Here is a 288,358-nt window from a genome sequence, read left to right on the forward strand (position 1 = left end):
TCCCTTCTCCTTATTGAATTAAATCCCATCAACTAAAAACCTTGAAATTGTGTCATATTTTTGGTTTTGCTTGGTCTCTCTGAGTCAAGTTTCTACCCCTTCCATCTTGCCCTCCATAACTGCTAAAGTGATGGTCATAAAGTGCATGTCTGAACATGTCATCCCCTGGTAGATCATAAGGTAGCACCATAGTGCCCAGAGCAATGGGCCAGGAATCAGGAAGACTGGAGTTCAAATGTGACCTTAAATACTTAACTTAATAGATAACTTAAATACTTAACTTAATAGATAACCCCAACCTTTCTGCTTCAATTTCCCGAATTGCAAAATGAGGATAATAATAGCACCTGACTTCTGGAATTGTTGTTAGGATCAAATAAGATATTTATAAAGTTAATCATAATTACATGTAGTAGGTGCTTAATAAATACTTGTTCCTTTCCCCCTTTTTTACATATGATTTATGTACAACAATTCAATTAACTTATGTATTCTTATGTATGACAATTCAATTAACTTCCTCTTTGGCCTCAGCTTTCTTATCTGTAAAATAAAGAACTGATAACTCAGGTTACTTCTAACTCTAAAATTTGATGATTTATAAAGATTACTTTTTTAAAAAATGGAACAGCAAAGAGCTGTTTTTGAGAAAATGTTTTCATTTATGTTTCCTATTAGTTTTATTTTGTCTCTACTTTTTGCAATAATTCTGAGGGCTACAGGTCTGAGTCTGGCTCTGAGGATGGGGATAAGATAGAAAAGTAAACATCAAGCATGAAGCATGAACAACTAATCTTGTTGCCATGGCTATGAGTAACCAATGGGATGCTACTGCTTCCCATTTGTGCTGTTAGTGAAAGTCCTTCCCTTATGTACTGGTTGAAAATGGTGCTTAAGAGTACCCCCATCCTCATGGTGACCCAGACTTACAACCTAGGTGTCATTCTCTACTCCTCACTGTCTTGTGCCACTCCCTATCACATACAATCTGTTGCCAAGGCCTGTCAGTTCTACATTTATTTATAACATCTCTCACATATCCACCCTTCTGTCCTCTGATATCACTCTGGTGCAGGCAATTATCACCTCGCACCTGAACTATTGCTGTCACTTGCTAGTTAGTCTCAAATCTCCTACTCCAGTCTATCCTTCCTGAAGTACAGGTCTGGCCATGCCACTCCTCCTCCCCCATTCATTAAATTCCAGGGGCTCCCAATCACCTCCAGGATCAAATCTAAAATCTACTGTTTGACTTTTAAAGTCCTTCACAACCTGCCCCACTCCTATGATTAAAGTCTTCTGACATGTTACTTCCCCAGCCTCTCTTCTCTTAGTGACACTGGCTGCCTTGCTGTTTCTTACACAGGACACTCTATCTCCAGACTCTGGACTTTTCCATTCTTCTCCTCTTCATGTCTGCCTCCTGGCTTCCCTGATTTCCTTCAAGGCCCAACTCAAACCATACCTGTTACCTCTAACGTATCCTGTATATGTCTTGTTTATGAATGCATAGTTGTTTTTATGTTGTCTCTCCCATTGAAGTATGAGCTCCTGGTGAGCAGGGGCTGTCTTTTATCTTTCTTTGTATTCTAAGCACTTAGTAAAGTGCTGAGCCCAAAGTAGACACTTGATAAATACTTACTGCCTGACATTGAATTTTTTTCTAGAAGATTAACCACATTTTGAGAAGCCCCTATATTATATGACATCTCTCTTTTTTTTTTTTGTGGAGCAATGGGGGTTAAGTGACTTGCCCAGGGTCACACAGCTAGTAAGTGTCAAGTGTCTGAGGCCAGATTTGAGCTCAGATATCTCCTGACTCCAGAGCCAGTGCCACCATCTATCCACTGTGCCACCTAGATGGCCCAGTCTTATCTGTTCTTGAGGAGTTCAGCTTACCGGGCTAAGACCAACTCCATTATATTCAGTCAACCAACAAACATCTATTAACTTTTTACTATGTTTCCAACATCTTTTCATTCAGCTTTATCCTTCTTTCTTTTGGTTGTGTTTCTAGCCAAGAATGTCAAGATTACTATGATGTGTAACTGGAGTTCATTAGTCATCGTACAAAGATGTCACATTTTGCAGATTGTCTAAAAATTAATTCTTAGCCCTTTATGCTACCTTTCCCACCATTTTGCCATTGCCATAACAGAACTGAAGGACATTTAAAAATGTTTTGTTTTATGTATGTTATAGAAAAAAAATCACCAAGTAGTCAGTCTACTGGTGATGATCTCTCTACACTTTGTTGGGCTGGTTCTCAGACAGCAGACTCAATCTGTTGGTTGGGCCATACTTGAAACTTTTCTATCTTGGGCTTACAGTGCACAGGTATAGCCTATGAGAACACAGGGCCAACCCCCTACCATGATGAGTAGCACTATTGTTGTATGTCAGTTAGATATGGAAAACAGCTCCATAGAATTAAAAAATAATACCACTGAGTGCTACAGAGAAATGGGTAGTAGGCAAGAATAGACAGCAACATTTAACCAATGAGAAACTTTACAGAAGAAAAAGAAAAGAAGAAAGCAGGATGGGAAATCCTCCAACATATTGAGTAAATCCCTTGTGGCAAACTTATGGGAGCATATGGACATGAGGCACACAGGATGGGGTGCATGGATTGATTAAAAACTGCATCAGTGGAGAGAACTCCAAAATTTATGAGATTCACAGGCCAATCTGGGCATTTTAGTATATGTCAGGCACTACAGTAGGTGCTGGAAATTTTTAAAAAATGAAACAGGAACTTATATTCTGTATAAATCTGAGGAGAGTGGAGGCGGCTATCATAGAAACAGAGAAGTTTAGAAGAAGGGTAGATTTTTGGGAAAAAGATGAGTCCATTTTGGACATGTTGACTTTGATACATTTGAGGGACATTTAGTTTGAAATGTCCAACAATAAGACGATGATGAGATTGGAGCTCAGGACAGATTAGGGTTGGATACATAAATCTAAGAGTTACCTACACAGACATGATTAATTAAACACATGGGAACTGATGAGGAGGTCACCAAGTGAGAGTAGAGAGAGAAAAGAAGAGAGCCTTGGGAGACAAGGACAGTTAGGGGGCATGATATAGGTGGTAAACCAGCAGAGGAGTCTGAGTAGAAGTGAGACAAGTGGGAAGAGAACCAAAAGAAAGCAGTGTCACAAAAATCCAGAGAGAAAAGAATATTTTTAAGTACATGGCTGGTAGTATCAAATGTAGAGAAGTCAAGAGGATGAAGACGGAGGGGGAAAAAAGACAATCAGATTTGGCAGCTGTCATTCTTGACTTTGGAGAGGAATCTAGAGGACCAAAATTACACCACTAGATGGGGGTCAAAGGACAGTGTGTCTGACTGTGGGTGATCAGACCAACACGAGCTTGGAAGGCTCTACCACAGGTCAGGCACAAATAGTGAATACAGGCATTTGGAGTGGAGATGTCTAAATTTGAGATCCCCAAACCTGTAGCAGTAAGCAGGCCAGAGTTAGATTTGGTAAAGCAGACAATTTTTAGGGCACCTTTTCTAGCCCCTTCCTTACACCAGGAGGTGAGCAGTGTGGTCTGTAATGAAAAAAGACAGGAGGCTGCCGAATACCATTGCTTCTTCAGTCCAGTAAGAAGACGACCCTATGGCCTGAGCTTCTTGTAAGCAGGGTTGTGACTACTGCTCCCAGTGCATCTGCACCTGCTGCTTCATCACTTGCCTGTTGCCACAGGACTTTGAGGTGGGTAAAAAAGAAAAAAAGTTAAAATGGTAGAGGCGATGTCTTTTGACTCACATATAAATTGTATTTCAGTGAGGCAGAGTTTCACAGTCAGCCTCATTTACTCTTCCAGAATTATTAAAGTCCAATGGTAAGACAAAAAGTCAAGATGACTGGTGATGGCTCAGGATGCAATGAATGACCATGGCATCTTGGATGTCTAACCAAGCTCTAAAGGTTCCATAGCACCTTTTTCAGCTGCTGGAACAAATTGTTCTCATCCTTCCATTCCACCAGGGGAAGTCTTTAAATTCTTGGGGGTAGACACCACCCTAGCTCACTAACGAGTGGTTTAGCCCACCAGCCAAAATGGTTTACCAGGGTGTGGCCACTGTGCATGCTACAGTTTCTTGGAGTCTTAGGTGAGAGTTGGGTGACACCAAAGGTGGAAAGCAGTCCTGAAAAGGGATTAGCAGCCCTCAGACCAGAGGGACTAACTAGTCTTCCCTTTCACCCTGTGGGGAACAGCAGAGGCTCAGGTGTATAATGCCCTAGTACGAAGATGAAAACTCAATCCTGAAGAAAGCCATTGGCAGCTCCAAGGTGAGAGATATAATTTATTTAAAGGGGATTTACTTATGGGAGTGGGGGTGGGGGGGTGTCAGTGTGTCCACTGCGGCAGGTGGATGTTGTGAATGTCTTTGAATTCCCGGTAATTCCCTCCTGTTCCCCTCTGATATTTATACATGTAGGTAACATAGGGCAAGGAGCTTTCTTTGTTCTAACTAGCATTATTCATTGGTTGTAGTGCTCGTGAAGAAAATACTGATTTAAATGCTGTATGAACTCCTAGTGCATGGTTTGCTCATATTATATGCACTTTAAGTGCAGCACATATGGCTCTTTCTTATATGGATAGTCCATACTGTGTGTCTTGGATTCCACATTCCATCCCTTACAGGGGTATTGTGTGCTTTGTCTCAGATCCCACAAACCCATGCACCCCTTTTGAGGCATAGTTGATATTAAATAACACATTTGTAGCAGGTAGCTTGGTTGTGATTTTCTCCAAGTTCATTCAGCTGAGTAGGAACACATGAGGTGGATGGTTCAAGTCATACAGGGATGGTGTTTGGCAATATGTGTGCATCAATAGAACAATGGGAAAAAAAATTAAGAGCAGAGGATAGTTCAATGGATTAACTATTGGGTCAAAGTTGAGGTGAAAAGAAAGTGAAGTGAAAAGAGGGTGTTGGCCTGGGAAAGTCTGAAAAGACAGAGGCATTGGAGAAAACAGTGAAGATGAGGAATAGGTTTAGTATGAGTAAGGCAAAGAGAGAGATGGAATGACAGCATTATGTTTGGTTAAATGTATTTTGAAGTTTTTGATCATGGAAACAGAACCCTCGAGGATGATGGGAAGTTCAAAAATGTGACTATCCCTGTGTGTAGCTGAAATTTAAAAGTTTAATAGGGGGCAGTTAGGTGGCACAGTGGATAAAGCACCGGCCCTGGATTCAGAAGGACCTGAGTTCAGATCTGGCCTCAGACACTTAATTACTAGCTGTGTGACCCTGGGCAAGTCACTTAACCCCAATTGCCTCGACCAACAAAAAAAAAAAGTTTAATAGGGAGGTTAGGGAGATATATTAATGTCCCCCATTGTAAGGGTAGAAGTTGGTTGTAGAGAAATACTGTGAGCCAGATACTAAACTAGGAAAGGAGAATGAAGGACAGGACTGGGACGGGCAGGACTGAGATGGATGATGACAACTCAGATGGTATGAGTCAACTGGCCACAGTGAATCATAGTTTTGGAGCTAGAAGGAACCTCTGAGGTTAAGGCTAGCTCTCTCGTTTTACAGATGAGAAAACTGAGGCCCAGGGAGATACAGTAACGTTGATGACTGAAGGTGAAGGGGAATAGGAGTGTTCTGCTTCTCAACTCTCTGCTTCTCAGTACCTTTAGACAGGTACTGAGAGAACTGGTTGACCTGATTACTGGTGAAAGGGAGAGAATGACAAATGTCTCAGTTAAAAAAAGTGAACCTCAAGAGTGCTTACTGAGTAATGGTGGCAAAGGGAGAGTGTAGTTGTGAGAAATATGGGACAAAGAGCATTTCGATTCCATCTCCAGGACTAGTGTGACAGGGCACATAAGAGAAAACATGGTTAGCAATGGGAAAAGATGGCTTTCCACCTTAACAGAATGGAGACTGAAAACTAAAGGCTAGTGAGCTTGAAAGATTTCCAGTAAAATTCTAGAGCATATTATTAAGAAAAGGAAGACATTTTCATAAAGCTACTATTATTTCTTTACTAATAGGTAATGCTGGGCTAACCTCATTTTTTTTTTGGGGGGGGGGACAGGCCAACTTAACCAGAAGTCTAGTCTAGACTAGGAAATCAGTCCTCTATTAAATTTATTATTAAATTTAAATCAGTTATCTATTAAATTTGTTCCAAACACTGTGCTAAGCACTGGGGATTAAAAAGTGTAAAAAGTCAATGCCCATAAGGGGCTTACATATCAATAGATATGAAATAGAGATATAGAGTAGGTACCAGGTATCTTTATAGAAGGTGGCACTTCAGTGTAATATCAAAGGAAACTGAGGATTCTAAAAAGAGAGGAAGAAATGGATTATTCCTACCATGGGGGAAAACTAGTGCAAAGGCTTAGAGATAGGAGATAAAGCATCCCATAAGCAGCAAGTAGGATTGTAAAGTTTGTGAAATGGGAAAATGTGAAAAACTGGAAAGATAAGGAGAGATAAGATTGTGGAGGGTATTTAATGGTAGGGGGGCTTAAATCTGATCTTAATCATTGGAGTTACTGGAATCTTTTGAGTAGGACTAGGAGTGAGGTCAGACTTGCACAATAGGAAAATCACTAGCAATGGGATGGACAATGGATTGGGGAGGGGAGAGACTTGAGTAAGGCAGATTAATTAATTAATGCAGGCTGTTGAGACTTGGTTATTTTAAGCAATGCAATGATCCAAGACAACTCAGAAGGTTTTATGAAAAATGCAGTCCATCTACAGAGAGAGAATTGATGGTGTCTGAATAAAGATTGAAGCATAATTTTTCTTTTAGTTCCTTTATCTGAAGTTTGGTTTTTTTCTGTTTTCTTTAACAACCTGGCTAATGTGAAAATGTTTTGCATGACTGCTCATGTATAGCTTATATTGAATTGCTTGAGGTTTTTGGGGGGGGGGAGGAAGAGAATTTGGAACACAAAGTCTTAAAAAAAATTGTTGTCAAAATTTGTATTTTCATGTAATTTGGGAAAATGAAATTCTAAAATAGAAAAAAAAAAAAGAGGCTATTGAAATAGTCCAGGGAGGGAGATGAGGGTCTGGATTACAGGGGTGGTTTTATGAGTGGAGAGGAGACAAGTGAGATGTGGAACTAGAAACAAGATGGAAGGCTAGTGGTGATGGTTGACAGTAACAGAAAAATTAGGAATAGGGGTGAACTTTGGGGGAAAGATATTCTAGATGTATTGTTTGAGATGCTTACAGGACATCCAGTTTGAAACGTTCAATAAGCAGTTGGTAATGAGAGACTGAAGCTCAAGAGACCCCTAGGTATCATCTGTAGACATGGTAATTGCCCTAGGAAATGATCACTTCACTGAATAAGAGTTTAGAGAGAAAAGAGAAGAGAATCTAGGATGGAGCCTTGAGGGAAACTCATAGTTAGTGTGACAGGGATGTGATTAAGCAAATGTAACTGAGTAGGAGTCAGGAGAACCCAGAGAGCAGTCATTAAAACCTTGAAGGGAGAGAATGCCCAGGAAGAGGTGGCTAACAGAGTCAAAATGTTAAGAGGACAAAAAACATGAGGATTGAGCAAAGGCCCTTAGACCTGGCAATTATGAGATCACTGTTATTGTTGGAAAGCAATTTCATTAGAATGATGAGGTCAGACGGCAGGGAGATGAGAGGGAGGGGCAGTACAAGCAACCAATGCAGAGAGCTTTTTCAGGGAGTTTAGCTGAAGAGCACAGATATAAAGGGTGATAGTGGGGATGGCAGGATCTAGTAGCGATGATTTCTAAAGGTAAAGGAAACTTGAACATGTGTGAAGGCAGCAGGGAAGGAATTAGTGGATAGGGAAAAGTAGATTAGAAAGAGCTAACAGAGAAGGCAATCTGCTGGAGAAGATGGGGATGGAATTAAGGCAGGGAGAAGAGTCAACTCTCAATCAGAGGGACGTTAATATGGGGAGAAGAGTGAGCTTTCATTGAATGGCCTCTATTTTTTTTTTTTAAGTGAAGCATCAGATGAGATTCTCAGGTGAAAATTTGGAGGAAAGGCAGGTATTGGGTGTTTGAGGAGAAAGAGGTTGGGAACAGGCACTATGTTGAGGAGGTTGGAGAATTGAATAAGGAGGAGGATTGTTCTGCTGTAGTTAAGTACTGCTGAAATTAGAAAACAATTTGAAATAGACCCAATCTGCAGTTTTAGAGCTCTGTTCTTCCAGCTTTCTTTAGCAGCACAAGTAGGGCTGTGGAAACGCTATAGATGTAGCTTACCTAGATTTCAGCTAAGCTTCTGGAAACATTATGCTAAATCAGGACTGCCAGCACTAGATAGTGATCAAACTCCAACATTATTTTACTACCTATGGTACACATGCCTGGAATACACTTCCTTCTCTTTTCTAAAAAAGCCTCATCTTCCTTCAAACCTCCTACTACCATAACCTTTCTTGGTGATCTTAATTGGTGGTACCCTCCCCTTCCTCAAATTATCATGTGCTTCCTATGTGTATTATATCTCTTCTAGTAGAAGATCCTTAAAAAAAACCAAACACCCCCCCCCCAAATCTCTTGATCCCACAATCTATTTCTTTCTGTTTATTCTTGGCTAAACACCTTGACAGAGTCATCTAACATCCTGTCTCCACTTCTCATTCTAAACCCTCTGCCATTTGGCTTCTGACCTCATCATTCAACTGAAAGTGCTCCCTTCAGTCACTATGCTCTTCAGCTCTAATGGCCTTTTCAAGTATAATTCTTTACCTTAGCCATTGACACTGTTCATCACCCTCTTTTCCTGGATTCCCTCTCTTCTCTCTAGTTTTTCGTGACTGCTGGTTCTACTATCTGTGTGATTACTCCTCATTCTCCTTTGCTGGGTCTTCATCAAGGTCACATACACTAATTGTGGATATCCCTTAAGTCTCTATCCTAAGTCCTTTCCTCTTCTCCTTCCAAGCTGCCATGTAGATCTCAACAACACCCATGGGTTCAATTAACATCTCTATGCAGGTGATTCTCAGATCTGTTTGTCTCTTAGACATCTCAAAGTCAACATATCAAAAAACATCACAATGATTTTACCCCCAAACCCTCACCTCTTCCAAACTTCCTTATTACTATTAAAGACACCTTCTCACTCAACCAGGTTCCCAAGCTCACTGTTGTCCTCAGCCTCTCTCTTGCACTTCCCCCACTTCCTCATATAATTTACCTTCTCTCAACTCACACAACCGCATATGTAGTGCAATGCAGGATCTTATGACCCTATGCCTGGACTTTGTGCAATGGTCTTCTACTTGTTCCCTTGCTTCAAAGTCTCTCCTCATCACCCATCATCCACTCAGTTGCCAAGTGTCACACCCTACCGCTTCCACTTAATAAACTCCAGTGGTTCCTGCAAAATCAAATATAAAATCCTCTTGAATTTAAAGCCTTTCACAACCTTGAACCTATCTTTCTATTTTTCTCATCTTGTACTACCCTCCATGTACTCTATGATTCAGTAACACTAGATTGCTTGGTGTTCCTAAAACTCAACAATGCATTTCCTGATTGTGTCTTTTCAGTGGCTGCCCCACAAACTCAAAAATGTTCTCTGCCCTCATCTCAACTACTGGCTTTAATAATAAGCTCAAATTCCACCTTCTACACGAGGACTTTCTGGTCCCACCTTCCCCAATCCCTATCTTCTGCCCTGCCAATGTCTTCCATGTGAGATAACCTCCCAGTGCTTAGCACAGAGCCCCTCTCATAGTTGGCATTTAATAAATGCTTGTTGACTGACTTATGGATAATTACTTCCCTCTGTCCTCAGTACTTTAACTCTCCTCCCCGGACCCTTCCTTACTCCACAACACAACACATATACACACATCTGGGTGTTAACTTTCTGTGAAGATTGAAAACTTACTAGGCAGATTTCAATTCTAAGTTTGAATAGAAACACTAAGCTGAGCAATATACCAATTGATGGGTGTAGAGCAAAAAACAGCTTTTACCTAGTAGAGAAGTAGAGAGCAAATAGAAAAAAAGCAACTGAAAATCAGGCCAAAGAATCCCAGGGTTCTATCCTAATGAGCCTGCAGAGGACCTAGAGCTAATTTTCAAGGTAGAAACTAATTAATATTTACATTCAAATTTCATCTAAAGAAATCAAGAGAGTCCATTTTGGAAAACATTTTCATATTTCTTAGTTCACTAGAGTAAAGAATTAGACTGGAGAACATGAAACACCATAAGATTATTTTTATTAGAGACTTTATATTTCCCCCAAAAGATATGAAGTCTTCCTAGAGAAAATATCAAAACCTGTTGAATTCAATCTCTTTTAAGGACAGTATGGGCAAGATAAAAGCAAACTAACACTCTCAACTCACTTTCTCTCTCCACACCCACCCACTCACACACACAGAGGAATGTAAAAACATTTCAGTATACATACAGCATTGATGTGGAAAGTAATTACAATGTTTTACCATATTTCTCTACAGAATTTTATTTTTATCAGTACTTGTAGAATACAAGGATCCTAGGTTCTCAATCATCTCTGTAGCTCTCAAAAATAAGACAGGGAAAATTAAAGCAATGGAAAACATGGATCTTGAACATTTGCAATAAATGCATGAACAACCAAATATGTAACCAAAGAGTTTCAAATATCTAGGTAATTTGACCACAACTTAAGAAAGATCATTCTTCTTAATTTCCCTGATGTTTTACTTTAGAACTCAAAAAAGGATAAGAAAAGAAACTTGCTGGTTAAAGAATATATTTGCATTATGTTTGAATGGCTGGTAGTAATCAAAAGTAAAGCTGATACAAGATACTGATGATACATGGAACATATCCACCCAAAATAACTCTAGCAGGCAAATATACTTTTTATTGCATCAAAATGTTTGCTTTATAGCTGATCAGAATTTAGGGAAAGATTATGAATATCCAGTTTACCACAGAATACAGTGATCTCCCATAGGAAGGTTTTTCAGTAAGATTCAATTAAAATACTGGATCTTTTTTATTGGAACTTTCCACCGGCAATCCAAAATCTGTAGATTTCAACAAACAGGAAGTTTTCAATCACTGCACCAAGGAAACTTACAGTACATATTTATTGCATGAAGTTATCCACTTGTGATGTTTTATCTGTAAAGGCATTGCTTGTTTATTAAAGGTGAATGGAATTGTGAATAAACTTAACTTTAATAATATCCTTAGCAAATGAATCTTAAGTGAAATTCAGAACTAGAACAACACAGAAACCACAACAGGAAAGAGAAATTAGTTTTCATACTATTTATAACAATGTATGAATGACAAGAAGTAAAATATTATGCAAATTTAAAATAAGCAAATAAATTCATTTTAATTAATGGGAATTTATAGAAATTCCACATAGTCTGAAGAACCTACTTAATGACCACTATTAAAACATTTTTTAAAGGATCCATGGATCCTTTAAATGATGGCATACGAAACAACAAACATACTGTGGCACATGGACATGAGACTAATTCATGTTGAGCTTAGTAACAACAACAACAACAATAATAATAATTAAAAAGATTCAAACTGGGTGAGCCAAATGCTCATAATTCCTATTATGACAGCTATGAAGAATCTACACATATTATCATCAGACTTTGGACAGTGACATTTAAAAATCATATAAATGTTTCCAATATGGTTAAGAATCTATGAAATGTATAGTGATGCCTAGATTTTGCATTTTTACAAAATCTTTACATCAATTTGCAGTTTCCTTGGCAGCAGTATATTTTGATTAACAGTGTGTGTCTTCCTGGTGTTTCTTTCTTTCATCTTAGTACATTCAAAAAGTCTAAATGTTTAAAATAACATCAGCACAAAGTTAGTGAGACAACACAGATCAGAGTGTGGCCAGCATTGTCAAGCAAAAATTACACAATTTAAGTATCATATAAACTAACCATCCCCCTTAACCCTCCCCTCCCCCAGAACAGTAATATGGACACCAAAAGATTTAATGAGACATATAAAAAAATAAGGCACATTTATATCTTGATATGGTAATCTTGATATAGAAAAACCCATCTCAGAACATTAATGTTCCAATGGGCTATCTAAAAAGATACCTTATGGTACCCCAAACGGTTTATGGTACCCAAGAAATTACTTCTTGCTTTTTTTTTAAGTGACAATGGAATAAATTGCACCTATCCCACTTTGTCAAGTAATGAAAATGTCCTTTTTTTTCCTTTTCTTTTTTTTTTTTTTTTAAAAACTACATACTGGCAGCCTGGGGTGATGGTAAGGAATGGATGGATAAGGGAGGATGCAAAACAAGAAGTAAATTAGAGGAAGGTATGAAAGTTAATCATTCATATCACAAAGGCTCCTGGATTGCACTTCACCACAGAATTCACCTCTCCACAGTACAAAATAAGATAAAAAAATTTGTAACCTGTATGCATTATTGCAACTATTTGGCCATTAGCTATTACCCAACAGCTTTTTATCTCATTTCACTTAAATACTGAAATGAGATATTAACCATTGCAATTTTCATATAAATTGATCAAGGATCAGCAAATACTTTAATAACCATCTCACAACCCCAACAAAGACATAATTAGCATTTAACCTGAGACTAAATCTGTTGTTGATAGGTTAACGTCCTTAGATATTTCTTCTTTTGTTGCATTTATACTGACAGTGGTGTTTTCATGACAAAGAACTTAAAAATTGTTAAAAACATGGCTTTTGTGGAAAAAAACTTGGTTAAAAGAAAATCACAGAATTCATGTTCTCACAGTATCCAGAAGCTGGAATAACAATGTGCTTCTTTATTGCACGTCAAATCAAGAAGATACAAAAGCTATTTCTTCACAATCCAAAACTGAAAGCCAGGTTCATCTCAAATGGATTCGGAATGTACTGATTTCCATGGGACTCATGTTGATATCACTTATATTTCTGGTATCCGGAGGTGAATGCATCAAAGTTAATGATGATGGTGTAAGACTTTGAACAGTAAATTCATTAAACAGCTTGTGTACAGAAATCTAAAAAAAAAAAATGATAAATTTAGATCAAATTTAAAGAGAATAAAAAAATCTACAAAGCTACAAAATTTCTCACCATCCTTGCCTAACTTCTTAGACATTTCTTTGCTTTCTAGTAATTTACAATTCTATCATTAAATTTAGTCAGCTTTTCAAAAAAACAAATTCCATTGATATATTAATCAAGATATTTATTAAGTAATTACCATGGAGAAGATCCTATGGCATGTATTTAGAACAGAGAGGCTTAACTTAAATATAGTTTGTTCCCAACAACATTTTTTATAACTTTTTTTTGGGGGGGGGGGCAAGCTATGAGGGTTAAGTGACTTGCCCAGGGTCATACAGCTAGTAAGTGTCAAGTGTCAAGTGTCTGGGGCAGGATTTGAACCCAGGTCCTCCTGAACCCAGAGCCAGAGCTTTATCCAGTGTGCCACCTAGCTGCCCCAACTTACTATTATTTCTAGTCATTTCTATATATGCCTATTGTCTTCCTGGCCATCTCCCTCCTTCTTTTCCTCCTGCTCCTCTTTCCAAAAGAATCTGGATTATGCCTGTGGGACACTGAACTTTCTGTCTTATCTTGACTGTTTGGGCACTGACAAACAATCTTGCTATGAGTGTACACTGATTCCCTGTTCTCCTGAATGCTTTATGTATTCTCCTCCATTAGAATGTAAGATTTTTGAGGGCAGGGACTGTCTAGTTTGTTTACATTGGTATCCTGAGTGCTTAGCATTGTTTAAGTAAGCATGTGATAAATTTTTTTTTATTTCATTTAGAAATAGGGGAGCTTGGATTAGGAATGGGTGGGTGGGGGGAATTCTGTTTTAGGCATGTTGAGTTTGAGATGTCAAATATGGAGGGTCTGAAGTATCCAACAGGCAGTAGGTGATGTGGAAGTGGAACCTGGAAGAATTTGGGGCTAGATATACAGGTCTGGGGTTCATCTACATGGAGAAAAACACTATAAATTCACTATGGCTGACAAATAAATAGTAACCTAAATGTTGCTATTATTTTCAAATCATTACAGTACATTTCACATAATTATCTGTGCCAGAAGGGAGAATTTCAAAGACTTTATTAGTTCAGGAAAAACACTTTTAAACATACCTTTCCCTGAGTAAGTGAGCAAAGTAGTCCACTTCTATTAGAGAATCTACAATCAAATCCCTTTCTATGAAGTATTAAGGCGGCCTCATCTGATGGTCCACTGTCTTCCTGGAAATAAAGAATGTACCAAATTAATTCAGTACAGACATAAAATAATTTTTAAAAATAAATCATGCCATACCAATTAGCTCAGATCTCAAAACTCCTATTATGAATATTACATTTAATTTAGAAGTGATGGTTTTGTCTGCAGCTTTTTTCTCTTTCTCTCGAATTACCTCCTGCAAACCCATCACTTCAAAGGTGAATTGGCTGCAGAGATAGATTACAATCCTGGCTGATTTAACCTCCCTCTGCCTCAGTTTTCTCACAATATCTAAAGCTCTTAAATTCCTTCTAAAAGCACTTCACCATTTTTTCAAATAAAGCATTTCAATGGAGTATATTTGATATGTATATTAGTTGGATAAAGAGAAAAAAAGTTAGTTGTGATCTGGTTGTTGAATAGTTTACCCTCTATTCTTAATTTAAAATATACCACATTACTTATCAAATATCTATTTACATCAATTATATTAATATTTTCTCTAAAAAGTCTGTTCATTTTCATACCAGTGATATTTAAATGCAATTTAACTTACTACATGCTAATAAGCAAACAATTTTTTTTTGGCGTAACATAAAATACATAAGTGGAGGGTGAGTCTGGAACACCTGGATATGAATCCTGACTCAGAAACATAATAGTTGTGTGACCCTGGTCACTTCTCTCATCCAGTTTTCTCATTTAAAAAACAGAGTGAATAGAAACACCTACAATGCAGAAATTAAATGAGTATATAGATTAATTATTAAGCAAACCTTAAAACTCTATATAAATGGTACGTAAAACTATATAAATGTTAGCTATAATTATCATTACTTGAAAAATAGGTGAGTAATATAAAATATTTTAACTTTTAAAGCATTTATGACCCATCTCCCAATATAACAAATGACATTTATTTAAAGACATCTATTATTAACATACCTTTGACTGTATTGTCCTTAGATTAACTAAGTGCATGTCACAAGGCATGGATGATACAAGTGGAGAAAATCCATTCAGGAGGTGAGGAATAGTTATGTCTGGATTTATAGTCATTACAATGACTGGGTGATTTAAGAAAGAAGATGTTATGTGGCTAAGAAGCGAGGGATAACTGACTGGTTTCTTTTCTTCTTTCTATCAGAAAAATAAATGAAAAAATTAAATTACTTGGTAATTTAATATATTTGCATTTCTATACATATTAGATAACATGGCACACACATATCTTAAAATTGTATTTTCATTTTTATATTTATAACCTTTTACAAAAAACAGCATTCCAACATTTCAAAAGTAACCAGATCATAGACCTAGAATTGGAAGGGACCAAATAGGCCATTTAGTTCAATCTCTTCCAGTTTACAGATGAGGAAACTGGGGCTCAGGGAGGATATAAGACTACCCCAAGATCACATATTTAGTAAATGGCAAAGCTGAAGTTGGAACTTAGGTCTCATAATTCAAAGTTCAGTGAAAATGTTAGGTGCTTTTTCTACTGAAACAGGGTTAAGTCATTAAATCAACTTACAGTCAATATAATAAAATAAAATCAGCTGAGTTTTAATCAACATGTTGAAAAGAGTACTTCAAAGTCCTTAAAAATGATTTTAGAAATAGAAACACTAGCATATCCTACAACGCATTCATTCATCAAACATTTATTAAATGCTAACTATGTACTGGCCAACTGTGCTAGACATGGGGAACAAAACCAAAAGCAAACAGTTTCTGTCCTCAAGAAGCTTTATTCAACTAGGGATAGGGAAAGAACATGAACAATTAAATAAATACAAAGGAATTTGAAGAGGGAGGAAAAGTAGCAACTGGGGGTGGGGGGGATCAATAGGCCTGATATTGGAGGAGAGGTGGTTACACTGGTTTTTGAAGAGAATTAGGGATGCTAAAAGGCAGAAGTGACAGGGGTAGCCTGCACAAAGTCAGAGAGAGAGAAATTAAATATCATGTATTTAATTAATTAATTAATTAATTAAATTAATTAAACAACTGTAGGTAAGCAAGTTTGGCTGGAACACTGTGCATATGAAGGAGACTGATGTGGAATAAGCCTGGAAAAGTACTAGAGCCAGATTGTGATAGGCTTTATAAATGTCAAACAGAGAAGACTGTATTTTGTCTTCCTTAATTTTTTTTTTTCAATCAGCAAAAATTTGCCTTCTCTCCCTTCTACCTCAACTACTCCCTCTTCCCAATTGAGACTAAAGAAAAACAAAAATACTACTACAAACATATATAGTTAAACAAATTTTTGTATTGGTCCTTCCCCAAAGTATACTGATAGATAAAATTACATTTAAATATCTATATCCTTCGTTCTACATCTATCTATATATATATAAACATATATGTAAATTATATTAAGTATCTAGAGTGTAGAACAAGATATCTAACATAATTATATTTAACTATATATGCCTCATTCTGCACTCTAGATATTTAATTATATAATATATACATATAAACATATATAATTACAAAATTATAAAACACATAAATTATGTACACAATAAAATTTTATATACATACACATAAAACATATACATATAATTCTGAACTCTTTTATTTCCCTATTCTCTGAATAATAATAATAGTAGTAATAAAAATAACTAACATTTATATAGCACCTACAAGTCAGATATTGTGCTAAGTGCTTAACATTATCTCATTTGATCCTAAAAGCAAAACAAAACAAAACCTGAGAAATAGATTCCATAATTATTCTCATTTTAGAAATTAGGAAACTGGGGCAGAAAGAGGTCAAATGACTTGTCCAAGGTCAAAAAGCTAGTACTGGATCTGAACTCAGATCTTTCTGACTCCTGGTCCAAAGCTCTATGCACTGTGCCACCTAACTACCTCAAAAACAAAACAAAACACTCATAGTTGTCTGTCTTTAAAATATTGTCCTGGCATAAATTGTGTCATTGGTTCTGTTCACTTTACTTCAATTCATAAAAATCTTCCCAGGTTTTTCTTGAAACCATGCCCTTCACCATTTCTTATAGAATAACAATCATATTCCATTATATTTTTATACTATATCTTGTTCAGCTGTTAGACAAATGATAGGGACCACACTCAGATTCCCATTCTTTGTTACCTCAAAAAGAGCTATAAATACTTTCCTACATGTTTAGAGTTTGTTTGCTAAGCCTTCTCTTAATCTACATTCCCTTTAATTCCCTGTTCTCTCTTCTCCTTATTCCTGTTGAATGAAATTTATTTCTGGACCCTTTTGTGCGTGTGTGTGTGTGTATATTCTTCCCTCCTTTGATCAAGTCAATAAGAATAAGGCTCAAGTATCAGCTGATCTCTGCCCGGCCTTGTTTGCACAGACTCCAGCACCATGATTATTTAATTAGTAATTTTTCTTAGCATTCCTTTCCTTCCCTATCCCCACCCTCTAGCATATTCTCCCTTCCCTCTCTTTCCATTCATTTTTTAAGATGATCAAGACATAACAGAACTAATCCCAGATGTAATTAGGGGTCTATGAACCCTAACAATAATATGGTTTCAAGGGGGACACATTCATGAATGTAAGCAGTTTATCCTAGCTCAATTCATTATGATGGTTCCTGCACTGGTTACACCTCTGAAGGCTTCAGATTGGGTTAGAAGCTGGAAGTGAGACCCTGTTGTATACCTGGGGATCTAAGTCACATTTCTGCTACTTACTTTTGAGCTTGTTCCTCTCTTTTAACATTCTGTTCTTCTCTTTGCCTAGGGTCTGCAATCACTACCTTTGAATCACAGCCTTGTTGGCCCAGGATCTATGACCTGAAACTGGGTAGTGGGTGACAAAGTTTTCAGTTGGCACCTATTCCTGCACTCTATACATGGTGCCCTGTCTCGCTATTCTGACCTTGGCTGGGAAAAATGACTCGAGAGTTTTTCTTTGGAGTTCTCCGTCAATATTCGGTCTGGTGTATTTTCTGAATCTACCTGGAGAGGTTTTGGAGGGGAGCTAACTTCAAACTATCAGTATGATAGGGGTGTGAAGGATGTCTTAGAGAGGGTTTTATTACTTCAAAGGACATTTTAATCTATATTACAATTGATTTTTTTGGTCTTACATAAGTAGGGTTATAACCTCATGTATACCCACCCATAACTATGTCTGCACAACAGATACCATACTTTAGGGACTCTATACACTGACAAAACAGACCATCTATGCATTTGCAAAGGAAAAAAAACTTTTTAAATAAAACTAAATATATTTAAAACATCTAATTTTTCAAGTTGTCAAAATACTGCTCTATATGCTTTGTTCTCATTTTATTGTCAGAAGAGAAAAATGGATTTCACATATATACATATTTAGGCAGTATTGCTCTTATTAAGTACTGTCATTATTTCTATACTATAACATAAATGTATACATATATGCATACTTAAATATACAAATATTAAATGGCATCATTTCCTACCAGGTTTGAGAATACATACTACATAATTGACAAATGTTAAGTTAGAATAAATATAGAAGATCTTCCATCAACTGAATGAAGAAGACTATGCTATCAGAAAGTAACATATCCTAAGGCTGATGATCAACTATAGTCATGTCAACAAAATTATAGAGCAAAAATACAAACTTGAAAAAACCCACAAAATTGCCTTGAAATCCTACACATTTTAAGTTGCTTGCAATATTTTCTTTCCTTTTATACTGTCTTTTAAGAAGGTAGATTTGTGACTAAAAAAATTAGTATTCTCAAACACATATTTTCAAAAGATCTGTTCATTTCATCGTTATAATAACAACGGCAAAGTAAACTTTAATATCTTTTCTACTGATAAAATATTTTCTGATACTGAACCCTTTGACAGTGCCAAGGATCTTGATAAGAACTTTCTTTTTCTGGATGTTTTACTAGTTCAGCTAGGCTGGCTTGCCTAAGCAAGCAGTTGGCTGGCAGTTGGGATCACTAAACCCTTCTTGACAAGAACTGTTTTCCCATGTGATGGCTATGAAGCCTGGGCTTGGAAGCAGGACTGGTGGTCTGGGGAGCATTACCACTCCCAGGGCTTTTCTCCTTACAACTTTTGACGGTAGAATCAATAGGATTTGACAACAGATTTTTTTTTTAAGGGGGCAGGAGTGAAAGAATGACAAGTTAAAGATAATACATAGATTGTAAGCCTGAGTAACTGGGAGGATAGTAGTGCCCTCAACAATAATAGGGAAATTTAGAAGAGGGCATGATTTCACTGGAAATATAGTGAATTCAGTTTTGGACATGTTGAGTTTAGGAAGTCTATGGGATATTGAGCTCAACATATCCAATAGAAAGTGGGAGATACTGACTGGCAGTCATGTGAGAGGTTAGAACTGGGGAAATGGATAGGATAATCATCTGCATAGAGAGCAATACATCAAGCAAAACAATGTAAAGGGAGAAGAGAAGAGAGCCCAGGAGAGATCCTTAGGGGATACAAAGAGTTAGTAGTGTAACCTAGATGAAGGTCCAGCAAAACAGTCTGAGGAGAGGCCAGATAGGTCAAAGAATCAAGAGAGAGCAGGGTTAGAAAAAACAGAGAAGAGAGAATCAAGGTGAACAGTGACCAACAGCATCAAAGCTTGCAGAGAGCTCAAGAAAGATCAGGACTGAGAAAAGAACCTTATTTGGTATTTAAGACATTGGTAACTTTAGAGAGAGCCATTTCAACATAATTATGAAGTTAGAAGCTAGATTGTAGAAAGTTTAGAAGAGAGTGAAGAGAAAAGAAAATGGAGGCACCGATTGTAAGTGGTATTCTCAAGGAGTTTAGCCCCAGAAAGAAGGAAAGATACAGGGGGAGAAGTAGATCATGAGAATTTGTAAAAGATTTTTTCAAGTTGGATTGCGCTTGATATTTGCCTTTTGAAGTCTTATTTATTTCACAGGGGGACAATGTTACTACCTCAAATTAGAAAGTAATCTAAAAGATATGAAGTGACTTTCCCCAAGGTCATAAAGCAGAAGTATCTCTAAACAATGGTTCTTTTAATACATCAGCAATAACTGTTATAACTTAGCTTAATGCAGATTAAAAATAGAGAATCAAAGGGACAAGCTGCTGGAGGAAGTGGGAGGGGGTGTTATCATGGATATGGTGTAGAGGGGTTAGCTTTTGAGAGAACAAAAAAGGTCAACTCTTAAATCAGAAAGCCAGAGGAGGAGAGAAGAAGATGTCAAGGTTTTGAGTTGGAGAAAATGTAACTAAGGGAAATAAGTTCTATTTTCTCAGTAACTTGTGAGGCAAGTAGAAAAAATTTTGAACAATTACTGTGGGATGTTCCTTAGGGTAATTAAATAAGACTAAAATTATTTCATTGTGACAATGAGAGCCCAAATGAGAATGAATATTGAAAATTTGTAGTGAACACAACCATGAGACATGTTTAAGAAGAGAAATGATAGAGGTAACAATACCAGTTGGGATTTGGTAAATTGTGATCAGCAACAGGACAAGGGACTAGAGATTAAAAAACAGCATATAGTTGGACTGGTTAACTTACAGGATTATCATGATTGGGAAGGGAAGAAAGGGTTAAGAAGGAAAAAGGAAAGGACAGGAGCCTGTGGTCAGTAATTTCAGAGTCCTTGGATCGTGACATGGGATGTTGGTGAGATCAAGGTTAGTACCATATGAGTTTGTGAAGACAGGTGCTTCCACTTTTTCTCTTCATTCTTATTAACCTTTTAAAATCTAGCTTCTGACCTCATCTTTATATTAAAACTTTACATCTCTTATTTGCAAAACTAAATAGCCTTTTCTTTAGCTTCATTCTCCTTGACCTCTCTGTAGCCACTGACACTGTTTGATCACCCCCCCAATGTCGTTATTTCTCCTGAGATTTTTGGCACATTGCTCCTTCCTGGTTCTTCTTCCACCTATCTGACTGCTCCTTTTCTTTTTTTGGCTATATCTTCATCCAGGTCATGCCATTTAACAGTAAGTGTCCTGAAGGGTTCTGTCATAGGCCCTCTTCTCTTTTCCTTCTATACTACTTCACTTGGTAATCTTATCAGTTCCCATGGATTCAATCATCATCTCTGTGATGATGATTTTCAGATCTATCTATCTTGCTCTAACTTCTCTACTGATCTCCAATCTCTTTCCATGTTTACCTTTCGAACATTCAACCTGGATCTCTAGTAGATATCTTTAACTCACCAGATCTAAAACTGAATTCTCATTACCTTTTGCCCTAGATTAGATCCTCTCTACCTTCTTTCTTCCCTATTATTATTAAGAGCAATACCACCACGGGGCAGCTAGGTGGCACAGTGGATAAAGCACGAGATCTGGATTCAGGAAGACCTGAGTTCAAATTCAACCTCAGACACTTGACACTTACTAGCTGTGTGACCCTAGGCAAGTCACTTAACTCTCACTGGCCCACCAAAAAAAAAAAAAAAAAAAACCTCAAAATTTCTATAAATCAGGGACAATGACAAATTATGTCAAATGTCTAAAGTATTCATTTATAAAGCAGATCTTATTTTTATTCAAGGCAACTAGGTAGCACAGCAGATAGAGTTCTGGGCCTGGAGCCAATCTGGCCTCAGACTCTTAAAGGCTGTATGACTTTGGGGTAATCATTTAACCTTGGCCTCAGTTTCCTCATTTATAAAATAGGGATAATAATAGCAACTAGTTCAAAGGGTTGTTATAATGGGATTTCTCTATTATTCCTTCCTAGGTTTTACTATTACTATATAGACATGTTATTTATTTTTGAGGATTTATTTGTAGCCTGAAACTTTGCTGAAATTATTGTCGAAATTAGTGTCTCTGTTGATTTCCTAGGCTTATCAAAGTCTACCAACATATAATCAGTAAACACGGATATATCTCCTCTTTACCTATCTTTACATATTTAATGTCTTTATCTTGTCTTAGTGCTGTTGCAAAAATTCCCAGAAGTATTTCAAACAATAGGAGGGAGAGAGGAATCCTTGTTTCACTCATATTTACTAGAAAATGTTTTAGTGTAGTCTCATTACATACAAATTTTGCTTTTGGATAGATGCTTTTTGTGATATTAAAAATGGTCCCTCTGTGCCTATACTTTGTAGAATTTTTAGCACAAAAAAGTGTTGTACTTTGTTAAAGGTTTTTTCTGCCTCTATTGAGATGATCATGTGGTGGTAGTACTAGACTTTTATATGAGTACAATCTACTAATTTTTTTTTTTGGGGGGGGGGGAGGCAATTGGGGTTAAGCGACTTGCCCAAGGTCACACAGCTAGTAAGTGTCAAGTGTCTGAAGCCAGATTTGAACTCAGGTTCTCCTGACTCCAGGGCCGGTGCTCTATTCACTGCACCACCTAGCTGCCCCAATCTACTAATTTTTTAAAGAACATCTTGGTAGCTCAAACACCAGAAAATCTCAAAACTTAAAATTCTCAAAATTTTCATTAAAGAAATCTAACTATTACTTGACTGAAGAGGAAAAGCAAATAAAAACGTGACAAACAATTCTTCCTACCATGTTAATTCCATTTCTTTTTTCTAACAGAATTCGAAATAAATTAGCTGTAATCTTGTTATCTTGTACACCTTGTCCAAGGCCACGATAGTCATCTTGCATGAGTCGACGATCCATGATAACTTCAATCTGTCCTGAAAAAGAAACAATGTTGATTTTGATGATAACATTTTATACTGGTTGCAATGATGGATTAATCTGTATTTGTGCTTACTTCTATCACTAATGTCCAGATCAAGAATTAACCTGAACCTAGTGGCAACTCAGGCTATAGAGTGGAGAGAGGATTCATGTTGGAGTAAAGAAGACCTGAGCTTAAATCCTATTTCAGATACTTAACTATGTGACCCTAGACAAGTCACTTAACATATTTATCTTGGTTTTCTTATATTTAAAATGGGAATGATATATCATCTCTACCAAGGGTTGTTATGAGGGTTAGATGAAATAATATGTGTAAAGCACACTGTAAATATAAAGCTCTATATAAATTTTTGGTATTATTTTATCATTTTCATGTTGAATAGTTATGAGGTAGTTTGTCATAATGGATAGAGAACTGGTTTTGCAATGAGGAAGTCCTGCCTCTGAGATATATTGACTTGTGTGACCTTGGAAGAGGCAATCAACTTTTTAGTGATCTGAGCAACTGACTAGTAAAGATTTTAAGTCTGGTGAGAAGGTGTTGATCTGCACCAGAAGACATTACTCCCCAGGAGTTTCTTATACCAATGAAATCACATTTGGTCAAATAAATTACATTTTATCTGAAGAACAGCTAAAAGTGATTTAAAAGATAGGTCGAAAACTTAAGTATGCCAAACATCAAATGTTCAAAAAAGTTATCAACTAGTAGCATCTAAAAAGAAAAATCTTTACAGTTTATAGCAGAAAATCCAGCCTATAATATATAATAGACATATTATATACACACATATACTATTCTATGATTCTATGCTATATGATAAATAATAAAAAACCTATGGATATGTTAAATATTTGGGTTAAGTTCTAAGCGGCACCAAAAAAAAAAAAAAGGAGTATTTTATGTTGCTTCAGTCTTGAAGTTAGAAAGACATGGCAGTCAAGTACCACCTCTGTTACACCCTGACTATATGACTCTGGGAAAAAAAAAAGCAATTAACTTCTCAGTATTCTAGGAAACTAAGACAATAAGATGTGATGCAGATAAAGTGTTAACCTCCTTTGATAGATTTTTGTCGTTTGTTCTTCATTCTCAAAGAGAACCAATATCAGAAGGGTGATGTCTTGACTTGCAAGTGAACTGGATTTAAGCAAGCTAGGGCTGTACAAGTCATTAGCCTCACTCTCTCCTCCAGAGTCAGCTGAGTCCAATGGCCAGACACAGCCCAGAATGATGAGAGATGGCCCGGGATGCAGAGGAAGATCTTGTCCTTTTTAAACTAAGATCTTTCCTAGGTTTCAGTTGGTCTGACGCAACACCCATTCAGCAATTTTGACTAAGTAAGAATTTAGGCAAAAGATGGCTTAGTTTGCCTACTCAAAAGAATCAATCTTGAAGGGAAGAACCTCAGGGTTTTTGGCCAAAATGGAAACAACTGCTATTTACAACTCACTCTGAGACACCAAGACCGAAACAATGAGCAAGTGAGGCTTGGGCTGGGACCTGATTAAGGGATGGGGAGAGGACTTAGTGAACATGGTTCTGAATTCTCAGTAGTTTCTTGGCCTTATTCTCTGCATCTATAAAATAAAGGGGTTAGACTTGATGATTTTCAACTACTTTCTTTTTTTTCTTCTCACATTTACTCTATCTTTTTTTTCTCTTTTTCCTTTTCCATTCTATCATTCTTCCATCCCACTCTTCCCTCCTCCCCAGCGTTCCATTGCTGAATACTTAGAAATATTTTTTTTAAAAGGCATTTAAATAAAATTTGATGTTTCCTAATCTTAAGAGTCCCCCTCCTCCCTCCCTCTCTCAAAAACTAAATTAAAGAACTTGCTTTTTACCTCTATGTGGCTCTCTATAGAAGAAAGATACCTGATGCTATAATATAGAGCACTTTTATCAAGGGTGAAATAGCATACTTGAATCTTTAGATAAGTTAAGAGAGGAAAAAGAGTACATACCATTTTTTAAACTTGCAACACCTAAAGACTGGGCAGAAAGAAGTGTCAAACGAAACCCATCATCTTGGATATAAGCCATTGTTGTCATTGGGTAGATATTTGCTTGAAGAGGTAATTTGTTCATTGTCAGTCTAGGCTGAATCTATGATATGAAAAGTTATCTTTAGCAAATTCAGTTAATATTCACATATGTATCTGATGGAAATCTGAATGTCCTTGTATTAACAGGGATGAAAAGTACATTACTATACCTATTGTACCTATTTAATTCTCTTATGATCATAATCAACATTTCTCTTTTATAGAAAAACAGCACAGCCTCATTTCTAGCTCAAAGAAGTATTTTTTAAAATCAAATACCCTTTGAAGGACTCTGAGGGAAAGAGACAGAGTAGATAGCATAAGATTTGTGAAAAAGTTGGATGAGTTATGAGTATCAAAATATTCCTAGTTTTTAAAAATAGTAAGGCTAAAAAGGAACAGGATTATTTAACAAAGTCTTAGAACCATAACATTTGCATAAAACAAATTATAATGGGATTAAGGTTTTTTTATGATCTAAGCCTGAAATATTATACTAATAATGAACACTAAACAGAATAGCTGTATATCCAAGTTTAAAAGCAAACATTATAATGCTTTTAAAAAACATCACTATTTACCTTGAGTTTGTTTCTTATAAATACATATCAATTGTGAGAGGCATGATAAAATGCTTACTATTTTTCTTAAGATTTTCTGATTAAAAAAAACAGATATTACATAATTACCAAACAACTACTATAGTGAATTAGAATCAAAAGAATATTTGTACCTAAGAAACTCTTCAATACTATTCTTTCTTATTTCAAGGCAAGATAGTTCAATAGGCTATTTTGCTTCTGGCTGGACAGTTTCTTGATATATTTAACATGGAGAAACTGAATCCATGACATTACTCCTAAAAGGTAAAATAGAAAACAACTCCAGCCTAAGCCTGAATAAATCCTTTGAGTCAGAAGATGTTAAAAATATAAGGGACTTTAGGGACCCTTCTATCCAAACTGTCATTGTACAGACAACGTTAAGGTCCAAAGCAGGGAAGTAATTCTCCTAAGGTCATAAAGTCAATGGTAGTTGGAGCCAGGACTGGAAAAACCAGGACAAATGATACCCGTGTCAGTGTCATTTTAACTACAGCCCACAATCTCCATCATAAAGTGAGAGAGTCTAGCTTTAAATAAGCTCTATTTCTAACTATTTAGCCTTGGAAGTCATTTAACTTTTCTGTGATTCAGTTTTCTTATCCATAACATGAAAGCATTGAATTAGGAGATGTCTAATAACCCTTCTAACTAAATTATAAATAAATTCTATGGTCAGAATATTGATCCTCTGAATACCAAGCTCAATTTACTTCCTTTGATACTTCCAATTAAATTCAACCAACATTTATCAAGCACCTAGTATATAAAGTCACTATGCTAGGTGCTAGGAATGCAAAGATAAAAACAAACCAAAATAGCACCTATTCTCTCCTAGGTTATGTTTTCCTGAGGAGACAGAAGAACACTCATTATAACGGATAACCCAAAGACACTAAGCTCCCTTTCATCCCTTATTCTGTTGTTGTTTTGCCTTTTATGAAGTTTGTATAACAAGAAAAGCTATTAATGTAATCATAATAGCGCAGGGCCCCATGTTGGGAAGAATTGTAAGACTGGGATGGAAGTTTAATGCTACTAATCTTAATTTAGTTTTGTATATGGCTTTGGAACTGTTATTCCCTGTCCTAAGCACAAACTAAATACACAATATAAGCCTTACTGATTGACCCTAAATTTCATTATATATTAAGCAATCATCTATTTCTTCCATCTCAACTGAAGCTGAGCTCTCTTTTCTCTCTCATTGCTCCTATGCCTCTGCTCCTCCCCAGCTATGTTTGTTAAGTCTCAGGTGGTAGTAAGAATGTTATCTCTCCTATTGCTACAGCTGTTCAGCTCATGTTCTCCTTCCTCTCAGTCTCTTACTCACAGAGTGAACCTTTTTCAAAACTTTCCAACATGACTCAAATCTGTTTTCTTTTTTTTGTTTTGTAGGGCAATGAGGGTTGAGTGACTTGCCCAGGGTCACACAGCTAGTAAGTGTCAAGTGTCTGAAGCCTGATTTAAACTCAGGTCCTCCTGAATCCAGGGCCAGTGCTTTATCCACTGCACCACTAGCTGCCCCTCAAATTTGTTTTCTAATTCAAAGAGTACAACAGTTCAAACTGCATAATAGGATGGAAAGAAACATTTGTCCCTCTAAATTAAAAGCACATTATACTCATCAGTTCTCATACCCTTTTTGGCTTAGATATTCCAAGGTCTGTTTTTGGTTTTCAGGATGTGATCAGTAGATTCTTTAATTTCTACTATCGTGAGGCAGTAAGGGATCTGGGTAGATTTTTTTTTAATGATTATAGCTTCTGGATTTTTAATCGGTCATGGTTTTCAGGAAGTTGGATGATACTTAAATTTTTTTCTCTAACCCATTTTCTAGGAAAGTTATGGCTTACATTTTCTTCTATTTTTTTCAATCATTTGAATGTTTTTTAATATTTTTTATCTCATCTAGTCACAGTCTGTTTTCCAGGGGGTCCAGTACTTATTTGAGAATTTCCAACTTCCGTTCTAAGTCATTTTATTCATTCATTTTTTTCCCTTTTCACTTCATTTTTCTCAACAATTTTTATAGTCGACTAGGTTTTTTCCTACAATATCCTGCTGACAGTTACAGTGGTGTTACACTTTTTTTTTTTAGTTTACATTTTAAAATTCTCTTACCCCATGATCATTGCTTGCTATCTATTTCCATTTATTCACATTTTCAGTCTCAGATTTTGTGTTCTGCTCAGTCCCCTCCAACACTCTTAAATGGGTTGGTTTTGGTCTTGTGGTCCCTTTTGTAGTCTGAATACAGCTACCAGTGCTAATCTTGGAAGGGGAGCTGATATTGGGTCCCAACCCTCTTCCTCAATCCCTGGATTGTTTAAGCTTCCTGTTGGTTCACTGGTCAGATTCATTCTCCTGGAAAAGCCCCAGTGGGATGTTGGATATTGTGCTGGTCTCAAGCATCCTGTGTAAACCCCACATCTAGCACTCAGGTACTAAGTTGACTCTATCTCCTGCTGTGTCTCCCCGTGTTATAGACTCCATAGCTGGGCTCTTCCTCTATGTTCAGTGATCTGTGAGGGTTGGTTCTAGGTCTGATTTTATTCTAATAGGTCAGGGCCAGGATCTGGTTTCAGGTTCCTGATTATTGGAAACAGTGCTGGTTTATGTCACTGTCAAGCTTCCAGTCTATTTGCAGGCATTCTCATTGATTCCTCTACTTTCTCTGATTGTACTGGCTTCTGGCAAGGTTACTGGAGTTTGTATTGTTTTTTTCCTACTATTATCCTTCTTCCCTACTTCTGCCCTTTCTGCTTATCTGCCCTGGTTCTAGCTTCCCTGAATTGCTCCCTCAACCCTCTTCTGACCATATTTTTTCTGCTGTTCCATACCAGATGGATAAGCTTACTTCTGAGTTTACTCAGATTTTTTATTAATTATTTTCCTAGTTACTTGTTGAATTTTCTATGGGAGAAATGAGCTTCTCTAGTACCCTTTTAAATGGAGGCCCAAATGCACTTTTAAAACAACCAACAGAGCAGGACCTTATGTTCTCCATCCTGTTAGTCAAGGTTTTAACTTGTTCTTTTTTGTTTTGTTTTGAGGGGTCTGGACCTGTGATTTCATTGTTGTGGGTAATTAATAGGATAGAGACTCTTTATGAACCAAACTGCCTCTAACAGTCTTAGAGGAATGCTGGTGCACTAAGAGGTAAGAAGACTTAAACATGACCAAGTAGCTATTGTGCGAGAGGGACAGGACTGACTTTGGCTATTTCTTACTACAAGTCACCTTGCTTCCCTCTAACTATTTTGCTCTGTTGCCTATCTGCAAGTCAGTTGGATAAGCATAAATATTTGGTATGTGACAGAAAATCATCTAAAAAATTCATATTCCTTCCTCATCTTTAAGTCAAGGATAGTTCTGTGAATATAACATTCTCAGATTAGAAAATAGAGATATGGGTAGATAATGAGAGGGTAGGAAGTTCTCAAACTTCCTAGCATGGGATAGAGAATAAATTTAGAGTGGTACAAGGACTGTTACATTGAATTAGGGCCTAATTGAGACTAAATAATATAAATTTGTAGTGGATCTAGTTAGCACAGCTGCACAACTTGCTGCAGATCCATTCACAACATGTGAGTAGGAGTGGGAAAAAAAGGCAGATGGTGCAAGTAATTTACAGCTGAGTTTTGGCAGGGCATAAGCAATGCAATAGAATAAAGGGCCAAGGAATGAGAGATTACACTGAATAGTCGAACTGGTTCACTAATGAGTTAAGATAAGTGAGGGAGGAAGGGGAGAAATCTGGGAGAGAGGAAAGAAGAAAGGAGGAAAGAGAGGAGGAAGGGAGGAAGAGAGGGAGTAGCCAGAGGAGAAAAGATGGTCTGGGAGGATACTGAGCCATGGAAGAATTAGAGTTCATGATAACAGCAAAGAATAAGTTTATAATAAGGAATATAAGGACTAGGATTAGATAAAATGATAAGTTTTGACAGGATAGAGAAATTACAGATTTCTTCATCATCGAATAGTTTGGGGTAATAGCGAAAGCAAAAGTTTGACCAGCCCTGTGTGAAGCTGAGTTAAAATGAAGAGCTTGAGGAACTAAGATGTATGGGTGTTTGCTATTTCCTTCTCCTTCTAGAGTTCTACGGGAAAAAGATAGTGGGTTTAGGGTCAGAGGGACCAGGCTCAAATTCAACTCTGCTACATATTGCCTTTGTGACTCTGGACAATCAATCAACAAGTAATTATAAAGTATTTACTATGTGTTAGGAACTAAGCTAAGTATAGGGGATACAAGTACAAAGAAATAATATCTACTCACAAGGAACTTGCATTCTAATGGGAGAGACAAGAAGTACATATAAAAATATATCTGACACAAATATGAAGTTAATAAGTACAAATATATGCAAACTAGTTAAAGTTTGGTCAGGGGACAAGGAAAAGCCATATGTTTAAGATAGTGGATGAGCTATGTCTTAAAAGAAGAAAGGGAGTCTAGAAAGAAGAATTAGGGAGGGAGAACATTCAAGACATAAGAGATAACCAGAACAAAAGCATGGAGGTCAAAGATGAAGTGTCAGGTAAAAGGTGAGTTGTGTCCAATAATTGACAGACAGACAGATAAATGAATGAATGAACGAACAAACAAATAAATAAATGAATAAAGAGAATGAAACCAGATTGCATAGGGTTTTAAAAGCTAAACACAATAATCTTAATAATCTTGTTCCTATTTCTTGCTCTATTTCTTGTCTCTATTTCTTGCTCTGGAATAGTAACCAAAACAATGATATTATTACTGGAAAGGGTATGATATCTACTGCCTTGTGTTTGTGACTGCTGTTCAACAGCACGTTCCATTTTTGTATGTATATGACATATTGTTTGGCACATAGCAGGTGTTTAACAAACGCATTCAAATCAATCAACTTTTATTCACTCTTGAAATATCAGGTAACCAAAGAATGTACAAAATGGTTGCAACTCAAAGAAAAATTGTAGTATAAATTAATACTATCCTTTCAATTATTTAATTTTGGGAATATCACATTGTGGCTTTCCTTTTTTATGTTAAAAACCTGTTTATTACAAATTCAGTTTACACCCATCAGATTGGCTATGATGACAGAAAAAGGAAAATGACAATGTTGGAGAGGGTGTGGGAAGATAGGTACATTAAATATACATTGTTGATATATAACCATTGTGGAAGGCAATGTGGAACTATACCCTCCAAATTCTAAAACTGTACATACCTTTTGACGAAGCAATACCAATACAAGGTCTACGCTTCAAAGAGAACAAAGAAAATGAAAAAGGACCTATATGTACAAAAATATTTATAGCACCTTTTTTTTGTGGTGGCCAAGAATTAGAAACTGAGGGAATGCCCATAAAATGGGGAATGGCTGACCAAGTTATGGTATATCAATGTGATAGAATACTACTATACTATAGGAAATTATAAAGGGGATTAGTTCAGAAAAACTTGAGAAGTATTATATAAACTAATGGAAAGTAAAATGAATAGAACCAGAGGAACAAATTACATAGTAATAGCAACATTTAAAGTTAATCAACTGTGAAAGACTTAGTAATTCTGATCAATACAAAGACCATCCACAATTCCAAAAGACTCATGATAAATATGCTACCCAATTTCAAATAGAGAATTGATGAGCTCTGAGTGCAGATTGAAGACTATTTCTTCCTCTCTCTCTCTTTTTTTAAGGAACATGGCTAAAGTGGAAACATATTGTACATGGCTTCTTTTGTGTGCTGAGTAGGCAGGGGGTGGAGGAAGGGAAAAAATTTGGAACTGAAAATAAAATAAAATTTTAAACAATTAAATTTTTAAAAATAATTTTCAAAAATCAGTTTAAAATAAAAGCTTACATTAAAACATTTCCTCAATTGATACCATAATAACAATTGAAACATTAAGTAAAAATTACTAGTTCATTTATGCCTTAAACTTCTATTTTAAAGAGAATAGTTACCTGATATCCATTTAGGTCAGTATAAAATCTTTTTTGACTGTTTAGGTCAGAAGAAATTCTCATTGCAATCTCACGGTTATATTCTCCTCTGATGTCCAAAATATTGGCAACTTCCACAGACTGACCTTCTATTCCTAAATTTGAAACAATATATTATAGCACATCAAAAAGTTTTGTATCATTTTTCTTTAAATAAAATACTGAATACCCTTCCAAATATTGATAACCATTTTAACCTCATGTTCTTCTTTAACCTGAAAATATTACTATATAATATAAAATCTCAATTATCAGAAAAAATTTTAATTCCATAGCACATGACTTAATAGAATACATGAATGAACTTCTTTCAAAGCATATACATATATGTGCATGTTTGTGCATATATGTGTGTAGAAATACACACATATGACTTGTAGTCTGGCCAAGAATCCACATCAATATAAATAAATTTACTGGTATAATAATGCTATCCTAAACTATAGCTATACAGTGTTTAAGTCATACAAAGGTATTCCTAATGAAATTGGTAATATGTTTTATTATATATTATCATTTTAAGGGGAATTTCATAATTTTCCCTTCTTAAATGCCAGGCCAGAAAAATGAGACAAGATTAGGAACAGATCAGTATCAAGAGTCCAGGAATCCTACATATTCCCCCTAGGGAGTAACAGTGTGAGCATAAAGTACAAAACAGTTCACATTATACAGAAGAAAGGGAGGGCTTCAGAAGCTGTAGATATACAGTCTTGACTCCACTAAGTTCAGCTATGGGTGGAATTAAAAAGGACCAAGCACACCTTCTGCACTCCTTCCCCATCCCCACCCCCAATATTAGGCATCATATTCCCAATATCCCAAAATCAGAGTCCTTGACTGTTTTCCTAAATTTTCTTCTTCATTTTCTTTGACCAGAAATCATGATTATAAGTAAGAAACAAAGCTAAAAGTGTTTGGGAAAGACAGCTTACACTAAATTTAAGTTCCAACTTTGTACCTTTGAAAAGAGGCAATAAGCATTTGGAAGATAAGTGTTATATATTTAAACTCAACTCATCCAATGCAGTTCACAAAGGACAATATTTTACAGTGTTTCTCAGGTGCCTAAGAGATGTTATTGTAGTGTGGATCATGGTCTCTCTTTCCAGTACATGACTGTATTATTTCAACCCTACAAATCCAGAATGTCAACAGGAAGCTAGGATTTCTAACTGTAAGCCACCAATATGCTGAAATTAAAATTCTTTTGCTTTGGAATATATTTTTTTTTCCGTACTAGTTCTTAGCATAGCACCTGGTGTTTAAAAAATGATTACTGAGTAAATGAGTCAGAAGGCTGAGAGCACAGCAAGGACTAAGGGATTTCAGAGAACTTTGCACAAAGGCCATCTTATTTTTTATTTTTTTTGGCAAGAATGTTTTATTGTTGGCACTTAAGTTTCAGGGTTGGGGCAAGCAAAAGCATCTTAATCATTTCAGGACTGGCTGGCTAGGCAATGCCATGTCTACTGACTAGGTACTTGCCCCATTCAGTCAGGAGCCCACTTGCAGGGTTACAAGTGTCATGAGGTTGCAAAGCCATATTTTTCTAAGATTAACTTTGCGGGGGCAGCTAGGTGGCTCAGTGGATAAAGCACTGGCCTTATATTCAAGAGGACCTGAGTTCAAATCTGGCCTCAGACATTTGGTACTAGCTGTGTAACCCTGGGCAAGTCACTTAACCCTCATTGCCACACCAAAAAAAAAAAAAAAAGATTAACTTTGTGATCTATCAATTGAGTTTCAACTTAGATACCAACATTTCCCCCCTTATTCCAGTAAAGCCCTGGTCTGTTTCTGGTTCTTGGAATCCTTACCTCTTTCAAGGTATAGCTCAAGCTCTACTTTCTCTATCAGGCCTTTCCAAATGCCCCCACATATTCCTGTTCTCCTTGTACTTTGTATTTTATTTGGACATTTTCAATATATATTTTGTATCTATCTGTGTATGTATTTGCCTTGAGTTGAATGTAAGCTCCTTAAGAGTAGGTAATATTTTATTTTTGTTGTCAGTGCCTAACATAGTGACTGGCAGAGAGCAGATAGTAAATAAATGCTTGATAAGTGAATTGAATTATAACAGGCTTCAGCTCTAATACCAGTCAGCTAACTCACAAATAAATTATCTTTCATTATAAGGTGTACAACTTAAAGATAGTAATTGGCTGAAAATATTTATTACCAATATCAGGGAAAAAATATTTACATCACATTTCTGATGTGCAAAAAGGTAACCAATGGAGTCAAAGTTGTGAAAAGGAAGGCCATCTATTTCTATTCCAAAGTAAAAAATACTTGCATTTCATTTTATTTTCATTTTCTAAAAGAAAGCTTTTTAAAGTGACAATGAAAATATGTCATCTTAAATAATTTCTGAAAATGAGTCAATTACATAAAAATGTTTAGTACAACATGATACTGTAGGGAAGTCATATTAAAAAACTAGCAATCAGACCCAATGGTCTAATGGATGCTTGGGCTTTTCATAATGCTGAGAAATTGAGAGGAAGCAGGTAGAGTGGAGAGAATGCTGAACTTAAAGTCACTGAAGACCTGGGTTAAAATTCCACACTCTTGGACTTTGTGACCTATATGATAAGTAAAGCTCATGTAAAGATCCCTGCAAACCCAGAAGAAACAATTACTACCCATTTGTTTTCGCTTTGGATTCTCTTAGTCAACAAAATTATCATTATGAAATATAATCGTAAGCATTAAAATAATTCTGATCCTCCTTTCTGGAATAAAACCCCAGAGGATGAAACTGAATGTTATTGGGCTTTCATCCAGCAGTGTGTTGCTTACTATAAAAAGGAGCATTGAAAGGACCTCACAATCTCTATGGGAATCCCCCTTCTCCTTTCATTCTGTGCTGGATCTCCTCTGTCTCAGTAGCAAAGACCTTTTGTGAGCATGTTCTCCCTAATTTATTCCTTCTCTTGATGTTTGTGATTTGGATATTGTTAAAACAGGTTTTTTATGTTACAGCTTTCAGAGAATAGTGAATGGCTTTCAGGAATGGTTAGGAGATACCTTGTTAAAAGGGAACTTTTTTTGGTATTATTATTATTATTATTATTGCTTTATTGTGTCAAATTCTACTACTACAGTGAACTCCTTGATGAAGAACATACTTTTACCAATGCAGGTCATAACAGCTTCTCTGAAAACTTAAAAGTCTTAGTTTTCTCAATAAATAATAAGAAAAGGACCTTGCATTCCCTACATCTCTCAGTCAATTGCTTGATGGTAAAGCCGTGGCCTGCTACAAAATGTCACTTTTACAAAGTGAGTATCTGTTGTTAACAATTATGCCATATGGCATATATGCATGAGAAAGGACCAACAAAAGAAAATTAAATGGCAAGCTGCATGAAAGAAGTTCATTTAAAAAAAATTAAATTATGAAGGAAAATGTGGCAGAGTTTTATTTTTGGAGATAATATAAAATTAACTTAAGTATTCCAATCTGTATCTAGTATTTTCCACTGTACCACATGAAACATATTTAGACCTACCTGTATTAACAAGTAAGGAAGGCCTTGATCACCTTGTTAAGATATTTGTGTGGGGCAGCCAGGTGGCGCAATGGATAGAGCACCGGCCCTGGAGTCAGGAGGACCTGAGTTCAAATGCGGCCTCAGACACTTAGCACTTACTAGCAGTGTGACCCTGGGCAAGTCACTTAACCCCAATTGCCTCACCAAAAAAAAAAAAAAAAAAGATATTTGTGTACTGGAGTTTTATTATTCTTTATAAAATCTGAGTTAGCATTCATATGGAAAATATCAAAGGAAAAAAGTTAAAGGCACCAAATATCAGAGGCTTTTGATTTTCACTTAAACCAATAATCCAGGCCAATTTCTAGGTACTGATTGATTCACATCAATATTAATATACTATCCTGCATATCTATGTAATTTTAAATTGATTCTTACTTTTTTTCATTTACACCTAAAAGCAGTTAAGGTCTCTCCATTTCTTTCTTTCTTTCTGTGCAGGGCAATGAGGGTTAAGTGACTTGCCCAGGGTTACACAGTTAGTAAGTGTTAAGTGGTTGAGGCTGGATTTGAACTCAGGTCCTCCTGAATCCAGGCCAGTATTTTATCCCCTGAGCCACCTAGCTGCCCTCCAATTATAACTTTCTAAATGAAAGGCAGCATAGTGTATAGAAGAGAATTAGTTTGGCTCTGTGACTGTGAGCAAGTCATTTAACCTTTTGGTGCCCCAGGAACTCAACAAAATTATAAAATGCAGAAAAATAAACTGCAATGGAAGAGGAAATTCCTTATGAGAAATTTCCTACAAAAGATATCCTGCCAAAGAAATGACAGGTCCAATAAAAACAAAACCAAAAAGCCCCAAAATTTCACAGGTAAGCCTAAAAGGCACATTAAGTCAGATTCTCCACATCCCCAGTTAGTCATCTTGAGTAGACTGGAAACATTCCAGCATCCCTCATGAGAGAAGTAGGATCTACTAATCTGGTGAAGCTCCAGAAGAGTAAGACTGGAAGTTTCCTGCCATATAGGCTAGTTTTTTGCTTTTTGGTTTTTTTCCCCCTTTTAATAAGCAAGGAAATTATCCCCCAAATTTATATAATCCAGCAACTCTTTTGCTACTTGTATTAGAAACATCTAGAGAGTTATGATGCTAAGTGTCTTGCTCAGTAACAGAACCAGTGAATGTCAGAAGGGAGAGTCAGATTTTCTCAAATGAAGCTGGCTCTCTTACTCCATTGATGCCTCTTTATTTCCTTACTATATGCTATCTCAAATTGTCATTTACATTTTGTAAACTCCTGGAGGAACCATTCTTTTTTTGTATTTACATTCTTAGAGTCTACTATAGCAGCTGACAAATAGTAGGCACTTAATGAATGCTTGATATTTTAAGCCTTTGAAAACAGACTATCATGTACCTTATTGCATTCCTACTTCTAAGTGTATCTATGTGTAGCCACCTCCCAGTGAAAAATGATGAAAATTCTTCATTATCTAATTAATAATGCAATAGTTCTGATCAGAAATGTTGAAGGTTTAAAGTAGGGCTGTGGCCTTGTGACAAGAGAAGGGTATGGATAGAAGAAATGTACATGTTTAACAGAAGAGAATCAGACACCAACTGGAAAAAAAGGAAGTGAGGGACAGCAAAGAATCAAGTTTAACTCTTAAGTTACAAACTGTGGCAACTGGAAGGATGGTATTACACTCAAAATAAAGAAATTTAGAGAAGATTTAGGGGGAAATGAGTTACGTTTTGAACATTTTCAGTTTGGGATGTAAGGTAAAAATGTTAATCAGGCAGTTGGCAATATAGGAACGGAGCTGAGGAAAGCAATTAGGGCTGGACATATAGATTTGGGAGTCGTTTCTGTAGCAATAATTGAAACCATAACATCTGATGAGATCACCAAAGTTTTCTTTGTACTGAGAGAAAAGGGTCTGGCATAGAGCTTTAATAGACACCCATAATTACAGGGCAAGAAATGGACAATGACCCAGCAAAGGAGCTGGAAAAGAACTGGGAATGGTACTAGGTGATAACAATTTTATAGGAAGCTCCCCCCACCCCCCAAAAAAAGAAAGACTTTCCAGGAGGAGAGGGGTGACTGTCAAAAACTGCAAACTGGGACAGCTAGGTAGTGCAGTGGATTCAGGAGGACCTGAGTTCAAATCCAGCCTCAGACACTTGACATTTACTAGCTGTGTGACCCTGGGCAAATCACTTAACCCTCACTGCCCTGAAAAATAAAATAGCTTAAAAAAGGGGAAAAAAACTGCAAACCTCAGACAGAACAGTTACAGTAGAAGGGTTGCACTGGAGCTAGACTTTAAAAAGAGTTATGCGTGGATGGTAAGGATGCAGAGGCAGTGAGAATAGATGTCTTTCTAGGAATATGCAGTGAAAGGGAAAACAGATAAAGTCGAATAAACTTGAGATAATGATAACATGCTATATAGACATCAGAAAGAGAAATAGAAAGATAGAAAGGAAGAGATTGAAAATGAAGGAAGCAAGAGAGAGGGAAGGATAAATAAAATGAGAGAGGGGAAAAAAAGAAATAGAATGTGAAGGGAAAAGATCAAGAGAGGAGAGAGAAGCAATGGCACAAGCAAATGATGGGCAGGAATAGAATCAAAACACAAAGAGTGGGAATAATCTTCAAAAAGCAAAGAACCCCTTCTTCCTCAAAGACTGCAACAAGACGTAAAAGAGTTTAGTGGTATGGAATAAAAAATATGAGGAAATTCATTCAATTTATCAAACATTTTTATTAAATGCCTACCATTTACTAGGGATAGAAAGATAAAAAGAAAACCATCTCTTTGCCCCTTAAGTGCTTACATATTACTGTAGGAATAACACATATACAGAAAAATAAATATAAAATAGTAACAGAAGAGAGAAAACGATTTGGTGGTGGGGTGGTGCTCTTGAAAAACCTCCTAAGATGGGGGTGGCAAATGAGCTAAACCTTGAAGGAGGTTAGAAATTGCAATTGTATAGACAAAAGGTGAAGAATGAGTGAATGGATTAAAAAAAAAGGATGGATGTGAAAGATGTTGTGGAAACAGAATCCATAAGATATGCCAAATGATTGGATATTGAGAGGAGAGGGAAGAGATAAAGAAAGGGAAGAATCTAGAATGAGTGATGCTATTAATCTAGTTGACCAAAAGAATGGTATTCAAAAGAATGATTGAAAAGAAATGATTCTAGGCATCTGGAGAAATGGGTTTCTGAAAAAATATGAGTTCTACTTTGAAAATACTTATAGTTTGAAATGCTAATGGGATGTCCAATGGGGAGTTGGCAAAGCAGGACTACAATTAAACCAGAAATAAAATGGTTAATTTTGATAACATGAAATTTAAAAGAGTTTGCATAAATAAAGCTAATGCTGCCAAAAAGAGAAGGTAAACAGGAAAATGAGGGAAAATATTTAAAGCAAGTTTCTGTGATAAAGGCCTCATTTTTCAGATACATAAGAGCTAAGCCAAATTTATAAAAATAAGAGTCATTCCCCAAATGATAAATGGTCAAAAGATACAAACAGGAAGTTTTCAGAAGAAATCAAAGCTATCAATAATCACTTGAAAACCTTCGCTAAATCACTACTGATTACAGAAATGCAAATTAAAACAATTCTGAGATACCAACTTACATCTATCAGATTGATTAACATGACAGGGAAAAAAAAAAGACAAATGCTGGAGGTGATGTGGATAAAATGAAATACTAATTCACTGTAATTATGAATTAGTCTAACTATTCTGGAGAACAATTTGGAAATATGCCCAAAGAGCTATAAAATTCTGTATACCCTTTGATCCAGCAATACCATTTACTAGGTCTGTATCTCCAAAGAGATAAAAGAAAGGGGAAAAGGACATAGAGGGGTGTGTGTGTGTGTGTGCGCATGCGCACACAAAAGTATACATAGCACCTTTTTTTTGTGGTGGTCAAGAATTAGAAATTAAGGGGATGCTCATCAACTGGAGAATGGTTGAACAAGTTGTGGCAATGATTGTGATGGAATACTATTGTGCTATAAAAATAACAAGCAGGATGCTTTCAGAAAAATGACAGAAGACTTATATGAACTAATAAAGTAAAGTGAAATAAGGAAGGCCAGAGGAACATTGTACACAGTAACAGCAATACTGAACAATGATCAACTGTGAATAACATTCTCAGCAATACAATGATGCAAAAAATTCTGAAGGGCATATGATGAAATATGCCATCCACCTCCAGAAAAAGAACTGATAGAATATGACTACAGAATGAAACATATTTTTAAAGTTTTTTTTTAAATTATGCTTGCATTTTTGGCCTTTGTTTTCTTCTGAAAGATGGCTAATATGGAAATGGCTTGTATGACTGCATGTATATAATCTACATCAAATCACTTGCCTGCTTGGAGAGGGGAAAGAAGAAGTGAGGGAGAGAATTTGGAACTCAAATTTTAAAAAAAGTAAATTTTTGAAATTGTTCACATGTAATTGAGAAAAAAGTAAATAAAAAGAAAAAATATTATAAGGACAATCAAGTATAATAGATTTAGCTATTCTGATCAAGACAATTCCATAGGACCCATGATGAAAAATGCTATCCACCTCCAGAGAGAAGTGATGATCTCTGAATGCAAGCTAAAACATACTTTACTACTTTTCTTTTTCTTGGGATTTGTTGTGCATGTTTTCCTTTGCAAAATGGATAATATGGAAATATGATTTGTATAACTTCATACGTACAATAGATATCATTGCTTGACTTCTCAATAGGTGGGGGAGGGCAGGAGGGGCGAAGAGAATGTGAACTCAAAATTTTAAAAAATGAATGTTACTGTTTAGAGACAATTGGGAAATATTTAATGAAATAAAAATATATCCAAAAAATAGTATAGATTATGACACTTTGATGTATTCTTATTCTTGCAATTTGTTCCTGTTGTTTTATAAATACTTCACAGGGGTTACACTCAAAAGTGCTGAGTTCTTTGCTTATTGAGGATACCAATGGAGTATCTGGATTATTGTGAAACTTATACGTGAGTTATCTCTTATTCACTAAATAAGTATTTGCAATTCAAAGCCTAATGTAATTCTTCTCTTTTATACTGAGATCAAGGATTCCCATAATGAATGTGCAGATTATTTTCAAAGATTTTCTAAAGAAGGAAAAGCAGGCCTGAGTAAACAGTTAATAATATTTTCTTAGTTACTTTTAAAATTATTTGGTATCAATTTTCCCTCAGATATCTCAAGTATCAATCCTGAAATGTCCTTAAAATGGTTATCTCTTTCAGCAAAGAACACCTTTGATTTTAGTTGGTCTAGTCCAGCTGTTCTTACTAGCTTTATTTTCTTTTGTGTCATTTCTACTTATGCAGCACAATGGGGACTGTACCGCTGAATTCTACATATTGAGGCTATCAAAGAATGTTAAGGGGTCCCTTGAACTTGTCTTTTTGAGTTGCCATATTTTCTAGAAACACTGGACGCAGAGGATGCAGCAGGCTCTGAATGTGTGAAGGACAAAGCTCCTCCTGAACTGACATAATATGTTGTTTGCATCCCAACCTGGACTCTCTGTGTGTCCTTGGTAGATGAGAAGGGTGCCAATAGGTTCTAACTAGGCTGAGAAATTGCTTGTGAAGCTGGGACCCTTGTAGATAAGCAGACCATCCTATCTTCATAGTCTAGGAGTTCCCAAAGGAAAAGAATGCAGCTTTTGCCATCACCTTGCTCCTCTCCTTCAGGAGAGATTGTGTCTTTTTCCTACCTTTCCTGCACCTTCCCCCTTGCCATGTCATGCCCCTTTAGGTGGAAATTTCTGGTAGCTCTTGCTCCTTTTGTCCTGCTGTTATAAAAATGAAAACTTCTGAATGGATTGTAAACTCTTTGGTTACACATGCATGTTCATTTCCCTTGTAATAAACCTAGTTTTCATGTTCCTTCATAAATTGTGACTATCTATTGACAAGGCCCTACTGTCACTGATGAAAAAAATTTATAAATAGCTATTAAAATCTTTTACATTTGTGTTTATTTGTTGTTCTTCGATTTAATCCTCATATGCTTTGGGGATAATCTGGTTTTACTGGATCTCTTGTCAAGCTTTCTATAAACTTACTTTTTTCTTTCTAGTATTCCTTACTGTATTATAAAGTGACATTGCTCAATATTCTAAACACCGATGCCTTTGACTACTATACATCTCTGTTTGAAAAGATCAAGTGTCTTTTGAATGTCGATTCTCATTTGGTCATGTTATAGTGATGTATTTATACTGGTTAAACTTTCAGAGGAAAAAAATAAGGACAATCTGTCTTAAGATGTGGTCTTTAATTCATTTCCTAAAGCATAAATTTCTCATCTTTCTTCTTTTTTCTAATTCTTTAATGATGTTGGCCTTTGATCAACAAGTTGATGGTCTGACTGTATACAGAAAGCATATTTGGAAATTATTTTTCACATTGATAACCAGTTGATTCTGTATGCTAAATAAATATATAATATGATTTTAAAGAAGGACCTTACTGAGAAATTGCTATTGTGTTCAAATTTCCAACATGTACTAATGTCAATGTTAACACATACTTAAATCAGTGAGACTTTAGGAATGTGTACAAGCAAAATGTGTTCAAGGTAGAAGGCTCAGTAACATAATTATCATCAGTAAAATGAAGTTGGACTTGATTTCTAAGATGTCCTAGAATAAACTCTATATAAGCTATTACACAGAATGAAATTAATAGTTTATAAAACCACTGGATTATAATATCTACATAGAAACTTTTTTTAACAGAAAATGAAACCTGAAAGGGACTTTTAATCTTATTTTGGGCCTTATTCCAATTTCTTCATTTTACATATAAGGAAATTGAGGTCCAGAAAGGTTAAAAGATTTGCCCAATGGGCAGCTAGGTGGCACAGTGGATAGAGCACTGGCCCTGGATTCAGGAGGACCTGAGTTCAAATCCAGCCTCAGACACTTAACACTAGCTGTGTGACCCTGGGCAAGTCACTTAACCGACTCACTTTAAAAAAAAAAAAGATTTGCCCAAGGTCACATAATTAAGTCAGTAGTAGAGCAAGGACTGCCAAATATCCTCATTTTCAACTTTTTTTGTAGAATTCTATTAGTGAAAATCATTTTAAGTCTATGATGTTTCCCCAAAGCCAAGGATCACAGATTAATTAATTTCAAAAATCACATTGAAATTGATATTGTAGAAAAATTTTGCATGTGCTCTTTCATTGCTAAATACTTCTATGTATTGGAATTACCCAATCATTTCAACCAAAAGTCACTGAAACAGTTCATTACATTTTGCCTTCAAGCTACTTGTTTTCTTTCAGGAAATTCATCACAAGTACTGTTTTTATAATATGTTAGTAAGAGATAAGGCAGAAATATTTAGAAATTTTCTCCTAAGGGTAGCAGTGGGATGATAACTACTACCATAATTTATACTCACAAAAAATATCTGGCTTGGAGAAAACTTGAAGACATACATCATAATAGATCTGAGGCTTGAACCCTTTTGTCAGCATTTGAAAATATACATAAAAGACTGGTAACCCATAGCAACCTAAAACTTCAAGGCAACTTGATGTCAGAAACTAGGGCACCCAGTGAAATAATTACAGCTCCAAAGAAAAATGAAAGCATAGCTAGCAAATGTCACTTACAAATCACAGTGTTGATGTAAATTAAGTGCTTCTCTAGGTAGGTACAATATCAATTCTAACAAAAAACGATACAGAGACTTTCTAAATGGATTAAGGACTATAATTCTAACTCTGAGGTTATAGAAAGGAAGTACAACATTTGTATGACATTGAGGATGTTAGAAGGAAAGTACAACATTTTTATAACATGTAAAGCTGCAATTTGGAGGAAAAGTTAATTTTTTACTTTTTTTTTTTCACCAGGAATTCATGGTGCCTACAAATTCAATAATTTAATAAATGCAAAACTGTTTTGGAAAAAAGAAGTTAAAAGCAGCTGGATGGTGTGATACACAGAATCTAGATTTAGGAAGAAGTAAGTGCAAGACCTGCCTCAGACACTAGTAGTGTGACCCCAGGTAAGCCACTTCATACTCCTTAGCATCTGCTTCCTTAACTATACAATGAAAATAATTATTACCAAATATTTCAGAGTTGCTGTGAGGATCAAATGAAATAACACATGTAAAGTCCTTTGCAAACCATAAAGCATCATATGTATGCATGTGTGTGTATATACACATACATACACACATATGTATATACTGCAAATATCTATATAAACTATTCAATCTAACAGAAGGAAAAGTACACTAAAGTCTCCCCAACAACGCTGCTCAGATATGACTTTAACTCTACTGTATATAAACCATCCTAGAAATCTAATAAAGGAGAGGATGAAGAACTTTCAGTGCCTTAAGTTTTAAGAGCTTTGAAATTATAATTATTAACTATACATATAACTTTACCTTTATGAAGCATAATCACATACATGCTGAACCAAGTAAGGTAAGATAATACTCTCAACCAAGCTGGGTAAGTAAAATTTCTCTTCTCAATTTTAAGAATAAGAATGATAGGGGCAGCTAGGTGGCACAGTGGATAGAGCACCAGCCCTGGATTCAGGAGGACCTGAGTTCAAATCCGGCCCCAGACACTTAACACTTACTAGCTGACGCTGGGCAAGTCTCTTAACCCCAATTGCCCTGCCAAAAAAAAAAAAAAAGATAGCTGACTTTTATTTGGTGATTTAAGGTCTCCAAAGCAGTCTATTATGCCATTTGGGGCAGCTAGATGGTGCAGTAGACACAGCAAGGTCCCTGAAGTTAGGAAGACCTGAGTTCAAATCACACTCCATATACTTACTGTGTGACCCTGGACAAGTTACTTATCCCCAATTCCCTTAAACATCTGGGATCATCTCCAGTTGTCCTGGAGATGTGTGTGTATGTATGTGTGTGTGTATCTTGCCACTGGACCCAGATGTCTCTGGAGGAGAGAATGAGGTTGGTAACTTTGCACAGCCCTCCCTTATTTAAATCCAATTCACCGTAAGTCATGACATCACCTCCCAATGTCATGGTCATCTTCAAGAAGGAAGGAATAACAACAACAACATCATTCCATTTTATCTGTTCACTTAACTTATGAAACTGATACTAAAATTAAACAAAGCCTCAGAAATAATTAAGAGTTAAGTAACCAGCCCAAGATTCAATTCAATTCAATCCAAACTTATGCTAATGACCTTCTATATTCAATGATCACATAGCAGCTGGGCTGGGAGCCCACATGTTTTTCAGAACATGAGGGAGGGAAAAGGGAAAATAAGAGGGTTTAAAAAAAAACTTTAAAAGGATTTTCAAAAGTATTTTTTATTTTGGGGTAAAAATATAGTATGGGAAATAAACTATATGAAATTTATTTAAAGAATATTTTATGTTTCAATGATTCTAATTCTATTAAAATGTTTTAAATTGAAATAGATTAGAAAGGCTTAGTTACTTATTAAAGATAAATTATTTATATTATGAACTTTTTCCATTTATTATTCTTTCTGCCAGGAAAGGTGATCCATCTATTGCCAACTTATTATTAACTGAATTAGGAACATAATAAAATTTTATTTCAGAATTTTAAAATGATAAACTATTTTTCCCTGGCTTAGAAAGTCAGTGTCAATAATAAAATGGCTCCACTTATTCAAAGAATTTCATTAGATCATAGATTTAGAGTTGGAAGAGACCTTAGAGATCTAGTTTCCATCTGATTTTTTTTTCCTCTCCATCTGATTTTATCAATGAGCAAACTGAGGCTCGGAAAGAAGTGACTTGGCGAAGGCCACACAGGGAATAAGTTGGCATTGCCTAGACATGAACCCACCTCTTCTAACTCCAAATCTATGCTTTTTCACCTTATCACCAAGCACAAAAATATTTGTTTCATAGCCCAAATATTTTGGGAAACAGCTTTAGTGTATTCTTACCCTGAACATTATAAAGTCGCACGTTGTGTTTCAAATTAGGAAAGAGACATGTAACTTCTGAATAAATCCTTCCATGTGTCACTCTGATAAAAGGTGGATCAGCAGAAATGTAGGGCTGAAGGAAGAAAATTAAATTTGTGAAAAATCTTTAACCTTTTGTAATTTTCCAAGAAAATTACAAAATATATTCTTATATTCTAAGAAAAATTCTTTCTTCTAAAGCCACAAACCACAGTTGCTTACCAAATTAGCGTGATTCTGTAAAGATGTATTGTTTCCTACCATTATAACAGGTGGCACATCAGGTTAACCATATAGATTGTTAAAGGCTTTTACCTCTGCCTCATTTGTCTTGAGGTGGGTAAGCTATATGACAGGGCATGTGCCTACCTTCCTGGGCCTCTACCACATACTTACAACTAAGGGTACCCAAACAGAGAGAATGGCCCTTAAAAATTTTTCATTTCTGCTTGTGAACCAGACTGGGAAAAAGTTAGATGAGAGCTGGTCTTAAAAGTCAGAAGCAGCAGGGAGAGCGCTTACACCAACTGTTAAGGATCACTTGAAAAAGCTATCTCATTGGTATGTAATATGAGTTTTTCCAAAGATGGAAAAGCTATTTCTCCTTGTCAGTTATTAATCATTAGGAGTCAGATGAAAGGTTAAGAACAGCTACTATGAGACTGCCAAGACACTGACATAGAAAGGGTAGGTTTAAATAATAGTATTTTATGAAAGTATGAAAAGAAGATGAGTTGGCTGACCATCTATGTACCAGAATTTTGGAGTTTACTTTAAAAGATGAGATAATACTAAGAAAGCATAGTATAGTAGGAAAAACAACAACAACAAAACACTGGTTTGGGAATCAGAGGATCAGAATTCAAGTACCACCTCTGGTGCTTAACTGTTGTGTGACCTGAGGGAAGTCACTTAATTTCTCTGGGCCTTAGTTTTCTTCATCTGCAAAATGATGGAGTTGAACTAGATGACCTCTAAGGTCCTTTCCAGCTCTGGATCTATGATCCGTTGAGGGGGAAATGTCAGGCTAAGTGTTAGGAAACTGTTGTCCCATTAGCCACGTGAGCCTTTGGCCATTCAACTTCCTTGACCCTCAGTCTCTCCATCTGAAAAATGGAGACAAAACCCACTCTACCCATATGCTGCTCTAAGGGTCCAGTGGAACAAGGTCTATGAAAGTGTATTATACTGAGCAGGGGAGTGAGTGAGCCTTACTCGCAGCAGAATTGGCTCAAAGAAGGAATAACATACACACACAATTGGGTATAATATATTTTGCTCTGAGGGAAAGTGGGAGGGGAAGGGGATAAGGGGGCAGTAAAAAGCAAAACACTTTTGAGGAGGGATAGGGTGAAAGAAGAAAAATAGAGTAAATATCAAGGGGAGGGAATAGGATGGAGGGTAATACAGTTAGCAATAGTAACTGTGAAACAAATGATGAGCAGGATGCTATCAGGACATATGAAAAATGCAAATCATCAACAGAGAAAGAACTGATGGTATCTGAATACAGATTGAAGTGTAATTTTATTTGTTAATTCCTCTTTCTAAAGTTATTTTGTCTGTTTTCTTTCACAACCTATTGTGAAGATGTTTTTCATGACTACATATGTATGACTTATATTGAATTGCTTGATTTCTTAGGGAGTGTTGAGGAGGGAGGGAAGAAGAAAATTTGGAATACATAGTTTTAAAAAATCAATGTGAAAAAAAAAAGTCCTATACTTCTATAGTGATACAGGTATTATTTACCTCAAAGACCATACCTAAGGAGAAATTTTCAAGAAGACTTGAAAAAATTAGAACCACTAATGACCTTTCTAAAATATGATGTCCCAAACTGAATAAAATATATTAGATGTTATTTGGCAATAGTCCAGCAGGACCATAACCTTTCTTAGTTTTGGACCCATAAATGGATGGAGTGAAAAAATTTTCCAGTCAAAGACAACTTAGAAGGTTAGCAGGAAAGGTCTGTTACACTTGGGTGTGAGTGGAACACAGTCCAGCCCAGGCTTCACCAGCACAGACCACACCCCATCAAACCAGAAGCAGGCCTTGGGGGTGACTGAATAAGCAGCTGCAGCTTCTAGAGCTCTTAGTCCACAGACAGTAAAGGGACTGAACAAATGATCAGAAGATCAAAGGAGCCTCATTACTGGCACTGCGGACAGTATTCTGTTTCTTTGCCCATACCCAGACGAGGTTGCAGTACTGGGTAGCAGTCCCAGGGCAAGGAGAAACACTAGCATATGAGAGCTTGCAGTTGCTATGGAGCAGAGACCTTGGTCAAAGTTTTGGGTCACTCACAGACCAGAGCACAGTCCAGGAGAGTAGCAAACACACCTCTCCTTAGGCCATACCATTTTGGAAGAACTGAAAGCTTCTAGGTCCCTGAAGTATCTCTAAAAAACAGCTGCACAAAACCACCTGAAGCTTGGGACAGTGCACCCTCCACTCTGGACGTAGAGCCCTACTTTAACAAAGAGTTTAAAAAGTCAACAAATAGGCTGGGAAAATGAGAAAATAAGAGAAAAAAATTCTGACCATAAAAAATGACTATGATGACAAGGAAGATCAAAACATGCATTCAGAAGAAGGTAACAAAGTCAAAGTTCTTACAATCCAAAGCCTCTAAGAAATTGATCTCAGGCCATGGAAGAACTCAAAAAGGATTCTGAAAATAAAGTTTGAGTTGGAGGAAAAACTGGGAAGAGAAATGAGAGTGATGCAAGAAAATCATGAAAAAAGTCAACAGTTTAGTAAAGGAGACACAAAAAAATGACTGAAGAAAATAACACCTTAAAAAACAGACTAGGCCAAATGGTAAAAGAGGTACAAAAAGCCAATGAGGAGAAAAATGCCTTGAAAAGCAGAGTCGGCCAAATGGAAAAAGAGGCACAAAAATTCACTGAAGGAAAACTGAGCGTATTCCTTCAGGAAGAAAAATGGATTTTCAATGAAATAGAAGACTTTCAAGCATTCTTGATGAAAAGAACAGAGCTGAAAGAAAATTTTACTTGCAAATTCAAGACTCAAGAGAAGCATCAAAAGATAAACAGAAAAGAGAAATCACAAGGGACTTAAGGTTAAACTGTTTACATCCCTACAAAGAAAGATAATACTTGTAAAAAAAAAAAAAGAAGGATAATACTTGTAACTCAAAAGAACTTTCTCATTATTAGGGCAGTTGGAAAGAGTATATATAGACAGAGGGACACAGGTGTCTTGAATATGATGGGACAATTATCTAAAAAATAAAATTGGTAAGAAAGAGGAATGGACTTGGAGAGGGGGAAAAAGAGAGGAGATAAGGGTGGGGAGGGGGCAGGTGTGTGTGACAGAAGGTAGGGCAGATTGGGTGAGGGGGTATTCAGAAACAAAACACTTTTGAGGGAGAGGATGAAAGGAAAGAGACTAGAATAAATGAGGAGGGCAAAACAGGATGGAGGGAAATACAGTTACCAATACTAAGTGTGAAAAAAAATTTTGAAGCAAGCTTCAATGATAAAGGTTTCATTTCTCAAACATAAAGAGAATTGATAATAATCAAAATTATAAAAATAAGAGCCATTCCCCAGTTAATAAATGATCAAAAGAAGTGAACAGTTTTCAGATGAAGTAATCAAAGCTATCTGTAGCCGTATGAAAAAAAAAATGCTCTTAGTATTGATTGGAGAGATGCAAATCAAAACAATTCTGGGGTATTATTCTAATATCTTTTAGACTGGTTAATAGAACAGAAGAGAAAAATGACAAATATTGCAGGGAAGCGAGGAAAATGAGACATTAATGTACTGTTGGTGGAGTTGTAAAAAGATTCAACCAATCTGTAGAGCAATTTGGCTATGCCCAAAGGATTATAAAACCATGCATACTCTTTGACCAAGCAATACCACTACTAGGTTTGCATCCAAAAAGAGATTAAAAAAAAAAACAAAAACAAAAAGGAAAAGGATGTAAGTATACAAAAATATTTGAGGGGATGCCTATCAATTGAGGAACTGCTTAATAAACTGTGGCGTGTGATCATGTCTGAATGCTACTGTTCTATAAGAAATGATGAACAGAATGCTCTCAGAAAAACCTGGAAGACAACAAGAGCTGATGCAAGTGAAATGTACTATGTACAAAGTAACAGCAATATTGCAAGATGATCAGCTGTGAATAACTTAGCTATTCTCAGTGATATAATGATCCAAGACAACTCCAAAGGACTTATGATGAAAAATTCTATCCATCCCCAGAGAAAGAACTGATGGTGTCTGAATATAGGTTGAAGTACACTTTTTTTTAACTTCATTTTTCTGGAGCTTTTTTTTTTGGTGGTGGGCAGTGGGCAGTTGGGGGGGTTAAGCGGTGGTGTCTGTTTTCTTTTACAACATGACTAATACGGAAATGTTTTGCAAGACTATACATGTATAACCCTTATCAAATTGCTTGACTTCTAAAGGAGGGGGGGAGAGATAGAATTTGGAACTCAAAGTCTTAAAAATGAAATTAAAAACTATTTTTACATGTAACAAGAGAAAATTTTCATAAACAAACATGTATATATGTATAAAAACCTTGGACAATATTGGCCCTTCTTTACCCTTGCAGGACCTCCATAATCTTTCAAAAATCACTGACAATATCTCACTTATGATAAAATGTTTCAATTCCTGTGGATGTAGTTCTACTTTGTGACTTAAATTAATCAAGAGCAGCTCAAGAGCAGCAAGGAGCAAGCTTCCTCTGTATTCATCAATAAATAGGTATTAAGTGCCTATTGTAGGCAGACACTGTGTTAAGCACTGAAAATAGAAAGACAAAAGTGAAATATTCCTTGACCTCAATTTGTTTACATTTTAATAGAAAAGAAAACATGTAAGTAAAAATGGAATATATATATATGCACACACACATTATTTATATATATATATATATATATATATGTATGTATGTATGTATATAATGAATACAAAGGCACCAACTTCCTATTAGTATTTTTGTCCTAATCTAAATATAACTTGTTTTTAACAGAAAATAAAAACAAAATGAGTCTGAATATTCCATTTCCCTACAATCAATTATCATTGTCCCAACCACCTAAAGTATCATTCCTGTATTTCCCCTTTTATTCTCTGTCCTTAAACTCCAAAACAGTTTTGACTTTTAATTGTGCAAGGGGGGGGGGGGGGCATGGCAGAGAAACAAGTAGAATTAAGTGAATTGCCCATGGTCACAGAACAAACGTCTGAAGTCAGATTTGAACATAGGTCATCCTGACTCCAGGACTGGTGCTCTATCCACTGTGCCAACTAGACGCCCTCAAAATAGCTTTTTAAAAATTTCTCTTTGCTATCTTTAGTTTTACTCAGTCTCAGTTCATTTTGAACTTTGGTAATCCTGACACTATTATTTTTTTAAATGAATGAATGAATGCTAGGTGGCATAATGGTTAGAATGCTGGACTTGGAATCAAGAAGAACTAAAGACCTGAGTTCAAATCCAGCCTCAGATAGTTGCTGGCAGGGTGGCCCTATGTGCTTCAGTTCTCTTATCTGTCAAATGTTGATAATAATGGTTGCTTTGAGGGTAAATGAGGTAATATTTACAAATATAAAAACTATTATTGTTGTTACTATTAACATTATTCTACTTTTGGATTCATCCTGTTAATCTGCTCTTGCTTCTATCTTCTGTAGACAGCTTTTTAAAAATCTAAACTGATGAGATCCCGAACCATTTACATTGGTTGCTAATGCTGCTCCCTTTTTCTCTTTTTCAAAATCAAGAGTTCCTTGTGCAACCCACATTGGTCTCCTTGCTATTTCTCCTTTTTCCTTTGAGTCTTCTAAATTTCATTCTTAGGGAATCTCACATCCTTCCTTGGCTGAATTCATTTGTAGAATTTTAGGTCACATTCTTTTTCTGAACCCTGAAATCTATTCTCCCGAAATCTAAGGTAAATGTAATTATGTCAGGCTTTTTTCACCTACTTTATCCCCAAATTTTCAAGTGGAATAGTTATTTATTTCCAAGATTCATAGGATTTTCACTAAAGCAACCAGTTCCTACTTGCTAGAAGGATCACGTGCAGAATAAAGTAGCCCTTGCTGGTTCCTCTACCTTTTTAAAGTATAAAATTATTATTTAGGCCATAAAGAAATAATTAGATGTTCTGTTCTGTTCTGGTAGAAAGCCAGCAGATGTCTGAATAATTTATAATCTCCATTACTAGTCCATTAGTCAGGCAACATCTTTTACTATGTGCCAATCACTGTGTTAAGGTGCTGGGGACATAAAGTAAACAAGCAAAAAAAAGTCCCTGCTGTCAAGGACTACTACAATTCCAGGCCTCTAGGCTATACATGGGGTCTGATTCCTGAAATTCCCATCTATGGCTTCTTTTTGTTTAGGTGGTTTGTAATATAATCCACTTCTAATTCTACCTCCACTGACCTTGACTTAGTTTATTTCCCTTGGTTACTTCTATACTTACACCATTCTCCTGTCTCCACTTTTTCCCCCATCTTGTTACTTATTAATAATACATACTTTTTCAGTGTCCTATCCCAGGCATGGATTGATTATATCCTATGCATTTTTTCAATATACTACTCTATTTCCTTAACATTAAAGAAGAAGATCGCTCTGGTAGTAGTATGAAGGATAAACTGTAGCATGAGAGATTATAGGCTGGAAGTGCATTGCATCAAAAAAACTGGAACTGGGGCAGCTAGGTGGCACAGTGGATAAAGCACCGGCCCTGGATTCAGAAGGACCTGAAATCAAATCAGGGCTTCAGACACTAGCAGTGTGACCCTAGGCAAGTCACTTAACCCTCATTGCCCTATTAAAAAAAACAAAAACAAAAACAAATTCTCTTTGGGGCAGCTAGGTGGCACAGTGGATAAAGCACCAGCTCTGGATTCAGGAGGACCTGAGTTCAAATCCGGCCTTAAACACTTAACACTTACTAGCTATGTGACTCTGGGCAAGTCACTTGACCCTCACTGCCCCACCAAAAACAAACAAATGAACAAAGGAAAAATTAAAAAAACAAAACAAAAACTGGAACTACAACAAACTAACCTATATGGCCAAGCTTTGTGTTCCTTTAAACAAAAGTTCTCTTTACTAATTTTTTTTCTGATCTTATATACCAAGTAGGAACATTTCCATACAAATAATAAACCATAATTCTCCATTTTGTGTTGCTTGTTTTAAAATATTCATATATAGAGATAGATTTAAAAATAATCACACAGAGAGACACAATAAATTCTATACAATTACTAGAGAGAAATTATCACTTCTCTTTCAAAGGGTAGGTAGGAAAATTCATCACAAGAGTTATGGAGACAGAGTTGGTGAGTGCTTTGATAAAAGGTATTTTTGGAATAATTTTATTTTACAATGTTGTAGCTTGTATAAACTATTCTATATTTGCTTTACTCTACATTAGTTCATACTGCCAAGGATTCTCTATTATTATCTCTTACATAATTTCATAAAGTTCAACAAAAGTACATTACAGGTGCAGCTAGGTGGTACAGTGGATAAGGCATCGGCCCTGGATTCAGGAGGACTTGAGTTCAAATCTGACCTCAGACACTTGACACTTACTAGCTGTGTGACCCTGGGCAAGTCACATAACCCTCACTGCCCCACAAAAAAGGGAAAAAAACAGTACATTACATTCATATACCACAATTTGTTCAGTCATTCCCCAACCAAGAGGCAATCTAAGGCTACCCTTTAGATTCTAGTCCTTTTTCTTCCCCTCTTCCTGCTCCTCTTTTTTAATACTCCTTTCAGGATCAAGAAGTTGGCTTTCCTTATAACTCTTCCCTCCCCAGCATTATCCTTCCTCTTAATCCCTCTCCCCTACTCCCATCTCCACTTATTTGGGAGGTCTAGATTTTGAGTGTGGCATTTCTGGGATTTTTTTATTTTGAGATTCCTTTTAGGAGGTAATCACAGGATGTTTCCTTTATTTACTTTGCTCTCTGGCTCTAATCAATCTGAATTTTAATTTATGATTTATTAAATTATCTCTCCATGATCTGTTTTCTATGTCATTAGAAAAATTATCAACTTACATTTCTTCTACTTTTTGTAATCTTTTGATTTTTATTCCCTTATACGTTTTGCTGTCTCAAAGAGTCACTGGGGTTTTTTTAGCTTGTTTTTTGGTTTCTTCTAGTTCTCAGGAAATCCGTTTTCTGGGTACATTCTACCGTTTTTTCTTTTAAGATACTTATTCTCCTTCATATTCTTTCCTCAGAAGCTTTGATTTCATTTCATAATCTCTCCATTTATTCTAGATATACATGTAGTCTTTATGGAAAATCCATTTTTTCCTTTGAATTTCTGCTTGCAGTTGTTAATAGGGTCCTTTTTATTATAATTCTTGATACTAGATGGTATTTTCCTTGATTTATTCAACTCTCTAGCTTTATTTTCTGGACTGAGACTTTGTGTCAGAGGCAGGCAATCCCTATTTTTCTTTTATGTGAGGTTCAGTGAGTAGCCACTCTCTGCCTGCTTTATTTAGCTTGTTGAGCTGACATAAGCATTGCCTAGACCTTGGGTTGGGATTCCTCTGGATCTTTGACATCCAGAGTGTGGAATATTTAGGGTCTTCTATGGTGTCTCAGGACAGAATAACAGGGACCTGGGCTGCCTAGGACTGAGCACTGTGGCTGATTGCCACTACACTGATCAGTATCTACTCTTGCTCCCTGGGGCAAAAGAAAAAAATATATATTCTTCTAATTATAAACCAACTAGAAAAAGTAACCATTAAGAAAATATTGAGGGGCAGCTAGGTGGCTCAGTGGATAAAGCACTGGCCTTATATTCAAGAGGACCTGAGTTCAAATCCAGCCTCAGACACTTGACACTAGCTGTGTGACCTTGGCCAAGTCACTTAACCCTCACTGACCCACAAAAATTAAAAATTTAAAAAAAAAAGAAAATATTGACACTACCACTTAAAATCTACTGCACAGTTTAGTAACTTTCACTAAGGTTTAGTCATTGTATTTCCCAGAGAATTTGGAGTGTTGCCCTTTTTTCTTATCCTTCATGCCCTTTCAAATTTTCAACATTACTTTTTACTATTCAAATCTATATTTTACTCTACTACATTATTTAGGAATTTTCCTCATTTATTCTTCAAGGAACATACTATGAATCAAAAAGAGACAAAATTACAGACTTAGTGAATAAATTACAGGATTTTCAAATTAAAACAAAATTTTCATTTTAAAGAAATAAGGTCTAAAAGATAAATACAAAAAAATTATAGGGGGCAGCTAGGTGGCACAGTGGGTAAAGCACCAGCCCTGGATTCAGGAGGACCCGAGTTCAAATCTGGTATCAGTCACTTGACACCTACTAGCTGTGTGACCTTACGCAAGTCACTTAACCCTCACTGTCCTACCAAAAAGAAAAGAAAAGAAAAAGAATTATAATGTGATTTTTTTTCTTTCACCATCCTTGCATTATATGGCATTGGTGTCAATGAAAAGACAAATTGCTAAGAGATAGGAAGTAGGAGGCTGAAAGAAGAAATGCATGGAGAATAGAAAGTCTACAAATGAGTCAACTAATAACCAAGCGTTTAGATCTGGGTCCCTACAACCCCAAATACATGAATATGTGCACACATAAACAGAAAATCACATGCCGAGAATTATATACTGTCAGTACCATTTCTATTTCAGAGGACAATGTGTTAACTAAAATTTGAACTAAATTTTATTCTAAAAAATTGGAGAAAAATTAGAAAATTGTGTCATTAACTCCGGCAATTTTCCAAATTTTATTAACTCTCTTTTCCATCCTAAATGATTAAGTAAACTGATATAATGTATGGTAAAAACTTAAGTCAATACATGGTAAAAAGCTTAATAAATGGGACTATCAGATCATATAATTAGCACTGGAAGGGACCTTGGAGGTGATTTAATCCAACCACTTTTTATACACAGATAAACTAGAGATTGTGACTCACCCAAGGTTACATAGCATGTAACATGTAGTAAACAATGCCATCAAGATTCAAACTCAAGATCTTAAGACTCTTAAGTTTAGGTCTCTACGATGAACCAAAAATCATTTCCTAAGTTAGAAGAATTTTCTTTCTCATTCTTTAACCTTCAAAAAGTATTTGAGTGCTTAAGTATTAAAAACCATACCTTGGGGGGAAAAGAAAAAGAAAGAAAGAAAAAAAGGGGGCTGCTAGGTGGAGCAGTGGATAAAGCACTGGCCCTGGATTCAGGAGGACTTGAATTCAAATCCTGCCTCAGACACTTGACACTTACTAGCTGTGTGACCCTGGGCAAGTCACTTAACCTCCCATATGCCCGCGGGGTGGGGAGGGGGGTTGGGGGGGAGAATGAAAGAAAGAAAACCATACCTTGGCTTCTCCATCAGGCAAGAAAAGATAAGCACCACTCTTGTCTCTACCATTTCTGGTTCCATACCATGCAAACTCCACTTTGACTTCATGGATTTTACCATCTTCTTTATTAGTCATTCTCTAAGGATAGAAAAGTCCCTATCTGTAAGTATTAAGAACCAAACAGTCACAAATTTGTACAAAGTACAAATAAATTCACTATCTTAAATCCCTATCAAAGGAAAATATAAAACCACAGGGAAGGAAACAAATTAGTAGTTGCAAACTTACAAGTCTCTTTTTGGATCTGTATAAAAGGATATTATTGGCCTTCAAAAGAACCAATGTCATTCCAGGGCATGGAAAAGATGCAAGGGTATGGGTTTAGTTTAGGAAATTTACACTATAAAAAGGGCTATTGTCCAGCTATAGCTCTCTACAAAATTTTTAATTCCCCCAATACATATAAATTTATTGGGATGGTGGTAGAGGGGTAGAATTCTGTATATTGTGATTTACTGTGATTTTTTTGCATATGATAAGTACTAATGATAACTGATATTTATTTCGACATACCTCCATTAATCCAGATCCACTGAAATCAAGTTTTATATATGAGTTTTCTACAGTTATGGCATTTGTATTGAATTTCATTTCTTTTATTGTGAAGATTGTTCCAGAACTTGCTTCCGTATTATAGACTGTATAAACAGCCATGTGTGACTCTGAGCTCTCTGATTCCAAAAGCTGGTATACTTTCATACTTAATGGCAGTAAATGGGCTACAAAGGAAATCTGTTGGACGTGGAGGGAAAAAACAGTTAGAGAATTCAACTAACTATTAAGTGTTATTAGTGACAAAAAAATCCTCACTATAACACAAAAAATTTCAACACTATATGGAACAAATCTATCCCTGGGGGAATCTGCCTAGAAATCCTAAGGTGAAATTCTAAATCCTAAGGAGACATATAAGATTTTAATAATAGATACTGGAGAGAGCACACTGAACTTGAAGTTAGAAAGATCTGTGTTCAAATTCTGCCTCAGACATTTACTAGCTATGTGACTTGGGTAAGATATATAATCTCTCCAGATTTCAACTTCTTCATCTGTAAAATGAGAAAGCTTGACCTAATGACCTCTCAGGGCCTTTCAAAAACTATGATGCTATGATCAAATATGCAAGTGTTATGTGTATATATATATATTGGCGTGGCAATGGGGGTTAAGTGACTTGCCCAGGGTCACACAGCTAGCAAGTGTCAAGTGTCTGAGGGCATATTTGAACTCAGGTCCTCCTGAATCCAGGACCAGTGCTCTGTCCACCATTCGATCCACCACACCACCTAGCTGCCCCTATATGGCTATTTCTAAATATTTTTCCAATGGCATTTTTCTAGCAGAGTACTGGTAAACGTTGGCATTGGGAAACAAAGATAATGTAGTCCTTTAAACACAGTAGATACTTAATAAATGTGCTGAATGTTAAATGAATCAAAGATAAAAATTCCTTTTTAAAAATAAAATATTGATTCCACAAGTTCATAACATGTTTTTGATTTGTAAAATGAAGGTAATACATTAATTATGTGAGCATGAAGTATACACTTTGGTGTGTTTCCTATATGTTTGTATCAGGCCCTTTAACCAATTCCCTTTCATATTAATGTAATTCCAACTAAGTAAACCTCAGACCAAAAATTCAACCTGCAGGGTTAAATTTGGAACACCATTTCATGCAGATTATTTAATAAAATTCTCAGAAATGTTTATGTTATGTGGATTATATCTTTCATGATTTTAGCAGTTTAAGAAGGCTTTTTTTTTCTAATTCATTAACCCTTAAAGTAAAAGCTGCATTAAAATTATCCAGAAATACTGAAAATAGACTACATGAATTATTAAGGACCCATAATACTAAGAACTGAAAATGCCTTCAACCCGTTTTTTGGAAACCAAGATAATAAAATCTGTCATTACAGATCACATGTGATGCAACAATAGTTTTAACTTTAACCATATCATACGTGGTAACAAAATTAATATATTATTTATACATAAAAACCAAATGTAGCCAATAGTACATAATATTACCTACATTTTGTTTAATTTAACAGAGTAAAATTAAATATTAATTAATCACCAATTCCTTAAGACAGTGCTTTCAGGCAATGAATCATACAAAGATTTAAAATTCCACAATTTTGGCCCTTAAGGAGTTTAAAGTCTAGTAGAAGAGATACAAGATACACGAAAGTAATAATAAAACAAAACAGAATATAGTGTATAAGAGAGGTATAAACAAGTAACATACCTGATATGCCTCATTTGAAATTGTATTGGGTCCCTCCCAAACAGCACTTATTTGGATTGAGACAGGTTTTCCTGAATCTGAGAGTACTTTAACTTTTGATGAACTTACATAGACTGAAACCACAGAGTGACGTTCTTGTTCAAAAGGATTATAGATCACAAGGTACCTGCAAAAATAGTTGCAATTATTTTTTTAAATATTCAAGCTTTTAAAAAATTATTTATGTGATTTTTGTTGTGGTAAGCAGAGCACTAATTAACAGATAAATAAGAAAATGTAAAATATTTAGCCAGAATTTCTGAAAAATTAAAAGTTAAATCTTTTTTGGATGATCTTCTTGCCATGCCTAGTTAAGCAGCTAGGTGCCATAGCGGATAGAGTACTAGACTTGGGAGTCCAAAAGATGTGAATTTGAATCCTGCCTCAGTCTCTTCCTAGCTGTGTGACTGGGCAAATCACAACTTCTTTCAGCTTCAATTTCCTCATCTGTAAAATGGGGACAATAACAGATCCTACTTCACAGGGCTGTTAAGAAGATAAAATCAAATGAGATAATGTATGTAGAACACTTTACACACCTTAAAGTGCTATATAAATGCTACTTATTCCTGTTATATTATCATTATACCATCTTGCTGGAACACCCTTTGAAACAAACTTTCAGAAACCTGGAAGAGTTAATGCCACTAACTTTGAAATTCACACCCTAGGACTATTATCCTCATTACTGAGAATCTACTATGTTTATCTAGCTCCAGACCTGCCAACCATACTCCTTCCATGCTTTGCTACTGATGAAAGTTCGAACCCAGAGCTTGAAAGAGACTATCAGCTGGGCCATTCCGCTTTGGAACTCCCCTCCTCAGGCTGTGCTGGCCCCAGGCCACCACTAGCCTTCTTCCAAACTGCATTTTTTTCTTCAAAGTTGTTTACATCATAAGCCACAGATATATTTATAAGTATATATAATTGCACCATGAAAATTACTATTCATTAAACTGATTTAGTTCTGGAGCAAACATACCTCAACAAATTATCTATTCATTTATCACCATGTTAAGTTGTTAAATTTGTCAAGAATTCACATTTTTAAGCACTGATTTCTCTGGATGGGAAGCATAATAATCTAATTTATCAGCATGTTATTACATTTTAAAATAATTTCATGCAAACTTATTAAACTTAACATAATTATGAAATAAAAGGGTTGTAAAGACAACATGAACTTAAAATAATTTGTTACAAGTTTCTTACCTAAATAACATATATAACTTTAAAATAAATGTTTTTTCTAGATGAAATCAACCACAGAATAAAAACAAAACAAAAAACCACCTTAAACTGTAAAAAGTTAATCAAAACAGTATTTTTGTTTGTTTGTTTTGAGGGCCAATGGGAGTTAAGTGACTTGCCCAGGGTCACACGGCTAGTAAGTGTCAAGTGTCTGAGGCCAAATTTGAACTCAGGTCCTCCTGAATCCTGGGCTGGTGCTATATCCACTGCGCCATCTAGCTGCCCCCCAAAACAGTATTTTAAAAGTGGTTATGAATGACTGGCTATACAGCTATACCCTTCAGTTATTTGATGCTAGAAGAAAAGAAGATAGTACAAAAACTAACTTTAAGAAGTTAACACCAGTGTTGAACATTGTGTTCATTATTAGTTTTGGAGGATTTTTGATGTTCTTGACAAAGCAATTGTCCTCAATGTATATTCTTTTGGTTTTGTTTTTTTCATTCTCCTTCACTTAGCAGTTTTCTGATACTTCACTGTATTCTTCAATATAACCATTCCTTACAACGTAATAATATTCCATTATATTTGAGTATAAAGTTTTAACTTCTAATCCATGATTTTCCCACTGCACTTTTTTAATATTATGGGTAGGCCTAAAAAATTTAGTGTGAGGGGGCAGCTAGGTGGTTCAGTGGATAAAGCACCGGCCCTGGATTCAGGTGGACCTGAGTTCAAATGCAGCCTCAGACACTTGACACTAGCTGTGTGACCCTGGGCAAGTCACTTAACCCTCACTGCCCTAAAAATACATAAATAAGTAACTAAGCAAGCAAGCAAGCAAATTAATTAATTGATCGATTGATTAACTAAAAATTTAGTAGGAATTTTTGGGGAGTTTTGTGGAAGCTGCAGATGACACAAGAAAGCCAGCAGATGACAGAAAAAGTTTAGAAACTCGGAAATGCATAAAATATATGTATAGTATTGTACAATATAGCCTATGACTAAATACTTAACCCAAAATTTACAATAAAGTACTATAAACACCCCATAAGAGGGGGGAAAAAAAAGATCACAGACTTCTCTAGTATGATGGGAGGGCGAAAAATTTTAGGCAGATTTTCCAAATCATGTGGGGGCCATGCACCTAATCCCCAAGATGTAGAAGGGATAACTGTATTTATTTAGCCTTTTCCAATCAATAATCACATAACTCGCTTCCAGCTTTTTGCTGTTACAAATAGCACTGCTATAAATGTTGCTGTGCAGATAGGTTCCTTACTCCTGATAGAAAGAACATGAAACCACTTGCTCTATCTATACTGTATAACTTCTCATAAATTTCTAAAAATAGTTGAATTCATTCTCAGTTGGAACAGTAATAAATTTATATAGTTTTCATGAGCACTGGATCATCTTAGACTACCTTTAATATTTGGATGGACTTAAGGTGATACCACAGAGCTCTTTTAATTTTATCTTCTCTAGCTGTCTTTCTTCTTTTGAAAACTTCCTAACTGTATCTTTGGTCAATTTATCTATTGGAGAATGACTCCTACTCTTATGACTTTGTCATTTTCTCATAGTATCTAGAGTTTTTATCAGAGATTCTTAACCAAAAACATTTTTACCCACTTCGTATCTTTTTGTTTTTGTTTTTCTGGACATGTTGCTTTTATTTGTGTATATATTGTATAAATCTTCACAAAACCATCTCTTTTATATCATGTCTTCCCTAGGTGGTTAAATAAGAGAATGGTTTCAAACTCTTTCCTTCTTCACAATGAAAGATAATGCTTTCTAGTTGTTTTTTATTTGTTTCTTTTGTTTTGTTTTGGTAGCATGACTTTTAGATTGCTCATCACCGTTTGCTACAAGACTGATCTATAACTTTTCCAGAAGATTGTTGAATACCCCACTAATCTGTGTTGGGCTTTACTGAACACATGAAGGTTCACAACCTTTTATTGTCTTACTTTCTCTGAACTAAAATATCAAATCAACTGTGAAATCTTGTTATTTTTACATTTCCACTTTCAATTCTCTTTCACTTCACTTCTCTTCTCCCTTAACACAAAATCAGCATCCTATCCTAGTTCAGGCTCTCATCACCTGAACTACTATAATAGTCTGCTAATTGGATTCCCAGTTACGGAGACTTCAAATTTCTCCTCCTTTCAATACATCTTCCACACAGCAGCCAAAGGGAGTGATTTTCCTAAAGTGTAAGTCTGTGCATGTCACTCTCCTGATCCTTTACTGAGACTCCCTATTGCCTTTAGGATCACATGTAATTAACTCTCTCCTCTCTAGTTTCTTAAAGTCCTTCAATCTTGCCCAAGTTAGCTTTTTCACCTTATTTATACATTGTTCTTGTAGGGGCTAAAATTCTAGCTATGATGTCTAAAATCTAATGAGTGGTCGCTTTAAATTAGAAAAAGTATAGCACCAATCTTTGGGCATTAAGTATTTGTTTATTTTTATTTTTTTGCAGGGCAATGGGGGTCAAGTGACTTGCCCAGGGTCACACAGCTAGTGTCAAGTGTGTCTGAGGCCAAATTTGAACTCAGGTACTCCTGAATCCAGGGCTGGTGCTTTATCCACTGAGCCACCTAGCTGCCCTGGGCATTAAGTATTTATTAAAGTATATTAGGGGTAAGTAAGAGAAACACGTGGATCAAGTATAAAATCTGCTTGCTCTCCTTATCTTGCCTGTCTCTTCCTCCCCTGCCGAAGTTTCTAACCTAAAGTCCGCTAGCTCCTCCACTCCTCCCAGGTCTCCTGAGAAATCAGAAACAGGGCCGTCCATACACACACACTGTTCCAAGCTAATTGGCTGGTAACTTTGATTGACAGGACCCATGAGCAAACATCACTTCTTGACACCAAACTGACCTTTGAACCCCCAGAAAAGGTCACTTCCAGATGCTAAAGTCACATGGTTTCTTTTCAGGACAGAGCTCACTATATCCCTCCCAGTAGGTGGTATCATTCCAATTCTCACACTCTCTTTTTCACACTTTCAAATCAAGTCAAACATGCCTTCTTTCTATTCCTCATCCATGAGGCTCTATCTTCTGTACTAGTATGCAGTATATATCTGGTTGTTATATAATCTTATATAATCCATTGATCTACAACAGATAATTGTGCTATTTACTACTTTATCATATGTCAAAGTTCAATTTGCCTTTATATCTTAAAAAAATTTTTTTCCTTGATTTTTTTGTTTTTCTTGACCTTTTGTTCCTTTTTTGTTTTAAAATTATTTTGTCTTGTTCTAGAAAGCATACATTAGTATTTTAAGTGGCATCACATTTAACCTGTAGATTAATTTTATAGTATTATCTATTCTATTATGCTTACCCCATTAAAACATAAAAGTCCTATACAACTTTTGGAAGGTTAATGCCAATATATTTAATTTTTAAAATTTGAAATAGCCCCTTTCTTTCTACTGTTTCTGGTTTTGGTTAGTCATATATAAAAACATCAAAGATGCCCATGAATATGTTTTCTATCCTGTTTCTCAGCTGAAGCAATTGTATTGATTAACTTTTTGTTTGCTCTTTCCAGAGTTACCAATGATCTCTTAATTTTCTAATTTGATGTGTTTTCTCAGTCCTCATCCTCCTCAGCCACTGCTGTACTTGACATTACTAATCTTCTAAATCCAGGGTACTCTCTTTGGATTTTCTTCTTTTCTTTTTTTTTGGTGGGGCAATGAGGGCTAAGTGACTTGCCCAGGGTCATACAGATAGTAAGTTCAAGTGTCTGAGGCCGGATTTGAACTCAGGTCCCCCTGAATCCAGGGCCGGTGCTTTAGCCACTGCGCCACCTAGCTGCCCCCTTATTTGTGTTTTTATGACTCTTTTGTTCTCTTCCATCTTGTGTGACTTATGTTTCAGTGTCCATGCGTAACTCATCTAGGTTAAGTCCTCTTAATTTGGGTGTTCCCAAGGTTCTGTATTAGGCCTTTTTCTATTCTCCCTCTACACACTTTCTCAGTAACCTCATTAGCTCTTAGAAGTTTAACTATCATCTCTATGCAGAGGACTCCTGGATTTATACACCTAGCCTCAATGTCTCCCTTCATCTTCAGTCCTAACATTAACCATTAGATATTTTAAACCAAAGCTTCTTAAACTGTGGAGTGTAATCCCATATGGGGTTGCGAAAAATTTCACAACAATAAAAGGTTATGTATACCTATTCTATATACCTCGGGCAAAAAGGGATTGTGAGTAGAAAAAGTTTAAGAAGTTCTATTTTAAAATGGCTATCAACAAAGCATTTCAAATTCAACATGCCCATAAATTGAATTCATTACCTTCCTCACCTCACCCCCTGCCTGCACCAAAAGTCCCCACCAATCAATTCCTCTTCCAAACTTCCCTATTCTGTCAAAGGCACCAGCACCAATCCAGTCATCCTGCTTCATAACCTCAACATTATCCTCAAGTACTCATTATCCCTTCACCCCATCTATCCATCAGTTGTCAGTTGTCTTGCTGTTTACAATTTTACAATATTTTTTGCACTGACCCTTTCTCTGCACTCATATACCAAGCATCTCAGTTAAAAAATTCATCCTATCCTAACTATATTACTGTAACAACCTAATTGTTCTCCTTGCCTCAAGTCTCTCTCTGGTGCAGAACTCAAAAATACATAAGAAAATTCAAGAGCAGAAAGCAAGAGACAAAATTGTGAAAGACATTAATTTTTTAACGTGCCAAAATTACTGACTTTGTAGAGACGCTGCACAGAGGTATTTAAGAGTCATAGGTCTCCCAGAAGAATATGACAAATTAAAAAATGTAAATATCAAGGTGAAGGAAAATATGAGGCCTTCAACTTTGAAGTATCTTCACTCAAATAATTCAGGATTACATTATGACTATAAGAAATTAGAAAAAGGAACACAAAGATATTCCAAAAAGACTAGGAGCTCTAAGAGAGTTGACTGGATTTCATTTTCTCCATGATGAAAAAAAATTACTATCTTGAAAAAAAATCAGTATTCTATATGTTCTTTAAATTGTCAATATCCATTCTAAAATCTGGGTCCTATAAGTTATCACAATATTCCAAAAAGTGTTCTGACCAGGGCACTGGTCACTAGTCTGATCACAGAAGAGTATAACTATTATCTTCTTAGTCATGGATAGTATACCCCCTCTTAATGCAATTTTTTGACGGGGGAGGAGACTGCCATTTCATACAACTTTGAGAAGATTTAAGAAGTCAAACTTGCTAAAATCCTTTAAAAAACAAATCTTAACAAATGCATACCAGAGATCAAAGGAGTTGGCATTCTATGTAGAGCAGAAGGTTCTTAACCATTTCTGTGTCACAGGACCCCTTGGGCAGAATGGTGAAGCCTACAAACTCCTTAGAAAAACTTTAATGCATAAAATAAAATATATAGGGAAAAAAACAATTGATTTGAAATACTTATCAAAATATTTTTGAAATGCAAATGTCAAGGCCCCAAGTTAAGAACTCTTGATTCGAGACTTAATTTTTTTCTAAAACTTAATAGCAGCAAAAATATATTAGTAAAACCATTTATTACAGAAAAGCAGTTGGCACAAGATGGGTTGGTTTTGAATTCTAATCAAGATCCAAAATAACTTCATTATAAAGAGTTTGTGTCTTTTAGATAATCCACAGTATGTGCATCTCAAGGTTATGCTAACAAATTTGGTGTATTTATTAAGAATTCTACAACTCTATATATTCTATTTTCAATAAATATACTAACACTTATAATTAATAATAAATACATCTTAATCCAATCTACTAAGCATGGCCACCATAAATACTGCACATTACAGTGCATGAGATAGAAATGTCTAATACAACTACAAGTACAGAAAAATTCTGTGTGTGTATGTATACACACACACACACACACACACACACACACACACAGTCACAGACCAACTACATAGGCAAGACTAAAAAAAGATGGGGAAATTTTATACAAAATTGCAAGACAACTTCCCAATAAATCTGTGATACATATAATCAACTATAAAGTAAAAAAGATCTAGGAAAAATAATTTGAAAATTATAAATAAGTAAGGATGAGGATATCTTTAAAACATCATCTGAAGATGCTATGCAATTGCAACACTGAAAAGATTTATTCAAATGTATCAATACTATTTTATATTTGCACTGAGATGGTAAAATTGCATAGTGGATAAAGTTAATTACCTACATGGCCAGGACTAAAACCTAAACACTTTTACTCCCTCTTATTCCAAATTAATCAATTGACAAGCTTTCAAAGACCGCATATATGCCTGACTCAATAAAAAGACAAAATAGACCTTGCCCTCAAAGAAGCTTACATTTTGATGGGCAGGTAATATGCAAATATGTATGTGTATATATGTGTGTGTCTATGTATATGTGTATTATATATGTACATAAATATGTTTAAAAAAAGATATGAAACAGATACAAAGTTGCCTTGTTAGGTAAAGTACTAGCCCAGGAAAGGCCTCATGTAGAAGGTGGCACTTGAAGTGAATCATGAAGAAAACCAGAGATTTTAAAGGCAAAGGCGAAGATTTACTGGCAAGGGGAGAGTCAAAGCAAAATTATGGAGACAGAGACAGAGATTTTGCCCATGTGTGAAAAATATCAAGAATGCCAGTCTGGCTGGACAAATACAGTGCAAAATGTAATTATGGAAAGAAAAAAAAATCAAGGTACCATTAGATTCAAAATACATTTAAATGACAGAGAAATCTATATTTGAGTTTAGAGGTGATAAGGAGCCACTCGAGTTTATTAAGGGAAATATGGACAGACTTCAACTTTAAGAAAATCATTTTGGTGGTTATTTGGAGGATGAACTGGAGTGGTCAAAGACTTGAGGCAGGAATAATAATTATTAGAAAGCCATTAGGGGCAGCTAGGTGGTGCAGTGGATAAAGCACCGGCCCTGGATTTGGGAGTACTTGACTTCAAATCCAGCCTCAGACACTTGACACTTACTAGCTGTGTGACCCTGGGCAAGTCACTTAACCCCCATGGCCCTGCAAAAAAAAAAAAAAAAAAGCCATTAAAGACCTGAGTCATATGAGACACATCTTGTGGCTCATGACCTCTCACATCTCTCCAACACAAAAATGACATGCCAAAGATAAAACTTCAGCACTATCCATGGTCTAGGACACCTAGAAGTCAAAAGATTGTTTAAAAACAAAAAACCATAAACACACACATTTACTGACCCTGAGCTCTCTCAGCACGCCTTGCTAACCTCTTAAGCTTCAGTAGCAAAGCTCTACTAACTGACCCAAACCTACCCTTAGATCCCAAGCATACCTCTTTCTTTCGAATACCATGAAGACCCTGGGCTCCAGGCTGTGGGAATATGGCCTGGCTGGGGTTCTATTGGTATGGGTATTTGCCCCATGGATACAGACTTAACCATTACACAACTCTGGAAGTAGTCGTTGAGAATAATTGTGGCTGAAAAGTTCTTCACCCCGACATCTACCTCATAAAGAAACTTTTCTAAACTCAGCTAGGCTGATCCTTAAGAAACATACACACATTGTAGAGCCAGGTTTGTTTTCAAAATCTTCAAAAACTTTGTAAGCTAACCTGTGGACATAGGTTTGGGGAAGTTAGGTCACTTTCAGTCATGATTAGAGATGAAAATGGCTCTAAAAACAAATTGTATTTAAAATGTTCCCAAATATACCTTTTTTTTCCTAGTTGATTTTATTATTGGAACCTTGTTGGTTGGTTGTTGTCCTTCATTCTTTTTTTTTTTTTTTTTTGCAGGGCAATTGGGGTTAGGTGGCTTGCCCAGGGTCACACAGCTAGTTAAGTGCCTGAGACTGGATTTGAACTCAGGTCCTCCTGAATCCAGGGCCGGTGCTCTAGCCACCTAGCTGGCCCATTGTCCTTCATTCTTGAAGAGGACCAAAATGACATCACCTTGTTAAAGTCAAATTATAGTGTATGCAAGTATGGCTGATCAGACTAGTATGAGTTCAGAATGCTCTACACCACAGGTCAGGCACAAATAATCCTTGAGAACATTTGGGTTGGATTCTCTAAATTTGCACATCTCATGTTTCTCTTGAGTTACTTCAATTCTACTTTGCTCATGGAGCATAGCACTTTCTCCTCCGATGAGAGCACACCATGCTGGGTAGTTCTGTGCCAGAGTTTCCCATGTCGTGCAATTGATTCCAAAGTACTTAACAGAGACCATGAGAGTGTCCTTATATCCCTTCTTCTGACCACCACATGAGTGCTTGTCTTCTGTGAGTTTTCCATAAAAGTCTTTTAGGCAAGCATACATTTGGCATTCGAACAATGTGGCCAACCCATTAAAGTTGCGCTCTCTACAGCAGAGTGTGAATGCTTGGCAGTTTAGCTCAAGAGAGGACCTCAGTGTCTGGTATCTCACAATGCCAGGTGATCTCCAGAGTCTTTCTAAGACAATTCAAACGGAAGTGATTCAGTTTCCTGGCATGGCAGTGGTAGACTGTCCAGGATTCACAGGCATATAACAATGAGGTCAGCACAATGGCTCTGTAGACCTTCAGTTTGGTAGTCAGTCTAATAACTCTTCTCTCCAACACTTTCCTTTAAGAGCCTCCCAAATGTTGAGCTATCTTTGGCAATGTGTGCATCAGCTTCATTTATCAATGTGTACATCCCTGTAAAGTATACTGCCAAGGCAAATGAACTTATCCACACTATTCAACACTCCTCCATTTGCTGTAACTGATGGCTCCATGTATGGATGGTGTGGTGCTAGCTAGTGGAGAACCTCTGCTTTCTTGGTATTGATTGTTAGGCCAAAATTATAACAAGCAGGAGAGAACTGGTCCATATCTTGTTGTATCTCAGCTTCAGAGGTTCCAGTGAGTGCACAATCATGTGCAAACAAAAAGTAATGCACAAATACTCCTGCCACTTTAGTCTCGGTTTATAGCCTCTTCAAGTTGAATAATTTACCATCAGTGCAGCAGCTAGCTGACCTTGATGCCATGTTCATCTTCATTGAAGGCATTTGACAACATGGCTGAAAACATCATGCTAAAAAGCATGGGAGCAAGCACACAGCCATGTTTCACTCCATAGGTGACTAGGAATGTGAGAGAGCATTGTCCATCATCCAGAACCCAGGTATGCACAGCATCAGGAAACTGACATACAATAATGATAAACTTTTCCAAATAAATAACAATTACATTATGCTCTAAAAGTGAAATACAGTATTCACGCACTTAAAATAGTATTTATGAACTAACTAAATGATCAAATTCAGAAAAGATAATATCTTACTTTGTCTTTGGATGATCTGCTACAAGTCCAAAGGTAGCCAGTATCTACAAAGCCTGTCTAAGATATTTAGCTCCCAAAATGACCAAATCATAATCTCTTGGAGATGAAAGTCTTAAGTCTCAAATTAATTCTACAAAAAAATAGATACATTAAGGAAACACCAGAAACTAATAAATTTAATCTAGCATGATTTGTTGCAAACTTTGTGTGGGGTGAATAATTGTGAACAATTCCTTCGTGGTGTAGAAATGGCCCTTGGACACCATTCCCTCTTTTAGAAATTCTAGGAAAGTATTTTAAAATTATATTAGTATGAAACTTTTGAACTAATTTGAAAACAGTAACTTGCTCCCCCCTCTTTCTGATTAGGCCTGGAAGGATTTTTCCCTAGAAATGATTAGGGGAGACTTGAGAAAAGACCAGTTAGAACACCATTTTAATAGTCTAGATGAGAGGTGAATTGGACTCGAACTGTGAGAGAAGAGGACCAATGAGAGATGTCGGATTCCTAAGATTTTGCCACTCATCCTGCCTTCTCATTCTCTAATATCCCTCTGCCATTCCAGCCCCCTTCTCCTTTTGGTGAATTCCTTCTGGGGGCCTCCATTTTGCAGACAGATCCAGATGAGTCGTATGTCATTCCCTTCCCAGATGTGAGGGAAGTCCGACTCTCTGGACTCTGCTGTCATAATCATAAGCAAGCACCTCCTCTCCTTCCTCCTTGCTCTCCACAACTCCTTTCAGCTCGAGTTTATGTTTTCATAAACTCCAGTGCTTACAGAGCACCTAGCACACAGGAAGTAATTCTAAGTAAGATTTGTTGTCTGCCTAGTAATCAGACAAAGGTCAGGGGTCTCTTTCCCCATGTTCTGAAGGAATTGGGATAACAATCCACCTAAATGAAGGAAGAAGTCTCTGATCACTTCAGTTAATGGAAAGTTGGTAGCATTGAGCATATGGAAAGGAAAATATTGAAAAGAATGGTCAAAGAGAGATTGGATAGTTTTAGGAAAATTATTCTTCAAGGGTGTACTGTAAAGTAAGCTGCTGCTATTTTCAGGAAGCAAACTGTTAAACTGAATTTTTACACTGGGCTTTATTATAATTACATTTTTATCATATTATGAAATTCTGCCTAGAGTCCAGGAATGGTATATCTATGAAATAGTTTGGGTTAGACAGATATTTTCAGTCATGGGTTGGCTCTATTCATCTTTTGTTTTCCTCATCTTTTCTTCAGCCCCCTACCCTTGCCATGCTCTTTCTCTTTTAGAAGAAATGCTTAGATTTAGAATTATCATAAGAACCTGAAAGAATTAATTTTGAAAAAATTGTTTCTTATAATTTTGTGCCTGTGACACATTTTAGGAAACCTAGGATGCCTTTCAGATAGAAACAGAAGGCAAAAGTATTTTACCCTAACAATTTTTTAAATGTCTTCTATTGAGTGTCATCATAAAAGATCTATTTCCATTCATCATTTGTGGAATGGAGAATTACATTGTTTTGGCATTATAACTTTGTAGCAATCATTTTGTCAGTAACAAGGATGTATAATAATCTGTGGCAAAAAGTACCCAAGTAATATATACCTTGAAACAATCTGAATATGAGTTACGCCGTCTAATAAGATTCATATGACATACAAAAACCAGCCAGAAAAATCACACTACAAAATCTTTACACAACTACAAATATCACATCCATAAAAATAAGCTAATTTTGATAATTTTTTTTTGCTTAATTTCAAAAAATAAAATAACACTAGTCTGTCAGTCACTAAGCATTTGTCAAGTGGCTACTATGCTAAGTGCTGTAGATACAAAGGTAAAAGATACTCCCTTGCTCTGAAGAGCTCATTCTAACGTGGGAGACAACAGGAAAACACCTATGTACCAACAAGAACTGTAATAAACTAGAGAAAATCAACAAAGGGAAGGTACTATGCATAAGGGGAATCTCTTCTTACAGGGTGGGACTTAAGCTGAGACTTGAAGGGAGGCCAGGGAGAGAGTTCCAGGCCCATACATGATAAAGTGTAAAGTTGGAAGATGGAGCATACCTAGTGCAAGGACAGCAAGATGGTCTGTGTTGCTGGATCACAGAGTATGCATGTTTATGTAAGAGGGAAGAGAATTGTGGGAGGGGAAGGGGGTTAAGAGGTAAAAGAAGACTGGAAAGGCTGGAAGAAGTCATGTTAGAGAAGGCTTTAAAAGGCAAACAGGGGGCAGCTAGGTGGTGCAGTGGATAGAGCACCAACCCTGGATTCAGGAGGACCTGAGTTCAAATCCGGCTTCAGACACTTAACACTTACTAGCTGTATGACTCTGGGCAAGTCACTTAATCCCAATTGCCTCACCAAAAAAAAAGAGAGGGAGAGGGAAAGGGAGAGGGAGAGAGGGAGAGAGAGGGAGAGAGAGGGAGAGAGGGAGAGAGGGGGAGAGGGGGAGAGACAGAGAGAGACAGAGACAGAGACAGAGACAGAGACAGAGACAGAGACAGAGACAGAGACAGAGAAAGAAGTCAAATAGGATTTTGTATTTGATCCTGAAAGCAAAGGGGTTAGTTGTTAGGGGGAAGTGGGGTGGGGTGGAAGGAAGGAAGGCAATGTGACATGATCAAATTTGCTCTTTAGGAAGATCAATTTGACAGCAAAGTGAAGAATGGACAGAAATGAGAAAGGACTTGAGGCAGGGAGACTGACTAGCAGGCTACTGCTGGTCTAGACATGACATAATGAAGGCCTAGAGTGGGAGCAATGTGAGAGGAGAGAAGGAAACATATACAGGAGATGTTGTAAAGGTATACATGGAGCTAAAAAGAGATAGTGTAAAAGTTTTGCTATTTGTAATAATGCAGAAATGGGGAGGGGAGTAAGAAAAAAAAAACCCTGCCTAATTCAGAGTAAATTCATATCACCCTATAAAATCCTTTCTTATAGAATGATTCCTAGTTCTCCAAGACCTATAAGAAATAAAAATCAAATTGCACTGGATTTTCTGCTCAAGTTCAAACTTAGCACATATACTGTGACCCCCTGCCCAACACCCATACATACACAAACACACGTACACATATACGTATCTTTGGAATAAGAATAGTATTTATCGAGCCATCTCTTTGGACTGGACATCATGATTATTATACCCACAGGAGAAGGAAATGACAGTTTAGCCAGTATTCTTTTTTAAGCCTTCTGAGGAAGAAATCTAACATTCTCTTTACAAACAGCAGGAACAAACCCACAGTTATCCTTTAGCAATTTTATTTTAACTTATTTTTGCTAAGGAATGCCAAGTTATGAAAATAAGCATTTGTATGAAAGAGAAATGCATATCTATAGATCTAGTCTTTCTCTTAAGCTCCAATTCCATAACACCAACTGCTTATTAGACATTTGATAACAGATGTCCCATAGCATTATAGACTCAAAGTGTTCAAAAAAGACCTCATTACCTTTTACCCAAAATGTCTTCTTAACTTCCCTAATTCCAACAAGGATACCACCTTCTAGTCACTCAGTTTCATTACCCTCTGACTTCCTTTACACCTTATTTTCTCTCATGCCACATATTCAATTAGCTGCCTTGTCTCATCAGTTCTACTCTATCTTATATTACATCTATCCCTTTCCCTCCACTTACATGGCACCAACCTATTTCAAGTTTTCATCACCTCTCACCTGGATAATTGTAATAGACTTCTAATTGGTCTTCCTGTCTTAAATCCTTTTTGATCCAGCCTTCACAAAGCTGCTAAAGTGATTTTCCTAAAGCATAGGTGCATATGATGCTGTGGTATTGTAAATTATAAACAAAAAATAAAGGATTTATTAAATACTGAAATCCCTTTGTGACTTTTCACCCACCCTGTAGTTAAACTGACCTTCCAGCTGCTGTTCATACAAAACATTCTATCTCTCCATGTCCTTGCACAGGGTGTCACCCATGCTTGGCATAGATTCCCTCCTCGTTTTTGCCTCTTAGACTCTTCAGAATCCTTCAAATCTCAGAACAAACACTTTCTCCTACCTGAGGCTTCTTATCTGATCACTCCCAGTGGCTATACGCATGCACCCTCATTCTCTTGTATTTACTTTGTACATATTCTGTATGTATTTTTATGTAAACATATTGCTTTCCCAAACAGCAGAACATGGGCTTCTTGAGGGCAGGAAATGGGTCATTTTTGTCACTATATCCTTGGTGTGTAGCCCCCAAAACTTTTGAGAGGTACTGGTTATAGTTCTAAATACATCAGCACTCTCTCAGACCAGCAGAAACAACAATGACCAATCAACCAATCAATAAATATAACTAAGCACCTACTATGTGCCAGACACAGTGGATTCCAAGATAATTTTCCTCAAATGAAGAAAAAACTTTAAGAGTAACTAGACTGTTTTGTTCTCTGTGATGCAATTCTTTTGCTTCCTAAAATTTTCTACAGATTAATCTTCCCTCCCTTCCAAATTAAAATGCTTTTAATACAAACTCATCCATTTTTTCTAGTAAATGTTTATATCATAAAAGTTTTGAATATGAAAATTATTAACATGCCTATTATCCTTTCTACTTTTGAAACCATTTTTAGTCATAGGAATAATTCTCCACCAGATTAATCAAATAAATCACCTGGATCAACCAATTAGAAGAATACTTCAGAGAAATAGCAATTTAAAAAAACACCACTACTTGCACTCAATGCTAGCACAACATCACAAGGGATAAATTCTAAAGACATACACACGGAGACAAACATCTCTCTCTAACACTTTTAGTTCATTTTATGTACCTACATGACTGTGAACTACAGGTAAAGGTTCCTAGTATCACAAATAGCATAACTTTCTTTCCTAAAACACAAAGCTACCCTCCATATAAGGCTGAAATAATTAAGTCCAAAAGCTCTATTTAAAATTTTTCTTTTACCACAAAGTTGTGAAGTGTTGTGAAGTCCAAGATGGGCTTGAAGCCCTCCCTGACTTTTTCAGGCTCAGGAAGTACCTTCACTAAAATCCTTTTCCTTGTTCGTCTTGTAGGGCACGCTTTATTAATCTGCATTTAGAAGGAAAAAAAATCTGGTTCAGAAGAATGGAAAACTGAATATGCCACATCACTTCAGTCTATGCTCTGAACTGTTTTGGATTACTTTTCTTTATTTGAAGCAACTTCAAAAGACAAGTCTGAATGGAGGTTAAAAAGAGGAAAGTGGAGTTAAATTGAAGAATAAATTCTCAAAGAACTAAAAAAGCTTTTTAAAAAAGGAACTGTATATATTCTCCAACATAGTCAACAATTTCAAATTTTTCTTCCTTTCATCCTTTGTTATTTTTCTTTTTTGAGACTGGGTGATGTTATCTCACCCAGGCTGGTAGGGTAATAATAGCCAATCATGGGCACTAATTTCACTACTGATAAAGGCATTTCTGGCCTGAGTTTATTTGCCCTTCCTTAGGCAGCCTAGTATCCAAGCCCCTGCCCCCAATCTGATTGCAGGCACTCATCATACTGGTATTGGACTTAGTGTGGACACCTAATTGACTTTAGCCCCACTGCCGTTCAGAACTCTTAATCTCAATTGATCTACCAACTTTAACTCAAGCCCTCCCCACCCCCCAACAGTAAGGATTGTGTAGCCATGAGCCATAAAGTATGGCAAACTGAAATTTCAAAACTTAAAAAAAAAGTGCATATTACAGAAGGTTTATTTTACTTTGACTCTTCCATATAATTTACAATGCTAATTAATGAGGCCCCCCCAGAATACTTAAGGGCTCCCTATATTACAGTTAACTTGTTTTTCTTCTAATTTTTACATTAATTTGTTTGTGTAAAAACTTTAAAAATTTTACATAATCAAAATTTTCCATTCTACATTGTGTGATCCATTAGACCCTAAGGACAGAGACTATTTCTGCCTTTCTTCGATTCCCAGGCCCAGCACTCTATTCACAGTGTCTCTCCAACACACTGGTTCCCCTGGCTAAAACAATAACAACACCATCACCAAAAAGACACCTCAGCATCAATATGCATAGTTTAGCTACTCATTCAGTCAGCATTTATTAAGAGCTTCCTGGATGATGAGCAGTGTGTTAAATGCCTGGGAATCAAAGAAAGGTAAAAACAAAATCACCCTCAAGATCCAATGGATCACACAAGACATTTTGATGTAGAATTTTTAAGCGTTTACACAAACAAATCTAATTTAAAAGTTAGAAGGAAAGCATGTTAACAGTCACAAAAAGCTCAATAAATGCAAGCTGGCTGAGCAAGCACCTCTGTAGCTCATTTGGTAGTGAAGTCTTTATCTATAAACAGATATGAAAGGTAATATCATTTTTGCTCTTATAATTTGGTTATATGCTCTTTTATATTTAGGTTATTTATCTACTTGGAGTTGATAGGTATTGGTCCATACCCAATTCCAGACAAACTACTACCCAGTTTTCCCAGAAGGTTTTGTCAAGATACAAAGTAATAATTGGGGATATTAAAGTACCCCCCAAAATAAGAAATATTACACATTCTTTACTTCCACTACTTTTCTCAAGTGAAAGAAATTAGCACCTTCAAAAATTATCAGAATTGTAAGCCACCCCAGAAGCCAAATAATTCAAAAACCTATCTCTTGCCCTCCAACTCTACTACAATCATTTATAATCTTTGCTAATTTATAGGGTAAAAGTTGAAACCCCAGGATCATTTTTGTTTTGCATTTCTCTTATTAGTGATTTGGAACACTAATTATTATGCTATTAATATTTTGTATTCTTTTGAGCATTGTTCATATAATATCTCTGGATTGTGTTCTGTATATAGGCACTGAAGGAATTGATTTTGCCTGAATGTGCATTTGTTTTTAAAGAATTTATTTTTCTTTTCTTTTCCAATAAAGTGTGAGAGAGTAGGAAGTAAAAAAATAGACTGATGATCATTTTTTTAAAAAGCAGTGAGTGGTTGTTAGAGATGTGGAACATTGCAAGCACTTTCAGATGAGGTAATTGAATTTAGTTTCATTTAAATGGTTTGTTCTATTATAAAAGACTTCACAGTATGGGGATGATTGGTAAATGTTTGTTTTTTAAAAAATCAATAAAATCTTTTAAGAACAAAGTTTGAGCACTAGAAATATTCTATTTCATCCCTTCCCTTTATATCCTAGATGTTTTGTTTCTGCAAATAAATTGTTATTTATGCAGGGTTGTTTTTGTTTTTTTTTTAAGTAAACCTTTCATTCGTTTGGTTCAATTGGTATAGCATCAAAACTGTAAATTAACTTTGGTAATATTTTCACTTTTGTTATATTGGTTTGGCCCAGCTATGAGCACAAATTATTTTTGAGCTATTTAGGTTGTTATTTATTTCTTTCAGGACCTCTTTGTGACTGAATCTATATCAAAATTATATGTTCCAGTAGATTGATCTGCAAGTATTGTATAATCGTTTTTAAAGAGTATTTATTATTAGTTTGCATTTGTGAATTTTGTAGCCTACAACTTTAGGAAAACTATTAATTTTCTCAATAAGTATTTTTTCACTAATTTCATAGGATTTTCCAAATAAAACATTATATCTTTAGGAAATAGGGATACTTTTCTTTCCTCTTTATATCTCTCTATACCGTTTTCTTTCTCAGGGCAGCAAGGAGGTACAGTGGATGGAGCACCAGGCTTAGATTCAAGAAAACCTGAGATCAAATATGACCTCAAACCAGCTGTGTGTTTTCTTGTTTTGTTTTGTTTGTTTGTGAGGCAGTTGGGGTTAAGTGACTTGCCCAGGGTCACACAGCTAGTAAATGTCAAGTGTCTGAGGCCGAATTTGAACTCAGGTCCTCCTGAATCCAGGGCTGGTACTCTATCCACTGTGCCACCTAGCTGCCCCAGCTGTGTGGTTTTTTATAGTTTTGTCATTAATATGATAAATCATGTTAATTGTATTTTGAATACTGGGCCATCCTTGTATCCCTGGTATAAACCCTATTTGGTCAAAATTAGTGATTTGTTGGATGACTGAGTGGTTTATAAGATATTCCGTTTAAAAAATTAATGACACTGGTCTACTGTAGTCTTTCTGTGCTTTATCCTTCCCTGGTTTAGGGATTAGAAATGTAGTTGATTCATAAAAGGAATCTAATAAAAATGTTGTGGTTTTTTTCTCAATTCTGTAGTACTGGCGCTAATTGTTTCTTTAAAAAATGGAAAGAATGCTTCTGTAAATCTACTGGGACCAGAAGTCTTTTAGTTTGGTGTGTATAATTCCTTTACATCTAGTTCAGTTTCTAATTCTACTTTTCTTTTCTAATAAGAGGTTATTTAGGATATTTATTTGGGCTTCTATTAGTGTATTTTACATTCTGGCGTCTATTCCTCTTTTTTTTTTCATTCTTAGTTTTCTTAGTTACATCTGTACACAGTATGTTCTGATAATTTAAAAAAAATTTTCTTTTGTGATTGTTTAACTTATTTTCTACCCTTCTCTTTTTGTTTTGTTTTTTTTTGTTTTTTGTTTTTTGTTTTTTTGGCAGGGCAATGGGGGTTAAGTGATTTGCCCAGGGTCACACAGCTAGTAAGTGTCAAGTGTCTGAGGCCGAATTTGAACTCAGGTACTCCTGAATCCAGGGCCAGTGCTTTATCCACTGCACCACCTAGCCGCCCCTACCCTTCTCTTTTTTAATTAGGTTAGGTATAGTTTATCAATTTTGCTAGTATTTTCAAAGAACTAGCTTTTAGTTTTATTTGTCATTTCTTAGTTTTCAGTTCATAAATTTCATCTCTAATTATATCTTATGTTCACGTTAGATATGTTTGTTGGCTTTTGAATTTTTAAAAATACACATTCAAAAAAGAGGACTTTCAGGTATTTGTGATGAAAAGACCTGAACTGAATAGAAAATTTGACTTTCAAATGCAAGACCCTAGAGAAGTATAAAAAGGTAAATAGGAAAAGGAAATCATGAGGGATGTTAAAAGGTTAAACTGTTTACAATCCTCCATGGGAAGATGATACATCTAACTCATAAGAGCTTCCTCAGAATTAGGGCAGATGATAGGAATAAATTTAGACAGAGGGCACAGATGGGAATTGATTATGAAGGGATGATACCTGTAAAGCATTTGCATTTATTTTTTTTGTTTTTGGTTTTTTTTTTTTTTTTTTAGTGAGGCAATTGGGGTTAAGTGACTTGCCCAGGGTCACACAGCTAGTAAGTGTTAAGTATCTGAGGCCAGATTTGAACTCAGGTCCTCCTGACTCCAGGGCCGGTGCTCTATCCACTACGCCATCTAGCTGCCCCCTGCATTTTTTTTTTTTTTTTTTTTTTTGAGCTTCAATATTTTAATCGTTTATCTCCCGGGAGCCAGGGCGCGCGCCGGAGGCAGCTCAGAACTGGATCACTTGCCCCTTCCTCTTCTTGTCTCCTCCCAGCTCGAAGTGCTTGCAGCGCTTGATGGCCAGCATCCTCTTGGACCTGCAGTTGGGCTCCACGCACTCGAGCCTCAGCACGATCTTCTTGGTGGTCTTGGCCTTCTTACGGAAGATGGGCTTGGTCTGGCCCCCGTAGCCGCTCTGCTTGCGGTCGTAGCGCCGCTTGCCCTGCGCGTACAGAGAGTCCTTGCCCTTCTTGTACTGCGTCACCTTGTGCGGCTGGTGCTTGCCGCACTTCTTGCAGTAGGTGCGCCGGATCTTGGGCACGTTCACCATGATGGCGGCTGCTGCTGTTGCTGCTGCGGCGGCGGCGGTACCGGGGGAACTTCTCGAGTCGGCTTCACGCGGGGCCGGGCTGCTCTTCGGTTCTTCGGCGCCACGAAGCACACGGGAGGAGACAGAAGAGGCGGGGAAGAGTTCTGAGCCCCTGCATTTATTTTTTATCTTTTTTTTGTGTGTGTGTGTGGGGGTGGGGGCGGTCAGGGTTGGGTGGTATGCCTGGGGTCAAGGGTTAGTGAGTGTCTTGTGTCTGGGGCTGGATTTGGGCTCAGGTCCCCTTGGATCCAGAGCAGGTGTTTTGTCCATTGTGTCACCTAGCTGCCCCATGATGACATCTTTAGGGTAAAATTGAAGGCGGAGAGGATTGAACTGGGGGAGGGGGAACGGGAGAGGTAGAATGGGGTGAAATCTCACATGAAAGAAGCAGGAAAGGGCTTATGGAGTGGGGGAAGAGATAAGTGGGGTAGTGAATGAGCCTTACACTCATCAGAATTGACTCAAAGACCTTAATTTCATCAGAGTTGACTCAAGGAGGGAATAACATACATATTCAATTGGGTGGAGTAATCTATCTAAACCTGAAGGGGAGGGGAAGGGGATAAGGAGGAAGGTGTAAAAGAAGGGAGGGCAGAGAGGGGTGGGGGTGGAGGGCAGTCAGAAGCAAAACACTTTTGAGGAGGGATAGGGTAAAAGAAGAGAGAAAATAAAGTAAATATGGGAAGAGAATAGGATGGAGAGAAACAGTTAACAATAGTAATTGTGAAAAAACTTTTGAAGCAGAGGCAAGAGTAATGTAAGATGATAATGATGGATTGATGATTATAGGGAGATAAGGACTGATTGTTGAAAATGAGGACTGACTGATGAGAAAATGAGAATTGATGGATGATGGGGGCAGCTAGATGGCGCAGTGGATAAAGCACTGGCCCTGGATTCAGGAGTACCTGAGTTCAAATCCAGCCTCAGACACTTAACACTTACTAGCTGTGTGACCCTGGGCAAGTCACTTAACCCCAATTGCCTCACCAAAAAAAAAAAAAAAGAATTGATGGATGATGATTGATTGATGATAGCAAAATGTATGGTACTTTTTTTTCCCTTTTATTTTCGTATGGTACTTTATTGTGAAGAAAATTTTCTTAGGTATAAGGTACTATATAAATGTTATCTATTACAGTTGTTGTAATAACCAACCTCATGGGTTTATTGTAAGAAAATCTCTCTTTAAAGTACTATATAAATGTAGATTACTATAAAAAAAAAATGATGAGCAGTATGCTATCAGAAAGACCTGGAAGGACCTGCATGGGCTGATGCAAAGTGAAATGTACTGTATACAAAATAACAGCAATATTGTGAAATGATCTGCTGTGAATGACTTGGTTATTTTCAGCAATGCAACGATCCAAGACAACTCTGAAGGTCTTATGAAAAATGCAATCCATCTACAGAGAGAGAACTGATGGTATTTGAATACAAATTGAAGCATAATTTTTTGTTAGTTCCTTTATCTGAAGTTTTGTTGTTGGTTTTCTTTCACAACCTGGCTAATGTGGAAATGTCTCACATGACTGTTCATATATATGTAAAGTTGCTATCTGTAAGGGGCTAAAATTCTAGCTAGACTGTCTAAAAATCTAATGAGTGGTCGCTATAAATTTTAAGTTTTAGCAAGAGTTTAGACTTTTAAGTATTTATTAAAGAGAGCATTAGGATCTAATGATCAGAGAGAAAGGTAAAAATCTAACTATTTCTAAGAGACCCCAGCATCTGATCCAATCATCATGAGGTCAGGAACCAAAAGGACCCAACGCTTCCTTCCTCCTTCCAGAAGCCCCCTCTCCCACAAGAAACAGGGTCGTCCACACACAATATCCCAAGCTAACTGGCGGGTAGCTTTGATTGACAAGTCTAACAGGTGGCTCTATAGAGACAAGTTCCTGGACCCTAAAGTCACATGGCTTGTAAATCACATGCCTTCTTCTCATGGCACAGCTTCCTTAAAGTATCTCTCCAGTAAGGGGTGCAATTCCAGTTCTCACATATAGCTTATATTAAATTGCTTGAGTTCTTGGGGGGAAAGGGGGAGAAAATTTTGGGAAAAAAATTGATGTCAAAATTTGTATTTTATGTGTAATTTGGGAAAATAAAATTCTAAATATAAAAAATACACATTTAGTTTATTAATCTAGGAAACATTTTTTATACACAGTATTTCTGATAAAGGCCTCATTTCTAAAATATATCAGGAACTAAATCAAATTTATAAGAAACCAAATCATTCCCCAACTGAGAAATAGTCAGAGGATATGAACAGGCAGTTTTCTGATGAAGAAACCAAAGCTATCTATTCCCATATGAAAAAATGCTCTAAATCTCTAATGATTAGAGAGATGCAAATTAAAAAAACTCTGAGGTACCACCTGACACCTATCAGATTGGCTAAAATGACAAAAAAGGAAAATAATAAATGTTGGAGAAGCTGTGAAAACATTGAAACACTAACGCATTGTTGGTGGAGCTATGAACTGATCCAACCATTCTGGAGAGCAATTTGGAATTGTGCCCAAAGGGAGATAAAGCTGTGCATACCTTTTGACCCAGCAATACCACTATTGGGTCTTTTTCCCAAAGAAATCATGGAAAGGGGAAAGGGACCCACATGTACAAAAATATTTATGGCTGCTCTTTATGTGGTGGCAAGGAATTGGGATGCCCATCAATTGGGGAATGGCTGGACAAGTTGTGGTATATGAATACAATGGAATACTATTGTGCTCTAAGAAACAATGGGCAGGAGGAGTTCAGAGAAACCTGGAGGGTCTTGCGTGGGCTGATGATGAGTGAGATGAGCAGAACCAGAAGAACATTGTACACAGTATCATCAACATTGAGTGTTGATCTACAGTGATGGACTATATTCTTCTCACCAATGCAATGGTACAGAAGAGTTCCAGGGAACTCATGATAGAAGAGGATCTCCAAATCCAAGAAAAAAAAAAAAGAACTGTGAAGTATAGATGCTGAATGAGCCATACTATTTCTTTTGTTTTTGGTGCTGTTGTTTTTTCTATTGTGAGGTTTTTCATCACTGTTCTGATTTTTCTCTTATAACATGACTAATGCAGAAATGGGATTAATGTTACTCTGTGTGTGTGTGTGTGTGTGTGTGTGTGTATATATGTTTATATATATATATACACATACACATATACATATACATAATATGTATATGTATATGTGTATATATATATATATGTATATATATATACACATATACATATACATATACATAACCTATATCAGATTACCTGCTGTCTAGGGGAGGAGGGAGGGAGGGAGAAAAATCTGAAATTGGAAAGCTTGTATAAAAACAAAAGTTGAGAACTATCTTTACATGTAACAGGGAAAAAAATAAAATACTTTATTAATTACTGTAACGATTGGAATAACGCCACCTGCTGGATACTTACTGTAGAGGAGTTCTGCCCATGAAGGGAACGTCTTTGAGGGCAAGACCAGGAGTCAGGAAGTGACGCGGACTAGTGGGAGGAGGAAGGAAGAGACTGGCGCTCAGTCTCGCTCTCTTTCCTCTGGACTCTGGCGGAGAAGGGAGCTAGAAATGCGCTCTCCCTTTAATAGATAGGAATCTAGACCTTTCTCTCTCTCTTTACCAAATTCTTATTCTCCTTAATAAATGCTTAAAAGTCTAACTCTTGCTAAAGCTTATAATTTATTGGCGACCACTCATTAAATATTTTAGACAGACTAGCTAGAATTTTAACCCTTAACAGATGGCTGACCACGAAGAGGAAAGCTAACCCTCAGTCTTCTTCTGATCTGCTGGTTGGGTAAGAAATTTCCCCTCCCTCTCCCTTTAACTGCTAAGTACTGGTGTACTGGCTGTGTTTTTCCTTTGAATTTTTTCGAATGGACCTTTTAAACTCCCTAATTATCCTATTTTTGATTTTGGTCTGTTTAACCAGACAAATGGGAGATAAGATCATGTTAATGCTTTGTTTTTGTGGATTTTCTATTTTTCTTTTTATTTTTGTTAAAAGAGCCAGCAACTTACTCACACAAGGAAATATCTCTCCCTCTCCCAACCATGCTTTTTCAGAGAAACCTGAAGAGATTCCTGCAGCTTTTCCCAGTTCTAACACTAATTGTTGCTCTAATTTTGCATGCCTGGAGGCAATGACCCACCCTCTAGAAGCTTTTAATCCCCTAGCACCTGGAGGCAAAGTGGGGGAAGAGGAATCCAGGCCTGAGTTCAAAATCAAGTCTGATTCAAATTGCTCTGGTCCCTCCCCTCCTCTCCAGACCCCACCCTCTACTCCTCCTATGGCCAAGCCCATAGCTTCCCCTGCCTGGGAAGTCCAGAGATCTGATGCACATGCTCAACTTTTTCTACCTGCATTTGCAGCTTCAGGCTCAGCCCTTCCCCGGCCTGGCTGTGCTTTTGAGACAATCTTAGAAAACTCTTTAAATTCCAGATATGCTTGTTTTGTTCATAATTTTGCTAACCTGCTTTTGTCTTTAATTAGTAATCTTATAAAGCATTTGTATGGTGAAAAGACTGACAAACAATATAGAGGGGTTAAAGAAGAAAAACTTAAGCTGAATAAGAATGACAATCATCAACATAGTTCAAGACTCTGCTTCTTTTGCCATGGAAGGGTATATATTTTACAGAAATGTAGAAGTAAGCAGCAAGGTATTGATATGAGTATTGGGGATTTTAGATATCGGAATCAAAGGTGTTCTGAATTCACTCAGAGTATTAATATCAGTTCAGAGGTTACATAGGATTTCTATGCTATTACATATACATTTTGAAATTAATGGTATGGGTTTATTTTCATAGAGATTTTCATGCTTTTGAGATTGTGTTTTATATTTAGTTTTTAAAACAAGGAGAATATTTGTAAAAGCTTTTTATAGTCATGTGATCAAGTTTATATTTTATAATACTCTTATTAATATTAAGTTCACATTCATTTAGACTTCCTTAGTTTGAATTTCATTGTCTTTTATTGTTCCATGTGTATTTTCTTCTATTCATTTGTCTATCTAATTTTGAAACATTGCAAGATGGTTTTGATTTTATTATACAATGTTAATTCTAGGAGTATTGTGCTCCCATATTCTGAGTTGTTTGTTTTTGTTATTTTTTCTCAACTGATTATTTGATCAAACTCTTTAAAGCATTTCCCTGGCAAATTGTTTGCCATGGCAAGTGTAAATTGATTCTAGAAGTATTATTTTTGATAAGCATATTCCAAAAAAAAAAAAAAAAGAGGGGAACATTTGTAAAAGTTTTCTTTGAGATTGTATTGTGCTTTAACTTGTATTTAAATATGTTCAGATTTTTCAAAAAAGTAATTGTATACTAAGTTAAAAAAAGGGGTATTATTTGAAATTGTTGCATAATTATATATTGTGTTCTGAGTCAAGATGTATTCACATTTTTTGCAATCATTTATTATCCTCAATTTTTAAATCCATATGAGACTTGGATTATGGGAACTTATCATTTAAGACACTAATTACCTTTATTCTGAGTTATCAGATGCCAGTTGGCCAAGATGCCATCCAATCACAAGAGGAATACATGCAAGAGCAGACACTGAACTGTCACATGAGGGGAGACATGCATGAAGTCAAGGTATGGCCGAGGGAACGGCTTTTGACAAATGTTGAGGTTGGATTCTCTTGGTTTAATATTTTATTCTCTTTTTCCCCACAATATTGTACAGATGGCTGGAAGTATTCATCCCACCCATCTCACTTCTACACCTGGCTTCTATGCTCCCTCCTATATGCCTGATGCCATGGACATCTCAATCCCATGCATCTGATTAAGTCTGACTCAGTTTCTTCCAATATGTTCGGTGGCATGGACATATATTCCATCCACCTATTTTAAGCCTGGCATACTGTATGGGCAGTATATATTGCTCAAGTGTGGGAATGCTCATATCCCATCATTTCTCTGTTCTTTTATGGTAACCCCCATAATTATCTCAGGTGTCATGATAAATACAGTGTTGAATTTGGCCTTGACACCTGTTACCAATTATATTAGATTTTTTAATTTCTCATAATGGCATGAGGATAATTAGGCAGATGATGCAAAAAGTGATGAAACAAAGATAAAAAAATTATTTTTAATAATTAATATCGCAGCAATTGTCTTTTCAATTACCCTCCATAAGGGGGGGACTATAGTAATATTATAATTTTAAAGAATGGTTCAATTTTTGTTTTATTATATGTTTCATGTGTAACAACTAAGATTCTGAATTCCCTTAGACATGTTTTTGAAAACTTTCATTGTTTGATTTGATTATTGACAAAGCTATTTTAAAGCTGTGTTAAGCTCAATTTTGTAGGAAATTTTCCTGGCTGATTACCAGCATCCACACATCAACCCCTGAAAAGACTTCCATTCCACGACTACACCTAGAGGACATCTGAGAAAAGACTTTCAGAGACTTTAAATGAACAGTTTTGATTTGTTGTTTTTTTTTCCTCTTTCTGTTATAATATACACCATCTGTAACATGTATTCTCTGCAGAGGCCCTCCCTTTGCAGGACTAATGTCAAAGCGTCGGTTCATGAGGACAAAAAAAAAAAATCGCCCCTCTGGACAAAACTTTCCTCTCTTCCTTTTCTATATTGTTGTTCACATATTATTAGTTAGCAATAGTTATCATATTGTTTTTACTGTTCCGTCAAGGAAACATTTTGTTTCTTGAGGAACAACAGGGGGGACTGTAACGATTGGAATAACGCCACCTGCTGGATACTTACTGTAGAGGAGTTCTGCCCATGAAGGGAACGTCTTTGAGGGCAAGACCAGGAGTCAGGAAGTGACGCGGACTAGTGGGAGGAGGAAGGAAGAGACTGGCGCTCACTCTGGGTCTCTTTCCTTGGGACTCTGGTGGAGAGGGGAGCTAGAAATGTGCTCTCCCTTTAATAGATAGGAATTTAGGCCTTTTTCTCTCTCTTTACCAAATTCTTATTCTCCTTAATAAATGCTTAAAAGTCTAACTCTTGCTAAAGCTTATAATTTATTGGCGACCACTCACTAGATAATTCTAGACAGACTAGCTAGAATTTTAACCCTTAACATTAAAAAAAAAGAAGATACTTTAAGTCATCTAACTTGAGTTTTTTCAGGACTATGTTCAGCTCTACATTTTTTTCCATTTTGTTTATTTATCGGTCCATTGGATTTGGCCCAAACAGTCTGCCTTTATGAAATTACTATCTTATTTACTATCTTATTTCTGCCTTTTTACATTTTTTTCACAATATCTGTCCCCTCAAACATGTTCAGTTTGGGGGGAAATTTCATGTGGTGATGAGAAATATGAAGTTTCATCACAAAGAGACCATAACTTTTTTTTAGCATTAGCTTCTCCAGTAAATTGGTGCATTTGATATTTACCTTATCTTTCTATTAAAATTATCCCAAACTGAAAGAACGACATTGAAATCTGTCACTATTCTATTACTACATATTACTGTAGCTTTTACGAATTTGGATGCTAAAAAAATCTGTTAATCAGTCAGTAACCATTTATTAACTAAGTGCTTTTTACATCTACTATGTGCCAGATGAGTTAAGTGCTGAGGATACAAAGAAAGGCAAAAAACAGTCCCTTATCAAATGGGGGAGAGAAAAAAGGCAAACAAAAATTTACAGATAAACTATATACAGTAAATAATCAACAGAGAGAAGACACTAGAATTAAGAGGTATTGGAAAAAAGCTTTTTGTTTAACCTATGATTTTAACTTGGACTTGACAGAAACCAAGGAACCCAGGATATCGAGATGAGGAGGGAGAACATTCCAGGTATATGAAATAGCCATATAAAGTTCCCAGAACTTATAGGCCAACATCTCACACCATAGACTAAATTAAGGTAATAATTGGTACATGACTTAGACATAAAGGGTAATATAACCAAATTAGGGGAGCATGGAAGAGTTTACCTGTCAGATTTGTGGATAAATGAAGAATTTATGAAGAGAGCATTACAGGATGTAAAATTGATAATTCTGGTACCTGAAATTTAAAAATTCTTGTACAAACAAAACCAAAGCAGTCAAATTAGAAGGGAAAAAAAGAAACTGAGGGGGAAAATTTTATGACAAGTTTCTCTGATAAAGGCCTCACTTCTCAACTACATGAAGAACTGAGTCAAATATATAAGAATAAGAGTCATCTCCCAAATCGATAAATGGTCAAAGAATATGAACAGGCAGTTTTCCAAAGGAATCAAAGCTCTCAATAGTCATATGCAAAAAGCCATCCCTAATCCCTAATATGCAAAAAAAATCTTCAAAATCACTATTTAATGAACTAAAGGAAAAGGGTTTACAGCCAGTTCTAGCTTTACATAAATTCCCATTACATTCTACTTCCCAGCAGCCCAACTTCAGCAGTGTTACTGCCACACTCCCACCCACAACTGCCCTGCCTTAGGCATTGAAGCCATTCAAGCTGCAGGGTTATAGAATCCTGGATGGGGCAAGAGTCATGCAGAGCTCCATGAGGGGAGGAGTTGTGTGGAATGCCCACTTTAAAGTTAAATCTGTCTGTTTATGTAAAAAAATATTTCTACCAATTGTTCTAATAGTGACAAAAGAATTTGAAGTTGAGCAGGTACCCATCATGTGGGATATGGATAAGCAAACTGTGGTATATGATTGTGATGGAATACTATCAGGCTCTAAGTAATGACAAGCCAGATGATTTCAGAAAAATATGGGAAGACTTATATGAACTGATGCAAAGTGAAATGAGTAGGACCAGGAAAACATAGTATACAGTAACATCAATATTGTATGATGATTAATTGTGAATGACTTAGCTATTCTCAGCAATAAAAAGATCTAAAATAATTTCAAAGAACTAAGGATAAAAAATATTAAACAGCTCTGCAGAAAAAACTGATGGAATCTGAATGCAAATTAAAGCATATTTTTTTTCATTTTATTTTTTTCTTGCCTTTTTTTCTGGCAACATGGCTAATATGGAAATGTTTTGCATTATTTCAAATGTATAATTGACATCACACTTCTTGCTTTCTTAATAAGTGGGGGAGGGGTGGGAAAGGGGTGAAGAACTCATAACTGAAAAAATTTAATGAATGTTATAAAATTTCTTTGAAAATTAGAAAATAAATGTCAGTTCATGGAGGAGATAAAAGGGTGAGAAGTATTTCCCCATAGTACAAATTTTCCTGTTTCTCAATGCTCTCCCCATGATCTTTATTCGCCTCCACTCCCATTTGCCATTAAATCTTTCTAGGTTCATGCAATACAACCTTTTTGTATCTCAATTACCCCCAATACATCAGATTCTTCTTCTCCTGAGATAAATGCTGCCCTTGGACACAAAATTATCTCAGCAGTATTGTTTTAAGCACCAGATCCCTATAGACTCTACCCATTATAAGCTAGCATTTGATCAGATCTGAAATGAGTTGTACACGTTTTTTCATTTCAGATGGAATGTTGTATAAGAAGGAAAAAGAGAATCAAATTTGCATGGATTATATAGCATGGGAAAGAATATGATGTCTAATGATACTGGAAACTCAAATTGGGACCAGGTTGTGAAGGGCTTTAAAAGCCAAAACAAGATTTTATATGTTTATATTTCACTAGAGTCAATAAAGTGATTGAAGCTTACTAAGTAAGGAGGTAACATGTTCATACTCGTGTTTAATGAAAATTCTTTTGGAAGTTTTTATGTTGACATGTGGTTTCCCTAAGGTAACAAACTCCTTAAAGTCAGGGATTGTTTCATTTTTTTTTTCAGTATCGTAAGCAAAAAGAACAGTGTCTGACATATAATGAATGAGTGCTTAGGGAAGGGTGGTTCATTGAGAAGAGATCAGAAGGAGGAGAGAAGGGAAACATGAAGGCTGAATGGAGAATTATTCCAATATATATTACAAGGAGATGAGTAACTGAACTAAGAAGGCAGTCATGTGAATATAAAGAAATGTACACATCTACGAGTTATTATGAGGCAGAATTAACAACAACTGAAAATAAATTTCTGAAAGGATAAGAGAGAGCAAAGATTGTAAGGATGACAACAAAGTGGAAAATTCACATTACTAGGAGTTTCCCTCAATAGAAACAGGTAAATTAAACAGTGGCACATTTGCAGGGAAATATATAATACTTTGGAAATATTGAATTTCAGATGGCAATGGAATATTCAGAAAGAGGTGCTCTTGCATGCAGATTTCAGAGAAACCTGGAAGGACTTGCATGAACTGATGCTGAGTGAGATGAGCAGAACCAGGAGAACATTGTACACAGTATCAACAACATTGTGTGTTGATTAACTGTGATAGACTTGACTCTTCTCAGCAATACAATGGTCCAGGGGCGGCTAGGTGGCGCAGTGGATAAAGCACCGGCCCTGGATTCAGGAGTACCTGAGTTCAAATACGGCCTCAGACACTTGACACTTACTAGCTGTGTGTCCCTGGGCAAGTCACTTAACCCCCACTGCCCCGCAAAAACAAAAAAAAAACAAAAAAGCAATACAATGGTCCGAGATAGTTCCAAAGGACTTAAGATGGAAAATGCTCTCCAAATCCAGAAAAAAGAACTGTGGAATCTAGATACAGATTCAACTATACTGTTTCTGCTTTTTTTTGTTTTTCTTTGTTGAAGTTTTTCCCTTTTGTTCTGATTCTTCTTTCACAGAATGACTAATGCAGAATTATGTTTAATGTAATTGTGTGTGTGTGTGTGTGTGTGTGTGTGTGTGTGTGTGTGTGTGTGTGTGTGTGTGTGTGTATAAAACCTATATCAGATTACTTGCTAGGGAGGGAGAAAAATTTCAAACTAGAAATCTTATAAAAACAAATGTGGAAAACTACCTCTACATGTAACTAGAAAATAATAAAATACTTTTATGATTAAAAAAATAATAATAAAAAGAGATGCTCTTGAGTAGAAAGTGATGTCAAATAATAAGCATTTATTAAGTGCCTACTGTATGCCAGGCACTCTATTAAGCATGGGAATACAAGGAAAGCAAAAACCCAGTTTTAGCTCTTAAAGGTCTTACAGTACACAGAACATTAAATTATGTATGAAAACAATATGCATACAGGATAAATTGGGGATAATACCAGAGGGAAGGCACTAAAGTTATGGAAGATTAAAAAAGGTTTACGGCAATAATTAGGTCTTTCAATTTAGGCCTTGAAAAAAAGCCAAGGAAGCCAGGAGACAGAGATGAAGGAGAGGGTTTCAGGCAAGGGGAAAGTCAGTGAAAATATATGGAGTTGGAAAATGGAATGTTTTGTGTGAGGAACAGAAAGGCAACCAGTATGGTTTAAGACTAGAAAGACAAGGGGGCAGCTAGGTGGCTCAGTGGATAAAGCACTGGCCCTGGATTCAGGAGTACCTGAGTTCAAATCTGGCCTCAGACACTTGACACTTACTAGCTGTGTGACCCTGGGAAAGTCACTTAACCCCCATTGCCCTGCAAAAAAAAAAAAAAAAGACTGGAAAGACAAAAGGATGTCAGGTTATTTGAAGACCTTTAAAAAGCCATACAAAGGACTTCATATTTAATCTTAAAGGTAACAGGGAGCCAATGGAGTTTAATGAACAAAGAGGTGACTGGCCAAACAAAATCTTTTGGAAAATCAGTTTCACAGCTGAGTGAAAGACATACTGGATTATGGAGAGACTTAAAGCATGGAGATCAAACAAAATGCTATTGAAATAGTGCAGGTAAGAGGTGATGAGGGCTTCTACCAGAAGGGTGGTACTATCAGAAGAGAGGAAGAATATTTTGAAATAAGATGTTTCAAAGGCAGAATAACTAGACCTGGAAACTGGAGGGAGGGACTAAGGTATCAAGGATGACACATGGATTATGAAGCTGAGTGAGTGACTAGGATGATGAGATGCCCTCAAGAGTAATAAGGATTATTAGCTGTATGACCCTGGGCAAGTCACTTAACGCCAACTGCCTCACCAAAAAAAAAGAGTAATAAGGAACCTAGGGGAAATTAGGAAGAAAAAATAGTTGAGGAACAGGAGAGACAGAGAGGAAAACTGAGTTCAGTTTTAAACCAATTAAATTCAAGATGTCTTTGAGACGTACAAGTAATGATGTTGAATGAGCAACTGGAAATTTGAGACTGTAAGTCAGGAGACAAATTAGGGCTGACTAAATGCATCTGAAAGTTATATGCAAAGATGACAACTGAATTGATGAGACCTAATGAGATCACCAAGGGAAAGAGCATAAAGGGCCCATGAAAGACCTTTTTTTTTTGGGGGGGGGGGTGGCATTCACAGTTAGCAGATGTAATCTGGATGAAGATCTAGCAAAGGCAATTGAAAGGGAGTGGTCATATAGTTGGGGTCAAAGAATCAGGACACAAACAGGACACAGGTTTTTGTGATAGTACAAAAACCTAGAGAGAAGAGAATTTCAAGGAGAAGGTAGTGACCAAGAGTGTTAAAGGAAGGTTGAGAAGAATGAGGATTGAGAAAAGGCCAATTTGGCAATTAAGAAATCATTGGTGGAGGCAGCTAGGTGGTGCAGTGGATAAAGCACCGGCCCTGGATTCAGGAGGACCTGAGTTCAAATCCGGCCTCAGACACTTGCCACTTACCAGCTGTGTGACCCTGGGCAAGTCACTTAACCCCCATTGCCCCGCAAAAAAAGAAATCATTGGTAATGTTGGAGAGAGCAGTTTCATTTGAATAACAAGGTGAGGAACCAGACTATAGAGAGTTAATAAGAGAATTTGAGAAAGGAAGTAGATGCACTAATTGCACATGGCCTCCTGAGTTCAGCCATGAAAGGAATAAGAGATATGAGACAATAACTAGTGGATTTGAAGTGATAATGTGAGAAATTTTTGAGGAAGTATGTTTGTAGAGAATAGGGAAGCAGCCAATAAACAAGGAAACAGAAGATTAGAAAGAGAATATGAATCATGTAAGGGGAAAACTGCAGTGCATAGTAGAAATAATCCAAGACTGATGCTTTCCAGGGCAAGATTAGAGATAGGATATGGAGACAAGAAATTCAAGAGAACAGTGTAGAGTTGAACAGGCTCACCAAGGAATCAAGATGAGGAAGGGAAGAAAGTGTAGTCAATGAAAGGATAATAGTCTCATTAAGAACCAAGGAGTGAGAGTCTAAAGGTCACAGTGAGGGAAAAGAACAGGGTCAGAGGTTGCAAAGTATAAGGAGAGGTGGCATAACAACAGATTATGATTCGATAAAGAAATGTCAGAGGGGCAGCTAGATGGCGCAGTGGATAGAGCACCGGCCCTGGAGTCAGGAGTTCACAAAAATAGATGAGGGTAATCATTTATGGGTAATGGCAAAATGAATGGTATGACCATATCTGTAGGTAGCTGAGGTTAGATGATAGACTAGGTCATGGGAAATGAATTAAGTCATTGAACTGGAAGTTAAGAGTATTTGAGAGAGTATCAATATGTATCCTGCAGTCTCCTAGTGGATGGCAAGAATGAATGAAGAAAACCAGGCACTGAAGAAGGAAGGAGAGCAATCTATAGGCTAGTAGGTAATTGCTATCAGAATCTTGATTGGGTAACAAATACAGATGGAATAAACCTCACAGGAAAAGTGGGTTAGTGAGAGATACTACAAGGGAGAAACAGCAATGAGGAGAAAGCAATGGATAGAGTACAACCAATGCTGAGAAGTGATGGTAATATAGCACTGGAGAGGAAGAAAAAGACCTACGTTGTAAATATAATACTAGAAGTTAACTGCATAGCATCAATAAATTAAGCTATAAGAGATGAAGAAGTTACTGAGAGGGCACAATGAAAAAGGAGACAGAAAAGATATATGCAGGTTTCTAGATTAACATAGCCAATGTTTAGCTATAATAGACCCACAGAAATTAATGCCACCAACAGAGTTAAGTTTACAATCATTCATAATGTAAAATTCATTGCTTTTGGCTAATAATTTATAAATTAAATGTTAAATGCATAGTACAGTTAAAATAAAGATAATTCCCTCTCCCTAGATTCTTCAAGAGAAAAGAAAGACATTAAATCCATGAGATTACAAACAAAAATCTTTTTTTTAAATACATAATTGATTCTGCAACAAATCATCCTTTGCTTACTTCTTGGAAAGATGATCCAACAAAATAATCCAGTATTTAAATTGGAAAGATGATCAGTTTAGATAATTACATGTATTCTTATAAGAACTGTATTTTAAAACAAATATATTAGCATTTTATGTATGCAAAGTCCATTTGTATAAAAAACAAATATGGGGGAGGGGGTCTGACATTGATAATACAGTAATTAGAATAAATCAGCAATAGCTGGCTGACAATCTGACAAAGAAATGTTCACAATTCATTCCAACCAGAAAAAAAAAATGATAAACAAGTGGCTAGAATTATAGATATATCAGCCTATCTTAAAGATCACTATTTGAACATCAAATGCATTAAAACAACACACAACAGAATCATTCAATTTTTGAACACATATAAATATTCCTCAGTATGAAAGCTCAATATGAGAAGCCTTTCCTCATTCATAAACATACCTCTCTCCTACCTGCCAACTTCTATGCCAAAAGTAATGCTAGAGATTATTTGGAGATGCTGTTGGTAAGGGTCTGGAGAGACGCTCACACTTACGTGTTGTACTATTGCTATACAATCAAAAACTGCTAAAAGACAAGTAGCAGGAAAAAGGATAACATCTAGGGTCAAGCCTATTAGCAATAAATGTTAAAGAATATGAGAACATTATCCAAAAAAAGCCTTTTAAAACTACACAAATTCCCACACTGAAATAATATACAATTATGCCAGATCCCATATTCCTCCTCTTGCATTTCCACAAATAGTGACCTTTCTCATTGGAAGCTCTTTAGACCCAACATGCTGAGGAATGGCAATATTGGGGATATCAGTATATGTCACCAAACACAAAGTCACTTTGTCCATATATTCTGAGCCTGAAGTATACCTCAAATTTTATTCTAGTCCACTTAAAAAAGTTAAACTTTGTCATTCAAATGAATATTTTAATTTAATTCATTTGAAATCAATAGTGCTCAGAATTAAATTACATGTTTTCAACTTAACCTACAAGTTGCATAATATAACTAAGCTTCTATACTTATAGCATTAAAAATCACTGTATGAAAAAGGTTTAAACTGATTAAATCAACTGATAATGAATTAGAGAAAGCCTAACCAGAATTAGAGGGAAAATTCTAAAGAAAAGATAAATAAAAATACAAATATTCAAGGATTCATCATTTTCCCAAATCACAATTAACTACATTATATTTTTGCAAAGTATTACCTTCTCCCTCTCCATCATTTACTCTATTTCAAGAGTAATTTTAAGAAAAAGTGCAAATACCATTAATGCAAAGGGGAAGAAAAGTGCCTAAGAAGCATTACAGTAAAACTCACCTTTAGGTAAGCTCAGTTACTTAAAGTATTTCATTCAGTTTATGTACTTCTATTTATTAAAAAACAAAAACTAGTTTGCAAATTGATTAAAGACAAATGATAGTGTAAAATACATTAAACAGGTTATTCTAAAAGGTATGACATGACTACCAATACTACAATTAAAATTAAGATTTTTTCTTAAAATAAGGATATGTCACTATTATCTACCAGTTGCCTACTGATTATAATACTGCTTCTACTGTTTTCAAATCCAGTCCAACTGGTCTTGATGTGGAAAATCACACGTAGCCTCTGACCTTGTCTGTCTCAAACAGACCCTGGCCTTGCTTGCTGTGTTCCAGCTACAGCTGCAGGCCTGTAATCTCTGCCTTCCGACCTTGTCTGTCTAAGGCTCTGGCCTTGAGGTACCCCAGCTGCAACGACAAGCCTCCCCTAACCACTAGGCACCACTATGCATCTTTGTTCGGTGAATAACTGACCTCATATTTGTTTGATAAACTTGCCACTATACCATGCCTACTCTTTTTTGTATATACCCAGGTAGGCTACAAGATTCACCACCCAATGATGGAGGCTTGACACCCCCTTTGGGCTGGCACGTAATAAACTCTCTCTCTCTCTCTCTCTCTCTCTCTCTCCACCTGAAGTACCTGGTTGATTATTTTCTGTATCAATTATGCCGCAACAGTATGGGTTTTTAGCTTACAAAGTAGCAAATGCCCATTCCTATTTTTTGTAATGGAAAATTCTATCTTAAGGAAATGAAAAATTGGTCACAAATTTATAGTAGTGAAATATTATATTCAACAATCAAGACACATCAAAAAATAGTAATAATAGGCTTTGTAGAAGTCATATATTTACCTTGGCTGCATACTCAGCTTTATAACAGATTTTTGTGGCAGACTATCTTGTGATTGTTGTTCACTCTCCTATAAGGATAAATAAGATATTTGATATTACTTTCAAAATCCACACTTTAGAAATGGCTGTTATAACTGTGAAGAATTTCTAACCATAAGCACATAATATAAAATTTCTCCATGTCAAGTCTTAACAAAGTTCAAATTTAATTATTATGTAAGACCAAAATATAGGCAATTAAAAATAGAAAAAAAAAATGGAGCTAGCAGTTTTTAACAAAGAATATAAAGAATATAAAGTAAAAAATTAAAATTTATCATTCAAAAAAAGGTAATTATAAAGTAATAGTAGATGGAGAGCTGGCTATCTTTGAGCCTAGGATAACTTTGGTGACTCCTGCCTCTAACAAACTAGCTTCATGCAACAGGCCAACTAATATTACAAGATGCACACAATATGCTGGCTTACTTTGCTAGGAAAATTTTTTATAGGGAATTTCCTACGCTAGGAAAATCACAGATCCATTAATACTTTTTGTAATACTCAGGCATCCATTACCTCAATGTGTCCTCAATTTATCTTAAAAGAGACACTGAGTCAAGGATGATTATGATAATAGCTGATATCTGTATAAAGTCTATTATGTGCCAGCAAGTGTGCTAAGTGCTTTACAAGTATGATTTAATCCTCACAAAAATCCTAGGAAGTAGGATAGATTATTATTCCCATTTTACAGATGAGGAAACTGAGGCAAACAGAGGTTAAGTGACTTTCCTGGAGTCACAATGCTAATAAGTGTCTGAAGTTGAATTTTTTTTTGGGGGGGGGGGGGGTAAGACAATTGGGGTTAAGTGACTTGCCTAAGGTCACACAGCTAGTAAGTGTTAAGCGTCTGAGGCCAGATTTGAACTCAGGTACCTCCTGACTCCAGGGCCAGTGCACTATCCACTGTGCCACCTAGCTGCCCCCTGAAGTCGAATTTAAACTAAGGCCTTCCTGACTCCAGACCTGGTGTCCCAGATATGTAAGAAACAGTAAGTAAAATTTTTAACTAAGTTCCTGACACAAATAAAAATAATAAAAAATTCAAATGCACCTATGAAATTAAAATACCTATTATTTACTAACAGACACTAACAAAAATGCAAAAGCTTAATTAAAATAATTATTAGTGCCAACAATAAAAGTGTAAATAGAATACTAATTAATAAATTTGCTAATTTTTTTCTTTTCTGTAGTAGATATCAGCTCTATTTAATGATCAGTTCATAAGTCAAGAGAACTAAGAGTTTTTAAGGGCCAGAAAGGTTCTGTCTGAATTGAAAAAACTAATTAAGATCATTCAGAACAAATTTACAGTGACAGTACATTTTGGAGGAAATTAGAAAATGACAGTATAACTGTCAGCCCATCTGTGATTTGACCTAAGAAAAAGTGGAAACCCATTCAAATTTAATTTCTGCCTTTCAAAATCATAAAAATAAATTCTGAATTCTAACAATATTAATACTAGTTAGAATTTATATAATACTTACAAATGTGTCAGATACTATGGTAACTTATGCCCCACCCAGTACTTTCTAATGGGTTCATCATTTTGCTTAACTTATATTATTTAAGTTAGAGGTACCATAGCATTTCCATTTGAATTATTACAAAATGGCTCCAGACACATAAGCTTAGATTTGTTGTTTAGTTTTGACTGTTCATGACCCCATATGGGGTTTTTGTGGCAAAGATACTAGAGTATTTGCCATTTCCTTCTCCAGTGGATTAAGGCAAACAGATGCTAAGTGACTTGCCCAGGGTCACATAGCTAATAGGAGTTGTGAGACTAATTTTAAAAAGCAGGTCTTCCTGACTCCCAAACCAGTGCTCTATCTACTGAGGCACCTAGCTGCTTCTAAGGATAGATTTTACCTACATGCAAATGGGCAAGCCATGGGTCATGGGTCATGGATAACACATGCCATTCTAGTGGATAACATGCATAACACATGCCATTCTAGTGGATAACAGGTAATAAGATAACTATATTTCAATGTTTCCTTTAATTACCCTCTCACACCAAACAAGAACATAGCTATATGTTTCAAAGAATGAAAATACTAAATCAGACAAACTAACCATCTGTAGGAAGGGTATGGATGGGTTAAAGCTGTAGGCATCTTTGTCCTTCAGAATGAGAATATGAGTAGAATCTCTGATTATCGTCTTCAAGCTCATTAAGGAGTGGAAAAGTCTGTGAAAAGAAAATTTACTATTCTGAAAACTCAAATGCCAAGAAAATATTTTTTTTTGTTGTTTCTTTATTGCTAAAATGATCAAACCAAAAGCTTATCATACATATGTGTATAATCAAAAAAGAAAGACACTTTAGCTCTCAAAAACTTCCTTCTCAGAATTCCATTTTTAGGCAAAAAAGAAGTATCAAAACAAAAAAAAAATTGTCTTAATTAAAAATTTTAATTTAATTAAAAAAATTATTATCTTAATTAAAAAAAACTTTCAATAAAATTTTTCTATAATTGTTATACTTTCTTCTATATTTCTCCACAGTGAGAAATAATATTCAGGATGACCATGCTGATTCACCATAAGATCCTTTACCAAAATATCATTGGAATATTTACTGAGAGAAGGAGAATGATATTATTTAGCAATATGTTCAGCAAAGACTGAGTAAAAAAAAGTAAGAGGAGCTCTCTGATTATCCTTCAAAAGTCTACAAGTCAGCTGACGACAAGTCATTTTTGTTATATGATCATAATCCTTTGCCTGGAGGGATAACATTTCTAAAAATGTTACCTCCATATAAGGCCTACCTTGAAATAAGTTTGATGAACTAAAATACTACCATATCTATTTAATCCTTTAAATAATCTAATAACTAGAATTCTGTAAACATCTTGATCATGTTTAAACTCATAAACTCCCAGTCACCAAAAATTAATTCTTTCTCCTTATAGATCACTATCAAGTGATCATCAAGTGGTGATTTTTTTCAATGAAGGAAAATACTGTGTTCTTTGAAAGATTTTTACTCTATTTGCAAAAACCATTTTTGTACAAGTTATGTTTCCTGAAAATGATTAAGTATCTGGAAAAGTGGGCAACCAAAAATATTCACATGATAATACAAATTTCCTTTTTGGGGAAAAGTCATAACCCAGCTAGAGTTTCCATTCTACATACTAGAGTATTTGTTTGAATAAGAAAAAATACTTTCATTTGACAAACAGAAATGCATATAACTTAATTAGGAAGAAAAAACTGGACCAAAACCTTGGAAACTAGAGGCATTAATGAGATCTTATATTCCATAGGTAGCCATGTGGAGATGAAAGGAGTATGATGATGGAGCCAGGTGGGAAGTTTAAAGAAAGAGAATATTCTTCATCAGTTATAATTTAATCATAGTCATTAGAATGCATTAAAAAAAAAATCCAATATAGGGGGGCAAAACCAAGATGGTGAAATAAAGGCAGGGCCTTACTTGCCTGAGCTCTCCAAATTATTTTCCAAATAATGTTAAAACAATGTTTCAAAATTAATTCTGAAGTGGCAGTACCAACAACAGGACAGGTTGAAATGATTTTCCAGCCCAAGACAACTTATAATGTCAGTAGAAAAGATCTGTCTCATTAGGGTGAGAGAGAAGCACAGTACAGTGCTGGCCACCCTAACACACACTGTGCCCCAGAAACAAACACCAGACCTTGAGGACAACTGAATCAGAAGTGATAACTTTCAGAACACTCAGCCCACAGACAGTGAAGTGTTCAGACAACTGGTAAGAAAGGAGTTTAGAGGGGATCCTTTGTTGGCATTAGAAGCAGGACTCTGTTATATTACCCATATGTGGTTCTGGGTTGCAGTCCTAGGGAGAGGTAGAGAACTAGGAGCAGGAACTCTGGACACTATTCCAAGGAAGAAATGAATGCTTGTGATCATTCATAGCTGAAAGCACAGCAGAAGAGATCTGTGACCACTTCTCTTTAGATCATACCACCGTGGAAGAACTGAAAACTTATAGACCAATTCTCTGCCACCCCACCCCCCCAATTAGTTCTAAAATAGCAACATAAAGAAACTGAAGCTTGGGCCAGTGTCCCCTTCAACCTGGGAGCAAAGCTCAACTTAAAGGTAAAAGTCAAGAAATACATAGTAAAATCAGCAAACAAACAACAAATAAAGGACCTGACCATAGAAAGTTACTATGGTGATAGAGAAGATCAAAACAAAAACTCAGAGACAATAATGTCAAAACAGCTATATATAACGCCTCAGCTAAAACTCAGACTAAAGAAAATTCCTGGAAGAACTCAAAAAGGAGTTTCAAAATCAAATAAGAGAGGTAGAAAAAAAGTGGGGAAAGAAATGTCAGTGATGCAAGAAAATTGTGAAAAATGAGTCAACACCTTGGTAAAGGAGGGAGACGCGCACGCACACACTGAAGGAAATGACACCTTAAAAAACAGAATAAACAAAATGGTAAATAAAAGAGGTACAAAAATACATTGAAGAGAAGAGGTCCTTAAAAAGCAGAATTGGCCATATGGAAAAAAGATGTATAAAAATTATTGAAGAGAAGAACTCCTTAATAATAAAACTGGCCAAATGGGGGGAAAGGTACAAAAACTCACTGAAGAAAATAATTCCTTAAAAATTAGAATTGGATAAGTGGAAGCTAATGACACAATGGGACATCAAGAAACAATAAAACAAAATCAAAAGAATGAAAAAGATTGGACTACCTGAAAGCAATGATCAAAAAAAGAGACTAGGCATCATCTTTCAAGAATTTATCAAGGAAAACTGTCCTTATATCCTAGAACCAGAGGGTAAAATAGATATTGAAAGAATCCACTGTTCACCTTCTGAAAGAGATCACAAAATGAAAACTACCAGGAATATTACAGTCAAATTCCAGAGCTCCCAAGTCAAGGAGACAATATTGCAAGCAACTAGAAAGAAACAATGTAAATAACGAAGACTTAGGATAAAACAAGATTTAGCTGTTTCTATATTAAAAGAAGAAAAGTCTTGGAATATGACATTCTGGAGAGCAAAGGAACTAGGATTACACCTACCCAACAAAACTGAGTGTAATCTTGTAGGTGGAAAAAAATGTATATTTAATGAAATCAGGACTTTGAAGCATTCCTGATGAAAAGGCCAGAGCTGAACAGAAAATGTGATTTTCAAATGCAAGACTCAAGAGAATTTAACGATTGGAATGACGCCACCTGCTGGAGACTTACTGTAGAAAAGCTCCTCCATGAAGTGAATGTCTCTGAGGACAAGACCATGAGTCTATTCTTTGGCGTCAGGAAGTGACGTTGGCTTGTGGGAGGAAGAAGGGGGAGCCTGGCGCTCTGACTTGCTCTCTTTCGTGAGGACTCTGGTGGACAAGGGAGCTAGAAATGCACTCTCCCTTTAATAGATAGATGAATGTAGGCCTTTCCTTCTCTCTTTACCAAATTCTTATTCTCCTTAATAAATGCTTAAAAGTCTAACTCTTGCTAAAGCTTATAATTTATTGGCGACTACTCATTAGATATTTTAGACAATATAGCCAGAATTTTAGCTTTAACAAGAAGCATAAAAAGGTAAACAGGAAAGAGAATCATAAAGAATTCAATAAAGTTAAATTGTTTGCATTCCTACATGGGAAGATGATACTTTTAACTCCTAAGAACTTGATCAGGGCACAGATGTAAGTTGAGTAGAATGGAATGATATAAAAAATGCACTGGGAGAAGGAGGGGAGAGATAAAATGGGGTAAATTATCTCACATATGAAAGAAGTAAGAAAGAGCTTTTACAAGGGAAACAAAAATGAGGGGAAGAAGGGTGGTGGGCAATGTTTGAACCTTACTCATCAGAACTGGTTCAAAAAGGAAACAGCATACACACTCAGTTGGGTATAGAAATCTATCTTATTCTACAAGGCAGAAAGAAATGAGGGGATAAGAGGAGGGGTAGGGGAGAATACTGATTGGAGGATGGACTAGGCGTGGTAGTGGTCATAAGCAAAACACCTTGGGTGACCCGGTCCGTGTCCTGTGGAACCAGGCTCTCGGCCACCTCCTCAGAGCGCCATTCCCCCGGGGGCCGTGGGGTTTGGTCGAGGAGGGGGCCTCCCCGCTTCCCCCTCAGTGGAGGAAGCAGCTCTGACCGTGCCACTTGGGACGGTCGGGGTAGGGTGGGGGCCGTTTGGCACCCGCTCGGGTTGGCTGCTTCCCAGGCGGTCGAGCAGTAGGAACGTTTTGGGTTGTTTTTGTTTTTTTAATTTTGGGGAGAAAGCGGGTTGACCAGCACTCCCGTTCTAAGTTTTCTTTTCCAATTTTAGTGAATGTTTTTCTTTTCTTTGAACTAAAGGTTAAGCTCCTTTCCCAGGTCTACAGGCCCCTTTAAAACTAAGGGGTTTTTTTTGTTTGTTTTTTGTTTTTGTTTTTTTAACTGCAAAATGGTACAGATGGAGGGCAAAGATTTCTAAGGCAATCTTACTTTGACAGGTTGATAAACACCAAAGCTAAACCAAGAGAATATCAGATTTAATAGTTTTCCCACCCTGGAAACTGCCTGTTATGCCCCCTGACAAGCTCACACTTCAAATGTTGCCTATTCTATGTTTTTGGGTTAAGAAAGCCCAGAAGTGAACTAGTCAGATGTTCTGTCTTATCCAATTGAATTATGTTCAAAACAAGTTTCTTAAAATTGTCATAATTTTTAATTCCTCTTTGCTGTTATAAAAATAAGCTTTATAAATCATTCCTTAGTATCTGACCTCTGAGGAGTCAGATGACCTATTCTGCTTGGCAATAGCTGACCTTGCTAATTAAAACATTATACTGAGAAGTTCTGGGCCTCAGACTTTTCTATTTCAGATAATTAACTTTACAATGGTCAATGGATATAAATAGGCAAGTTTTCAGATGAAGAAATCAAAGGTATTTATAATCATATGGGGAAAATGCTCTAAATCACTATTAATTAGAGAAATGAAAATTAAAAGAATTCAGAAGTACCTCACACCTATCAGACTGGCTAATATGACAGAAAAGGAAAATAACAAATGTTGGAGATGTGGGAAAATTGAAACACTAATGCACTGTTGGTGAAGTTGTGGTCTGATCCAACCATTCTGGGGAGCAATTTGAAACTATGCCCAAAGGGCTATAAAACTGTTCTTACCCTTTGAACTCAGCTATACCACTACTAGAGCTATATCCTGTGGTTAAAAGGTGAAAGTTTTTTTTAACAGTCGGTTAGCGAAAACTGAAGGACCACCCTTTCGGGGAGGAGACCGTGACAAATGGCTATGCATCTGCTACGTACTCCACCTCCTCTGCTACGTACTCCGCCTCCGTCTGCTAGGCACTCCACTTCCAGGGTGCGAGGTTAAAAGGCAAGGAGAGAACGGAAGTGAGGTCTCTTTCCACTCTCCTTGTCTACTGGTTGCGCTGCACACACAGACGCTGACTGAGGTGCGATAGCACTTGCCTGACGTGGCTCTCAGCCTCAGAGGTGGCCTTAGGTTTTTGGTGAGTTATATATGGGTTTTTGGTGAGTTCTATACGGAATATAGACTAAACTTAGATCTAAGACTATTTGTTTGTACTTCTACTTTCCTATCTCTCTAATCAACACCACCTTGTAATTCTCAAACAATAAAAGTTCTAACTAAAGATCAGAGGCTTCTTCCACTTACTGGTCTGAAAGATAAATAAGGGAAAGGTTAAAGGGGAGTTTAATGCTCTTGTACCCAATTTTAAATCTCACAATCCCAAAGAGATTAAAAAAGAAAGTGGGGGAAGGGAGGAACCACAGTATAAAAATATTTATAGCAGCTCTTTTTCTGATGTCAAAAAATCAGAAATTGAAGGGATACCCATCAACTGGGGAATGGTTGAATAAGAGTTTAATGGTCGAATAAGTTCATATAATTGTAATGGAATACTATTGGGCTATAAGAAATGACAAGTTGGATGCTTTCAGAAAAACCTGGGAAAACTTACATGACTAGATACAAACTGAAGTGAGCAAAATCAGTCAGGAGAACAGCTCAGAGAGACAGCAAATATCTGATAATCAACTGTGAATCAACTTAGCTTTTCTCAGTAATACAATGATCCAAAATAATTCCAGAAAAAGAGCTGATAGAGTCTGCATGTAGACTGAAGCATACTTTTTTTGGTTTTCTTTTTTTTTTTTTAATTTTTCTTTCACAATATGACTAATACAAAAATATTTTACATGAATGTGCAAAATTATCAAATCACTTGCCTTCTCAATGATGGGAAAGAAAAGAAAGAGAATTTGGAACTCAAAATTTTAAAAAACAAATATAAAAAAATAGTCTTTACAAAGTAATTGGGAAAAATAAAATTTATTTTTTCTAACTCTAAATAATTTTTTGGTAATTTAATAATTTGGTGAATATTAAAAAATGGTGGTATGGGATCATGTTGGAATACTACTGTGCTATAAGAAATGATGAGCTTGATGATTTTAGAAATACATGAAATAATGAGGAGTGAAACAAGCAGAACCAAGAGAACACAGATAGAGTAGAAATACTGTTTAAGGATTTTGAGTAACTAAGTCGTTTCAACTATTATAACTACTCAAATGAACTATAAAGGATCTATGAAGGAAGATGCTATCTGCATCCAGAGAAAGAACTGATAAATAGAAGTATTTATAGTATGATTTCACATATTTTGTGTCTAATGATAGCCATGCCAGGGGAGGGGGGAGGAAAAAAAGAAAGTTACATGATAACGTTATTATATATTTAAAAGGAAAAGCAAGTTGTACATAAAAGATTTGCAGTTTTTTTATGTGTAATCCTCTTTTTTTCTATTTTTTCTATTCTGCTATATTATGGAAATGCTGGTTTTATTTATTAAGTTCAGAATTTTAAAACAAACAAAAAAAAAGCCATAAAATGTTTTTTTTAAAAAGTAATTGAAGCTTTCACTTGAACATTAGAAAAATCTGAAGAAATGTGTAAAATACATAGATCCCCTTTATTATTGTAAATGCAATTTTCTTGTCCAGTGAATCCGCAAAAGTTTCAAGTATGGTTTATTCTAAAAGAAGTAGGAAATCATTGCTGTTCAATAGCTTTTGTCTTTAAATTCAATATAAACTATTAATGCCCCAAGTAGATCAGATTTATATAAAAGCTTCACGGTTACACAACACTTAACCTAAATTAGCCTCCTTTCATTTTAATAATAACCTTATCAGGTGGACAATGTAAATAGTCGTTTTACTTTACTGATGAAGAAACTTAGGCTTGAGGAGTACAATATAGTGCATGGAAGACTGGACATAAAACAGAAGAACATGTCTCTCATACTGGGGCTGCCAGTAACTAGGATTCTGGACAAGTCATTTCTATAGGTCTCAGTTTCTTCAATCGGTAAAATGAGGGGGCCAAAGTGAATAAATTTTAAGGACTAACATTCTATGATTCTAGAGATTAAGTGATTTACCCCACATTAATCAACTAGAACACAGAGGTGGAAATTTAGCCCAAGATCTTTAAATGCTATGTTTGATAATTAGGTCTGCACCTCTGCTGGGCTACTTCCCAATTCCACAATAACCTACATGCTTCCAACTCTGTCCTATTCCATTCTTTTCTTAACATTTTATTTTCATATAAACCATGTAATTTTCCTACTTAGAAGCCTAAAAGGGTTCTACATAAGTTCTAATGTAAAAGCATATGCTTTAAGGTTGCTGCATAGTGACTTAGATAACCACAAATTCACAATATCTATTTTGTTCTGTATTTTTATTTATTTGTTAAACATTTCTCAACTTCATTTTAATCTGGTTCTGGCCACATTTTAGAATTTCATCCACCATTGCAGCCAGCCAGCTGCTTTATGACCTTACAACAAATGAAGAGCACTACCTTTTGCACTGGAAAAGACAGTCCATCTTACATTGCTTTTAGAGCATTAGATTGCTAAGATGAAAAAAAATGACTTATTTATTACTAAATGTGTATGGAAAAATGTCTAACTTCCTGTAACTTCTCAACTAGTAGACTCTAAATTGCTCAACACTGCATTATTTCAACAAATGTAATACAATCAGGATGTTACAGTTGGAATGGGTTTAAAGGGAATTCTGTCCAATTTTATAAAAAATAGGTAAGGAAATTGAGACGCAGAAAAAATAAACTTCTTTGAACAAAGTTAGATAGCTAGTTAAAGGAAGAAGAACCATAACTAAAAGTAGGATTCTATCTCTTAATTCTTCTCCCAAATGGAGATCCTATAAAGCAAACCCTTACATTAACCTCCCTTCTTTCATATTTTATAGGTACTTATAGTCCCATTTTCTTTCCCCTTATTTTGTATATTCTTCCATTCTACTTTCAAAGTTGTGCCTGAAAAGAACCCTGATATTACATTTACTTTTTAAATAATTTCAAGAAAGGGAAATAAATCACTAATAATTCATACATGTGCTTTGATAAAAAGGGGAAAAATAACACTATTAAAATTTGCTTATTTAAAATTGTATTTAAATGTGATGACAGTTTCTGATAGTTTCTACTACTATCTAAACAGAGAAATATAACTCCTTATAAGAACAGCCTTTAACATATCTTGAACAATTGCTAATTCAAGATGTTTTTGAAAGTTTTTAAATACAATTTTTGCTAATGACCTGATAATTGTTATCATAACTTTCAAGTGAATGTTTTGAAAATATCTCATCAACATATTATGACAGAAAAAGATACATTCACTTAAATCTGGGTTTGGTGGAAGCAGTAACATAATACAGTAGAAAGACATTGGTCTGGGAAACAAGAGATTTGGTTCAAGTCCTGGTTCCACTATGGATTTGGAAAATCCCAAATTCTTTAATTTGCGGTTTCCTCATGCGTAAAATAGCAATAATGACTATACTACATACCTCAAAAAGTTCTTGAAAAGATCAAATGACACATGAAGTGAGGATAGAGTGAATACAAAGTCAAAGGGTCTGGTTTTCAATTCTGACTCTGTTACTTGTTCCTGTGGAACCCTTAGTTAGGTTAAACATTTAACCTTTCTGGGACTCAGTTTCCTCATTTGCAAAATAAGGGCTATAAAATAAACTCTAAAAGTAGATCCCAGCTCTAAACTTAAGACTATATATAAACTACAGAGATCAAATAATTTCACCAAGTACTCCACAGCTAGGGAAAACAAGTCTTAGCAAATATTTCTTCATAGGAAAAAAAAGTTACCTGATAGTCACACATCTATATTTAGCTTCTTTAAATTTAGTAAAGCTTGTCTTTAGATGATATACATGTAACCTACACCACTTAGCTTATACTGAAAGTTTGATATGGCTTGCCAGATTTTTTTTTTTTCTGGGTGGGGCAGTGGAAGTTAAGTGACTTGCCCAGGGTCACACAGCTAGTTAAGTGTCAAGTGTCTGAGGCCAAATTTGAACTCAAGTCCTCCTGAATCCAGGGCCGGTGCTTTATCCACTGCGCCACCTAGCTGCCCCCCAGATGTTTTACTGTGTTGAGCTTTAACTCCATGCCACAATTAGAGATGAGAGAATGATGTCAACAGATACTATGGAAATAAGGATTATTATTTCTTTCCAGTCATTTGGAATGTTACACTTATTGTGTAACATTATTTTGCAACAAGGATCTTGAACAATTTTCACCATAAAATAACTATACTAATTAGAATACCTGATCAAAATGTTTCAATGCTGTTATACAGCTTTAATTACTTAAACTATAGACATAAAACCACACTCATAATTGGGGAATGTTATGAACATAACAAAATTTAATTGTGCTATATGAAATGAGAAATATGACAGTTCAAAGAAATATGGAAAGACCTGTATGAACTGATGCTGAATGAAGTGAAGAGAACAAGAACAGTTCATTCAAAGACCATAATGTTAGGGGAAACAATTTTGAAAGACCTCCAAATTTTGTTCAAACTAGAAGTCAGTGATCACTTCCAAAGACTGGTGATGAAATCTATCTTCCACAAGCTGGTAGAGAGAGAAGGGATGGGCGAGAGGGGTAAAGAACCATACGTGCATTCTCATGGTAAATATCTTGATGTGTTTTGTGTGACTACAAATATTTGTTATAAGAAAGTTCTTAAACATGGGGGGGGGTGTATTAGTAGACAATACTAGATATACAAAAAGAGCATGAATAAAGATTTTTTTAAATTGCAGAGGGTAGGGAGGAAAACATTAAAAGTGGCAGTTTCATTGTTTCTTATGATCTTTTTCCTTATTCTTTGTGTCTTGAAATGCTTGTGACTGTTGATAATTATAGAATTCTTTTTTAAGAGAGATCATGGGATTCAAATTATCAGTCAAAAGTTCTCATAACTGGGAAGTCAAATATGTAAATTAAATGCATAATTAGTATTTGTTATAATTGGAATAGTGATTGTGGTAAATTTTGATAAAAGAGAGATGCAGTTTCACATGCTTAATGCACACTGTACTAACAAAGTGAGAACATTTTATAATAAACGTGCATACAATACTTATATAAATTAATTTTACATTTTAAATTATGTTAGTAGTGATATACCATCAAAGAGTGAGAAGGGACCTTACAGAACAACTAGTTCAAATTTCCTCCCAATGCCTAACAACTGTTTATTCTGCATATTTGTAAACCTCAAATGAGATGGAAAGCTCAGTACCTCTTGCAGCTGAGCACTCAACTTTTTTATTAAGCCCTTTGAAAAGTTTATCACATATTCACAGCTGTGGTCTTTTCCCTTATAATTTACACCCACTGGTCCTAATTTCATTTTTTAAAGTTATTTAGGAAAAAAGTCTACAACTTCTTCAATGTTATAGCCTGTGAAAGAGAGGTAGTGTAGTATAATAGAAAGAGCACTCAATTTAGAAATAGCGAGGGTAAAGTCTTGTTTCTGTAACTCATTGCTTTATGACCTTAGACAAGTCCCTTCACTGCTCAAGGCCTCATCTTTCTAACTCTAAATATGTGATACTAAGAAATAATTGAAGAAAACTATTATATCTTCATTCTCAGACTAAAATGTCTTTGCTCAAGGCTAAGAATTCCTAATTGCTCTGATCATTCTTTATTTGATATATATCTTTCACCATCCTGATCACCTTCTTCTGCATATACTTTATTTTGTAAAGATGTCTTTCAAAATATGGCTTCAAGAACAAAACAATTCCAAGAGACATAAGCTGACCAAGATAGGCACTTGCCCCAGTATTTGCTTTTATCGTACATTATTTACAGATAATTTATTTAATGATAAATCCTCAGTCAGAAACTCCACTTTCCCCTCCCCTGCAATAACACCATTCCTATATATGACCTGTTTTTATAACAGTTTCTGGCCAAGTGCGGTTTTGCAAAAGATAAGAAATAAAAAAAATTGGGGGACAATATTATCAATGCAATTTAATATATAGAAAACTATATTAAAACAGAAATAAAACAAGTAAAATTAGGCTTAAAATCTATATAAAAAAGAAAAAAATAACCTTTAAAAATACATTACCTAGTGCCATAATCCACAACCACCCAATCTTTAGCAGTTCCTGTAATGGCATCATGATGTTGAAAAAGTCCAAGATTCCTTCTGGCTTCTGTCAGTAACTGATAATATGATGATGAAGGGAACAAACTTGTCTTATGTTTCTGAGCTTGTATTCGTGCAAAAGAATAAAGAATCTCAGCAGCCCTAATAGTACAAAAATATCAACACAAAGCATATTATGTTAGACAATAGTTGTATTTTACAAAAATCTGTTAAGATAAAGCACTGACGTACAGTGGAAAGCATTGGATTTAGAATTAGGGAGTTTGGGTATTAGTGATTTGTAGTTCCTTTAGCATATCATTTTATCTCTTTAGACTATAATTTCCCTACCAATGTAAATGAAGAGGTTAAACTAAACTCTACAAGTTCCCTTCAGCTCTAAATTCTATGACTTCATTAGAAAAAAAGAATCAATGCTAGCAAATTAATTCTTCAATATAATAATTTGATGACACATGGGATTCCTGCTGATTTATGTCTTTTCTATATATATTTTTCTCCCCTGGTGATCTCATCCACTACAATGGATTTAATTTTCATCTCTATGCAGATGACACTCAAATCTATATATCCACATAAAATTTCTCTCTTGGGCTCTACCCCTTGATTTGCCATCTGGTTGCTGCAAATTTTTATTAGGAAGTCTTCATTCAAAACTCACCAGTTACAAAACAGAGGGCAAGGGAGAGGAAAGGGGTTGGAGGTAGGGGTGAATGAGTGAATGAATGAATGAATGAATGAATAAATATAACTCTTCTTAAGAAAGAGGCTACATCATTTCATTCCCTTGCTCAGAATTCTCCATATCATAGTTTTTGAGCCATTTACCATCTAGCTTTCATTTACTTTTTTATTCTTATTTCACATTACTTCATAATTAACACTCTGTATTGACTTTTCTCAAAATTTGACATTAGTGGTGCCCCTTTTATCTAAAATTCATTCTTCCTTTTAAAAAAATTTTTTAAATTCCTAACATAAAAAAATAAACATTTCCAAATACACAGAACAAGAGGACTGTGTATGAAATTGTGAAACTCCATGTCATACGGTTGTAGATTATTTTTATAATTTATTAATATTGTCTGAACTTGGCCTTATGTGGCTAGGAAAAAAAAAAAGCTTGCATTAGAGGATAGACTAAGCCAGGAGGTTGTAAAGGAATGCTTAGATTCCACCCAGTATTTGTTGTGGGGCACCTCAAGTCTTGTTTTGGGTTCCCCCCCAAAGCTTGTCTTGGGTTCCCCAAATTAAACTGATTTACCTGGTTATATACATTCCAAGCTGCCTTTTTCTCTTGGAGGCTACCTATTGTCTACATGAGGCAAATCAGGCAAATATCCTTACGCCCTTATCTGAACTCTATATAATGTAATCAAACACTTATTTCCAGTTCTCTCTACTAATGACCTTATAAATTTCTTTCTAAAACTATTTCATATTTTGGGATTTGTTTTTGTGAGCAACATTCTTTTTTTTAAAACTGTTATAAATTCTACGTTACTTTCAAAAATATTCTGGTCTAAGGTTCTTTCTGAAGTTCAACTATTCTCTTTTATGCATTTAAAAAAATGAACAAACCTTCGATGGCCTAAAAAACCCACTATTGATAATTCCTCTATGTTCCCTTATGCTTACTTCCCATTAAAAACCAAGAGGGGAGGGGGAAGAAAAATAAAACAAACCAAAAAAATGACTTTTGTAACAAGAATGGTCAAACAAAATAAAGCCACACCCCGTCCAAACATGTATGTTTTTTTCTGTACCTAGTGGTAATCACCTCTGTGTGAGGAGATGGGTAACATGCTTCATCAGAAGTCCTACAGAAATATGGCCCTGCCCAGACTTTTAAAATCTTTCAAAGTTTATTTTCTTCAAAATGTTGCTGTCCTACCATACATTTTTTCACCTGGTTCTGCTTATTTCACTATGTAAATTCAAAAAGGGCTTGGTGATTTCCTATGAAACTGTCTGTGGAATCTTAAGAAATAATATGAAGCAATATTTTATTGCATTCATATACCATTAAATTTGGAGTCATTTTCCAATTAATTGGCCTTTCTTTTTTCTTTTCAATCTCAGCTTCAAGATAAGGAATTTTCTTTTACTATACAACAATTTCCTCCCTGGTATTATCTTCCCTCTTAATCTCCCTTCCCTTCCCCACTTATTTCTCTGTTGAAGTTGAGATTATTTCTACAGTTTGTCTCTGTGTGCTTTTAATCCCCTTCAGTTTATTTTAGAAAACAGTAAGAATCACTTTATGCCATTTCTGCTTCCCCAGGGTTTGTTTACTCTTCTAAGTTTCAGTTCTTCTTTCTACATGAGTGTTTTTATTTTCCTCACTCTTCTCTTTTACCTATTCAAACTCTCAGAACATAACTGATCCACCCTCAGGAACTCAGCAACTCAGCTGCTTTTTTTTTTTTTAACTTTTTAACTGTTTAAAAGACATTAAGGTGACATAGAGCAAAAATAGTGGAGTAAAAGGAGCCAAGCTCTCCCAACATCTCTTCCAAAAAACCTTAAAAAGAATGCTGGAGTGGCAGAGCCAAAAAAAAAAAAAGATATGAGTGAGAAATTTTTCCAAGCCCAAGACAATTTAGGAGGCCAGAAGGAGAGCTCTCTGACATTGGGATGGGGGCTGGTCTGGTGTGCAAGCATCAGAAACACCAGCTGTTCACCTTGAAGGCAGCTGCAATAGCAACAGCAATGTCAGGAACTCTAAGCCCAGAGATGGTAAGGAGATGGAAAAACAGGTCAGAAAGACATTACAGGTGCTAGCACTGGACAAAGTGGGAGTTATTCTTCAATTCCACTGCCTATACCCAGTTCCAAGTCATGGTTCCAAAAAAGAAAATAGACCTTATGGTCACAAGGCAGGAGGGGCCCTGGTTTAAGAAAGATTAATGCTTAGCACTTGTAAAGCAATAAGGCTTTTCCTGGGTAAAGACCAGAGCACAGAGCAGGAGAGCAGTGAACACAACTCTCCCCAGTTCACACCACCTTGGAATCACTGAAAATTCAAAGATACTCAGAACTAGCTATAAAGACAGCTGTATGAAAAAACCTCTAACTTGGGAATCCCACTTTCACCATCACCCAGGTAAGCACAACTTAACCTTAGTATAAAGATCAAAATCATGAAATAGGTTGGAAAAATGGAAAAACAACAAAAACAAAAAAACCCAACCTACTATGATGACAGGGAAGACTTAGATGAAGTGATACAAAGTGAAGTGAGCAGAACCAAGAGATCATTGTACAAAGTCAGAGCAATATTATAACCATGATAAACTGTGAAAAACATAGCTACTCTGATCAATACAATGATCCAAGACAATTCCAAAGGACTCATGATCAAAAATGTCTCCTTGTCCTTGCTGAATAAGAACCCTACGTTATTCCCACCATTCACCCCACCTTCAACTCCTTTCTCATATTGTTGAATTTAACTGGCATCATGGATCCCCTAAAATTTTGCAATAAGGTACTCCTTTCACTCCTAAGTGATTGGTTCCCTATCTCACTCCCAAAAGGGGCTGCTCCAAACCTGCTGTACTCTCCTCACAACCTTCTACAATCTCAGCTGAAGTGCTCACCTCTTACTGAGAAAATTGAGCCTATTTGCCTTGCACTCCCCCTCTCAACTCTTCATATCAAAACAAACAAACCCCCCCCCCAAAAAAATAAAAACCACCTCCCACTGTCTCCTTTTTATTAAAGTCTCTGATGTAGTAGTGCTTCTTGCCATGGCTAACCACACCATGTGGTCCTCATCCCCTCCCATCTTCTTCAGCAGATTCTCCCTTCAATCACCTCCCTCTAACCTTCCAAAGCTTCCTATCCAGTTGTTATTTTCAGTCTTCCAATTCTTAAGAAATCTCTCTAGGGTATACCATCGTCTCAGGGCATGTGTATGTGGTTGGGTGTTGCAAACATGTGCTCCCCTTTTCACCTAAGGTCCTAAAAAATTGTTTATACTCGCCCCCCACTTCTTTGTCACACGCTGCAATACACTCCAACCTCTTTGCAATCTGGCTTCTGACTTCATCACTCCAATAAAAATACTTTCCCCAGAATTACCATCCCTTTTTAAATGCCAAATATTATTATCTTTCCTCAGTATTTATCAATCTCAATTTTCTATTGCATTTGACACTGGTGACCATCCTTTTCTCCTGGATATTGCCTTTTCTCTTATTTTGTCTTAATGTTCCCTTTTAGTTTTATTTGCTGGCTTGTTTTGTGCCAGGATACCAGAGAAACAGGAAAAGAGTGAATTAATCCTTCATACTTCCACAATAGCAACCGGGACTGTTGTGAGCAAGAAAACCGTGGTGCAGACCTGAAGCAGTACAGATTAACTATGTTTTTGTTTTTGTTTTTTTACATTTTTGCAGGGCAATGAGGGTTAAGTGACTTGCCCAGGGTTACACAGCTAGTTAAGTGTCAAGTGTCTGAGGCTGGATTCGAATTCGGGTACTCCTGAATCCAAGGCCAGTGCTTTATCCACTGCACCACCTAGCTGCCCCCCAGATTAACTATGTTTTAAAGTAGACTGAACCGGGACCCAGCTATGGGCCTTTTGGACAAGAAAAATATTAAAGTGTTTTTTCGAACTTTGGCAGAAGGTCCTGAGAATCCAGGAAACTACCTTACCAGTTGCTTGTAACTTCCTTGCCAGCAGTTTTTATCAGCTTTTATCTTATTTAATTGCTTTTTAGCCACACTGAAAAAAAGGCTCTATCTGGAGGTATTTGAATATATTTTTATTTAAGTGTATTAATTATTTGAACACTCAAGTACTCATAGACCCATTGCATCAGATTTGAAACCAACAGAAACATGGAGTATCATTTATATCATGTCACCTACCAGTAGGCATATATGCTCTATATGCTCTCTTTTGGGGAGCTATTCTCTCCCTCTTCCTTCCCCCCTCCCCCCTCTCTCTCCCTCTCCCTCTCCCTCTCCCAACATATTAGCATCCATAGATTTAATTATCATCTCTTCAGATAACTCCCAGATATATGTCATCCTAACCTCTCTCCTGAGCTCAAGTCCTGTATCACTAACTAGCACCTGGACATTTAAAACAAGATAAGCCATAAAGATCTCAAACTCAATGCATATAAAGCAGAAGGGTTATCTCTTCCAAACATTCCTATTTCTGACCTTAGCAAAGTCACTTGTCCTCTGTAGGCCTATCTCCTCTTCATATGTAAAGTAAGGGGGCTGGGTTAGATGTAAAGTAAGGGGGTTAGAAGAGACTGCTTTTAATTAATTACAGATAAACTGAGGATCTGAACTGGCAGAGGGAATTATCCTGTCAGGTACTCTCAAAACTTATAAAATCATAGGTCAGAAAAACATATCTAGAAATTCATAATGATTTTAAAATTTTTCTGAAAGTATTTTTCATCCAGAAAATGGTGGTAACAAAAATATCTTCATCTTAAATGTGTAACATCTGTGGCTTTTTTAATTTAAACCAACATGCCAAAGAAATATTCTCTATGCTTTAATAACACATGAAAATTTACAATGGTATTAAAAATATAACACTAAGATCATAATTTGTAAAAATATATAAAGTTTTATGATAAACCAATAATACTAACAATTCCAGCACTGTCAAAGAATAGGACTGTCCACAAGTAACTGAATTTTATACTCTATAAAAACTTTAATTTTCATTGTTTTGGATGGAAATCTTGATAAAACAAATTCAATTATTATTAAAAAGGATATAATAACATATTTAATTTTTCCTTGATTATAAATATTTATAATGATGATCATAAATCCTTATAAAGCCAAAACCTTGCTAAAAATGGTACCACATTTTTTCAGCTGTTATTGTATTTATTTTTTGTAATTTTTTTCAGGGTCCTCATTTAAAGTCAGGCTATCAGCTGAAATTTCTTCATCTTAGGGGCAGCTAGGTGGTACAGTGGATAGAGCACTGGCCCTGGATTCAGGAGAACCGAGTTGAAATTTGGCTTCAGACATTTGACACTTACTAGCTGTGTAAGCCTGGGCAAGTCACTTAACCCCAAATGCCTCACCAAAAGACAAACAAAAAAAAGAATTTTCTTCATCTTATCCATATCTGTCACCCTATCCCCTTTAAGATGTTGCTTGTTCTGTAAGTTAAGAAACAAGGATAAGTTGTTTGGATTGAACTACATGTTTTCTGAGGTCCCAGACAACTCAAATTCTGATTACGAAACCATTCAACCAAATTTTTTTAATAGTCTTTCTCAATTTAAAGCTATTAGGATTTTGGGGCAGCTAGGTGGCGCAGTGGATAGAGCACCGGCCCTGGATTCAGGAGTACCTGAGTTCAAATCCGACCTCAGACACTTAAAACTTACTAGCTGTGTGACCCTGGGCAAGTCACTTAACCCCAACTGCCTCACAAAAAAAAAAAAAAAGCTATTAGGATTTTAAAGGAATCTGAGGGGCTCTCCTAAGAGTAAAAGCGTTATCTCTTCAATATATAGGCTTTTTATGCATCAATGTGATTGCTTATTTCTGAGTTCTTCTTCATATTCTGAAAAGCTGTGGTTGCTGGATAGGTAACTTTCAGATAAATGAAGGATTAATAAATATTATTTTGGCTAATTCACAATTAGTATGATGTGGAGGCAATGAAGCAGGAAGAGGATACAAGAATACTCCTTAGGATCTCCAATTAGCTCCTTCACTACTGAATTAGAATAATATTATTGCTCTATAAGACATGTGATTTGAAATTGTACTTACCTTAAGTACGACTCCATTATTCTATCCATTCGTTTATAGAAGGGTCTTGAGGTAAAATATCCACTCCAATAATGATCATCTCTGTCAGCATATGTGAAGAAATCTCCACTCAGAATGGGAAATGACGACTTACTACTTTTTTGGTGCTGTATATCTACTTTATGCAAGGCATCAAAATAATCGGATAAAGTCCCAAATTGAATCTGTTTTTAAAAAAAGTAATGTTAATAATTATTCTCTTCAACTAATAGTTGGAATGAAAATTTTAATGAAAAGTGTTAGTATAGACAATATTGCTTCAACACATACTTTGGATAATCGTTAGCATTTCAATAAAATTTGGTAAATACTAATTAATGATTGTTCTTATTTATAACAAATCTCAAATTAACCAAAGCAGATCTCATATGCATCTAGCTTAAACACATGTACAAACTGTTGTGAAAAGAAAAATTCAGACACTAATGTGAAAACCACTTAATTTCTGTTAAGTTCTTAAACCCTCTCTGAAAGTGACAAGTGGGAAACCCAAAACTCAGGATTCTGTAAATCAAGAGAGAAAGAAGATAATAGAAAACAAGTAATATTTGAAATAGAAAGCAAAATATTCCACAAGTTTAAGAAACAATTTAGATTAACAGGCTTCAATAAAGTGAGAAATTATGGTTTAATGGAAAGGAATATTTTACTAGGGCAACAAGTCATAAAAAGAAATTGTTTAGAAACTCTACTATCTATCCATAAGAACAGCATGGGTACAAAATATAAACAATGAAAAAATCTGACCTGGTTATCCATTTGAAATAGTATAATTAAATCAAGTTTTCTTGCCTAATTATTAAAACTGTTTAAATTTTTGAAAAGCATTTGCAGGTTACACATAACTTCTAATATTTAAGAGGGGAAAAATATAGGCTTTCCCCAGATAGTCTTTAATAAATATATTAAAAGTATGCAATATAAATAATATTTCTGTGGGCATTCTGTAAATGAGGTCTTCCTAACCTTCCTGGTGTCAGAGACCCATTCCCATAATAGTTTTAAATTCATAAAAGAAAATACATAGGATTATAAGAGAAAGCAATTGTACAAGTTATCAAAATATTTTTTCAAAAAAACAAATAAAAATAAACAATTAAATTGATGGACACAAGATTAAGCATCTCAGCTCTAAACAAATACCTATAAGTTACCCATTCCCTGATCTCATAATTTTTGCATATAATGCATGTGAATAGGTATAGACACAAAAATCATATGTCACATTTTTCTTGGACTCTTTTTCTATACCTGGGCATGTTAACAGCTTGATCCACAACACCCCAGAAAGCAAAATTAAAGGACCATTTCTTTATTAATTTTCTCCAAAGCAAAGATTAAATTCCAATAAGAAAGCAACATCTTTGAAAGTCAGAACTTTCACTGGAAACCTAGAGGAATACCTTAGCCATACAAATGCAAGCAAATCAAGAGTGCTTTGAGAATGAAACTCTATCTATTCATTCAGTATTGGTTTGACAAAGCAAATACCACCTCTGAGTAACAAAATTTTAGCAAGGAGCACAAGACAAAATCAGAAAGGTGCTGAGCTTAATAAATACTGAGCCTGAAGTGAAGTCAATAGTAAGGCTCAATAGGAATCATTAAAATAGACAGAATGTGTGAACATAGTTACTATTTGTATATGAAATGATACTAGCAAATATAAAGTCATTTTCCCTCTGTAGACCCCAGTTCCTTCATCTATAAAATGAAAGTATTAGACTAAGAGATTATCAAGTCTCTTTCAGCTCGAACATTGTATAGATATACTACAAATAATTAATGGCTACAATGGAATGAACATCTTCCAAATGCTTTGATTAAAGGTCGCTCTTTGTCAGATTACAAGAACGGTGATTTAGGCAATAAATCAGAATTTGAGCAACAAATTTAAATTAATTTAAATGATCTCTGGGAACACAGAATCTTTTTTTTTTTTAATTTTTTAAATATCCCCAGTGCTTAACGGTGTCTGGCAACAGCAGGCACTTAATAAATGCTAAAGCAATTTAAATTTTAAAGAAAAAAAAACATGTATTAGTATTATAATAGATTAAAAATGAAAACAGACAAAATGGACTTTTCAATTAATGCTTAGTGCATTGGGATTTTAAGTAAATATCTAAGACACTTGATGAATTGATTTTGTTGTTGTTGTTGAGGCAATTGGGGTTAAGTGACTTGCCCAGGGTCACATAGCTAGTAAGTGTTAAGTGTCTGAGACCAGATTTGAACTCAGGTCTTCCTGAATCCAGGGCCGATACACTATCTACTATGCCACCTAGCTGCCCAAATATACATAACCTTTTTTTTTTTAATCCCCCTCCCAGGGGCAATGGGGGTTAAGTGACTTGCCCAGGGTCACACAGCTAGTGCCAAGTGTCTGAGGCCGGATTTGAACTCAGGTCCTCCTAAATCCACAGCCAGTGCTTTATCCAGAACGCCACCTAGCTGCCCTCAATGAATTGATTTCTTAAATGAGATGTGTATAGTTTTAAATTAATTTATTTTGGTTCTCTGGGTAAAAAAAGGAAATGCTATATGTAAGTTCTCAGTACTTACAACTCTGCATGAATTTATGTTAAACACATATTCATGCCAATGGCAACTTTCCTAAATATAGTATTAAAGTGAAAAGCTTTTCCCCACTCCTCTCATTAAGATGTGCTAATATGAACATTTCCAATCACCCAGGAGCAACACTAATGGATTTCACAGGTCATTTCTGTGTCATATGCATGTTAAGTTCATCTACCTATGACAAAGGACTCAATCACATGAAAAAAAACTGTCAAGAGAAAATGATACCATTAGAATCATTATCTACTAATATTTTCAATCAAATAAGACGTAAAGTCTCTATTCTTTTAACAAAAATCAAACCCAAAATATTGTAAAATAAGGTGAGCTGGCCAAGAGGCATGATTAAGTACTATGTGCCAGGCACTGTGCTAAACACTAGAAATACCCCCCCCTACCCCCCCTCCACCCCCCCCACAAAAAAAGGCCTTACCCTAAAGGAGTGTCCTGGGAGAGACATGTGAAGAACTAGGCAATATGAGAGATACAAAGTAGATGAAGGGAATCTGAAAGAAGGCATAGACCTCCTGGAGAAGATAACCAGTTTTTTAAGTCTAGTCTTGAAGGAAGCCAAAGACAACTAAGGGGCAGAGAGGTGCAGAGGTAGGCAGAACGTTTCAAACATGAGACCATGGAGACAGGAGATGCAAAGTTGTGCTGGAGGAACTGCAAGTTTATATAGTTCAGGGGTGTTGACCTCTTAACATTACATAACCAGATTGAAATGTAACTGGGAAATGTTTAACATAATATAACACAGATAATGTTAATTTGTTTTTTAAATCAAAATGCAGCCCAGAGAGATCCTTTTCTATTTGCATTTGACAACACTGGTGTAATTGGATCATAGAGGGTATGAAGTAGGGTGAGGTTTAAGAAGGTTGAAAAAAGTAGGAAGGGACCAGGACATTAAGAATTTTAAATGCCAAAGGACTTTATATTTTGATTCTGGAGGTAACAGGTGATGATTGACATCTCAGTAAAATACAGTTTTATATAAAATCTACTAAAATTTTAAAAGAAAAATGCAATGCAAAGAAACTAGAACAGTATTATTAAGAAACCCCAACTTAAACTATATCATTTAGGTCTAAATATTTTTAAATTACCTTGACATGTAATTCAGGCTGAGAATTCAAATAATCAAAAATTCTCTGATAATTCTGGTACTGCTGATCCCATTCTGAGCTTTCACTATAACGGAAATCATCTCCAAGAGGAGCCAACAGCACTTTAGTACGGAAAAGTTTTGACTTCTTTCTGTACTGGTCTAACAACATCCATGCCCTTTAAAAACAAAATCAATTTAATAAAATTTAGAATAGGGAATAAAGTCACATGATAAAAAGGGAAAAAAGTTATTAATACTGAAAAATGCTACTTGCTATTCGTGTATATGAAACCAAAATGGTAATAAATGAAAGATTAAATGCCAATATAAATTTGCTATAAGCAATATATTTTAACTTTATCAACTAATGAACTTTTATTTCATATTCATTTCTTTTTTTACCATAAAATTATTTTTATCATTTTCCAGTTACAAGTAAAGATAGTTTTCAACATTTGTTTTCATAAGATTTTTCAGTTCCAAATTTTTCTCCTTCCCTCCCTTCCATCCCCCCTTCCCAAGGCAGAAAGCAATCTGATATAGGTTATATACGTACAATCACATTAAACATTAGTCATGTTGTGAAAGAAGAATCATAACATAAGGGGAAAACCTCAAAAAAGAAAAGAACAACAACCAAAAAGTAAAAACAGTATGGTTCAATCTGCATTCAGAATCCAGTTCTTTTTTCTGGATATATTTCACATTCATTTCCAAATATATCTTTCCTCTCTAAATCTCTAAACTCTCTAGCTCTTGGGGGGGGGGGATTTTAAAAGAAAAAACAGTCCAGCAAAACCATCCTATTCATCAATAATTTCAAACATACTAATAAATGACCACTGTGTTTCCAAGAAAGGTGGTAGTTAAATTTTTCTCTGCTTTACTCCAGAGTAAAATACAGTCATAAAAACAATGTTTTAGATATTGTGTATATTGCTTTTTTGGTTCTTACTTCATTCTGAATCTGTTCCTAGTTAAGTTTACTCATGTTTCTCTGAATTTCTCAGTTTTTGTGTCTCATGGTACAGTAGTATTCCATTACATTTTGTGAACCACACTTTGTTTATTCAGTGGCCAAACTATGGACATCTATTTTGTTTCCATTTTTTTTGTCAGCAGAAAAAGTTCTGGAATGGACTGTTTTCTGTGAATTAGACTTTAGTTTCTGTCTTCCTCCTCTTTAGGGCTTTATACACTTAGTAGTGGGATTCCTAGGTATGGGAATTAGTCCTTTTTAAAATATAATTCCAAGTTGCTTTCTATAATAGATGATCAACTTGCAGCTCCACCAAAAATGTATTAATGTGCTTGTCTTTCAAAACACCTTTAATGTAAACTATTAACATTTTTTGTCATAGGTACCAATTTTCTGTGAATAAGGTAACACCAGCATATTGTTTTTAACTAGCCTTTTTCTCCTTATTAGTGATTTTAAATAATAGCTATAATAGCTTGCACTTTTTTTTTTGAGAACTGTTTACACATATCCTGAATAGATCTCTGTCTTAAATATGTCATAATTCCTTATTCATATTGGATATAATGCCCTTGTCAAAGATGTGAGATGCAAAGATTTTTCCCCCCAGTTGAAAGCTTCTCTTCTTATCCAGTCTACATTGATTTTGTTTAGGCATAAGCTTTTCAATTTCTTATGCTCATTCCATATCTACATTTTAAAAAGATATCTCCTGTTTTGTTTTGCTTTTATAATATTGTGACTTTTATATTTAAATTAAGAATCCATTTTGGCACAAGGACTAAGCGGCTGTTTTAAAACTAATTTTTTTTTTCTAGTTTGCCTTCCAGTTTTCTAAGCAATACTTATCAAACAGGTAAATCCCTCCAAAGTACATAATATTCTAGGTTTTAATGAATACCAGATTATAGAGTTTAGAATGTTTCCGTTTCTTTATATAGATTGTTTCACCGACCTACTTTTCTATTTTTTAAAAAATAGTACCAAATAGTTTACATAATTATTGGTTTATAATATAATTTGAGATTTAGAACTACTATTCACCTTTCATTCCTGCTTTTTTCTCTTAAGATTCTATTCCTTTTTTTTCCATCGCAAATGAATCTGATGTTCCTTAAACACAGGTTTGCCCACCTTTCTCTACCCTTCTCAAGCAGCTACAGTGGCGAAATTAGTGTCAAGATCAAATAAAAATTCTGCTGCCTGGCATTTAGGGTCTTTCAAACTTTAACTCTAACCTTACTTTATATTACTCCTCTCTCTCTCTCTCTCTCTCTCACACACACACACACACACACACACACACACACACACACACACACACACAAATGAAGCCAAACTGAACTTACTGTTCCATACACTTCTCCCCCCTGCCTCTATCTCCAGTCTCTATAGCTTTATATTCCCTTCTTGGATTGACTCCCTTCTCACTTCCACTCATTATTCAAAATAGCAATAATCTCCATTAAATCTGTCTTTTCCTTGGGTTTCTTATATTACAATTTTTATTAACTTATGGATTACAAAAGATAAGGTTCAAATTTTAGCTTTTCAAAGTTTATTAAGTTCTTCACATCCAACATTAAGGTCTACATGAGGCAGAGAAATACATTTTGTTGCACTGTTCAGTCATTTCAGTCATGTCTGACTCTTTTTGAACCCATTTGAGGTTTTTTGGGTAAAGATACTGGAGTGATTTGTTACTTCCTTCTCTAGCCCATTTTACAGATAAGAAAACTGAGGAAAACAGGGTTAAGTGACTTGCCCAGTTTCTGAGGCCAGATTTGAACTCAGGAAGATGGGGCTTCCTGACTCCAGGCCTATCACTCTATCCATGGCACCATCTCACTGTTATTACATTCAAGTAGATGTCATATGCTTTAGCTATCTAAGCTCTCCATAATTTTCTTCAATTGCTTTCCTTTCTCCTGTTAAATTATTGCTAAGATGCCAACTATCAAAAATACTGAGTAAATTATATCTTTTTGCTATTCAGTTAATTTTTACATTATTAAATTAGATGCTACACCACTTAGTATAAATGCCTAGTTAGTAATTGTTTCACCTGTGGTACCTTTAAGTATAATGTAATTTCACTAGTTATATATTGTAAATATTGATTTTTGCTTGTCTAATGGCATGGTAACTTTTACTTTCTGGAAACACCTAATATATAGTAATTTTTTTTCAGACTTTTATTTCCATTTTTATGGGTCTCTGTCTCCCGATGTCTTATATAAGACAATTTTTTCTGATTCATTCTGCCACTGAATTACATTTTATTCAGATGTTTAATCTACTCATGCTTAAGGTTATGATTCTTAGGCTTCTGTTTTTCTACATCTGTGACTCTGGTATCAAATTTTATTCCTGTAAGTGAGCACTCTGTCCCTGCAAATAACTTTGCTTCCAGTACTTTAATGTTAGCCTTTCTCCATTGACTCTTCTTCCTCTCAGTCTAGTTACATTTACCTGTCCTATTTAAAATACTATTAATTTACTTAAATGGTTACTAATTTTATACATGTCATCTATCCCTACACACTTCTGACCCTTTCCGTGGCCCATCTGGAGGAGTATATGATTCAAAACTGTCCCTTTCTGTGATTCTTCCCTCTAATCATTTTAACATTATGGTTTGATACTCTTTAAAAAAAAATCACTTAATTTGTTCTGCTTCTTTTCCTATTTACTTTGATTCTGATATTCTGATTTCTGTTTTTCCACTTGTGGCCTAAACATTCTTTCATGTATACCAAATCTGAGTGCCCTCCTCTATCCTATTTCTAGATTACTCCTTTTCTAGATCTTACCTAATCCTTCCACTTGAGTGTATTTAAATATTTTTTAACAAGAACTTTTATTTTTTTTTGGGGGGGGGGGAGGAGGGAGGGAGAAGGCAATGAGGGTTAAGTGACTTGCCCAGGGACACACAGCTAGTAAGTGTCAAGTATCTGAGGCTGGATTTGAACTCTGGTCCTCCTGAATCCAGAGCTGGTGCTTTATCCACTGAGCAGCCACCTAGCTGCTCCTAAGACCTTTTATTCTTGCCTGGGCCTCATACTTAGAAATATTAATTTATTAAGTCATGTCACGTGACTTGTAGCTGAAAACTTTCATATGTGTGCTCCCCCATTAGATTGTGAGCTTCTTGAGAAGTTTTACTTTTCTATTTGTATGTCCATTTGGCACAGTGCTTTATAATACATAGTAATCCCTTAATATATAAACTTTAATCACTTTCATGTGGTGGGAGCTATGCTATATAGTGGTCTACAGGGCCTAGTTCTATTTCCTGTCCTTAAAACAATCTCACTGATTCTACAAATAGATAATCATAGCTCCAGATACCTATGTTCCACATCATATATAGAAATACAGACATATAGATATATGTTTCTCTCTCCCCTTCTCCCATAACACCTTCCCTTTCCCAGAGTTTCTGTGAAGGGAGTCTCCAATTGTACCATTACTCCCAGTTGAAGCTCATTATGATATCTCTATATCTTCCCTGCTCCCCTAAAGAAATGTTTAACGATACTCTATATTTTCTCTTTCTTTCATTTTTGTTTTGTTTTGGTTTTGTTTGGCAATTGGGGTTAAGTGACTTGTCCAGGGTCACATAGCTAGTAAGTATTAAGTGTCTGAGGCCGCATTTGAACTCAGGTCCTCCTGAATCCAGGGCCAGTGCTCCACCCACTGTGCCACCTAGCTGCCCCATATCTTCTCTTTCTTGAGTGTGACTAAGCTTCCAGTCCCTCCATCCTAAGAACATTTCTTCCATTTCATTTATCCCCCTCTGCCACAACATTGGCATTTCCCACTGTATTATTCCTCCCATGAAAATTTGTTGTTTTTGATACCGAAATTGTGAAGTCCACTACCTGATCAGTCGCTACTTCATTATCCAGACAAAATCAACGATATGATAATGGGATAGTGCTGTTTAACTGGTTCACAAAGTGTTCAAGATAGGGAAAACAGGAGAGAGTGGAGAGGAGAGATGGCTGGAAGGGAGTTGAGGGAGCAAGGGATTGGAGAGCATGGAGCAGACAAAGAAGAGGATTCTGTAAGAGAAGACAGAGGGAGAAGTGAAACATCAATAGATTACGGTTGAATAAGGCCATTTCAGGACTCTTCAAATGGTTTATTTGTAGGTGATGGCAAGATTAAGGGTATGACCCACCTTTATGTGTGGCTGGGGTGGGGTGGAAGAATAGCTCATGCGAAGTGAGTATTTTGAGGAACTGAATCATTAGGTTATTTGAAGGAGTGAATATGTATGTTAAAGTCCCCCATAATGAGGGCAAAAGTTGAGGAAGAGGGGCAGCTAGGGGGCGCAGTGGATAGAGCACTGGCCCTGGAGTCAGGAGTAGCTGAGTTCAAATCCAGCCTCAGACACTTAACACTTACTAGCTGTGTGACCCTGGGCAAGTCACCTAACCCCAATTGCCTCACTTTAAAAAAAAAAAAGTTGAGGAAGAGAGAAAAATTGTTAGACATGTACTAAACTCATTGAGGAAAGAAGATCAGTGACCTTGAGTCTGTAGACAACAGCTACTTTGATTTGGATTGTATAATAGATAGAAACAGCATGAACCTCAGAGGAGAAGAGGTTAGTTACTGAGTGATAAAGCTAGGAGAAGAATCTGAAAGAAGTATTACAACTCCCTTGACCCAACCAATTAACAAAGGAGAATGAGTGACAGTTCAGCTAGTACAGGAAAGGGTGGCCAGGGAGGTTGTGTCATCTGGGGGAAGACAGATTTCAGTAATAACTAGCAAATGAAAGGAGTGGGAGAGGAAAAGATTTAGGATGAAGAGAAGTTTGTTACCTATAGAACAGGCACTCCTCAGGGCACAGTGAAAGGGCTGGATGGTGTTTAGTTGACATTTTGGGGTGGAAGGGTAGAGGGGAATGATAATGAAGAATTGAGTGCTATGGCAAGGGAGGCAGTAGAGAATAGGGTTTACATAATTATCTACAGGTTTCAGAATGAATGGAATGTTATGAGTATGATTAGGAGTAAGAGTGTTCAACACTGAGTGGAGAGAGCAACTCTTCCCAAAAGATGCTGGAGATCAGCTGAAGGCAAGTGCAGTATAAGATGGGAGGCACAAACTTGGATGAGAGTCTTGGCTTCCTTACTCTTCTTCCCAATTAAGGGTATAGATTAGGCAGGCAAAAGGTGAAGCAGGAGAAAGAAGTCTAACCTGCACAATAAGAACTTCTTATTCTACAAGATTACTTCATCCCTGAAACTCACACTTCTTCAGGACCTTCTTTCCCTGAGGTTCCTTCTTCCTTCTGATTGGAGAACAAAGACCTCTCCTCTGTGGATCCGGAGCTACTCCATCTTAGGAATCACTTCCATTTTGTTCACACATATATGTCTGAATGGGGCAGCTGAATGGTGGCTGAAGAAAGCACTGGACTCACCCTGAGTTCAAATCTAACCTCAAACATTTACTAGCTATATGGCCCTGAGCAAGTCACTTAACCCTACTTGCCTCAGTTTCCTCATCTGTATAATGAGCTGGAAAAGGAAATGACAAACCACTCCAGTATCTCTGCCAAGAAGACCCCCAATAGGGTCACAAAGAGTTGGGCACAAGAGAAAACAAAAAATATGTCTGTACTTTTCCATTAGTACTTATAATGCAAGTAACCCAAAATAGGATGTGCCATGGTATTCTGTTCTGCAACCTGTTCTTAAAAACATCTTAGTCCCCTGCGTTTTGTTATGCAGAAACCCCTAATCCTAAAACTGGGGAAAAGGGTTATTGCACCAGATCAGCCTCAAGCCCCAGCAACAAGGACGTTGACCAATTAACTTTTTACCTATCTCCACACCTCTCCAGCCCTACAAAAACACTGTTCCCTCATTGAACGGTGTGATTCTACTCAAGCAGGAACGTCACCCTTGCTGGCAAATTCAATAAACCTTGCTTTGGCTTACAAATTCCTGGTCCAATTACTTGATTATTCCTGTCCCTCCACACCTCTGAGAACCTCCATTTGAGGGCAGCACCGAGACCAATCAACTCTTCATATTTCACATAGCTGCACTCCTCTGGACTTCCTCATCAAACATTCCCTACCCCCACCTCCCATCCCAACTTGTCCACCTCCTCATTGAGGAGCCTGGCTTCTGACCCAATCATTCAGCCTAAACCACTCTATTCAAAACTAAAAAATTCAATGGCCTTTTCTTAATCCTCGCATCTTTCTTGACCTCTATGTAGCCTTTGACATTGTTGATCATTCTCTTGGCCTTGACATTCTCTCTCTTTTAGAGATTTTTGTGATACTACTTCTTCTGGTTCTCCTACTACCCATGAAACCTCTCCTTCTCAGTCTCCTTTGCTATATCTGCATCCCTGTTGGTTGCACTTAATAACCATGTGTGTCCACCAAGACTCTGTTGTGGTCTGCTTCTCTGGCCTGTGCCATCTTCTTTTGTCCCTTGGTGATCTCATCAGCTACCATGGATTTAATTACCATCTCTATTCTGAAGCGTCTCAAATCTACTTATCTGAAAACATTCATTATCTGTCCCCCTAAACTCAAACCCTCCTACTACCTTCCCTATTACTGTAGAGAGCAACATCAGCCTCCCAATCCCTCAGCTTGCAATCCAGGGATCCTGGACTCCACACTATCTTTCTTTCTTTCTTTTTTTTAACCTTGTGTATATTTAATCAGAAAGTGCCCCATAAAGAACAACTTAAATAGCTGGAGTAATAATCAGTGTTCATGGTTAAGCCATGTCAATATAATAAAATGAAATTACTACCAAAATTAATTTACAATGTTACGGCTATAATAATCAAATTACTAAGGGGATACTTTATAGATGGCAGCTGGGTGGTATAGTGGATAGAGCGAGCACCAGACCTGAAAACAGGAAGACCTGAGTTCAAATTCGGGCTCAGACACTTATTAGCTATGTGACCCTAAGCAAGTCACTTAACCCCATTTGCCTCAGTTTCCCTCATCTGTAAAATGACCTGGAGAAGGAAATGACCAACCACTCCAGTATCTTTGCCAAGAAAACCCCAAATGGGATCACAGTCAGACATGACTGAAAAATAACTGAATAACAATGAAAAATACCATGTACAACTTGATAAAATAATACCAAAATTTATTTGAAAACAAAAAGATCAAGAACATTAAGGCAAATGATGAAAAGAAGTAAGGACAAAGAGAGAGTAGTACTCCCAAACCTCTAACTATATTATTAAGCAGCAGTCATCAAAATCATCTATTTTTGGTTAAAAAGTAGAGAGGCAGATTAATACAATTTAACAACCCAATGTTTTATAAAGTAGAAAACATAAATTACCTCAGGCATGGAGTGAGAGGGGGGTACTCCTTATCTGATAAAAACTGCTGGGAAAACTAGAAAGCAGTCTGGCAGAAATTATGCCTAGATGAACACCTTTACTTTACATTCCATAATATATTCTAAATGGATAAACAATCTTCATATTAACCAACATACTATAAAAACAACCAGAAGAGAAAGAGATCATATACCTCTCACAGCTCTGGACAATGAGAATCCCTTAAAGAACTGGATAGGTAATAAAGAAAAGATTTGGTATTAGAATCCTGTGATTAATAACACTAACTTTTAAAAAGCCCACTAAAACATTGATACCTCAAGTAAATATAGTATCAGTGACATGTAATTTCAACATTCATTGTCAAATATTCTTTAATCAAATCCTCCTCCAATGTATAGAAGTGATCTTAGGGTCTTTAAGCTATGGGCAAGCTCTTTTGGGTTCTACTGACGCTTGGACTGGTTCTGTCAGGAGGGGGTCAGCTCACCCACCAAGAAGCCAGGTCAAAATTTATTTCTATCATCTGCCCTAATACTGAGAAAGTTCTTATGAGTTAGACATATCATCTTCCCATGTAGGAATGTAAACAGTTTAACCTCTTAGCATCCCTCTTAATTTCTTTTTCCTGTTTACCTTTTTATGGTTCTCTGGGGTCTTGTATTTGAAGGTTAAATTTTCCATTCAGTTCAGGTCTTTTCATCACAAATGTCTGAAAGTCCTCTTTTTCATTGAAGTACCATTTTTTTCAGCTGAAAGATAGTGCTGAGTTTTTCTGGGTAGGCAATTCTTGGTTGTAATCCCATTTCCTTTGCCCTCTGGAATAACATATTTCATGCCCTCTGGTCCTTTAACGTAGAAGCTGTTAGATCTTGTGCTACCTTGACTGGGACTCCACAGTACTTGAATTCTTTCTTTTTGGCAGCTTGCAATATTTCCTCCTTGACCTGGGAGCTCTGGAATTTGGCTACAATATTCCTGGAGGTTTTCCTTTTGGGATCTCTTTCAGAAGGTGATTGGTGGATTCTTTCAATTTCTATTTTACCTTCTGTTTCTAGAATATCTGGGCAATTTTCCCTGACAATTTCCTGGAAGATGATGTCTAAGCTCTTTCCTTGATCAGGGTTTTCAGGTAGTCCAATAATTTTCAAATTATCTCTCCTGGATCTATTTTCCATGTCAGCAGTTTTTCCAAAAAGATATTTCACATTGCCCTCAATTTTTTTTATTCATTTGGATTTGTGTTATTGTGTCTTGGTTTCTCATAAAGTTACTAGCTTCCATTTGTTCAATCCTAATTCTTAGGCAATTATTTTCATCAGAGAGCTTTTCTATTTGGCTTTTCAAGCTTTTGACTTTTTTCCTCATGTCTTTCCTGCATCACCCTCATTTCTCTTTCCAATTTTTCCTCTACCTCTCTTACTTTATCTTCAAAGTCCTTTTTGAGCACCTCTATGGCCTGTGACCAATTCATATTTTTCTTGGAAGCTTTAAATGTAGGGGCCCTGATGCTGCTATACTCTTCTGAGGGTGCACCTCGCTCTTCCTTGTCGCTAAATAAGTTTTCTATGGTTTGCAACTTTTTCTGCCTACTCATCCTGTCCATCTTTCACTTGACTTTTAACTCCTTCTTAGTGTGTGGGGTCCAGCTTCCAGGATATACTGTTCCAAGCTTCAGGGGGTCCTAAGTGTTATGATTTAATGAGGGGCAGTTTCTTCACTTGCCTGGCCCTTTCTCTGGTCTGTAGATAATCCCAGGCCAACTTGCCAATCAACCAGGCAGCAAAACTTTATGTGGCATGGTTGCTAGCTCCAACAAGCCTGCACCCCTCCCCGACCTGGGCTGCCAGTGCTCAAGGCTTCTTCCTGGGTCCCTGCTAGGGTAGGACATTCAAATCTCCCCTTAGCTCCTGCATACACCCCCGAAGACTCCTCCCCATCCAGCCACTCAGCCCTCTCACGAGACTGTGAGCTTAGTTCCAGAAGACGCTGGCACTGCAGCTGATTTGGAGGCTCAGGTATAAGTGTCTCTGGTGCAGCCTGCCTGGGGTTGTATCTGTATTGGTGTGATTGCAGGGCTGGACTCTACTCCCTGCCTGGCTCCCCCTTCAGCCGAACTTCCAAGGTGTATTTAGCTGGAAAATAATCTCAGCAGTCTTTCTGTGGGTTCTGCTGCTCCAGGAGTTGTTTTCTGGCTGTGTTTGGAGTTTGGGGAGGGGGGGGGGGGGTAATTGTGTTGGGAAGTCTGAATGGTTACTGCCTTTCCTCTGCCATCTTGGCTCCCTTCCCACACTATCTTTCACTCCCTCTCCCCTATACAGTCTGTTGCCAAGGACTCCTGATTTCATCTTTGTAATATATAATATACCTTCCCCACTTTGGTACTGCAGGCCCTCATCACCTCACATCTGAACTGTCAGTAGTCTCTGCTGGTTGGTCTGTCTGCTCCAAGTTTTTCTCTACTGCTAGCCCCTTTCTCTCCACCCAGCCAGCAGTGATTTTCCTAAAGCACAGATCCAACCATATCACTCCTTTACAACCATAAACTCCAATAGCTCTCTATACCTGCAAGGTCAAATATAAAATCCTCTGCTCATAATTCAAAGCCCTTCATAACCCAACTGTCTCTCTCTCTGACCCTTACATCCACTGACATTGGCCTCCTTGATGTTACTCACACAAGGTACATCATCTCCCTACTGGATGTTTTCGCTGCCTATCACTCATACATAGAATGTTCTCCCTCATCACCCTCTCCTGGCTTCCCCAGCTTCCTTTAAGTTCAAACTAAAATTCCATCTTCTACAGGAAACCTTTCCCAAAACCCATTTATGTCTAGTTCCTCCTCTGTTGATTATTTCCCATTTATCCTATACTTGTTTATACATAATTGTTTGCATGTTTTGTTTATAATAAATGCAATTAATTCAACAGGCATTTATTAAGTGCCTAATATGTACAAAGGATCGAACTAGATACTGAAAATTGAAAAACCAGAAACAATGTATACCCTATTCTTATGGAGTCAACAATCTAAGAAGCAATAAAATGAAAGGGAAATCAGTATTACACACTTGATTGTAATGAGACTCATTACTAGCATGATCTTTTTTTAAAACAATAACATTATTCATTTATACAATATTGGATAAATGTTTATTAAATATAAATACTAGAATTTTTTTTCTCCAACTCAGAAAACAATTTAAAGAACTGTGCAATAATTGGGGTATCCCAAAAGTCTTAGACAGTTTAAAGCTACTAAAATTTAAGATTAAACAGTTTAAGTTAAGATTAAGTTCTAATAGCTTCAAATTACACTAAGTCTTTTGGGATATGCCTCAAGATCACTGGGATTGCTCTTAAACACAATAACAATTAGTAAATTACATTTTCAAATTCAATAAATGTATTTTAAGGGCAATATCTTTTATCAGTTTTGTGAAGAACTAAGTTAAATTATCAAAGTACATAGAGTGATTCATATATAGCAAAAGCCAGTAAAGGAGACAGGGATAAGAATAAATAAACATCATACTACTGTTCACCCTCCATAGAACTGGGCCTATTAGCTATGTATCTGAAACTATGATATAAAGAGCTACTTTATCAGTTTCCATTAATATCTTAATGTGATATTAATTGAATACTTATTGTGCAGAAAACATTTTACGAAAGAAAAAGAATATAGACATTATCAAAGTTTAAGAATACCTGTGATTGACATTTCCTTGATGTATTGCTTCTGGAGGGACTCTCCAGGGGCAGCTGATTCTACCTCCAGGAAGTCGTTTAAAGTCAAATTGGCAACATATTTTAGGATCAGGCCCACAAGTGTGAGGGACATCATAACTATAAAATGGCATCATATGGCAAAATATATCTGTACTAGATCCCAAATCTAAAATTAAGAATATAACAATGAATATTATTAGCAATTTTCCTCCAAACGTCTCTAAAATTTTTATCTTGGGGGGGAGGGGCAAGAAACTACTAGAAGTAATTTCAGAAGTATAATCAGTCAATAAATATCCACTAAGCAACTAATATGTGCTAGTAACTGTGCTAACAGATACAAAAAAGAGAAAGACGGTCCCAGCCCTCAAGGAGAGCACAATCTAACAGGGGAGACAACAAGCAAATAAATATATAGAGACAAAAAATATACAGAATAAATAGGAAATAATTAACAGAAGAAAGGTACTAGAATTAAGAAGGGTTAGGAAAAGCTTCCTGTAGAAGATGGGATTTCAGTTGGGACATAGAGGAAGTCAGGGAAGGCAGTGGACAAAGAGGAGGAAGGAAAACATTCCAGGCACAGGGGTCAGGCAGAAAAAAATCCCAGAGCCAAGACAGAGTAATTTGTTTATATAAAAAAGCAAGGAGGCCAGTGTCACTGAATCAAAGAGTGAATGGCAGGGAATAAGATGCAAAAATAATGGAAAAATGGAAAGGGGCTAATTTAGGAAGAACTTTGAACATAAAAAATTTTTATTTGATACTGGACATGATAGGAAACTACCAGAATTTACTGAATGGGGAGTAGAGGCAGTATACGCAGATCTGTACTGTAGGAAAATCATTTTGCTGGCTGAGTAGAGGAAGGATTGGAAGAGAGAGACTTGAGGCAGGCTGACCAGCTAGAAGATTATTAAAGTAATCAAGGTGAGAGGTGCTAAGGGCCTACACTAGTGGTGGCAGTGTCAGAGAAGAGAAGTGGGCATTTAGGAAAGGTAGTAAAGGTGAAATCGACAGGCCTTCACAACAGCTTGGTTACTGGGGTCAGGCAGGGAATATAGGATGACTCTTAGGTTGCAAGCCTGAGGGTCGGGGAAGATAGTGTTGCCCTCCATATTAACAGGGAAGGTAAAAGGGGTTGGGGAAGGGTTTAGGAGGGAAAGTTATTAAGTTTTGCTTTGGACATAGTGAGTTTAAGATATTTTCTGGACATCCAGTTAGAGATCTCTAAAAGGTAGCTGGAGATGGAGACTGGAGGTTAGCAGAGAGCTTCCAGTTCAATATTTCTCTCAGAAAAGTATATATAGCTTATTATTGGTAAGATTCTTTACTAGTGGAGAAAGGGGGGAAAAAATACTTGTGGAATTACAAACTGTTTCAGGGTCTACACAAGACAATAAGCTTGATATAGTGGCATTTGGTAACCAAATCATGATTATAATTTAGAAAGCCTATACACACATATTTATGTGTATATATACACATATGTATGTATGTATGTAAGTATTCCAAGAAATCCAAAGGCAACAAATATTTGATGAAAATAGCTCAAAACAAATAAGATATTTGATATGTTCTGACAACCAACTTCGTAGGCAAATGTTTTATACTTTATTAATAGTATATCATTCTGGAAATTTATTTGTAAAATACCATTACCTTTTATTTACATATGACCTTCGCATTAAAAGCAAAGGTACTAAGGTGCTACATTACTATGCCAAATCTATAATCAATTTTTAAAATGTCTCTAAGATTGCAACATCAGGTATTATCAACAGATATGGTCACATGTGCATATTCTAACACTTTGATTTCTGGATAGGTGCTTTTAATCCTCTAAATAAAAATTAAGTTAAAAAACCTCTTGAAACTTGAGAAACATTATTCAAACCCTCATATCATATACAATATTACTTTATCAGGTGGTGACTTGATAAAGTGGAATCTTCATCTTTGATAATTGTACATACCCCAGCTTTGTCTCCAATAAAATTCTAGTGACTTTGTGGTTGCAAAGTGTTTTTTAACTGCATAATGAACTCTCTGGATAAGCATATTGGAAAATCCAGTGCGTTTCAGGAGATATGCCATTGTTGGTGAGTGTCCAAATGGATCAATAGCCCAACCTGACCTAGGTTTCACTCCTATTGAAAAAACAGTTACAATTAACATCTACTAAAACCATTAGTAAATCAGGTAAAATATACAACAAATATGTGGGATTCAGAACTAAAACATTATAGTACTTGGGCAGCATCAGCTTTCTTCTCCAGGGTACAAGAGATGAGTCAGCCTATATAATCTTTTACCCTTCCCTGACCACCCCTATTATATTCTACTTTTCCATCTTCTAATAAGGTATATTATTGTAATTAAAGCACAGTTTCAAGTCAGACAAACATTCACTGAAAGTAATTCATTTTCTCCTTCAGAAAACAGCAGTTTTTGGACTACGCAATGAACAGGCACAATTATAGTATATCTCTGCCTTCCCAATGCCATAATCGGACTACTTTATTTGCATTTCATAGTTTAGAAACTCACCTTTAAATAATAACATGGAATGTCCATGGAGTCAAATTTTCTCTACTTAGAAGCCTCATATTAAAAGAGGATTTTTTAGGCTGTGTCCCCTACTTTTCTAATAGCCCACATGTTCTCATATTTAAGAGGCAAGGGGCAGAATAGCTGATAAAAAAGTCTGTAAAGCATCACACTTTACAAACTTGATCCTATTTTACTAAATTTTCTGAATAAAGCATTTCTCTATCACATGTGAAAATATTCACTAATCCACAAATATTTTTGTAATGCACAAAATTTCAAATTAACCTCAAAACAAAGAGATAGCAATGTTTTATGGGTAGCAGCATACTTGAACATGATTGAAGGATCAAACATTTAGAGTTGGAAGGAATCTTACAGTCATTAAGGCCAATTCTTTCACTTTCCAGGTAAAGAAATTGAAGTCCATAAAGGTTTTTTAAATGTCTCTAAGACAAAGAGTAAATGACACAAGTTTAATCATAAGAGAGAACAGTAACATCTAAATATATTTAGACTGTTTCAAAGATGAAGATTCTAAAACCTGGATTAATAATACATACAACACAATACATAGATACAATGTGTAATATACAAAATAATATGTACAAGATTACACATGTATGTGTTGTCTTCCTCAAACAGGGGAAGAGTCTCTCTGCGCATCCTGGAGGGTTGAGGCCATTTGTTGTTGCCCATGATATATATCCCCACGGACTTGCATGTTTTCTTGTTTTTCAGCTGTTTCAGTCATGTCCTACTCTTCATGACCCCTTTTGTGGTTTTCTTGGCAAAGATGCAGGAGTGGTTTTCTATTTCTTTCAACAACTCATTTTCCAAATGAGCCCAGGGTCAGATAGCTAGTGTCAGGGGCTGGATTGGAACAAGAAGATGAGTCTTCTTGAGTCCAGGTTTGACACTATTCACTGTACCATCTAGCTGCCCTATATAAGATTATTATGAACTGCACTACCTCTAAAAAGCTCTCTACCATGCAGCTCTCAGGCTACCTGACAGTGGCAACGACAAACAAGTGAAGACATATCCTTCCTTGGACAACTCTGATCCATAGGACATTGATGGAGGAGCAATTTGGTCTTGGTCTTTGGGGAGTGACTTTAAAACTCTCCTCCTGATCCAGAACAGGAGGCAGCAGCCAGATAAGGACACTCAGAGCTACATTGTAAATTGTTGCTGGAATAGAAGAGTAATCCTTATCTTTCTGGACCTTTTGTGGACTAACTCCTTGAGAAAGATTTATAGAACTAGTACCTCCATCTTCTCTCATCTTCCTAACTCCCTAAAATCTCACTTCAAACTTCATCATTCGGGGCAGCTAGGTGGCACAGTGGATAAAGCACCGGCCCTGGATTCAGGAGTACCTGATTTCAAATCCAGCCTCAGACACTTTACGCTTGCTAGCTGTGTGACCCTGGGCAAGTCACTTAATCCCCAAAAAAAAAGGAAAAAGAAAAAGAAACTTCATCATTCAAATGAAACTGTGCTCTCCAAAGTTTCCAATGATCTCTTAATCGCCAAATCTAGTAGAAATTTCCCAATGCTCATCTCTCCCTAGCCTCTGATGTTGATCATCCCCTTCTACTTGATAATTTTTATTTCTCTAGATTTTCCTGACACCTTCTTTTCTCTTCATTATCTCCCTTACCAGGACTGTTAAAAGACTGTTCTTTCTGTATCAGCTTCCCTTCTTGAATCTTTGCCAGGTCAGATCCACTGACAATGGAAATCAAGTAAGATCCTATCTTAGACCCCGTTCTTGTCTCCTATACTATTCCAATTGATGATCCCATCAGCTCCTATGGATTCATTATCTGTGCAAATGGTTCTCATAATCTTCTAGCTCCCCAGTCTTGCATCTCCAACTACCTATTGGACATTTCAAACTTTATGCCTTGTAAACATATTGAAGCCAATGTCTAAAATAACTCATTCTTCCCCCCCCTCCCCCAACCTCCCTGCAAGCTCTCCTTCCCTCCTATTACTGTTAAAGGACACGTTCCTAGTAACCAGCCTTTCAATCCTTATATATCACCTTCAATCACTCTCTCCTCCCATTTACAATCAATTGTCAGGAGTCATTTCTTCAGGCAGTTTTCAGATGAAGAAATTAAAGCTATCTACAGGCATATAAAAAATGCTCTCAATCAGTACAGATTAGAAAAATGCACATTAAAACTACCCTGAGGTACCACTCTCACACCTATTCAACTGGCTAATATGACAAAAAAGGAAAATTATAAGTATTGGAGAAAATGGGGGAAAATTGTATCACTAATGCACTGTTGGTGGAGCTGTGAACTGATCCAACCATTCTGGAAAGCAATGTGGAACCATGTCCAAAAGGCTATAAAACTGCATACCCTTTGACCAAGCAATACCACATATGTATATCACAAGAGATATAAAAAAGGGAAAAGGAACCACATATACAATATTTATAGCTGCTCTTTGGGGTGACATAGAACTGGAAATTGAATGGATGCCCATCAAGTGGGCAATGTCTAAACAAATTGTGGTTATGAATGTAATGGAATACCACTGTGCTGTAAGAAATGATGAGTAGACAGAAAAAACCTGGAAAGACTTACATGAATGGATGCTAAGTGAAATGAGCAGAACCAAAAGAACATAGTACAGGGTATCAACAACATTGTGTGATGACAATCAACTGTGAAAGACTTAGCTCTTTTTAGGAATACAATGATCCAAGACAATTCCTTTACTTTTTTTTGTTTAGAATTTTATTTTCCAAATAACATGTAAAAACAAATTTTGACATAACTTTTTAAAAACTTTGTGTTCCAAATTCTCTTCCTCCCTCCCATCCCACCCCCACCCTCAAGAACTCAAACAATTCAATATAAGTTATATGAGTAGTCATGGAAAACATCTCCACATTAGCCAGGATGCAAGAGAAAACAGACAAAAGCAAAACTTCAGATTAAGGAACTATCAAAAAGAAAAATTATGCTTCAATCTGTTTTCAGATACCATCAGTTCTTTCTCTGTAGATGGACAACAATTTTCATGAGTCCTTCAGAGTTATATTGGATCGTTGCATTGCTGAAAATAACCATATCCTTCCCAGCAGATCATCATACACTATTCCTGTTCTTTTGTATACAGTACATTTCACTCTGCTTCAGTTCATGTAGGTCTTTCCAGGTTTTTCTGATAGTATCCTGTTCATCATAACTTTTATAAAGTACCTTAAACTTGACAAAGAGTTTTCTTCACAACAGCCCAGAAAAGTAGGTACCATACATGTTGCCATTATAATCAATCGTTATAACTATTTCCCTCGATCCTATTCCCTTCCCATGATATTTACTCTACTTTCTATCTTCTTTTACCCTATTCTTCCTCAAAAGTGTTTTGCTTCTGACTGCCCCCTTCTCCCGCGCCGCCCCCCCCCCCTTCTCCCGGTCTACCCTCCCTTTTTTCACCCCTCCCTCTATAGACTTTTCCCTTCCTACTTTCCTGCAGGGTTAGATAGATTACTCCTTCCAATTGGGTGTGTATGTTATTTCCTCCTTGAGCAGACTCTGATGAGATTATGGTCTTTGAGCTAATTCTGTGTTCTAAATTTTCTTCTTCCCTCCATCCTCAACCCTGCCTATGAAATCAAGCAATTCAATGTCATACATGTGCACTTGTGCAGAACATCTTCACCTTCCTCGAAAGTGTTCTGCTTTTTACCGCTCCCACCCCCAATCTGCCTTTCATTCCTTCCCTCCCCCGCCCCAATATCTTTTTTCTCCCACTTTCCCTCAGGTAAAAATATATTACTATATCCATTTGATTATGTATGTTATTCCCTCTTTGAGCCAATTCTGATGAGAGTAAGGGTTACTCACTCCCTCACTTTGCCCCCCTCTTCCACTCCCCTCCATAAGCTTTTTGTTTCTTTTATGTGAGTTACTTTTCCCTAGTCTACTTCTTTCTTTCCCTTTCTTCCAGTGCATTCCTCTTACTCCTTAACTTTATTTTAAAGATGTCATCATGGGTTATTGAGGTGGCACAGTGGACAAAGCACCAGCCCTAGACCCAGGAGGCCCTGAGCCCAAGTCCAGCCCCAGACATAAGCCACCCCCCACCTTGCCTACCGCACAAAACAAAAAAACAAGGTTAAACAAAATATAAATGCTTTACAGATATCATCCTTTCATATTCATTTCAGACCTGTGTCCTCTAAGTGTATTCCTTTCAGTTGCCCTAATAGTGAGAAAATTCTTATGAGTTAGAAGTATTATCTTCCCATGTAGAAATGTAAAGTTTAATCCTTTAGCATCCCTCATGATTTCTTTTTCCTGTTTACCTTTTTATGCTTCTCTAGGGTATTGTATTTGAAAGTCAAATTTTCTAATCAGTTCAGGTTTTTTCATCACAAATGCCTGAAAGTCCTCTTCATTGAGGTCCCATTGTTTCCTCTGAAAGATTATAATCAGTTGTGCTGGGTAGGTGATTTTTGGCTGTACTCCCAGTTCCTTTGCCCTCTGGAATCTCATATTCCATGCCCTCTAATCCTTTAATGTAGATGCTGTTAGATCTTATTTTATCCTTACTGTAGCTCCACAGTATTTGAATTACTTTTTTCTAGCTGCTTGCATTATTTTCTCCTTGATCTGGGAGCTCTGGAATTTGGCTACAATATTCCTGGAGGTTTTCCTTTTGGGATCTCTTTCAGGAGGTGATTGGTGGATTCTTTCAATTTCTATTTTACCTTCTGCTTCTAGAATATCAGGGCAATTTTCCCTGACAATTACTTGGAAGATGATGTTTAAACTCTTATTTTTTTGGTCATGGTTTTCAGGTAGTCCAGTGATTTTCAAATTATCTCTCCTGGATCTATCTTCCAGGTCAACTATTTTTCCAAGGTGATATTCCATATTACCCTCTATTTTTTTATTTGTTTGGATTTGCTTTACTGTGTCTTGGTTTCTCATAAAGTCACTAGCTTCCATTTGTTGAATCCTAATTCTTAGGCAATTATTTTCTTCTGAGAACTTTTGTATCTCCTTTTCCACTTGGCTTTTCAAGCTGTTGACTTTTTTCTCATATCTTTCCTGCATCACCCTCATTTCTCTTTCCATTCTTTCCTGCCCCTCTCTAAATCTTCCTTCTATTTCTCCTACTTTCTCTTCAAAGTTCCTTTTGAGTGTTTCCATGGACTGAGACCAATTCATATTTTTCTTGGAACCTTTGGCTATAGAGACCCTGAGGTTGCTATCCTCTTCTGAGGATGCACCTTGCTCTTCCTTTTCACTAAAGAAACTTTCCATAGTTCTCAACTTTCTTTGCTTGCTCTTCTTGCAGTCTTTTTACTTGACTTTTGACTCCCTCTTACAGTGGGGCCCTACTTCCAAGCTATACTGTCCCAAGCTTAAGAGGGTCCCAAGTGTTTTAGCTTGAGGAAGGGCAGGTTTTTCCTCTTGCCTGGCCTATTCTCTGATCAAAAGATAACATCAAGCCAACTTGCTATTTAACCAGTCAGCAAAACTTTATGTGCTGTAGTTCTCAGCTCCAACGAGCCTGTGCCCCTCCCTACCTGGGCCTCCAACCACTCACAATTTCTTCCTGGTTCCCTGATGGGGTGGGATAGTCGAATTCCTCCTTAGGTCCTGCAGACACCACTATATCCTCCCACCCCACCCCCACCAGCCAGCTGTTCAGCCCTCTCACCTGACAGTAAGTTTATTTCCAGAAGATGTGGGTACTGTACCTGATTTGGAGGCTCAGGGGTAAATTTCTCTTGTGCAGCATGCCTGAGGAATGTGTGGGTGCAATCGCGAGGTTGGACTCTTTTCACAGCCCAGCACGGCCCCCTCTAAGCTGGCTTGGGCTAGAAAATAATCTTAGCCCACCTTTTTGTGGGTTTTGATGCTCCAGGGCTTGTTTTATGGCTGTTTTGGGGGCTCTGTGTGTTTAATGTTTTTCCTCAGCCACCTTGGCTCTGCCCCGATCTAAGACAATTCCAAAGGACTAATGATGGAAAAATGCTCTCCACATCCAGAAAAAAGAACTATGGAGTCTGAGTGCAGATTGAAGTATGCGTCAATCAATTTGATTCCATTCAATTGAAGTATGAAAATAGTATGCTATTTTCACTTTTTGTTGCTGTTTCTTCTTTCTTGTGTTTTTTTCCTTTTGTTCTGATTCTTCTCTCAAAACATGATTAATGTGGAAATATGTTTAACATGATTGTAATGTATAACCTATATCAGATTGTTTTCTTGCTTCAGGAGGGGTGAGGGGAGGAAGGGAGGGAGAAACATTTGGAACTCAAAATCTTACAAAAATAAATGCTGAAAATTATCTTTATATGTATATAGAAAAAAAAATAAAACAAAACACTTTTTAAAAAGGAGTCATTTCTCTCTTCACAACATCTCAAGACCCTTCTCTCCTTTTATGTTACACCTCTAGGCAGGCCCTCATCACCTTGTACCTTAACTGCTGCAATAGCCTCGTGGTTAGTTTCCCTGCCACAAATCTTTAACTACTCTAGTCCATTCTCCATTCAACTATCAAAATGATCTTCCTAAAGCATAGGTCCATATCCATATCATATTCCCCTTATTCAATAAAACTCCAGTGGTTTCTCAAATGACTCCAAGATCAAAAATAAAATTCTGTTTGGAAAACCCCTCATAACCCAGCCCCTTCCCCTCTTTATTTCCAATTCCCTGATTCTTTCAAATCTCAACTATGATTCTACCTTCTGCAAGAAGTTTTTCCCAATCACGACCTTCAATATTTGTGTATCTCTTTACATGTGTAAATATACATAGATTTATACACAGATATATTCACATATGTGTATATACATGTATACACATGTATATTATTTGTATGTAGTTGCCACTTGTATATATTGTATGTTATAGTATATGTGTATGTATATATGCATATGCAAATATACTTACATATACAAGTTATATCTTTTTGCATGTATTTCTGGTATATAAATGCTAACTCTTAATCGTTGTTACATGGGATAGTTCTCTAGGAGAGGCAAGGGAGAATGATACAGGGGAAAAAGTAGGTGATGTAAAAACAAAAGATAGGGGGCTAAGTGGCACAATGGATATAGCACCAGGCCTGGAATCAGGAAAACCCAAGTTCAAATCTAGCCTCAGACACTTACTAGCTGTGTGACCTTGGGCAAGTGACTTAACTTTGCTTGCCTCAGTTTCTTCATCTGTAAAATAAGGTGGAGAAGAAGATAGCAGATCACTCCAGGATCTTTGCCAAGAAAACCCCAAATGGGGTCAACAAAGAGTCTCAGACACAACTGAAAGAACCAAACAATAATAAAAAAGCAAAAGATACCAATCAGTTTTATTTTTAAAAATCAAGTTGAGAAAATGTATAAAATAGAGCCAAATTACTGTATTATAAACTATTACTAAAAAACAAAAACAAAAACCAAAACCCTACCTTTGCCATTAGTTTAAAAGAGAAAGGTGCATCGGTGGAACAAACTAGATAAAAAAAATCAGAAACAAACGAACTTCTTTACTTAGCCCCAAAACAAAAACTACTGAAGATAGTACTCCTATTTGGACTAGAACTACTAGGAAAACTAGAAAGCAGTTAGGAAAAAATAAGTCTACATCAACATCTTATTCCACAAGTGAAGGGGCTTTAAAAGCTAAAGGAACAAGCCTATATTTTATAGGTTCCAAATTACTATGTGGCCTAACAGGTAATGTCACTTTTTTTTTTTTTGAAAGAAAAAACTAGAATTTGAAGGACATTGGTTTTGTAAGTCAGAAGAACTGGTTCAAATGATGCTTCTGACAATTATTACCTGGGTGATTATGGAAGGAAAGGGAGAGGAAACATGATTTATTATGTGCCAGGCACGCTGCTACATACTTTACAAATATAATCGCATTTGATCCTCACAACAACCCTGGAAGGTAGGTGCTATTATTATCCCTATTTTACAGGTGAGAAAACTGAAGCAGATAGCATTTAATAAATGTCTTGACCAGGGTCACACAGTTAATAAACATCTGATGCTGGATTTGAATTCAGGTCTTCTTGACTCCAGGCCCTATCTCCAACCCTCTATCCAGTGTACCACTAAGCACCTCCACAGCAAATCACTTAACCTAAAACTCAGTCAGCACTGCAGACCCTCCATCTCCCAAAACTATGCCTCTGTAATGGCTGGCTCTGTGCTTAGAATGAACCCCCTCTCTGCCTCTAAGGCATAGTTCAATTGCCATCACCTAAATGAGGTTCTTCTTGGACTCCCAGATATTTATGTCTTCCCTGCCACTCTCTTTGCATGTTATACCTACCATATGTATACATGCTGTCTCCTCCATTAGAATGTAGCCTCTTTAATGATAGACTTTTTTGCCTTTTTCTTTGTATCCCCATTGCCTAGCACATTATATGATACATAGTAGGTGCTTAATAAATGCTTACTGAAAAACTGCTGATTGAGAAGACTGGATTTACATGGCCTCCTAAAGCCCCTAAGCTCCCTTCCATCTACTGGTCTATAATTATGGCTCAATTGCAGTTGAAAATCGAAAAGCTTTTGCATGAACTAAATCAGTGCAGCTAGGTTAAGAAAGGAAGCAGCTTTGTTGCAAATATTTATTTACAGGTCTAAGATCCAAGATATATAGGAAACTAACACAAATATAATAGACTATTACAAGAATCTTAATGATGTTTTAAGCTACCTTAAACCTGTTACCAAAACTTTCAGGACAGCTTGTACAAGGACTGCAATCATTCCCCCTCCCCTAGCCCAAGCTCACAATGAGAGCTCAGTAAACTCCAATCACTTGCCCTCATTACCTTTAGGATCAAATATTAACTCTTCTTGTTTACCATTTAAAACTCTTCACAACCTTACCACTTCTTATCATTCTACTCTTCTGTTTTCTTTCCCTCCACATAATCTACAATCCATCTATGCTGACCTCCTCAAATATGACACTCCATCTCCCACCTGAATGTTGATTTACTGGCTGCCTCATATACCTGGAATGCTCTGCCCCTCACCACTGCCTCATAATATGTTGCTGCCTATGCAGTACCTTTAGATTTTCTTCCACCTCAAAATCTAAGGTTTCACGACCCTAAAACTTTAAGGGAAAATATGTTTTTTAATCATAGTTTTAAAAATTATTTAGATCCGTAAGATGCTGCTTAATCATGAATTTAATTAAACAAGACAAATTTTATTATAACTATGCTTGGAGTATATTGAGTGTTATTTCAATTGCTTCATTCTACAAAACAACTTGAAGAACTGATGCATTAAAAACAGTCTTTCAAGGTTTCTGGAGATTTGTAATTCTATCCATAAAGCAATATTTTAAAAATGACAAGGTGGAAAAAAGCATGTACGTACCTAGGTTTTTTTCTAGCCATTGATGTCCTTCAATAAGTTGATCAATTACTGCAAAGTAATGTGGAGATGCTTCATCAGACATGACCCAACCACCTGTCACAATTTCAAGCTGTCCATTTGCTATTAAACTGGTGGGAAAAAAAACAACAAAGTTTGCATTAAAAAGTTTAGAATTCAGTATTTCTTATGCTATTTTGTTTGTACAGTTTCCGTATTTTCAGATGAAATAACGAATCACCAAAAAAGCACTTATTGAAGACTATCAATGTAATTAAGCACTAGGAAATGGATAGAAAAAGGAAAAAATTCTTCATCTCAATCTAATTGGACGAAGCAATACATAAAATAAAGTTCAGCTGAAGAGCAGCTGGAAAGGCCCAGGAATCCTTAAGCTACTCAGTAGTTGGATGAATACAAAAGGACAGAGATGGAGATGGAGGAGAATTATTTTAGAAAAGTTAGATATGATAGATTACTAATAACTGAATGGTAATAGAAAAAATACATATTCATCAGTTATGGAAGGAACCTTTACCAAACTTAACTAAACCAACTTTTACAATACTTGACACCAAACCAACTTTTACACAAATACAAAAAAAAAAAAAAATCAGAAAAGTCAATCACATCTTTTATTGACCACAACGCATCTTTCTATAATATTCTTATTACTACCCTTCCCCCCCCCACATAAAACCCTAAAAACAAAACCAATATACACACAGGACCTTCATTTTTCTTAACTCCTTTAATATCCTTTGAAGATATTAAGTTGCTAAAGGAATAGTTTCTTCTCCTCCAACTGGAATGTTACCAAGACAGGCTAGGTTTCAACATCACCATTTAGCTTATACTGCTCTCTACAAAAGTACTACAGACTTTTTAATTGCCAAGTCTAATGGTCTTTTCTCAGTCCTAATCCTTCTTGACTTCTCTGCAGCCCTTGACACTGTCAATCACTCTCTTCTCCTTTGCACTTTCTTTTCTCTCAGGTTTCAAGACACTGCTCTACTTTGGTTCTCCTAACTCCCAGATCTTGCTTTCTTGCCTTCCTTGGTTGACTATTAATACAGATCATGCTTACTAAGTGTCCCCCAAGGCTCTAACCTGAGCCTTCTACTGTGCTTGCTGATTTGATCAGTTCCCATAGATTAAATTATTATTTCTAAGGAGATGATGCTCAAAGCTATTTGTCCAGTTCTAATTTCTCTCAATCTCCAGTCCCACATCCCCAACTAAATATTCCATAACCATTTAACTAAATATATCCAAAATTGAATTCATTATCTTATCCCACAAATCATCTCCTTTTCCTCTCTACTGTTGTTGAGGATATCATTACCTACTGGTCACCTAGCTTGCAAATTAGGTGTCACCCTTGACTTCTTGTTCTCTTCAGATTCAATCAGGTATTAAGTCTTGTCAACTTTACATTCATAATGTTAATATGAATATATGGATCACCTGGATTTGATAGAGGTACCTTATTAGCCAAAAGTATTTTTTATGAAATGCTGGGTTAATAGGACTAAAATGTCCTTCAGCTGAACTCGAAAACTGAACCCAGATAGCTAACAGATAAAAGACCCTACCTAGTGACTTCTTTTCCCTCAGGATAATAAGTCCCTATCTTATGGTAACATCTAGGTATCCTCATCCTTGCCAAACCTTTTTTTGGAATCCTGTAATCTTATCATGCTGCTTCTGTATTTCCCCCATACTTGTTATAACTGAAATTGTTAAACTGCCTTTACTTCTGTATCATACTATTGAAACTGACAATACCCTGTAATCAGTGGACAAAAAACAAAACAAAACACATATATATCCTCAGAAATGGGGAGTCGCCCGAGCTCTCTTTGAGGAGGGGAGTCTCATACATGATCATGTTATACATTTAATCTTGGTACAAAATAAATTGTTATTGTGTTTTTCATATCCATTCTCTGATCTGTTTTCTGTGAGGTACCTACTTCTGGTAGGAGAGGCAGAAATAGCCTTCTATGATCTATCTGGGTGAACAAATTGTAGGTCTCTGACCTGGTTATTATCTTGTAGGAGGATGGGTATGAAAACTATATTTAATATTCAACAATAACTATTATGATGAGAGAAGACTGATGAGTTTTCCTGAATCCAGGTCTAGCACTATCTACTGCATCACCCAGCTTTCCATGTGTGAAATACTTAATTAATTTGTTGTCTATGATGCCTTTAAATAGATGTAATTTCCTCATTTTTCTCTTTTAACCATATCTATTTTTACTCATGCCTTATCTGTGATTACCACCTCTGCTTTCCTAGAGTCACCAGAGGCACAATCATTCTACTCTATCATCTCATTTTTATTCTATAGAGCTCTTCACGAGAAATACAATTGAAACATAATCTCTTCTTAGATTTTGTTTTCTAATCCACTCTGCAATCCACTTGTTTTATGGGTCAATTTGTTACATTTACATTCACAATTAGGATTGTCCATTGTGTTTTTTTTCCTTTTTCATGTCTACTTATGTTTTCTTAACCCTTTACTCCTCCATTTATAAAGAAAAAGAAGCTGGATAAAGAAAGGATATGATATTACACTAGTAACCAAAAATTTAAAATGGTCTAATACTCCTCTAAATCACTAGAGCTTACACTTTAATGATTTCATGATCATTTGCAGGGACTTCTTTTATGATTGTCTCTATCTTTTCCCTTTGTTTGCAGAAACCTCACAAGATGTCTTGGAATTTATATGCTAGATTTTTTCTAAAAGCCACTCCCTTAAACCCAAATAACTCTGGCTCCCATTGACTGGTCAAAAATAGGTCCCAGCCCAGGCCTCATTTGGTCATTGCTTAGCTTCTTAATGACTCAGAGTGGGCATAAATAGCACTTGTTTCTATTTTGGCCAGAAACCCTGATGGTCACACTAACTCTGGTTGTGTGTGTGTGTGTGTGTGTGTGTGTGTGTGTGTCTTTCTCTCTACGTAAAAGAGGCCTTTCTTTGCCTTATTTCTTACCTAGCTCTAATCATTGAATGGGCATTGCCTCAGGCAAATTGAGACCTATGAAAGGCCTTGGCTAAAAAGCCCAAAGTCTCCCACTGCATGCAGGACCATCTCAGTTGTCCTGATGTAAATCTTGCCATTGGACCCAGATGGCTCCAGACAGGAGGGAAAAAGCTGGTGACTTTGCACAGCCCTGCCTCATTTAAATGCAATTCCCTGAAAGTCATGACATCAGCTCCTTGATGCCATGGTCCTCTTTGAAAATAATGGACAAATAACAGCATCATTTGCAGGGATTTCTGTTTGTGATTATCTCCAACTTTTCCCATAAATTCCTCTCTTCTACTCCCTGTCCCAAAATATTTCCCACTGGTCTATAAGGTACCTTGATACCAAGTTCTTAGTGTGGGTATGTATTCTTCTTTTGTTTGGTCTGGATAAAACTGAGGTTCATGAAATGTTATCTTCCCCCCACTTCCCATGCTTATTCATTTTTCTTCTAATAAAATCCTAATTATGTGAAATAATAAGTTTGTCCCACTTCTTTCATCTCTTCCCTATTTTTTCCTCCTCATTTTCTCAAAGCAAACCAAAAAGCATAAAGCCACATAAAATCCCTGAATTTGTCTTTCTTTGTTCACTTGAAGATAGTGGGATTTATAAGTGTGCATATTTGTGCACACACACACGCATATACAGGTACAGATGTGACATAAAGGTCTCAGTATTAAACACTATTATCATTTCTCCCATTCAAACTGCTTAAATGAATTTAATTCACTAGGTTTTCTTCTTCTCTCTTGTTTTTGTATTTTCAAGATTCCACTCTTAGCAGGAATATTTCAAAGTCCCCAACTCTATTAAAGATGCATTTTTTTTCAATTTAAGATTATATTTAAATTTGTACAGTAAGTTATTCTAGGTTCTAGATCTATTTCTCTTGTTCTTTGTCAAATCTTATTTGAAGGTTTTCTTTCTTTTCATATATAATACTGTGTGACGCCTGCTGACTGTTGTACCTTTATACTAGATTTGTTTTCTTCTCTTTTTTTCCTGGCTGCTTCCTGCTTTGACTAGAAAGCAATGGGTTTAGATGAAGACTTTTTAGCCAAACACATTTTAAAATGTGTTTAAATTTGGAGATTCAGGGAGTGACTTGTCGGTGCTATTGTCATTTTGCCTTCTACTTCATTCCATCCCATCTCCTCCAAAAGATTCTCCAATCTATCATCCTCACTCTATGACTTATTCTCAATCTCCTCCTACAAACATGACCATGTTTCTCCTATCCTGAAAAACTCACAATCTTTCCATGCTCAATTACTATTATCTCTCCTGCCTTTTGTAGCAAAACTCAAATAGGCAATTTGTGATAAGTGCCTCTGGCTTCTTCTCAATCTCTTCTTAACCCTTTACAATCAGACTAACAAACCTTAACATTCCACTAAAACTGCTCTCACCAAAGTTACTAAATAACTAGATGTAAAATACAATGATCTTTTCTCAATCATCATTTTCCTGGCTCTCTCTACAGCCTTTAATACTGTTGATCAATCTGTCCTTCTTCATACTGTCTTTATGTTTTCACAATAGTCCTCCCCCAATAAGGGAACTTTCCACAGTCAGATGATCACCCCCATCAGTCCTCTATAAAAGTATCTGCCTGTCTCCTGCTTGAGGAGATAGGTATCTCAGAGCCACACGTCTGTGCTATGCCTCCTCCCCATGAGAATTCCAAGGATTTCTCTCTTGGTTTCCCTTCCCCAGCCCCTAAATAAACTATCTTATTCTATTGGATTTGTGTGCAAGAGGGTATAATTCTTTAAAGAGGAATACCTAAGGACCCCAAACCCCTACTCCTATCCCAAACCCCCTATCCTATTTCCCCATAACAATTCCATTTAAGGTTTTCCGTGTTTTTTTCCTAAAATCAACTATCTCATCATTTCTTTTATACAGTAATATTCTACCACAATTATATCATAACTTGTTGAGCCACTGAACTGAGGAGAATCCCCTCAATTTCCAGTTCTTCGCCACTATAGAGAGAGCTGCTATATTTTAGAATATATAGGTTCTTTTCCTTCTTCCCTCATCACCTTGGGGAAAAGACCTAATAGTGATATCACAGGGTCAAATGGTATGCACAGTTTTATAATTCTTTAGATGTAATTCTAGATTACTCTCTAAATGGTTGGATCAGTTCAGTTGTATCAACAATGTATTAGTGTCCCAACATTTCCCTATCATTTTAGCCAATCTGACAAATATGAGATATCTCAAAGTTGTTTAATTTGCATTTTTCTAATCAAGACTTAGGACATTTTTTCATATGATTATATATAGTTTTGATATCTTCATCAAAAAACTACCATAAATTCAAAAAATTGTCTATAATAACGAGATTAAATTTATACCAGAAATGCAAAATTGATTCAACATTGAAAAAATGTAAGAGTAGATTAACAAAATTAGTTTTTAAATAACATATTATATCAATAACTACACTAACTCTTTTACTCAATACATTTGTACTAAAATCTCCAAAAAACAGAGGAATACACAAGCTTTTACTTAACATAAGCAGCCTTCACCTAAAAATAAGAACTAGAAACATTTGAATACAAGAAAAATAGAATGGATGGAAATACACAGTTGTTAAACATAACAGGGAATGTGAATGCCATTCTTGGCATTCACTCTAGGCTCTGAAAGATGTCTGGTTGGTAAACATTCTCCTCTTAGGCCAAAGTGGGTAATGTAGGGCTTCTGAATTCTGCTTGGAGCCATGTACACTCTTAGAGACAATATGGTTCTATGGGGTTTTTGTCTTGTATTAACTGCTATGTGGTCAATATTCTTTACTAATATTTAATATACTTAAATAATACTGCCTAAATGGGTGCAATAGCCTTTAATTTATAGGTAGCAATATTTTAGAAAAACCCAGTCTGCCCCCCCCAATAATTTAGTTAAAAACAACTTGTTCCCCAATAATTTCATCAACACAATAAAAAACCCCACTGAATAAATAAAACTGGGACCTGGCTTTATTGGGGCGGGGGGGCAGGGAACAATAACAATAATATACATAAACCTTTGCTTAACGAGTTAAAAAAGGAAGTATATGAAATTACCAGTATTAAAAATGAAAACAGTCAATATATCACCAGTGAAAATAAGCTCCCTAAGAAAAAATCCCCAGGACCGGATGAATTTACAAGTCAATTATACCAAATATTTAAGGAACAATTAATCCTAATACCACATAAACTACTTGAAAAAAATAGGTAAAGAAGGAATCCTACAAAATTCCTTTTATAACACAAATATGGTCTTGATACCTAAACCAGGGAAAACAGAAAGAGAAAATGATAGAGTAATTTTCCTAATGAAAACTGATGCCAAAAGAAAAAAAATTTAATTACCAACAAGGAGATTACAGCAATATATCTCAAAGATTATATATCATAACCAGGTACAATTTATTCCAGGAAAATAAGGCTGGTTCAATATTAGGGAAACTATAAGCATAATTGACCATATCAATCATGAAAACAACTAAAATTATATTATATCAATAGATACAGAAAAGGCATTTGACAAACTAACACCCATTCCTATGAAAACCATTAGAAGTATAGGAATAAATGGAGTTTTTCTTAAAAATGGTAAGTACTTTCTATGCAAAACTGAGAGGAACCATTATCTAGAAAGGGGACAAAGTAGAAACCTTGCCAGTCACATCAAAGATGAAGCAAAGTTGTCCATTACAACCACTATTAACCAATATTGTACTAGAAATGCTGGCAATAGCAATAAGAAGGAAAATGAAATTGAAAGAATAAGAATAGGCAATGAGCAAGCAAAACTCTTTCTCTTTGCAGGTGGCATGATGGCATACTTAGAGAACCCTAAAGAATCAACTAAAAAACTAATTGAAACAATTAACTTTAATAAAGTTGCAGGATATAAAGGAAACCTATATAAATCACCAGGATTTCTATATATTACCAACAAAAAACAGCAAGAAGAGGTTTCTAGAAAGTGAAATTATGTTTAAAATATTCTGCAGACAATAAAACATTTGTGATATTCTACCTGCTAAGTCAAAACCAGGAACTATATGAACACAACTGCAAAATACTTTTCACACCAATAAAGACACATCTGAACAAGTAGAGAAATAGCAATTGCTTATGGGAAGGCTTTATTTTTAAAATAAAAATTATAATTCTGCCTAAATTAACTTACTTCCTTAGTACTGTGAGAATCAGGATGCTACCCACTGCTGAGAAAGACTTAGTACTGTGAGAACCAGGGCGACGCCCCCCTGAGAAGAAAGCATGTGATTGGCCTCCAGAACCATACCAAACTACCAAAGAATTATTTTATAGAAATAGAAAAAAAATCATAACAAAATTCATCAAAAAACCCAAAAAGTCAAGAATACCAAAGCAGTAATCACCAAATAATCTGGTACTGCCTAAGAAACAAAGCAGTGGATCAGTGGAATAGATTTGGCATAATATGAACAGCAGTAAAGGACCACAGTAAATCTAGTGTTTAATAAGCCCAAAGATCCAAGAATTGGGGGCAAGAACTCACCATTTCACAAAAATTGCTAGGAAAACTAGAAAGCAGGTTAGTAGAAACTAGGCATAGACCAATATCTCACACTGTACACCAAGACAAAGTCAAAATGGATACATGATTTAGACATAAAGGGTGATATTAGTAAATTAATGAAGCACAGGAAAATTTCCCTCAGACCTATGGATTGACCAAACAATAGATAAAGAAGTTCATGTGAAGTAAAATGGATAATTTTGATTACATAAAATCAAAAAGGTTTTGCAAAACAAAAGCAATGCAGCCAAAATTAGAAGAAAAGCAGCAAACTGGAGGAAAAAATTTACATCAACTATCTCTGGATAAAGTCCTCATTTCTCAAATATATGGGAAACGAAGGCAAATTTATAAAAATTAAAGCCATTCCCCAATTGGTTAAAGGATATAAACAGGAAGTTTTCAGAAAAAGAAATCAAAGCTAGAAATAGGCATATGAAAAAATTTTCTAAATCACTACTGATTAGAGAAATAAAAATCAAAATAACTTTGAGGTACCAACTAACACCTATCAAATTGGCTAACATAACAGATAAGGAAAGGACAAATGTTGGAGAAGATATGGAAAAACAGACACTAATGCAATGTCAGTGGACTTGTGAACTAGCTCAATCATTCTGGAAAACATTTTGGAACTATACCCAAAGGGCTATAAAACTGCATATCATTTGACCCAATGGTATAACAAGGTCTGTATCCCAAAAAGAGCAAAGGAAAAGGAAAAGGACCTATATGCACAATCCCATTTATAGCAGCTCTTTTTTTGTTTGTTTTTGTTTGTTTTTGTTTTGTTTTGACAGGGCAATAAGAGTTAAGTGACTTGCCCAGGGTCACAGAGCTAGTGTCAAGTGTCTGAGGCTGGATTTGAACTCAGGTCCTCCTGAATCCAGGGCCAATGCTTTATCCACTGTGCCACTTAGCTGCCCTTATAGCAGCTCTTTTTAAGGGAGCAAATAATTGTAAGTTGAGAGACTGCCCATCAATTGAAGAATGGCTAAACAACTTATGGTATATCAACATGATGGAATACAATTGTGTTATAAAAAATGAGAAGGATGGTTTCAAAAATACCTGGGAAGACATATAACAAAGTGAAATTAGCAAAACCAAAAAGATCATTGTAACAAAGTAACAGCAATATTGTACCAATGGTTTGAAAGACTTCATTACTCTGATCAATACAATGATCCCAGACAATTGTAAAAGACCTATGATGAAAAATGTTATCCACCTCCACAGAGAGAATTGATGAGCTGAGTGCAGACTGTAATATAATTTTTGCACTTTATTTTTCTTGCTTTTTTTTTAAAACAACATAGCTTCAACATGTATAACTGACGTATTGTTTTCCTTCTCAATGGGTGGGACAGGGATGGGAGGAAAGGAGAGAATCTGGAAGTCAAAATTTCTTTTAAAAAAATGTAAAAAAAAAATTTTTAATCTTTTTAAAAAAGAATCGATTACAATTTTTTAAAAAGACGAACAAAGCCGGAGATATAGGAAATATAATTCTGCTTTACTTACTTTTGGACACCTCCATAGACAGCACTGCATCTTACTCCTCCATATCTTTACACAAGTGACTCCTCACTTGTCAGAATGAACAACCTTCCTCACTTATACCTCTGAAAGAACAGAGGAACTATGATAGTTCCTACATGACATCTAGGTGGCATAAAGCACTGGCCTTGGATTCAGGAGGACCCGAGTTCAAATCCAGCCTCAGACACTTGACACTTACTAGCTATGTGACCTTATGCAAGTCACTTAACCCTCATTGCACAGAGAGGGGGAAAAAAAAAGAAATGATAAAAGGGATAGATTAAGAAAAGCCTGAAAAGACTTGTATGATGCAAAGTGAGATGAGTATGATGAAGAGAAAAATTTATAAATACTGTAAAGGCAATTATTAAAAATTCGGAAACTGTTCAACACAATGACGAACCAGAATTCCAGAGAACACATAATAAAACATTTATTAGCTACTTCTTGATTGAGCAATGATGTACTCAGAGTGCAGATGATAACACCAACCAAAAATTTTATGGCCAATGGAGGGATTTGTTTTTCTTCGCTATATGTGTTTGTAAAAGAGATTTTGTTTTTATTGCTTTCTTGATTAGGAGGAAAATAGGGAGATAGAAAACAATTTTAATTTGAAAGTAAAACAAATTTCAATTTTTTAAAAAAATCTATTCAAACAATTTTACGTAAATGAATAGGCAAAGGAATTTAATATGGGTGAATGTATTGTTAAATCATTGAATGTATTTGCTATAATCACAATGCTTAGGAATCAGGAGTCCCAGGTAAGATATGCCAATGAAAATAAACGAAGGAAAATTGCGATCACCTTGATCAAGTTTCAGGTTTTTAAAATAACTTTATTGTAAAGCATTTTCCTTGATATTCAAGATCTTGGGAGGGGGGTCGTTAAAATACTGCTAATTTATCAAACTCTGTATCCCCCTGGTAATTTGACGGATAAAACATTAAAAATGTACAATTAGGGACAGTCACCAAGGTGATCTGTTCACCAGCCATATTTCTCTCTCCTAATAAATCTCTTTATTTTACAAGATTCGTGATGAGCCTCCAATTCTTTGGGTGAGCTAGCCCCCTCCCCCAATCCAGGCCACAAGTCCCCCCCAAAACATTTCTGGTGCTAAAACCAGGGAAGGGAAAAGTCTGTCAGACAGGTAAAAAGGGGGATTGCTCGTGTGACTCTTGAATTCACTGGGCGGGGTGTACACTGTGCTTTTCTCCTCTGTCAGGAGCCTCAGTCGCTTTGGGTGGGCCCCCAAGGTCTGAGGTCGAGAATAGCTGTAACACCAAATGGCCTTTATTTGCAGGAGAGAGGAGAATTAAGGTAAACAAGCCTGCTCATTAGCCCATACCACACCCCAGAGTGGGCTAGTCAGGAAGAAGTAACACCTCACAGTTGTTGGTTTGCTTGTATGTCTTATGTTCACCTTATAATCATTTATGTGTCTGTCAAATGTAAGTGTGTGTAAAATCTATGGGAAATTTTTGGTTGTAGTTCGTAAAAAGATCATTCTAAACCCCTGTTGCCTTCTTGAGCTGTGGCCAGGCTCCAAAGGTGGGTAAAAGGCAGTCTTTGACTTCAGGGTATCTTACATTGTGAACTGTTCAAGAGTTTGAATTTGGAATTGGAATGTAAACTCTCCTAGGTATTCTTAGCTGTAGATAAACACTGTAAAAATTGGTAGATAGATAGATAGATAGATAGATAGATAGATAGATAGATAGATAGATAGATAGATAGATAGATAGATATTGCCACTTTTGAAAAGTATACAATTAATTTTGGTAATATTGTCATTTCTATTATAATGGCAAGGCCTAGCCATGATAACACTCCAGTTATTTAGATTAAAGTGTTTTGTAATTGAAACTATACATTAAGAGGTTGATCCCCATATATTTTATACATTTTGTAGTTATTTAGAATGGGATTTCTTTTTCTATTTATGCTTCTTATGTTTTGTTATTAAATAGACATGCTAATTATTATTTTTTTTTTTTAGTGAGGCAATGGGGGTTAAGTGACTTGCCCAGGGTCACACAGCTAGTAAGTGTTAAGTTTTTGAGGCCGGATTTGAACTCAGGTACTCCTGACTCCAAGGCCAGTGCTCTATCCACTGCGCCATCTAGCTGCCCCCCCCTCCCCCTGCTAATTAATTTTTGAGGATTTATTTTGCAGCCTGCAAATTTGCTAAGCTATTGTCTCAATATCTTTGCTGATTCCCTATGATTTTGGGGTTTTGTTGTTGGTTTTTTTTTCCTATGGTTTTACAATTAAACCATTATATGATCAGCAAACAGGATAATTTTATATTTTTATTGTCTGTATTCCTTTAATTCAGTTCTCTTGTCTGAGTGCTATTGCTAGCATTTCCAAAACGGTATCAAGTAACAATAAGGAGAGTGGCTATCCTTACTTCACTCCCACATTAGAAAAGGTTCTATTATTATTAGAAAAGTATATCTATTATATGTTTTTTCATTTCAGATAAATGCTTTAATATTTTTAAAAGGCTCCCCCCCAATGATTACACTTTGTAGAGCTTTACGCAAATAAGACTGTTGTACTTTGTCAATGGCTTTTCCTGCTACCTCTGAGATGATCATGATGTTTTAGTTTTTAATATGAATAATTATGTTGATTATTATCCTAATGTTGAACTATCCTTTCATTCATGGCATAAATACAACTTGGGCATAGAGAAATATTTCTTGGATAAATCATTGTATTCTGGCAGGATTCTGTTTCAAATTTTTGAATTAATGTTCATTAATGGTACTGGTCAACAGTTTTTCTTCCATGTTTTATCTTTCCCTGATTTAGGCATTAGGACTATAGTTCTCTCATAAAAGAATTATACCAGGGTTTTCTTTCCCACTCTGAGAAATTTCTAAAGTATGGCTAATTGTTCTTAAAAAGTTGAATAAGAATTCTTCTGTGAATTCATCAGGTTTGAAATTGTGTTCTTTTCTTGCTTCCCTGCCCCACTTTGGCAGTTCTATTACAATTAGATCTACTTCCTGTTCTGAAAAATGGCTATTTAAAACTTCTATCTGGTCATCTAATAGTTTGGGTATTTTATATTTTTGAAGGTATCCCACTATTTCTTCCATATATGTTATATGTGCAAAATATGTTAACAATTCTTTTTACTTCTAGTTTTGCTGTGATTTCACCTTGCAGATTTGTTAATTTATTGATTTGAATTTTCTCCTCTTTTAATCCAATTAGCTAAGAATTTATCTATTTTATTGGTCTTTTCAAATAACTAACTTTTAGCTTTATCATTTCTATTCTTGTTTCCGATTTATTTCCATGATAATTTTATCTTCTTTTGTACTTATTTTTTCTTGATTTTCTAATTTTTAAATGCCTATTCAATTCATTAATTTTCTTTTTCTTTTTTTGTTAATATTCGATTGTAAGGCTATGATTTTTCCCCTCAGACTGCTTTAGCTGCATCCCAGCAATGTTAATATTGTTTCATCATTAATATTTTCTTTTACATAATCATTACTTCTCTGATTTGATGTCTGACCCAATCATTGTTTGAGATGTCAATTGTTAACTGTCCACTGAGTTCTATAGCTTTTTTTTGGCCCTTGAACCAATTTCTACTTTCATTACATTATATTTTGTGAGAAATATTGTTGCAAAACAAAGAATGGAATTATACTGGGATGCAGCCACTGAGGAAGAAATTCTATCTCTAAATACTTTCATCAACAAAAGAAAAAGGAACTGATCAATAATTTGAAGAGATATCTAGAGCATTAGAAAAGCATAAGAAAAAATCCCACCAAAGTAGATATTCTAAAAAATCAAAGAATAAATACAAAATTCAAAACAAAAACAACAAAAAATGAATTTCTAAATAAAAGAAGCTGGGTTTTTCTTAAGGAAATTAATTTTAAAAAATAAACTGCTAGCTAATCAGATAACGAAAAAATTAGATGAAAATCAAATTACCAATGTCAAAGATGAAAAAGAAAAAAAACAGAAAAAAAAATCAAGATATTTTGGCCTGATTATGACAACACAGTGGATGTTTTAAAAGAAATTATTTTCAAAAACATGAAAAACACAAACTAACAAAATAAGACATAAAAAATATACACAATCCATTATCAGACATAGAAATCTGAACAAAGCATATATGAATTTTCAAGTTATTTTTAAAACGGAACTGATAGAATAAGAGGTTAATTCAAAATAAGAGGCACATTCAAAGAACAGTTAATTCCAATATTATATAAATTATTTCCAAAAGTAGGGAATTAAGATACTACCAGATTTCCTCTCAGATAAAAATGGTGTTAATGACTTTATTAGGGAGAGATAAGGCTGAGAAAGAAAACTATTTACCATCATTTATATTGAATGTTAAAGCAAAAATGCCAAATAAAGTAATACCAGAGGCTGGGACAAACCAGAAAAGAATATACATTGATCAATTTAAATTTGTACAAAGAATGCATATTTGATTCAAATATAAGAAAAATGTAGATATGTTTGACCATATTGATAGTGGAGGAAATAACAAATCACATAATTTTGTCAGTGGAAGCAAGGCATTTTTTTTTGACCAACTACAGCATCCATTTGTATCGAAAACATTAAAAATCATGTGAACAAACAGACCTTTCTTAACCAGGGGAAATAGCATATATCTGATCTAAACTAATATTATCTGTAAAGTATAATCTGAAACACTTTTGCAATAAGATCAGTGGCAAAACAAGAATTCACATCATCACTATTATTTCATATAGTCCTAAATATTTTATCTATACAATGAGAAAAAAGTTGATAGAAGAGTTCTTGGAAGAACTTAAAAAGGAATTAAAAAATCAAATAAGAGTGCTTGCTTCGGGAGCACATATACTAAAAATCAAATAAGAGAGATGAACAGGGGCAGCTAGGTGGTGCAGAGGATAGAGCACCGGCCCTGGAGTCAGGAGGACATGAGTTCAAATCAGGCCTCAGACATTTAACACTTACTAGCTGTGTGGCCCTGGGCAAGTCACTTAACCCCAATTGACTCACCCAAAAACAAAAACAAAAAAAAGAGAGAGAGAGAGAGAGAGAGACAAAAAATTAGGAGAAAAAAAGCATTTCAAGAAAATTATGAAAAGAAAGGTAAGCAATTTGGGAAAAGAAGTCCAAAGTCTTAAAGAAGAAAATAACTCAAAAACTAGAATGAGACAAGAGGAATTAAATGCCATTAAAAGACATCAAGAAACAATAAAACTAGAAAAAAATAGAAGAGAATTTGAAACAACTCATTAGAAAAACTAATCTGGAGAACAGATCATAGAGAGACAATATAAGAATTGCTGGACTACCTGGAAGTTATGATCAAAAATGAATCTGGAGAGAATATTACAAAGCAATTATTAAGGAAAATTGCCTGGATTTCCAGAACAAGAAGGTAAAGTAGAAGTAGGAACAAATCTATCATTCACCACCTGACAGAGATCCCAGGAGGAAAACTTATAGGAATGTCATAACCAAGTTTCAAAACTCCCAAGTTAAGGAGAAATGACTGCAAGTAACAAGGGGAAAAAAAATTGTTTTATACTGCAGAAATACAGTCAGGATTTCACAAGACCTAGTACCATCTACTCTAAAAGAATGTAGGGTTTGGAACATTTTATTTCAAAAAGCAAAAGAGCTGGGTTGCATCCAAGAGTAACTTACCCAGTAAAGTTGAGTATAATCTGGATGGGGGAAAAAATGGACATTTGAAAAACTGATAGACTTGCAGGTAATTGTATAAAAAAAAAAAACAGAATTCAATGGAAATTTGATATGAAAGACCCAGAAGAAATATAAGGAAAATATTAAAGACTAATTATAAGGCACTCAAAATGTTTACTTATTTTTATATATGAAAATATAATAAGTATTCTTAAAACTATTATTACTAAGGTAATTTGAAAGAAAGACTGGGACTGAACTGAGAATGATGGGGTTGATTCTAAAAAGCAAAACTGGGTAGGAAAAAGTAAAAGGGAGTAATTATGAAAATGGGCATGAAAGGAAGAACTAATACAGAGGAGAAACAAGTTGGGGTGTAGGGCTACTAATGTTTGAACCTTACTCTCATCTGGGTTGAAAAGGAAACAATATGTACATCTGGAAGGGTGTAGATGCCTACTGAACATGGAGAGAGGTGAGAAAACTGGGAAACAGGGTGGAAGAGGGACAATGAGAGGGTTGTGTGAATTGGGATTTGGGAGGGTGGGGGGAGAGAATATGGGAAACTGGAGGGAATGTGTAGACTGAAATGGGGAGTAAGGAGAGGATGAAGTGGGTGTTGTGAGGGTAACGGAAATAGGGTAAAAAGAGAGGCTGAAAAAGAAAATAGTGAGCAAAAGTAAGATGGAGAAAAATTCACAAATAGTAACTATGACTGTGAACAGGATGTTTATAGCAGCTCTCTTTGTGGTGGCAAAGAACTGGAAACTGCATGGATCCCTATTAATTGGGAAATGGTTGAACATGTGGCATATGGCTATAAGAAATGATGAGCCCTTCATAGAAAGGTATGGAAAGACTTGCACGAAATCCTGAGGAGCAAAGTGAGCAGAACCAAGAGAACAGCAGCAATATTGTTTCAAAAACAACTTTGAGCAACTAAGTTATTTTGACTATTATAAATAAAAGAATTAAAAATAAAAAACATATGAAGGGACTATATGCATCCAGAAAAAGAACTGATAAACAGAAGTATGCATAGAATAATCTTACATATACATACCTATTTATGTCTACTGGTAGCTTGGGGGGGAGGGAGGGGGAAGAAGGAAGGAAGAAATTTACATGATACTTTGTTGTATATTTTTGAAGGAAATACCAAGTTGTACAGGATAGATTTCAAAGTTTTATGTGCAATCATCTTTTTATTGTTATGGAAATACTTGTTTTGTTCTGTGAACTGAAAATAAAATATATTTTAAATAGAGAAGAGAAGAAAGTTCAGTAAGCAATATAGGCAATTAGCATAGTTTTGGAACTACCATGTTAAATGTACTATAAGGTTAACAAAAAGACAGCACATAAAAAAGATTCAGGGATTCACATAAAATCCTTTTTCTTAACTTTATACATAGAAATTGTTTTTGTTAATATTTATCAAGGGCATAATAAAAAAATTTTAAAGGAAATCAAATATTAAAAAAATGAAAATATGGTCATCAATAGCCCTAAAGTTTACAACGAGCAGAGGTTGGCTTGATAATGTAAGGTAACAAAGGAACTTTTATGGATATATGAAGAGAAAGGAGATGACCAAAGATGACTGAAAATTAGAATGGTAACTGATCACAGAGAAAAGACAGCTCCTCAATTCATATTCTTCTGTGGGTTTTTTTGCCTATGAAAATGGTCTCTCAATTTAAAAAAAAAGAAACAGAATAAAAATAAAGACAGTTAATAAGGTTTGATGCCTAAGGTAAAAAAAGAGATAAGTGAAGACTGAAGAGTTCAAGTCACCTAGCTCAAAGAAACTACATTCTAAGGTAGTGAAGAGGCATGTATGATTGCTGAGTCATTACCAGTAATCAGTGAAAAACACAGAGAATAAGGAAGGTAATGCAGTATTAGGAAAGGGTAAATCTTGTCCTGATTTTCAAAAAGGAAAGAAAATGGAAATGATAAGCTGGCTTATCATTAAGTTTAATTACTGAGAGACTTCTAGAAAATGTTATTGAACGCTGAAAGCAGGTCATGTCAATCTAACTTTTTTATTACCTGATGAGTTTTCTAAACTTTCAAATTAAATTTACCAAGACTTTAGCAAAGCATTTGTAAAACCCTCTCACACTATTCTTGTGAAAAAGATGGAGAGATGTAAACTAAACAGCAGCACAGTTAGGTAAATTCAGAATTTGGTTGTGTGGCTAAAACTAAAGAGGATCTATTAACAGGATTTTGTCAACTCGGTAAGAGGTTTCCAGTGTCATGCATGCTTGGTCCTTTGCTATTGAATATAAATCACTTAAAAACCTGGTTTCCAGTTCTGTTCCTTATACTTAGAAGCTCTGTGACCTTGGGCAATTCACTAAATATCCCTAGGTTTTCTGTAAAGTGAAAATATTGAACTAAATAGTTCCAGAGGTGCCTTCCAGTTTCTAAATCTCATACTTGGAATAAAGGCATACAAGGCAAACAGTAATCTGTAAATGACAAAAACCTGGGAAAGATGGTTAACATACTAGATGACAGAATGACAAAAAGATCTTCAAGGACAGAATGTGGGACTTATTCTACTGAGATGAAATTTAAAAGGGATAAAGTTTTATGCTTAGGTAAAAAAATCTGAATTCCTAAGTAGAAGACTTCATTGCCTTACAAGCTCAGTGTGAGCTAGTCATATTATATGGCAACAATGAAAGAGAATGGAATCTTTGGCTGTAAAAACCAGGAACAAGGTTAATTATCCTGATGCTCTATGACCTGGTCAAACCATATCTGGAAAATTGTACTCAGTCTGGGGCTCACTTGATGAGGGCTATAGATAAGCCAGAAAGTATTCATGCCCCAATTATTCACTGGGCAGCTGAGTGGGGCACAGTGGATAGAGCACCAGGCCTGGTCAGGAAGACTCTGTTCCCAAGTTTCAATTTGGCCTCAGATGTTTACTAGCTGTGGGACCCTAGGTAAGTCACTTATCCCTGTTTTGCTCAGTTCCTCTTCTGTAAAATGAGCTGGAGAAAGAAATGGCCAATTCTAGTATCTTTGCCAAATAGGATCATGAAGAGGTGGTCATGAATAAAAACAACTGAACAATGAACAAAATTCATTGGCTAGTTGAAAGAATTAGGAACATGAAACCTCGAGAAAATTTTAAGATGTATACTAAAAATTTTGGGGGAAGAATTGGCTGGAACTTAGAAGAGTGAAGACAAAACTAGGACAAAGAATGGCAACTACAAAAAGGAAAATTTAGGCTTGATATTGGGGAAAACTTTTAACAATGAGAGCTGCTCAAAAGTGGAATGGTCTGACAGGAGAAGTAATGGAATCCTCTTCATAAAAGGTCTTCAATCTAAAGATAGATAACCATTTGTCACTGTTGTAAAGGGAGTTTTCTTTTAGGTATAGGTTGGACTAAATGGTTGCTAAAGTTCCTTCCAAATATGAAATCTTGTGGTTTGTTTCCCATTTCCCTTTATGACCCCCGATCGTGGCTTGAAGTTGTACAGTATCACCAAAAGAATGTTCTTTAAAAGAACAACTTTTAATTTAAACAGGTCCATGATCATTAAAAGCAACATGCACACATAGAATAGATGTGAGAAAACACTTGCTCCAATTCCTTTGCAAAATGACAGTGGAACATTTTATACATTGTTAGAAGGTGGATTTTTTTGTGTATATTTGGCAATTTTTAAATCTTCCTTTTTTAAAAAAAATGGTTGTTATAAGGGATAGTGGAGGCAGGAGGATAAAACAAAATTAAGAAGATATAAAAACAAAGATATCAATAAATATTTCTTTAATATTTCCCAGACTCCCCAAGGAAATCCAGCCTGCTACCCTGTTCAATTTTAGTCCCAGTTTACTATCTATCAATAATTGTCCAAGATAAGTTGGTCTAATGGTCCAACTTAATTAGTTGCCCAAGGAACTAAATATTATAATCTAGATTATAGGAATTCTTCATCTATTCAGATTTTCCTTTTTCAATAAACATTTATTAAGTCCCTACTGTACTCTCTGATAAAGATATGAATTTAAAAATAGTCCTTCTCATGATGGAAAATGCTCTCCAAATCCAGGAAAAAAAAAAAGAACTATGGAATCTAGATGTAGATTGAACCATACTATTTCTATTTATTTTTGGTTTTGTTTTTTTGTTTTTCCTTTTTGCTCTGATTCTTCTTTCACAGAGTGACTAATGCAGAAATATGTTTAATGTGATTGTCCATATATAACTTATATCAGATTGCTTGTTGTCTTGGGGAGGGGGGAGGGAGAGGGAGGGAGAAAAATTTGAAACTAGAAATCTTATAAAAACGAATGTTGAAAACTATCTCTACATGTAACTGGAAAATAATAAAATACTTTTATGAAAAAAAAAATACAGTCCTTGTCCTCAAGGAGCTTACAATTTAATCAAGAAAGACAACACACAAAAGGAAGCTGAAAAGGAGGGTGGAGGAAGATACCCCAGCATGAGGTATGATAGAGAGGTCCAAAGAATTGCAAAAGCAATGCAGCTGATGGGGAAAGGGGAAGACTGTGGTGAGTCCTCTCCTTAAATAAAGGGCCTGGAAACCATGACCCTGCCCTCCAGTCAGAAAGTCCAAGTAAAGGGGCAGAGTTCTGGTGAAATGTGACTACCAGGCAGATTCAGTCTTGCAGGATGAAACTTCCTAGTGATGAATTTTCTAGGGAAGGAAGGGAACTATCCTTGTGGATAGTTAAGTTTGACTCTTGAATAATTATCAATCATTTAGAAAGCTCTGAACATTTCCAGGGTGTAAGCCAACTGGTACTACAATGCAGCTTACCATTTATAATTTGGTTATTTATTGGTTTTCATTTATAGTTATTATATTTATTCAACACTGTATGATGATCCACTTTAACAGACTTAGTTCTTCTCAGCAATACAATGATCCAAGACAATTCCAAAGACTCATGATTGGCTATGTGTGGTGATCAAGGGAAAGTAGTTGAGGATAACACCAAGACTGTTTACCTCCATGGCCGGAAGTATAGTAGTACCTTTGATAATGATAAAGAAATCTAGAGGAGGGATAAGTTTGAGGTGATAAGATAACGAGTTCTCTTTTGGCTATGGTGAGACACCTATGGGACATAAAGTTGGAAACGTATGATAGGCAGATAGTGATACAGATCTGGCAAATTTAAGCAGACACACTAGGGCTTGCTGAATAAATGGATCTGGAAATCATTTTCATAGAAATAAGTCTAGAAAGATAGGTTGAAGACAGATTCTGAAGGATTTTACCTGTCAAACAGTAGTTTGTGTTTTATCCTAGAGAATACTAGAGTTTCATGAGCAAGGGAGTGATATGGTCAGGCTCATACTTTAGGAACACAAATTTGGCAGGCATATGCAGGATGACTGGAGAGAAGAGAAAAGTAGCCCAAGTAAAAGGTAATGAAGGTCTGAATTAGGGTGGTGACTGTATGAATAGGATACAGAGAGAGGAAAAAAGGGCCAGGAAAAATTCCTAAAGAAAAACCATTATTTAAGAAACAGGACATGGAAAATGAGTCAATAAAAGAGACTAATTAATAGCCAGAGTTAGAAAGAGAGCAAGAGTAATTTCATAAAATAATATGCAGAAGGAGGGAGTAGTAAACAATGCAAAATAATAACAAGGAAGTCATAATAAAGACTGAAAAGGACCATTTGATTTAGCAATTAAGAAATCATTGATGATCTTGGAGACAGTTTTAGTTGAATGATTAAGAGCATGAGTCAAAAGGCCAGGGAATCGAAAAATGAGAAGAGAATAAATGGAGGCAATAAATTCGAAGGTCTTTTCTTAGACTTTGGCTGTGAAAGGAAAGAGATAAAGGATTACAGGGTCAAGTGAAGCTGTTTTTTTGTTTTTGTTTCTGTTTTGTTTTTAAAGATAGGTGAGACCTATCTTGTGTTTTTAGGCAACAGAAAAAGAACTAGTAGAAATAGAACATTAGAGATGGGAAGAGATGATTGAGATGCCAAGCTGCCAGGAAAGACAACAGAGGGCAGTAACAAGGACACAAGCAGAGGAGCTGGCTTTTACCAAGAGATAAAAAAAAATGTCTTCATTCACCTCTTTGTCAGAAAATAGAGCAAAGGAGAGAGGAAAATTCAATACCTGTACTTTTCCACTATATTTCAGTCACAAATGAAGCCTTTAAGTATAATATTTATTCTTAAAAGCTTGTCTTCTAAATGATCTGCTAGATTAACTTTATTATTATATACATTTTAAACATTTAGTTTTTTGTAAAAATGCCTGATACAAATTCAATTAGAATGAAATTCAATTTTTATATCCTGCTTCTACAAATTTTTTATTAGAATACTCACAGTGGCTTTACAAAGTCTAGTTCACTATATTTAAATGAAATGAAAATAACAAACATTTACCCTTCAGCACTCCCTCAATTCTAACCTAGGCCCTCAATTAAAATCTGTATTCATGTATACACAATCAAATATATTTTTAAACTTAAAAGATTCTCCTGAAGATTATTTATATTGTGCTACAGAACAATAACTGTAATTGAATGATTTTACAAATTGTTTAAACTCATTTCTACAGACTGATGGGTCATATAACAAGCCAACATCAATCTATACTACTGAATTTTTTATAAAAGGTGGTGGCCAATGGGTTTACTGTCTTATATCACATTTTTATAAATTACATAATTGAAATTTTTTTCAAAATACAGATAATCCATTACCAGGACATGCTCACTGTGCAAACTAAAAGCAGTTACCATAGCATTCTTCTAATCCAGTAACTTTCTATTTGTGAGAGACAGGCACATAAGATCTCCCACTTTACCTTCTATTTTACTTACTCTAAGAACATAGAATTATATGCAAGGGGTTCTTCAGCATAATTCTAACTGGCACTCAAAAACAACTCCAGAAAATGTTATTTATTTAGTGTATGATATAGCACTGGCTGCTTAAAAATCATAGATATTATATTCAAACATGACAATTTATTGTACAGAGTTAAACACCAAGTTTCTTGAGCAAGTTCTATATGTATATATATATATATATATATATATATGCATCAGTAATACTAAACATAGAAGTTTGTTCTTTTAATTAAGTTATGCCAATAAACTTTATTTAAGTAAGTATTTGCTACTTCTAACTGAAAAGCCTAGCATCCTACAGGGAAAAAAGAAAAAATATTTAAACATGAATCTAATCCAAAAGAGATATATAGTAAAGGAACAGCAGGCAGATAAAACAAACTGTCTTACAGGAAATGCAGTCATCTATTCTGCCATTAGAGAAACCCTTAGTGAGGGATGAGCTGCCATGTTCAATTCAGACATTTAGAATCTTACTCCAAAGCCTGCACAAAGCAGATACTGGAGAAGGCTTCTGAGAAAAATAAACTGCTGATATCTTATACATGGCACATTACTATGGTGAACTGTGATCCCCATGATTAAAGCTGATGCCACATAAAACATCCTATCATATCCCAAAAGGGAACAATGAAAGTTTAATATGTATTGTGGTATAATTCAAAGGAAAAAAAAATTCCAATTTTTCAGTTGTTCCCATTCTAAATAAGAGCTTGCATTTTTAAATGTATTGTTCATAATGCAATATTTAAAAGTATTTGCAATCAAAATGAATCTTTAACACACTCCTTACTCTTTGGCTACTCAATATTTAAAAATAAATGCCAAAATTTGTACTCTCTAAAATAATACATTTGATGCATGTTATTTTTCCAGTAAGATTACCTTTAAGAAACATGATTTTTTATGAAAACTGCTTTTATATAAGCATGTTTAAGATTTTCTAAGTGTTTTCCACAATAGTAACCAATTAGATTATTTTAAATTATAATAAATAACAAAAAACACATTTAGTTAACAAATATTATCTTAATTCTTTAGCACTGATAGAACTCAGTACTTCTGCTGTGGAAAGTAAATAAGCCTATAGAAGAACAATTATGAGGATCATTTGGAGTTATGTTTCAGTTAAGGTTTTTAAATCAATCGATATTCTATAATGACATTTAAAATTTACTGTGTGTAAAACTTTTCTGGAATTAAAAGTTCTAAAGTTTTCTAATCCTATTCATTCTCTTAAAAGAAATAAGACAAATCATTGAATAAACAATGTTAAAAACACAAATCACCGACGTTACTTAAATGTTTAAGACCTAAAAATATTGTGCAGCAGTGCTAAAATTATAATAAACTGCCACTTCTTAAATTTTTGAATGAGTTCTAATGAAAATAGAGATTTTCAGCAGGGTTCAATCAGAAGAGGGTTTGATATATACACTATGGATATAAAATCACCACAATCTTCAACTAAGAGTATTTCACTGGACTATAAGACAGAACTTATATTAAGCAATATTTGCAAGTAGCAAAAGAATAAATGCTCCCCAAAAACTATGAAGAGGGAAAAGAATAAGTTGAAATACACAAAAAGATGTTGGTTTAATATTGTTCTTTGTCCCAAACCTAAACATAATTTGAGATCTAAAATTGTTGTAAAATATTCAAATATAGGACTTAAAAATATGTAAGAATCCAAATTTCTGCAGAAAAAAGAAAGTATTTTAAAAGACTTTTATATTTTATAAGATAAAGTCTTCGAACAAACATCTTACATAAATTTAACATGATTTCCCAAAGTAATTTAGTCTATAATCCTATAAACTTCCAAAAAGAAATTAATTTTTAGAAACAAACCTCTTAACAGCATCCTTCTTCTGACTATCTATTCCATCCCACCATTTTGAAAAATAAGAGATTTCAGACCAAATAAATTTTCTCCTTTTGTCTTCATTCAGCTTTACCACCATGTTATTAAGAATATGCTGGGTCTGGTCTCTAAAGTAGTCATTGAAAGTCTTCAGCCAACCTAAATTAAGACACAAATATACCACACAAATCTGGTTTCAGTTAAATCACATTTCAACTATAAAAGAAATATTTTATAAGTTTTCAATGTTAAAAAGTTATATAATTTAAAAATTTTAAAGAATAGTTTCTAATTGCTAAGATTAAATCTGAAAATTGACCAAAAGGCAAATATATAGCTTGGAAATGACAGAAATTAAAATGAGATGCATAACTTGAAGACCAATCAAAAATAATACAATGTAAATAGTATACCTAGTCCCATTATTCCTAAGTTATTGACACCATTTTCTCCTAATTTGAAAATCTGAATAGCATAAAGAATCAATAATACTGATTTAACAGACTTGGGTAGACATTTCATTCTTTTCTTCCACAAGTAGCACCTAAACTATTATACTACATATAATATTACATTAATCAAATAAATTAGACAGAACATCAAATATAAAGTACAATCTTTGCTCTGGTAAATCCAAAACTCATTTAAAAAGTGATTTTATGATTTTATAAATCAAATTATACCGGTTGCAAAGAAAACAATGAGTAGGAAAGTGATTGCAAAGGGAATATTTTTTGTCAGTTCAAAAATTGGCTTTTGAGTTCAATAACTGGCAAGCCTGTATTGATTTCTTTTGCTGAAAATGCATATCAACTCAACATAACAAATTCTTAAGTTTTACATTTTTGCAAGAGTTGCTGCTCATTTGGAACATCAGTTAGGTTATTATTTATAAGTAAAAAAAAGTCCATCTTGGATATAGTAAATGGGGCTAGGGTGTGGGGGAACCCTAATTTGTGAAATGAATTACTGTAACTAAGTTTAAACTGATCATGGGATCTTAGACTTAAAGGTAGAAGGAACCTTAGAGACTGTATTCCAGTGCCTTCGTTTTTTTTGTTTTTGTTTTTTTGCAGGGCAAAGAGGGTTAAGTGAGTTGCCCAAGGTCACACAGCTAGTAAGTGTCAAATGTCAGAGGCTGGGTTTGAACTCAGGTCCTTCTGAATCCAGGGCCAGTGCTCTATCCACTGCACCACCTAGCTGCCCCAGTGCCTTCATTTTACAAGTACATAATTGAAGAATAAAGTTAAGGAAATTGCCCATGGTCACACAGGTAGTAAGCAGAAAGATTTTGATTCTCTGGCTCCAAATCTTGCATTCATTCTACTGAAGCATCTCATTTTAGGGTAGTTTGAGACCTTGTCCCCTCACCAAATTTTTTTAATAGTGCTTCAAAGAAACTATCTTACAGCCCAAAACTGTTACCCTAAAATGGAGCAACAGGAAAAGGTACAGGCCAGCGTGCATTTTAGCAGTACAGCATGGAGCCCTCTGAGGCCATGATGATCCTCTGAGTGAGAATTTCTAGTAATCTGCCAGCAGAAAAAGCCAGCGCTATTCTAACCTAATAAGAATACTACATCATCTTATCCAGTTGGCAACACTTCTACTCCAGTTGACTATATCTCTCTTTCACATGGCAGCTAATCCATGGTACTTCACAGATTTGATTTAACAGCCAACCCTTCAAAAATCATAAATATGAGAAAATCCCAAATCACCAACATCTAATTTTGATAAATGGCCAAGCTTTTAGACTAAATGAATGCAATACAAATATCCAACTATGTAACTACACAAATGCTATAAGGACAAGAGTTAATCTAACACGTTACCAAATATTAATTTTAGTCAAATAATTTATTGGCCAGACTTCCAACGCACTAAAATATCCTGGTTATGTCAAAATAAACATTATAAATCATCAAAAGAGGATTTTTCTTGAATCAAAATTTTTCTAAATTGAAAGAGTTAAACTTATGTATTCCAAATATGGCTTTATATCATTTGGTTCAGTGTTCTTATTCCAGTAAGCTTCCATTACAACTTTTTTAAAAGATGTCACTTTACTACTCATAAAACTCACAAAATTTTAAGTGGACATCAAACCTGATCTCTAAATTATTTTACCACTGGATTCTTTAATATAATTAGATATTAAAATAAAGCAATCATGAATTCAAAGTAAACTAAGGATTCACATAAATACTAATTCAATTAAAAATTAGAACACAATAGGGCAATATAAAGTAAATACAGAAAGAAATCTTAAGGCAACTTAAAAGTAAAAGCTGGACAATATAATTTTGTACTTTTCTCTAATAGGGGGATAATCCCTTCAAAGTACAGATGTTGTAACATTTACCTGAACTATAACTTTCTTTTTTAATTAAAAAGTCCTTTTCAGAGAATGGTTTGTGAAAATTCTCAACAAGGAATAAAACCCAACGATGAATTCACATTACTTTTAAAATATTTGCTCTTCAAAAGTCAAACATTTCAAACACATTTCACTATCTTGCATAAACGCATTTCCAATATATGTAAAAACAGATTTTTAAGTAAAAATCAACTATGAAATTAGTCTATAACTGACAGTAATAGCCTTGTCTACTTTTTTATATAAACTAATATATAAATTCTTTTACTGATCCTACACCATAACATAATCCGAAATCTTTGATTTGGAATATGCTTTTTAAAAGAAATTAGCATAAATCTTCAATTCTCTATTAAAAAGAGCCAACCCAAAAGGTGCTATTTTGTGAAAAGAATAAAATGAGATTTTTTTATTGTTGTTTTTGGGTTTGTTTGTTTTTTCAGGACAGTAAGGGTTAAGTGACTTGCCCAATGTCACACAGCAAGTAAGTGTCAAGTGTCTGAGTCCATACTTGAACTCAGGTCCTCCTAAATCCAAGGCCATTGTTTTATCCACTGCGTCACCTAGCTGCCCCTAAATGAGAATTTATGATATAAATTATGTATGGTTCTTGACTAATGTTCAAACCATATTGTTGTTTTTTTTCTTTCTAACCATTATGTGAAAATGATTATCCTAATGTTAACAAAACATTAGCAATACCATCTCCAAAATACCTTAACCTAATTATTCTACCAAGGGGCACAAATTTCATACAGAAAAATCATTTTAACAACTGAGCTTAAGGATAAATTGGAGTGAGAAGAGACTTAAGGGTCCGAAAGTAAGATTGTGGCCATGTAAGTAAAGAGGAGAGGTATATGAGAACAAGAAATACTGTGAGGGTAGAAATAACAATAGATTAGTCATTTTTGGTTTTCAGTCATATCTAACACTTTGTGACCCCATCTGGGGTTTTCTTGGCAAAGAAACTGGAGTGGTTTTCCATTTCCTTCTCCAGCTCATTTTACAGATGAGGAAACTGTGGCAAACGGAGTGAAGTTACTTGTCCAGGGTTACACAGCCAGTGTTTCTGGTGAGATTTGAACTTGGGAATACGAATTTTCCTTACTCCAGGACCGACATTCTATCTACTGAATCACTTAGCTGCCCCTACAATAGATTTGAAGAGCAGAGAATGACAGCAACAATGTAAACCTGGGTCGACGGTACCCTTGTCATTAATAATAAGAACTAATATGTACAAGGCTTTAAAGTGTACAGAGCACTTTACATATATTCTCATTTTATCCTTATACCACACCTCTGGAAAAATAGGTGCTATTATTATCCACACTTTATAGGACAGCTAAGTGGTACAGTGGATAGAGTACTAAGCCTGAAGTCAAGAAGACTCATCTGCCCAAGTTCAAATCTGGCCTGAAACACTTACTAGCTCTGTGACCCTGGGTGATTAACCCTGTTTGCTTCAGCCCCCTCATCAGTAAAATGGACTAGAGAAGGAAACAGAAAACCACTCTAGTATCTTTGCCAAGAAAACCCCAAAAGGGGTCATAAAGTATTGGACATGACTGAAAAACAACTGAACATTATAATTTACTTTAACAGAATGTGAGGCAGAGAAAGGTTAACCAATGTGGTCAAATTTGTTAAGTGTCTGAGACAGGATTTGAATCTGGGTCTTCCTGACTCCAGATAAAGTATTCTACCCTTATATGCCGTGCAACCTACCTGTCTAATAAAAAGTTCAGACAAGGGAAAGTTTGGGGAAAACAATTATGAGTTGTATTTTGAATATGTTTAAGTTGACATATATTTGGGACATTCAGTTAAGGATGTCCAAAAAGCAGTTGATAACACATGGCTGGAATTCAAGGGAGAAGTTAAAGAATATATCATCTGCACCATGACAAAGAGAATTCATGAGAATTCATGAGATCACCAAGCAATTGGTATAAAAAAAGATGATCCAAGACAGAGCCAGGAGGGGCGTCAGTGGTTAGTGGTACATGTTGGTGGGCATAACCTTGATTCAGCAAAGTAGACTGAGAAGAAATAGTTGAAGAGCAGATGTATTAGGAGAGAACAGTGTCATGAAAACCTAGAGAAGAAAGAGTATCCAGGAGAAGATGATCAATTATGTCAAGTGCTGTCAAGAAATCAAGAAAAAAAAAAAGAGGATTCTGAGAGAAACCAAAATAGATTTGGCAATTAATTGATCACCTTACCAAAATGGCTGCCTAAATAGATGCAAGCAGATCAGGTCCCCAACACCTACTCCAGGAGAAAAAATAATAAAGCAACAGGCTAAAAACTGACCATAAAAAACTTGCAGTAATTGATTTCTTCCACACAGAAATTTATAGAAAGTCAGTCAGAAGTCCACAGGAAATAAGAAAACTGGCTACCAGCAAGGCAGCAACATCCCAGGAAGACCAGAGACACATGTAGCCTGATACAAGATACAGAGCAGAAAGAACAAAGTCCATAAGTAAACAAGCAAGCATTGAACTGCCTACTCTGTGACAAGTACTATGCTAAGTGATAGAGATGCATAGAACAAAAAAAGGCAATCCTGGGGGCGGCTAGGTGGCGCAGTGGATAAAGCACCGGCCATGGATTCAGGAGTACCTGAGTTCAAATCTGGCCTCAGACACTTGACACTTACTAGCTGTGTGACCCTGGGCAAGTCACTTAACCCCCATTGCCCCGCCAAAAAAAAAAAAAAAAAAGGCAATCCCTATTCTCAAAGAGTACACAATCTAATGGGAGAGACACTATGTCAACAACTATGTACAAACAAGACATATACTGGATAAATTGGAGATAATAAACAGCATAAAGGCACTAGTATTAAGGAGGATCAGAAAAGGTTTTTATAGAAGATGGGAGTTTAGCTGAGACCCATAGGAAGTCAGGGGGCTGAGATGAGGAAGAAGAGAATTTCCAAGTATAAGACACAGCTTTTGGAAATACCCAGAATCAAGAGATGGAGTGTCACGTGCAAGAAAGAGAAAGGAGGCCAATGTCACCGAATTACAGTTACAGCCAAGAAATAGGGGTGGAGTGAGAGGTGTAGGGGTGTGGGGGGTGATAAGGTATAAGAAGACTCCAAAGATAGGAAGAAGCCAGGTTATGGAGAGTTTTAAGTTTAAATACCAGAGGATTTTATGTTTGAACCAGAAGAAATTGGGAACCACTAGAGTTTATTAAATCAGATGGTAGCAAGATCAGACCTGCAGTTTAGGAATATCACTTTTGACAGCTAAATGGAAGACGGAATGAACTAGAGAGAAACTTAAGGCAGGGAGTCTAGGTGCAAAGTGATGGACCATGTTGTTGGCAGTATGAGAGAAGTGGGCAAAAGCTGTCACAAAAGGTAGAACTGACAGTACTTAGCAACAGATTCTTAAGAGGTCTGGGCAATTTTAAGATTTCTTGAAATACGATGTCTAGTCTAATTTTTTTAGGCACAATGGTCAGGTAATACAATGATCTTTAAATTTTTCTTTCTTTGATCTCCTTTTCAGATCAGTTGTTTTTGCTGAGACACTTTATGTTTTCTATATTTCAGTTGTTTGACTTCCTTTTACTATTTCTTGTTGCCTTGGTGTCTATGTTCTATTCTAATTTTCACAGAGTTTGTTGCTGGGGAAAAGTTTTGTACTACCAATTTTCTTTCTGTAAAGTTGCTATCTAGCTATACTGTCTAAAAACCTAATGAGTAGTCACCAATAAATTATAAGCTTTAGCAAGAGTTTAGACTTTTAAGCATTTATTAAGGAGAATAAGAATTTGGTGGAGAGAGAAAAAGGCCTGGATTCAGCTATCTATCTCAGGGAGCCAGCGTCTCCTGCTCCAACTCCTCGCTGAGGTCCTCGTGAAAGAGAGAGAGAACACACCTCACCCCTTCTTCATCCCACAAGCCTCCTGTGGAAGCGGGAACATCCCATCCACACACGCACACACAGCTCCAAGCTAATTGGCTGGTACCTTTGATCGACAGTACCCACGACCTTCCTGACACCAAGGAACTGACCTTCTAAACCACATGGCTTGCCCTCAGACCCCTTCTCCTCATGGCGGAGCTTTCCTACAGTAACTCTCAAACAGGTGGCATCACTCCAATTGTTACATTTCCAATTCTTTTTTTCATAGAGCTCATTTATTTCTCTTCCATTTGTTTTCTTCTGTCACTCTCATTTCATTTATAAAAACATTTTTAACTCTCGAAAAATCCTTACTTCATCTCTTCCAAGAATTCTAGTCAAATCTGTTCCAAAGCTGTGTTTTTCTTTGAGGCTCTGCTTGCAGATGTTTTATAATCAATTTTTTCTTCTGGATTTGTGTCATGAACATTCCTACCACCATAACAGCTTCCTTATGGAGGGATTCTTTGCTTTTTGTTCATTCTTCCAGCCTACTTCTGGATGTCAGACTTTGTGTTAAGGGAAGGTTATATACACTTTTGGAGGGAATGTCTGGACTGGTCCTGCTATTTTCTTGGGGTATTAAGTGTCATGTGATTCTAGGATGTTAGGGACAGCTCAAGCTTTACAAGCTTTCAGTTCTCTAAAAGTCATCTCATTCAAAGCAAAATCTGATCACTGACCTGATCAGCTCTGCAAGTTTGACTCAGATTTGGGTCTAAGCAAAACACCTGTGGGAGTTCCAATAGCACTGACTCATTCAGAGAGAAACAAGCCAGATGGGAAGCTCTGTTGGTTCACAGTAAAAGGACTGAAAGCTTCCCTTTGGTCTGGAATTCCTCCCCTGTTCATTCAGATAGGATTCAGATTGCACTATAAAGCCATCCATCTGCGGTTTGCTTCTGTATTTGCTCCTTGCTCATTATATAACCAAGGGTCCATGACCCTAAAATGTTACCCCTAGGCACAATAACTCCCTGGATTGCACTGCATCTGTGACCCAGAAATGGGGATTTAACAGAGCTTCCAGTAGGCATTATTCATAAATCCTGCACAAGTTTTGGATCCCCTTTGTTTTGAATCTGTCCTTTTTCAGTTCTTGTGATAAAAGGCCCTGCAACAGACCCTATCCCTAAGGTCTACAGATCTCGCTGTCTCCCTATGCTAACGTGAACTAGAAAAATGACTCACTGTAATTTTTTCTTGGATTTATCTATTCCACAAGGATTCAGTTTGGTGAGTCTTCTAGATCCTTGTGGAGGAGATGTCAGAGAAATCTCACCTGTACTTCTTCCTAAAACTATACCATCCTGGTTGCCCCCTCAAATTGCAAAGCATCTTAAATGACCTCAACTTAATAAGAACAATATATTCTTTTAACATTAATATACCTCTAGTGATGCTGTATGGTTGTATCATGATATCAGTGAATCAAAATTACAGATGAAAAGGAAACAGAAAAGATACATGTTTATGGAAGTGAGTTGTAGCATGTTATTAATAATGACTGGTACCTAGGAATTAATAAGATAATAGAAAACTGAGAAAAACAAGTAATTAGTTTATATAAAAGAAGAAAGGGATGCAGATGGAAAGCTAAAGTATTACACTGATATCCATGATTTTTTTTTAACCTGAGCACAGAGACTCCAAGGTGTTGGATAGATCCCCTACAGAGATTTTATGGCAGATGATAGACAAGAATCACACTGAATGAGAAAGCAATCTATATCAATGTATGTACTATACATCTCAGTAAGATCATTGATTCAAAGTTGAAGTAATGTGTCCATGAATAACTTTCAACAACCCTGGAAAGCCTATACTATAAATAGTTTCATTTCACAGGTGAAGAAACTGAGGTTTGGGGGTTAAGCAACCAGCACATGTCCCATGGTGTATCAAAATTGCATTTTGTTCTGGTGACACCTGACAACCCCTTCCCTTCTAGTTAGTATAATAAGTGAATTTATAAGTAGCCAATATAAAGTAACAATAGCAGGAAGTAAAAGGGAACCTAGAAGTCACTTACAGACTGTCCCATAAATTAAATAGGGAGGGGGCAGCTAGGTGGCACAGTGGATAGAGCACTGGCCCTGGAGTCAGGAGTACCCGAGTTCAAATCCAGCCTCAGACACTTAATACTTACTAGCTGTGCAACCTTGGGCAAGTCACTTAACCCCAATTGCCTCACTTAAAAAAAAAAAAGGCACATTCTAAGACTGCTAAATAAGTAAGGTAGGCCTTACTCTAAGGGCACCTTGCTTATGCTAACTGCCCACAGTCTATAAGCCTCAGATAAGTTGCAGACGACCAGTGTAAGACCAGCAGAACAGCAGGTACTACTGATAACTTTGTATGTGGATATGTTAATGAACTAACCCTAAGGTGGCACAGATAAGAACTAGTTTCTCCACAACAAAATCCCTATAAAAATGAGATCCCAAATTCCTGCTCAATGAACACTCCTCCATCTCCTATACATCCATGCTCCCCAAGTGCTCCCAATTCTGATCCATGGTTACATGACTCTTTGTGCCTCTCTTCCTGGCATTCTCTTCCCTACACTGCCTGCTTCCCTCTACCATCTTTCCAATGTTCCTACATCATCTGCCTCTATACTCTCTGGGTCATTTACCTCTGTATTTTGTGTCTTATTAAAGTGAGAGTGAAGCATTACTCCCCAGTATCCAAAGTACCAAGCATGCCTGCCCCCTACTGGACACAGAAAACACCCCTTTACAGTACCAATACCTTAAACAAAATTAACAATTCCGGAAATTAGTTAATTAATTAGCAATTCACATGGTTAGGAAATATGAATGTATGTGAAGAAACTTATCTTTTTTACTTTAAGACCAAGCAACTACCATACCACACTGATTCTGAATAATTTAATCCACAATTTGGGGAGGAAAAAGAAACTTCTGAAATAAATCATGCTCTGAATTCCCCATATATATTCTTAATAAACTATATGCAATAACTTATGCAAACAAGTTCTTATGTTATGCTTTTATATAAAATATAAAAGCATATAAAAAGCATATAAACCAGTAGAATGCAAACTGAGGGCAGGCACTATATTTATCAACTTTGTATTCTCAGTACAATGCCCTATATGTTAAATCTGTTTATCTGAATAATGTTACTTCTATATCATAACTTTCATCAAATAAATTGATACTTAAGAGGAAAAAAACTGTTACTCTCACCTTTCAAATAAATAAATGAAGACAATTCTGCTATTTCTCAAAGTATGAATACACCACAAGATAGTTATATTACAGAATTCAGCAACATTAATTTATAGTCATACAACATATATAGAAACTTTTTACAATGTTCATTTTGAAATCTGTGTAAGAGTACCCTACAAATATCAATTTATGAATATCTTATCTATGGTGTGCACACTGCCTTTTCTTTAAAGAAAATTTAATATTTTAGCTCTTTAACACATTGCAAAAAATTAAGATTAATGACACAAAAACTACCATAACTGTGTTTTAATTAACTTATTAAATGCAACCATATATATCAAACAATTAGCTTTTGATTTTGTTTTAAAACTTTTCAAACAGTAATAAGCAATATTACCATTTTGCCTTAAAACTTATTTCTAAATTTTGTCTTAATTGTATGTAAATTATAATATATTTTGCCTAATAAAGTCAACAAATTTAATCAGAAAGGAAAGCATACTTTAAAATACTAAAAAATTAAAACATTAACTTGAATCAAATTAAGAGATGACCTAAAAATGTCCCTGCTCTGAAATAACCTACAAGTAAAAATAAAGATATATGTCCCAATTTTTTTTAAGGATTTTTTTTTTTGGTGGGGCAATGAGGGTTAAGTGCCAAACCTAGCTGCCCCCTCAAGATCCAAATTTTTTAATGGTAGAGAAAGAAATTTAGAAATTTGGGGCATGAAAAATACCCACCTATAAATTTAAAAAAAAATACCCATCTAAAAGGGAAAGAATTCCAATACTAAAACAGATTTTAAAAACAACTTGTCTTAAAACACCACTCTGAAATTAAAAAAAAAAAACTCTTTAAATCTCATTTATAAAGTAGGTAAATATACATATTTGTTTCATGATATTATACAAGAATTTGCCTTCAGAATTGTATACATTTTGATAATATCTTTAATAGCAAAGCTTTCTTATCCACTTAATAATGATTCATATTTTTATAGGATAATTTACCCACTTTTAAGGCATCAAAATTACTAAGAAAGGGGGCAGCTGGATGGCACAGTGAATAGAGCACTGGCCCTGGATTCAGGAGGACCTGAGTAGAAATCCGGCCTCAGACACTTAACACTTTCCTAGCTGTGTGACCCTGGGCAAGTCACTTAGTCCCAATTGCCCCGCAAAAAATTAAAAAATAAAAAAATTTAAGAAAGGCCAAATATTTATTTTCCTCTGGATTTAAACAGGGACAACTGCTTTTAGTTTAAACAATTAGCTTCTACCAATTATTTTTTAAGTAAAGAAATATAAGGAATTGTAACAACTTTTACAAGAACAAAATAGACATATAACATTCCTTTGCCTCAATTTCCGCACCTATAAATAGCAGGGTTCAACTAGATCATCCAGGTTCTTCAAAGTCTATGGATCTATGACTCTACTCTGATTTCCAGAACTCCATTGAGGAGACTTGTTAAAGAATGGTCTAAATCTGTAAGGAACTATAGATTATTGTACCCAGTTAACAAATGAGATAACTTGACCTTTACTGGCATTATATAACTTACTAATAATTACAAAAATATTAAGTGCTCAAGTTGGAACTTGCAATGAAGCTTCTAATTTATTTCACTACAAGGAAACTTCCACAGGATTCTCACCCTCAACAAACTTAAAATTAACTATAATTTGGTAAATAGACATTACATTCAAAGTTTGCTGAAAGAGGGGAGTTTTAAAACAGGGTTTTAGAGGGAAGCCATTGATTTTTAGAAAGCAGGAAGTTCATATTGTAATGATTGGAATGATACCACCTGCTGGAGAGCTACTGTAGGAAAGCTGGGCCATGAGGAGAAGGCATCTGAGGGAAAGCCATGTGGTCAAGGTCCTTGGTGTCAGGAAGTGATGTTTGCTGGTGGGTACTGTCTATCAATGCTACCAGCCAATCAACTTGAGGAGCTTCCCATTTCTGGGAGGAGGACACGAAGTAGGAAGTGGACGCTGGCAGAGGGCTTTTTGCTCTTTTGGTTCCGGACCTTGCCATGGCAGGTCAGATGATGGGGTCTCTTAGAAATCGTTAGATTTTTATCTTTCTCTCTGATCCTAATGCTCTTTAATAAATACTTAAACACTTAAATACTCTTGCTAAAGCTTATAATTTATTGGTGACCATTCATTAGATATTTTAGACAGTATAGCTAGAATTTTAGCCCCTTACAATATAATATGTTTATGGCTGAAAGTAACCATAAAGGAAATTAATTCTATATCATAGACTATATTACAAGTAAGCAACAGAGGCCCAGAAATGTGTAGTGACTTGACCAGTCACAAAAATAAGTCATAGGGCCAGGATTCCAACCCCTGGGTCTTTTGAATCCAAAGCCAGTGCTCTTTTCCACAAAACCATACAGCATCCCAAAGGATACTTTGGTAAATGTAAAACTGTCACAAATCAGAACATAAAAATGAAAGTAAGCAAGCAAATTGGTTGACTTAATCTATTTTGCAGACAAGCAAAAAACAGTTAAAATTTAAGTTAAAGGGTGAGAGTGCTAAGGGTCTTTTAACATAATGTAGGAGTCTGGATTTGACATCAGTCAATCAACAAATATTTATTAAGTACCCAATAGGCACCTTTGCTAGGTATTAAAAAAAAAAAAAAGGCCCTAACATCAAAGAGCTTACATTCTATCAGTGAAGACAACATGCATAAAGAGATTTTAAAATAAATAGGAAATATGGGACAGCTAGGTGGCACAGTGGATAAAGCACCAGCCCTGGATTCAGGAGGACCTGAGTTCAAATCCAGCCTCAGACACTTGACACTTACTAGCTCTGTGACTTTGGGCAAGTAACTTAACCCTCACTGCCCTGCCCAAAAAAAAAAAAAAAGGAAATAACTTTGGCAATGGAAAGGATCAGTAAAGGTACCAGCTGGTACTTGAACTGAACTCAGGAAACCTAGGGAACCTAAGTGGTGATGAGAAGAGTATATATTCTAGGCATGGGAGACAGCCTGTGTAATGGCAAAGGTGGGAAATGGGAAATCTTGTGTAAGGAACTGCAAGAAGGCCAGTGAAGTTTACTTACAGGACATGTGGGGTATAGACGGGGTAGAAGTAATATATATAAAGAGAGGTTCTAAACCAGGCTATGAAGGGCTTTAAATGTCAAACAGCAGGATCTATATTTATCCGAGAGGTAATAGAAAGCCACTGAACAAAGTGGAAGTGACATGGTCAGACCTCTATTTTAGGAATATCACTTGGGAATCCATAAGGAGGATAGACTGGAATGAGGACTCAAGGTACGAGAAACAAACTAGGAGAGATTGAACAAGCCAGAAAAGTAGACTATAGTAGATTTAAAAGGCAAAAGAGTGTGTATTTTATCTGGAAGCAAGAAAGAGTCACTGCAGATTTTTAATCCTCACTGACACAGTTAAATCTGTGCTTTAAGAACATCAATTTAGTAGCTGTGCAAAAGCAATTCTATTTCACAATCTTTACAGCATCTCAACTACTTGAGAAATGTAGATAACACAGTACTTCATTCTGTTTTTTGTGGGCTGACTATATTGTTTTAAAAAACATGAACAGTAATTTGTTGGAGCAAAATGGTATCAAAAAGACTTTTTTTCCAAAAATATATCAAAATTATGCAAGATTCGTTAAAAGATGATCCCCCTGACCATTAATATCAAGCAATACACAAAAGAGGGATAAGTATGCCCACTAAAACCATATTCCACTGTCCTAGAGGAGATCTAAAGTGATTTCTAAGTTGAAAAATGCTTTCCTATAGATGGTATGATCCTCTAGATACTGTCTGTGGATGCTATTTGTCCTGATTACATTAAGCGAGAGAATATTCCAGAGCTCCTGGAAAAAGATCTGTATCCCTTCAAAAGAATTTGGCTTAATCATCTGTACAGGAAAAACCAAATGGATGAAAAATGGCAATTGTCCAGATTAGGAAATGAAATTAAAGGAACAACCTAATGAATTCCTCCATCTATTCATTGATATTCACAGTTTTGTATATGTTTATATACAGTCAATAAACATTTATTAAGCAACTAGGATGTATAGGCACCTTGCTAAGTGCCTTAAGTGAATGTGTACATGCTCATGCACATACACAGAATCTTGGAACAGCCAATGCAAATAGAGACTGAATTGGACCCAATTTGCATAGAAATAAGAGAATGGGCTGGATTCAATTTCAGAAATTATAAAGTCCTTTTAATAATTTCAAACTTCAACCTGACACAAAGGCCCATCTATTTAAAACCAATATTCTACCAGTACTACATAGCAGCAAATAATGAAACACTACAGTCTTTAAAAATTAATAAGACGGGGGATGGGGACCAAGCTAGGTGGCACAGTGGATAAAGCACATGATCCGGATTCAGGAGGACCTGAGTTCAAATCCAGCCTAAGACACTTGACACACTTACTAGCTGTGTGACCCTGGGGGCAAGTCATGTAACCCTCATTGCCCCCAAAAATAGAAAGAAAAACAACTGACCTGGAAAAGAGATCAAAGGGACAAAATAAAAATAGTTGGACTACTGGAAAGTTACATCAAAAAAAAAATCAATCTAGACACTATACTTCAAGAGGTCAAGGAAAATTGACCTGAAGTTTTAGATCTAGAGGGTGAAGAGGAAATATGGGGGAAAAAATCCATTGACCACCAGCTAAAGGAGATCCCAAAGTGAAAACTCACAGGAACATCACAGCTAAATTTTGAAGCTCCCAGATCAAAAAAGAAAATACTAGAAGCAACCAGAAAAAAATAATTTAAATACTGTGGAACTACAATCACAATAACACAAGATTTCACAGCTTCTACATTAAAAGACAGAAAGACAAGGAACAATAAATTCCAAAGAGCAAAGGACCTGAGTTTGCAACCAAGAATAACTTAGCTAACAAAGTTGTGTCATCCTGACTAAGAAAAAAAAAATGGACATTTAATGAACTACAGGGTTTTCAGGTATTTGTTAAAAAAAGACCAAAAGTAAATGGAAAATCAGACCTACTAAACTCAGGAGAAATATAAGAAGATAAATATTAAAGACCAATTAATGATAAAGGACATAATACAGTCAAAATGTTTACTTCTTATAAGAGAAAATGTTACCTGTAACTCTTAAGAATGTAATCATTACCTGGGTAGTAGTCTGAAAGAGATATATAGAGAGATAGAAGGCTTGGAGTAGAGCTAAGTATTATGGGATGATCCTAAAAATAAAACTGGGTAGGGAGAGGTAAAATGGAGCAATTATTTAACAGGAATGAGGAGTGAATGGAAGAACTGTTACAATGGAGGAAGGAAGGTGTGGAGAGCTAGGAGAGCTAGAACCTTGCTCTCATAAGAAGTGGGTTAAAAGAGAAAATAATACATACATCTTGAAGAGTATAAGTCTTCTTAAATTACAGAGAAATAGGAGGGGGCAAAGAGATAGGATAAAGGAGGGACTTTTAGAAGGGTAAGAGGATCAAGAAATAGGAGGGTAAGAAAAGGACTCTTAAAAGAGTGGGTAAATTAAGGAATAGAAGAGTATTTAAAAGGGGGAGAGGATAGGGACGGACTCTGAGAAGGGTGGTTAGATTACAGAATAGGAAGGCAAAGGGAAAGGATAAGGGAGGGATTATTAGAAGGAGTGAAAATTAGAGAAAAAGTTTAGAAGTCCATTTTGGAGAATAATCTGGGATTATGCCCAGAGAGTTATTAAATTGTCTAGACTTTTTTGACCCAGAAACAGCACTGCTAGGTCTGTTTCCAAAGATGATTAGGGGAAAAGGAAAGGAACCTATAAGTTCTAAAATATTTATAGCAGCTCTTTCTGTGATAACAAAGAACTGGAAATTTCAGGAATGCCTGTCATTGGAGAATGACTGGGTAAGTTGTAGTATATGTGATGGAATACTACTGCAATATAAGAAATGATGAATTTGATGATCTTAGAAAAACATGGATAGATGTATGAAATAATAAAGAGCAAAATGAGCAGAACCAAGAGAATACTGTACACAGGAATATCAATATTGTTTTAAGAACAACTCTGAGCAATTAAGTAATTTTGTACTATACTCAAAAGAATTACAAAAGATATGTGAAGGAAGACACTATCTGCATCCAGAGACATAACTGACAAATACCTGTATAATGATTGTGTATGATTGTGTGTGTGTGTTTGTGTGTGTGTACACACATTTTTGTCTAATGGTAGCCATTTCTAGAATGGAGGTAGGGGAGGAAAGAAGATAAAAAAGGGGGTAAAAGAAATTTACATGAGAACTTTCTTACATAATTAAATTGGCAAGTTGTTTCATGTACAATATCTTGTCTTATTTTACTATATTATGAAAATGCTTGTTTTACTCATAAACTAAAAATATTTTTTAAAAAAATAAGTCATTTAGATTTGAGGAAGAATAGGGTAAAAAGAGGGAGAGAAGAATAGTGACAAAAAATAGGATGAAGGGAAATATACAAATAGTAATTGTAACACTGAATGTGAATGGGATGAATTCACCCATAAAATGGAAATGGTTAGCAAAAATGGATTAAAAACCAGATTCCAACAAATATTTTGTTGACAAGAAACACAATTTATAATAAGAGAAACACATAAAACAAAAAACAAAGGACTAGAGTATAATTTATTGTGCTTCAGCTATTGCAAAAAAAAGGTAGCAATCATCTCAAAGTTAAAGTCAAAAGAGATTTAAATAAAAGAGATAAATGGTATTATGATCAAAGGTACCACAGATAATAAAATGACAGCAATGCTAAACTTATAGCATCCAAATTTTTAAAAGAAAAGCTAAATTAATCACAGGTGGAAGAGACAACAAAACTATTAATAGTGGGAGACTTAAATCTTCCCCTCTCAGAACTAAATAAATCTAAACAAAAAATAAATAGGAAAGAAGTCAAGGAGATGAATAGAATCTTAGATAAGAAAGATATGATAGCTATCTAGAATGAACTGAATGGGAATATAAAGGAATACACCTTTTTCTAAGCAGTACATGTTAACTCTACAAAAACTGACCATATTTTATGGCATAAAAATTTTATACCTAAATGCAGAAAAGGAGAAATATTAAATACATCCTTTCCAGATCATAATATAATAAAAACTATATTCAATAAGGGACCATGGAAACACATATTTAAAACTGGAGATTAAATAATCTAATCTTAAAGAATGAGTTAAAGAACAAGTCACAGAAACAATAAATAATTTAATTAATTAAAAGAGAATAATAATAATGAAATAACTATCAAAACCAAATACTAGTATCAAAAATTAAAAGGGTAAATACACCAATAATAAAGATGAAATCAAGCAATTATAAGGAGCTATTTTGCCCAATTATACACCAATAAATTTAACAATTTATGGGAAATGAAAGGAAGACTATTTACAAAAATATAAACTGCCTAGAATAAGAGAAGAGGAAATAGAATAACTAAACCTATTTTAGAAAAAGAAATGAATAGTCCATAAATGAGTCTTCTAAGAAAAAAGTATCAGGACCACATGGATTTGCAAATGAATTCTACCAAACATTTAAAAATCAAATAATTCCAATATTAAATCACTGGAAATAATAGGCAAAGAAGGGGTCCTACCAAATTCATTTTATGAAACAAATATGGTACTGATACGTAAACCATGAAGAGCAAAAACAGAGAAAGAAAATTATAGACCAATTTCATTAATGCATGCAAAAATTCAAAATTAAAAAAAAAAAACAGCCAGAAGACTACAATAATATATCACAAAGATTATACTTGGTGACCAAACAGGATTTATACCAGGAATTCAGGGATGGTTTAACATAAGGAAAACTATTAACATAACATATTGATTATATCAATAACAAAAGTAACAAAAAAATCACATGATTACATCAATAGATGAAGAAAAAGTTTTTGATGAACCATAACACTCATTCCTATTTAAAAAAAACCACTTGGGGGCGGCTAGGTGGCGCAGTGGATAAAGCACCGGCCCTGGATTCAGGAGTACCTGAGTTCAAATCTGGCCTCAGACACTTGATACTTACTAGCTGTGTGACCCTGGGCAAGTCACTTAACCCCCATTGCCCCGCAAAAAATGAATGAATGAATGAATGAATGAATGAATGAATGAATGAATGAATAAATAAATAAATAAATAAATAAATAAATAAATAAATAAATAAATAAATAAATAATAAAAATTCAAAAAAAACCACTTGAAAGCATAGGTGGGCCAAAAGTCATGATGTTTTAATAAGTTTTTGAAAATTAATTTTTCTTTATTTTTACCCTCTACTAAATTTGATTTTTTACACATAATATAAATTCATTTCCTATATATTATATATGATGCTATGGTATTATAAATTAAAAACAAAAAGTAAAGGAGTTATTAAATATTGAAACCCCTTCATGACTTTTGGCCCACCCTGTATAAAGGGTTTATTCCTCAAAATGATAAGAAGCATTCACCTAAAACCATCAAATGAGAATAAGTTAGAAGTCTCCCCAATAAAATCAGAAGTGAAATTTAAATTGGTATGCCCATTCTCACTGCTATTACTCAATATTGCATTAGAAATGCTAGCAATACAAAAAAGAGAAGAAAAGGAAATTGAAGAAATCAGAATGGGGAATAAGGTAACAAAACTGTCTTTTTGCAGACAATTTGATGATGTACTTGGAAAATCCTAGAAATTCAACTAAAAAGTTAGTGGAAACAATAATTTTAGCAAAGTAGCAGAATATAAAATAAACCCACAGAAATCATCAGTATTTCTACATATCACCAAAAAAGGAAAAAAACAAAACAAAAAAACACCCCTGCAATAAAAGTTCTAAGAGCTATCCCACTTAAAATGAATGTAGACTGTATCAAACACTTGGAAGTACACCTACAAAAAAAAAAACACAAGAAATAATACTTGAACATAATTATAAAAAACTTTTTATATAAATAAAGTCAGACTGAAACAATTGGAATAATATTAATTGTTCATGGGTGGGCAGAACCAATATAATAAAAATCACAATTCTACCTAAACTAATCTGCTTTTTCAATATCATCCCAATTAAATTACCAAAAATTTATGTTATTGAGTTATAAAAAAATAATAAAATTCATTTGGGAGAACAAAAAGTTAAGAATAACAAAGAATTAATGAAAAAAAATGTGTAAAGGAAAGAATTTAGTGATACCAAGTCTTAAACTATACTATAAAGACTGAAAAAATTCTAAAAAAAAAAAAAAAGACAGTAATTATCTGATACTGGCTAAGAAATAGAAAAGCAGATCAATGGAAAATGTGTATCTATACAATGCACAGTAGTAAATGATTATAATAATGTTGTGTTTGAAAAATGTAAAGGTTTAAGCTTTTGGGATAAGAACACACTCTTTGGTAAAAATTTGTTGGGAAATCTGGAAAGCAGTCTGGCAAATGCCATTTACCAAAAGTTAAAATGGATATATGACCTAGATCTAAAAGGAGATGTCAAAGGAAAACTAGAATAATATGGAACACATTACCTATCAGACTTATGGATAGGAGAACAAATTATTAACAAACAAGAGAAAGAGAGCATTGTGAGGTATAAAACTGAGAATTCTGATTACATTAAATTAAAAGGCTTTTGTACAAATAAAACCAATATACCCAAGATTAAAAGCAAAAAACTGGGGGGGAAAACCTATATAGACTGTTTCTCAGATAAAGATCTTGTCTCAAATATATAGAGATCTTTGTCAAATTTATAAGAATATGAGTCATACCCTAATTGATAAATGGTCAAGGGATATGAACAGGCAGCTTTTCAATGAAGAAATCAAAACTACAAATAGTTCTAAATCATTAGTGATTAGAGAAATGCAAATTAAAACAACTTTGAGATATCTTGTACCTATCGCATTGGCTAAAATGATAGAAGGGGAAAGTGACAAATGTTGGAGGGGATGTGGAAAAATTAAGACACTAATTCACTATTGGTGGAACTGTGAACTGATCTAACCATCTTAGAGAACAATCTGGAAATATGCCTAAAGAGTAACAAAACTGAATATACCCTTTCACTCAGCAATACAACTATTAGGTCTGTTTCCCAGGGTGATCAGAGAAAAAGGAAAAGAACCTATGTTCTAAAATATTTATAGCAGTTCTCTTTGTAGTGGTAAAAAACTGAAATTTAGAGGATGCCCATCAAATGAGGAATGGCTAAACAAAATGTGGTGTAAGATTGTGATGGAACACTACTACACTACTTTGCTGCATGAAATGATGAGTTGATTGACTTTAGAAAAGCATACAAAGACTCCCATGAAATAATAAAAAGTGAACAGAACCAAAAAAACATTGTATACAGTAAGAGCAATATTGTTTAAAGAGTAATTGTGAGCAACTAAGTTATTCTGAGTACTCTATTCAAATCAACTACAAAAGACCCATAAAGGAAGATACTATCCACCTCCAGAGGAGGATAAATAGAAGTACATGTAAAATGGTTTTACATTTATTTCTAAATCTCTGTCAAACCCCTAACACTATGTTAATTCTCTCCTATTGCCTAATCTTATTAAACAGCAGCCTTTTCTGGTGTGGGATGGGGTCAGGAGGGGGACCAATTCTCAACTTAAAATGTAACCCAAAAAAATGTAATTTAAGTTTAAAAAATTAGAACAGCATCAAAATCTGTCAGCTATTTAAGCAATTTTTCATCAAATAGTTTCATTTAATAATTTCTCATCCAAACTGAGATACTTAAGAATCAGTGTTTGAGAATTTCAGTAAGAAAGGTATAGCACGGATTTTTTCATTCAAAATGTCTGCATTTGTAAGTGTTTCAATAACTAGAAATTACAAAAATATCATCACATTTTAACATGGAAATTTTACCTGGGTCATTATGTGAATGAGGCACAACAAATACTTGAAGAGGCTCACTGTCCCATTCATTATTTTCATATGTAATGTCAAATCCTTGCTTCCAAACTCCTCCATCTGGATTGTCAAATGGAAGAAGGCTATAAACATTCAACATCTATAGATTTAAAAAAAAAAAGCTCAATGTGAGTTTTACTTAGTGTAACAACATTATTCACCCAAAGTCAATTGTGATTAATTGATATTTAAGAATATTTTTCACCCAATTACATAAGAAAAATACAAAACAGCAAAATATTCTAAAAGATAACAAATGTTAAAAAATATATATATGATTTTATCCCATCACTAACATTCTAGTCTTTTTCCTTACTGTGATCCCAGATTCTTGAAGGCTAGACCAAGGTGTCCATCCCACCAAGGGGAACAAGCCCTGGAAAGGACCAGAGATATGTGTTGTCCAAGGACCAGCCTAAGTTTGGAAAGGCTTATTACCAGAGGTTTGCACAATAAGTGATGAACATTCCCCAACACACAATTCATGAAACCAACTACTACTGATAAATTAATAGATATTTTGAAGTAGTAAATCAACTTAACCTTATGCAACTAAATACTCATTGTCATAGACAACTATTTTGAAAGAAGTTTCCTCTACCTGCATACATTAAAACTCCCTACTTTTTAAAGTTTCCCTTTAAAGACAGATAAGCAGGATGTTGAAAGAAACAGGTGAATTTATTATATATTTAAAAGGAAAAGCAAGTTACACATAGCAAAGATTTGTGGTTTCACATAGAACTCTTTTTTTCTGTTCTACTTTTTATGTGATTTTCTATTTATTAAGTATAGAATAAAAGTTTTCATCTTGATTATGAGAACAAATATTTCAAGCTAGAAGGAATCTTTATGGTTGAGTCCAACCTACTGTTCATGAGAAGTTGTTTGTCCTTTGTTGCCAAAGACAATCATGTCATTGGGGTAATGTCATGACTTGCACTAAATTGGATTTAAGTGAGGGAGGACTGTGCAAGGTCACCAACCTCATCCTCTCTTCCAGAGTCCCCTGGGTTCAGTGGCAAAATATACATCAGGACGCTGTAGATGGCCCCATATTTTTTAAGGCAATTGGGGTAAAGTATCTGAGGTGACATTTGAACTCAGGTCCTCCTGACTCCAAGGCCAGTGCTTTATCCATTTCACCACCTAGCTGTCCCAAGACTGAGGCCCAGAGGTTAAAGGGACTTCCTCAGGGTCACGCATTAAGTGATGGAATCTTTCTTATTAAAACTCACTATATACTAAGAGTAAGCTAGAAAAAATAAAATACTGTACATCTGATTTAATATAACTGTGAGAGTTTTTTTATACACTATAATTTCTTTAAAATTCACCATCATCATGGAAGAGGCTCTGTACAAAGTACAAAAGACTCTAGGACCTATGAAAAGATAAATTAGGTGGGCGCAGAACTGAGTAGAAAGATGTTTTAGGAAATTTTGGTGCTTTCAAAGATCTTAAATTGCTTGCTGCCTCAAAAGCCCATATCCTAACATCAATATTTTCCCAGTAATACTTTAAGATTATGCATAAACACATTAATCTCATAAGAATTATAACAGGGACAACTAGGTGGTGTAATGAATAGTGTCGGGCCTGGAGTCTGGAGGAATCATTTTCCCAAGTTCAAATCCCCCCTCACACTCTTACTAGCTATGTGATGCTGGGCAAATCACTTATTCCTGTTTGCCTCAGTTTCCTCATCTATAAAATGAGTTGGAGAAGGAAATGCAAACCACATCAGAATCTTATTTTTAAAAAGGTTTTTTAATTTTTTTTTTAAAAGAAAGAATTACAACAACAAAAAACCTAAAAAGCAATGGAAATACATATTGGTCATAAGAAGACTACAGTACTTTTACCAAAAATGACCTTCATATAACCAGTGGCATGAAAGAGATTAAGGATATGTAAAAGCAGAAAAGGAAGTGGGCCAATTAAATACTTAAAATGAAAAAATGGATAGATCAAAAAACACAATAGTAACTCTGATACTGAGGGCAGCTAGGTGGTGCAGTGGATAAAGCACCGGCCCTGGATTCAGGTGGACCTGAGTTCAAATCCAGCCTCATACACTTGATACTTATTAGCTGTGTGACCCTGGGCAAGTCGCTTAATCCTCATTACCCCCCATGCCCCCAAAACAAACCTGAACCTAGAAGGAAGATAGGGATACTTAAAAAAAAAAATCAGATACTAAAGATCAACAGTATATTCAGCACATTTGTTAAATTTCTAATGACAATTTAAGGACAAATAAAATGAATCACTTAGGATGTAGGCATGGAAGAATTGTGGTATCAACATTGGTACGGTTATAATTCACCAATAAAATAAGGAACCAAAAAAGTACCCAACTACTATTCAGTTGGATTTTTTTTTTTTAGATTTTTCATATTGTCTAGAGTGAAGGTTTTAAAACTGGTCTGTGTCCAACCCCAAATGCCCACCCATTGCTGGTTTGTGATTTTATTCATGAATTATAGTCTAGCCAATGCAGATATCACAACTCTTTCTAATCTTCCCCATTTGGTTGGAGGGGAGGGGGTCTTGAAAATAGTTTCTGACTATCTCTCTGTCTGCCTCTCACACTATTTCTATTTCTACCTCTTGAGCTTTTCCATTAACATTTGCATTAAAAAAACAACCAAGATTATGCACAAGTACAATATGGCTTTATAAAAACAATTAAATTTGGGTTTCAATGCTGAAATATATCGTAAGCTGCCAATATAATCTTTCTGTTTCTTTTTTTACTGGACCTGTGAAATCCATGTGGAAAACATCATATGGAAAATTCATATGGGAAAAAAATTTATTGGCATAGTATGGTTTCACCATATATTCACATTCATTTTTCATCATTCTACTTAATGTGACCAAAAAAAAAAGAAAGCCCTAAGTCAAAAATAGTAAAAGTATTTTTATACAATTAAAACCATGTTAAAACAAAAAGTAAAAAATCATTAACTAAACTGTAAAGGATATGCATAAAATTCAAAGATCTGGAATGATTTGTACCAAAATTTTAAAAAGCAAATCTTAAATAATAAAACACAATAAGCTTTAAAAAGGAGGCAAAAACACAAATATCCAAATAATTTGCTGGTGTAGTTGTTTTGAAATATTCCAAAATATATGAGTAATGCTTATATTAAAAGGCCTTAACTAAAAAAATAAAAAAGTGTGAAAACAAATTCAGAAGAATATCATTTTAGGGGTAAAGAAGAAAAAAATAAGACTGATGTCAAACAGTAAAAGAGCTGAGAAGTTCTGAAAAAAGACAACAAAACAAGGCTTATTTACACATGTGCATTACCTGTACATCTGAATTCTGATTTCCACTTTCTGAAGCAAATGAACAGTCTTCGGGTTCATTCAGGAAAGGTATTACAACAGATGGCATAAGATCAGAGATGGATCCTTGACTGACATTATTATTACTTTGTGGGCTTTTCTGATCATCCTTCACAGATTCACTCAAATTGATGACAGAGTCTCTAATATTTGAAATTATTTCATTATTTTCTGCCAGCAAACGTTCTAAATGGTCTATTTTTTCTTGCAATATTGAAAGCTGGGCCTGCAACAAGATAAAAATGCATAAAAACTATTATTCTTCTGCTTAGACATGTGTGCATTTTTTTTCCCCTTAAATGTCTGATCAAAGAGGCCACCACACTCTTTTAATGCTATAGCCCTTTAATAACAGGAGGAATTTGGAAAATAGAAACAGCTTGCAGGAGGCAAAAAAAAAAAAAGTTTGTGCACACCAGTTCACAGTATAAAATAATTACCACAGCTGGAATCACTTTTTATGATAATTATAGTACACAGCAAAAAGGCCTCAAGCATTCAAGATTTAATTATTAAGAAATCCCCAAACTGGATGTACCACATCAAGTATTAACCTAATATTTCATAGTCTGGAGTCCTATAGAAGACTTTCTTGGAATAAATTACTAAAAAACAAAAAATTAAAACAACTGCTTCTAACATATATAGTTACAAAGAACACAAAAACTGCCTCTTGACATCCCTGAACAAGTTCAAGATCAACAGTATCAATTAACTACCCATATAAATAAAAGCAATAGTGGTGCAGATAAATGCAAATCATATGGTCATCCAAACAGTTTATATTTGACTTCATAATATTATAACACATTGTCACTAATTAGCATCACATTCCAAGGAGAACATGATTCTTAGGAAGCATCAGCCTTGGCATACACAATATTTAAAAGCAAAGACATATACTGAATACTTCCAGGATTGCTCTAAACCCGGAAGTCACTTTTATTTGCATCTCCTCCCAGACCATATCTCTTAATTTTAAAAATTAGAATCTAATAACAGTAATTTAACAATCTATTAAAAGACCATTTAGAATACTTGCTAAGGAAAAAAGTGATATCTCAATTATGAGAAAAACAAAGTGAAGAAAAGTCAAGGAAGTTATTACTGATTACAAGTGATAGAACAGCGGACACTCCAAAGAAAAAGTAAGCCAGAAACGGGCAAAAAATAGGGCTGAACTACAGGACAAGAAGCATACCTTACTCGCCCTTAACACAAAAAGGGGTCATCTGCAATCTGTGCATCTGTTGGGGGCAAGGGCAGGGGAGGATAGAGAATCTGTATCAATACCCTTTGGTATATGTTGTGACATCTCCACAATGATGAGTTAAGAAAAACTATAAAATGTAGGAGTTACTTCGGACAATCAATTTGTGTGTACTTCTACTGACAAAATGTTTCCCTTCAACCAGATGAAATTGAATTGAACTGGTTTCAACATTAGTTCTCTGTCAGTTGAGTACTGGACTTTATGTTGTCAGACACCCTCAGGGAGGATGAGAAGAGTATCAAAGTCAGCTACCACACTGACAGTAAATTATTTTAACTTGAAAAGGCTACAACAAGCCAAGACAAAAGTGGAGGGAGAACTGGTGAGTGATTTTTTGTTCACAGATATCTGATTGTATACTCAATGCAGCCTCTGAGGCTGAGAGGCAACAAAGTATGGATTGATCTCTGCTGCTTGTGCTAATCCTGACCTAACAATTACCACCAAAAAACTACAGGCTCTTCACCAGTTAGCACCACACCTATACATGGAACCACTGGTTACAGCAAAAGGAGAAATTAAGAATGCTGTGGATTAGTTCACTTACCTTGGTAGTATACTTTCCAGAGAGGTACACATAGATGATGAGGCTGACACACGGTTCTGCCAGAGCTAGCCCATTGTTTGGGAGCCTCCGAAAATAAAATGTGGAAGAGAAGCTAGGCATTAGACTGCCTACCAAACTGAAGCTCTACAGAGCCATAGTGTAGACCTCATTGTTGTACGCCTGTGAAACCTGGATAATATACCCTTAGGCCAAAATTGGTCTGTTGTTACAAGGTAATCCTATTATATGGGCAGCTAGGTGGCACAGTGAATAGACCTGAGTTCAAATCCGGCCTCAGACATTTATAGCTGTGACCCTGAGCAAGTCATTTAACCCTGCTTGCCAGAGTTTCCTCATCTATAAAATGATACAGAGAAGGAAATGGCAAACACTTCAAAAACAAAACAAAACAAAAACCAAATGGAGTCACAAAGAGTTAGACACAACTGAAAACAACTGAACAACAACATCTAGGTCATGCCTCAAAATGGTAGATTTCCTCCAGGAATCTGTCTTGGGCCTCTTTCACTTTGAATTATTATCTCTATGCTGATACTTATGAAACCCTAACCTCACTGCTGATCTCCTAGTTATCTGCCTTTTGGACATTTAGAACTAAATGTCTCATAGCCATCTAAAATTCAACATGTCCAAAACAACTCATTTTCTGATCCCACATCTCACACACACACACACACACACACACACCTTTTTTCCTTCCCTATTATTACTGCTGAGTGTAGTCCCAATTCTCACTCACCTAGGTGACATTCTCTACATCTCAGTGCCTCTCAACACCCCCCCCCATCTAATCATTTGCCAAATCCATCAATTCTCCTTTTGTAACATCTTTTGTAAATTATCCCTTATTTCTTTCAACATTGCCACCACCTTGGTGTAGGCCCTCATCAGCTCAAGCAAGAAAAGTGTTGCAATGGCCTGGGGGGCTTCCAGAAGTCACTTTCCATTCAAACAGGACAATATTTGTAAAGCACTTGGCGTAGTTCCTGGTCCACTGTAGGCAGTTAAATGCTTGGTGCCTTCCTTTTTCCTTATTCCAGGTCATACTATCAAATTCATCTTCCTAAAGCACAAGTTTGTCCATGTCATCCCCCTATTCAGACAAATCTAATGATTCCCCATTATTCCAGAATCAAATATAAAATCTTCTATTTGACTTTAAAAGCCCTTGATAACCTGGCTCCTTCCTATTTTTCCAGTCTTCTTACTCCTAACACCCCTGCCCCAAGGTACTCTGCAATCCACAAATACTGGCCTACTTTGCCACTCCTTGCACAAGACACTCCATGCCCCAACTCCATGAATTTTCACTGACTGTCCCCTATGCTTGGCTCACCTCATCTCCACCCCCTCACTACTCCAGGTTCAAGTCTCAGCTACAATCCCACTTTCTACACCAATCTTTTCCCAATCCCCCTTAATTCTAGTACCTTCCCTCTTCATTACCTACAAATCTCCTGAAGATACCTTATAGAACTTAATACAATCATTCATTTGGAGAAACCAAAGTTCTAGAATATCAAGGGAAATGATGAAAAGTGATAGGGATGAAGGGGGGAATAGCATTCCTAGATATCAAACTGCAGTATAAGGCAGCAGGCATCAAAATTATCTGGACATGATTAAAAAACAGAGATAGCTCAATGGAGCAGATTAGACATAAGGGAGAATTAGAAACAATAGAAGAACTCAATAACTAAGTGGATAATAAAGTGGAAAACAAACTACCTAGGAAAATATTCCTTATTTGACAAAAACCGCTCTGACAGAAATTAGGCTTAAATGAATACCTTACACCATATTTCACAATATATTCTAAATGGATTCTCAACCTTAACATTAAAGCTCCTACTATTAAAAACATTAGGAGAGAAACAGATCGTGTGCCTCTCACAGCAATGGGCAGGACATGTATTCTTAACCAAATAAGATATAAAAGGAACTTAAAAAGATAAAGTAGATAAATTATTTCTTTAAAAAGAAAAGGCTTCTGTACAGACAAAATTAATGCATCCATGGATAAGGAATTAATTGTGATTTGGAACATATGATAAAAAGGATAGTGGTCAAATGGGAAAAATCTTTGTATCAAATTTCCCTGATAAGGTTTGGCATCCAAGGCATATAAACAATTATTGCATACATATGATTAAAAGACATTTTCCAGAAGATAAGTGGTCATGGGATATAAACAAACAGGTCTAAAAAGAACTGTAAAATATCCACAACCACATGAAAGAATGCTCCAAACCACTAATAGTAAGAGAAATGAAAATCAAAACAATGCTGAAGTTTCACCTCATACCCTGCAAATTATCAAAGATGATAAAGAAGGGAATAGTCAAAGTTGGAGGGCAAGCGTAAAGATAGGCACAAGAGTGCATTGTTGGTGAAGCTGTGAATCAGGACAATCATTTAAGAAAGCAATTTGGAATTATGTAAATAAAATAACTAAAATTTTCATACCTGTTGACCCAGAGATTCTACTAAGCTTACACTCCAAGAAGACTGTTGATAAGAAAATCCCCACATACACCAATTTTTTGTGATAGCATCATACTGGAAACAAAGTTGATGCCCATCTATTGGGGGATGCCTAAACAAATTGTGGTACATAAATGCAATGGAATATTATTGTGCCATAAGAAGTGACAAATATGATGAATACAGAGAAGCAGGGAGAGATTTATAATCTGATGCAAAGTGAACTAATTAAACCAAAGCCAAGAAAAAAATATATAGACAATGATTATAGCAATGGAAACAGCAAGAACTACAAAATAACTAAATGTGAATGTTGCAATATTAAGAAAAGGCAAGCGTGGCCCCCAGAAGAGATATGGGAAGAATGAGTGAGATTTTCCTCATCCTTTAGTTATAAAAGATTCACCATAGTTATAAGTGATTTGATTATGATAATAATCAATATATTAACTGAAAAACTGTGATTATATTTAGATATTACTTTGTTACAATTATATAAGGTCAAAAGGTTAAGTCTCTCTTCTAACTTTCCAACGTCAAGCATTAAGTAATATCACAAGATACAGTAGTCAGCAATGCTGTATTTTAGTAAGCACGAGTGACATACTTTTCTCAAGGAGTTCACGCCGCTCACCAGTGGCCTGACCTATTGTCATCATAATGCTGACATTTATGGTCACTTAGGTAGTTCCTCATATTTCCTAAGAATATGTTTTAATTTTAGAAGCGCAAGTAATCAAGATTAATACTATGTTGTATAAGTGTAACTTTTGGAAGGGTACATAAACCTATGGATTTTGTAACTCTGGGTCTTTCAGGTCCGACACCTGGATGACCAACCGACTTTATTAAGAGACTAAAACTCTCTCAATAAACCAATTGGCTTTGTTGGGGGACTGACCCTTTCTCAATAAACCTATTTGCTTCAGCCTGGAAACTTTGTTGTTTCTGTTCTTCTGTCGGACTTAAAAATTTTCCCAACAGAAGACACCTCTATTCTATTCATTTACAGTGGCTGGATGAGTATTGTGATGTATGAAAAGTCTGAGAGATATAACTTCAGGGTGATTAATAATCAATTTTATTAATGACAACTAGCAGATAACTGATAAAATAATAATTTGGCTTTATCTAGCAAACTAAAGACCCATCCTGGAGAATACAGAATATTTTAAAGGCCTTTGGAAAAGGGTGCATCTCTAAGGATAGAAATCAACTCTGATTGGTTAACAATGAGGGAGTGGATATATTAATGAAAAGGTGGACAAAAAATCTTTAGCTCCTCCTGCAGAAAACATAACCTAATTGTGAGACTCAGTGCAATCTAGGCACAAAACATCTCTAACCAGACCTCACTGGTTGGTTTTCTCCTTCATAAACTGGGTCACTCTAAAATCTGATGGAAGGTTGATACCAAGGACAGCCAGATTATTTCCTAAAGGCAAGATCTTGCTTAGACTGGATTCTGTTTGTAAAATCTCGTAGTTGGGTGGAGTCCCACCCAAGATTGAAAAACGTTATCAGCAATGTTCTTCAGAGGCTAGGAGAATAACCTTATAGGGGTTGATTTCTGAATGAGGAAATAGAAGGGGAAAACCTTACTCATAATTTAATAAATCGTTATTAGTATTTATTTGCAGACTTTTTCGATGCATTGATGAGATTTGCTAAGTTTTTTTCTACAAAAATATTATTTGTTACATCGGATGGCTCTCTAGGAGGGGAAAGCAGAGAAATGCTGGAAGAAATTCTGCCGTTATACTAGAAATAGCAATAAAAATTTATTTTACGACAAAACAAAAAAAAAGTTAATCAAGACATAATGTAACAAGATACACTCCAGAATGTTTCCAAAGAGAAATTAAATGCTCAAAACAAGAAATTAGAAATTAATATAGGCCAGGAGGGAGAGTTCTCCATGCAAAATTTTAAAATTCCATTATCAGAATAAGAAAATTGAATTCATGATGGAGTTTCTGTAAAGAATGGAAAGAAAGATTAACAAATATGGAAATACAATAATACTGAAGTGGAGGGAAACTGGAAAAAAGAAACAGGTTACAACACTGATTCCAACGAGGCTATTCTTAAACACACTTGTTTAATTCCATCCTTTGGGGGTTGCCAACAAGGCAACAATTAGACTGTTTTCTAGTCACATTACATTTTTAAAATAAAAAATATCATTATCCAGCTTCAGCATCCACCATATTCACCAGATTTAGCTCCAAATGATTTGGTTGTTTAAAATAATAAACTTCCCAAGATGAATATTTCTCTTTCTTTTTAAAGTTTGTAACCACAGGATCAAGAGATCTAAAAGAAGGCTCCCATATCAAAGAGTTTACAGATCCCAAATACCAAAAAAATTTTAGCGGTAGTAACACCTCATACATGACAGCTTACCTAAACCTTACAAAGCACAGCCTTATAAAGAACCAGATAAAGAGCCAAGAAGTGAAGGGTTTCAAACAGTAACTTGAGAACAATTTTTTGGGGTAGCATTCCTTCAGTGTAATTAAATATCTGTACTTTTAATAGTGAATAATGTGAAGTAGAGCGAAAAAGTTTAAAACACCAATCTGATTTTACTTTTAAAAGCCACTTTTCAATGGCAAAAACACATTTTTCTTTTATTTTCCTTAAAAATATTATTTGTTGTGTAGCATGGCTCTCTCAAGGGGAAGGGAGAAATTCTAGTGATTTAATAGAAATTCCAATAGAAATCCTGCTCATTTGTTCTTTTAAATACACTTATAACAATGTAATAGGATAATGAATGCCTCTGCTTTAGAGAAACAAAAAATTAGTGTTGAAGTCTTTCATGAACTTCAAGAAATTAAAATCACCCAAAACAAAGCCCTTCTTAAATATTTTACACTTGCTTATCAAACCTTGTATATCAGAATTTGTTCAAACTTATAATACTATAATATTTTTATGTGTTATATGCGAACTATTTAGTATGAGCCCTACTGTGTAAGCAATGTATAATAAGGTACAGTTATGACTATTTTATAGAATGGTGTAAATTTTACTCTTATCATTGGCTTTTATTCGCTTAAATGAACAAATCAATTAGACTTAGGATTTATTTGATGCTTCATCCTTTGTCAGGAATACAACCCCAGTCTTCCTATGGAAAAACACAATTCACTAGGAAGGCACTGAATTCTTTTAAAGGGTGGAAAAAATAGGAACTGCTTAAATCTGGTTTTTTAAAAAATCTTTAATTGGGTTAATAATTCTCCAAAAGAAACATTATTACAGCAAGCTTCTCTACATTAACCTTAGATTTTTTAAAAAATTGTAATTTTGTATATATAGCAGATAACTAAGCAATTCTCAAGCATCCTCCCTCCTCTCTGACAAAAACATTTAATAACACAAAGACACCATAAGTAGAGCTGTACACGATTGATCGTGTTACTAGTTCTGTTCCAGCAATAGGTCAAAAATTGTAGTTACAAAATGACCTTAAAACTGCATTTTCCTCAATAGTGATAAATACACCTGGACATTTTTCAAAGCATCATTTTTTCAGGTAACCGTACAAAGGAAGAAATAAATGTCCTTTTTTGAAGAGAAATACTTATCTCATAAGTTTGGCATAGATACTATACTAAGAGAAGGCAGAAAGATAAACGATTACATCTCACCTAAAAAAGATAATTATCCATAAAGCTTCAGTTTGAGCAGATATACAGAAGCAATTTTCCAGTAACGGAAAAGCTCTTCCACAAAACGAAATTCTGTACAATAAAACAAAGTCCCCAAAGTTTCCCTATCACTCTCGAGGACACCACCCTTCTAGTCACTCCCTATCCCCTTCACAACTTCAGTGTTAACTCCTCACTCTCACTCACTCCACATACCCAATCAGATGCCAAATCTTCACTACATTTCTATAACAAACCTACCTCTACATTTACATGGTCACAACTTCAGTTCAGGCTTTCATCACCCCTTACTTGCAAAAGCCTTCTAATTAGATTCCCTGCCTCAAGTCTCTCCCCATTCCAATCTAACTTCTCTACAAAGCTGCCTAAGTAGTAGTAGTAGGCTTCCGCCAGTCACAGACGACCATGGATCAGCTCCTTGAAGAGCCACAGGCCACAGTGTGGCTGTGCAGTCTGATACGGGAGCCGCAGCTCCTGTCGCAATGAGGACATCGGAAAACTGCACTCTCTGTTGCCCGTCAGTTCCTGCATCTCATTCGTTTTTCTTCCTCCAGAATTTGAAGGCCCATCTCAGCTTCGCGCAAGCTGCTCCTGAGTACTGAACTCCATCAGGCGCGGTCCTTGGCCATCTCCTCCCAGCTGCCAATGTCTATTCCCAGAGCCCTCAAGTCTCGCTTGCTGCCTAAGTAATTCTCCTAAAACCCAAATCTGATCAGGTCACTCATAGGCAGTAGCTCAGATATCTCTAGAATCAAATATAAATTCTTCTATTGGGCACTATTTAAAGCTCTTCACAACCTCTTTCTTGCTTTTTTTTTGTCACTTTCAGCTTTATTAATCTGTGCTTTGCTTTTATAATACATATATTTATAGATTACTCCCAATTGGAGAGAGATCTCCTGCAACAAAAACAGTTCAGTAAAACTAATAAAGGACAGTGATCTCACCTAAAAGTGTATGCAACATTTTACACACGTAGCAGCCCCTACCTATTTTTAGTTAGCAGAAATTCATTCTCATTCTCATTCTCTCTCTCAGAAAAAAAAAAATTCATTCAACAAATATGCACAAACAAAATTAATTCCTCCAATGGCTACATGCAAAAAAATATGTCTCTCATTCTGCACCCAAAATCCATGTCCTCTTTGTAATGGGATAGCATGTTTCATCACTGGTCCTCTAGAATCGTTAAGGATCATTGTATTAATCATAGTGCTTACAGCTTCAAAGTTGTTTGTTTTCACAAAGCTGTCATTGTATAAATTGTTTTCCCATTCTGTTCATTTCATTCTCCAGTTTATAAAAGTTCTCAGAACTGGTTATTTTTATAATATTGCTATACTTTAAACTCTTCTTCTGGTTCTGCTCACTTCATTATGCATCATTTCATAAATTGTTCCATATTTTTTTTAAATCATCTATTTCCTCCTTTCTTTAACACAACTTATTTAGCTCTTCCTCTTATCCTGGATATATCTTCTTAGTTTTCAGTTTTTTTGCCACCACAAAGAGTTGCTATAAATATTTTTTCACATAGTCCTAGCAGAGATATAGCTGGGTCAAAGGGCATGTATTATATTAATTTTTTGTATTATATAATTCCAAACTGCTGTCCATAATGGTTGTTCCCATTCAATGGTCCACCAATGGTTCATTATTGTGCCTGTTTTCCCACAAGCCCTCCAAAATTTATCATTTTCCTTTTGTGTCCTCTTTGCCACTCTGATGAGAGTGAGGTAGAATCTCGAAACTGCTTTAAATTTTAATTTCTCTAACTAGTAGCAATTTGGAACATTTTCCCCCATGTAGATAGCCTGGATTTCTTTCCCTAGAAAGAAACTATTTATCAATTGGGGAATGATCCTTTTTTTTTCTTATAAATTTGAATCCATTCCTTGTATATCTTGAAAATGAGACCTTAATCAGAGAAACTTGCTTGCAGCTTTTTCTTTTCCTGTTTCCTTTTTAATCGTAGCAATATCAGGTTTGTTTGTGCAAAAAAAATTTAATTTTATCTAATCAAAATTATCTATTTTATCTTCTATGATCCCATATATCCTTGTTTAGTCAAGAACTCTTCTCCTATCCATAGATCTGATAATTACTTTCCAGATCTCTCTAATTTGTTTATGATGTGACCTTTTATATATAAGCTACTCCAGTATACTAAAAATGACAACACTACCTAAATTAATCTACTTTTTCAATGCCATACCAAACACTTTGCCTTATAGAACTAGGAAAAAATAACAACAAATAAATAAAAATAACAAAATAATAGCAAAAAGGTCAAGAATCTCAAGAGAAGCACTGGCCCTGGAGTCAGGAGGACCCAAGTTCAAATATGGTCTCAGATACTTGACACTTCCTAGTTGTGTAACCCTGGGCAAGTCACTTAACCCTCACTGCCCCAAAAAAACAAAAGAATCTCCAGAGAAAAAATGAAATGCAATGGGAACAAAAGGGGTGTTAGCAGTGTCAGATCTCAAGCAATGCTACAAAGCAGTTATTATTAAAACAATTTGGTACTGGTTAAAAAATAGTGAGACATGGGGCAGCTAGGTGGCGCAGTGGATAGAGCACCGGCCCTGGAGTCAGGAGTACCTGAGTTCAAATCCTACCTCAGACACTTAACATTTACTAGCTGTGTGACCCTGGGCAAGTCACTTAACCCCAATTGCCTCACAAAAAAAAAAAAAAAAGAAAGAAATAGTGAGACACTATCTTTCTAGTCTTCTTACACGACTCCCATTCACAAACTCTACTGTCCAGGCACCCAAACACACTGACTTATTTGTTATTCCTTGAACACAATGCCCTACCTCCCATCTCCATACCTGTAATGCTCTCACCTCCTCTTAGAATCCCTAGGTTCCTCCAAGACTCAGCTCAAGCAGCACCTACTACACACACACACACACACACACACACACACACACACACACACACACACACACACACACACACTCTTCTACCAGTGCCTTCCCCTTCACCCCCAATTTGGATGTAAGGTCTTAGAGGGCAGAGAATGTTTTTATTTTTTTCTTTATATCCCCAACATTTAGCACTAAGTGCTTAATAAATTCTTGTGATTGATTGTAAAAGGGTTAAAAGAAATGACTAGAATTAATTACAGCTGGTCTAACAAAGCATAACTTAGTAAAAGTCCTTCTTTATCAAACAGATAACAATTTGTAATTTGTATACCAAAGCTGAAGACTATTCAGATGCCTCTTGACAATGAACTTAAAAGTTGCATATGGTACTGAAAAATATATATATATTCTTTAGTAGTCCCATTTAGAAGATGCCAAGTCTTTTAACTCTAGTTTCTCCAGCTTTTGTTCAGGTCTCTATTTTCCCTTTTATCTTTCTGTTAGACATCCAAAACTGAGACATCAAAATCTCCTGTCAGTATGGTATATTACTGTCTATTCTTTTTGTTTATTACTGTCTATTCTTGTAGTTCAATTAATGTTTCTTTTATGAATTAAGATGCTAAAGCATTTTGGAGCAAATAAGGTTAATATTCTATGATTCCTTTCAGCAAAATGCAATTTCCTAGTTCATCCCTTTTTAAAATGTTTGGTTTTGCTTTGCTTGATAGCATAATCATTAATGTTTTTTAAAATTCTGATGCATAGTAATTTTTTTCTAACCTCTCATTTTTATTCTGTTTATATCTTTTAAGTGTGTTTCTTGAAAGCAACAGATTGTATGATTTTCTTTTCTCATCAGATCTGTCATTCTTTTTCTTTTTATTGACTTCCTGGATTACCATTCCCATTTAAAGTTATGAGACTTGAGTTTACATTTTCATCCTTTTGTCTCTAATATTCTTTTCTAAATTAGTGTTTTCCCCTCTTCCTGTATAATCACCAATACTATGTCTCTCCACTTATTTTAGCTTAACCTATTTTAAGGTATCCCTATTCCCATTAACTCTCTTCCCCTCACACTTCCCATTTCTTTCTCTAGTTGTAGAGTTTTGTTAAGTTCCTTATGCTTTCTAGCTTTTATCTAGCTATGTAATTCTTTGTCTTTTTCCCCCCATCTCACTTAAGCAGTCAAGGAAAATCTTTCTTCTTCTCCTTCCCTTCTTTAGCTCTTTAAATTTCACTTTTTGTGCCTTTTTCTAAAAATAATTTTTCTCCCATTCTCTTCCCTTCCTATTTCAGACCTTTATTCTTTGATACATGGCCCTTATACTTATTCAGTTCTTCTTTAGTCTTTATATTCCTAATGGCATAAAATCTTCTGAGGTGGCTATTTTGTGTCTCTTCTTCTAAAGATTAATATGTCATTGTCTTGCAGATCCTGTCTCTGAACTCTTTTTTTCTGTTGTGCCTCATTCTTAGAAATATCAATTTCTGCCAGTGACAGAGAAGCTATTGCCCCTGTCCCTGGTTGTGCAGTTACTGACTGGAGCACTCCCCCTGGTCATTTTTTCCCATTTTCTTGGAAATCTCTTCTCAGGGTCCATGTCCTCCCATTCTTCTGGATGTTAATAGGGACCAAAGACTCTGATTCCCTTTCAAGGGCAGGATGAGTGGTCTCTGAACATTTCTTTTCTGAATTCCTTGCTTTCAATGGGCAACAGTGATAAAATGACAAATAGATAATGCCTGATGATCGCATCCATTGTAGACTCTCTCTCCTCTCCCATAGCATTCTTTAGCAGTACCCTCCTCCCAGCACTAAAACAAGATTCTCCCCCCACCCCTTACAACCCCCCTTTTTTTCCCAATCTCTCTCTCTGCAACCTAGCCCATTCTCCAGTAGGCACTCTTCTACCTGAGAGCCTACGCAGCTATTTTCTCTTTTCTGTTAGCCTTTGATTTGATGTGGGCATATCACACATTATTCTCAATTTTCTTCATCCTCTTTCCCCTTTTATGTGGCCTCCCATTCTATAATTTAGTCTCACATAATATACCAATTCACTTGGAGACACGGTGGTGTGAGGGTTAGTCCATGTTTCAGGTTTGTTTCTTCATTATCCCTTCTATTTGACTTGTGATTTCACTCCTTGTCTCCTCATGTGCATTTAAAGGGAAACTCTCCCTTATTCCACTGTTGGGTTTTTTTCTTTCTTTATGCAGGTTTGTACATCTGTGTTGCAAGGAGCCTAGTGGGCTATGGGGAAAGGACCGCTAAGCGAGCACAAGTTAGGTATTAAGATTACTGGTCTTCTCAGCAAATCAAGTTTTTACCTTGTTTGGGGTCTTAGTGTCCTAGATCATGAAAGAGTTGACACTACTTCAACTCTGGCACATAATTGCTATTTTGGAGGGGTCTGAGAGGTCATAATGATCAGGGGAAAAAGTGCAGGTGTTCTTTTTGGTCACATGACTAGAAGTAAGCAGGGTTCTGTTTGTTTCTTTTTTGAGGGCGGAGATACAAGTATCCCTGTGGCAATCTGGTAAAGCCTATGGATCCCATCTCAGAATGTTTTTTAAATACATAAAATAAAATACATTTAAAAGGGTTATAAGGAAGACCAATTATACAAAAAGTTACTCAAACTTTTTAAAGTTAAGGACCCCTAATCTGAAGACTCAGATCCTTCCACAAACCTCAGATATCCTCCCTATTCATATTCCTTAAACTCATCAGTTTTCAGGGATACAATCGTCATCTCCTGTGATAACTGCCAAAACAACCTGAATTCATATTTTTTCCACGTGAATGTCCTATTTCCTACTAACACTAACCCAACATATTCAAAACTGACCTCCTCCTCTTGCCCAAACCAGTTATTCTTTCCAGCTACTCATTTCTATATTGTGCCACCATTCTTCTGATCTCCTAATTTTAAAGAAGCTTTTTTTAAAATCTTTGATCTGTCCCTCTCCTCTAATACAATTAACCAAGATGGTTCTTTCTCTAAAACCTCACAGGCTCAACCTTTCCCTTCCATTCCCACTGAAACAATCCAAGACCAGTCCTCATCACCTAACTCCAATAATGACTGGAAATTATTGGGAATTATTTGGAAATAGTGATTGTGTAACGATTGGAATGACACCACCTGCTGGAGACTTACTGTAGCAAAGCGCCACCATGAGGTGAAGGCCTCTGAGGGCAAGCCATGTGGTCAAGGTCCTTAGCGTCAGGAAGTGACGTTTGCTCCTGGATACTGTCTATCAAGGCTACCAGCCAATCAACTTGAGGAGCCTCCCATTTCTGGGAGGAGGACACTGGCGGAGTGGTTCTCTCTCTTTTTGGATCCTGACCTTGCCATGGTGGGTCAGATGATAAGGTCTCTTAGAAATAGTTAGATTTTTACCTTTCTCTCTGATCCTAATGCTCTTTAATAAATACTTAAACATTTAAATACTCTTGCTAAAGCTTATAATTTATTGGCAACCACTCATTAGATTTTAGATAGTATAGATAGAATTTTAGCTCCTTACAATTGGAAAGTTAAAAATGATTGTTCAGTTTCCTTCGGGGATTCATTAGGTAGGATCATAAAATTTAGAACTAGAAAGAAATCTTAAAGTGCATCCAATCCAACTTTCTCATTAATCACTGTATAAAGGCATGCCCTCATCCTCTCACTTGAACTACTCTAATACACTTCTAAATGATTTCCCTGATTTGTCTCTCCTCTTTCCAATCCAGCTCCCACATAGCTGCTAAAATAATTTTCAAAAAAAACTTTCAGTGGGGGCAGCTAGGTGATGCAGTGGATAAAGCATTGGCCCTGGATTCAGGAGGACCTGAGTTCAAATGTGACCTTAGACACTTGACACTTACTAGCTGTGTGACCCTGGGCAAGTCACTTAACCCTCATTGCCCAAAAAAACAAACAAAAAAAAACCTTTCAGTTCTTTCCTGTGGCCTCAAAAATAACAAAATTCTTAGGCTGGTACTTAAAGCCTTCTACCATAAGGCTCCAATCTATTTTCCAGATTTATTTCATACTATTCCCCTTTACACACTCTCTAGCTAAACTGGGATATTTCGCTGCTCCTCATACTCAGCACTAAATTTCCTACCTCCATGCATCTGTACAAGCTCTCTCATCCTTTACTCTTACTTGTTCAGTGCACTCCATGCCTGACCAGGGGCCTCTACTACCTCTGTTTTAAGCTGTGGTTTAAGAAACCCAAATCTTTTCTAAATTCCTTGGCTTGAAACAGTAGCAGTAATGAAATGTCAAATAACATCTTTGCCTCAGTTTCCTAATTTATAGAATGAGGGATTGGCTTGCATAATTTATAAGGTCCCTAAAATTCTCTCCTATAAAAATTCTTTGATACTATAAAATGTATATGCATATGAACTATTGGCTTTAACCAAATCAAGCTACATTGCTGAGACATTAAATTATAAGCCCCCTTAAAGGCAAGGGACTATATTATATTTCTTTGCATACAAAGCACCCAGTACAATGACCTCCAGACAGGTAGTAAATATGAACCAGTAGTCTGGAAAATGGACATTTCTAAAGAATTCCAATCTATTTTCAGTCTTTTAAGAAAGTGGTATACAGGTAAAATCACATTTGACTTAATTTCATTTCTTCATTATTTTTAATTACTTTATGTAAAGTTATTGATATTACATACAGAAGTAATTTTCATAATGTCAGTTACTACATATTTAAAAGAAAAAATACTTTGATATACACAATATTTACAAAAATTAACATATTGGGATTTTTGTGTGTATGAATTAGTTTCCAAGACATTTCTCTGGACTGGAACTGGGAAAAGCTGTTAAGCAGTAAAGTGGCACAGCACACAGAGCCTGGAATCAGAAAGACCTAAGTTCCAAACCAGTCTGATATACTGTGTGACCCTAAGCAAGTCACTAAACCTTTTGCCTCAGTTTCCTCAACTGTAATATGGGGATAATAAGAGCATCTACCCCCCATGGTTGTTTTACGAATCAAATGAGACAAATTCTCAGCACAGTGACTGGTACATAGTAAGGTACTATATAAGTGTTAGCTATTATCAGTAATGATATTTTATTAAAGTCTTGCAAATCTAGTCAATAATGCTTTAAACTGAAAAAGGAAAGAGTTGCCATGCATAATCAGATTAGATACAATGAAAGTAGCTACAATGTAGAAGAACAATAGAGAAACCCCCAAATTTATAAGACAAAAATCCAAAAAAGGAGGCAATAATAAAAATTCACGGCTCCAGGCATCTTATTCACAAGTATCGTATTTAGCATTGGCTAAAATATCAATATTAGCACCAAATACTATAGCACCTGATTTTTTAAAAGAAAAGTTAGGGGTGGCTAGGTGGCGCAGTAGATAGAGCACCGGCCCTGGAGTCAGGAGTACCTGAGTTCAAATCTGGCCTCAGACACTTAACACTTACTAGCTGTGTGACCCTGGGCAAGTCACTTAACCCCAATTGCCTCACTAAAAAAAAAAAAGAAAAGAAAAGTTAAATGAATTACAGGTAGAAAGAGATAGTAATACTATAACAGTGGGGGGCTTTAATGTTTCCCTATCCAAATTAGATACATCTAACCAAAAAACAAATAAGAAAACAATTAAGGAGGTGAATAGAAGCCTAGATGAGCTAGACTTGATATATGTCTGAAGAGAATTGGATGGGCATAGAAAGAAATATACTTTTTTTCTCAGCTTCACATGCTACCTTTACAAAAACTGACAATATATTAGGGCATTAAAAACTATACCTAAATGCTGAAAATCAGAAATATCAAATGAGTTCTTTGCAGATCACAATGCAATTAAAATTATATTCAATAAGGGACCATGAAAATAGATTAAAAACTAATCGGAGGGGGCAGCTAGGTGGTGCAGTAGATAAAAGCACAGGCTCTAGATTCAGGAGGACCTGAGTTCAAATCCAACCTCAGACATTTGACACTAGCTATGTGACCCTGGGGAAGCCACTAAACCCTCACTGCCCCCCCCAAAAAAATACCTAATCGGAGACTAAACAACCTAATCTTATAGAATGAAAGGGTTAGAGAACAAATCATAAAAACAATCAATAATTATATTAAAGTGAATGACAATAATGAAACAACATATCAAAACCTTTGGGATTCAGCAAAAGCAGTAATCAAAGGAAAGTTTATATCTCTAAAAACTTGTATCAATAAAATAGAGAAAAAGCATACTGATGAACTGAGTATGCAATTTAAAAAACTAGAAAAAGAACAAATTAAGAATCCCCAACTAAACACCAAATTGGAAATCTTAAAAATTAGAGATGAGATTAATAAAACTGAATGTAAGAAAACCACTGAATTAATAAAAATAGAAGTTGGAATTATGTTAAAAAAAACAATAAACTATTGGTAAATACAAATTTTTAAAAGAGAAAAGAAAACCAAATCACTAGTATTTTTAAAAGGGTGAATATACCACTAATGAAGATAAAATCAAACAATTATAAGGAGTTATTTTGCCCAATTATACACCAATAAATTTAACAATTTAAGGTAAATGGAAGAATATTTACCAAAATATAAATTGACTAAATTAACAGAAGAGGAAACAGAATAAACCTATCTTAGAAGAAGAAAATAATTCAGCCATAAATGAGCTTCCTAAGAAAAAAGCATCAGAATCACATGGATTTCCAAGTGAATTTTACCAAATATTTAAAGATCAACTTATTCCAAAATTAAATCATTTGAAATAACAGGCAAAGGAGGAGTCCTACGAAACAAATATGGTACCAATGTCTAAAGCAGGAAGAGCAAAAAAGGAGAGAAAATGATAAACTAATTTTGTTAATGGATATAGATGCAAAAATTCAAAATAAAATACTCTCTAGGAAACTACAATAATATATCGCAAAAATTATACATGGTGACCAGGTAGGATTTATACCACTGATTATAGCAATAACAAAATTAACAAAAATTATATGATTATTGTGAAGTTTAAAATCTATATTGTGTGATCGCCTTAAATTAGAAGCTTTAGCACTAGTCTTTGGGCATTAAACATTTATTTAAGCATACAGGTATTAACATGGAGTTCAGAAAGTTAAGAAAAGGCCTATCTAGCCTAGAGTTCCAGCCTGGTTGGGTTCTTCCTCAAGTCCTCCACCAGAAGCCTGCTTTAATCAGGAACTCTCCAGTAAGCTGATTGTGGAAGCTTTTTATAGGTCTGGAACAGAGGCAGTCCTTACATCTTCAAGCTGATTGGTTGGCATCATCCAAATCCACTGGTTTTGAAGGTGTTCTCAAGTTGAGTTCACAGTCTAGCTTCGGAGAACAATACCTTCCCTGCTTTTGGCATTGTAATAAAGTCAATTTGCAAGTGCTCAAAGGGTTTATATGCTAGAGGATGTCCTCCATAAGCTTTAGCCTTGAAAGCATGCTGATTATAGGACTGACATGTGGAGCAGCCCGAGCAGACTGGAGATGCTGTGTTAGTCACACCTGGTGCTATCCAGGTTCTCTTAATAGAGTCCACAATGCCTTGTGTGCCAAAATGGCCTATTTTGTGAACAGAGAGGCACACCTGGTAATAGAATTTTCGGAGAAGTGGTTTTCCCTCTGAAGACATCCAGACTCCATTGATCTGTTTTGCCTTAAATCTCTTTTTCCACCTTTCTACTTCAGAATCATCATAGGTTAGGTTGGAAGGAATATCCTCATTATGTCAAGAGATGAAGAAAAAGCTTTTGATATAATACAACATTCATTCCTATTAAAAACACTTGAAAGCAATGTTATAAAGGGATTTTTTTCCCTTAAAATGAAAAGAAGCGTCTACCTAAAACCATCAGTAAATATTATTTGTAATGGGGATAAGTTAGAAGCTTTCCCAATAAGATCAGGAGTGAAACAAGGATGCCTATTATCACCAATAGTATTCAATATTGTATTAGAAATGCTAGCAATACCACTAAGAGAAGAAAAAGAAATTGAAGGAATCAGACTGGGTAATGAACTAATAGAACTAATTCTTTTTGCAGACTATATGATGATCTACTTGGAAAATCCTATATATTAACTAAAAAGTTAGTAGAAACAATAATTTTAGCAAAGTAGTATATAAAGTAAATCCACAAAAATCATCAGCATTTCTATATATCACTAAAACCCTGCAAGGGAATATTAAGAGATACCCCATTTAAAATAACTGTAGGGGCAGCTAGGTGGCGCAGTGGATAAAGCACCGGCCCTGGATTCAGGAGGACCTGAGTTCAAATCTGGCCTCAGACACTTGATACTTGCTAGCTGCATGATCCTGGGCAAGTCACTTAACCCCCATTGCCCGGCAAAAAAAAAAAAAAAAAAAGATCAAAATAACTGTAGACAGTATAAAATACCTGAGAGTATACCTATCAAAACAAGCCCAGGAACCAATTATAACAGTTTTTATATAAAGTCAAATTTAAATAATTGGAGAAATATTCATTTGGAAGAACAAAACACCAAGAATATCAGAAGAATTAATGAAAAAACATAAAGAGGTTTAGCAATACCAGATATTAAACTATACCATAAGGCAGTAATTATCAAAACTATCTGGTACTAAGAAAGATAGATAAGCGGGAACAGAGTAGACATGCAATAAACAGTGGTAAGTGATTATAGTAACTTTGTGTTTGACAAAAGTAAAGATTTAAGTTTTTGAGATAAGAACTCATTATTTCATAAAAAATTGTTGGGAAAACTGGAAAGCAGTCTGGCACACCAAAATGGATATATGACCTAGATAGAAAGGGAGATATAAGAAAATTGAAAACACATGGAAAACATTACTGATCAGGCTTATGAATAGGAAAATATTTATGAATAAACAGATACAGAACACGTGAGATGTAAAACTGGTCATGTTGATTAAAATAAAAAGCTTTTGTACAAATAAAACCTATGAAGTTAAAATTAGAAGGACAGCAGAAAATTGGAAGGGGGGAGTTTATAGACAGTTTCTCAGATAAATATATAGAGAACTTTGTCAATTTTTTAAGAATATGAGTCATTCCCCAACTGATAAGTAGTCAAAGGATATGAACAGGCAGCTTTTCAATGAAGATATCAAAACTAAAGTCATGTGAAAAAATGCTCTAAATCATTACTGATTAGAGAAATGCAAATTGAAACAACTCAGATATCATCTCATACCTCTCAGATTGGCTAAAATGATAGAAGGGGAAAGTGACAGATATATGAGGACATGTGGAACAATTGGGATACTAATTCACTGTTGGTGGAACTGTGAACTGATCTATTTTAGAGAACAATCTGGAAATATGCCCAAAGAGTTACAAAACTGTGTATACCCTCTGACCCAGCAATACAACTATTAGATCTATTTCCCAAGATGATCAGGGAAAAAGGAAAAGAACCTATATGTTCTAAAATATTTATAGCAGTTCTCTTTGTGGTAGCAAAGAACTGGAAATTGAGGGGATGCCCATCAATTCAGGAATGGATAAGCAAATTGTGGTATATGATTGTGATGGAACACTATTATGCTGCAAGAAATAATGAGCTGATTGATTTTAGAAAACTGTGGAAAGACTTGCACAAAATAATGAAGAGTGAAATGAGCAAAACCATGATTTACACAATAACAGCAATATTGTTCTACGAACTTTGAAGATTAAGTCATTTTGAGTATTACAAAAACTGAAACCAACTACAAAGGAACTATGAAGGGAAGATACTATCCACATCCAAAAAGAAACTGATAAACATAAGTATGCATAGTATGGTTTTACAAATATATACATATTTGTATCTATTGGTAGCTTTCTCTAGGGCAGGGTGGGGAGAGGAGAAAAAAATCCAAAGTGCACAGCAGAGAACAAAAGAAAACTTAAAAGCACAGAAAAGGGTAACTTTGGAAACAATATGTAGTGTTTATTACTTAGTTTCTCCAAAAAAAAAGTATGAAAACTGAAATGAAAATTCATGGGTTTTCCTCTTTTTATGTTGTGCTTTGTACACGGAAATGTTCTTTTTCTTTCTGTCTTGAATAATTTTTTTTTTTTAAAGGGCTTATTTGGCTCAGGGAAACTCAAGGTTCAGGATGCTAATATCATTTTCTGGTCACTAGAGAACCAAACAGCCATGAATGGCCCCTCTGATGCTTGGCTGATAGAAAATGATGCAAAATGGAAGGGGGATGTGCTTCAATTAACTGAATCAATACAAGGAATCCTTAACCCCTATCACTAATTGAATATCCATTTCCGTTCACATCTAGGTAAATCTCTCAACTGTTGAATCACCTACAAATGTCTAATTTGTTCCAATATTGAACCTAAACTACCCAAGGATTGACCTGAGATGAGCCTAGCCCAGAACAGAGAGAAGCAAGCAGTGAGGCAGATGGCCAGATGTCAAAGGTAGATGGATATTTTTGGTCGACTGCAAATTCTATGAGTCAATAGCATAATATGGCAACCAAGAAAGCAACCTTAAGAGAGGCAGAGCATTCAGAAATAACTTATTAAGCATTCCACTGTATTCATTCCTGGTCAGATCATGTCAATTACTCCATATTCTGTTTTAGATACAACATTTTAACGAGGCTATTCAAGCCAGAAAGTGTCCACAGGACACTTGGAGAGAGAAAAAGAAGGAAGTTGAAGCCATTGGATTTGTTCTACTTGACCACAAAGGCACATATGGCCTTGCTGTAAATAAAATAGTCCTAACAAATTTGACCTATCCAAAAGAGGAAGTCTTATACCTATGAGCAGAAGGGTTCTGCCACATTTGAGGTCTTTAAGTGAAGGGTGAATAACCATATATCATATGTGTTGTAAAGTATATCCTTTCCCAGGTAAAGATTAGACTAGATGAACTCTGCACTATCTTCCAACTCTAAAACTGCAATTTTATGTCAAAGATAATTGTAAAATATTTGAGTCTACTTTTTAGAGATTACTTAAAAAGTTAAATGTCTTTATTTTTCTCCCTGTTAACCCAAACCGTTAGCTAATCAATTCCCCTACCCCACCCTCCATAGACACACAAAAATTCTGAAAAAAGCTCATTACTAAATCTGTTTTAATTGCTCTCCACCATTTTTTAGATGAAAGAAAAATGTTTCTCTTCAATGGAAATAACACAACTACTGATAGAACTTATAGATTGTTCTATCTTGAAAAGAAATGGGGGGGGGGGGCAGCTAGGTGGTGCAATGGATAAAGCAGCCCTGGATTCAGGAGGACCTGAGTTCAAATCTGACCTCAGACACTTGACACTTACTAGCTGTGTGACCCTGGGCAAGTCACTTAACCCTCACTGCCCCAGGGGGAAAAAAAAGCAATTTGGAATTTTGCCAATAAAAACAACAAATATGCCAAGAAAGTGGACCCAGAGTCCATTGCTAGGCATATACTCCACTCCAAGGAGATCTAAGATAGAAAGGTCCCATATACACAAAACTATTTTTTGTAGCATTTTCTGCAGTAGCAACTAATTGGAGAAAAAGTAAATGTCTACTAACTATGGAGAATGGCTAAAAAACTGTATTTACACACAGGTAGAGATATAGATGTAGATGTAGATATAGCTTCCAAGACAGGAAACCTGGTAAATATTGACTATGAGACCCTGGGAAAGTCAATTAATCTCTCAATGCCCAAGGATTCTCTAAAACCAGAAGGTTGCAAAAAAGGTACCAACAGGTAATGGAAGATTTTTCCTCTTTGTATCCAAAGCACCTAATTAAGCTACTTTTAGTATTTAAACTCCCTATGCCAATTAAGTCATAGGTCCAGAATGATGGGAAATAAAGCAAGCAGAACAAGGTAAACAATGCACACAATGACAATATAAATGCAAAGAATGAGAGCAATAAAAAAAACCTCTTTATATAAGTATAAAGTTTAAGCCTGACACAAAAAAAAAAGATATGTAAATTCACTTCCCTTTCATCTTAGAAGTCTAAGTTTATGCTTGTGGAATACCACCTGTACTGCTGCACTTGTTTATTCTTTGTCTTAAAGGATAACTACTCTCTGTGAAGGGTAAAGGATATACTGAGAGTGAAGGTAAAAAAAGATAATCAAGAAAAAAGAGAAACAAACGTTTACTAAAAGAGACATTTTTAAGGGAGCTTAAGAAAGTCATTTGTCCCACAAAAAAGCTAATGAGTTAAGTTCAAGATGCAACTAGCAATACTCTAATTTAGCTAGCTATTTATTACTTGGATTGGGAGTGGTGAAGGGCACTGCCAAATTAATATACACTTGCCTACCCCTATTCATCTTTCTCTATTCTACTCCTTAAAAGTGTAGATCCACTAAAGGTAAATTGTGGTAATTATATTAAGCAGGATAGCGAAGCAGGAATAAGAGGAGGGGTATTTTTGTAGGTTTCAATTCACAGTGAGCTGAGATTGCTAGACCTAACAGATATGAAAAGTTGCTTTAAAAGATGTAACCTAAAGCTTGAAAGGAAAAACTGTTGGGTTTTACACAAATGTCAATTATAAATACCAGCTTTCAATCAGGATTGTCAACACACTGATACCTTCACAGAGGCTTCTCACGTCAATGTTTCAGTTTAATGACTTTACTTCAAGTTTAAATTGTCTACATCACTTAACAAAGATAAAGGAAGATATGTTCTGTAACCAAGTTAGTCATTTTTCAGGAAACAGAATAAAATTAGAGTTAACAGAAAAACAAAAATTAAATGCTTATACATTTTCGTTTTTTAAATATGTCAAAAAGGGTTGTACAAGTATTTGATAACACCAGATTGAATTAGGTACTTAAGTAATTGTTATTATCTATAATTGTCTATTGTGGAGAATTACCTAAATTTTAATATTGAAAAAATTAAAAGTAACAATCCCTTCCCCTCCCTCAAAAAAAAAATTCAAAGGGAAACTAGAATTAGAACTCAAAGTTTTCTTCTTGCTTCACAACGTCATACTATCTTTTAATTGGGCATTTTATCTATTATCGGTTTGTTAATCAAGTTTCTTGGTAATTGTCTTGTTGAACTAAACTGTTCAGTCCTTTTTCAGTAATGACCCCATTTGGAGTTTTCTTGGCAGAGATAAAGGAATGGCTTGCCATTTCCTTTTCCAGGTCATTTTACAGATGAGGAAACCGAGGCAAACAGGGTTAAGCGACTTGCCCACCAACACAGTGTAGGTGTCTGAAGCCAGATATGAACTCAGGAATGAGTCTCCCTGACTCCAGGAACTTAGTCACCTAACTGCCACAATAAACTTAAAGTGCTTTGAAAACCTACATTCCTATATTCACTACAAAAATGTCAAATATTATATAAAATATTTTCAATGGTCTTGTAAATTAGGTTCGTTATTGCACAGGTATTTTACCTTCATAGTAATGTTAAAGTTCGAAGAGCAGTTTTAAGTGTTTTCTCCTTATCAAAAGTATTACTTAATGATTTTTTGTGGTCCATAAACTTCAAGTATAGAAGTAGAGAAAAGGATTAGGACGACAAAGTTTTAATCATTTTACCTAACCTCATTAAAGGAAACTTGTAGATGCAAAAAGGCAGGGAGTGGGGAGTTCTCCCAATTCACTTGTCATTAATTTCTGAAATACTTTATATCTTGAAATTTGCACACCAAAGGTATAAGCCTTCACAAGAAAATCGATTCTTTCAGTTCCTTTAGTAACTTTACCGTATTTGAATGCAGGGTCGATTTCAAAATTTGTCAATTTTGTAACACAACAGAATTGAGCGCCTCATAGCTACAAAGAGAAGTACAGCAAGAACTTCTCACTCCACAAGTACTAAATAAAACCGAAACACAATTCCTTCAAAGCTGACAGGACGAAAATCAACCCCAACAGATCAAGAAGGATCCCCGTACTTTCGGTAGCCTCATTTTTATTTTTAAAGCAAAAAAAAATATCAATTAGTTCCAATGATCCCTTTCCCTTATATCCTTTAGAAATGGGCTTCAGACACTAATACGGACCATGTGTTTAGTTACTTAAAACCATAATGATTTTTGGCTCAGGTGTGCAAGTGGTGGCAGGACTCCATGTTCGACCCCCAAGCTCCCTGCCTCCAGAGTCGACAAAGAGCAACCATATGGAATTTGGGATACTGGTCTCTGTTCAATCTTCATCAATAAATCCAGAAAACAAGTCACTTATCTTTATGGGGGGCAAAACACACAAGCACGAGTTCTCAGACCGAGTGAAAAACAGCCATCACCCAGTACAGTGAAGTGAACAGACAAGGAAGGCTGCACCCTTCCCTGACACTCAGGTGTATTTTGGAGCCGTCTCCCGCACATTCCTCTGTCTGAGCTCCCTCGGAGGCGAATTTCGACCTCAATCTCCGTCCGTCGGCCTCAAGGCAAAAGGTGAAGCTCCCAACAGCTGGGTCTAGTACAACTGTGCCGACCGCTACCTCCAACACACACACACACCCCCAATAAATACACACCCCTTCCCGGTGCGCCCCCTCCCTCCTACTTCTTCCTTACCTGCTGGAAGGCGCCTTCCCGGCGGGGGTTCTTGGGGTGGTCGAAGTGGCCTCGGTCCAGCATCAGGTACAGGGAAAAGATCACCACGCAAAAGATCGCGCTGCCGAACACGGTGAACTGGCGGCTCAACTTCATTTTCCAACGAAAGAGATGCAGTGTCTGCAGACCGACAAATCCCGCTCTTCTCTCCCCAGGCACAGCACAGGGAAATATTAAAGGGTCTGAGCTAGGAGGTAAGGGAGCCGGGAGCAGCCCACCCGGCCGTCTGCACGTCCAGCTGCTCCAGCTGCTGCCTCTACCACGTTGCCAGCTCCCGCCGCCAGGGATCAAGGATCAAGGTCCCCCCGCCTTTGGCGCAAATCCCGCTCACGCCCCTCTCCCCTTCTCCGTCAACTTCCCTCCTCCCTTCAGAGGCCGAGCCGGGAAGGGGCAACCGCCGGACTTGGGCGTCCCGGCGCCCGGGAAGCACTCGTGGCCGAGACGGAGCGCGGCAAAGGCAAGGAAAGGAAACGTCTGGGGCCGGACGTCCTGCTCCCGGGGCCGGTCCAAATCGGAAGGAAAAGTTTTCGTGGCCCGGGCCCAGCAAGGCGAAGGGTGAGTGGTTCCCCACTGCCCCCAGGGGCGGAGCCACGCCGGGAAGAGGCCGGGAAGGTTGGGGATCCGACCCGCAACTTAACCCGGGGACTCGCCGCTCAGAGGACCTCGCCCTGCCCGCACCGCCCCCGCCCGCTCCTCTTCCTGCCCCGACCGGGGCTTTCGGCGGGAGGTGGAGCCTTCAGCTGACACGAAGACGCCGTCCAGAGCCGACCGGAGCGGGACCCCGGGCAGCCGGCTCTCTCCCGCCCCCGCCCCCGCCCCCCTTCCCCGCCTCCTCCTTCTCCCGGGTGAGTGGAGAGGTGGAGGGGGGCGGGCGGCCCCGCCGGGACAAAAAGCGGGAGGGGGGAGGGGGAGGAGGAAGGCGAGGAGGAGGGGGAGAGGGAGGGGATGGTGGTGGTGGTGGTCCTGGCGTGACTCTCCCGCAGAGAAGCCCGCTGCCTCTGCCGAAACAAGCCGCCCCCACTCTCTGAGGCCCCTAAAAGCACCGGAAGGAGCTCCGTGTCCTAAGGCGCGAAAGCCCCACGGCAGACACGGGGATGGGTGGCGGCGATGGCCGTGGCGGCGGCGGCGGCTCCAGCAGAGCCAGCCGAGGCAGTCGGTTCAGGCAGCGCCAGCGGCTGGAGAGTCGAGCAGCGCGCCCCGCCCCCTTCCCCTACGCACAGGGAAGAAATGGGAAAGGACCCCGCCCCGCGGAGACCAATCAGAGCCCGCCGCGGGCTGAGGCTCTGCCTCCGCCTCCCCCCTCTCCTTTTCCCCACCCCCACTCCTGCCTTCCTTTTCACCCCCCAGCGGTTCCCCCCCCCCCCGCTACGTTCCCCTAGCAAAGCACTGACTTTCGGGGAGACTTCTAATGGCCTTTGTGATGGAAGAAGGAAATGTAACAGAAGGCTTAGAAGATTTCCTTGCTGCAGCTGCCGCTGTCGCGGTTGTCGCCGCTTGACTTCCCTACCCGGGTTTCTGACCTTGGTTTTCCGGGCCTGCTTGCTCATTGGAAGGGAACTTGCTGATGAGGGTGGGTGGTTAGAGGAGAAGGGAAACGTCTGGAGGTTCATTCTGTAGAGATTCATTGATCTTTTCTCCTCCAGGGTATGCCTTGCCACCCCTAAGCACTTCGTTGGCTTGCGGCAAAGGGGGGGGGGGGGAAGGGGCTTTGAGCAAACCGAAACGTGTTCCCCACCACCGCCTCCACCTACACACTCACACCTGCTACACGTTTTTAGAAAACATGCTCCACAGCTCAAAAGGAGCCTGGCTGCACGTGCAGCTTCTTAAAGATGCACGAAGGGATGGCTGCTAGAACATCCTTCTATGAATTAGAAAAGTGACACTATGCTCCAGTTTTTTGTGGTTTTTTTTTTTTTGTCTATACAGGATTTCTTTTTGTTGGTCCTCTAGCAAGATCAGGATTAAACATTAAACAGTATTACAAAATTAACCCAGAGAGTAAAGAACAAATCCTAAGGGGATGTCCTTCATGCTAACAACAAAAATACTTAGGCACATACTCTTGCAGTTATCTACGGTGCTGTCCAAATTTCCTCATGTTACAAAAGTGGCATTTAAATATAGTTTAAAATTTTTTTTAAAGAATAAGCTACCTGAAGCAATGCCAAGCCTTTCACATTTTTTAACCAACCTTGTGATTTCACTTGGTAAGGAACTTCTGGTGAAGAAACGCTTTCAGGCAGATCTGCAATTGCTGAGCAAACCGTAGTCTAGAGATTAAGTGACTTGCTCGTGGTACTTGCTGGATTTGAGATTGACCCTTCCACTGTGCTAGGCAGTTTTTCAGGATTTAGTCATTCGAAGCTCATTAATCACCATCAAAAATGGTAATAAGTAACAAGGACGGTGAACTAAGATGGCCAATTTGATAGGACATACTTTAGTTAAGGCAACGCTATCAAACAAAGAGGTTTTTCCAAGATGATGAATGTTTGAATGATATTTAAGGAAGCAGCTAAAGAAGAGGGAGAAATTGATGATAGTTCTGGGGACGGAATGAATGAGTGAGCAAATTCTATTAGAAGCTAATCTTGAGGAAAATATGTCACGGTGAAGACAGCGACGTGTGAGGAAGCTCCCCCCAAGTTTTCTGATCTATCTTAATGAAGTAGGAGTTGAGGTCCTCTGCTAAAACTGCCAAAAAAGGGTGGTGGATTTGAAGGCTTGATAACAATCTATAAATATTACCGTACTAGCAGCTAGGTGGTGCAGTAGGCAGCGTGCTGGGTCTAGAGTCAAGAAGACTCCTCTTCCTGAGTTCAAATTTGGCCTGACACTAGCTGTGTGACCCCCCCTCCCCCCCCGGAAGTCACTTAAACCTCTATCTCAGTTTCCTCATGTATAAAATGAGCTGGAGAAGGCAATGGCAAAGTCCTCCAATATCTCTGCCAAGAAAACTCCCAATGGGGTCACAAAGAGTCAGATGCAACTGAAACAAAACAAATACAGTACTAGGGAAAGAAAAGGAAGAATAAAAGCACTGCCGAATATCGTTGTATATCATAAAACTCTGGTGTGTCCTTTCATGAGTTTTCATAGGCCTTGTGACAAATTGTATTATCTGTCCTCTAAAGGCCAGGCTAAGTAAAGTCAGAGTCCACCAGAAGGTGGACCAAGTGATGCTTTAAAAAAAAATCCCAACTCAAGGGGCAGCTAGGTGGTGCAGTGGATAGAGCACCAGCCCTGGATTTATTAGGACCTGAGTTCAAATCCAGCCTCAGACACTTGATAATTACTAGCTGTGTGACTGACCTTAGGCAAGTCACTTAACCCTCATAGCCCCCCCCCCCCCCAAAAGTCCCAATTCATGAAGAGAAAGCCTGGTAGATTTAGAGTAAGGAAAAAACGGGTTTGAATCATGCCTTCATCACATACTAGCACATGACCAAATCATTTAATTTGTGCAAATGCCATCCATAAAATAAGGCTAATAATATATGTAATACCTACCTCATAGCATTATGAGAATCAAATAAAATTTTTAGAATAAAACATATAGAATATATATAATATGTATATGTATATATACAATGTGTGTACATACATATAAACAATGTGTATATATACATATAAATACATATATACATAGTATATATGTGTGTATACTTAAACATACACATATACATCCATAAGTATATATGTTCTGTACTTCAAAGTCATGCCCTCTACTGATATTTCATCCTGGAATTTCCCTCAACAACTGGAGCCTCTACCACCCCTGTGACCTGCTAAACCTGGATTATGCTTCACAAAGGTTCATCCCTCACCCCATTGGCGAGTACCTCCAGGAGCCTCCATTTTGTGAAGTGCCCCAACCTGACCCACCTTCATCTCCCCACCAAACACACACTTTCTGGTCTTCAAAATCATGCCCAAAACACCATTCATTCCCATACCACCTTTTCATCTCCTTTTTGTGTGTCTCCCCTGACTGCTCCTTGAGGGCAGGAACTGTCTTTTTGCTTGCATTTGTAACCCCAATTATTGGCATAAATCAAGTGTCTAAAAAGTACTTGTTTCCTTTCTTCTTCCTACATTATAGAGGGAAGGCTTTAAATAAGAGACCCTGACACAAAATTCATAGCTGACTGAAATGCAACATTCACTTGGTCAGGGTCTTAATGATTCAAATACCAGTTTATACTTGGTTGCCTTTTGCTTGATACTTAAGCAGTACCTCACTGGAATTTTCCAAGTTAACAAAGCATAAGGAACACAAGATGTTTAGTAAATGTTCATGGTTTAATGTAAATTGGGAAAGCAGAAATTTCCCTTTTGCTTATAATGTAAAACTGATATTGAACACTGCTGTAACTTAGAATTTTATGTATACTTCAGGAGCCCTTCTCAATGAATGACTTAATTTCCAAATTATTGTTAACAATATCAGCCTGTACTAGCTATGTAAATCTGAAAAATTTAAAGAGAGCTGAGGAAAAAGAATAAAAGATTGAATTAAAAATTAAAGCAATGTGTAGAGATGCAAAGATTATGTCCTTAAAATTATATCTATATAGTTAATATTTAAGCAATTGTAAAGAATTTTGATCAAAACAATAATCTATTGGTCATGAGAAACCTTAAATCTTAAATTAGATTCCTTTTGCAGTTTCATAAGGTATCTTGGCCTTAACAATGACAGTGAGATGCTATATCAGAAATAGCTATGATAAAAACATTTTCTTTTATCTATAAATGATACTTCTTTCTTAGAAAGTGATATAATTTCTTTTTTGTTTATTTTCTTTGGGGTTTTTCCTAGTACATTCTGAAAGTATTTGAACCTTGAAAGTATTTGGCTTTCATAGTTGGGTTTTGTTATTTTCTGGTACTGCTGCCCTGATGTGTTTTCTGTCAGTTGAAATTTACAGGCACATTTGCCTGCTTTACAGGAACAATGAGCCACAAGGCTCTCCTAAGGAGTAGCTTCTACACGTGTCTGGGATCTTTCAATCTTTTTCTGTTCTTACTTGGGTCCATATAACTCAGATAAAAGCCACACATACCCTCCCCCAATTCTTATTTTTGCTTGTTGGCCTGAATCCTGATATGAGATACCCTTGTTTGACAATAAGAGATTTACATCATTTATTTAGTAGCTAGTTAGATATAATCTGTAATGATTTAGTTAAAGCAATTGTTGGATAAAACCAATATTTTTGTATTTATTTCTATATCAGGTAGGGCACAGATAATTTTTTGTCCTATTATGAGCCTTAAACGCACAAGAAAAAGGTAATTTGAGTGCAGCATCAAATAAAAAGTAATTTAGTTTCATTTTATTTGGTTTTGCAAGGAGAAAAATACAAAATATTTAACTCACCTATTTCATTAAGTGTGGGAGTTGATACCATGATCAGCAAGTAAAAACAAAATCAAATATCCCTTTAACAATTTTGTAAAAAGCTTCAACTACAGAATAAATTATGATATAAACAGTCTGTGGTTTTTGTTTCTGTTTTCATTTTGTTTTGTTTATGTTAACTTTAAAATAGATTAGAGGCACTTCCCAAGGCACTAAAATAACCAAATACCTCGGCATTTACTTTCACAGATAGCACTTCCTATCCCTCAGGGAATAAATTTTCTAAAGTAAATAGGTTTTGTAGCATTTATATACTGATCTGATACTAGATTCAGACAAATTAACAACCTATAGCCTTCATAGTAAACCATTATGAGACTGAAAAGGGACATAGTTATTCTAGATACAATTTCTCTATGATCATATAACTGCTCAACTAAGGGCAAACTACAATGCCTAGTAGTACAGTTACCTTTTATAAAGTAAGCACTCAGAAGATATTTGCTGAGCAAGAAAATTTATGAAGAACACCAAATAATATGTTTCTTTCCTTAGCAATATACCAGCATCCACTTAATCTCCATGCCAAGTAGAGAGATGGTAGCCAAGGGCAGTGGCTTAGGGTTGTCAGAGGAAATAGGTGGTAGGGGTTCTTATACCACACAGTCCAATTAGAATAAAATGGTCTTTTATTTGGGTACTAGAGAAAGTGACTAAGAGGGAAGTTGAAGACTTTCCCTCAAAGAGATGGCTTCTCCTCCAAGAACAGAAGAAAGGCCAAAGCTTTTATAGAGGATAGATGGGGTGACTCCCTGACAATGGAGAGTTCCTTTTGGGGTAGGGTGAGAAAAGCTTGGATGTGGGGTGGTGAGTCTGACTTCTGGAGCTCTCTGTCCCCAGGGGTGGCTCAAGTAGTAGCCACAGATATTTGACACTTACAAGCTGTGTGACCCTGGGCAGGTCACTTAACCCTCATTGCCCCTTACTTATTAGGTGTGTCTGTCCTGGTATCTAGTTGGCCAGCTAAACTTTATTAGTCTCTTGATTCCTGGATATGCCCTAAGCCCTATGTCTAGGTATAAGCACACTTGACATTAGGGATAGGACTATATATGTGGCATCTCTGATAAAAGGAATTCCTGAATAAGGAAACTCTCTATTCCAAGCATTCTTTTTTTTTCTTTTTTGCGAGGCAATGAGGGTTAAGTGACTTGCCCAGGGTCACAAAGTTAGTGTCAAGTGTATGAAGCCAGATTTAAACTCAGGTCCTCCTGAATCCAGGACTCATGCTTTATCCACTGTGCCACCTAGCTGCCCCTATTCCAAGCATTCTTTTTTTTTTTTTTTTTTTTTTTTTTTTTTTTTAGTGAGGCAATTGGGGTTAAGCGACTTGCCCAGGGTCACACAGCTAGTAAGTGTTAAGTGTCTGAGGCCGGATTTGAACTCAGGTACTCCTGATTCCAGGGCCAGTGCTCTATCCACTGCGCCACCTAGCTGCCCCTATTCCAAGCATTCTTAATCTGGGGTTAGTGAACTTTTAAAAAAATATATTTTAATAACTGTATTTTAATATATTTGGGTTTTTTTAATAATCCTGTGAATTGTTATTTTATTTTGTTTTATTCTGAGAAGAAGTCCACAGGCTTCAGCTGACTGTCAAAGGATTCTATGATACAAAAAGTCCCTGCATACCAGTGCAGGTCAGCACCTGCTCTGCAATTTACTGTCTTTTAAAGTTGCCTGAAGTATTGTTTAGTTTCTTGCCCAGGGTTACATTGTATATGTTGCAAAATATTTGTATTCCCAGTGCTTAGAAAAGAGCTTTAAACATAGCAAATGCTTAATAAATGTCTTATCTAGTCATTCATTTTTTTGTTGTTGTTATAGATCAACTGACTAATCACACACAAAAAGTAAAAAACAGTTGAGGGGAAAATAAGAGATAACTTCATATGAGACACAGCTAATATCTCCCCCAAAACCTTTATAAGTAAAACTAAAAAGAGATTTACAAAACAAAGCAGATCTTCCAGCATTTCAATAGCACTCTATTCAAATCAGCAGTGTTTCAACTGCTGCATTTTCATTCCACAGGTCTCAATACTTACACTCAGTATGAAACTATGAGAAGCAGATTTTCAAAATGATTTCCTATAGTAATCACATGATTGAGAAGTGTAGAGAATACCATTGCCTTTCTCTTGTTTGTATTGAATGCCGCAAAGTATTTTGATTGGGAACAACAAATGAAGGCTTAAAGACACTTCTCAAGGTGTATGTATCTCTCATTCATACAATATTCCTTAGCAGCTGTGATGGAGACAATTTTAAAAGTCACCATAAAGGAGGGACATGTGCTCAGGAAAGGTAAATATTATTTATGCTATCCTGAGCAAAGTCAAAAAGAAGAGAAACTTTTTACATAGAGACAAATCAAGTCAGCCAACATTTGCTAAAGTATCTTTCTATGTGCTAGGCACTGTGCTAAAAGCATTTTAGCTTTTACTATAGTGTAGGTGATTGTAATGAACCCTACAATACCAGAGGGTCTCTTCAGTTAGAACTCGAAATAAATCAGTAATAAGGAAAAACAAAAGAGATGATAATTTTATATATTTCCGAGATTCTAACAAGCATTTAGATGAGCAAATCATTGAGTCCAATAATATGCATACCTTGGGCAGATACAAATGGACCCAGAATAGATTAGAAGGTCAGGATAGATCATATTTAGGAAAATGCAGTCACCAAATTTTGGAATTATAGTAAGAGCCCTAGCCTATCTAATCCAACCTATGTCCAAAATTAATTTCTACTATAACAGAAAAAATAATGCATGCTCAGCTTGCAGAAGACCTCCAATGAGAAATCTTCCTATGCAACCTATTATACTTTTGGACAACTCAAGATTTTTATGAGGTTTTTATCCTGACATCAAGCCTAAATTTGCATCTTCATAACTTCCACCCATTTCTCTGGATACTTCCCTTGATGCCAAACAGAATAAGATCTAATTTCTCCTCCATAGGAAAACCTATCAAATATCAGTTTCCCCCTGAGTCTTCTCTTCTCCAAACTAAACATCCCATAAGACATGAAATCAAGGTCCCTTACAATCTTGACTGTCCTCTTCTGGATGCTCCTTAAACTGTGGCTCCAAGAACTGAACCCAAAGACTAGCCCTGTCTTGATCATAACCAAGTACAAAGTGATTTGTCACCACATCCTGGAACTTGTATTTAATACAGCCCCAAGCTGGACTTTTGGCTGCCAAAACTGTTGTGTGGCTAACTCATATTGAACTTGCAGCGATCTTTTTCAAACAGCTATCTTTTCTGTCTCCCATTCTCCACTTACGAAGTTAATTTTTAAGTGAAAGACTTCACCTTTAATCTCCTTAGATTTAATCTACCCCTTCAAAATCTTTTGAATCCAGACTTATCTCAGAATTTAGCTATCTTCTCAGCTTTGTGCCATCTGCATATTTGATCAGCCTTTTGATTATAACCATCCATGTAATTGGTAGAGATGTCAAGCAGCACAGGACCAAGCACAAATTCCATATTTTCTGCCTTCCAGTCCTGAACAATCTTTTCCATTCTCCATAATGATTTGACTAATATGATTAGTGGTTACTAATCACATCCACTAGTACTTTCAGTAGTCAGTGGAAATACTTTATCTGGACCACATGACTTGAATTCAGCAAGGACAACTAGGTGCTCTATTACTAGCTTAACAGAGACTGGCATATAGACAAGTCTGGCCTTCGATGGCATATCTCCATATGAAGATGCTTAGGAGTCTGCTTTCAGGAAAATTATGATATAAAATGGGAGTGCTTTTGAGAGACTTCAGAACGTGTATAGACATTTTGTAGCTAATTCAGGTCTGCTAACCAACCACTTAGTGAATAGGAAGGTCTTTAATTGATTGTAAAGACATTAAAAAACCCTTCAATCAACTCACCCATCCTCTTCAGTTCTGCTCTTGTGGTTTGATTCCTTCACAGACAACATCCAATAAGAGACAAGACCTTGAAGAGCCCTCTCCCCTCTAAGGCCATAGGGTCCCATGAAATAGGCTTAAATCCTTGACCTCTGCTTAGTCTTTTATGTTCTCAGTAGAGATTCAAGTCTCTGTCCTCATGAGTTACAAATGGTTTGGGCATTTCAGGCATCCTGGTGTCCCAGGATTGGTATGCGGAAGGGCAGTGAGTTACCTTCAGGAGTGACCTTCAGGACCTAGCCTAATGATACCTGAGACGGGTATTCATGTGGTAGTCATACTACATATTGTGAAAATATTCCTGAGACTAAAATATCTGTTTTCTCTGAGTTACATTACTACACAGATGTAGTGGGCACAGAGTAAGCCTGTTTGCTGAAAGGAGCCAATCAGTAGCTTTAAGTGAGGCACAAGTCTTGTTTTCTTTCTCACTGGCAATATGGACATGAATTTGGTAGAACCAATGATATGTTAGAACTTAAGCTAAGTTTGAGCCCACTGTTCCCAGAAATTAAAGTGGGATAGGGGATACTGTGTCCCCAAGGTGTTAGGGGGAAATGTTTTTACTTTTGTTCTGATGTATATGTTTGAAATAAATATCCCTTTGTAAAAGTTATTTTATGTTAAGTGGTTAAATGGAACTGGGGTGCTAGTCTTTGGCACGTACAAGCGAGAGGGAACATTGCTGATAGAGGTTCAAACCTACATCATTAGAGAAGAAAAATTCCCCAAACCCTTCAAAGCACTCTGGCACCCTGAGAGGGAGATGTAGCTGACCTCACTCTGGAAGAGTGAAGCTAAAGAGTCCCTGCTATACTGTCTACATCCTTATCTTGGGAATCAACTCTATGTTGCCCATTTTTGTCCTAACATGTCCAATAAAAAGATCATTCTCTTTGGCACAGGAAAGAGAAGAAAAATAAGAACCAAGGAGCACAGTGCCTTCTCTCTGTGTCTGGTGATCATTGTCCTTCCATCTCCCAGTTTTGATAGAGTTGTTGAGAATTGCCCGTTCATCTCCTTTGACCATTTATCTTCTAGAGAATATTTCTTATTATTATATGCTTGAAGCAGTTCCCTATATATCTTGGATATCAAACCTTTATCAAAGAAATTTGCTGCAAAAAATTTCCCCAGCTTTTCCCTTCTATTTCTAATTGTGTTTTTTTTGTTTGTGCAAAAACTTTTCAATTTTATGTATTTGAAATTGCCTATTTAATCTCCTATGTTTTTCTCAAGTCCTTGTTTTGTCAATAACTTTTCCCATCCAATTAGTTCATGATCTGACTTTTTATATTCAGCGTTTTTTGTGGTATGTAGTGAGAAACTTTGGTCTAAATTTAATTTCTGCCAGATATATTTCAGTTTTCTAGGTAATTTTTTTCCAGATAGCCAAGTCCTTACCTCTGTAGTTGGAATCCTTAGATTTATGGAACACATCAATTGCATTTCAGTTTTATGTGCCTGATTTGTTACACTGATTAACTTTTCTCTTTTTCAACAAGTACCAAATGGCTTTGGTGATTATTATTTTATGGCATAGTTTGGGATGTGGTGTTTCTGGGACCCTGTCCATCCCACTTCTCCCCTTCCCCCCATTATTTCTCTTGAGATTTTTGATATTTTTTCTCCAAATAAGTTTTGTTATCAGTTTTTCTAGCTCTCTTCCCTGACTTTTTTTTTCCAAGTGAGGAAGTACTGCTGTAAGCTTCCAGGTGAGAAGAAAGACAATGGCTGTAGCTACCTTATCTCCTACCTCAGCTTCCAGTGTATCTCTGAGTATATGATACCTATTTATGTTGTATTTATTGTTCCCTAATATTAGAGGAACTATCTAGAAATGGAGTGGATGAGTTTATGACCTTGGGAGCTTCAAAAGATTGAAGAGTCAGAGTCAGCAGAGATACCCTGAGCCAGTAGTAATAATTCAAATCCAGTGAGGAACCAGTCCTGAGGAATAACTTAACTTGCCCTAACCCAAAAGTTACTTGATCACTTGACGGGGATGCCAAGTCCTGAATGAAGCTTGTAACTGAGTTACTCATTTATTAGTGATGTCACCCGCTGTATGATAGGACCAACATTTTCCTGAGGCAGCCCCCTTGACTACCCTCACACAGCTTCAACCACTTCTCTCCCCACTACCACCCCCACTACCACCCCTGCCAAATGCAGGCTACACACATAGAGAGTCCCCTAAAGAGAGGATAAAACTACATGCATATGTGCGAATGCATACATGAGTGTGTAATGGGAGAACGCATCCTTAAATTGGGGCAAACTATTTTATGACTTCTGTCCTTGCTTTACCATCTTAATTAATACCCCTTTGTAAAAACTAATTAATATGAACTAGCTAATTGATAATGGGGTTGGGGGGGGGAGTGTACAAGATGGGTGCTTATGAGCCATCGTATTAGAAGCTAGGAGAGGTGTAGTTGCCTTCTCTTGGAAATTGGGAGTTGGGAGGAGCCTAGAATGAGAGACCACATAAAAAAAAAAAACGCAAAAACAAAAAACCCCCCACAATTTGTCCTACTTTGAGTTGTTTCTTTGTAACACAAGTAATAATCTCTTAGTGAAAAGGATAATTTAAATTCTAAGCACCCTGGTCCAATATGCCTCAGACAATAATAATTCAGAGTTACAAAAACATGAGATAAGATCAGATAATACTGGATTGAAAATAGGAGAAGTTAATCAAGATATGTTAAGCCTACCTAATTTTGTGGTATTTAAAGGCATTTTTTGATACTACTTTCAAAGCATTCTCTGACTCACTAATTTACTACTTATTCAATGTTGGATACTGACAGTGAGATTAGTTTGCATCTTGTTTGCACACTATATTCATAAGCTGCCAGATATTCTTTGATTATCTTATGTGAATTACTTTGGGCTTTTATATTTCCTATCTTAAGAGAAGTATTTGTTGCATAAATTTTTTTCTTAGGATAGGGACTAGACCCTATAATTTCATTGGTATAGGGAACTCCCAGGTGAGGAAACTCCCTCTACCATTGCATATCAGCCCTTTCTCTACAGTTGCCTTGAGAACTGAGAGGTTAAGTGGCTTTCCCAGAGTTGCATATCCACTCTCTGTTAGAGTGGGAACATATATCTACTTCTCTGTCACACTTCAACCACACACAAAGATGATTATACCCTTGATCTTGCCATCATTGATAAATGTATCACTTCTGAAATCCCCTTATCTGATTATAATTTATTGGCTTTTCATATCTCCCTCTGCTTTCCTTTACAAAACCCTGTTCTTCATCTGCACTGTGACCTCCAATCCCTAAATGCCTCAATTCTCTAGCTGACCATCTGCTACTGTCTCCTCTTTTCTCCATCTTGACCCCTTGGTGAACCAATTCAACTCTAAACTGCCCTACTCTATTGAATTGCTAGCATCTTTATCATATCAATTATTATACTCTGGCAACCCTTAGCCCTAGATCACTCCCACCATTTGCCACTTTTGCTCCTACACGTGTACTACTGAATGAAGGTAGAGAAATTCATGCAACTGTTCTAAGTGGGTCCACTACAAATTTATGTTACATAAACTCAATTAGATTTTAACTACTGCATTTACATACATATAAGTATGACACTTGTAGCTGTACTGCATTTGTAGCATATACATTTACTATTGATATTAGTTTGTTGTCTTTGTTGTCTATGGTTTCTTTTAGAAGAATGTAGTTTGCCTATTTATGTTTTGAATTTTGTTTTTGCTTTTTCTGGTATCATGATTTCAATTCCTATTTCAAGAATTTTTTTCTAGCCCTTCATTTTTATTCCATGTATGCCTTTCTAAGATGTGTTTCTTATAAGCAATAGATTGTAAAGATTTGTTTTCTTATCTTACCTATCATTCTTCTTGGTATGTTTGTCTTATTAGATTGTTTCATTTGTTAACATTAAAAGTTATGTTTTAGGGTAATATTTTACTCCATTTGTTTCTCATATTTTTTAAATTAGGATTTCCTTCTCTTTATAAATACAGTAGGAAGGAAAGATATGAAGAAATTAACATATATTGAAATCTTACTGTCGCAGGCACTTACTGATAAGTAATTTATAAATAGTATCTTATTTGATCTTCATAACAACACTGGAAAGTAGGTGCTATTATTATCCCCATTTTATAAGATGAGGAAACTGAAACTGAGAAGTTAAGTAACTTGCCTAGGGTTACACAGTTAGTGTCTGAGGGTATACTTGAACTCAGGTCTTCCTGACTCTAGGCCCAGTGTTCTATCTACTTCATAATTTACCTTCCTTTGCAACTCAGTACTACGTTCTATTACTTTAGTCTAAATTGTTTTCAGGCATCCCTATTCTCACAAGGTCTCTTCTTCTCATCCTCTACCTCTTCCCCTGTTCCCTCCCCAACCTGCATCATTTGTTGCCTATTTCCCTAATTTTGCTTATTAGTTCCTTTTTCTTCCTTGCTTTTACCCAGTTTTGGCAGCTGGGTGACATGCTAGATACAGTACTGGGCCTGGAGTCAGGAAGACTCCTCTTCTGAGTTCAAATCTGGCCTGAGACACTTACAACCTGTGTAATGCTGGGCAAGTGACTTAACACTGTTTGCCTCAGTTTCCTCATCTGTAAAATGAGCTGGAGAAGGAAATGGCAAACCACTCCAGTAACTTTGCCAAAATCCCTAATGGCATCATGAAGAATCAGATGCAATTGAAAAATGACCAAACTTAAACATGTTTATCTGGTTATTTAATCCCCCCTTTTTTTTCCTATCAAAATCCCCTTCCTCTCCTCCCCTTTATTTTGTTCATTAGTTTTTAAATTGTTATTTCCAGCAATTTTTTCTATGGATTTCCTCCCTCCCCACTCTTAATTATTTATCTTTGCTTTCTATTTTTTATTTTTCTCTTTGATTCATGTCTCTTGATTATTTAGTTCTTCTTTATTCTTTGAATTCATCATGGCACATACTTTTGAGGTACATATTCTAGGTTCCCTCTTTTAAAGGGTTTCTGTTATGGACTTGTAAATTTTGTCCCCCAACCTCTTTTGTTTCTGTTGTACCTAACTCTTACAAATATATTACTGCAAAAGATCAAGAGTATTTTGCCTCTTGGCTGCACCCACACATATACATACTCTGTGATCCCGTGAGACTGACCTTGCTGTTCCTCACATAAGAGACTTTATTACCCCACTCCATACATTTTTTAAGTTTTATTTTATTTTATTTTATTTTTGGTGAGGCAATTGGGGTTAAGTGACTTGCCCAGGGTTCACACAGCTAGTAAGTGGCAAGTGTCTGAGGCCAGATTTGAACTCAGGTCCTCCTGAATCCAGAGCCAGTGCTTTATCCACTGTGCTGCCTAGCTACCCCCCTCCCCCACTCCCTACATTTTTACTGTCCCGAATGCCTGAAAAGCTCTCCCTCCTCATCCACCTTATTGCATCCCTGGCTTTCTTCAGTTTCCCAGATAAAATTTCATCTAATGGAAGCCTTTCCAGATCCCTGTCCATTCTTGTGATTTCTCTTTGATAATCTCCAACTTATACTGTATATATCTTGTTTCATGTAACTATGTACAATGAGGTTATACAGAGTTGTTTGCATGTTGTCTCCCACATTAGAGTGTGAGCTCCTTGAGAGCAGGGGCTATCTTTCATCTTTCTATGTATGCCCAGGACATAGCACAGTGCTTGGCTCATAGTAGGCACTTAATAGATATATATTGACTGACAAAACATCTATAAGAAAAATCTCAAAGAAAAACACAACTTATTCACAAGTCCAACCAAAATTCCTAGGACAGAAGACATAAGACTTAAAACATAATCTAAAAATTATTTTTTTAAAATGAGAATGCTAGGGGCAGCTAAGTGGCGCAGTGGATAGAGCACTGGCCCTGGAGTCAGGAGGACCTGAGTTCAAATCTGGCCTCAGACACTTAACACTTACTAGCTGTGTGACCATGGACAAATCACTTAACCCCAATTGCCTCACTAAAAAATAAAAAAAAAATTTTAAAAAGAATGCTAGAGGGAAAAATGGGGGAAAATAAAAGCTAAAAAAGAAAGTTTTTGAAAGAGAATTAATAGCTTGGAACAAGGTTATATAACCTTTCTCAAGTAAAACAAACTACATGAAAGTTAGAATTGGAGAAATAAAAGCTAATGACTCCATGAGATAGTAAGAAACATTAAAGCAAAGTCAAAGACAAAAAAAAAGTAGAAGAGAATATCAGGTTATTGTAGTAGAAACAATTTATCTTGAAAACAGCTTGAAGAGAGATAACTTAAACATCTGTGGACTGAAATCCATGACCCCATAAAAAGAGGTGAAAGGTTTATTTATGATTTTCAAGAAATCACAAATGAAAATTTCCAGATCTCCTGAAACCAGAGGGCAGAGTAGAAATAGATAGAATCCATAGGACACCTCCTAAAAGAACCATCAAAATGAGAGTCCAATCTTTAAGACTATGATAGTCAAAAGCCATAATTTTCAGGTCAAAGAAAAAAGACTGCAAGTAGCCAGAAAGAACTGAAGTACTAAGGAGCCACAATCAGTATCACACAAGATTTAGCAGCCACCACTCCAAGGAGAGGAGAGTTTAGAATATAGTATGCCAGAAGGCAAAGGTATACACTACCAACCAAAAATGACATCCAGAAAAACTGAATGTAAACCTATGAGGAAAAAGTGGACATTTAATGAAATAATGGATTTCCAAGATTTACTGATAAAAAAGACAGATCTGATTAGAAAGTTTGACATATAGACATGAGTCCAGAGAAATATGAGAAAGTAAAGATGACAGAGCAATCACAATATTGCAAATAAGATCAAACATTACATTCTAACATGGGGAGATGATATGTGTATCCCCTTGGAACTCTGTCATCATCATGAGTCATAAAAAAAACTTTAAACAGAGGGTATGAGAGTAGTTTTGCTACATCTTAATGATCTTTAAGGGGATGAAAGAGGAAAAATAGGGAAAATTATCTCATATAATCAGGGTCCAAAATTATACAGGGTACAAAGAAGGAGATGTGGGTAGAGTGGAATGGATGACTTAAACTTCACTGTCATCTGAATTTCTCAGATGAAAGGAGCATATATAACTATACACATAGAATTGAATATAGAATTATGTTTTACTCAACAAAGAAACAGAAGGGAAAAGAGGAAAGGGAAACAGAAAGGAAGGGCAAATTAAGGGAGAAATTCATATTAAAAACAACAAATTCTCTTTAAAAAGAAAAGGGGGGGGGTAGCTAGTTGGCACAGTGGATAAAGCACCGGCCCTGGATTCAGGAATACCTGAGTTCAAATATGCCCTCAGACACTTGACACTTACTAGCTGTGTGACCCTGGGTAAGTCACTTAACCCTCATTGCCCACACACACATACAAAACAACAACAAAACAAAACAAAAAAAGAAATGGAGAGTGCAGAGAAGGAAAGTTTTATAAGATAATAGAATGGAGAGAAATAAACAATTATCAATCATAGCTATGATTATAAATGGAATAAACACCAAAAAACAGAGGAGGACAGGAAAATGAATTCAAAATCAGAACCCAACAATATGTTGTTTACAAGAAATACACTTGAAACAGAAAGTTACATATAGAGGTAAAATAAGGCACTGGAGCAGAATCTATTATACTTCAGCTGAAGTAGAAAAAGAACAGGTAGCAATCATGATCTCAGACAAAGCACAACAAAAATAGACCTAATTAAGAGATAAATAGAGAAACTATATTTTCCTAAAAGTTACCATAGACAATTAATTAATACCAATATTAAACATATAGGCACTAAATGACAGCATCTAAATTCTTAAAGGAAAAGTTAAATTAGGTAGGAATACACAGAAAAATCATAATAGTCGAGGGGGGGGCTCTTTATACCCCCTCTCTGATCTATGTAAATCTAAAAAAAAAAGAAAAGAAAAGAAATGAAGGACTCAAATAGAATTTTAGAAAATATAGACCTCTGAAGATAACTGAATAGAATAGAAAAAGAGTATACTTATATCTCAGCTATGCATAGTACCTTCACAGAAATTGACCATGTATTATAACATAAAAATCTCATTAACAAATGAAGAAAAGCAGAAATATTAAACATTTTTATGGGTCACAATGCAACAAATTTATATTCAATACCATTGAAGCAAAGATTAAAAATCAAAATAAAACAAAAAACCTTAATCTTGAATAATGGATTTTTTAAAAAGAAAAAAACAGGGGGCAGCTAGGTGGCGCAGTGGATAGAGCACTGACCCTGGAGTCAGGAGTACCTGAGTTCAAATCCGGCCTCAGACACTTAACACTTACTAGCTGTGTGACCCTGGGCAAGTCATTTAACCCCAATTGCCTCACACACACACACACACACACAAAGAAAGAAAGAAAGAAAAAAAAATTATCAGTATCAGAAATAAAAAAGGTGAAGGTAAAACAAATGACTAAAATTATGAGGAACTATTCCACCTCCTTATATGCCAACAGAATGGACAATATACATGAAATAGATGAATATTTACAAAACTATAGCTTAACCAAGATTAACAGAACAGGAAATAGAGGACTTAAATATTTCAACCTAAGAAAAAGAAATTCAAAACTTCCCCCCCAAAAAGTTGCAAATGAACTCCCAAAAGGGAAAAAAAGAATAGATGGATTTAGAAGTGAATTCTATCAAACATTTAAAGAACAATGAATTCCAATATCATCTAAACTGTTTTAAAAATAGGAAAAGAAGTCCAACCAAGTTCCTTCTACATTACAAATATTATCTGGATAACTAAACCAGTGAGAGTAAAAGCAGAAAAAGAATACTATAGGCCAATATCTCTAATGCAGAAATTTTAAATAAAACAAAGGAGACTACAGAAACATTACAAAACTTGACGAGGCTAAATTTATACCAGGAATGAAATGCTGGTTCTATATTAGGAAAACTATTGACATAATTGAACAAATTAATAGCAAAAACAACAAAACTCATAATCATATCAATAGATGCAGAAGTTGTTGTTGTTCAGCTGTTTTCAATTTTGTCTGACTCTTCATGACCCCATGTGGGATTTTCTTGGCAAAGGTACTGGAATAGTTTACCATTTCCTTCTTCCACTCATTTTACAGATGAGGGAAATGGGGTTAGGTGACTTGCCCAGGGTCACACAGCTAGTAAATATCTGAAGCCAGATTTAAACTCAGGAAGATGAGTCTTCTTGACTTCAGGCTTGGCACTCTATCCACTGTGCCACCTTTGACAAGATACAATATAAATTCCTAATTAAAAACACTAGGAGCAGCCAGGTGGCACAGTGGGTAGAGCTCTGGTGCTGGAGTCAGGGGTTCCTGAGTTAAAACCTGGCCTCAGACTAGCCATGTAACCCTGAGCAAGTCACTTAACCTTAATTACCTAAAAAAAAAAAAAACCCTACTAGGAAGCATAAGAATAAATAGATCTTTCTTTAATATGATAAGTAGTATTTATCTAAAACCAAGAGCTAGTTTATCTTTAATGGTGATAAACTAAAAGCCTTTCTATTAAGCTTAGGGGGTAAAACAAGAAGGTATGTTATGACCATTATTATTCATATAATCCTAGAAATGCTAACTATATCAAAAAGACAAGAAAAAGAAATTGAGGGAATAAGTATAGGCACAGAGGGAAAAAAAACTATCACTTTTTAAAGGTGATTTGATGGTTTAGAGAACCCTAGAGAGTCAATTAAAGACTAACTGAAAGAATTTGTAACTTTAACAAAGTTGTAGGATATAAAATAAATTCACACAAATCATCAGCATTTCTGCATCTACCAACAAAATCCAGAAGAAGTAGGAAGAGAAGAAATTCCTTTTAAAATAATTACAGGTACAAGATAGTTCCAAAGGACTCATGATGGAAAATGCTTTCCAAATCCAGGAAAAAAAAAAAAAAAGAACTGTTGAATCTGGATGCAGATCAAACCATACTATTTCTATTGTTTCTGTTGCTGTTGTTTCCCTTTTTTGAAGTTTTTCCTTTCTGCTCTGATTCTTCTCTCATAACATCTCTAATGCAGAAATATGTTTATTGTGATTGTACATATATAACCTATATCAGATTACTTGCTGTCTTGAGGAGGGGGAAGGGAGAAAAATTTGAACCTAGAAATATTATAAAAACAAATGTTGAAAACTATCTCTAAATGTAACTGGAAAATAATAAAATATTCATATGGAAAAAAATAATAAAATAAAATAATTACAGAAAGTGTGAAATACTTAGGAAGTCTACCTGCTAAGACACATTGGAACTATATGAACACAATTACAAAATGCTTTTTACACAAATAAAAACAGATCTAAATACCTGGAGAAATACTAATTACTAACTGGTAGACCAAGCCAATATAATAAAAATGACAATACTACTTAAATTAATTTACTTATTCAGTGTCATGTTAGTCAAACTACCAAAGAATTACTTTACAGACAAAGAAAAAAATAAAATTAATCTGGAATATCAAAAGGATACATTTTAAAGAAAAAGTAACCTAACTTGTTTTGGTAGTAGTTAATATATTGCTTCTACTATAACACTGAAGAAATATAGTCATACTCTATTGAATCCTTTAGTGAAAACACCTGGTTCTTTTTCTCCTTAAGGTACACAGCTCATGCTCACTGGGAGCCATCTGCCTTGGAACTATTTGTAGTTGAGTAACAGAGTATGTTCTGGGAACAGGTTGAGGGTGAAGGAAAGCATGGGAAAGTGGTCAGACTCACTATTGCTGCGTCAATTAAAAAAGAAAAGAATCTTTTCTCTGTTAAAACTAAAGGACATAAAAAAATCTTTTCCTAGAACATCTTTATATTTCAGAAGGTAAAATTTGACCATTGCTAAGGTGTAAACCACTCTTCTCTTTAATTATTAAAATTTGACCAAAGAAGAAGTATAAATTTGAAATGAAATGAGCCTGGATTTAAATACTATGACACCCTGTAAGTGATATTGAGAGAGGAGTGAAATCATGAAAAAAGGGGTTTCTCTGGTTGACTTGTGAGGTACAGCTTAGAGCTAATTTGCTAATGAGATTGTCATTATTGTTAATTTATGAGGAAATAGCAGAATATATTCCTAGATTATCATAAAACCTTGGTAGAGAGGGGCAGGTAGGTGGTGCAGTGGATAAAGCACTGGCCCTAGATTCAGGAGGACCTCAGTTCAAATCTGGCTTCAGACACTTGACACTTACTAGCTCTGTGACCTTGGGCAAGTCACTTAACCCTCATTGCCCTACAAAAAATTAAAATAAAATAACAATAAAACCTTGGTAAAGTATAATAAAGTAAATGTGCCAGTAATAGTTAGAGAGGCATAATTGTTAGTGTGGTTGTCAACTACTGTCAACTAGTACCACAGACTCTATCTAATATCATCTAGACTATATGTGGTGTTCATCTCCAAACCTGCTACATTTTGAACATGTTTTTATATGTATATATTATATCTCCCAGATATAATGCAAAGTACTTGTAGACAGGAACCGTTTTACTTTTTGTTTCCCTGCTATCTAGAATGCCTGACACATAGCCTCATCTTAATAAAAGCTTATCTGACCAGAACTGATTAGGGCCTGCCTTCAGCATAATGTAATATAGGTAATGCTTGGTATTTCCTTTTGCCCTGGTTCCCTTATCTCTCTCTAGATGCCTATCCCAAATTTAGTCCAGAGGTTATTCTTGTCATCACCCTTAGGTAATAGCTAAATGATGTTCCATACTTAAAATGTAAACAAAAGCAAGCTTTCTTAAGACAAAGAAATGGATTTCTACTAGTGGCTTCTAAAACATGAGAGGTGCCATGAGAGACATTCTTGATTTCCTGGAGCCTCTAACATTCTGCTTATCTATATGGGCTATCCTTATTGGAATCGGGAAAGAACATGAGTTTCTAAAGGTTATGGTCATAACCTCTAGGGCAGAAGCAGCTAGATGGCGCAGTGGATAAAGCACCGGTCCTGGATTCAGAAGGACGTCAGTTCAAATCTGACTTCAGACACTTGACGCTAGCTGTGTGACTCTGGGCAAGTCACTTAATTCCCATTGCCCTCCAAAAATAAATAAATAATAATTTCTAGGGCAGGCACAACAGTTTTATCAACCCCACTCTGTTCACAAATATGCTAAAAAATTTTTACTTTGATAATAAAGTTCATTCAAGGTTCAAGTAAGCCCATAATACACAAGGCTCACCCTGTGGATAGATATCCGCCTACATGGTATAACTCGAAGGAGTCTTCTTGTCCCCAAAACAGCTTTCTCAATGTTTGTCACTGTGCCTGAAATTCTCACCATTGGAGTCATTGCTTTAGGTTAGGGGCTTGTCTCCTTGTTAAAAACCCTCTTGATGGGGGGGCAACTAGGTGGGGCAGTGGATAAAGCACTGGCCCTGAATTCAGGAGGACCTGAGTTCAAATCCGACCTCAGACTCTTGACACTTTCTAGCTGTGTGACCCAGGGCAAGTCACTTAACCCTCATTGCCCTGGAAAAAAACAAAAAAGAAAATCCTCTTGAAATTATAGGTACCCTCGCTGTCAGTCACACACCAACCCATCAGTATGTACTGGTATAGCAGATAAGCTGCACTCAATAGAAAACGGGACGCTGGAAGACCAGAACACAGAAAAGGTAAGTTTTGACACATGATATAGGGTTATGAAAGGTGTATGAAAAACATCATGGGAGCTTTTGGAAGTAGGACAGTACTAAGTTGCTAATGGGAAGAACAGAATAAAAAAATGGAGAGGCACCAAAGAAACACTAGACCTATTTCAAAGTGTTGCCTGGTCCTAATAGTACATTATTAGTGTTACATAAGTATGAAATAAGGAAAAATATAAAAACATGCCAAGTGAAGAAGGGGATTTGGCAGGATTGCTGCTGTTCTATCTTTCCTTACATCCATGCAAATAGCTTTTGATAGCAAATAGATGTTACAGCTTACAGCTTCTTTAGCTTCCCGTGGAGATTAAGGGATGGTCTTGGCAATGCTTTGCAGGACTCCTCAGCAGCATGTGTGAAAATTACTCATAGAAATGCCAGTCCTTCCTTCCTTCCTTCTTTCCTTCCTTCCTTTCTCCCTCCCATCCTTTCTTCCCTCCCTTCTTCCTTCCTTCTTTCCCTCCTTCCTCTTTCCCTCCCTCCTTCTTCCTTCCTTCTTTCCCTCCTCCTTCATTCCTTCCTTCCTCTATCCCTCCCTACCTCCCTTCCTCCCTCCCTCCCATCTTTTCTCCTTTTTACCCTTCTTCCTATCCTTCCTTCCTTTTTCTTCCTTCTTTTTCTTTCTCTTTCCCTTCCATTTTTATTCCTTCCATCTTTCTCTTTCTTTCCTTAAAGTCAGAGTAGGAAATTGAATACACTAAATTATTTCTCAGTAAAATTTTATCTGACAGGACAAATTTCTGACTATTTCAAAAAGAAAAAATTACAACTAATGTTTAGTACTGTATAAAATTTCCTGAAGACCTACTCATTTGGATATTATTTATAGAGTACTTGAAGTTATTCAATGATAAGAAAATAATACAAATCGGGGCAGCTAGGTGGCGCAGTGGATGGAGCACCGGCCCTGGATTCAGGAGTACCTGAGTTCAAATCCGGCCTCAGACACTTAACACTCACTGGCTGTGTGACCCTGGGCAAGTCACTTAACCCCGGTTGCCTTACCGAAAAAAAAAACAAAACAAAACAAAACAAAAAAACAACAAAAAAATAATACAAATCAATTAAAATTAATTATTCAAATGATTTGCTAGTAGCAATTTATTTATTTATTTGATTAATATAAAGCATATATGTGTAATTAGGTGCTTTCTAATGTAGAATAGGACTGGACCTCTTGTTTCATTTGTATACGGAAATTTCAGGTTAGCAAAGTCACTTTACCAACCCAGGTAGGCACCTTCTCTGAAATTTATAGTCTTAGGATCTAGATGGTAGTAGTGTCAAACTCAAATAGTAACCCTGACTTAGTTTACTTGTATTTTAAAATTTATTTTATTAAACATCTCCCAATTATACTTTAATCTAGTTCCAGCCACACCTGTGAGTCTTTCAGGCTACTTGCTCATTTGATATGCTTGATGGAATCCTAAGGGGGTTTAGTAACTTCACTCTAGGTTGCACAGAGTGTGTGTGTGTGTGTGTGTGTGTGTGTGTGTGTGTGTGTGTGTGTGTAAGTCAGAATTTGACCCAGGTCTTCCCCTTGCAAGGTCAGTTCTCCATCCACTATATCTCACTACTTCTTTGTTTTTGTTTTTCCTTTTTCAAAAAAATATAACTAGTATTTTATTTTTTCCAATTATGTGTAAAGACAATTTACAATATTCATTTTATAAGATTTTGAGTTTCAAATTTTTTCCCTCCCTCCCTACTCCCCTCCCCAAGATGGAAAACAATCTGATATAGTTTATACATGTACATGTAAAACATATTTCCACATTAGTCATGTGAAAGAAGAAATAGAACAAAAGGGAAAAAACATTTTAAAAAAACAAAGAAAGTGAAAATAGTATGCTTTGATCTGCATTCAGACTCCATAGTTCTTTCTCTGGATGTGGAGAGCATTTTCCATCATGAGTCTTTTGGAAATGTCTTAGATCATTGTATTGCTGAGAAGAGCTAAGTCAGTCATAGTTTCTTATTGCACAATGTTGCTGTTACAGTGTACAATATTCTCCCAGTTCTGCTCATTTCACTTAGCATCAGTTCATATTAGTCTTTCCAGGCTTTTCTGAAATTGGCCTGCTGATTCTTTCCTATAGCACAATAGTATTTCATTAGATTCATATGTGACATTGTTCAGCCATCCCTAGTTGATGGGCATTCCTTCAATTTCCAATTCTTTGCCACCACAAAAGGAGCTGCTATAAATTTTTTTGTATGGGTAGGTCCTTTTCCATTTTCATTGATCTCTTACTGCCTCTTTCTTGTTGAGAATAAATTACCAAGAATTATTCAATTTGAGGGTCTACTTGGATTTGGGCTTTTCAGTTACAGAGAGTACCCATGTATTAGAACGAACATCCATCCTTTTACAAAGCTGGAAGTTATTTCAAACTTAATAATATTAATATTTCAATATGAAAATATTCTATATACAATTATACTTCTGCAAATATACTATAGAGGTTCAACACAAATCATGACCATTACCATTGCACCACACAAATATATACTTCAACTTGAAGAAAATGAGATGTCTGAACATGCTGGATTATAAAAACCTGCATTTTTTATAATTCTTGCCAATTTGGCTTCAACTTTTTTTTGCTTATTCCATTTTTCCTTCTGTTATTTGTATATAGCTCATATGTTATAAAAATGACTCTTCATGCTTTAGCAAATCTATTGGCAACCTTGACAGAGCTCCAATATTTAATATGTCTAAACTTTGAACCTCAAAAGAATTAATCAGTGGTTTTCTGGTTAGGATGGCTTTTTGAAAGGTCCTAAAGGAAAACTGATCTATAAACACTCCAGCCAAGCTGTCAAAAGGCACCCTAAGGAATAAGGACAAATTAAACCAAACTGAAATAACAAGAAGTCCTCATCAAGTTCTGAACTGCGCAAGAAGAATTCCTTAAGTTCCAGGCCTTCTGAGTGAAGATAAACCAGGGGAGGCAGAAGCTAGTTTGTAACCTGGAGCCATAAGCCATAATGATCTAGACCCTGGACTAGCAGCAGGGAGCATTGCCAGTCTTTATAGTTGATTGCACAGAGAAATAGGGTTAGGCAGTGCATATTCATGTGAGTCCATCAAAGAAATCTGAAGCCAGTGTCTCAGTAGTAGCCTGCAAGGAAACATCAAAAAGAGAGAGATGCTTCAACTGCCTCCATTGTAAAATCTCTTCCTTATACACCTCTTTTATGTGAAATAATTCCTGTTTTCTCTCTCCCACGCCCCTTCTCGCCGTGAATCCCTCTCTGTCACATTTTCATTTTTCTTTTGAAATCATCCCAAACTAAGAGACTCATACAGATGCCCTCAAAGTAGATGCCTTCTAATTGTCTTAATGATGATACAGTTATTAGGGGTTACACGTATCATCTTTCTATTTAGGCATATAAACATTTTATCTTTATTATATCCCTTATCATTTCACTCACGTTTACCCTTTTGTCCTTCTCTCTGAGTCTTTTGCTTGAATGTTAAATTTCCCATTCAGCTCTGGTCTTTTCATTAGGAATGCTTGAAATTCCTCCATTTCTTCCATAGGATGATACTCAGTTTTGCTGGGTAGATTATTCTTGGTTGTAATCCTAGCTCCTTTTTCTTCTACAATATCTAAGCCCTTCATTCCTTTATGGTGATAGTTGCTAAATCTTCTGTGATCCTTACTGTGGTTCCATAATATTGAGTGGTTTCTCTCTGGCTGCTTGCAATATTTTCTCCTTGATCTGAGAGTGCTAGAATTTGGCTATAATGTTCCTGGGAGTTTTCATTCTGTGATCTCTTTTGGGATGTGATTTATAGATTCTTTCAATTTCTGTTTTATCCTCTGGTTCAAAGTAATATGAACAGTTTTCCTTTATAATTTATTGAAATATGATATCTATGTTTTTTTAAATCACGGTAATCCAATAATTCTTTTTTTTTTTGAGAGGCAATGGGGGTTAAGTGACTTGCCCAGGGTCACACAGCTAGTGAGTGTTAAGTGTCTGAGGCCGGCTTTGAACTCAGGTCCTCCTGAATCCAGGGCCAGTGCTTTATCCACTGCACCACCTAGCTGCCCCAAATCCAATAATTCTTAAAGTATTTCTCTTCAATCTAATTTTCAGTTCAGTCATTTTTTTCTGTTATAATTCACATTTTTGTCTGTTTTTTAGTCTTTTGAATTTGTAGTATTGTTCCTTAATGTCTAATAGAGACATTATGTTTTGTGACAATTCTCTAACAAGGATGTCTCTCCTGAGAGGACACTGGATTTCCCTATTGACCCTTGCTTTCTACAACTGGTCTCACAGTGTCATACTCCCTCTGTGCAGGTGCAGCTTTCAATAGATTAAGTCCTTGCCCAGGTACCCAGTTTATGTCCAAGGAGAGGCCCTTTGACCAGTCAAAAACATCAGAGTAAACAACCCCTTAATGAGTTCAGATGCTGGGAATAACATATAAAACAATGGAAATCAGCTCAATGCAAGCTTTATTGCAAAGGGAAAGGTGGGGGGAGGAAGAGAGAAAAGGAGACCCTATGTATAACTCAAGCATACATACTAACATAGAGTATAACTCACATAAGGGCATCAATGCATTGGGGAACACAGAAAGATGGATCCATTCAGCAGGAAACGAATGCTCCAGCAGGAATGAGTCCTCCCACTGGAAGGGAGGGTGTGCTTCAAAATGACCTTCTGAGAGTGGGGTTCTTATACTCTCATTTTGGGTTGCCCCTTATATCTGACTTATCAGGGGTCAGGGTAAAATATTATTTTGTGGAAACTCAAAATATCAAAGAGGGTAAAAAAAAAAGCTAGTAATGGACAAAATATGCTGAGGGGTTGTATATCAGGGAGAAAAACAAGCTGGTGGTAGAAAAATGTTACTTGGGGCACACAGTTGAATTAACCTTCAAAAAATATTATTGTCAGTATTTTTCCATCTAATATGTTCTAAAAGTTTGCTGCCTTCCTTAAGGAGAGACCATCATGATGGCCTCAAGCCCATGAGGCCTAATCTTTAACACATTAGCTTCCACTTAACCAAGTTTAGTTTTTGAGAACTTATTTGCTTTAGTGAGGTTTGTACCTCTTTTACCATTTGGCCAATTCTAATTTTTTAAGAAGTTATTTTTTTTCAGTAGTTTTTGTGCCTCTTTTTATCAAGTTGTTAATTCTTTTTTTCAAATTTTTCTTGTATTGCTCTAATTTCTTTTCCCATTTTCCCCATTGTCTTTATTTGGTTTAATTTTTCTTTGTTGTTTTGCTCTTTTGAAAAAAAAAATCCCTCTTAGCTCTTCTAGGAATTCTTGTTGGGCTTGTATCTAATCTGCGGTTTGTTTTTTCTTTGATGTTTGGCTTAAAGCTCATAGCCCATCTTGCTTTCACCACTGTTCCCCTGACCAGCACCTAGCCCATTGTCCCATTGTCTGCAGACCCTCTCTTTCTTTCCTTTCTAGGCTAGAAAAATGAGTGTGACTTTTTATTGGTTTTCCCACTCAGAATTCAGTTTAATACACCTTTTAAAGTTGGTTAGAGGGGTATTTTGGGAGAGTTTAGCAAAAATGCTAACTTCACTCCATCATCTTGGCTCCACTGTATAACTCCATCCTAATCTAATCTAATCTAATTATATGTGTGAGATGAGGGAGGAGTGCCTTTCTAGTATGATGGGGTAGCCAATAAAAAGTCTCATTAGGAAAATGGAGTTTTATATATGAAAAATATCAAAAAAGGCAAGTTTGTCTGGACTACAAAATACAGGAAGGGGAATAATTTATAACAAAGGCAGCTAGGTGTCTCAGTGGATAGAGTGCTAAATCTAGAGTTAGAGACATCTGAATTAAAAACCAGCCTCTGACTCACTACCTCTGTGACCCTGGGTGAGTCACTTAACTTTGCCAAGAAAACCCCATGGCCAGAATTGGGGTGCTGTGGTCCATGGGGTCATGAAGAGTCAGACGTGACTGAATGACTGAACAACAAAAGATAGGTTGGGGCCAGGTTCAGGAGTCTATGTTTGATCATAAAGGCAATAATTGTTCTTTGGAATTTATTAGGCAGGGAATTGATGTGGTCAGGCTTGTGCTTAGAAACTCACTTTAGCAATTATGTGAAGAATATATTAGAATAGAGAGAAAGTTGAGGCAGGAAGTCTAGTTTGGAGGCTATTATAACAGTCCAGATTAAAGGTGATGAGGGTCTAAATTAAAGGGGTGTAGAGATAAGGGGACAGGTAACGTCTTGACTTTCTCATGAATTGTATTTCACTCTCTCTTCCAGAGTCATCTAAGTCAATGGCAGGAGAAAAGTCAAGACAACTGGCAATGGCCTGGGGTGCAGTGGATACTATATTATACTATAGTAGTATATACAAATAGTACTATATATGGTAATACTTGTAATAGTTTAGGTGAGAGGTGATAAAGACCATTGTTTATGAGGTGAGGGAGAGTAAACCCAAGAATAAAACCAAGGTTGCACATCTGGGTGATCTTGACAGAAATAGACAAATTCAGAAGAGGTATTAGTTTTGGGGGAAAGAACATGACGTTTGTTTTAAATATTTTGAATTTTTTATGCTTACGGAATATCTAATTTCATATGTCCTCTAAGATATTAGTGATGTGAAATTAGAACTCTGGAGATATACTGGGGCTAGTCATATAGATCTGTGAATGATAGGCACTGAGATGAAGATTAAGCCAATGGAAGTAGATATTTCTAGTTATTTACATGTCGTCTTTCCCATTAGATTGTACCTTTCCTTTGAATGAGTTGTGTCTTCCAGTTAACTGAAACATAGTGATAGGAACTTGAGCAATAGTTTTAGGAGTTTGGATTCACAGAGTATCTTGAATATAGCTTAGCTGCCCCCCTTGAGACCTAACGTACAGCAAAAACTGGGTAGATAGCCCTAAAAAGGATGGTACATCAAGATCATAATAATGCCTTTTAAAGCACTTCTACTCTAATATTTCAGGCAATGTCTGATCAATGTGGTTTGAGTGCTTTAGTGTCATGAAGACTCAGAGAGGAGAGAGCATCCAGGAGGATTAACAGTGTCAAATGCAGTAGAAAAGTGAAAGATACAAATTGAGAAAAGGCCATTTAAAAGGACAATTAAGGGGCAGCTAGGTGGCTCAGTAGATAGAGCACCAGCCCTGGAGTCAGGAGTACCTGAGTTCAAATCCAGCTTCAGACACTTAACACTTACTAGCTGTGTGACCCTGGGCAAGTCACTTAACCCCAATTGACTCACTAAAAAACAAAACAAAAAAGGACAATTAAGAGATCATTGTTAATTTGGGAGGAGTTATGGTTAAATGACGAGGTGAATAGTCAGCCTGCAGAGGTTTTAGTGAGTGGAGAGTAAATTGTGGCACTGAATATAGATAATTTGTTTTGTTTTGGGGGGACTTTGTTTTTTTGTTTTTTTGGGTTTTTTGCAAGGCAATGAGACTTGCCCAGGGTCACACAGCTAGTAAGTGTCAAGTGTCTGAGGCCAGTTTTGAACTCAGGTCCTCCTGAATCCAGGGCCGGTGCTCTATCCACTGTGCCACCTAGCTGCCCCTAGATAATTTTTTAAAGGAGTTTAGCAGAGTAGAGAATGAGAAATATAGCTGATTGGCCTGGTAGAATAACATGGAGGTTTTTTTTCCCCTTTGGAGAGACAAGTATGTTTGTAAACAGCAAAGAAGGAGCCAGTAGGTATGGAAAGATTAAAAATGAGAAAGTAAGGATAATTCTGGGGGCAGCCCACTCAAGAAGATGGAAGTAAATGGGATCAAAGGTACATGTAAAGGGCTTGGCCTTGATAATGAGAAAGACTTTCATCACCAGAGACTGCAGTAAAGAAGGAAACAGTGGGATATAATGTCTGAGGCATGGGACATGAGAAGGGGAGAGAGAGCTCTTGGCAAATAAGTTCAATTTTTTTTTTTCAGCTAAGAGGCAAGAGGAAAGGATATGGTGGGAGGTTTGAGCAGTTTCAGTTGAATGATGAGGTCAGAAGCCAGCTTGTAAAGGATTTAAAAGAGTGAGAAAAGTGTATGTGGGAGGGGTACCTAGTATGGATGGTTTTCTCAAGGATTTAAGTTGAGAAAGGAAGGAAAAGATACAGGAAAATAGATGACAAGAACTTGTAGGATCAAGTAAGGGTTTTGTAAGGATGGTAGATACATAGGTGTGTTTGTAGGCATCAACAAAAGAGTAAATTGATAGGAAAAAATTAAAGATCAAGAGAGAGATTAGGAGAAAGGGGTCAGTCTTCTGGAGAAGATGGGAGTGGATGGAATCAAGGAGAAAGGCTATCTCATTATTTGAAATAACAAATTAAATGCATTAGTTCTAAACTATCCTGATCATCTGTCTCCCTCTGAACTTATTTCTGTTTTCTTCTTTACTTAAATTTTAAAAATTAATACCATATTCTTTTTTTTTCTTCTTCTTTTGGCATCATTATCATCAGCTACCCTCTTTGTTCTTTATCTCCCAAAGCCTTTCCATTGTAACACATGAGAAAAAGAAGATAATATATTAGCCAGGAGTTGGAAAGCATGATTTATTGTTGTCTTTTGGAGTAATTATTATTAGTTTTTGCATTGATCAGAGTTCTTAAGTCTTTCACCGTTATTTTCCTTTACTTTGTTGTAGTCATTGTACAAATTGTGCAACCACTTCTTATATGTGTTGTATCCCTCCATTAGAATAGATTTTCCTAAGACCAAGGTCCATCTTGCTCTTCTGTTTGTATATCCAAAACTTAGCACAGTGCTTTTGCATATAGTAAGTAAATAAATATGGTTGCATTTATTCAAATTTCCCTAAATCTGTACCTTTTTTCTCTTTTTATAGTGAAAGATTTCATTTATTCATATATCATAATTTGCCTAGCCATTTTACAGTTGATGGACATTCTCTTAATTTCCAGTTCTTTGTCACAACAAAAAATATAATAGTACATTTTTAATATTTTTTGTCTTTCTTTGATTATTTAGGGGAACATGCCTAGTAGTGGCATTTTTGTATCAAAACATATTACTAAACACAAAATAGAAATTCTGTTAAATTGAAACAAAACAAAACAAAACAAAAACCACCCTTGAATATATAAATAAAACTAGGACCAAGTATTTAAAAATAATAAAATCCATAAACTACTCATTAGATAAGAAGGAAACATTCATTAGGAGAAATATATATATATACATATACACACATTTATACACATACACACACACACACACACACACACACACACACATATATATATATACCCACATATATATTTCTCCTAATGAACTGTGTGTATATATATATACACATATACATATATGTATATGTGCATGTATACACACATATATACACACACATAATCTCTAAACAATTTTGTCAACAAAAAAAGAAGAAAAAAATCAATGAATTGGATATGCAGCTAAAATACTAGAAAAGCAACAAGGGATATAGTTTCAGTTGTTTACCAGAATGTCTGGACTAATAAACATCTCTAACAAGAGGGCATTAGTGTGTGTCTGTCCAACCACAGTCCCTTTACCAATTGCCATTTTCCTTCCTTGTCTGTTTTTTTCCTGCCAATCTGATGAGTGTGAAGTAGAACTTCACAATTGTTTTAATTTGTTTCTTTCCCCCATGCTCCCTAAGCCTGGAATATCCCAAATCAGAGTACACTGTGGGCTTCTGGCTTCCCAGATGGTCCCTGGTCAGAGTGGTAGCAAATTTCAGACCAGTTTGCCCAGTTTGTGCTTGCTTCCTGGCTGGACCCTTTTCTTTCTTTCTTTCTTTCTTTTTTTTTTTTTTTGCAGGGCAATGAGGGTTAAGTGACTTGCCCAGAGTCACACAGCTAGTAAGTGTCAAGTGTCTGAGGCTGGCGTTGAACTCAGGTCCTCCTGAATCCAGGGCCAGTGCTTTATCCACTGCTCCACCTAGCTGCCCCCTCTTTTTTTTCTTTTTGGTGAGGCAATGGGGGTTAAGTGACTTGCCCAGGGTCATACAGCTACTAAGTGTCAAGGGTCTGAGGCTGGATTTGAACTCAGGTCCTCCTGAATCCAGGGCCGGTGCTCTTCCATTGTGCCATCCAGCTGCCCCAGGCTGGATCCTTTTCCACAGTGCTTTCTGGTTATCTTTTTATACAGTCTTGGGTTGGATAGATTTTCTTATTGTTTCTTTTTTATTTCTTGATCATTTTTCAATCTGCTGCCCTTTTTAGATCTTTACTGGGGTATCCAAAAGAGAGCTGTACTCTTCTGTAACCTTTTATATTGCATTTTAACTGGAAGTCCAGAGAGACATTCTTCTAAAGAAATAACTTTAGAAAGGATGAAAATCTGGGATTCAGCTGCCTGGGGTTCTATTTTTCTATGTGATAGAAGCAGGCATGGGGCTGCCATTCCAATCACTATTGGTGTGAGTCCATTAGAGAAAATCTAAGGCAAAATATCAGTTTAGAGTTGAACTGCAAATGGTTCTCTTTCCTACCTGGGGTTGTTTCTTTACACATTGACATATAGAAAAGTATCCAGATTATTCAGAGCCTTGTTCTTCTGTAAAAGATTTCTCTAAAAGACAGAAATTGAGCTGTTTTTAATTCCTGAAAAAAGCAACATGACTTTTGCACATGCCTAGAAACTAAATTTGTAAGACACATATGCATATTAAAGATTCCCATGTCTTGCTACAACTCTACAAACAATCATTTACTTAAAATGAAAACTATACTATATATTGTCAATATTATTTATTGCCTACTTCAGGGTCTGGGATTTAAGGGGAAAGAGTAGGATTGGAAAAGGTCTGGTTAAAGTTTTTGCAGGTCATTAAATTTCTTACTAACCTGTACTATACAGTGTCCTAGGTTGAATGCAGAATAAATGGTATATGGTTGACTAAGATAAATTCAAGTTACCATTTTCCAGTGTCTAAAAATGCTTGTCAGTCTGTGATAGAGTGTCCATAATCAAAGAAAACCACTTCTTTCTGATACCAGCAGCTATTGTATTTTAAGTACCTACCTTGAGATCCTATACTACCAAAAAAAGTAAAATTACTTTTCAGTTGCTTCAAGAAACTTCTAAAGAAATTGTAAAGGAGTGCCAGAAACTGAAATAAGAATGTGCAAAGAAACTTTTTCAATCACATTCATTTTGGCAGTGAGGTGCAAGGTTCTGTGATTCCATCTAACTAGATTGTGTTTCATTTGCCTTGCAAGCACTGTGTAATTTGTCTTGAGTTGCATGGTATCAGTGGAAACTTGAGCCTCACAGGATTTTCTGTCAAAAGCCTTCCCCGTTGGGGCAGCTAGATGGTGCAGTGGATAGAGCACCGGCCCTGGAGTCAGGAGGACCTGAGTTCAAATCCGGCCTCAGACACTTAACACTTACTAGCTGTGTGACCCTGGGCAAGTCACTTAACCCCAATTGCCTCACTAAAAAAAACAAAACAAAACAAAACAAAAAAGCCTTCCCCGTATATGCAAGGAATATATGTTACTATGTACTGACGTAATATTAGCTTTCTAGTCATGCAGTGGCATTTTATCATATATGTCTCATAGACAACTTAAAGAGGATCAATTTTCAAAATTACTATTATACCATCATATAGTTAGGGGACTTTTGACAATCCTTTTAAACATCCAAAAGTGGACAAAATTTAAATTTTCTTGAACTATTCAAATCTATCCTAAGCTGAGATAAACACAATTACCTAACTATGCTATATTATCCTAGGACCAAAGTTACTCCCTAGTTTAAGAGAGTAAAACTGACTTAATTCAATCCACTAGGTTATTATTTTTTGTTGTTGTTGGTTTTTTTTTTGTGTGGGACAATGAGGGTTAAGTAACTTGCCCAGGGTCACACAGCTAATAAGTGCCAAGTGTCTGAGGCTGGATTTGAACTCAGGTCCTCCTGAATCCAAGGCCAGTGCTTTATCCACTGCTCCACCTAGCTGCCCCCACTAGGTTATTATTTAGAGAGATTTACTAGTATAAAACACATGGCTACTAATATTCTTCTTTTGCTTCCCCTGTACATGTCCCCATCAGTTCCCTATGGATTTCGAGGAAATTTAGAAATTAGTATTTTTCAAGTGTCTTGAATTACTAATGAAAAAAATATAGATTTCTGAAACAATCAATCAATACTACTATAGTGAGCTACTTTACTTCACTCCCTCACACATACTTTGTGGTCCAGTAACACTGGTCTTGCTTTTCCTCGACAAGATACTCTTTCATCTGACTTTATGCCTTTTTACTGGTTGTCCTTCATGCCTGGAATTCTCTCTCCTCATTTCCATCTCTTTTCTTTCCTGACTTCCTTCAGGTTATAGCTAAAAAAAAATCCTTGCTCCTCCTTAATTCTGGTACTTTCTATCTAAGGTTGTCTTAGTTTATCCTGTCTAGCTCTCCTTTGTACATTATCTGTTTGCATGCTGTTTTCCATCATTACCCATTACACTGCACTCCTTGAGAACGAGGACTGATTTAGGTCTTTTATTGGATCCTTAGTACTTTAGTACAATGCCTGGACATAGCTTGTTGACTTGGTTTGACTTTCTTAGAAGCCTATCCTAAAGCCAAGGAGTAGCATAGGCAGTTGGAGAATCTGATTTATTATGAAAAACAGAATCATAAATAGGATGGGAATGACTACTACTTTTACAGAATATGAAATTTAAAGGGTATTGATGGCATCTGCAGTTATGCAGTAAACCTAGAAACAAGAAATCTTAACATCTACTTAGCAAGAATAACTTGTTAAATTAAGAAGCTACCAGACAATAGGCTAGGATGATGTCAGAGTTTACCTACCTTTTTTATGTTCATTTCATTATCAATAATGATAATTATTTCTATTTTCTTAAAATATGTAGTTGACAAATATTTATTCATATATAATACATATTGCATATTTGTGAATATGCAGACCTTGATGGATCGCTTCTCCCAAGCTTGCATGGACTTTGGCCTAACCATTAATCTTAAAAAGATGAAAGTCGTGTGTCAGAGTGCTATGTCACCTCCATTGATACACATCAGTAGCTACCAGTTGGATGTCGTAAGCCAATTCTCATATTTGCTCTATTGTCAGTGACAATTTGTCACTTGATTCTGAGATCAATCAGAGGATTGGGAAAGCTACTTCAAACATGTCTAAGCTTGCCAAGCGTGTCTGGGCAAACAGTAAACTGACAAGACAAACCAAATTTGCCATCTATAGAGCATGCATCCTGAGTACCTTACTGTATGGCAGCAAAACATGGACTACATACACTAGACAAGAGAAGAAGTTTAACAGCTTCCACATGCGCTGCCTTCGGTGCTTCCTTGGCATATCTTGGTCAGATAGAAGCACCAACACAGAAGTGCTCCAACGCGTGCAACTTCTGGGCATCTACACACTACTGAAACAAAGACGGCTGCGCTGGCTTGGTCATGTGCACCGCATGCAAGACAGGGGCATTCCTAAAGACCTACTCTATGGCAAGTTAGCCTCAGGCCAAAGACCTGCTAGACACCCCCAGCTTCACGACAGAGATGTATGCAAGCGAGACTTGAAGGCTCTGGAAATAGATACCGGCAGCTGGGAAGAGATGGCCAAGGATCCCACCGATGGAATTCAGTACTCAGGAGCAGCTTGCACACAGCTGAGATGGGCCTCCAAGCTCTGGAGGAAGAAAAACGAATGAGACACAGGAACCGATGGGCAACAGAGAGTGCAGTTTTCCGTGTCCTCATTGTGGCAGGAACTGTGGTTCCCCTATCGGACTGCACAACCACACTGTGGCCTGTGGCTCTTCAAGGCACTGATCCATGGTCGGCTGTGACTGGCGGAAGCCTACTACTATGTATTTATACATGAATAAATGGACAGTCAAGCCATACAAATGGATGGAGAGAGGGTAGTAAACATTGAAAAATCAATTAATGTTATTGTTAACATTAGTAATAATAATTTGGAACAGAAATACAAGTAGGAATTTTTGGACACACGTCCCTTCAGCTTGATATGGGAAAGACTGGGATTACAGGACAGGGAAGGATGCATAAGGAGAAGATAGAGGTCACCTCTTAGGATCATTTGGTAGCTTGCTATATTAACTAATTATTCTTTTTTTGGGGGGGGCAATGAGGGTTAAGTGACTTTCCCACGGTCACACAGCTAGTAAGTGTCAAGTGTCTGAGGCCAGATTTGAACTCAGGTTCTCCTGAATCCAGGGCTGGTGCTTTATCCACTGTACCATCTAGCTACCCTGTTAACTGATTATTCTTGTAAACCAAGTGCTAGTTATGTAATTGGTCACCAGCCTACAACCCCAAATTGCAAGAAGGCCTTTCATAAGTCCAATATCTATCTCCTCTCATCTGCCTCCCTTCTCTAACACCACCCTTTCCATCCATAGGTGGGCAAAATTACAGGCACCCATCCTTCTTATCACCAATGATAGGTGAAATGTGACCCCAGGAAGGGGGCAGCAGTGTGTTTCTCTTAGAAGCAGAGGCTTTTAGAGGAGCAAAAGCATGGTCTCAATGCCACTCATTATAAGGTGGCAAAAGGGAACAAGTTGTTTTCAAGACTTGTAAAGCATCCTCATCTATCATCTGGATATCAATGCTGAAATCATAGCTCCTCAGTACTGTCTGACCCTTTGGCCCCACTCCCTGATTGGAGAGGATGGAAAGAGGATATCCAGGACTCTTCCTAGATTCTCTATTTAAGGGTAGGAGGGGGTCCAGGCCTTCATCATACTCCAACAGATAACCTCCTTCTCCCCTCATTCACCACTTTTCAGCTTCTTTTTAATGTGGGTTAAGTGACTTGCCCAGGGTCACACAGCTAGTGTCAAGTGTCTGAGGCTGAATTTGAACTCAGGCCCTCCTGAATCCAAGGTCAGTGTTTTATCCACTGCACCACTTAGTTGCCCCCTTGGGACCTTCTTAAGATGGTCAAAATGGTAGGGAATTTATAGTGAAGGTACTCAATGGTAATAGGATGTCCCCTTCCACCATCTTCATGGTGGCCAAGTTCTGGAGTACCTCTGTTTTGCATGTTCTCTTATCCTGGCCCCTCCCCTACCACCCTGAATCTTCATGAGCAGGCTTCTTTGATGGATAGCTTAAGCATTACCCTCAAGCCTATCTCTTGGTGGTGGGACAATCCCACACTTTTCTCCCCACACCCATACTTGTACCCGAATACTCAACCAAAATATGTGCTTGACACAAAGGCATATGATTCAAGATTGCCTGTCCTTCCATTCCTATGACCTCTTCGTAGATTCAGCTTAGAGGGGAGATGTTTGATTGGTCCATGAAAAGGCCAAAGGAAGAAAAGATACCTGGTTCCAAACTTCCTAGACTTGTGTAGAGGAGCAGCCATGGCCTACAAATTTGTGTTACATTATCTCAACTGGGTTCTCACTGAAACAAAGCAATCCTTTGGAAACATCTCCCTAATTGATTAAATATTTCACTTGCCATTGTGGTTCTTCTAAACCTTTTCATTGCTCCACAAATATCCAATGGCTCCCTCACCCTATGTCTTCTCAGCTGAGAAGGTGGAGGAATCAACAAGGGAAAATTCCATTCTGAATCTGCTTCTCATTAACTGGGAATAATTGATTTCTGGAAAAATGATGAAAACCTTTGGGGCAAATGACCACTCCAACCTCAAATTTGTGATAAAAGAGGGGAATTCTGAGCATCGTCTCACATGCAACTTAGACTTTGGTTAAGCAGATTTCAAAGGGTTGAGAGGAAAGTTAGGTAAGAAACCATGAAGTAAAATGCTTCAGAGAAAATCAACCCGGGCAGGGGGGTGGGGGTGGGGGTGGGGGCATGCTTAAGAATGAAAATCTGGACACAAAAGACAGTTCCAGTGAAGAAGAAATATAGGATTTGTCTGAAGAGATCAATGGAACTCACTGACCAACTTAAATATTTAAAGAAATTTACAGTAGAAGGAAACCAAGTCCCAGAAAATGAATATAAGAACATGGCATAAAAGTCAGGAATGCTAATGTTTAGAATACACTGAGGTTGATGAGGTAAGCTCAGAACAAAAGTTGTTTGTTTATTTTAAATCTGTCTTGGAAAAGAATGGAAGATCAAAAGACCTTTGCTTAGAGAAGAATCACCAAGATCACCAAGACAACAGAGAGAAGTCAGAACTATGTAGCTAAAATTCATTTTTGGTCTTGAGCTATGTAGCATTTTCATCAATGACTTAGATAAAGGTTTAGATGGAATGCTCCTCAAATTTGTAGATTAAACAAAGCCAAGAGGGACAGCTAACACTGTGGATAAGAGTTGGGACCCAAAAGGATCATAATGAGTTAGAGCAGTGGTCTGAATCTAATAAGATAAAATAGAAATAAATGTAAAGTCTTGCACTTAGGTACAATCCAATCCAATCCAATAAACATTTATTAAGCACCTACTGTGTGTCAAGCACTGTACTGGGGATACAATTAATAAAAAGAAAGGCAGTCTCTGCCCTCAAGGAGCTTACAGTCTAAAGGGGTAAACAATGCAAAAAAGGAGTCAGGAAAGTTAGGGCTGAGGCAGGAATGGAGGGGTGGAGAACAGTATACCAAGGTGTATCCAGTATGGGGCATCTTGTTCCATGGAGCTGAAACCAGGCAGGGTAGAAATTACAAAGTGGAGGGAGCTGAGATTCCAATTTCTGCCCTCTACAGAGGAAAAGATTGGGAGGAATTTGGTACTCTGCCCTTTAGCCCTCCAATGAGAGGGAAGAGGAGGATGAGGGGGGGGGGCTGTCAATCAAGACTTGAGTGAGAAGCATAGGGTTGAGTTTAAAAGTGATGAGCAAGGGGGGCAGCTAAATGGTGCAGTGGATAAAGCACTGGTCCTGGACTCAGGAGGACCTGAGTTCAAATACAGCCTCAGACAGTTGACACTTACTAGCTGTGTGACCCTAAGCAAGTCACTTAGTCCTCATTGCCCCACAAAAAAATTAATTTTAAAAATTAAAAAATTAACAAAATAAAAGTGATGAGCTTATCCTAGGAAGGACATCTTGCTCTGTGGAGTTGTGAAATTAAGCAGGAAAGCCAATACAAAGAGGAGTACTCTCATTGTTAAGAAATGGTCCTCTTGTCAAGACTAAATTATAAAAGATCAGCTTCAGAAGTACAAGATAGAGGAGGCATAGTTAAATAGCAGTTGGGGTCTCAGGGGATTGCAGTCTCAATAGAAGTGAACAGTGAAATGCAGCAGCCAAAAAAAAAAAAAGTTGGAGCAATCTTGAATGCATTAAGAGAAGTATAGCTTCCAGCCATAGTCTTAGTGTCTTCTGTTCTTGTCAGAATAGATCTAGAGTATGGTGTTCAATTCTGGGTACAATGACTTAAGGAGAACATCAATAAGCTAGAGAATGTCCGAAAGAAGACAAACAGGATGATGAATGGCCTTGAGTCTATGACATCAAAGTTGGATAACAGACCTGGGAATATTCATTATAGAGAAAAATCCATAGGTATCCAACAGCTGTCTAAAACAGCCCTTCAAGTATTTGGAGGGCTATAAAGTGAAATGAGGATTTGACTGCTTCTGTTTGATCCCAGAGGGAGAACCAGGAGCAATGAATGGAAGCTGTAAAGAGACAAATTTAGTCTTAATAAAAGGAAAACTTCCTAACGATGAGCTGTCCAAAAGCAGAATGGGCTCCCCCAAGAGCTTGAGGATTACCTCTCCTTGGAGGTCTTCAGGCAGAAGATTGTTGCAGTGTGATAGTGAGGGATAGAACTTCAGGGACAGTGAAGTCTAATCTTGCTTTTGCTACTACTTTTATGCATGACCTAATTTTCTCTCTTGGTTAAGTGAAATTAATGACATTAATTTAGTAGTCTGTGCAATAAATGACTACACAGTGCTTCTCAAAAGTTAATGAGTTAATTTAAGGTTAGGTCTTTTTTTTTTTAATTGTCTGGGGACACTGGGAGAAAAGAGATAGTTATGGGATTTGGGAGAAGAACCAGTTTTTCTATTCTGTGTCAGTGTTGTAATTGTGGGAGGTAATGTCTAAGTTCCTGTCAAAATGAAAAATATCAATGAGTGACAGCTCCCATTCTGCCCTGTTTGACAGACTCATTCTGGACACATAGAGATGGGAATGAGTTGCATTTTCTAGAAGCAGTTCTTCACTACCATCATTTTTCAGGGTTTTCTTTACTGCTCCTCACTAATTTTCCCCGTGCCTGCCCCTCCCCCCACCTCACCCCTTTGTCTCTTTTCAGATTAAAAATGTTTTTTAAAAGTGATCAGTTCCAATTTAAGCTATTCAGTGATGCCCTATTCTTTTTCATGCAGCTGTCTTGGAAAAGAGAGGTTTGAAATACTGCTATTCATCTCCCAGCATTGTAGAGAGGTGGACAAAGGTATTGAGGTCTTTAGAAGACCTTCTGACTAAGAGATCAGAAATGGCTTTTGTGAAGTTGTAAGATGAGGAGCTGCCCTTAGATGTAATTGTATTTTTTCTCACCCTCACAGTTCCCTCAGTTCATTCTCAATATTTCATCAAAAATTTTTGTCACCAGAATTTCTTTTTAAAGAAGATGCTGTTTCAGTTCATTCCCAACTGTTTAATGTGTTACAGCCATGGTTAAGGTTGCAAAAGGGTTGTTATGAGAGAAGCACTTTGTACACTTTAAAGCGCTCCATAGATGGGCTTTGCTACTGTTAGTCAGGACCTGAGTAAGCTTTTATTGCAAAGGTTTTATTCAAAAGCTTCAAGGCCAATGCATTAAGGAATGTTACATTTCTGTCTCGTCCTGCTTTAACTGCAGAGGGGAAGGTTTGTTTCCCCTGCTATAAAGCTATTTTCAGGGAAGATATTTATTGTTATAGGACTTGGTTTTGTTGAAACCTTCATTTTCTCTTAAATACTGATGAAATTATAATGCACTTTGACCTTATGCAGCTCCCCAAATGGCAACTACTGTCACTGTGTGCTTTACCAAGTTGAAAACATGTACAACATGAGGTGCTAGGACCAATCTCAGAGAGATCCATAACCCCAGTTCATATGTCTTTTGTACTATGCTATATAACAGCAATAGCTAACCTTTATATAACGATTACTATGTGCTAGGCAGTGCTAAGCACTTTATAATTATCTCATTTGATCCTCATAACAACCCTGGAAGTTAGGGTTATTATCCCTTATTACAGATAAGGAAATAATAACTATCCATTATTATCCCCATATTACAGATAAGGAAACTGAAGTTAAGCAATTTAGCCAGCTAAGGGAGTATCTGTGTCTGGAGTCAAACTCAAGTCTTCTCACCTCCAGGCCCAGCAATCTATCCACCTAGATGTTTCACAGCACAATTCTTTAAAAAAAAAAAAATCATGATGGTTCTTCCCTTGCTGGACATATTATTTCTTTCCTTAAGAATCTTCAATGATTTCCCAAATTCTTGGGCTTTTCATACCTTTACCAGTCCCCTCCTTTCTAAATCATTCTTCACTTCCCTGTTCACTATTACTTCCTTAAGTTTTCGCTCCATTACTGCCTCAGCTCCAAAATTCTGAGCTGGGGTAGTGGTTGTAACTGCTACACCTGGCATCTAGTAAGGTCTTTTCCTCTTGTGCTTATACTAGCTGAGGTACAGTTAAATTCTTTTGCCCCTTAGCTAAGTTGAGATAAGTTTGGACTTTTTCAAAAGGAACTTTTACTAGGAGTTGGAGAAAAGAGAAAAAGCAATCGAATAACACAAAACCACAAGTTTACAGAATACCTCTTTTGAATTCTAACCTAATTAGAGGTTAATTACAGATGACTTAGTTCTTGAATCTGATACAACACTCAGCCCCAGCTTGTTTTTTCTCCCCTTCCTTCAATCTCATCTCTTCCTATTTCAAAGCTCATGACCCATGCCATGTATGAGCCAACCTCCAAGTTTCAGAATATTTACATATTCTGTATATTTTAAAGACTACCTGAATTTGCTTTCAGTAGGTGCCCCAAAGCTTTTTGTTCTTAGTTTATTTCTATGTAGAATTATCTGCAATTTCCATTTACTTATTAAATGTCTGAATGAAGGCAGCATAATACAGCACAAAGAGGAATGGATGGAAAGTTCGAGAACCCACATTATATTACTGTTATACATTTTTTTAATTTTTTCCATTTTTATCCATTATATTACATAATATTATTGTTGTCCATTTTTTACCGTAAGATTCTTAACGGTAGATACTATAGCTGTTTAGGATTCACAGTAGGCCTATGTATAGTTGGCTATTCAGAAGATAATATTTAATGATAATTCCGCTTTGAATTCATTCTCCATATAGCTACCAAATTGATTTTTCTTAAGCACAGTTCTGACCATGTCACTTCCCTGCTCAATAAACTTCAGTGGCTCTCTATTTCCTTTGAGATAAAATATAAAATCCTTTGGTTGTTAAAGCCCTTTACAACCTGGCCCCAACCAATCTTTCTAGCCTTATTGGACATTACTTCTCTTTTAATTCTCTATGGGTCAGCCAGTTGGTCGTCCTCTACTCTTGAAATGCACTTTTTCTTCAAGTCTGCCCCACTGAGTCCCTCTCTTCCCTTAAGGTGTTTCAGCACACCTTCTACATGAAGACTTCCCTGATTTCCAAAACTCCATTCCAAAGGGGAAGCACATATAAAGACACAATTAAATCCAAAGGAAAGTCATCATCTTCCCCCATCTAGCCCACATTCCTGCCTTTATCATATATGTGTGACCAGCAAAACTCTCATATTTTGAGTCTATTCTTAACATAGAACATACTGTACTGTGCATCTCACATATGGTTTTCTTGAATTTAAAATGGCATTTGAAATACATTTTACAGGTCTAGCAAAGGGTTATCTCTTTCTCTCTTTTTAAACTTTTAGGGTAATTTGTGGTCCAGCACCACAACCTCTGCTTATACAGACTGGGTTCTAAAAGAATCATATCTCTTTGGCTTCTTCTGAAATGTGGGATATTTTTCTGGCAGCACTCTTTGGATCCAATCAATGAATCAATCACTACTCTGTTGATGTATTCAAAAGTTCTAAATAATTTTCAATATTATTTCTTACAATGTGGTATTTTTTTGTTTATTTGCCACATTATTCTGGGAGACATGTTCCTTAAGTTGCCTTTTTATATCTTGTCTTCAAGGTCACTTACTTTGACTTTTATAGAGTTCTTTTTTTCTTTTAGTGCTATTGCCTTTAGCTTTTCTTCTGCTAGTTTTCCCTTCACTTGAGTTTTTTATGTGCCAAATCTATTCTTTTCTATTTCAGAGCTCCTACTTTTCTAGAATCTCTATTGTTTATTCATTTCCCCTACTCTGTTGTTTGTGTTTTTAACTTACTCATTGTCCTTATCTTCTACCCAGCCCACATCTTCCGTTCCTTATTTCTATCCCATCAGGTAATTGTCCCTCTCCTTCATATTTCTGGGAAGAATCACTGTCTCTAGCTTTTTGTGGGGCCAGGGGGCTTTAGACTAAATTACTTCCTTGCCCTTAAGTTTGCTTCAATCAATATTTATTAAGTGCCTACCATGTGCTTGGCCTTGTACCAAGATCTAGGGATACAAAAAATTGCAAAAGATAATCCCTGACTTCAAGGAGCTCATAATCTAATGGATCTAAATCTAATCTAATGCTTGTACTCACTGTGCCCAGTGGGAGTGGGTTGGGAGTGAGTATACTGAGAAGAAACTCTAAATGGTTATATTATCTGATATTATTTAATGAGGTTTTTTTAACCTCATGTAGGGTTGTATCTTGTGGATTAAGTTTTAATTATTCTATATCTGCTATACTATAGAATTCTTTTTGAAATTTTTGGGTTGCTATAGTTTGGGGAAAGTGTCCATTTTGTCATCTTGCTGGTCAGTCATATGATCCCTTTTTAGCTCACTCATTTAAATTCCACCCAAAGTTTCATCCAGAAGGCTATTCCAAAACATCCTCAACTTGACCATGTGCTTCCTCTCTCCATGGCTTTCATCCCTTGGCCTGAAAACTTATGCTACTATTTTTCCATCACTGTGGCCATTAATTCAGAATCTAAGAACTATACTTTCTGGAGATATGGGTGAAAACATGTGCTGCTGCCATGTGCCTCTGTTCTAAGGCAGCCAGCCATTAGTGACTCCTGATGGGGAGCCTGTAATTATACACAGTACCCACCTAATGACAGGAATCCAGGCATCTTAGCTGTGCTGCTATCTGGTCTGTGCTCACCTTTCTTTGAAAAGGGACATCTCTTTTAATCTCTTTGAAAAAGGACAACTCGGGGGCAGCTAGGTGGCGCAGTGGATAAAGCACTGGCCCTGGATTCAGGAGTTCCTGAGTTCAAATCCGGCCTCAGACACTTGACACTTACTGGCTGTATGACCCTGGGCAAGTCACTTAACCCCCATTGCCCCGCAAAAAAAAAAAAAAAAAAAAAAAAGGACAACTCTCCAAATGACCCCCTTTTGGTAAGCTGAGCACACCCACAAGAGTCAACCAAAGTATCCTCACTATCAAGATGTCTCTACTACTCTCAACAAAGTTGTAAACAGGCTTATCTCATACATGAGACATGCAAATTCCCAAACAAAGGCTCATCTCTTTATAACCTCAATCCAGATCCCCTTGATCTCTCTGCAGCATATGATACTGTTGACCATTTTCTCTTTCTGAATATTTCCTCCTCACTATGACAATACTCTCTCCTGGTTCTCTTCCTATTTGTCTGACCTCTCATTCTTAGCCTGGTTCTTTTCAGGTTCTTCATTCAAGTCATACCCACTAACCACAATTGTATGGTAAGGCTCTGTCCTGGGCCCATTTCTCTGTTCTATAATATATCATTTGGTGATCTCATCAGTTCCTATGGGTACAATTATCATGTCTATGTAGATAATTCCCAGATCTCTATAACCATCCCTTTTTCCCTTATTGAACTACAGTCATTCATCTCTAATTACCTCTTGGATATCTCAAACTAGATGTCCTGTAGGCATCCTGAACACAAAATGCAAAGCAAAACTCATTTCCTGGGGGCAGTTAGGTGGCACACTGGATAAAGCACTGGCCCTTGATTCAGGAGAACCTGAGTTCAAATCCGGCCTCAGATACTTAACACTTACTAGCTGTGTGACCCTGGGCAAGTCACTTAACCCTCATTGCCCCACCAAAAAACAAACAAACAATAACAACAACAAAAAAACCCCACAAAATTCATTTCCTACCAAACCCTTACCCCTTCCCAAGTTCCATATTACTATTTGACTTGTGAGAACTATGCCATCATATCACGGAAACTCAAAACCTTATATTTAACTTAGTTTAAATTCTCACTTACCCCATATATGTAAACAATTGCCAAATCTTGTCATTTCTATCTTCACAATATCTTTTTTATATATCTACCATATATATTAGCATTTCTTTATGCCAAAATCCCAAAGGTATCACTATGAGGGGACCTTAAGGTCAAGAAAGAAGGGAAAGAAATGAACATTTATATAGTACCATGCTAAGTGCTTTACAACTATTATCTCATTTGTTCCTAAAGGACCTGAAGGGAAATATAAATATGCATGGCAGATGTTAATAGGTAGTAACACATTACCAATGATGGCTTTTTGTGCAAGAAATGGCATGAACAATCGTGTATGACTAGAAAGGGAATAGAAGTCAATCATGTAGTGAAAATGAAAGATAACCCAGGGATAGGTTGGGAGTTGCCCTGTTATTCACAAAATATTAAACAAACCAGAGGAAGACTGTCACTTCATTGGTAGTTTGTGTGCATGGGTGGGTAAGCACTGTAGCTATATAGTAAACACTCTAGGAAAACTAGGTGACACAGTGGATAGAGAACCAGGCCTGGAATCAGGAAGACTCCTCTTCCAGAATTCAACTCTGGCCTTAGACACTTAGTAGCTATGTGCCCCTTGGTAAATAATATAACCCTGTTTGCCTCAGTTTCCTCATCTGTAAAATGAGCTGGAGAAGGAAATGGTAAACCACTCCAGTTTCTTTGCCAAGAAAACCTGAAATGGCATCACAAAGAGTCAGACTCTTTGTGAGGGCAGGATGAGTGGTAATCTATAACAGTGGAAGGAGTAACCACACTGGGATGAGACCATCTGTTTGCTACATCATTGAAGCAGCTTTATTTTCATAACCAATAATTCCTTTACAAAGACCTGAACTCTGAGTCAGTTGGTCAGTCTGCCTAGACAGGAGAAAATTGGCCAAATCAATATAAATTTTTAAACTTGACTGACTTTTCAGTTTTCACTTGAAAAAATTTTGGGAGTATCAATCACCAAATCACCAAATCTTTTACTTCCCTCCCATCTTCCCACTTTCTAGTTCTTTAGAGTTGGTGATATATAAACAGCTAGAGAATCAAGATAGGCACACATAAGAAAATGCATGAGATACCACCTTCTGAACTGTAGCTCCTCTGTTAAGAATTTTTGGCTCATGGCTGCAGGGCCACTGAGGAATATTTTTTCTATTATCTTTGTAATAATTATGTCATACAACTCTGAGGTATCACCTCACACCTATTAGAGTGACAAAAATAACAAAAAAGGAAAATATTGGGTGTTGGTGGAGATTTGGGAAAACTGGGGTGTTTAATCCACTTTTGGTGGAATTGTGAACTGATCCAACCATTTGGATAACAATTTGGAATTATGCCCAAAGGGCTATAAAACTATGCTTACTTTTTGATCCAGCAATACCACTGCTAGATTTATATCCCAAAGACATCCACAAAAAGAGAAAAAGACTTATTTGTACAAAAATATTTATAACAGCTCGTTTTATGGTGGCTAAGAATTGGAAATCAAAGGAATGCTCATCAATTGGGGAATGGCTAAACAAGCTCTAGTATATGATTCTGATGTAATATTATTGTGCTATAAGAAATGACAAGCAGGATGATTTCAGAAAGGCCTGGAAAGACTTATATGAACTGATGTATAATGAAGTGAGCAGAACTAGGAGAACATTGTGTACAGTGAAAGCAATATTGTTCAATGAAGAACTATGAATGACAACTATTCTCAGCAATACAATGATCCAAGACAATTCCAAAGGATGAAGCATACTATCCACTTCCAGTGAAAGAACTGATATTGATTGAACAGACTGAAGCATGCTATTTTTCACTTTCATTTTTTTCTTTTATTCAAGCTTTCTTATACAAAATGACTCATATGCTATATAACCCATATCTGATTGCTTACTGGTTCAGGGAGGGGAGAAAGGAGGGAAGGAAGGAGGGATAGAATTTGGAACTCAAAACTTTAAATAAAAATGTTTATTATTATAAAAAGAAAAAAGTAAATGTTAAAAATTATTTTACATGCAATTGGGAGAAAAATAAAATATTATTTAAAAATAAAAAATAATTATGTTAATAACAATAACAACAATAGCTTTCTTTACAAATATCTCATTTTATCATCAAAACAACTTTGGGGATAGGTGGTATTATGATTCCCATTTTACAGATGAGGAAACTAAAGCAGAAAAAGGGTAAATGACTTACCCAGTCAGACAGCAAATAACTATCTCAGTCTGAATTTGAATTCAGGGCTTCCTGACTCTAAGTCCAGGGCTTTATTTACCATGTCACCTAAGTGATACTTGCTACAGATCTTGTACATACTCTAGATGCTTAAAAGTTATAGGCCTACCGAGACCTATCATCCATGGGTAGGTACAAACTGGTAGAGCAATAGAAAAGGAATTTTTAAAAAGTCAAAAAGGAAATTCAGCAGTGTTTACTTGTCCCCCAAATACAGAGGCCAGCAGTCAGCTAGTGACTATTTTTCAAGCCCTTATGCATATGTATATATTCATGTATTTATACAATAGCTAGGCCATGTCTTTGAAACAGAGTTCTGAGTCTCAGACATACATAATTTTTTTTGTTTTGAAAGAGACCAAAGCCTCCAGAGGCATAGGGCAAATACATCACTCTTTACACAGTATTAAAATGAAAAGATTCTATTAGGATTTCAGATTCCTTGGATATAAAAAAATATCAAAAACATGGAATTCATTACTAGAGTTGTTGAGAATAGAAAAAAATGATTTTAGGTAGGCTGGGGAGTAATAGCACCCAATGAAAAGAGGTGTGAAAGTAGAATTCTAGTAGGGAGAACTTTGAGTTTGAGAACTGAGTAAATCAATTTCTCTGACCTTTGCTTAAACAGAGCAAATCTGATCAAGAAACTGGATGCCTGGGTTAGCTTAAATATTTTTTGATTACCCTCACAAAGGAAAAAATGAAAAACATTGTATTATTTCTCATCCATCAGCTTTGCCTACATTTATAGCTAATTGAGTCTCACACCACATTATAATAATTAGTCAGAGTTAAAGTAATGCTATTCATTCTTCTTAGATAATTCCTATTCCATTATCCTTAGGGTTCATGATTTGCCATTGCAACTTCCAAGTGGAGACAAATGTAAAAACTATTTCATCCAATGATCTTGTTACCATTATATATTAGTGCCATTGCATTCCTACCTATACCTCATTTTTTTGAATCTGGCCTAAAACCTTTGTGAATATTTTTAAAACCTAGTATAACACAATTATCCTTTTTGCACACTGAGTTACAAATCTATTCTTATCTTCACTTTGTAAAGCAATTTGTTCTGAAAGCTGAAAATTTCCTATTTGCTGGCTTACTCTTAGGCAGCATTATTAGTGAATTTGTATATTTTGAAATCACACGCTCTCCAAGGTCGTAGTCTTTCTTATCAACAATAGCAATACATTAATGGAATTCAAAAATGCACTAATAGCAAACAAAATAAAATAATAAAATTTAAAATTATAGTTATGGTTCAAATGCCCAAATATCCAAATGCTCTGAAAAAACTTCCCCATAATGTAGTGAGGAAGAGAGCTGTTTGTAAAAGGCTTTGTTATGTCTAGAAAGACAGTGAGAATGTTTTAGCCATAATAGTCTGCAATTTCTCTGAATTCATTATACTCAACCAAAAGTCTAATATTATTCAGTTGTCATTATTCTGTGGATTGCCTTGTTTTTGTTTTCTTAAAGCCAAGAAATGGACAAAAAAAATTATCACAAGCATGTCAGGAAAAACTGTTCTTTTGCCAGAGGAAGCCTGGTTGAATCTATGTTAGCAAAGGTCATTCATGACATTTGTTTCCCTGCAGCTAAGAAAGCCAGTCTCCCTAAGTGTGGTTTGGATCTTCATTGTCAATAGCCACAATGGAGTTAAATTCATTGTTTGATTTCCAAACTCTTCATGGACTGGATACCCTCAATAACACTTTTTATGATGAAATAAGTTCAAGTAGACAAAATATAATTTCAGACTTTTCCCAAGGTCATAATAGAAATCTATCGGGGCAGCTAGATAGCACAGTGGTAAAGCACCGGCCCTGGATTCAGGAGTACCTGAATTCAAATCCGGCCTCAGACACTTGACACTTACTAGCTGTGTGACCCTGGGGAAGTCACTTAACCCTCATTGCCCTGCAAAAAAAAAAAGAAAAGAAAAGAAATCTATCTATGTATCTCACATGCCTCCCCTGAAGTTAAGACCAGATGTTAAGAAAACATTTATTTTTAAAATGCTATCATCAATCATTCAAAAGCATTTATTAAACAATGTATGCAGAAAACTTAAGAAATTAAATAAAAGTAAATACAGTCTCTGCCTTTAGGGAGCTTTCTGTTAGGTGGTCAGGTAGTTTGGGGGTATAATAGATAAAGCACCAGGCCTGGGGTCAGGAAGACCCCAGTTCAAATATGGCCTCAGATACTAGCTATATGATTTTGGGCAAGTCACTTAACCCCTGTCTACCACCTCAGTTTCTTCAACTGTAAAAAAAAAAAAATGAGGATAATAATGGCACCTACTTTCCAGTGTTGTTGGGAGGATCAAATGGTATTCTTGTAAAGCACTTAGAAAAGTGCCAGGCATATACACATTTTAGCTGTTACTATTTTTAGTAGAGGAGATCAAAAGGCAAGAGAAGACAAGCAAAGCACAAGTGAAAATAGAAATAAGAGAGTTCTGAAAAGCATACTCGTATCTAATTAAACCTGTTCAGAGATAAATGTAGGAATGATAAACAAATTCCAGTGGGTTTAGAGAATAACCAGTTACTTTGTAAAAGTTTCTTGGAAATTTACCAAGAGTTAGGAGCAGGTGTAGTTAGAAAAGCACTGAACTTAAAGGCAGGAGAATTAAGTTCAAATCTACAGTTTGATATTCACTATTTGTGTGATCCTAGAAAAGTCATATAAACTCTGTATCGGTTTCCTCATCTTTAAAATGGAGAAAATAATCCTTGATAATATCTGTGTTGACAATATACCTAGTGGGGATGAGAGAGAACACAGTTTGATCCAGACATACAGGATAAATTGAGTTCTCCCCAACATGTTTGATGAAATTACAGAATGCAAGAGGCAGGTAACATAAAAGAAGGGGAAAAGGAGGGTGCATATTTTGTTACTCTTTTAGAAGATGTGAAGAAATCCTAATTAAACTTGATGAAATTATAGGGTTGTTACCCATAGCCCTTGTGACTTTTAAAAAGCAGGATACACTCTTTGAGAAGTCAATCAAAACAACCAGCTCTTAGGGAGCACTTTTAATAGAGTTCTACAAAGGGAGGGAGGAGATTTCTTTCCCCTCATCCCACCTCCATGGCATCACACAGTGGAACACTGTCAAACTATGAATTGTGGTAGTCAACAAGAGGAAGAGGCAAGACAGAGATAGAGAGACAAAGATATATAGAAGAGAAGGGGAATGGGGAGAAACAGAGACAGAGAGACAGAGAGACAGAGTTTGCCCTGACGGTTTATTGAGGAGTTGAACTGTCCATCAAAGAAAGAGAGCAACAAGCTCAGGGAGTCCAATGGAGTGACCCACCCTGTAAAAGGATCAATATCTATCAGGATTCCCTTTCTTACCTAACTATGGGATTTAAAGCTCAGACTACATCCCTGTTGGCACAGCTTCAGGCTATATTGAAATGGCTACTCAATTACCTAAGGACATAAAAAAGCCTGTTCATGTGGACTTGGGGCCTTTCCATGTGGAAGCAAAAGGGGGTACATCTATCAGAGCTAAGTGCTATGCCTTGTTGAGTATCCCTTTCAGACTGTAGATTAAATAAACTACCTTTTGTTGACTGTTTTAAGTGACCTCACCAGTATTTCATTCCATGTCAGTTTGGGATCTAAATTGCCTGAGGACCAGCCTGAGTGAGGCCCAGATGATAATATATCCAATGCAGATGCCACAAGCAGTGGAGCTTGCGTGAGTGCATCATACAAAATGAAAAGCCCTCAGAGCCCTGCAGCAACAACATGAGTTTCCTTGGCCACAAGTATTGTGCCTCCTTACTAAAGTACTCTGTGTATATGCTGATTCTTGTCAATCATACTACATGTATTTGTGAAAGAGTGTGTCATCGGTCTATTAGGAGGGAATGTTTTGTAGCTGCTCTTCTTAATGGATCATCACAGTAAATATCTTTCCTTTAATAATTGTGTCAATTGGTTGACTATTAGAGGTAAATGCATTTGAAGGGATTTATAAGCAAAAGTTTTAAGAGTGCAGATCCACACAGTATCCCGAACTCAGGGTAGCCTCTCCCTTCCCAGGAAGGAGTATAAATATCCTTGAGTATAAATTGATTGAGCCCTAGAGGTCATAAATCCTACAGTTATTCTTTCCAAGAGACAGCATGAAGTAGTAGATAGAGAGCTAGTTTTAGGATCAGAAAAAACTAAGTTTGTGATCCAACCATTCTGGAGAACAATTTGGAACTATGCTCAAAGGGCTATGGGACTGTGCATACCCTTTGACCCAGTAATACCACTACTAGGTCTGTATCCCAAAGAGATCATAGAAAAGGGAAAAGGACCCACACGTACAAACATATTTATAGCGGCTCTCTTTGTGGTGGCAAAGAATTGGAAATCGAGGTCCCACACCCTGTCTACTCTGCCACCTAACTGCACATCAGCCTTGTGTCCTTGGACAAGTTTCTGTACCCCAAGCAACTCTCTAAAATAGTAAGTTGCAGAGTAGTTCTTAATATATATTGGTAGAGTGAGTTTCTTGAGTGAGAGTTACCAGTACCAATAAAATCACAAGTCTAGATAAAAAAATAATAATAATGCATAACTACCAGTATTGCAGCATGTTTTATAACTCTTTTTCTTTTTTTAGTGAGGCAATGAAGGTTAAGTGACTTGCCCAGGATCACACAGCTAGTAAGTGTCAAGTGTTTCAGGTCATATTTGAACTCAGGTCCTCCTGACTCCAGGGCCGGTGCTCTATCCACTGCACCACCTAGCTGCCCCTATCACTCTTAAAGTGCTCTATAAACATGTTTATTATTATAGTGTTTAGGAAGCATATTAAAGACATCATTTGGCAGAGAGAAAGATGGAAGTTGCCTATCTGGAAGAAGAACAGGTATGCAGGTTCAGGGGATAGAAATGTGTTTCTGTGAATGTTACTGGAGTGGTAAAAAAAAAAAAAAAAGGAAAGGAAATATTTATTCATCCATTCTCAGCTGGCCTTGGATCAAAGTGTAATAGAGAAATGGGGGTTTGGAAGAAGTCTCTAAGGACCAGTAGGTTGTTGTGGCTGAATAAACTAGACTTATATCAACTACAAATTCAGGGTCATACTTTTTCATCTCTTCTACTGGGAGAAATAATTGAGGCTAACTACCAAAGTGACAAAAAAAAAGTCAGGGTGGGGCAGCTAGGTGGCGCAGTGGATAGAGCACCAGCCCTGCAGTCAGGAGTACCTGAGTTCAAATCTGGCCTCAGACACTTAACACTTACTAGCTGTGTGACCCTGGGCAAGTCACTTAACCCCAACTGCTTCACTAAAAAACAAAACAAAAAAGGGGGGGGTTTTAAATGGTGGGAAGGAGAAAAAGGACAAAATGAAGGAAAGTGAAGATGGAGGAAGAAGGTGGGGGATAATGGGAAAAAAATAGTAATAGCTAGAATTTATATAGCTTTTTAAGGGTTATAAAGTTCTTCATATATATCATTCTTTATGATACATGTGTGTACATCTATATAAGGTGAAATAGCAGTGAAAGAAAGGATATATGAAAGTTGATCATAGAGAATATTGGTAGTGGCAACCTACAAATAAAAACGCCATCTGCATCTCCCAATAGCATCTACTCTGTTGTCAAAGTTATTTCCTTCCTTTCTTTTCTAGTGTCTTCTTTCAAATTAACAGCCTTCACCTCTGGGTGGAATCCCTACAGGTGCTCTCCTACCCCAGGTATGCTTAACATTAAATGTATAGTTAGACCCCTGCTACATGTTAAAATACAAGGAACATTTATTAAGCATCTACTATGCACTAGATGCTGGGGTGCTATACTGGGTGCTGAGGAAAATGTTTAGATAATATATAGGGTTTGTTTTTTCCCTTCATTCAATTCACAGCATTATTGATTTAGAGATGGAAGGAATATTTGAAGTTAGCTAGCTCAACCCTATAATTTTGGAATTAAGGAAACTGAAGTTCATTTTAATTCAATTCAACAAGTATTTACTGACCACCTACTATAATGGGTGGCACTAAGGATGCAAAGGTCAGTCATTTAGTCAACTAGCATTTATTAAGTACACCTATTAAGTGTCAGGGACTGTGCCAACTGTTGGGGATCTAAAGAAAGGTAAAAAGAGAGTCCCTGCTCTCAAGATCTGATGGGGTGTGTTTTTTTGGAATTAATTGTTATTGTATCAGTTTGGGCAGTAAACATTTGTTATTAATTAATATTACATACCAGTAAAGGTTTGACCACATGTCTCCCTAACTTCTCATGATCTCAGGCCATCAGACCCATACTGTCTTGCTGTCCTAAGAAGGAGGGCCAAGGGGCAGCTAGGTAGCACAGTAGATAAAGCACCGGCCCTGAACTCAGGAGGACCTGAGTTCAAATCCAGCCTCAGACACTTGACACTTACTAGCTATGTGACCCTGGGCAAGTCACTTAACCCTCGTTGCCCTGCAAAAAAAAAATAAGAAGAAGAAGAAGAAGAAGGAGAGCCAAGCCAAGAGCACACACCAAGAGAGTGAGCCACTTGAGTGGCCTCTTCCAATTGTTATCTTCTTTTGATAGAGGTGGGTCATTATACATTGATCAAAGCTAATTGGTTGGCATCATTCAATTTCATTGGTTGATGTGACTTGAGGGTGGTCTACATTAAAATGAACTCTATATAGGGGCAGCTAGGTGGGACAGTGCATAGAGCATCAGTCCTGGAGTCAGGAGGGCCTGAATTCAAATCTGGCCTCAGACACTTAATACTAGTTGTGTGACCCTAGGCAAGTCACTTAACCCCAATTGCCTCACCAATAAAATAAAATAAAATAAAATTTAATTTAATTTAAAAAAACCTCTATAGATGACATCAGGGAGAAGAATGTAAGAAACCCTCTCTGAAGGGCAAAGGCCAAGTCCAGTATCTAGCTGTGGTTTGATTCCATCAATCCTTCACTGAGCTAAACAACAGAGTCTATCTACATTTCTTTTGTTCCCCTGGGTTTGTCCCAGATAAGGAGAACAAGGCTTTCTGGAATGGGAGGAGAAAGGACTGAGAAGTTGATCTCTGGGTCCCCCAAGAAATCCATTATTAATAATGGAAGATGATGTGCAAATAACTAGGTACAACCAAAATATATAAAGGATAAATTGAGGGTATTCTCAGAAGAAAGGCACTGAAATTAAGAAGGACTAGGAAAGGCTTCTAAGATTTTAGCTGAGACTTGAAGGAAGCCAGGGAAACTTGCAGGCAGAGGAGGGAGAGAATTCCAGGTAAGATAAAGAGCAGGTGCAAATGTTGAATCTGGTCAGGAGATGGAGTGTTTTGTTTGAGGAACAACAAAGAGTCCAATGTCATTGGATCACAGAGTATGTGGATGGGAGTAAGATGTAAGATGACTAGAAATATAGAAAGGGACTAGGTTTTTTGAGTGTGGGGGAGGGAGACCTGCAATCAGATATATGCGTTAGAAAGATCAGTATGACTGAGTGGAGGATGGACCAAAGTGAGGACACTCAAGGCAGGCAGATCAACCAGCAGGCTATTGCAGTAGTCCAGGCATAAGGTGATGAGGGCCTGGACTAGTGTGGTGGCAGTGTCAGAGGAAAGGAGTGTTTATAAGAGATCTTATAAAAGTAAAAATAATAGGATTTTACAAATGATTGGATATGGGTATGGGGAATGAGAGAAAGTGAGGAGTTGAAGATGACACTCTGTGGTTTAAAAATCTAAATGTGGGTTCTAATCTGCCCCCCCCCCAGTTTTGGGGGGAAACCGGCTAAAATCACTGATAAATTCACCAAGAGTTTAGGCTTTTAAGGGTTTATTAAAAGATATAAGATAGTAAAGACAGAGAAAGATCGAGAACAGATTTCTTATAGCATGGAAATCCTAGCCTTCCTAACAGCCCACGTGAAGTCCTGCCACAAAGCCAATGTCTCGAACCAAGAGCGAGATATCCCATCTGCCAGCCTCAGCTTCTTACTTTCTGCCCTCCTCCCAGAAATGTGAGGTTCTTCAAGTTGATTGGCTGAGAGCGGTCTCCTGTTGATGTCGCAGTCCATAGCCTCTGAGAACACATTCTCCTCAGGGTTGGTTAAATTTAAATTCAAGATCTAATCACCTTTAAGTGGGTACTTAGTAGTTCCTTTTTCACACCCAATTCAAACACTACTAAATCAATCAAGGACCGAGAGTCTACCAAATTCCATTATTTTACCACAATACCTAGATTAAAATCCTAGGTTATTGGGAAGATGATGGTGCCATCACTGGTAATAGGTAAATTAAGATGAGTGGAGGGTTTGTGGGAAAAGATAGAGTTCAGGGACAGCTAGGTGACATAATGGATAGAGCACCAGCCCTAGAGTCAGGAGGACCTGAGTTCAAATCCGGCCTTGGACACTTGACACTTACTAGCTGTGTGACCCTGGGCAAGTCACTTAACCCCAATTGCCTTACACACACAAAAAAGGTCAGTTGACATGTTGAGTTTAAGAGGTACAATAGACAATTGGAGAACCTAAAGGACAGCAGAAAGGTTAGGTCTGGATAAGTAGTTTCTGAGAATCATCAGCCTAAAGATGATAATTGAACCCATGGGAGCTGAAGAGATTATTAAGTGAAACAGCATAGAGGGAGAAGAAAATAGGGCCCAGGAAAGAACTCTGGGGGACACCTAGGGTTGCAGGGCATGATGTGGATGAAGATCCAGCAAAGAAGACTGAAAAGGAGTGGACAAATAGGTATCTGGAAAACCTGGGATTAGCAAAGTCAGGAAAACCTATAAAGAGGAGAATAACAAGAAGATGATCAACAGTGCAAAAGGCTTCAGTGAGGTCAAGAAAAATAAGGCTTGAGAAAAGGCAATTAGATTTGACAATTAAGAGGTCATTGGTTATTTTTGAGTGAGCAGTTTCAGTTGAGTAATGATTGAAGTCAGACATGTGAAGGGTGAAATCTGAAATAACTGAGGAAACAAGGGTTCAAGCTTCCTAGCATATTGATCTATTAAGGAGTTCAAGCCAATTGCATAACAAATCAGGACAGGCCTCCTCAGCTTGACACTGGACCCCAAATACAGGGGAAAACAGATTTTTATGCATTAAAGGAAAACAATTAAAGATAGAGACCAGGGGCAGTTGGTGGCACAGTGGATAGAGCACCGGCCCTGGATTCAGGAGGACCTGAGTTCAAATCTGACCTCAGACACTTAACACTTACTAGCTGTGTGACCCTGGGCAAGTCACTTAACCCCAATTGCCCCGCAAAAAAAAAAAAAAAAGATAGAGCCCAGGATACAAGATTACATAATCTGATTTCTAATCGGAGGAAAGATCAGGGGCTTTCTGAGTTGGCAGGAGAGCAAACAGATGACATTCTCTGAAATGAGAAAAAGAAGCATCCTACTCCCCCTGCTCCAGTGTTCTATTCAATTAAATAAACAAGTAAACATTAATTGATTGACCAGCACAGGGCCAGTTTTCAGGTAAGACATACGGGTTGCTTGTGATGTATAACTGAGAAAACTCCTTGCATCAAGCTTGAAATCTGATTGGGTTTCTGGTCAGCAGAATACAAGTCCTTAGTTAAGTTTCTCTAAGTAACAGGTAGAAGTGGTCCAGCTTCCCAGCCATACAGGGCCAGGTTCATACAGTGCAATAAGATTTTTTCACATTTCCCATGATTGAATAAAGTTTTCTCACAAGACAGAAATTGCACTAGACATAATTAAATAGAAAGGGAACTGAGCTAGATCCAGAACTGAGTCAGAAGATGGAGTCAAGGTGGTTCACTCAATTCTCACAATTCACACATACTACAAAGAGTTAAAAATAGAACAAAAGGAGGAAGCTGCAGCTAAAAGGTAGAAAGGTGTTGCAATGGATAGAACCTTGGACCCAGAGTCAGGAAGACCTGAATTAAAATCTATCCTCAGACACTAGCTGTGTTACCTTGGCAGTCACTTGACCTTTGTTTCCACAACTACAAAATGGAGATAATAGCATTTACCTCTCAGGCTTATTGTGAGGATTAAATGAGACATTTTAAAGCACTTAGCACAGTGTTTGGCACATAGTAGGTACTATATAAATGCTGGCTATCACCATCATTATTGTTATTATCATTGTTATGTGGAGGGACATATTCTAGATGGCCTTCTCAAGGAATTTAGCCATGAAACAGAAGAGAGATATAGGACAATGGCTAGCAGAGAGGAATCAAATAATGGTTTTTTGAGGATGAAGGAGGCATGGTTTTGTTTATAGGGCAGTGGGGAAGCAGTCAGTAGACAGGGAATGAAGATTAGTTAGAGAGTAGGGATAATAGAAGGGTAATCTGCTAGAGAATTCAGGATGGAGTGAGATCACTTGTACATGCAGAGGGGTTTGCCTCAACAAGGAGAAATGCCAGTTCTTCTTATGAAACAGGGATAAATAAGAAGAGAATGGTATAAGGCAATTGAATGATGTGAGAAGAGGAGTAAGAGACCTCTCTGTGAATGACCTCAATTTTTCAGTGAAATAAGAGGCCAGATTTTCAGTTAAGAGAATGAGGAGAGGGGGGAGGGGGTAGTGCTTTGGGAAGTTTGAGGAGTGATGAAAAGGTTTGTAAAAGTCATTTTGGTGAGAAGAATATTGAATCTATTAGGGAGGTATAAAGGTATTGCCTTGCTATAGTGAGGACCGGGTTGAGATTATGTAATATAGATCAATTAGTCAGTCAATCAATGAACACTTAATAAGTGGCTACTATGTACCAGGTACTTTAAGCACTAGGTATACAAAAAGAGAAAAAATATAGTTCCTACCCTCAAGGAGTTTATAATCTAATGGGAGAGATAACGTACAAATATATACAAAGCAAGCTATATATATATATATATATATATATATATATATACACATATATACATACATATATATAGTATAAATTTTAAAATAAGGCACTGGAATTAAGAGGGGTTAGGGAAAGTTTCCTATGGAAGGTGGGAGTTTAGCTGGTACTTAAAGGAAGACAGGAAGGTCAATAGTCAGAATAGAGGAAGGAGAACAGTCCAGTAATGGGGGACAACCAGAGAAAATGCCTGGAGTCAAGAGATAGAGTATCTTGTTTGTGGAATGGTCAGGAGGTCAGTGTCACTGGAGCAGATTATGTATTAGAGTATAAGATAGAAGAAGACTGGAAAGGTAGGAGGGACTAGGTTATGAAGGGCTTTGAATGACAAACAAAGCTTTTTGTATTTGATCCCAGAGGCAATAGGCAGCCATGGGAGTTTACTGAGTAGGGGGTTGACACAATCAGATAGATCTGTGTTTTAGGAAAATCACTTTAGTAGTTGAATGAAGAATGAATTGGAATGGAGAGAGACTTGACCCAGGCAGACCCAGCAGTAGGCTATTGCAGTTACCAAATTGTAAACTAATGAGGGCCTACACTAGACTGGTGGCAGTGTCAGAGGTGAGAAGGGGGCATATTTGAGTGATGTTGCAAAGGTAAAATCAGCAGGCCAAGTCAACAGTTTTGTATTTAAGAATAATAGCAGTTATTATTTTATGTGATATCCAAGGAATAGGATTATTATCAGCTAGAGCAGAGGATGGCAGAAATGAGAGAAGGAGGTAACATTTGAGTTGGGCTTTAAAGAACAGTAAGTAATTCAAAAGGTGAGAAGAAGGAAGGCGGGCATTAAGAGAACTGAAAATAAATAAAGGCATGGAAATCTCATATCTAGGTGACCTGGCTAACTATTAACTACCATTGCTGTTGCTTATAGTTTATGATAAAATTAAACACTTTCCCAATTACTCTGGGAATGCAATCCTATTATGGCTATTTTCAAGATGCCTGTAGCCACAGTTCCGGTAGTAGTGAAGCAATCTCCCTATTAGGTTCCAGTGACTCCTGTGCACTTAGAGATAATTTGTGGATCCAAGTATCCTCACCTCACTTCCTTTCATCCCTTCCCTGCACCATGTCCTTATTTATCTGTATGCAACAATTCATACCAGTGTAGCAGTGTAGTCATGATTTTTGATTATGACAAAAAAAAACAAAGAATTTTATGTATAAAAATTGGACACATCAATATCACAATAAATACTGGAGTAGTTTCAGGCACATATGGTACTTAGTTTTTAAATATATTACCAAGCCCTTACAAATACATTCCAAAAGAAGGAGAAATTGACTTAAGTTTTTTTCCTTTTCCTATGTTCTTTCATGAGTTTTCTTTCATAAATATAGGTATAACAACATAGAACTGCTGCTGGGCCCAGGGAAGCTGAGATGCTCACACTTTCCCTCTAGGGAGCCCTTAGTCCACAGCTCTTGTTCACAGATTAGGTTCAGTCCTGTGGAGCTCAATTTCCAAAGAGAAGTAGACTCCTTTTGCCTATTCTCTACCTCTTTATACACCCACCTGGTAGGTAGCCCTGGGGAAAGTCATTTAAAGGTCAGGTTTAGCTCATGTCTGGTCCAAAAAGGGAGAGTAGAAAGTTATCAATGTATGGTGTAAATCAAATATAGAACAGCTATATATTCCTGCTATTACAAAAGAAATGCTCAAAACATATAAGCCTCACAAGGGTGCTTGACTAAAAACTTAAATATGAAACAGTAACTTGTTATTGCTATGTGAAGTTGATATCTTTTTTAAAAAAAGCATTAAAACACAAAACATTTGGTGGGACTTCTGAAGACATTACTCTTAGCTCCATACTAATGATTTTCTGGCTAGCCAGGGTGGTTGTTTTCTTCAAGAGAAATTGGAGTAGTTGCAGGGGGTACTCCCAAAGTACAGCCAGCACCAAGCTGAAGAACCCAGAAACTCCTGAGATAGTCACTACTGGAAAGTCTGTCTCTCAGGATTCCTCTTTGTGTACCTATACTCAGGGAAGCAAAAGAGATAGCCTGTAGTCTGAGATCCTGACTCAAGTTTGCCTAGGTAACATACGAACTAACACAAAAGGGATGCCCACCTCCTCCAGGCATCACTGGTGGACCTGGAGGAGTCAAGAGGTTTGCCAGGGTTTGCTGCATCATCTCCAAGTGCCAAATTCTTCAAATACTGAGTCAGAATCTGTGGCCCGCTAGTCAGCCAGTCAATTAGCACTTACTAAGCATCTACTATGTGTCAGAACTGTGCTGACCACTGGGGATATAAAGGAAAGAAAAGGACAGTCCTTGTTCTCAAGGAACTCACAGTCTAATGGGGGAAACAACAAGCAAACAACTATGTCTGAATAAGATATAGACAAGACTAAATGGAAATAATCAACAGAGGGAAAGCATTAGAATTAAGGAGGATTAGGAAAAGTTTCCTGTAGAAGTCGGGATTTTAGCTGGAACCTCAAGGAAGCCAGGGAAGTCAGGAGGTAGAGATGAGGAGGGGGGAATTCTGGATAAGAAGACAGCCAGTGGGCAGCTAGGTGGCGCAGTGGATGGAGCACCGGCCCTGGATTCAGAAGGACCTGAGTTCAAATCTGGCCTTAGACACTTAGCACGTACTAGCTGTGTGACCCTGGGCAAGTCACTTAACCCCAATTGCCTCCCCCCATCCCCCCACCCCCAAAAAGAAGACAGCTAGCACTGATGCCTAGAATTGGGAAACAGAGTGTTTTCTTGAGGAGTAGCAAGGAAGCCAGGGTGGTGTCACTAGATCACAGAGCACATGGAGGAGGAGGGTGACATAAGGTATGAGAAGACTTGAAAGGTAGGGGGAAACTAGGTAATGAAGGGTCTTAAATGCCAAACAAGGGATTTCAGAGTTGATGTTAGAGGGAACTGCTAGAGTTTATTGATTGGTAGTAGTGGTGGTGGTGGGTGACATGGTTAGATTTGAGGTAGGAAGATCACTTTGACAGTTGAGTGGACTGGAGTGGGAGAGACTTGTGACAGGTAGACCAACCAACAGGCTATTGAAATAGCTCAGGCTTGAGGTGATGACCTATGCCAGGGTAGTGGCAGTATCAGAGGAAAGAAGAAGATACACACACACACATATACATACATACATACATATATATATATATGTATATAAGAGTTGTTGGGAAGTTAGATTCAATAGGACTTAACTTACTGGATGTGGGGAAGGGTGAGATTCATCAACATAGGGAAGATAATTGAATCTATGGAATCTGATGAGATCACCAAGTGAAATGTTATAGAGGGAAAAGAGAAAAGGTCTTGGCAGACTCCTGTAGGAAACCACATACTCATAATGGGCATTATATGGATCGAGATCCAGCAGAAGGGAAAGAGAAGTGGTCGGTTAGATATTTGGAGAACCAGGAGAGGCAGGGTCATGAAAACTTAGAAAGAAGTGAATATAAAGATGGTGATCAAAAAGCTACAGAAGTGGTCAAGCATTCTTTGGTCAAGAGACTGACCCATTTGCCTCCATTTGCAGTGGTCAAAGAATTCTTCATGAAATAGTCAGCTTGCCCCAGTGGGCTTCTCTGCACTTAGCTACCCTGTCCTTGCAGAACAGTCCATTGCTGGTATCATAGCAATTACACAAATTGTGATTGCTTAGACTACTCTAGGAGTACAATGGATTATACTGCATAATGAGATTCTTCTATTAATCATACATTTTCTTAATGGTGAAAATTTTTGAATTAATTTTTATATTTAAAAATTATACTGTTCCTGCTTTTCAGAAACATATAATTCTTATTAATTAGGACAGATTTTCTTCACTGTGGGGGTGCTCCAAGAGAAGGGAAATTAATTCAGTAACCTGGGTAATGAATTGAATGCACCATATTTTAGTTTCAAATACAGACAATGCAATAGAAGTAGTTTGGGGTTAGAGGTTGCCAGTGGGCAGAAAGAATGGCAGCAACATAAATGCTGTTGGTATTTTCCAAAGAGCTTGAAATTAAAACATGCCAATCTCAGTATCATTAATGATCTTCAATCTAACTAACTGATCTACTAACTGATCTAGCTAACTGATGTTAGCATTTCCTCACCATTTACAGAAAACAGATGGTCCTTACATCACTCCTCAGAGAGCTGGATTTGCAGAACAGACAGCAAAAAATAGCCTAGCATCCATACATTTTTCTGTACATTTAAGATCTTTTGCCAATGGTCTATAAGTAGATTCTGAAGTATTTAATTCTGGTTGGAGCAAGAAGGAAATAAACTATTAAAAACTGAGGACAATCATAATCTACCACAGAAACATTTGCCTTTAGCACATATTTTCCTCTTCTCAAAAAGTTCAGCATTTGGCTCACCATCTTCCTCTCCTTCCAAACTCATGCCTTTATACTAGGGGACTTTAATATCCCCACAGATGCTCCTTCAACATCCCTAAATTTCAAATTCCTCAGTCTCCTTACATCCCATGTCTTCCTTCACTCTGTCTCAGTCAGACATAGGCATGGTCACACATTAGACTTCACCATCAGCAGCAAGTGCTCCATTTCCCTAATTAGAAATTCTGACATTCTTCATAATCTTCTATCATCCATCAGCTTTCTATCAAGAAGTGAATAGCATATTTAATCATGTAACAATTGGAATGAAGCCACCTGCTGGAGACTTACTGTAGAAAAGCTCCACCATGAGGTGAAGGTCTCAGAGGGCAAAACCATGCATCTTTTCTTTGGTGTCAGGAAGTGACGTTTGTTTGTGGGAGGAAGAAAGGGGAGCCTGGCGCTCTGACTCACTCTCTTTCCTGTGGACTCTGGTGGAGAGTGGAGCTAGGAATGCTCTCTCCCTTTAATAGATAGATGAATGTAGGCCTTTCTCTCTCTCTTTACCAAATTCTTATTCTCCTTAATAAATGCTTAAAAGCCTAACTCTTGCTAAAGCTAATAATTTATTGGCGACCACTCATTAGAGATTTTAGACAGACTAGCTAGAATTTTAGCCCTTACAATCATGAGTCCACTGGAATTGTGGTTGATAGTTGTGTTGATCAGAATTACTAGGTCTTTCAGAGTTTATTATCTTTATAATATTGCTATTACTATATAATTTGCTTTCCTGGTTCTGTTCAATTCATTTTATATCAATTCATACAAGTCTTCCAAGATTTTTCTGAAACAATCTCCTTCATCATTTCTTATAGCCCAATAGGTTTCCATCAAAATCATATGTCATAATTTGTTCAGATGTTCCCCAATTGATGGATATCTCCTCATTTTCTAATTCTTTGTTAGTATAAAAAGAGCTGGCATAAATATTTTTGTACATGCAAGCCCTTTTCTTCTTTCTTTGATCACTTTGAAATATAAACCTAGCAATAGTATTGGTGGGTCAAAGGATTTGTTTAGTTTAATAGCTTTTTGGGCATAGTTCCTAATTACTTTTCCAGAATGATTAGACTAATTCACAACTGAAACAACAATTCATTAGTGTATCTATTCCCATATGCCCTCAAGCATTTGTCATTTACCTTTTTTGTCATCTTAACCAATTTGATGGGGATGAGATGGTACCTCAAAGTTGTTTTAATTTATCTTTCTCTAATTTATATGGCTATTAATAGCTTTGATTTGTTCCTCTGAAAACTGCCCATTCATATGCTTAGACTAATTATCAATTGGAGAATGGATCTTATGCTTGCAAATTTAACTCAATTCTGTACATATTTTAGGAATGAAACCTTTATTAGAGAAACTTGAAAGATCCCCCCACCCCCCACCCCCACCCCAGTTCCCTCCTATTTTTATCCTAATTTTAGCCACATTGGTTTTGTTTGTGCAAAACATTTTTATTTTAATTTGTAGCCTGCAACTCAGGTACAGATATTGTTTCTTTTCTTTCTTTTTTTTGGGGGGTGGGGGTGGGGCAATGAGGATTAAGTGACTTGCCCAGGGTCACACAGCTAGTAAGTGTCAAGTGTCTGAGGCTGGATTTGAACTCAGGTCCTCCTGAATCTAGGGCCGGTGCTTTATCCACTGTGCACCTAGCCAGCCCACAGATACTGTTTCAATCCGTGACTTCACTGATTCCCTAGGATTTTCCAGGGAAGCCATCATATCATCAGTAGAAGGGGAAAGTTTTTTTCTTCTCTTTACCTATGTATACAGTGAAAAAAAAAATGTTGCTTTGATTGTTTTCTCTTTTCTTATTGCTATTGCTAGCATTTCCAGAACTATGTCAAATAATAATGGGGATAGTGGGTATTCTTGTTCTATTCCTGTATTTATTGAAAAAAGGTTGTAGTTCAGTGGTGTCAAACAAGTAGAAATGGAGATCAATAAATTGTATATAAGACAGCAAAACTACACTAGTGGGGAACCTCAACTTTATCTTCATAGAACTAGATAAATCTAACCATACAATAAATAAAAAAGAGGAAAAGGAGATGAAAAGAATTTTAGAAAAATTAGATATGATAGACCTCTGGAGAAAATTTAATGGGAATAGAAAGGGGTATGGTACCTTTATAAAAATTAACCATATATTATGGCATAAAAACCATATAAACAAATATAGAAAAGAACAAATAGTAAATGCACCTTTTTTGGACCACAATGCAATAACAATTACATTAAATAAAGGGCCTTGGAAACATAGATTAAAAATTTTTGGAAACTAAATGACTAATCCTAAACAATGAATGGGTCAAATAAATCATAGAAATAATCAATAATTTCATTAAAGATAATGACAACAATGAGACAGCATGCCAAAATTTGTGGGATGCAGCCAAAGCATGTTAAGAATAAATAAATAATATTTTTAAAAATTAAAAAATTATTATCCCTCTCTCCCTACATCCCAATGTTTAAAACAGGTATGGAAAGAAAATTGCTCATCTGTTTTCTAATCCAAATGATCAAATTTTTACTTCATGAAAAACATGCATTGACACCTACTTTGTATGTGACATGACAGTGCAAGGGATAAAGAATAATGGAACATGAGTGATAAACTTAAGAGGGAGAAGAGATGATTGTAACATATACTGAGGAGGAAGGGATGCATGGAACTGGCCTCAGCTGTTTATTTACTGTACATAGCTATTTGCAATAGTATAGACTGGGGAAGAAAGATGGCAAGCCAGCAATGAGCAGGTCAGGGCCATTTAAACTCAAAGAACACATGGAACCTGCACCTCAAGCTCTAGCTGTGAGTCAAAGATATTTAAGTAGTTAGGAGAACTGTAGCATACACAAGGTGGTACACACAAGAAGGGCAGGTAGGTGGGATGGTGGATAGAGTGCTGAGCCTGGAGTCAAGAAGACTCATCTTCCTGAGGTCAAATCTGTCCACAGACACTTACTAGCTGTGTGACCCTGGACAAGTCACTTAACCCTGTTTGTCTCACTTTCTTTACCTGTAAGATGAGCTGGAGAAAGAAATGGCAAACCACTCTGGTTTCTTTATCAACCCCCCCTCCACTCCCCCCACAAAAAACTCCAGGAGGGGTCACAAAGAGTCAGACACAACTGAAAAATGACTAAACAACAAAAACACAAGAAGATTTTTTTTATATTCTTTCAGCTATAGGAGAAACCAATGATCAGTTTCCATACAAATATATACAGTAACTCTGTATGTAGCACAGAACCTGAGAGAGTCTATGTTGCAGGATCTGAGATTGTATTTTGTACATTGGTTATAAATCTGCATACTTTCCTAATCTATGCCTATAAAAATAGCTAATCCACTGAACTTTGAGTTGTTTCCCCACTGGTAGTGACGCTTTAGTCTGAGCAATCTCTTACAAAAAATAAAATTATATTTTACATTCTGAACTTAACAAATACAAAAAAAAAAAAGAGCATGTCCATATTGTAACAGAATAGAAGAGGACTCTACCTGTAACTGTGAACCTATATATTTCTTTTAAAACTATAATATAGGGGCGGCTAGGTGGCACAGTGGATAAAGCACCAGCCCTGAATTCAGGAGTTCCTGAGTTCAAATCCGGCCTCAGACACTTAACACTTACTAGCTGTGTGACCCTGGGCAAGTCACTTAACCCCATTGCCCCGTTAAAAAAAAAAAAAAACTATAATATACGGGCAGCTAGGTGGTAGTAGATAAAGCAACCGGCCCTGGATTCAGAAGGACCTGAGTTCAAATATGACCTGAAACACTTGACACTTACTAGCTGTGTGATCCTGGGCAAGTCACTTAACCTTCATTGCCCCCCCAAAAGTAAAATAAAACTATAATATAAATGTAAAATATAAATATTTTTTAATTTTGTTGATATATTTATTGATGTATTTTTCCTTTAAATTACCAGAATTTCTCCCAGTATCCTTTCTCCATTGTTATATGGGATGAGACCCATTCTATATAGCACTTAAAAAACAAATTTTAAAAATAGACCAAAAATCAGCAAAACCTGCAAAGGTAATATGCAATATAGCAGTTTTGTGTATTTCCCATCTCTGCAAAGGAGTGAGATAGCAACGTCCTCTCATAACTTTTCTTTGAGGCCATGTTTATTCTTTGGAATTTTGCCACATTCATTTTTTGTTGTTTTATAGTTATTTTTTCAATTCACATTCTTACAGTCATCATGTCTACCATTTTCTTGGTTCTGCTTTACTCTGTGTCAAACTTTATAAATATTTCCAAACTTCTATGTATTCATCATTTCTTACAGCATATATGCTGCAATTTATTTAATCATTTCCCATTCAATGGGTATCTATTTTGCTTTCAATTCTTTGCTATCACAAAAAGTGCAATAAACATTTGGTGTCTATGGAAACTTTTCTTCTTATAAGTGACCTCCTAGTGAAATCTCTGATTAAATTGCATAATTCTAGGGGCAGCTAGGTGGCGCAGTGGATAGAGCATCAGCCCTGGAGTCAGGAGTACCTGAGTTCAAATCTGGCTTCAGACACTTAACACTTACTAGCTGTGTGGCCCTGGGCAAGTCACTTAACCTTAATTGCCACACTAAAAAAAAAAAAATTATAATTCTACATTGCTTTCCAAAATGGTTGTACTGATTATGAATCTCTGTTATTCACAATTTACTTTTCCTTTTAAGTATATAATAATTTCGACAGGAAACTTTCAAATCTGTCCTATTTGTCTTTGTTTCTTTCTAGCCTTCCTTCTGTTCTTTTCTGTGCATTAAAAAAAATTGCTAAGGGGCAGCTAGGTGGCGCAGTCGATAAAGCACCAGCCCTGGATTCAGGAGGACCTGAATTAAAATCTGGCCTCAGACACTTGACACTTACTAGATGGCTGACCATGGGCAAGTCACTTGACCCTCATTACCCTGCAAAAAACAAAATGAAAAACAAACAAAAACCAAACACCCCCCCCCCAAATTACTTCAGTTACTTTTCTTTTTTCTTCCTTTACTTCTTTCTCTCCTTCCTTCTTTCTTTTCTCCTTCCTTCCTTTTCTCCTTTCCTCCTTTCTTCTTTCTTTCTTTCTTCCTTCCTTCCCTCCTTCCTTCTTTTCTTCCTTCCTTCCTTCCTTCCTTCCTTCCTTCCTTCCTTCCTTCCTTCCTTCCTTCCTTCCTTCCTTCCTTCCTTCCTTCCTTCCTTCCTTTCTTTCTTTCTTTCTTTCTTTCTTTCTTTCTTTCTTTCTTTCTTTCTTTCTTTCTTTCTTTCTTTCTCTTTCTCATATCTTTCTTAACTCAATGAGATCAAAACCTTCCCAAACCTCTATTTCCAACAAAAATGCCTAGAGTTGGGTTGGGAGGGGTAGCTAAGTAGTGCAGTGGATAGAGCACTGGCCCTGAAGTCAGGAGGATATGAGTTCAAATCCAGCCTCATTACAGTTGACACTTAATAACTGTGTAACTCTGGGCAAATTACTTAACCCCAATTGCCTCAAACATCTGGGGCCATCTCTAGTCATCCTGATGTATATCTTGCCACTAGATCCAGATGGCTATAGAGGAGAGAGTGAGGCTGGTGACTTTGCTCAGCCTAGCCTCACTTAAATCCGAATCACTGCAAGTCATGACATCATCTCCAAATGTCATGGTCTTCTTCAAGAATGAAGGACAAACAACAACAGAGGTGGGAAATGGAGTGTCTTATTTGAGGTACAGTAAGGAAGTCACTACAGTGTCACTAAATCATAGAATACATGGAGGGTTTGTTCTTATAATGACAATTCTGGTGGCAGTGATGAAATCCTGACAATTGGCCCAAAGAGCCTGAAGTTTCACTAAGGCCTAGGATTCACCATGGACAGGACTGACTAATATGGTATTAAATTATCCTATAGAGAACCTGGTGAGTCCCCTTCAGTTCAGGTCAGACATAGTCCAGGCCCTGACTTTGAGTGTCCAGAAAGTTGTGCTTGGCTTTAGATGAGGGAAAGTCTCAGGAGGGATTAAAATTAGCTCAGGCTGCCCTGATCCACAAAATGGATAATCTCCTTGACTTGATCACTCAAGGGCTTAGTAAGCAGCTGCTAAAATTTTGACTAAAATTAGTCTGGAGATTCTTTGGTAGAGTTTTCTTTTTCTTTCTCCTTTTCTTTCTCTTTCTGTTTTTCTCCTCAACTCTCCTGAGATACTTGGTCTATGACTGGACAGTAGTTGCCTGTATATTATGATGAATATGGGCATTAGTTCTATATTCATTGACTTAGGATAACCCTAGGTTATTGAGGGAAACTTGAACCTGGCAGGCAATGAGGTGGGCTTTAATGGGGGCTTTCACTTTTGAAGTTCTCTAGAGAGCACAAGGTTTTGTTTCCCTTGGAGAATTTGAAGGGAACTACCTAGTCACCCATAAAGACTGCTGTAAGAAAGTATAGAAAGGGAACTTAGAAGGGTGGAGAATACTAATGAAGTCTCATACCTAAAATAGCTCTCCCTGTCTATAATAGTCAGTTGGAACTTGCTTCCACTGACATTTTTATTTAGTCTTTCAGTGGGAGATATGAAGGAAAACTATGAGATTGATTCTTTCTTTCTTTCTCTCTGCTTTCAGAGCTATGGTTAGGTTGGTAATTATAGGGAGAAAGACAAATGAGAAACCGAAGGAAATGTTTTTTCCGGGTTTGTAGAAATTTATGGCATTATAAACTAGAGACTAAATTTATAATTGAAATGTAATATTTTTACTGTAAATTTCCCTCTTACACTTTAAAGGTTTTTTGTAACTGCTAAAAATTCTTAGGGTATTATTTTAATTGTACAGCTAGTATTAAAATTATAAGCAAAGGGGGCAGCTAGGTGGCACAGTGGATAAAGCACTGTCCTTGGATTCAGGAGGACCTGAGTTCAAATCCAGCCTCAGATACTTGACACTTGCTAGCTGTGTGACCCTGGGCAAGTCACTTGACCCTCATTGCCCTGCAAAAAAAAAAAAAAAAGATTATAAGCAAAGACACATGTCTCTATTACTTTTTCTTCTTCCTGGAGGTTGATGGATACATTTTTTTTTCTAGTAGAAGGTAATTTTACCTATGAGGGAATAAACAGAACTGAAACTAGTTTGACATGATTCAATATAATTTAATTGTTTAGGAAAATTATTATCTATATCACCAAAACTGAAATAGATTATGCAATTTTAGGAGTAAAAGTTTAGCAGTTAATTGGTATTGGGAAAGAAAGAAAGAAAGAAGTGAAGGAAGGAAGGAAGGAAAGAAAGAAGTAAGAAAGGGAAAGAAAAACCTTAAGAAAGAAGATTTAAGTAAATAGAGATAAAGGGGGAATGGGTAGAACCTTAAAGAAAGGTGAAGTCCCTTTGTATTGACAGTATAAATGGAGATTAGCCTGAAGTAAGGGTTTGAAATTTTTGGAAATAGAGGTTTGGGAAGGTTTTGATCTCATTGAGTTAAGAAAGATATGAGAAACTTTTTGGAGAAGTGTCAGCAATTCCAGATAAACAATATTCTACCAAGTTCTAACATTTAAAAAATGAAAACTATAGAAATGAATTTGCAGCATAAAGTTATTTGAGAACTAAAATTCTGTCCCTGAAGACTGATTAGAAAAGCATGTTCCAATCCTTAGAACCATATGAATTCCCCAAAGAGGAAAATGACAATGTGAGACTGCCACCATGAATCTTTGAAAGTGAGTTAACTGAAAACAATGGGCTCTTTGATTTGGGGTGCTGTAAATTAATGGGCTTGGGAAAATTGAGGGTTTGAATATTACGATTTATGATTATAAATCCAGATTTGATTTCATTGAAATTTGTCCTGAAACTAAATTATAATGTAATCTCATTTAAAGTGAGATGTGTTATCCTATTAGGATAACACAATCAGAACTTAATGCAAATTACATTTGATATTTGGTAAGCTAAAAGTACACAGTAGTCGGAGACAAGATGGCAGAGAAAAGGCAGTGAGCTCCTGAACTCATGACACGATCACTCCAAAAAACATCCAAATAACGCCATAGGAAAATGCCCAGAGCAGCAAAACTCACAGAAGAATGTGCTGAAATCATCTTCTAACCAAGAACGGCTTGGAAGGTCAGAAGGAGGGAGCTACTGTGCTGATACAGGAGTCGAGCCCAACCCCACAGTCACCCTGACACAGATCCAGTCCCAGGAAGTCCTCACCAGAGAAGGAGACCCCCAGAGCCTCTGAATCAGCTGAAGTGCCAGTGTTGTCTGGAACTAAGCTCACAGTCTGGTGAATGGGCTGAGCCCTGGGCAGGGGAGAGACTACAGGGGTCTATGCTGGTGCTAAGGCAGAACTTGTATTTTAAACCCCTGCTGAGAACCAGGAGGTAGGCTCGAGTAGCAGTGGGCCAGGTGGGGGAGGGGCACAGGTTTGTCAGAGCTAACAACCACAACACACAAAGCTGGTTGATTAGCAAGTTGGTCTGGGGTCATCTAGGACTAGGAAACAGGCTGGGTGAGGGAAGAACCTGATTCTCCTTAAATCATACCACCTGGGACTTCTTAAGCTTGGGATACTGCAGCCTGGAAACAGTGCCCCACTTTAAGGAGCTAAAAGTCTAGTAAAAGGAAGGCAAGATGAGCCGACAGAGAAAGGTGAGGACCATAGAAAGTTTCTTCAGTAACAAGGAAGACCAAGGGGCACCCTCAGAGGAAGATGTCAACATCAGGGCTCCTATATCTAAAGCTTCCAAGAAAAATACAAATTGGTCTCAGACCATAGAGGTGCTCAAAAAGGACTTTGAAGATAAAGTTAGAGAGGTAGAGGAAAAAATGGAAAGAGAAATGAGGGTGATGCAGGAAAGACATGAGAAAAAAGTCACCAGCTTGAAAAGTCAAATGGAAAAGGAGGTACAAAAGCTCTTTGATGAAAATAATTGCCTAAGAATTAGGATTGAACAAATGGAAGCCAGTGACTTTATGAGAAACCAAGACACAATAAAGCAAATCCAAATGAATAAAAAAATAGAGGGCAATGTGAAATATCTTCTGGGAAAAACTGCCGGCCTGGAAAATAGGTCCAGGAGAGATAATTTGAAAATTATTGGTCTACCTGAAAACCATGATCAAGGAAAGAGCTTAGACACTATCTTTCAAGATATTATCAGGGAAAATTTCCCTGAAATTCTAGAAGCAGAAGGTAAAATAGAAATTGAAAGAATCCACTGATCACCTCCAGAAAGAGATCCCAAAAAGAAAACTCCTAGGAATATTATAGCCAAATTCCAGAGCGCTCAGGTCAAGGAGAAAATATTGCAAGCTGCCAAAAAGAAAGAATTCAAGTACTGTGGAGCCCCAGTCAGGATAGCACAAGATCTAGCAGCTTCTACATTAAAGGACCGGAGGGCATGAAATATGATATTCCAAAGGGCAAAGGAAATGGAATTACAACCAAGAATCACCTACCCAGAAAAACTCAGCATTATCTTTCAGCTGAAAAAAATGGGACTTTAATGAAAAAGAAGACTTTCAGATATTTGTGATGAAAAGACTTGAACTGAATGGCAAATTTGACTTTCAAATACAAGACCCTAGAGAACCATAAAAAAATTGGAGCTGTGGGACATACCTGGGGTCCTACCATGGGTGACTGTCTTGTGCCTGAGGCTGGGTTTTGGCTGGGATCCCCCTGGGTCCAGGGGTGATGATTTGTCCACTGTGTCACTTAGCTAGATGATAATATCTTTAGGGTTAAATTGAGGAGTGAAGGGAATTCACTGGGGGAGGGGCAGAAGTGAAATCCTACATGAAAGTAACAGGAAAAGGCTTATGGAGTGGGGGAAGAGATGGGAGAGGAGCAGGGCAGTAAATGAATTTTA

General features: G+C 36.4%; 2 protein-coding genes across 2 annotated transcripts; both read right to left on the bottom strand.

The window, feature by feature from the left end:
• Nucleotides 1–10,459: 10,459 nt before the first annotated feature.
• MAN2A1 (mannosidase alpha class 2A member 1) lies at nt 10,460–216,258 on the bottom strand. Its single transcript, XM_044003273.1, has 22 exons — nt 215,450–216,258; nt 189,997–190,260; nt 186,630–186,774; nt 166,166–166,337; nt 142,550–142,677; nt 132,573–132,746; nt 130,576–130,762; nt 118,531–118,708; nt 114,800–115,002; nt 107,987–108,169; nt 96,549–96,663; nt 94,422–94,489; nt 57,779–57,944; nt 56,038–56,256; nt 55,480–55,602; nt 45,045–45,159; nt 31,494–31,627; nt 24,845–24,986; nt 22,733–22,866; nt 15,170–15,364; nt 14,140–14,247; nt 10,460–13,023 (listed from the first exon to the last, which is right to left on the bottom strand). The coding sequence occupies exons 1-22, from the start codon at nt 215,582–215,584 to the stop codon at nt 12,871–12,873; spliced, it is 3,441 nt and encodes a 1,146-aa protein (XP_043859208.1). The 5' UTR covers nt 215,585–216,258; the 3' UTR covers nt 10,460–12,870.
• LOC122754827 (60S ribosomal protein L36a-like) lies at nt 77,655–78,086 on the bottom strand. Its single transcript, XM_044003283.1, has one exon. It carries the CDS (start codon nt 78,046–78,048, stop codon nt 77,728–77,730), a length of 321 nt encoding a protein of 106 aa, XP_043859218.1. The 5' UTR covers nt 78,049–78,086; the 3' UTR covers nt 77,655–77,727.
• Nucleotides 216,259–288,358: the final 72,100 nt, after the last annotated feature.

This window comes from Dromiciops gliroides, chromosome 1, assembly GCF_019393635.1.
Source record: "Dromiciops gliroides isolate mDroGli1 chromosome 1, mDroGli1.pri, whole genome shotgun sequence".
NCBI lineage: Eukaryota > Metazoa > Chordata > Mammalia > Microbiotheria > Microbiotheriidae > Dromiciops > Dromiciops gliroides.

Coding starts and splice junctions, on each gene's coding strand:
- MAN2A1 (XM_044003273.1), bottom strand. CDS start 215,584: ATGAAGTTGAGCCGCCAGTTCACCGTGTTCGGCAGCGCGATCTTTTGC. Junction 115,003..118,530: donor AGCCTGAATTACATGTCAAG/GTAATTTAAAAA, acceptor TTTTAAAAACAG/ATTCAATTTGGGACTTTATC. Junction 22,867..24,844: donor TGTTGCAAGTTTAAAAAATG/GTATGTACTCTT, acceptor TTTCTTTTTCAG/GACAGATTGAAGTTATCATG.
- LOC122754827 (XM_044003283.1), bottom strand. CDS start 78,048: ATGGTGAACGTGCCCAAGATCCGGCGCACCTACTGCAAGAAGTGCGGC.